Genomic DNA, 288358 nt, shown 5'->3' with positions numbered 1-288358 from the left:
CAGTATGGTATCTGTATGTGAGATGCAGGGTGTATGCACATGTGTGGTGTGTGGTTTGGTGTGTGTGTGTGTGGTGCATGTGTGTGCATGTGTGTGTGTGTGTGTGTATACGTGTATGTATGAGAGATGCAGGGTGCATGCACGTGTGTGTGTGGGGTGTGTGTGTGTGTGTGTGTGTGTGTGTGTGTGTGTGTGTGTGTGTGTGAGATGCAGGGTGCATGCACGTGTGTGGTGTGTGGTGTGTGTGTGTGTGCGTGTGTGTGTGAGAGAGAGAGAGAGAGAGAGAGATGCAGGGTGCCAGTTGCCCCTCCCTCCAGGCACTCACATACCCCAGGAGTTTCTTGTTGGAGAAAGAAAAGGAGAACTTGTTATCCTTGTTTCCGCCCAGGGGTGACTTCTCCAACTTCTGCTCCTCCTCCATCTTCAGTAAGGAGTCAGGTTTACTATTCTGAAAACAAGACCAGGACCATCCCTGAGCCCCACCTCGGAGTGGGGGGTTTGGGACCCCAACCCAGCGTCGGTGGGCAAGGGCAACAGCAAGGAACGGACCTCAGGAAAGTTGCCCCCCGCGCTGCAATGGAGCTTGCGGGCCATAGCCCACAGACAGCACCCAGCTGCGGCCCCCAGACTGCAGGACCTGTCCTCAAATGCTGCCTGACCTGCAGGGAGCAGGAGAGCAAACCAGAGCACAGATGGTGAAAGAAACCACCGTCAACATAGAGGGGTGACGTGCTTGGCCTCCTGAACCCATACTGATCCTGCGGAAGGTGGCCCATGGGAGGTCACATGCACTCCAGACCCACACAGACATGCCTCATGGCACTGCCTCCTGGGGACAGGCAGCACACATCTCTGTGTGAGCATGCACGCACATACAGGGTGTCACAGGTTCACATCTCTGCACACACATGCACCCGTGCACATTTCACCTTGTACTTCCACTTGGCCTCTGACTTGCTCTTAGCTTGCTCTCGGATTTCCAGCCTCTCCACGTCGTTCTGTGTGTGGACCACGTCCTTGTTGGGCACACTCAGGACACTCTTAGTGGCCTAGACAACAGAGCAGCCATGACCCAGGGGCTGATACTCAGAGTGGTGGGACTCCCTCAGGTTACAGCACAAAGGCATTGCTACAGAGGCCCTGCCTCCTTCTGGCCAACATGTAGCTCATCCATTCATCATTCATCCATCCATTTTTTCATCCATTCGTTCATTCATCCACCCATTAACCCATTTGTTTATTCCCCACTCATTCATTCACCCATTTGTTCACCCATTCGTTCATCCATCCATTTGTTCATTCATCCATCCATCCACACATCCAAACATCCATTTGTTCATCCATTCGTCCACCCATTCATTCATCCACCCACTAACCCATTTGCTTATTCTCCATTCATTCATTCACCCATCCAACCATTCATTTGTTCATCCACTCACACATCCATCCATCTACCCATTCACCCATTCATCCATCTACACATTCATTCATATATCCACTCATCCATCCATCTAGCTATTTATCCATTTACCCTTCCAGTTCATCCATTCGCTCATCCATTCATTCATTTCATCCATCCATTTCATCCATCCATTCATCCACCCATTTGTTCATCCATTTGTTCCTCCATCCATCTGTTCATTTATCCATCCATCCATTCATCCATTTGTTCATTCATCCTTGTTAGTCTATCCACTCATGCATACATTCATTCATTCATCCAGCCAGCCATCCATCCAATCATTAGTTCATTCATCATCTATTCATTCATTCATGATTGCCCTGAGGGAAAAATGTGAATGTGTCACACTGCAGCCCTGTGATACTGGCCCTGGCTCGTCACCAGCCCCCAAGAAGTGGGTAACAGCCTCCTGGCAGAAGCTTACGCTCAGTGGGGCTTGGTCTTGGGGGCTCATGGTCCCTAATGTTCAGACCTAAGACCCTGTAGTCAGAGTGGGTCCTCAGGGCCAGGTCTATCTCTCTCACTGTCCACAGGGGTTCAGGCCACCAGGACAACCCTGCTCCCACCTCAGCCTCATCCCTCCTCCTCTCCATTAGAATTCTCCCTGCTGTTTCTGCACAGATACCTTGTCCACCTTCATGCCTCAGCCCCAGCACCTCGACCCCAGGGACGGCTTTTTTGTCCCCTGGCAACTTCCTACCTGGCTGGGAAGACTAAGCTGGGTTACCCCCTCCTAGAAGACCACCCTGCCCTCCACCAGGCAACCCTCCTGTGCCCCACCACAGCTCAAACACACTGCTGCCTTCCTCTGTGAGTGCCTCTCCCTGAGGTCCAGCCCTCTGCAGGCTCACTGAGGCAGAGCCTGTCCGCCCGGAGTCTGGGCCTGGACACGACGGGCCTGGGTGGGAAGCAGGCAGGGAGGTGCATGCGTTGAGCAGACTGCCCATGACAAGAACCCAGACCCCACACCCTCCCAGGGGCCTCGCCGCACTGTTGGCTGGGACAGCAGAGAGCTGCACCCTTGGCTCCCCTCCCTGCCCAGCCTCAAGCCCTTAGAGAACAGGACAAGTGGTCCCAGCTATCCTCACAGGCCTGGCCCCAGGAAGTGCCGCAGTGCTGCTGGCCAAAGAGGCCACACACACCTTGCCCTTCTTGGGTGGCTCCATCTTGGTCAGTGCCTCCTTGGTGTGGGCTTCAAGCAGGTCCAGGTTGGGGATGGTAGGTGAGGCTGACTCCCGGGACTTCTTCCCTTTCTTCTTGCTGCCATCCTTGAGCTTCAGCATTTTGGGGGGCTTTGGGGGTTTGGGGGACTTTGGGGGCTTGGGCATTTTGGACGGCTTGGGCATCTTCACAGTTTTGGGAGTCTTTTTTTTGGAAACTTTCTCTAGGAGGGATCGAGGTGGGGTCGCTTCAATGGGAGACGGGGGTTCCTCCTTCTCCCGGTCCCCGTCACAAACTTCATCTGATGAGGTGACAGCATTCACTTCCGGTCGGACAGCTTTGGAGGCATTCTGCGATAGGGAAAGGAGAGGGTCACACTCTGCTCCTTCCAGACTGCGGCCCAGGAGCGTCCACACGCCAAGACTCTGGAGACCCTCACAGCCATGCTGGCAAAGAGCTGTCAGCTCAGACAGGCAAACCTACTCCACTCCATTGTGTGACACACTTACACTCATCCCATGCCATCAGTGACAGTCATGCTTACCCCACACCATTATGTGACACACACACCCCATGCCATCATGTGACACACATACCTGCCCCACACCATTATGTGACACACACCCATCCCACATCATCATATGACACACACATTCATCCCACACCATCACAGGACACACATACCTGTCCCACACTATCGGACACACATTACCACCTCACACCATCATGTGACACATACACCTGCCCCACGCCATTGTGCAACATGCTCATACCAATCCCACACCATCAGCAACTTGATCCCACGTCCTTAGGGCTCTCTGTCCCAGCCCAACCATGAGCCTGCAGGGCTTGTCCAGTTTCACAGGAGCTGGGACCTGAGAGGCTGGAGCCAGGTGGGAGCTGCAGAGGGGCTCCAGGCCATCCCCCATTCCCTACACACTCACACCAGGACACCACAGCCCAGCCTCAGAGACCTGGGACTCAGAGCCTCACACAGGTAAGCCTGCCTGGCTGACCACCCTGGGTGAGCTGACTCTAGGCCCCTAGGGCAGGCCTTACCTCACTGAGCCGGATCTCTCTGGCTAAGTCCTTGATGAGCTGGGAAGGTTTAAAGTGCTCCGGGAGCTCATCCTCATGCTCCGCCAGGGCCTACAGGACAGTGCACGGCATCAGTCACCATTCAGGCCTCCATGGTTCCCTACTTACCCTAGCTGCAGTATTCCAGGTTGTCCCCTGCCAGACCCTCCCAACGAACAGACTCTGTGTGAGCCCCACTCTACCAAGTCCCAGAGGACATGCAACTGGCCTGCAGCACCACCAGTAGCTGTGGGATAGATGGAGGCAATGTCCCTTCTTCCTGGGCATGAGGCTACTCCACATGGCCACACAGCCGAGGTGAGGTGGGAGAGATGCCCTGGACTGCCTAGGCCTCGAGGCCTGAGGGAGATGGTGGCTGAAGAATGGCCCTCAACAGGCAGAAGCTGCCCCTCACTGCCCAGCCCACCCATGAGAGGCAAGCTCCTGAAGACCCCCTGCAAACCCTCGCAGGCTCTGCCTGACCTGGGGTGGGCGAAGGCCTCTGCACAGTGAGAGTCCCCAGCAGGAGACACTGTCTGAGAGGGTGCCTGAGGCTGAGCCAGACCTTCCTCTCCCTTCTGAGGCCATGGCCCAGGCAAAATGCTCAGGGAAATTGGAAGCCAACTTCTCTGGGGCCTCCACTGCAGAAGCAGCTTCTGCATACCCAAGGGGCTAACGCAGTGGGGGTCTTACAGAAGCGGGGGCACAGGGAGGACTGCCCACGTCACAGAGCAAGACAGGTTGGGGGCTGCGCCCGCACTAGGCAGCTTGGCTTCTGAGCTGATGCCTGGCTGGCCAGGAGGAGCTGAAAGGCGTCCGCAGCGATCCTGTCCATAACTGGAAGCTGGTCATCAGGCCAACAGCTCTCCCAGAACCCTCCCTGCCCTCTCCGGGTTCCAGGCCTGTGTTCACATAGGGCCATCCCCACCCCAGGCTATCTGTCCCCTACTCTCAGACCCACCTTCCTCCAAGGGCAGGCTGGCACCTGCTCACCTTCCTCCCACCAACTCTTGCGGAGACGCTGCCCGGAGCCCCTGATACAGGGCGCTCTCAATCTGTATCCATCCACTCCAACCCCTCAGGTGGCCCACTCTGCAGCATGTGGGGGACAGCCCCTGTACAGGTGTCTGATTGGGGTCAGGACACACCATGGGCCGCCACAGGCAGTGGGGAGATGCCTGCCCATCCCATGCCAGGTCTCACTGAAGCAAGACAAGCCTGGCATTGCTGCCGGCCTCCAGGCAGGTCGTCCCATCTGCCGTCCGCTCCTTCACCCCAGGGCACCTGTGACAAGCCTCCTACCTGCTTCTTCGTCCATGATCTGAAAGCACCATTGAGAATTTTAGCTCCTTGGACTAAATGTGGGGGCAGCTGTTTCCCGGATTTGTGAGAACCTGGAGAGGAGATGGTGGTTAGCTTGGGTGAGTGCCCAGTCAGCGACCCACCGGCGACTTCATGCTCAGCCAAGCAGCCAGCCAGGGGACACGTGGGGTCCCGCCTGCCACAGGCCTTGGCCCAGGCCACCTGCCTAACTGCCAACGGTTCCTCTTGGAACCCAGGGAACCCATCTCCCAAACAATGCGCTCTGCATGGGGAAGGACTCGCCCTCCCACTATCTCACCTGTGGTTTGCCCACCAGGTCCCTACCGCAGGCAGCCTGTCCCTCTTTGCCCAATACTCCAGCACCACCTTTGTGAGAGGCCACAGTCCTACCAGGAGATGGGCCCTGGGCTGCCCCACGGCCCTGCACCAAGCATCCCCAGCCACCTTCTTATTCCCAGCGCACGTCACCCCCAGGCACAGCTGAGGGACCACCCACGGCTGGGCCCATGGTGGGTTCCCTCTGGGGCAGCCTCAAGCAGACCGAGCACCCACTCATACCCATGCCCTTGGATGGAGGGCACGTTGAGGGAGTCTCTAGGCTGGTTACAGAGCAAGGACAGATCCCCCATCTCCCTCACTGAAGCATGTGTGAAGAGTGGTGGGGACATTTTTAATAACCACCAAGGACATGGGCACCAAGCAGAAGGCACATTTGCCCTTTTGAACACACAGCCCAGCACTCCTTCTAAAACACGGGACAGCCCTCCAGGTAGGAGAGGCCATATCTGAGCTGGCCCAGCCTGGTCAATCCAGTCCTACATCGTACAGATGGGGAAACTGAGGCCTAGGGGGCTGAGTCCAGAGGGGACTTGCTCAGGCCACATGAAAGCAGAACTCAGGCCAAGGGTGTGAGCGCCAGCCAGGGGCCCAGGTCTGGCCACCTCTCTGGAGGGATCGTACCTTTGAATGCCTCAAGCAAATGCTTCCCCATGTACCAGCAGGCAGTTTCAAAGTTGGGAAACTGAGTCAGGCTGCCCAGTTTTAACCTTCTTTCCACTTCATATGCTCTGGAAACCACAGCAAAGAGCCATTTAGTGCATTGAGTACAATGTAAGTGATGCTACAGGGTGAATCCAGGCCACAGCCATGCCAGGGCCATGCCCTGGCCACACCACCTTGGGTCCCCCCACTGGGCCCTGCATGGGGAGTGGACCATGGGACCATGTTGGGATGACTGCCCTGGCTGGGCCCTGCAGGCTGAGACTACTAGAGAGCTCAGTCAGTGCCCAGAAAAAGAAGGCAGCAGACTTTCAAGTGACCCCAAACCCACCAAGGGCCGATGTTGGCTGCTCAGCACCCATGCCCCTCAGTGCACCTTATAGGACCATGGAACCCACCTCCTCCTTCTGCCCACAGCACAGGGAGGCCCAGCAAAGCCAATGGTCATCCCAGGGCCACCCACAGGTCAGACCAAGCCAGGACTTGGGCCAAGGTGCCCGTTACACTGACCCAGTGGGAGGGACCCTGCCCAGCCAAGCCCTGAGGGCAACAAGCCTTGCAGAAGCTACCTCATCTGCATCTCCACACTCAGGCTATGGAGGAAATGTCCTGCGAAGGCCAGGCAGTCCACGGGGGTGAGTGTGGCGTAGATCCAGCCTGGGGGAGAGACAGGGACATGCTGGCCTCCACCTTGCTCCCATGCACCGGCTCCCATTGGTCCACAGGAGGCTGTCTGTCCTGGCTCTGGTCTAGGGACCAGCACTGGCCTCTGCTTGACCAACACGGACTCTGGCTCCTGCCCACCTGCACCTCAGTGCCCCCACCTGTCCCTGCTGCTTCACTAGCTGCCAGGGCCTCCCTGGAAGATGCTCTCTGCCCTGGCGCCACCTCGGCCTCTGTGTAAGAGGGTGAGGGAGAGACCGTGTCTGAGCTGGCACAGACTATTCAATCCAACCCTGCACCGAAGGGGGAAACTGAGGCTCAGGAGCTGAGGGGACTTGCTCAGGCCACATAAGGGCAGTCCTCAGACCAAGAGCAAGCCTGTCCCGGGTCTGGCCATCTGGAGTCCTGCCCAACCTTCCTGGGAGGGGCAGGAGGAGATGAGGTGCAGGTAGCTGCACCTCCCCAAGAGCTGGGGTTGGTCCTTATATTATCCTTGGAGATGGAGCCTGGGCCAGACTCTTCCCGAAATAACTGTAGCTGTGAAGAAGCTGAGGGAGGGAAGGAGGGGATCCCGAGATCACAAAGATTCAGAGGCTTATATATCAATCAAAATGGGCGGGTCTCCCTTGGACCCTGATTTAAAATGGGAAAATAAATACATATATAACAACTAGAAAACGTGAATGTTGATTGGCTATTTGGTGATACTAGGGAATTGCTATTAATTATTCGTTTTTTAAGGTGTGGTGACAGTACTGAAATCATGTTACTTTAAAAGGAAAGGAGTCCTTCAGAAACAGTGGGATGTGTACATTTGCAGCAGCGGGGGGCCTAGAATTTTTTCTAACATACTTGGCCGGGGGAGGTGGGGGGACAGCTGCTCATGACAGGCCTTCTGTATAGACTCCAAAAATCCCTTAAGAAGGCCTAAGTCAGCAGATGTCCATCCTGTTCCCACAGGGTCAGCCTCACTGTCTGATGCCACGGCTGCTCTCGCCACGTAGGGCTCTTGAGCAGGGTCACCCTAGACTGGCCATGAGCCTGGAGGTGGCCCTGGTAGGGAGGAGCACCCACATGGATCGGAGAACACAGAACCCAGGCCTCCTGCTGCCACCAATCCCCTCCCCACCTGGTCCCTCCTTAGGGACTGGGCTGGGCAGGTAGAAGCCCAGGGCAAGGAGTGGGCAGTGGTCGGAAGGCGGAGGGGGACAGAGCAGTAGCCTTGATGAGGGTCTGCGAGCCCCAGGACCCCGGTCCCCGGAGCTTCCCGTGCTCACCTGAGGGGATAAAGAGGGTCTGGCCCTGCTTGACAGTGCACTTGTAGCATTTGTCCACCTGGTCAGCAAAGAACATCTCGCTGTGGTTGGAGGCCGACTGCCACCGCTCATACAGGGAGATGTTGGCTGAGGCTGGTCGGATGAGATAGAAGATCTTCTCCCCCTGCCAAGAGAGCCTATTGGCAGAGCCTGCATGCACCAAGGGTGCTGGGGTTGGGGTGGGGGGCAGAGCCAGGGACAGGCAGAGCCAAGGACACTGCGGGGGGGGGCAGAGGGCAGCATCGGGATGCTGGGGGATGGTGGGCAGAGATGGGACGCTGAGGAGGGCAGAGCCAGAGATGCTGGCGGTGGGGAGAGGGGCAGAGCTGGGGTCACTGGGGAGGGTGGAGCAAGGGCTGCTGGGGGGCCTGGTGATGGGTCCTGACTTGAAAATCATCCTGCCCAGGCCCCATTCCTATCTGGGGGCACACATACTTTGCAATTCAGAAGGCTGCATGTTAGAAAGGTTCCAGGTATATCAGCCCCCAGCACTGTTGGGGCAATAACCCATAATCCTATATACTATGATTCTGTGGCACTACAAATGGCATGCATGGCTGGAGGTAAACAGAGCGGTAATTAGCTGTCAAATGAGTCCTAGGTAACTCTGCTCTTGATTCCAGGCCAGAATCAAGGAAGGTCACTATTTCCCAGGGGGCCTTGTGCCAGGATACAGGTGGGGTTCTGCATCCAGGGCAGTAAGACCCTTGTCCTTACACACTGGGGCAAAGATGGGCTCAGAGCAGTTCTTAAGGGCCTCGCAGAGCCAGGATCAACACCTGAGCCTGCCACCCCCAGCTCAAACTCCAGCTGTTCTGGAGAAACCCACCCCACATTTGCAGCTGGTTGAGCCCAAAGCTCTGGGTTTTCTTTGCTTGTTTCTGTTGTTTTTGCACCCCATTTTTCTTCTGGCTTCCCTCTCCTTGCCTGGGCTCAGATGCCCTGCACCTGCCTGCTGGCTCCCATGTGGGACCCTGGCTCTTGCTGGCCCCTCTTCCAGGAAGTCTTTGTAACACCTCTCTCCCTTCCCTGAGTGCTTGGTCACCCAGTAGGCTTGCCCAATTGCTAATGAGCCTCACTCCTATTAGAAAAAGGAGACACTCATTCACTTCTCTGGTCCCAGAGGCACCCCTGCCCCTCCACCCAGAACATCTCCACAGCCCTGTGCCAGGCAGACATCCCAGTGCCCTTTCTGTGGGGTAACATGCTGGCTATAGTCAGGGCTCGTGGGGACTGCAGACAGTCCTGCGGACAGACAGTGGGCATGTCAAGGGTGAGGTGATCCAAGGGTCATGACTCACCTTGAGCACGTGGTACCAGGCAGAGGCGCCCCCAGAGTCGATGTGGAAGTCAGTGTAGCTGTCCTTCACACAGATCAGGCAGTACTTGGTCACTTTAGGCTTGGCCAGCAATGCATCATCAGGCCAGTAGTTTTCTACCCAGGACAGCTTCTTCACAATGTCAGGTGGCTCCACAAAGCTGGACATTCTTCGGACAGAAGAGGAAGAGCAGTGAGTGGTGACGGGGCCTAGTACCCGACTCTGTATGCCCCCTGGGCAGCAAAGGTGCTCTGTAAGGCACATCCCACACTGTTTCACCACCTGTGGGTCACGTGGCATTGCTCCCATTTTACAGACTCGCAAATTGAGGACTGCAGAGAAGAGAACAAGTCCAGCTGTTGGGTATGGCTGTGGCAGGGCTCTAACATTGGCCCCCACACCCAGAAGATGAGCAAGGAGAAGGCCCAAGAACTGGCCACCCCAGAGAGAGTATGCCTTCCCTGGGGAACTGGAAAGTCAGTCTTTCCAAGTTGGCCCACATTCATATGGCTGTGGCATGACAGGGCCCTGACAGTTAATATCATTTCTCATACATATGCCAGGCACCTCCTGGTGCCACCCAAATAACAGCCAATGCTATCCAGAGCAGACAGCAGGGTGCCTATGACTCCCTGCCACCTTGGGTCACTGTCAAATCCAGCTAACTCACATCCACGGAAGATGGGGAAAGGCAAAGGCAGTCTTTGATTCAACTAAATGTCACCTTCCTGGATTAAAATGCACAATACTGCATCAACAATTACAAGCTCAGCACCACCACATGCAGTGACAGTTTAGCCACCACCGAGAACCAGGTCTTGAAGTTCTTGCTGCCATGGGCAAGATGGGCTCCATCACAACTCTGTTGCCCTATATGAAACTTCTGTGTAGTCCATCACATATCTATCACCTCATCTGAAACTACTATGGAGTTCGTTATGTCTCTGTCATCCCATCTGAAACTGCTATGGAGTTCGTTATGTCTCTGTCACCCCATCTGAAACTGCTGTGGACTTTGTCATGTGTCCATCACCCTGTCTGAAACTGCTGCCATCTCTATTTGAAGGCCACACCCACCTAGATAGGTCCTGCCACCTTGAACTCAACAGCCTCAATCATAGACTCTCACCTTTAAATCTCTGGCATGCTCCAAACTGGTATTCTTCCCCATCCCCTAGGAGTCCTTATAACCCCAGTCTATGCCTATGGTCAACCCCTGGACCCTCCAACAGGCTGGGCACCACTGCCTGCAGTAAAGGGTCTCCTGCCCCAACAGCCTGGAGCCCTTGCAACCCATCTCCAGTTGGGTCCTTCACACAACACACACCACTGGGACTGGGCTGCTCCCGCCTTCTGACATAGCCCGAAATTTCCTTATACCCTTTGCTTGGCCTGCTCCTCAGGTGCAAAGCCAGCCCTCTGCACTGGGGAGATCCCAAAGCCCCCCGTGGGTGTCCAAGACCACCATGAATGAGAGTCTAGATGTGACATGTCTGAATGATAGGCAGGAGGCACATCATCCTCAATCTGCTGCACAGCAGATGCTTCTGTGGTCTCTGGGGGCACATTGGTCACTGTGGGCCCCTGAGGTCCACCCCAGATGGCCTGTGGGGTCAGGCCTGGTCTTTGCAGCCTGGCCAACATCTTTGAGGATGGGTTTACTGAAGGAGTGGAGACCACAGTCTCTTCCTGTGGGATGGTGCAGAACGGGCTCTCAGAAGTGGCTCGAGGGCCCGGGCCCAAGCCCAAACCAATATGAATGCCCAGGTATGTAAGTGCCTCGGACTGGGCCAGGGGATACAGGAGGTAAAGGAGTGTCCCTGAGAGGCCCAAGAGGAAATCCTAGGCCAAAGCACCATCTCCCCCTAGTTCTGTCACCCAGACATCTCTGTGAGGACTCCTCCAGGAAAGACAACAAATTAAGCTGATGAAGACATGACTCAGTATGTTCTTTGGTACCAAAGCAACACACACCTCAGAACTGAGCCTTGGAGAAAACCCTTCTTATGAACACAGAGGAGCCTGCTTTCTCTGATACCATAATCCACACCATTTCCCTTTTTGCCTTTGCTGTCAGGAAGTTCAAACAAAACCCAATGGCCAGTTACATTACCTTTGTAGCCCCTGGCATAGTTCTGTTTTCTCTTTCTTGGTGTGGTTATTGATAGGCCTTTTATTTTTTCCTACCTGCCCTTTTGCACATGTGCTTTTTGGAAGTAGGCAAGGTGGAAATGATGTGAAAATGAAATCATTCTTAGCCACTCACACCTTTTGGTGAATGAGCATTTCAGATCTTTCCCAAGGGGCCAGCTGGAGGGCAGTGGGGATTTGATAGAGAGGGGTAAGAGAGGTGAGCCAGGGCAGGTACTGACCACAGCCAAGCATGCAGGAGAGAGCAGTACTCTGAAAACAAAGGGCAGAGCTGACGGAACCATGATCAGAAGTGAAGCTGGCATCTGATCAGCCTCCAGCAGAGGACAGCAGCCTCCCACTGACAGTGATGGGGTTGCTGACTACAAAAATTGCTTGGAACTCAGTGGACTAGGTCAGCTGAGGCGCATCTGTGTGGGCCCTCACCACCTGAGGAGACCAACCAGCGAGCCGGGCCTGGGAAGGCAAGGAGAGCGGGTCACAGAGCAGCTGCTATGGCCTGATCCACGTGAACATGGGGTCTGCGTCAGTGTGTGAGGGTGTCGGTGAGTGTGGCCATGAGTGAGTGTGTGTCATGAGTGCATGCATTCTCAAAGAAACTACTCCCCACTGGCTCTCTCTGGGTAGTGGGACGGGACACAGGCCAGGGAGGATTTATTTGCCATTTTCCTCATCTTTCTGTTTGAATTGTTCACAATGCATAACTTTCATACTCTAACATACAAACAGGAAAATTAAGCATATGCCGTGCTCAGTATTTCACACTCCTGAGACCTCCGACCTGTGTTCTCGGTGGCTCTCAAGGATGGCCGCTGCCTGAGAGCAGGGACGGGTCCTGGGGCCAGCCCCCATAACCCCTGACCCTTGGCCCTGGTCCCTCCATCCCTGGGTGACTGAGCTCACCTGGTGTCGGAGAACTCGAGGTTGGTGACGTTGAGGACCCGCTTGCGGTTGGTGCTGTAGTAATAGTCCACAAACTCCTTCAGCTTCATCTTGCAGTCCTTCTGCTTGGTGACATCCGTCACATCCACATTCCGCTCTGGCCCTGGGAAGTGGCAGGAGGAGTGTGAGCACCCCAGGAAGGTGGCGTGGTCTCCCACAAGGCTGGGACATGTGGAATGGAAGCTCACGCGCCCTCAGCTGCCCTCACATGCGGCACAGTCTGCGGGTGGCTAGACGCGAAGACTCGAGCGCTAATGTCCAACTCCACTGCTGTTCTCCTAGCTTAACTAAGTGCCCTGACTTGCCTGGAGATGCTACGAGGCAGCCAAGTCAGGAACCTCAGCAAGGGTTGACAGATTAGTAAATAAAAATACAGGATGCCTGGTCAATTTGACTTTCAGATAAACGACAAATGTGTTTTAGTATAAGTATGTCCTGAATAATGTATGGGATAAACATACACTTTAAAAATTAAAAAAATCAAAACCTCTGCATTTCTAGGGCTCCAACTCATAACAGGTTGTACATCCCTAATCCGAAAATCTGAAATCCAAAATGCTCCAAAGTGTGAAACTTTTTGAGCACCGACATGATGCTCAAAGGAAATGCTGGGAGCATTTTGGATTTGGGATTTTCTAACTAGAAATACTCAACTAGTAAGTATAACAAATATTCAAAAATTCAAAAAAATCCAACATTTGAAACCCTTCTGATCCTAAGTATTTCAGATAAAGAATATTCAATCTGTAGTTTAAAAATTGATAAACTGATAAATACAGGGAAAAACATTTATCCTGCCTTTTCTGTAGTTGATGAGAAAACGTTCAGGATAACTAGATAACTGAGGAGGAAAAGCTCTTTACAGAAGACTCATGATTAACAGAGGGAGAAGCAAGGGCAGAATTAGGCAACTCGCCCTTTGCAACGGTTCTCAACAGCTGTTTGGACCATGGGTGAAAGGCTGCTGGGATTTCTGTGGACAGAGGAGGACGAATGCCTGGGCCTCGACCCACGTGGGCGTCATTGGAAGTGCGTGGACAGGCGCTGCAGGCCTCATGGACAAAAGCACATTCCCCCAGAGGGAGTCCTGATGAAAACCTAAGCACAAGTCTAAGCCTCCAACCACGAGTTCACAGGAAACTCCCGGGACAGAGAAACCTGTCAAACAATGCCACAGGGACAACCAAATACTGGATGTGGGAAACTACAGGACCAACAACCCCTTTCTCCAACAAACCAATGGAATGGAAGGGATGGAGGCTGTCACAGAAGAAAAGAGACATCAGGGACATAAAACCCAAATGCAACATGTGAGTCTTGTCTGGATTCTGATTCAAACACTGAAATGTAAAAAGGCATTTTTGAGGCAACTGGGGGAAATTGAACTAGGTCTTTGATACTATCAAGGAATCATCATTAATGTCATAGAGTGCAATGACAGAACTCTGATAATATTTTTTTTTAAATCATCTGTTAGTGCCACATACTAGAGTGTTTATGGGTGAAACAATATATGCATAGAGATTTGCTTTAACATACTCCAGAGGGGGAAAAAGTAGGGAAGGCAGAAAATCACAGAAAGCTGGTGTTTTTTGCAGCAGCTGCATGGGGCTCACTGTTTATTTCTCTCATTTTGTGTGTGTTTGGAAAACTCCATAATAAAAAATAAGAGAAAAAGAAAGACATAAGCAATAAAAGCCTCTAAGAGCCATCTCCTCCGCACTCCGTCAGGGACATCTGTGGAGGGGACAGGGCCCGGGCACTTGCCTTTTGGGGGCTTCTTCTCTTCCCCCACCAGCCACTCAGGCATCCCCAACAAACACGCTGAGCCCTGGCTGAGCGGCACCCTTGGTGCTGGCTGCACCCCAACACTGGCATCCCCTGCACCCACAAGTGCCCTGACTAAGCCCGTCACAGCACTGGGAGCTGCCAGGGGACACAAGATGGAATCCAGGAGAGGAAGTGGCCCTGGCACCCTGAGGGCAGGTGGCAGTGTAGACAGGAAGGCCAGGCCTAGGCACGGCAACCAGCAACCAGGCAGGGAAGGGCGCCCCACACCTCCAGGGCCTCCTGGCATGACTATGTCCTATAGCACCTAGCGGCAATGGGATTCACAGCTGTCAGGACCAAGGGGCCCCCAGGCCAGTCCCTTTGCAGCCAGAGTAACTGAGAGTAGAAGGGGCCTACCAGGATCACACATCATCTCAGCAGGACTTGGGGTCTGATCTAGGAGCACCAGGAACCAGTATGGTAAGCCTTGAGTCTCACCTGCTCCCAGTGCACTGGGATGCAGCTGTGATGCCAGAGACAGCAAGCACAGGGTGGTGGGAGCGCCCATGGAGACCTGACGGGGACAGCACTTACCCACATAGTTCTCGACATCACTGACATAGAACGTGGGGGCAGGAACGGCCAGACCCAGACCATCTTTCTTGGGCACCAGGATGGGCTCGGTGAAGCCATGCTCCTCCATGTAGCTGAGTGTGAGCTGGCTGCCTGGGACACGGGCCACCACGTCTTCAGCACTGGGGGGTAAGCACAGGTCGGAGGCCATGTCACGTCCGAGGGCCACCTGTCACAGCTCCTGCACCAGCATGGGCCTGGACAGGACCTGGGGGCAGGAAAGCTGAACCCACCTATGGCCATAAGCCTCCAGGGCCATGGAAAGAGGCCTGGCCCCAGTGCCACACTCAGAGGGCCACTGGTCAGCCACAGAGCAGATGTAGTACTGACTCCAGGACCCCCCCACCTGGGGACAGGGTCACCCAGTCCCACACACGAGTCACAGATGGAGATGTGGCAGTGGTGACGAGACATGGAGGGATGCAGCTCATCTTTCCAACCACGGCACAGAGGCAGGTGGCCCCATGGCCTGTGCAAGAACGCTCTCTCATCACCTGCCCCCAGCCTGGCCTAACAGATGAGGACAAGAGTGCTGCTCCCAGCATCCAGGCGTACATAGCAGGTGGGGACAACCCCCTCAGGCTGGGCCACACTGAGGGAGCAACGTCCAGCGAGAGCCACCTCTGGGCAGGACCAAGTGTGAACAGGACTCGAGTGCACTGAGGGTGGCCCTAGGATGAGCCAGCTCCCACCTCCCACCACAGCCACAGGACATAAGCCTGAAATGACATCCTCAGGAATTCATGTCTCTATTTTACAGGTGAAGAAATGCAGGCTCAGAGAGACATCGCCTTCTGGACCCTGGGCTGAGACCCCTCACCAGGAGCCCTGGGAGCTGTCCGGTGCATCCACATCAATGGTCCAACCTGGGCAGGCCCCTCACTGACTCATTCTGTGACTCGGTGACTTTACCTGGAAGGGCACAGCAGCCACCAGAGTCACAGCTAATGAGGACAGAAGCCACCAAGACCATGGAGTCCACCCCTCCAGAAGGGGACCCAGAAGATCCACAATTGGGAGGGCCTTGGACAAAGCCATGTGGAGAGGGCAGGGGTGAAAACCAGGTCCCGTTTTGTCTCCCGCTCTGCCTAGCCCTGACTGTCCACACATGCCCACCCAGAAGAAGTTGCAGAGGGGAAGGACTGGCAAGGATGACCCTCACGTGCTGCCGTGCCAGCCCCAAGGACCCAGAAGGAGAGTGTCTAGTCCTCACCTGCCCCCTACTGCCACCACCCAGGCCAGAAGCAGATGAGAGGGGCCCATAGGCAAAGGGGACAAATGACCATCAAGAAGCATCGACCTGTCCCAGCAATATTCCAGAAGAATGGGGTCCCAGAGAGTGTGGTCAGCTTAAGGCCACACAGCTGGACCACCTTCTCAGTCCAAGCCAGTGGTCCCAGGCTTCCTCCCACCCCTTACAAGGCTGCCTGGGCAGCTGCAGTCAGTGGTGTCCCTGCCCTGCCCCCACGCTGTGTGCTGGGTGGGCTCAGGAGCTGCTGGGCAGATGAAGCAGGTGTGATACACCTGCAGCTCTGTCTACCACTGTGTGCACCGTGGGCTGCAGCAGAACCAGGCTGGGCAAGGAGACCATCACAGGGAGGCTCTGCATGTACAGCTGGGACCAGGTGGGCCATGAGAGGGGCAAGGTGATAGATCTGACAGGAGTAAGGGTACAGAGGAGGCAAAGGTGAATGGCTGGGGACTGGTGTGAGCAATGAGGGGCCAGGGCCAATTAGGGAGGAACCCCTGGAAGAAGGGCAGCAGTGGGGGGCAAGGAGCAGATCAAGAGCTGAGCTGGGGACACATTCGGTCTGAGACACATGTCAGATTCTCCAGTGGATGTACCACTTAGATAGATAGGTCAGAGGCTGGGGAAAGAGGCTGTGGAACTGCTGGGTGGGGGATGAGAGCAGAGTCCCAAGACAGAGTCAGCAGGTGGGAGGTAAACCAGCCTCCAAGAAAGGAAGGGACTTCAAAGACAGAGAGCACTGCAGTGTCCAGTTGTGCCAAGTGGCCAGTTAAGATGAGAACTGAAGAGTGTCCATTGGCTTTGACCTTGTGGTAATAGTGTTGAGGATACACCAGGAGAGACAGGAAGGTGAGGAAGGCGAAAGGATGTGTGGAGGCAACCATGTGAGAAGCTCGGAGAGAATGGACACTGTGCAAAGAAAGCTCCAGAAGCCACAGGAGCCCTCAACTACCAGGGCCACAGCTAGAAAGTTGCCCTTGATAAATTCGAATCCCAAGCTCTTGTCTCACTGGTGAGAGTTCCAAAGTTACACTAAACCCGTGGTTGGAAACCACAAATTGGATCTGGAACTATGAAACCTACAAGGCCCCACCCAGCAAAAGGCAAACACAAAAACATCTTGTAGGGACACCCCAGCAACCCAGGACATCTACTGTGGAAAATGACCCACTGAAGAATCACGCCTCACATAAGGAAGAGAACCACCAAGAGGGAGAGTTGGCAGAAACACAGGCCAAAAAAGTAAAACACGAGATCTGAGGATCATAGAACAAGTGAAAAAGAGACTGTAAGATAAAAATATTAAACACTTTCAAAGGGTAACAAGAGGATTAGGCAAAGAATAAGGAAGTATGAAAAAAGACCAGGAAACATTGAAAAGAACTTTATAGAAATTCTAGAAATGAAAAAGATGACAATTAAAATTTTTAAATCTCAGTGCATGCATTAAATGATATCTGGCTGGAAAAGACAGCGATTTGAAGAGAGATTTGAAAAGTGATAGGATGTAAAAGAAATGCAATTAAAGGAGAAAATAGAATATTTTTCAGAATTGAGATATGACTTCAAAATAAAGGAGCTTTCTGAGTTCTGAGCTGGATAAACAAAAACAAATGCACATCTGGAGGCGATATAGTAGTGCACTCATAGTACTTGTAAGACAAAGAGACAATCCTAAATGTCTTCAGAGGGAAAAACAGATTATTTACCAGAAACAAAACAAAACAAAAAGACAGCAAATAGACTGTCAACAGACATCTCATCAACAAGACATGTAAAAACAAAATTTAAAAAACCTTCAAAGAGTGAAAGGAAAATAACTTTTTCACTCTAGGACTTTAGATCCATTTTAGAATATTAGAATCATGCAAGAATAAGGATGAAATGAAAACACTGTCAGACAACGGAAGTAAATTTCTCATAGGCCTTTGCTCAAAGAACTAGTAAAGGATAAAATTCAACAAGAAGGAAATCAAATCTAGAAAGAGTGAAATTCAGGAAACAATGGAAAACTGATATACAGATTCCACACAATCCCTATCAAAAGCCCACCTGACTTCTTTGCAGAAATTGGCAAACAGAACTTGGAATGCTGAATGAAAATGCAGGGCACTCAGATGACCCAAACAGTCTTTACAGAGAAGAACAAAGTTGGAGAACACTTCCAAAATTCAAAATTCACCATAAAGCCATGACCATCAAGACTGAGTGTGGTACTGGCATTAGGAGAGACATACAGAGCAATGGAATAGAATTGAGAAGGCATAAACAGATGTTTACATCTATGGTCAACTGCTTTTCAACAAGGATGCCAAAATAGTTCATTGTGGAAAGGACAATCTTTTCAATAAATGGTGCTGGAAAAACTGAATACCAACGTGCAGAAGAACGAAGTTGGACCGTTACCTTACACCATATATAAAAATTAACTCAAAACAAGTCAAAGATCTAAATGTAAAAGCTAAACTAGAAAACAAAGGCATAAATCTTCATGATCTTGGATTAAACAATGATTTCTTAAATGTGACATCAAAAGCACAAGCAACAACGAAGAATAAATAAATTGGACTTCATCAAAATTTTAAAATTTTGTGTTTCAAAGGACACTATCAAGAAAGTAAAAAGATAACCCACAGAATGGGAGAAAATAACTGATAAGTATAAGTATCCAAAATATGTAAAGAACTCTTACAACTCAACAACAAAAAGACAAATAACTCAATTAATGTGAGATGTTTAAAATAATGTGAAACTGGGTTCCGGTTTCAACTACAACACGTAAGGAACTTGGAATTCGTCATTCTCATCCTCACAACAAGAAAAATGCTGAACAAAATGACAATCAACAACTTTCTACAACAAGATTCATCAGAGAACTGGGGTCACAGGGCAAATAACCACCTCAAAATCTGGGGAGATGGGAATATACAGAAAATCATAGCCAAGATTACCTTACCTGAAACAGACTGCTGGAGACACTAACTGGTGGGAACAACTAAATGGTAACTTTTGACAAACTGCTGGAAGTTGAATGTAGACTAGCTTAAGTGTTAAAAATTCCTGGTGCCTATTCTCAGAGGAGATCCACACTGTCATGGGTTTTACCTCCAGGAACTCCACCAGGTTCTCATGGTCAAGATCCCCTCCCTATTCACACAGGGGGAGAGGAAAACACATTTTAAAATCTACCCAGAGTGTTCTCCATCACAAAAGTCTGCCCTCCAGAGGAATCTACATTACCAGACCCTTACCTGATGGGGGAAGGGCAATTAGACAACTCCAGATCTCTCTAGCCTTCCTATCTCAGATAAGGAGAGAAAACAAAACTGAAAAATGCTTTTGAAGATGAAAGCCCAGAGACTTGGACCAATTAAAAAACTGAGATTTAACCATAAAATTAAAGAACACATCCTCTCCCCAAAACCTTACCACCATACATCAGTAGAATAACAGTTGATTATGACTAAGAGAACTGCAAGACACAGACACTATTTAATAAGGAATTCTTAGGGAAACCCCCCCAAAATGGGAGAAAAACAAACAAGGAAACCAAAACAAAGTGAAGTCTCTGGCACCGAGTGCTACACCAAATTTAACAGAGCCCACCTCCAAGCCAGATTAACACAAAGCCTCACACTAAAAACCTAATTAATGCAGTTCCTGTTACCCAATACAGCATGTCTAGCTTTCAACAAAAAATTAAAAGGCATGCTAAAAGGCAAGAAAAACCATAGTATGAAGAGACAAAGCAAGCATCAGAACAAGACTCAGATACAGCACAGATTTTGGAATTATCAGATAGGAAATTTAAAATAACTGATTAATATGGAGCACCAATGGAAAAAGTTGACAGCATGCAAGAACAGATGGATAAGGTAAAGAGAGAGTCGGAAACTCTCGGAAAGAACCAAAAGGAAATACTACAAATTTTAAAAAACAAAAACAACAAAACATACACTGTAACAGAAATTAAGAATGCCTTTGATGGGCTTATCAGTAGAATGAACATGACCGAGGAAAGAATCAGTGAGTTTGGAGTTATGTCAATAAAAAACTTCCCAACCTGAAATGGAAAAAGCAAAGAAGAATGAGAGAGGGGAGGGGCAGAATATCCAAGAAATTTAGAGAAATTACAAAAGGTGTAACATGTACATAATGGGAATATCAGAAGAAGAGGAAAGAGAAAGGAGCAGAAGAAATGTTTGATGTAACAGCACCCAAGAATTTTCCAAAATTAGTGACAGATGTGAAGCCACAAATCATAAAGACTCAGACAACACGAGCAGGATAAATACCACAAAATTTACACCTAGACATACCGTATTCAAACTGCAGCAAACCAAAAACAAAGCAAATATCTTGAAAGAAGCCAGATTAGAGAAATCAATTTCCAGCATGACAGTGAAACTGGTGAAAATTACTTACAAAACAACTATTCAAAGCCTCTGGAAATGGTCCTAAGAGCAAATAGCAAATGAAAAAACATCTCTTCAAGAAAAGCTACAAAATCTCAGTAAGAAAAGCAAGAGTCTATGATATTTGAACCAAGACAGCTCCTTGCTCCAGGGTCCCAGCTCGGTGAGGTAGAAATCGCACTCTAGAGTGCTGCAACCAAGAGCATGGGCTCCCTCTGCAGCTCCCCGTGGGAGGGCTTTCTTCCTGGGGAAGCAAGGTTTCCCTGTTTCTCACTCTGCCCCAGCTGTCTGTTGCTGAGGCTAAGTCCCTGGTGAGTGTTGCCAAGAGGTAGGGGCTTCCTTTTCGCATCAGCCCCCACATGTAGAAGTGAAGCTCTCCCTTGGGCAGGGCATGCTGAGAGGGCTACTGGGTGAGGCCCTGATCCCCCTCGCTCTGCCACTTCTATTCAGTCTTACAGTGTTGCAGTGGAAGTTCTAGCTAGAACAATTAGGCAAGAAAAAGAAATACAAGTCACCCAGATCGAAAAGGAAGAAGTAAAACTATCTCCATTTGCAAATGACATGATCTTATATAAAGACAATCCTAAGGAATCCACTAAAAAACTATTAGAACTAATAAACTAGTTCAGCAAAGTTGTAGGATACAAGATCAATATACAAAAATCAATTGTATTTCTATACCCTTAACAAATAATCTGAAAATGAAATTAACAATTCCATTTACAAAAGTACCAAAAAGAATAAAATACTTATAAATAAATTTAACCAAGGGAGGGCAAAACTTATACTCTGAAAACTACAAACCACTGTTGAAAAAAAATTTTTAAGATATAAATAAATGGAAAAATATCCCATGTTCATGGGTCAGAAGACTTAACATTATTACGATGGCAATACTCCCAAAGAGATCTACAGACTGAAAGCAACCCTTTTCAGAATCCCAGCTTACTTCTTTGTAGAAATTCATAAACTGACCTTAAAATTCATATGGACATAGAAGGGACCCAGAATAACCAAAAGAATCTTGAAAAGAAAAACAAAGTTGGAGGACTCACATTTCCTGATTTCAAAACTTACTACAAAGCTACAGTAGTCAAGACTGTGTGGAACTGGCACAAGGAGAGACACAGATCAGTGGAATACCACTGAGTATCCAGAAATAAATACACACATCGATGGCCAATTGATTTCAACAAGAGTGCCAAGGCCATTCAATGGCAAAAGAATAGTCTTTTCAACAAATGGTATCAGGACAAATGAATAGCCGCGTGCAAAAAAAAATGAAGTTAGATCCTTAACTCACACTACGTACAAAAATTAACTCAAAATGTATTGAAGAACAAACTGTAAGCATTAAAACTACAGAAGACTTAGAAGAAAACACAGGGATAAATCTTCATAATCTTGGATTTGGTAAAGAATTCTTAGATACAACAACAAAAACACAAGCAATAACCAAAAATTAGATAAATTAGATTTCATCAAAGTTAAAAACTTATCTGCTTTAAAGGACACGCTCAAGAAAATAAAAAGACAACCCACAGAATAGGACAGCACTTGGAAATCATATATCTGATAACAGACTTGTATCTAAAATATATAAAGAACATTTCCAACTCAATAATAAAAACACAAAAACTAAAAAAGGGCAAAGGCTCTGAACAGACATTTCTCCAAGGAAGATATACAAAGACCCATAAGCACACGAGAAGATACTCAACATCACTAGTCATTAGGGAAACACAAATTAAAATACAATGAGACACCACTTCACACCCACTAGGATGGCCAGAATCAAAAAGTCAGATAACGAGTGCTAGGCAGGATGTAAAGAACCTGGAACCCTCACGTACTGCTGGAGGGAATGTGAAATGGTACAGCTGCCTTGGAAAACAGTCTGGCAAGCAAGTCAACAGAGTTACCATACAACCCAGCAATTCCACCCCTGAAAAAAAGGAAAACATATGTTCACACAAAAACTTGTACACAGCATTCCTCATAGTAGCCAACAAGTGGAAACCACACAAATGCCAATCGCCTGATGGGTGGGTACACAATATGGGTGGTGTATCTCATTTATGCAATCGAATATTATTGAGCCACAGAAAGGAATGAAGTACTGACACTTGGTACAACATGGATAAACCCTGAAAACATTCTGCTAAATGAAAGAAGCCAGTCACACATTGGACAATTCCATTTACATGAGATGTCCAGAATAAACAAATCTACAGAGACAAGAACGCAGATTGATTAGTGGTTTCTCAGAGCTGCAGGGAGGGGAGATGGGAAGATAGGGGTGATAGATAAAGGTTATGGTGTTTCTTTCTGGCTTCAGGAAAATGGTCTCAAATTGACTGGTAATGGTGCACATAGCTGTGAATATATTAAAAATCATTGAACCGTACACTTTAAGTAGGTGAATTCTATGGTATATGAATCATATCTCAAGAAAGGTGGAAAAAGAAAAAGAAAAAAGAAAGAAGTCAGAGGGGGAAAACACATTCCCCATAGAGAGGCAAGGATAAGAGTTACATTGGATTTCTCATCAGAAATCACACAAGCAAGAAGGGAGTGGGGTAAAATATTTAAAGCATCAAAAGAAAAAACCCAGGCCGGCCCGTGGCTCACTCGGTAGAGTGTGGTGCTGATAACACCAAGGCCACGGGTTCAGATCCTATATAGGGATGGCCGGTTTGCTCACTGGCTGAGCGTGGTGCTGATAACACCAAGCAAAGGGTTGAGATCCCCTTACCGGTCATCTTTAAAAAAAAAAAAAGAAAAAACCCACCAACTTAGAATTCTGTGTCTAATGAAATTATCTTTCATACGTGAAGGAGAAATAAAAACATTGTCAGACAAACAGAAACTGTCTTCCAGCCGCTGAACACGCACGTGGGGCTCGGAGCAGTCTCTCCGCAACTGCTCCTTTCTCAGCAGGAGCCGGTCCCTGCAGCTTCCTCCCAGCAGCCTGAATTCTGTCCTCTGCCCTCACAGGGAACGAGGGTGTGGACAGCAGGGGTCCCTAAGAAGGAGACTTGAGAACACCAGCTGGGCTGTGGGAGCAGAGGGGAGCCTAGAGAACAATCACCAGCACTGTCTTCCCATCACCCAGGGATGGCAGGAGAGGTCGGCCCATCTGCCTGGTGCTGGGGCTGCTGCTGGTGCTGTGCTGCCTCCAGGCGACAGCTTCCCTGCTCCCCATTCTCCTAGAAGAGGAGCCCCAGCCAGGGACGCAAGGCCATTCCCGCACCTGCCCGGGCCCCACCTGGGAAAGGTGCGGCTCCGTAGCTCCTTGATGAAGAGCTGGCTGCCGTTCTGCACGGGCTTGACGTCAGGTGTCTGTCCCGGGCCGTGTTTGTGCCAGGTCCGCTTCTTCTTCACTGTGGGGGAGACAGGAGGCAGAGGTCTGTCACCTAGCACAGCCCCAGGCTGACCTCACAGGCCCCTCTCCCCACTGCCCTACATCTAAAGGGTAGGGAAGGAAGCCAAGGAGCCTGTGAATGTGGCAAAACTGAAAACCTGAGGACCCCGGCCCACTCCACCTCCCAGCACCTCCTCAGCAGGGTTCAGCCCACCCTCACCTCCCACACTTTGATGACCCCCCAACACACACACACACACAGACACACAGACACACAGACACACACACACACACACACAGACACACACAGACACACACACACACACACACAGACACACACAGACACATACACACACACACACACACACACACACAGTAAGGAGCCCACCCTCCCTCCCCACCCCACACGTCCTGATGGCACCACCGCCCACTCCCTGAGAAGCTGGGTTCTCCCAGGACTCCTCTTCACTGAGCCACTGAGTCTGCAGAGAGGCACCTCCAGGAAAGGTCCCTGGCCAACGTTCAGCCTCACCATCCCGTAGCTGGACAACACCATCCTGGCCTCTACAGCCAGACCCTGTCACCTCCCTGTTGGGACCCTCATACCCTGACAGCCACGCCACAAGCAGGCAGGCTGAGACACCACTATCTTATTCCCACTCCTCCCCACCTTCTCGGTAGTGCACACCCCGCTCCTCTGTGCCAGTCCCACCCCTGCCACCCCTGCCCACCATCAACCCTGGGCATGCCTCTAACGGCCTCCCTACCCCACCCACTCCCTCAGGCTGCCCCGTCACACCTCTTCCCAGGGCACCAGCCACACACACCTTGGGTGTTTTATAGGTGTGACCTACTGGACTGCACACCCATGCAGCAACATATGCACAAGCACACATGCACACACACACACACACACGTGCGCACACACACATGTACACACACCCTACCACTCTGTGAGCCCTTGAGGGGAGGGAAACGATCTCCTCTCCACCCTCCTATGTCCCTGACGCCTGCCCTGCACTCGTCCAGGAGATGCACAGTAACCCAGCAGGTAAGGGTGTCCACCAGGGCACACACATGCACTCTTCGGGGGTTGCTCAGCCAAGTCTGGCACAGGCTGACCCGGGGGCAGGAAGGAGACTGAATTTGAGAGTAGAACCAGCCAGGGCACACATCGTGCCTGTCCTTCACAGTTGAGGACAGGGTGGGGGCTGTAGGCATAGGGACTGTGGCCTCCGAAGGCCATGTGGCCTCATCCTCCTGAGTCTGGTGGCTGTGGGGACAAAGAGAACTGAGGATCACCTGGTGACAATGAGTGTCCCTGAGTAGGACCTGCTACCAGCGCAGCCTAGGAAGGGGCCAGGGCTGGTGGTGGCAGGGAGTTGTTTGCAAAGAACCTTCACAGTGTGCTTGAGCGTTCTGTCATCATGACACGAGTGCACGTGACAGCAACTCTAGGGCTCCTGAGAGTCAGGCCAGAAGCTGGGCACAGATGGGCCATCAGAGGGGCTCAACTCTTTCTTGCCCAACCCTCTTCTAGCTGTGTGACCTTGGGAAGTTACTTGACATCTCCGTGTCTCATCTTTCACAAGATGCTCGGGTGGGTCGTGTGGGTGGCTATGGGATGTAGGCAGGCACATACACAGCTGCCCGACAGCTCCACTGGGCCCCACTCACAGCAAAGCCACCTGGAGCGGCAGGGGCTTGTTCAAGGGCTCAGTCCTTATCTCCAGCCCTTGGCCCATCCCTGGGTGTCCCCTGTACCCAGCACCCAGCCCAGCACACAGTGGGCACTGAGGGAGCGTCTGTGAACAATGGAGTCTCCCACTGTTGCCACATGGGACGCTCAGTTTCAGAGCGTCCTGGAAGGGGAGGTGTATGCGACCGTCACATGGGAAAGGGCTCAGTCCAACCCATGCTCCCACCCCCTCAGCACCTGCCTGAGCCAGGCGATGCAGGGGCCACAGTTAACTCTAACCTGCCCTCCTGTTGCCTGCTATCTCGTGGGGCATCCTTCCAGGCAGTGAGCAAGCACCCAGGAAGTAGCTCAGCTCTGTGCGAGGCTGGGGTCACTAGGATGGATGCCCCCCAAGTGGCAGATGCCTGAGAGTGTACAGGGGGCCAAGGCAGGCCCTGGGGGTATGTATGCTGAGGTGCTCAGCCACAGGGGTAAAGGGCACCCTGCCCCCAGGACAGCCAAGGTCCTCCTGACCCTCAAGCAAACCTAAACCATGGTGAATGGTGACTCGGTGAACACCATCATCCTTCTGTTGGACTTGCTGCTGCTTGAGAAAATGACCGTGTAGACATTGCATGTGCATGGGACTTAGGATGGAGGCAGTTAGGTGCATTCCTCAGGGAGCCAAGTTGGACCTGCAAGGGAGCTTACAGATCTGGCCCTTCTGCACCAAGTGGGCCTCCCTGCCCGCCCTCAGGGGTCACCTGCGAGAGTGCTGAGGTCACACAGGGATCTGACAAGGGGATGGGACAGAGGCCCAGGACACAAGCAGCTCAGAAAGGAGCTAGAGGCAGCACTGCCAGTCATTCAGGGAGCGGTGACACTGCAGCCAGGAGAGTCCTTGGGGCTTGCTGGGGAGACCGAGGAAGTGGAGGCGGCCCCAATGCAGTGCAGTGGCCACAGAGAGGGTGCAGGAGAAGACGGTGCTGCAGAGGGGAGCCTGCAAGGGCATCTCAAGGTTGGCATGGTGGGGGTATCCCCCATCCTCAAGGTGGGCGGGGGGGGCATTCTCTGTCCTTAAGGTGGGCAGGGAGGGAGCATCTTCCCGGTCGCCTGTCTTCATGGTCACTATTTTATCAATCACAGCTCATGTCTGAGGATGCCAGTTGTGGCCAGGCCCCTGCAAGGGCTGTGCCGGCATCCCCCCTCCTCTCCCATGGGAGATCCCTACTTTACAGATGAAGAGACTGAGCCCAGAGACATGGAGCTGTGCCAAGGACGCAAGCAGAAGGCACTCAGAGGGGCAGGGTAGCAGACCAACACCTCTCCACTGACTGGTGTGGAATGCCCTATCCCTGGACAGTTGGGGAAACTGAGTCTTGGAGAGATTCCCATGCATGGCAGAGTGATGGCAGACTTGAGGGGAGGACAGGTGGCACTTCTCAGGGCCTACCCTGGAGGCTCAGGGCTCAAGGCACGTGCAGACTGAGCACCCTCCTGAGAGGCTGAGTGTCCCTGGTGATGTGGCTGGACCACAGCACACAACAGCAGCAGCACCACCAGGACAATACCATGTACATGGGACAGCAGCCATCAGGCAGAGCCAGGCGGGCTGGGCTCCACTCTAAGGGGCTCTAGCTGGAGTCTGGGCAAGTCACTCCTTGCAACCTTGGCTGGTGTGCCTCCATGCCCTCCCCAGGGCCTGATGACACCCTCTGAACTCCCCCAGCCTGGAAGCTGAGTGTCCCCCTTCCTGGGGCTCCCAGAATCCTCCTGTGACAATGTGCCAATGGGGACAGCCTGGGGTGTGGGATGTCAGGTGTCCCAAGAACGGGTCCAGCACCAGAGCTCTCAGTCACCTCTCTGAGCAGCCTAGGACGTACTGGGGACACTTGGTGTCTCACCCAACCCTGCAGGGCACAATGGCGAAGGCCTGCCTCAGGGACGAGGAAAGAAGCTCAGTAAGAAAGTGACTTTGTGTTAGCCACAGAGCTGCCACTCAGAGCCACCCTAACAGCTATGTAGCTTCCTCGTGCACCTTTTCATCACGTGGAGATACCCTGTCAAGTTCCTGTCTGGGAATCCTGGGGCTCCTGTACCAAATCAGTGTCAGTCAGGTACACCTGGGATCCATGAGAGGTTAGCACAGGAAGGACCCCCCCCAATCCCCACTGCCACAGGCTTTCTATAAAGAAAGGGAGAAGCGTGAGGTCTGACTGCAGACACAACTTCCTCTGGGAACCCCAGCCATCCCAGTCTGCATCCGGTCCTGCTGGGAACCCCACCCCCACCCCTAGGCCAGGGCAGCAGGGGCAGGAAAGGTGGGGCAGGCTTGGGGCTCCAGAGGGCTCTAGCACAGGCCACTGCTTGGAGCTTCTCTGGGGGCAGAGGGCCCCCTCTTGTCACCGCCTCAGTGTAGAAGTTGATGATGGGAAAACCAGTCAGGGTGTCACAGACAGGCTCCGGTCACAACACAGACTCATTTCAAATCTGAGGATGCACACTGGCAGAAGGTGCTAGGACTGTGTATCTGTGCCTGATGGGGAACATGTCCATCAATAATGACTGTGAGGGTCTGACTCACAGAATTTATACAGCACATTCAGCACACACACATGTGCACACATGCACACACATATACACACATTCACACGTACACTGCTGTGGACTGGATGTTTGTGTCTCCCCAGAATTCATGTGCTGAAATCCTCACCCCAAAGTGATGGCATTAGGAGGTGGGTCCTTTGGGGGGTGATTAGGTCATGAGGGCTCTAAATAAGTGCCCTTATAAAAGAAGCTCTAGAGAGATCCCTTACCCCTTCCACCATGTGAGAACACAGAGAAGGCACCATCTATAAACCAGGAAGTGGGCCCTCAACACCCTGGCACCCTGATCTTGGAATCATCGGCCTTTAGAACTGTGAGAAATATATTTTCTGTTATTCAAGCCCCCAGTCTGTGATATTTTGTTATAGTAGCCTGAACGGACTAAGACACACAGACACACAGACGTACAGACACACACACATACACATGCATAAACATGCAAACACACGTATATGCACACATGCACACAGCTGGGGGTCCCACTAGCTGTAATCCCAGCACTGTCTGCTGGTCTAGAACATCGCTCCCTGGGGGGTTGGCTGCAAGAAACAGGAAGGGGAAGCTGCGCTTGGGCTCTTCACTGCAATAAAGGGCAGTTGGGAGCCACTAGGCCTCTGTCCAAACTCCCTCTACACACAGGAGCAGAGTCTAGGCGAGGTAGGCACACATGTCTCCTGTGACAGGCAAATTGTCAGCATAGGGTAAAGGGTGTTTCTGGAGATGCCCAGGGATGTTGGAGAAATCACCAATGTGCACAGCCTGCTCAGCCCCAGCACTCCAGCCAGGACTCACACGAGAGCCCCAAGCAAGACCCTTCAGTACATGTGCTGACTGCCAGGGCGAGAGGCCCCTGGCCAGGGGGTTTCCAACTTTTTCTTCCTTATGACGGAACCCTCTCCTCAACAGCAGCGCCACCCCCAGCATCCTTGTTGGGAAAAAATAGGAAAATGGTCAGGGCCCCTCAGATGTTCAGAATCTGGCTGAGCATTTGCTGTTAATATCATCAGGTGTTCCTTATTACTACTTAACGTCATTGCGTATGGACACCCGGGTGTCCAGGGTTATGGACTTAAGTATAAAAGACTAACAGCTCTGATCCACAGTGCTTTGCAGAACTCTCTGAGAAGCCACTAGGACAGATGCTCCTAGATCTGAATAAAACCCATTCATTTTTCTATACTCACAGCTCCCAGAACCTTTTTTTCTTCTATTACCTAGCTCACAGACCTGCGTGTGGAGGGTTTTATGGCCCAGTCTGTGCAACAGACTCGAGGGTTCTGTAAGCCCTAGCTTTACAATTGGCGTAGTCGGCAGGATGTTTGAGCAGGTACAGGAGCCAAAAGCCCCTTGGAGAGGGAGGAAATGTGGCTACTCCTGAATATGTTGTGCCCTATGACCACTTTCCTGTTGACCGGGATCTGGTTGCCACTTGCTATACTACAAGTCAGCATAGATCAGACACTCCGTGTAGCAGTGCGGCTTCGAAGAGCCCCTTGGGAGGTGGAGGAAATGTGGCTGTCCTTGGGTATGTGGTGCCCGGTGGCCACTTTTCTGCTGACAGGAGCCTGGCTACTGCTCACTATGCTACAAACTGATTGAGATTTAAAGAAGAAAGCAGAGTTGTTGGAAGCACAGATAATCTGTCTGGAGGATGACATGCTGCGACTGGGTGCCCCTGCCTCTGACACCTGGAAGAACGACAAACCCAGTGGTGAGTTGGAGGAGACTGTGCATCTCCAGGCACGACCTGTTGTGCACCAGAAACTGAAACACAAGCAGCCTATAGGACCAGGTGGACAACCAGCGGGTGATCCACAGGTGACTGAATTCACTACCTATGTCTTGTATACCCAGGTTGAATTAGTTGATTTAAGGAGACAGTTCCAGCAGAAACAGGGGGAGCCCCTGGCTGCTTGGCTGCTGTGGTTATGGAACCTAGGGGTGGATAGTGTGATGTGCTCTGGTGAGGAGATGGAAAAATTGGCCTCCATCACCATACACCTGTCCCTGAGGCAGCAGCTACAGAATAGCCGCAGGTATGCACATGGGCCAGGTAATCACTCTTTAATGGAATGGGTGAGTGCAGCTGCCCGTACCATGTGGGCAAATGCTGGAGACCTGCCCAAGACTATGAGTAAGTGGCAAACATATACTGACTTGGTTCAAATAATTCGGGAGCTGGGGATGAGGCAGTCCATGTTTAATGTGAATACCCGTGGCCCAGACGATGAAAATTTTACAGGCAGCATGAGAGACATAGTGCTGCAAAATGCCCTGTCAACGTCCTTTGGGTCACTGATGGCCATACTGGCCCATACATTGGTCATCCTGTACATGAGGTAACGACCATGACAGCTGGCTTGGGTGAAGTGAGAATAGGAGACAAGCAAAAGGGGTCTGGAAGGTGACTAAGACCAAATCCCCAAGAAATACTCAGGATTTTATCCCAAAGGGACCAAGCAAGACTAGCCATAAGAAGATATTGCTTGACTTGCTTGCAGCAGGGGTTGATAGCAAGAAAACTGACCGGCAGCCAAATGCAGTCCTGTTTGCCTTGTAGCAACAATTGTGCCCCAAACAGCGTTTCACTAAACATCCAGAAACAGGTAGCAAAGTGCGCTCAGTGGACTTACAGGATTTTTTGATCGCTTCCGAGGAGGTGGATGAAATGTTTCAGTTCAATTGGGGAGCAGGCCAAGGTGCTCGTCTTTTGAGGGCAGGCAAGGACCAGAGGCCTCACGTTGAATTGGCAATACACTGGTAGAGGACAAATGTGCAGCGCGTTTTGGCGTTGGTAGATACAGGAGCACAATGTAGCCTGATATATGACAATCTAGATAAGTTTCCGGGGGCCACAGTTCATATAGATGGCTATGGAGGACATACTATTGAAGTCAAAGCTGGGTCACTGCCATTAAGCATAGGATGATTGCCCCCTCATGGTATACTGTATATATATCCCCAGTAGCTGAGTACATCTTGGGTATGGATGTACTTTATGGCTTGCACCTGCAAGCAACAGTTGGAGAGTTTCAGCTATGAATATGGACAATAAAGCCTGTGTTATGGGGATATGCTAAACATGACCCAAAGTGTTACCCCAGCCAAGACATGTAGTTAATATAAAGCAGTATCGCCTACCGGGAGGACATGCAGAGATAGGTGCCACTATATTGGAGTTAGAAAAAGTTGGCATTATTTGTCCAGCTCATAGCCCATTTAATGCTCTGGTATGGCCAGTGAAAAAACCTGGTAGTACCTGGAGAATGACTGTAGACTATTGAGAACTAAACAAAGTAGTGCGTCCTTTGCATCCAGCCATGCCTTCGGTTCATGACTTGATGGATCAGCTGACAACACAGCTGGGAACTTATCATTATGTATTAGACCTTGGAAATGCTTTCTTCTCTATTCTAATCTCAGCTGATAGCCAAGATCAGTTTGCCTTCACCTGGGAAGGGAGGCAGTGGACCTTTCGAGTATTGCCCCAAGGTTATCTGTATAGCCCAACCATCTGTCATGGTTTGGTGGCTGGGGACCTAGCCAAGTGGACAAGGCCCAGCACGGTTACAATGTTTCACTACATTGATGATGTGTTGTTAACTTCTGATTCTACTACAGATTTAACTCAGGCAGCTCCAACACTGCTAAACCATTTGGAACAATGTGGGTAGGCCATGAACACAGCCAAAGTACAAGGACCTGGGCTGTAAGTCAAATTCTTAGGAGTGGCCTGGTCAGGCCTAGAAGCTATTGTGGACAAGATACAGGCATACCCTCGACCCACAACTGTAGTTCAGCTACGGACATATTTGGGACTTCTGGGGTATTGGAGAGCTTCTGTATCCCATATGGCTCAAATGGCATGTCCACTGTATGCATTAACAAAGAAAGGAGCTCCCTGGGATTGGACTGAGGAAGTAGAACAAGCTTATCAGGCTACAAAAAGGGAAATACAGCAAGGACAGGCTTTACAAGTGGCTGACCAAACTAAGCCATTTGAGTTAGAAGTACATATAACCCAGGAGGGGTTAGGATGGGATTTGTGGCAGAGACAAGACTGATTCCGAACACCTGTAGGATTCTGGTCTCAGGTCTAGAAGGGTGCTGAAGTACGTTATTCTCTAATAGAGAAACAGCTAGCTGCTGTGTATTCTGCCTTGATGGCCGCTGAAGCTATCACAGGAACTTCCAAAGTCCTAGTAAGGACAACATATCCCATACTAGGTTGGCTGCGCCTGTGGGCCACCAACCCTAAAACAGGTGTAGCTCAGACTCCCGCTCTGTCTAAATGGGGAGCATATATAGAACAAAGGAGCACTGTGTCAACGAGTCCTCTGTCCAAAGAGTTGTAAGCTGTGCTAGGCCCAGTAGAGGTTGTGGAGGAAACTTTGACACCACCCTTACCCATGAAAGTGGAAGCTACACCTTTCCATGAGGGACAGGGACCTATCACAAAACAAGCTTGGTATACAGATGGCTCTAGCATAGGACCCTCAGCATCATGGACAACTATTGCTGTCCAGCCCTTAACAGATACCATGTGGTATGAAAATGGCACAGGGCAAAGCAGTCAATGGGCAGAATTGAGAGCTGTTTTGATGGTAATAAAAAATGAGCCTAGGCCATTAACCATCTGTACCGACAGCTGGGCTGTGTACAAAGGTTTAACCCTTTGGATCTCTACTTAGAAATATCAACGGTGGATGGAAGGCCACTGACCCCTGTGGGGACAAGCCATGTGGCAAGAGTTATGGGAATTGGGACATGAGAAAGAAGTAAACCTTTTCCATGTCACAGGACACTTCCCCTTAGCCAGTCCAGGAAATGATGAAGCCAATGCCTTGGCTAAGGTAAGATGTCTGGAGAGAGTCCCAGCTGCTGATGTGGCCCAATGGTACATCAACGAATGCAGCATGCTGGCAGCAAAACCATGTGGATGGCAGCTCAAAGATGAACCTTGCCTATAAAATGGGAAGATGTAGTGAATGCCTGTCATGCTTGTCTAGTATGTGCTCAAGAGGGTCCACACCCTCGGCGGGTACCCCATAGAGACTGGCAAATAACTCAAGTAAGGGTGCCCCTGACTCAATGGCAAGTGGACTTTGTCAGACCATTGCCAAGGTCAGAGAATTTCATTTACATCTTCACAGCTGTTGATACAGCTACTGGTCTTCTGTTTGTATAGCCTTGTAAGGCCCCAGACCAGGTGAACACTGTGAAGGCATTGAATAGCCTTACAGCTATGTATAGTCGGCCTGTAGTCATAGACAGTGATAATGAACCCACTTTACTGAACATGAGGTTCAGAAGTGGGCTTCCCAGTTGCCTATTCAGTGGAAGTTACATATGCCATATCATCCCCAGGCAGCAGGAATGATTGAGCGATACAATGGTCTTTTAAAAAAGAGACTAAGGCTATCTGCCCAACCCCCATCCCTGAAGGGGTGGACACAGTGGTTATGGCCAACAGTCAGAATTCTAAATGAGAGACCCCACAAGGGAGGGCCCTTTCCAGTGGAAGCTCTGTTGCATAGGGCTGCAGCACCTATACAGCTGCAAATCACTACTAAAGATAAGCTTTTGAAGCCAGGATATGGCAAGAAAGGAAATATTCTCTTACCGGCCCCAACCTGTTTACAACAGGGACAGACAGTACAATGGGAATGGCCTTGGAGAATAGAAGCCCCCCATATATGCTGGGTAGGCCTAATAGGGCCTTGGGGAAAAGGATTCGAAGAAGACTTGCAAATTTCACCTTGGGTGACAAGTACCTGGACTCTTCGAGTAAAGGTAACGTGGCCTGAAACAGATAAGCACTCTATTCCAAAGGGCACATTTGTATTATCATTGTGGCCAATTATGAATTCCCCTATACTGTTACATGTAGAACCTACAGATCCAACAGTGTTAGCAGATAAAGTATGGTATCATAAACCTGGTAAGATACCTATTCCTGCAACCATCCTTTCCCAGGATGGCAAACTAGCATGTATCTTACCAGAGGGGCGAGAACTCCCCCTACTGGTACCAATAACCCTTCTGTCTTTTCACCCATAGTGTTCTGGCTGCGGGCACCAGAGTGAACTGGATACAGACATATGTTCGTGTGACCAATGTGTTGGCTTATTGAATATATACAGAACTTCACACCAGTGATGACTACTAAACGGACATGTGCGGCTAATAGTTGAAAGAACAAAACTACAGGACAATCCTTAAGGCATATTGGACAGACAAGATTATACGAATGTAAGGGACATTTATCCTCGCTAAGGGAACATCACGGAAGATTCTGAAAGCACAGTTTATATGGCGAGGGACCCTGAAGGGATGGCTTGTTGGGAAAAAATAGGAAAATGGTCAGGGCCCCTCAGATGTTCAGAATCTTGCTGAGCATTGGCTGTAAATATCGTTAGGTTTTCCTTGTAACTACTTAATGTAACCGTGTCTGGGCACCCAGGTGTCAGAGTTATGACTTAAGTATACAAGACTAACAGCTCTGATCCACAGTGCTTCTCAGAACTCTCAGAGAAGCCACTAGGACAGATGCTCCTAGATCTGAATAAAACCCATTTTTTCTATACTCATGGCTCCCAGGACTTTTTTTTTTTCCTATTACCTCACTCACAGACCTGCGTGTGGAGGGTTTTGTGACCCAGTCTGGGCAACAGACTCAAGGGCTCTGTAAGCCCCAGCTTTACAATCCTCTTGAGCACCCCCACCCTGGACCCTGAGCAGGTCCTGGGTGTCCTGCCTCCTGAGGTGTCCCTGCTCCAACCCTGCTCTGTCCCTGCGTGCCTCCCATGTCTCCAAGGCTAGTCTCCTTCCTGCTGTAAAGACAACTAGGCACTGAGCTTTCCAGGTGGGCTCAATAAGGTGCCAGAAACACCCAGAGAGTTAGGGATAATCCTTCCTACCCTTTACCTGTTTTGAAGCAGTAACTGGAATGCTGGGTTAATTAGCTTGCCCCAAGGCAGAAACTTTCTGAGCATAAACTGGCCAAAGACTGGGGGTGGGTGGGTATGAAGGTGACCTAGGAATTCTGGAACCTCCAGCAGGCAGACCATCTCCTGCAAAGTTTAGGAAGAGCAGCCAGCCTTGAATCTCCACCTACTCACGTATTTGGCAACATTTTACCAGGTGCTGGGGAGTGGGGGTTGCGGTGTGAAAGAAATGCAGCCCCCACTGTCGCCCAGTGATGGACAGAGCACAGGCCAGGAACAAGGCACTCAGGCTCTGGGAGAGGCCAGAAAGAGCATCAAGAATTCCCAGAGTGGTGAGACACCCACCGCAGCCCCCAGCTCCACAAGCTCCCAAGGCTCTGTCGACCCTCCGTCCACACAGCAGGAGAGAGAGAGAGAGAGAGAGACACACACACACGCACGTGCGTGCTCCCCCCCCCACCTGTCCTGGCCCCAGGCCGCACCCTTCCCAGACTGCAACCTGTGCTCAGCCTTGGAGCTCAAAGCTCACATTGCCTCCAGCCCACTCGGATGAACCTACACAGCATGAGCCCAGCCTGCACCTTGGAAGCCCCCCAGGACCTGCCACACCCAAGAGGGACCAGAGGAGAGGTGAGGGGAAATAAAGCTCTTGGGACACACAGACAACAGGCAGTATGGGAAGGGAAGGGCCCCTGAGACTCCCTGGAGGCGGGACAAGGGGCGGCTGAGCTGGGGCCATCCCTTGAATCGCCATTTACCCAGGTCCCCAAGTTCGCATCCCCCAACTCAAGCAGGCCTGGCCACTGTGGGTGCTGAGTGTGAGAACCCTGCCCAGGCCTTTGAAAACCACTGGGGTCTTTGCACAGTTGTCTTTGCAGGAAGGAGGGGCTGATAGTAAGCTAGGCCAGGGGATTGGGGGCGGGGGAAGCCCACAGGCTGACACTGCTGTCAGGCTACCCAGGGCGTTTCACCCTCAGCAACTCGGGGCCGAGGCCCAGGCTCAGCAGAGACCCTGCCTTCCATACAGCCCAGGTGGGAGACGCCACTCCAATAGGCGAGGGGTGGCTGCGCGGCTGCAGTACTTACAAGTGGACTTCCCGTGGGTTTTCTCACAATTCGGGCAATGGTATATGTCAATGTCTGGTGCCTCCTCCTCTTCCACCCCCACGCAGCTGAAATGGGACAAAACAGACCATTACGCATGTATTCAAATGCCCCTCAGTGCTGTCTAAGCTCTAAGGAGGGACCCTGTGCACCATCTGAGGACCTAGGTCAGGTGGAAAAGATATGTGCAGGGCAGCCATCCACAGGCAGAGAGGAGAGGTGGGAGAGGGCCACAGACTGCCCTCCTGGATGGGCATCTGCACAGGGGACCCAGATACAGCATCTGGACACACCCTGCCACAAGCATCTACTGAATGGCCCATCCAGCAAGCCCGCCTAGGTGACAGCCACACTGCCCGTCACCCCAGGGCACAGGGAGGGTGGGGGGAGGTCTCTGAGTCAGGCCACCCCCACTGCTTCACCAAGGGCAGCTCAGAGCCCCCCAACACTACGGCCACCCATCCAGCTCCTCTTCAGAGGAATCAGGGTGAGGCCAGGTCGCAAGCCAAGAAGGCTGGCCTGGGGACATGCTCAGGACTCCAGGGATCATGATCTTCCTTCTTCTCTCCCTGGAGTTCCTCCAGGCCCCCTGAAAACATGTTCAGAGATTTGGTACAGGAGAGACCCACCCACTATGCAGACGTTGGTCTGGTCTCAGGCCTATAAAGCCCTTTAAGGAACGATGACAGCACCAAATAATATGACTTAGAACATCAACAAACAGTCTACAGAACCAAACCCAGCAAAATGAAAGTGTTTTGTTCCATTCTGAGGCCTGACTTCTTTTGATTAAAAGTGACAGAAGCGTTGCCATCTGTAATGTGAAAAGGCATGTGCAATAAATAAGAATACAGTGAGTAACAGGCAGGCCAAAGGAGCAGGAGACACCCACAACAGAATAAGTGTAAATAAAACTGACCAGTAAATTTTAAAATGGACATTTTCCCCCAGGGCAGCCCCAGAACTTCAATGTAGGAGGGGCTCAGGACAGCGAGCTAACTGAAAACTACAGGTATATGTGAAGCAGACTGTTTTCACTTAGGGAAAACATTACACATCCATTAAGAAATCAAGTTTTCTTTTTTCTTTTTTTAAAAGATGACCGGTAAGGGGATCTTAACCCTTGACTTGGTGTTGTCAGTACCATGCTCTCCCAAGTTAGCCACGGACCAGTCCAAGAAATCAAGTTTTCAAACCTACTTTTAGTCACATTTACCAGGAGAGGTTCTCTTGTTTCGTTTTATTTTTTATTTGGGGGCTTGAGGGAGCTGACATTGATTTTATACCTATTAAAAATCGGTAGGAAATTTTTAAACACTAAAATGTGAAGGTGGGGAGACTTCAGGAGCCCTAGTCACCCATGCCTACCATATGGCACACTCACCCCTGACCAATGGACCCCAAGAAAACCGTTCAGAAGACTAAAGCATTTTATTTACGAAGGCATGTGTCCAAATGCCCACTTAGGGGGACAAGCTGCATTATATACAGTCCATCTCCCTCACAGAATCATCTACAGCCACCAAGAGTGATGAATGACAAGACTTCAGGGACAGGTAAGTTAGCAGCTAGTTATGACCAGTATTGACACAGGGTCACAGAGACTGGAGATTAGACCAGAACACTGACGCTGATTCAGCTACGTTAGGGTTGGAGAGGGTGACAGTTTCCCTTCTAAGCTGCCTAAACTTTAACTATTTTGAAAGCAGCATACTGCAGTGTAGATGTTGGCCTGGCCTCAATCTGGCAGCAGAGCTCACCACTCCTCTCCGGCACCTGCTTGAGGACATGGGCCACTCACAGGCGCCTCTGCGATTCCAGGAGGGGCTGCCAGGACCTCCTAGGACCAGAGCACCAGGGCACATGGGCTCCTGGGAAGGACAGGTCAGGGCAGCTGGAGCTCACCTCCCCTGACACCTGTGTTGCTTCTGTGTCTGAACCATGGGGGAGGGCACTTTTCCTGACTCCTAGCACCCTCAAGCTTCACTTGATGATGGAGGAACCCATCTCTGAGCTTGTTTTCTCATCTAAATGAGGGGCTCTCAAATGTTACTGTGCATGAGACAGGGTGGGGGGCGGAGAAAGTAACATAGGTATAAAAGAACCCAGCAACATCAGAGAATCAACAAAATCAAAAGTTAGTTCTTTGACAAGCCTTTAGCTTGAAAAAAAAAAAGAAAAGAAGAAAAAAAAAAGAAGACTCAAATTACTAAAATCAGAAATGAAAGTAAAGACATCACTACTGATCCTAAGGAAATAAAAAAGGATCCTAAGAGAAGACTATGAACAATTATAGACCAATAAATTAGATAACCTAAATGAAATAGACAAACTCCTAGAAACACAAAAAATACCAAAACTGACTAAAAAAAAAAAAAAAAACACAGGAAATTTGAACAGACTTATAACAAGAGATTAAATCAATAATCAGCAACCTCCCAAAAAAGAAAACCCCAGAACCACCACTAGTGATTTCTATAAAACATTTAAAGAAAAATAACATCAGTCTTTCTCAAACCAGAAAAAAGAAGGTACATTTCCTAACTCATTCTATGAGGTTAGCATTACCCTGATTCCAAAGCCAGACAAAGACACTACAAGAAAAGAAAACTAAAGATCAGTATCTCTTGTGAATACTGTTGTAAAAATCCTCAGCAGAAGACTATGAAATAAAATCCAGCAGCTTATTAAGGGGACTATACAGCATGATCAAGTGAGATTTATCACAGGAATGCAAGGATGGCTCAGCATATGAAAATAAATCAGTGCTTCAGCCCATGAAGCATAACGTCTGACTGCAAGAAAAGGATGTGGCCCTGGGACGGCAGAGGATGTGCTTTTCTTCCCCCATCCACAAGAGCACAGCCTATCAAGTGGGTAAAAGACAAGAAGAAGCGCAGCTCACCCGACCCTTTCTCCTGGGCTGACACAGCCCCTCACGTCACTCTTCTCCTCCCATTTCTCTCAGTCCTCCCCCAAATCCCCTTCCTTCCTAAGACAAATCAGACCACACCATAGTAGTACAGTAAAGAAAAACCCCACATGATTATCTCACTTGATACAGAAAATTTATTTGACAAAATCCAATATCCTTCCATGATAAAAGACATTCCTCCAAATAGGAATAGAAGGGAATTTCTTCAATATGATAAAGGCCACATATGAAAAACCCACAACTAAAATTATACATACAGTGGTGAAAGGCCTGAAGCTTTTCCCATAAGATCAGGAACAAGACAGAATGCCTGCTGTTGCCACTTCTATTCAATACAGTAATGGAAGTTTTAGCCAGAGGAATTAGGCCAGAAAATTAAATAAAAGGCATCCAAATTGAAAAGAAAGAAGTAAAATCATCTTTATTTGCATATGATATAATCCCCTATATAGAAACTCCTAAAGAATCTACACCAGAAAAAAATAATAATAATAATCCTGGTAAAGCTAATAAATTAATTCAGAAATTATAGGATGCAAAATCAACAGACAAAAACCAGTTGTATTTCTATACACTAGCAATGAATTATCTGAAAATGAAATCAAGAAAGCAATTACAATTATAAGAACATCAAAAAATATATATTTAGAAATAAACTTAACCTAAGAGATATAAGACTTGTACACTGCTGAAAGAAATTTTAAAAATCACAAATAAATGGAAATACATTCCATGTTCATGGACTGGAAGACTTAATAGTGTTTAGGTAGCAATACTACCTAAAACAATCGGCAGATTCAATGCAATCCCTAACAAAATCCCAAAATCTATGTTCACAGAAATGGAAAAGCTGATCCTTAAATTTATATGAAATTGCAAAGGAACCTGAATAGCCAAAACAGTGTTCAAAAAGAAAAATAAAATTAAAAGGACTTACACTTCCCAATTTCAAAACTTACTACAAAGCTATGGTAATCAAACCAGTGTGGCACTGGCATAAAGAAAGACAGTGGAATGGAATTAAGACCTCAGAAATAGACCAGACATCAATGGCCAACTGATTTTTGACAAAGGCTCCAAGACCATTCAATGGGGAAAGAATATTCTCCTCAACAAATGGTACTAAGACAAGTGGGTATCCACATGTAGAGGAACGAAGTTGCAGGCTTACCCCCCACCCTAAACAAAAATTAACTGAAAATGGATCAATAGCCTAAAAATAAAAGCTAGAATTGTAAAACAATTAGAAGAAAACATAACAGTAAATCTTCATGACTTTGGATTTGGCAATGGATTCCTACATATGGTACCAAAAGCATGAGCAACAAAAGAGTAGACAATTTGCACTTCATCGAAATTAAAAACTTTTGTTTATCAAAAAACACCATCAACAGAGTAAAAAGGTAACTAATAGAATGGGAGAAAATGTCTGCAAATCATATATCTGACAAGTGTCTAGCATCCAGAAAATATAAAGAACTCTTACAGATCAAAAATTTAAAAAAACAATCCAATTAAAAAATGGGCAAAGGATTTGAAGAAGCATTTCCCCGAAGAAGATATACAAATGGCCAACAAGTACATGAAAAGACAACATTCATAGTTCATTACAGAAATGCAAATCAAAACCACAGTGAGATACCACTTCACATCCACTAGGATGGTTATAATTTTTTTTTTTTAAAAAGAAAACAAGTGCTGATGAGGATGTGGAGAAATCGTAACAACTCTCTTACATCAATGGTGCGAATGTAAAATGGTGCAGGCACTGTAGAAAAAAGCTTGATGTTTCCTCAGAAAATTAAACGGAATTTCAATGTGATCCAGCAACTTCACTCATAGGTACATACCAAAAAGAATTAAGAACAGGTGCTCCAACAAATCCTTATACACTATGTTCACAGCAGTGTTATTCACCAAATAATAACCAAAAGGTAGAAACAATGGAAATGTCTATCAACAGATGAATGTATAAACAAAATGTGGTCTATACTAAAACTGAACATTCAGCCTTAAAAAGGAATAAAGTTCTGATACATTACACAACGTGGATGAATCTTGAAAACATTATGCTAAGTAAAAGAAGCCAGACATACAATAACTAATACTGTATGATTCCATTTATAAGAAAGGTCCACAGTAGGTAGATCCATAGAGACAGAAGACCAACTAGTGGCATCAGAGGGTGGAAGAAGAGGAACTGAAGAGTTACTGCTTAGTGGGTATGGAGTTTCCTTTGGGGATTAAAATGTTTGGAACTAGATAGAAGTGATGGTTGCATAGTACTCTGAATGTACTAAGTGCTACTGAACTGTGTACTTTAAAATGGTTAATTGTAAGTTACATGAATTTTGTCTCGATAAAAGAGAAAAAAAAAGAACCTGGCACCTGTGAGAATGACAATATCACCATCATCATTACCATCATCATCGTCACCATAATCATCACCATCATCACCACCATCACCATCATCACCACCATCACCACCATCATCACCATCATCATCACCACCATCACCATCATTACCACCATCACCATCATCAGCACCATCACCATCATCACCACCATCATCATCACCATCATCACCATCATCACCACCATCACCATCACCACCATCATCACCACCATCACCATCACCATCACCACCATCACCATCACCACCATCACCACCATCACCACCATTACCATCATCACCATCATCATCACCATCATCACCACCATCACCATCACCATCATCACCATCACCATCACCATCATCACCATCATCACCACCATCACCACCATCACCATCACCACCACCATTACCACCATCACCATCACCATCACCACCATCACCATCATCATCATCACCACCATCACCATCACCATCACCACCATCACCATCACCATCATCACCATCATCATCACCATCATCACCACCATCACCACCATCACCACCATCACCATCATCATCACCATCACCACCATCACCATCACCACCATCACCACCATCACCACCATCATCACCACCATTACCACCATCACCATCACCATCATCACCACCATCACCATCACCATCACCACCATCACCATCACCACCATCACCACCACCATCATCACCATCACCATCACCATCATCACCACCATCACCATCATCACCATCATCATCACCATCATCACCACCATCACCATCATCATCACCACCATTACCACCATCACCATCACCACCATCACCACCATCACCACCATCATCACCACCATTACCACCATCACCATCACCATCATCACCACCATCACCATCACCATCACCACCATCACCATCATCATCACCATCAGAAACCCTGTCATCATTTACCCTGGCTGAGCACTCACCCTGAGAGAGGCAGCATGCCAAGAACTCTAAATGCATTATTTTGCAACAACCCTGCAATAATTGGGATTACTATTCTTAGTCCTATTTACAGGAAGAGGAAAACTGAGGCACAAGAGATTAAATGTCTGCCCAGAAACAAAACTGGTCTCTTACTTGTTCACTGGGAATAGTGCTGCCCTTGCCCTCAGGGCACTCGTGGATGCAAATGAAGTCAGGTAAAGAGATGGTGAGGCTAGTCCAGGGTGAGCACTCAACAAACCAAGTGGTTACTACTAGTGCCCGTATCAGACAAAACTCCCAGGCCACCAGGCTCTCGGGGCCCTACACAGGTAGCTCTCAGCCACAGCTGCCACAGTCCCGAGTACTGGGAACAGAGCCTGGAGCCCTTGGCAAAAGACCTTGGTAAATTTTTTAGAAAATACAAAGTTCACTCTATCATAGAACAGAAACTGAAGTAAAGTCCAAATAGTCTAAGGAGTCAAGTGTAAAAGTCAAATTCATCAAAAGCAGAACCTGAGGGAATATTTGTCTGATGTCAGGATGTGAAGTGACTTTCTACACAAAAAGTAGAAAGGAAACTCAGAAAGAACACTGATGGGTAAAAATTATATACAAAATCATCAAACTGTAAAAGGAACACTATGAAAAATATGTACAACAAATATGGCAAAGCATTTATATTTTTATTCTATGAACTTTATGCTCAGGGTATCTCCCCAATAGAAGAAAAGAGCCAAAGCCAGGATCAGAACAAAGGCAAGGCTACTCCACATGAAGGGAAGCCAGAGGGGGTCAGTGGATACCATGGGGTTGTACTGATGGAGGCAGAAATGCAGCATGAACTGACCATAGCACTGCATAAACCCCAAATTCTCACCAGTGACACTGAGTCTTAGCCACATCCAAAGGCTTTTGTGGGACCAGATGAGGTCGGAGCTCAGGACAGTCCCTTTGGCATCATTACTACCATTATTCACCACAAGGAAGTATGCTTAGTTGCCCTGGCAGGGGAGCAGGTAGTGCTCCTGTAGCCACGAGGCTGGTGTCCTGGCAGGTGGGGCTCAGGGAACTGCCCCACAGGATGCCACCTCACAGCAGGCGCACAGACTCCTCAGACAGGCCAGGGAGCCTTGCCCACCCAGGGGCAGAGGTCAGACTCACAGGACAGTCCCCCTCCCCTCCTACGCTCTACCTGACCCCATACCTCCCAGGAACCACAGGCAGAGAGTCACAGATGCAGTGTCCTCAGCCTTGACACTGCTCAGGGATCTGCCAGGCCCAGAAACTAGATTCAGAATCCACATCCTGCATCAGACTGCACATCTCACACCCATTCCAAATCCACATTCATGCCCCATGATGTCCATGCCCCACACCCACGCCTGCATCCATGCCCCATCTGCACCCCAGGTCCACACCCTATATCCACAAGAACAAGGTGACAATCAGCTTGGTGAGACAGTGGCCCAGTATAAGAGCAAGGATGGCCCACGGGGCCGGGAGTCACTCCCAGACCCAGGACTCTGTCTGTGGAAAGTTCCCAGAATGTCCCAGATGCTAGGCATGTCCCCAGTGACAAATATCCTTCCAACAGAGCAGAGGCCAGGTGCACTGCTAAAGAGGCCGAAGGGGCTTTCTGACCACTGCTCTAAGGGTGTGGAGCGAACCACCCCATCTGAAGGTTATGATGGAGCTTAGTCTCCAAGCCACTTAACAAGAATGGAAATCAACATGTTCTTAAAACACACTTCCCCACCAAAGACTCAGGCTCTCAGCTCCAGTTACAGGACAGTGTCCTGGTAAGCACCTGCCATGCTCGGGCCATGCCTCAGCCAGCAGGTCCATGAAGCCTCATCATGACTCCAAAGGGCACACAATACAAGCTCACTTTACAGATGGGGAAGTTGAAGCTCGGTGTCATGACCATATGCACAGCAGGCACTGGTACTGAGAGTGTATTTGCAGGAGAGGCCAGTGCATGGCTGCATTCCCTGCCCATCAGGGTTGCAAAGGGCAGGTGGGGGCGCAGCTCCAGGACCTGGTTCCCCCATCCAGCACTGCCCTCCACACAGCACCTGCAGCTCCAGACTCTAGGCAAGTATCAGCTGTAGAAGGCATTGTTTCAGCAGCCAGGCCAGGTACACTTAACACGATGCTCCCCCTGTGGACTTCTTCCTTCCAGTGCTGCCCAGCACACGTATCACGCTGGAGGGATGAACTGGGCAATACAGAAGATAGGAAGCAGTCTCACCCTGAAGGAGGGGCTGCCGTGGTCAGTCGTCCGCTGTTTTGTGCAGGAGGCCCCAGGGCACTGAGGTGGAAGGAGTGGTAGTTGCGGCAGGTGAGTCCCTCTGCTTCTGTCCAGGACAAACTCGGAGAACTAAAGGCCTCGACATCCCTTCTCCTTGGGGAGAGCCACCCAGAACCTGGGCCAGAGGCAAGCTGGGCACTGGCAGGGCCTGCCCACCAGGGGCTGACCACAGGGGTCGCCCCTCCTCCCCAATGACGGCTGAAGAACACAGCCTCCAGGGAGACCCAAGCCAGGCCCCCTGCTGGCGCTGGCCTGAGTCGCTGCTCTGGCCCCTACTGCCTGTGCCACCAACTGAGACAGCAGCCACCAGGCGGGTGAAAATCAAGGCTCCTGAACTAGCTGCAGCTCTGCTACTGGCTGGGGCTTTGTGTAAGGTGACAGCACCTAACTCCCAGGGCTTCAGCACAGTGAGCTTGACCACACCGCCATCACTGCCATCTGCGCCATCCTCATGGGACAGGCTGTTTGCTGACACGGGTCATTTATTTTATTGTTCCAAAGTTAAGGTTTTCCAAGTACCACCTAAGAAATTATTTGAAAAATTACCAAAACAAAAAAAAAGAGAGAAGAGAATAGCTACAGAAAAATGGAAAACAATTTCCTTGCACTAAAACCAAAAGCAAAAGACACTGATGTACTGAAGGAGACTTTGTAGCTCCAGGAGCCCTGCACCCAGGCGTGAGATTGTTCATGCTATCCACTGTATGTGACAGGAAACGCCAAGGCAGTTGCAGCCTTCCGAAAAAAGCATACACTTCCCATTAACATAATATACCCCTTGCCTCACGCCTGCTTAAGTAAAGCGAACAAATGGATAAAGAATTTCAGTTTGAGAATCTCAAACACACAGCCTGCGCCTCGGTAACACTCGTCCCCTTTGCCCACTGCAGGAAAACTATCCCAGGAGACTTGAAATTCAAGCAGCCAGATTTTGCTGAGTTTAAGGTCACCATGGCCTGGCCCAGGGACAGCAGCTGCCCTAAGGCCTCAGAGCCTGACAGGCAAAAGCAAAAGCGTCACCCCGGGACATTAGTTCCAACCAGAAGCACACTGCTCTTGTGGAAACCTCAGCAAAGAGGCAAGGTCATCAGACAATGGCAACCTTTGTAACCCAAAATGAGAGCAGCTTCCGAGACTCCCCAGGGGCCACACTCCTTTCTGGGAAACAGTAGCTCCTCGCCTAAGAGTGAACTTTAGGGGCCACAAGTACCAGCCCTGATAGGAGCTCTGGCCCCTGTGGACTCCATCCAGTGGGCACCGGGAATGACCAGCCTTGGGCACTGGTACGTGAGGGCAGTGGAGTGAGCATCCAGCCCCAGGACACCAGCTCAAACCCTCTGAGGGAGCCTTTCCTCCCTGGTAGGCAAGAATCCGAGTCGCAGGGTCCCTAGGAGACAGTCCCAAACAAGAGTGATGTTTCTACCAACTCACAGGCCTAAGGGTCTGAGTCTCAGTTTGTGGGCCTCCCGGGGTGAAGAAATGGCTGGGCAAAGGTCTCCATGCCTGTGACAGCTGATAGGCAGGGTGGGGCAAGGACCAAGGACGGACCCCAGCCTCACATATGTAAAAAAGAAGCAGTGACCTGAGGGGAGGGGCAGTCCACTGTGGCCCAAGCAGGGAGTGAGACACCCAGCTGTGCATAATGGGCAAAGGCAAGGCGGCAAGGTCTGCAGACCCCAGCAACACACCGCACAGTGACAACAGGGAGAGGCAGCCCCTAGTGAGACCCACAGGGAAGTGAACAAGTACCAGAGAGTGAGACCCCAGGACATGGCTGAACACAGAAACACACACACAGAGACACAAACACACACACACCACACCCATAATAGCAGACACACACACCACACACACACACACATACAGGCCACACATGCAGACACACACACACACATGCATACAGACACGCACACACTACACAGAGACACAGCACACATATACAGACACAGCCCACATGCTTGCTGTGTGTGCACGATCCAGTCCCCTACACTCAGTGTGCCCCTGCATGTCCAGGTGGCACAGGCACATCATCTCACTTAATTGCACGACCATGTGAGGCTGAGCTAGAGTCTCGTTTCATCTGAGCCCACTGTGACCCAGCACCCCCAAACTAAAGCTAATTTAGAGCCCAAAGTCCAATAACTAGAAAGATAACAGAATTTTCAAATGCAAAAGTGGGTAGGGGTGGGGGGATGAGACACAGAAGAAAATGGCCCAAAAAAGGAAACAGGGTTAGGGGTGGGGAGGGCAGAATTTGGATTCTCAGAATCTGCAAAAGCACCTTCCTGGTCTCTAAGGAAGCCCGTCTTCTCTCTAGGAAGACACTTCCTCCCTAGAAAGCTACACTCTCTACTCTATAAAAACCCAGGTCTGCCACTCTGCTGTTCTAGTGTCTAAAACCCTCATGGCAGGATGGGCAAGGGAGGCCCCAGAGAGGAAGTGACTTTCTCGGGGCTGTGCCACAGGAATCCCTGCTCTGCAGACAAGGCGCAGCAGCTTTCTAGTGGTTGACAAGGAATCCCAGTCCCAAGCATAGCCAGGTACAATATCGTGTGGTGATGGTCCTGCCCTGCTGCAGGCCACAGGCACAGGCTCCTGTGGGGCCTCTTGTTGGGCCACCTTTAGCTCAAGGATCCAGCACAGAAGCCCAGTGAAGGATGACAAAAGCCTGATCCCTGGCCCCCAGCCTGGGCACCCCCTCACCATGTCACACTCCTTAGCATTTTCCAATCAAGTCTGGAATTATGTCATAAATAGCACAACTGGATTGCATTCGTGGTTTTTTCTATTGTTGTTAAGAACACTGACTTAATGTAAACCACAATTTCTGTAACCTTATTTTGACTTTCTCATTGTTTTTGGTGGCTGGCTGCTATGGGGATCTGAACCCTTGACCTTGGTTCTACAAGGCCACGTTCTAACCAATTGAGCTAAGTGGCCAGCCCATTTTGACTTTTATTTTTTTTAATTATAGGTGGAGCTTCAAATAAGAAAGCAAATGGCCTCTTTCAATCCTGGGGGGAGGTGGACGGGCTGCGCCCTCTCCTTACTTTAGGGCCCTCTGCAGCATCCGGCTGGGGTTCAAGGCACAGTGGGAGCTCAGTTGGTGGCAGCATGCATTCAAGGGCAGCAGTCGTTACCAGAAACATCTCTCTGGCAAAGTTTACCTTTTATAACACCAACCCACGATGCAGGTGGGGCTAGGGCTGCAGGGAGCGGGCATTCATATCCTTCTAGTCTGGGGACTAACTTAGGAAGGAGCCTCCTGAACCCCAGCAGTATGTGGCAAGAACTTTTAAAAGATTTGTATATTTCAGGCCAATAATTCCACATCTACGAACCTATTCCAAAGCAGAAAGTAGATATTCACAAAAAATCATATATGAAGTGGCTCCTCCCATAGTTATTTAAAATAGCAAATATTAGGAATAATGTATGCCTTCAGCCAGCAAGGGTCAGCTAACCAGGTCATGCTGTGCTCATATGATAGAGTATTATGTGGCCATTAAAACTATGGGTTTTAGGGGTTGGTTGATTAGCTCAGTTGGTTACAGCATGCTGCTGAAAACACCAGCAAATTGCCAAAAAAAACCAAAAACACATGTTTTACAAGTTTTTGAGTTTAGAGGTTTAAGATGTGATACTAAAAACTACAACTCTTTTACCTAGTGCCAGGTGATGGCCATGTTCTATCTTTCTTTATACTCTTCTACACTTTCTTAAATCACTGAAAATGAGCAAGTATTCCTTTTGCAACAAGCAACAAAGTCCCACTTTATTCTTAAGTCCAAAATGGCCATCAGACTGCACCCTTCCCAGTTCATCTCCTCCCAGCTTTCCCATGGCTTGGTGCCCCATGGAGAAACTCCTGAGCCATCTACCCTGAAGGGAGGCTAGGCACCCCCATCTCAGGACCACTGTGGCAGATGGGTTCTTACCATTTGAGGTCCCCCAGGCATCTCACAAGGACCCTGGTGATAAGCGGATAGAAGGCCGAGAGTCAAGGGGCTACCAGGATGGCAAGTTCCCAGTTCATCTCCTCCCAGCTTTCCCATGGCTTGGTGCCCCATGGAGAAACTCCTGAGCCATCTACCCTGAAGGGAGGCTAGGCACCCCCATCTCAGGACCACTGTGGCAGATGGGTTCTTACCATTTGAGGTCCCCCAGGCATCTCACAAGGACCCTGGTGATAAGCGGATAGAAGGCCGAGAGTCAAGGGGCTACCAGGATGGCAAGAGGTCTGGTGTACTGGCCAACAACATAGCACATGGGGCACCTCCTGGGGCCTCTGACACCCAGTGCATATAGAAACCCTGGGCTGTGATTGCCATCAACAACTGTGTGACCACAAGAGGTACTCAGCCTCACTGAGTCTGAGACTCCTTCTCCGCAAAGAGTGGATCATCATATCCTGTAGAAGGCTGATGACAGAATTACAGGAGGGGTTGTATGTACCTGCCTACCACAGTGCCTGGTACACAGCAGGTATCTGTGAAGACAATTTACTGCTGTCATAGTGATCATTACCATTGTCATCACTGTCACCATCATCATCGTCACCATCACAATCATCACCATCACCACCATCATCATCACCATCACCATCACCATCACCATCATCACCACCACCATCACCACCATCACCATCATCACCATCACCACCATACCATCACCATCATCACCATCACAATCATCATCACCATCATCACCATCATCACCATCATCCCATCACCACCATCATCACCATCACAATCACCATCATCACCATCATCATCACCATCACCACCATCATCATCACCATCACAATCATCACCATCATCACCATCACCATCATCACCATCACCATCACCATCACAATCATCACCATCATCACCATCACCATCACCACCATCATCATCACCATCACCATCATCACCATCATCACCATCATCACCATCACCATCACCACCATCACCATCACCACCATCACCATCATCACCATCATCACCATCATCACCATCACCCCATCACCACCATATCATCACAATCACCACCATCACCATCATGATCATCATTACCATCATAACCATCACCATCACCATCACCATCACCACCATCACCACCATCACCATCATCACCATCACCCCATCACCACCATACCATCACAATCACCATCATCACCATCATGATCATCACCCCATCACCACCATACCATCACAATCACCATCATCACCATCATGATCATCATTACCATCACCACCATCAACATCACCATCATCACCATCACCACCACCATCAGCAGCAGCACCATCAACATCATCAACATCAACATCACCAGCACCATCAGCTGCAGCAGCAACATCATCACCATCATCCTCATCCCCACCATTCCACCATTATCATCATTTCCCCCGCTGAGCTGATGGACTACGACACTCACTTTCATTTCTAGCAGCATGTGGTTAAGAAAAAGCAAAATTCCAGAGAATTTTCCAGAGGAAACACAGAATCTGTGCAGGAAGAATGTTGACACCTCTTCCCTCTTCCCAGGTGCACCATGTCCATTCCTCCAGGACTCTGAGCTGAATGTACCTGTGAGAGCTAACAGGGCCCAGAAAGGACTGGCCAGGAGCATTGGGTGGACCTGTCAGGAAGGTGGAAGCACCTCATTTTCCACAGGTCAGATGCCAGGCAAAATGCCACACACCACCATCCCCAAATCCTCCAACAGCCAGGAGCAGTTTCCCTTGGTGGGGACCACAAAGCCAGCAGCAGAGCCTGGACAGGACCCCAAACTCCTCCATGGCTCTCCCTGGAGAGTGCAGGTAGAGGCAGGACCCAGGCCCTGAGCCAGCATAGGTGAGGCAGGTGGGGGAGGGGGAGGTAGCCAAAGGCAGCCAGGTGCAGTTCTCGATGTCACCAGCACCTGGGAGGGCTCTCCTCACCCACCTCTTATTTTGTAATTTTAAAACCAACAGAAATGTTGGTTGCTACAGGGGCTGCGTATGCAGATCACAGATGTGGGCCAGACTGCCTCTGCAGACAATGCCCACTGGGGTCTCTTGGCTGAGGTGGGTCCCCCAGATCCCTCCACTGTCAGGACAAGAAGAAGGGGCTCTGCGAGGGTCCCTCTGCTGCCCCAGTGGCTTCAGTGTCCATGGGTGATCCTGCTGGATCTGCCATTGCTGGGGGGGAGGGGGTTTCCACTTAGCAATATGTCCTGGCAGTCATTCCATACTAGATCACAGACACTTCTGGGGAGGTTTTGAAAATCTGAACCCTAAGACCCACCAGGACCTACTGAGTCAGATCCTATTCCCGAAGACAAGTTAGGCCTAGGAGCTGCTGCAGCAGGGCCTGTTTTAGGGCCCTTAGAGTGGCAGGGGGACAGGCACTGTCTCTGTCACTCCCATGACCCACAGGGGATATAACTCCTATTACAGGGACCAGAGAATCTCCTCCCAAGGAGCGGCCCAAACATGTGGCCCAAACGTGTGTTACTGTCAGTGTCTTCACGCTCGGCAACAAAGTCTGGCTTTGACTCGCTTATGTAGAATTCACTTCTTAACTACATTTCTAGAATATATTTGCTTAAAGAAAACCCCAAGCATGACTGGTGGAAATCAAGTACACAGCAGAGCTACCTAAACTCTGGAGATAAATCTCTTTTCTTTTACGAACCCTGGTTACTCAGCACTCATGCAAAGTGCTTTGCTGGGCACATCTCACAAGGCCCTGAACCTAAAGCTCTGTGACCAGGAAACCATGACCACTCCCAGAGGAAGCAGGGAAGCCCTCGAGTTTCCATCAGGACCATCACTGCAAGTAGAGGACACAATAGAGATGCCCCCCATCCCCACCCATGAGCAAACAAGAGCAGGGAGGGGGGACCAGTGCCCCCAGGAAGCCAAGGGTCCACATCTCTCGTGTTTACTTAGCTGAAATAATGCACCCCTAAGAGTTGCCTTTTAAAAATCTGACTTCTAACGCATTTAAAAGTACAAAAACACATCTGCAGTTTTATTTAAAGTAGGTATTTGTTGGACAGAAGTAAGCAGGGTGCACAGGCTTGTTGCTCTAATTAAACAAAGCCACGTAAGGGCTGGCTGTGGTTTGGACTCTGAAAGAGAAATGGCCCTTCCTGCACCCCCACAGAGACACAGGGGATTGAGACACACCCTCCCCCTGGGGGCCCTGCAAGGGTCCACTGCAGCCTGCCTTGTGGATGCAAAAAATCAAAACGATTCAGGACAAAAGAACTGCTGCCCATTACTCTGAAAAATATCAAGGACCAAAATAAAAGATGGCTTGCAGGAGTCACATGTACCTAACCTCCATCTAGTTGTGAATCACACATTAAGGATGTGGTAAACAATAAGAAGACTCTTTTTAAAAAACACATCATGAAATATCTGCCTGACTAGCGATTTAAATTGTGACTTTAAGTAAACAGTTTACAGAAAATGGCACACACACAGCTTTTTCACATATAAGAAGATGTGTGACATCACGTGCAATAAGAAATGTAAGCTGAAACTGTAGTGAGACTTGTCACCTATTGGGCTGGCAAAGGTCACAAAGTTTGCAGTGTACTTTGTGTTGCTGATGCTGCAGACCAAGAAGCATCCTCATATTTTCTTGGCAGAAACACACTTATATGACCTCTTGGGTGGGAGCTGCTGATGTTTTAAACCTGTTCCACATCATCTCCTGTGATTCTGCCGACAGACACACAGTACATGCATGCTCAGTACATGTAACGGTGGAAGACTAGAACCAGTCTAAGCGTCCATCCACAGGAGCACGAGGCAATATTCTCAAGTGCCAATGAGAAGTACAAGCTCTACACTTGCTGATCTACAATAATCTCTAGGATGTACTGTTCAGCAAAGAGCAAAAGTTGTAGAACAGTGTACAGTGATACCTTTTTTTTTTTTTTTTTGGATGAGAGATTGAAGGAAATCCATAAACCTGCCATTCTGTGATCAGAATGTTCTGGAAAAACAGAGAAGCACCTGATCCCAGTGGTCATCCCTGGTGGCTGTGATCAGCAGGGAGGGGAGATAGACTTTCACTGGAGACAAATTTTTGACTGTTGAATTTTTTCCTACGTGTACATACGAGAGGTCTTCAAAAAGTTCGTGGAAAGATTTATCTTATCTTTTAATTCTATTTTTCCACGAATTTTTTGAAGAACCTTTGTATTGCTATCTGCTCATTAAAATTTTTTAATATTTTTAATCCCAACAAACTGCTTTGATTCAAATCTTGAATTTAAATGTATATACAAACTGACTTGAAAAAATACTCTCCTGACTCAAAAATAAATCTGTTTAGAATGCAAGTCAAAAGCAAGAGCTGATATGTTCAGTACTTTTAGAGAAAAGTGGCCTGAAACAGGCAAGAACTTGAGGCTCTCACAGCTGTGAACAAAATGACTTTGAGCATGAATCCATCCTGTCCATCCTCTGGTCTGTGAGACGAGGACACGAAAGCCAAGAATGAGACTGAGCTTGCCCACGGTACTTCCCTTCAACCAGTCATCACTTAGTGATGTTGGAGGAGCCCGATGTGCAGGGAGAAGCCTCCCCAGATACCACTTCAAGGAAATGCAGCCATCGAAATGTCAGAGACTACAGTGGGCACAGGTCTTCAAGCAGGAAACAGCAACACCAAGTCATCTCAACATCCACAGAAAAGACAGACAGGAGGGAGGCAAATGTGTACAGATATTACAGGTGCCCCCCTGGATGGGGCGTACAATTGTTTATTGCAACAAAAATTACAAAGCACACTAAAAGCAAAAACAATTACAAAAACACACAGTCTGAAGACACAAAGCAAGCATGAATACCAGACCCAGGCATGGCAGGGATGTTGGAATGATCAGAACAGGAATGCTAAATAACTATTACTAACAGACCAAGGCCTTGAATGGAAAAGTGGAAAACCTGCAACAACAGATGGGCAATGTAAGCACAGAGATGGAGATGCTAACACAGAACCAAAGAGAAATGCTAGAAATAAAGAAAAACACCGTAACAAGAATGAAGGATGCCTCCGATGGGCTCATCAATAGACTGGACGCATGGCCAAGGAAAGAATCAATGAGCTTAAAAAATTGGCAACAAAACCGGGGGTGGGGGAGATATAACAACCACAATTACTTGGGGTTGATACGACAAGCAAACAGAAAGGACATTGTTGGGGAGAGGGAGGAGACGGAGGAGGGGGGAGGTTTGGGGGAGGGGCAACAATAATCAACCACTATGTATATTGACAAAATAAAATTAAACAAAAAAAATTGTCAACAGAAACTTCCCAAACTGAAACAAAAATAGGAAAAAGAACAACAATGTGGAGACAGAATGTCCAAGAACTGTGGGGATGGTTTCAAAAGGTTTAACAATTTGTAATGGGAATACCAGAAGGAGAAGAAAATAAAGAAACAGAGGCTACACTGGAAGTAATAATGGCTGAGAATTTTCCAAAATTAATAACAGGCACAAAACCACAGATCCAGGAAGCTCAGAGAACAACAAGCAGGGTAAATGACCCCCAAATCTACATCTAGGCATACTACACTGAAACTGCAGAAAATTAAATGCAGAGAGAGTGTCTTGAGAAAAGCCAGAGGCGGGGGGGGGGGGGGGGGGGCGACACTTTACCCACAGAGGAGCAAGAATAGAATCACATCAGACTTCTCCTCAGAAACCACACAAACGAAAGGAATGTGAAGTAAAATATTTAAAGTGTTCAATGAAAAAACCACCAATCTAGACTTCTGTATGCTTTCGAAGTGAAGGAGAAATAAAGACTTTTTCAGACAAACATTGAGGGAATCTGTCACCAGTAGACCTGCCTTGAAAGAAATGTGAAAATAATTTCTTCAGAGAGAAGAAAAATGATACACGTCAGAAGCTGGAATCTACACAAAGAAAGGAAGAGTGTTAGAGAAGTAACAAGTGAAGGTGAAATAAAAACCAATTTTTTTATTCCTAATTAATCTAACAGACAGCAGTTTGTTCAAAATAATAACAGTAACAGTGTATTTTGTGACTATAGTTCATGGATAAGTCAACTGAGTAACAGCAATACTACACACTATGGAAGGGAGCAATTAGGAATACTCTTTCTTGTACTACCCATAAATTGCTATAATACTATTTGAAAGGGGACTTGGCTTAGTTATAAACATATGCTGCATACAAGGACAACCACTAAGTTTTTTTTTAACATTACTGATATGATGAGAGAAGAAAAAAATGAAATCATATAAAATGCTCAGTTTTAAAACCAAAGAAGGCATTAAAAATAGCAGAAGACAAAAAACAAAAAGGGCAATGAAAACAATAACATATATGGTAGATATTAATCCAACTATATCAATAACCACTTTAAATGTCAATAGTCTAAATATACCAATTAAAAGAGACTGTCAGAGTAGAGAGAAAAATAAGATCCAACTATGTGTTGTCTACCAGAAACCCACTTTAAATATGAAGACACAGAAAGATTAAAAGTAAAGGGATAGAACAACTCCATGCCCACATATTCAATAACCTACGTGAAATAGACCAATTCCTTGAAAGACGAAATGTGAAAAGACCTATTCCTATTAAAGAAATCAAATCAATAATTAATACCCTTCCAAAACAGAAAGCACCAGGTTCACTGGTGAATTCTATCAAACATTTAAGGAATAAGTTATACCAATTCTTTATAGTCCCCTTCAGAAGACAGAAGCAAAGGGAATACTTCCTAACTCATTTACGAGGTCAGCATTACCCTAATAGCCAAATCAGGCAAAAACAAATATTTTTCATGCAAAAGTTCTCAATAAAATATTAGCAAATAGAATCCAATAATATATAAAAAGAATTATATACCACAACCAAGTGGGATTAACCCCAGGTATGCAAGGCTGGTTCAATGTTTGAAAATCAATTAATGTAATCCATTACATCAAAAGAATCGCATGATCGTATCAATAGATGCGTAAAATGCATTTGATAAAATCCAGCACCCATTCATGATAAAAACTCTCAGCAAACTAGGAATAGAGCAGAACTTGATAAAGAACACGTACACACACACACACACACACACACACACACACACACACACACACACACACACACACACACACACACACACACACACACACAACTACAGCTAACATTATAGTTAATAGCGAGAAACTACAAGACAGGACCAAAGCAAGGATGTCCCCCTCACCACTCCTTTTGTGGTGAGGGGAAGTCCTGGCTAACATAATAAGACCAGAAAAGGAAGTAAAAGATATACAGATAGGGAAGGAAGAAATAAACCAGTCTTTGTTCACAGACGACATGACTGTCTAGGTAAGGTAGAAAACCCCCAGGAATCAACAAAAGAACTCATCGATGTAATCAGCAATTTTGTAGCAAGGACATATTTACAAAGTTGATATACAAAAGTTAGCTGCGGGCCGACCCGTGGCTCACTCGGGAGAGTGAGGCCCTGGGAGCGCAGCAGCACTCCCGCCGCGGGTTCGGATCCTATATAGGGATGGCCGGTTTGCACACTGGCTGAGCACGGTCACAAAAAAGGACAAAAAAAAAAAAAAAAGGTTAGCTGCTTTCTTATTTACCATCAATGAATACTTGTAATCTGAAATTAAAAACACGATACTATTTACATTAGCACCCCCCAAAAATGAAATAATTAGATATGAATATAACAAAATATGTAGATCTATATGAAGAAAACTATAAAACTTTGATGAAAGAAATCAAAGAACTAAATAAATGGAGAGGTATTCCATGTTCATGAATAGAAGTCTCAATATTATCGAGATGTCAGCTCTTCCCATCTTGATCTACAGAATCAACACAATCCCAATCAAAATCCTAGCAAGTTATTTTGTGGAGACTGACAAATTGATTCTAAAATTTATATGGAGAGGCAAAAGACCCAGAAAAGCCAACACAATGTTGAAGGAGAAGAGCAAAGTCAGAGGATTGCCACCAACCAACTTCCAGACGGTTACTATAAAGCTGCAGTAATCAAGACAGTGTGGTATTGGCAAACAGACAAACAGATCAATAGAACAAAAACAGACAGCTAGAAATAGACTCACAAAGAAGCAAAGTCAACACAATGAAGAAAAGATAGTCTTTTCAACAAATGGTGCTTCTCAACTGGACATCCACATGCACGAAAATGAATCTAGACACAAACATACATTTCATAAAAATTAACTTTAGATCATAGACCTAAATGTAAAATGCAAAACTATGAAACTCCTAGAAGAAAACATAGGAGAAAATCTAGATGACCTTGGGTTTGGTGATAAGTTTTTAGATGTAACACCAAACACATCACCCATAAAAGAAAAATACTGATAAGCTGAACTTCATTAAAATTTAAATCTTCTGCCCTGCAAAAGACACTTTAAAAAGAATAAGAAGACAAGCCACACACTGGTAGAAAATACTTGCAAAACAGCTATCTGATAAAGGACTGGTATCCAAAATAAGCAAAGAACTCTTAAAACTCAATAATAAGAAAACGAACAACCCAATCAAAAATTGGGCCAAAAACCTTAACAGACACATCACCAAAGATAAACAGATGGCAAGTAAGCATATGAAAAGAAGCTCCATATCACACATCATCAGAAAAATACAAATTAAAACAACAATGAGCCTCCATTACATACCTATTAGAATGGCCAAAATCCAGAATACTGACACCACCAAACGCTAGTAAGGATGTGGAGCTAGTGAGAATGTGATTTCCAACTGCTGGTGGAAATGCAAAATGGTACAGCCACTTTGGAAGACAGCTGGGTGGTTTCTTATAAAACTAAACATACTCTTACTTACCAAATGATCCAGCAATCACACTCCTAGGGATCCACCCAAAGGAGTTGAAAACTTATGTCTACACATAAAAACCTGCACGTGGATGTTTATAGCAGCTTTATTCATAAATGCCAAAACTTGGAAGCAACCAAGACATTCTTTGGTAGGTGAATGGGTAAAATAAACTGTGAAGCATGTTGCTATTTAATCCTATATAAATGTAAAGAATTATCATCTCACTGAATTTAAAACCAAGGCTTCCTGCCTGCCCCCAAAGCCCACTCCTCCTCTGAAATTCCTGGACATCCAGAAGGGCTGACTCACACGCTTGGGTCCCCAGGCCCTGTAGCGTGTGGCCCTTTCCCGGACTTCAGCCCTGTAGGCCTGTTCGCTACTGCACACTGACCTGTCTTTCCCATCTCAGAAGGGCCTCCTCATCTCAGGGTCCCCTGGGCCCACATAACCCTGTGGGGATTCCACAGGAGAGATAAATGCTGGCCACATCCGAGAAACCTCTCAGAGGAGGCCATGCTGGGGCTTGTCCTGATGGGTGAGCAAGGTTTCCCCAGCAGATATACAGGTGAATAATGCTGCTGGCAAAAGTGTACATGTGTCCTGATCCCGGCTCAAGACAGATGGGCAGGGATGTTGGACGTCACCCAGCATGTCCCAACACCAGGCTGGGGTCCCCCTTTGAATCTGCAGATAATGGGGGCAGCCCAGGTCCCATGAGGCCAGCATTGTCCCCCCAGCCTAGACAAGGGATAGCCCAGAGGGGGCAGTCCCCTCTGGTCTCTCTGCGACCTCAGCTGAGGGGTTCTAGGAGTCTAGCCCCAGAAGTACTTTGAGCGTGGGGCCCACAAGCACCTCAAAACAACTGTAAGGACATAAATCGTGTCCACCACCTGCTAACACCTTGCCCTCTGAGGCTGGAAATGCCAGCCCCAGCCTGGAGCCAACTATCCTTCCCTGCTGTGTAAATTCTGGCCAAGCACTGGTTAGGCGATGGGGAAGCAGGCTTTCTCAGACCAGGAGCACTGAGAGCCAGTGTCCAGGTTGGACTTTGTTCCACTTGTCCAGTGTGGTACACTGGGGCAGAGCCCAGTACAAGGCACCAACGCAGAATCACAAAATTCACAGCACCAACATGACCCTCAGCGTGGCTGCCTCCGCAACTCCAGACCCGAAAGGAGGGGGCAACTGGAATATCCATTCTGTTTCTCGGCCCCCACCTCTGCACCCCAGTCCAGGCAACTTAGCAGTCCCCTTAACTCTGCATCACACACCCCACCCTCTGGAGCCTAAGACTCCTGGACAGGGCCCCAGCCTCAAGCTCTGGGAGAACTAGAAGCTTCCATCCCCCATGTAGGACTCAACAGCCTGTCACAAAGAGTGATCCCAAAGGATATAAAAACATGTTTCTGGAACTTTTTGTGCTTCCAGGGCCCCACAGCACAGAGGCCTGAAGCAGGGATGTCCACCCAGCTGGGAATCAAGGGCAGCCACAACCGTGGGAAATCCAAGGCATGGTGAAACTATGGGGCAACGCACAGCACCCAGGGAGGTTCCCAGCTGCAAGAAAGTGGCCCATGCTCCTGGTGCAGACTGAAGTAGTAGGACTGCAGGCAGAAGTGCCACTGGAGTTCCTTTCCTGCAAAGGAGCTGCGGTGCCTTTACTGATCAACACCTCTCTTTACAATCCTGCCACTGCTCAGGCCCTATTGCCAAGTCCCTGAGAGGCTGCATCGAAGAGGAGAGTCTGTAGGGGCCAGGCAGAAGCTTCTAGAATCTACTGTGGAACAGGAAGGTGGGGCCCACTCTGGGAACATCTGTTTCAGATGCTCCAATGCCTCTGAGATCGTGGGGCAGGTGTGAACCGTGCCTCACACAGACCTGGGTGGAGACCGGGTCCAACACCTGGGTGGCCTTCCAGGGCCTGAGAGGTGAGAGCTGGTCATGCCAAGCCTGAAGCTTGCAGGAAAGGAATTCCTAATGCTGAGCCCTGCCTGCCGCTGCCCACCCTCCAGCCAGATGCAGGCAGACTCCTACCGCAGAGCAGTGCAACGCAGGTGGAATGTGGCAAACACCCATTCAACACCAGTAAGGATGGGAAGTCCTCAAGACAGAAACAAAGAGGGTGTCAAGAAGCAGGGCCACGGGCATGCAGTTCTTGGCTCTACTAGGGTGAGGAAGAGGGGCTACTGCTAGTCTCAAATAGCAGAGAAGTCACCCTGCTGAGCCTGGGCTCTGAGTGAGAACACAACAGTGTCCCTTGAGAAGCCATGAGCCCACACCCACCCTTCAAGGCCAGGATACAAATCAGGTCCAGGACCCTATAAATGAAGAAATTAATTTAAAAAGTCATCCTGAGCTGGCAGTAATGGTGAAGTGCCTGAGCAGGCACACGATGTCCCCAGGGAGCCATGCTGTCCACTCAGGTGGCACTGAGACCCAGCAGAGGAAGCCTCGCACAGGCTGAGCTGGCAGTCTCAAGTCTCCGACACAAGGAAATGATTAATGAGGGCAACTCGGCACACATTGCAACCATCAGATTAAACCCGAAGAACTTAATACAAGACAATATAAAAATCTGTTTTAAACAATTGTAGAGGGAAAAAAAAGAGAAAGGTTCAAAAATGTGAAAGGCACACTCACATATAATAGAATAAAAATTATGAGGCAAATTTGAAAAACAAGAACCTCTAGAAATAAAAAATGACTTTAATTTTGTTTGTTTGTTTGTTTGTTTTTTGGCAGCTGGCCAATATGGATATCCAAACCTGTGACATTTGTGTTATAAAGCTATGCTCTAACCAACTGAGCTAATCAGCCAGCCCAAAAATGACTTTAAAATGTAATACTCGATGGACAGTTTAAGCAACAAATCAGACACTTCTGTTTGATACTTCCACCACGTTCAGGGAATTGTTGGACTATAGAAGGTGTAATGCAAGAAAGAAAGAGGGAGGAAGGGTGAAAGCCCAGTTAGGAGCTGGAAACAGGAAAGAGAAGGACCAACACAAGTAAAAAAGAGCCCCAGAAGACGAGGAGAGACAACAGAGGACAGCAGATGGTGAGGCTGAAGAGCATGTCACTTTGAGGGAAGGCTGGATGCCACAGCTCCTGGGGCACACACATCTGTCTCGCCTCCACAGTACAAGCTGCCCATGAGGAAACATGCACACTCACACAGAGACCTGCAGGGAACAAATGATGCTTTCATTCCTCTAGGGACAGAGGTGGCCTCCATATCTGTGGGCTCTGAACATACCTTCCTGAGACTTTGCTCAGGGTTGGTGAGGGGCTGAGGCCTTCCCTGAACACTGAGTCACTCCCTGGTCTTCCCTAGGACCATGGAAACACCCCTGGCCACAGTGGCCAGGGTCTGGGATGCCAACCATACTGCCCAGCACACACTGACCCCTCCTGAAATGCCAAGAAATATGGTTAAAACAATCCAAAATGTTGGCTTTTTAAGTCCACAGTTGGCTAATTTCTCCTTTTTTTCTATATCAAATAAAGACATTAGGGGGAAAAATAACTGGAACCCCCACTCCTCCCCACCCAGGTGTGTGTTTCCACTGGTTGGAGCTTATCTGCAAATTCAGCGCTACTGTGGTGTGTCTGATTACTCTTTACCTTTCTCAGGTCCAAGCTAACCTTAACTATTTTGTTAAATGACACTACTTACTATGTCCCCTTCTGTGACAATCATTGCTTGGGGCCCTCAAGCAGCTCCCACCCCAGGCCTGGGCTCCTGAGCCCTATGTATGTGAACAGCCAGACCCAGGCAGGCTCTGACTCTGGGATCCAGGCACTGGCCAGTCTGCACAGTTGCAGCAGATGGTAATGCAAAGTTCTATAAACACTTGAATAAAAATAGTCAGGGGAAATAAGGATAATTTTCTTTTTCTTTATCCTAAAGCCTGTAAGTACTCATGGAACAAAGTTACTTTCACTAATTAATAAATATTGTAGGAGGAAAACCCTTCCACCAGCAACAGCACTGAAGCTATTCAGTTATCACAGAAGTAATTCAGTCATTTCTCTGAGGTTACTCTTCATATTCATAAATTCCAGAATACAAGATTGAGTTAACTGTTCCTCGAATGCAGTGGACAAAGGCCTGTAGCAGAAGGTTCAGCTCCCCATGAAGTTTGAAGTCCCCAGCTGGGTCAGAGCCTGGGTACTGCCCCATGGGTGGAGCCCCTCTGGGCTGCCAGGCAGAGCCCCCCCACTCCCACCCCACTGTCACCCAGGACATGAACAGAGTCACCACTTGCCTGGCCCCTCCAAGGTGCCAGGGCCTTAATCACATGACAACACCAAGGTGGCCCTGTCATTTTCATTTTATGGGTGAAGAGGTGGGGGCTGAGAGAGGTAAGGGGCTTGCTCAGGCCTCGCCTGAAGTGACTGAGCGAGCCTGAATTGCAAAGCCATCCAACACGCCAGCAGCCTCATACCAGCAGAGCAGGACAACTACAGCAGTGTGGGTTAGGACAGGTAAGGACACACTTCTAATTGAGAGAATCACAAAGGTGCAGCTCTGGAAAACTGTCCCACACCTCCAAGAGCTGCTTCTTCCCTTCAGGAGGAAGTGTATGGTGCCCACCACAACCTGGGTCTCAGGGGGCGAGACACAGGCTGGTGGCATGCTTCAACATCACCCCTCCGCTGCTGGACACAGACACACAGACAGGCACCAGACACACCACACCCATACAACACACACCCATACACACAACACAGCACACACAACATACATACATACACACAAACATGCACCACACACATACATACACAACCATGCACCACACATATATACATGTAACGTACACACAACCACACAAAACACACATACATGCACAATACATACAACACATATGCACACAACACACACAGCACACACACACATACACCACACACACACTCACATCACATATACACACAACACATGCACACACACCACACAAACACAATACAACACACAACACACACACCACACATATATGCACACACACCACACATACATACCCACACAAAACACACATAACACAACAAACATAAACACACCACACATACAATACAACATACACCACACACATACAGCACACAACACAAATATACACACAACACAGCACACACACGCCAGACACACATCACACACAGCACATATATATATACACACCGCCACACACCCCACACATAACACAACATAATACAACACATACACCACACACACAAAACAACACACATAACACACTACACACACCACACACACATACAATACACACATCACATCACTCACAACTCATACCCCACACCTAACACAACATGATACAAAACATACACCATGCACACATATACAACACACACACCACACATACATACACACACACACACCACACATTGCACACAAATCACACACACAGCACAACACACAAACAATAAACACACAAACCACACGTACAACACACAACACACGCAGAGCAGAGATCTCCTCTCACCTGGCCAAGCAGTCCACATGGAGCTTAGGGGCAAAGGCTGGTCCCTCCTTAGCAGCGTGGTGGCCCTGGGAGTCCTAACTCTCTCGGCCTCCGTGTTTTCCTTGATAAAGTTAAAGGGCTGGTCTGCACCCAGGTGACCATACTTAGCAGATACCAATACTGTACAGGACACCCAGTAAAATTTGAGTTTCAGATAAGAAGAAATGCAAGTGCCCCTGGGTGTCCTGTTTACATGTGGCTCTACCTCCATCCCTGAGTCCCTTCCCAGCTCTGGTTACAAACAGCTTCCATGTGAGGGAGGTGGCCACCACCTCAGCACTGACATCTGTGGTTTAGTAAAGCCAAATCAGGAAAGGTGAGACTCACAGGTGACTACCACATCTCCCCCACAAACACCCAGTGTCCCTCTCGACTGTCGTCCCCTAGTGGGCTGGGAGCCAAGGTTCCAGCAAGGAGGAAGACAGCAGGGCCCCTGCAAAGCGCACGGCTTCATTCACTGGCTGGGAGTGAGTGTTCTCATCATTAAACATTAAGTCTAATGATCACTTGTCAAAATAAACAGTCCAAAGTGTGCCACCTGCCTGGAGTGGGTCAGGCTTTTCTTCTGTATCCCTTTAGAGGCATCTGGACTTCTCAAGCCCACCAACCCCAGGGTGGGTGTAACCTGGTAGAGGACTGGCCTCCCACCCAAGGGGCCTGAACAGCTACAGGGACAGACTCACAAGCCACCACCCCAGCTAGGGCCACTCAGGAGAATGAAATGCAGCAGGCTGGCCAGTAAAGCCCACTAGGGGCCACCTGAACTAAGGGAGGTGCCCCAGCCTTCCCCAGCATCAGGCCAAGGTGCTCTCCAGGGGAAGGGAAGGGATTTGGAAACTTAAGCAGGAGTGGGGAGGAAGAGAGGAGAGTTCTTTAAAAATCCCCTAATCTACTATGGGATACTTCCCCACCCTGTTCTAGAAAGGGAGGCTGAAGGACCCACAAAGTATGGGGACAGATGACAAGGCCTTCGGCAGCACTATGACAGCAAAACCATGCCCCAAGGGACAGATACTAACCTCCCAGAGGACCAGCCACCCTTGCCTGGAATTGCACCAGGCTCCTCTCTGGCAGATCTTAAAACACTCAACCACACCTGCACCCTGAAGCACAAACCCAAACCTCTCCCAACCACTTCCTGCACTGCAGAAGAGGAGACCGGGCTGCCTGGCTCCAGAGCTCCGCATTCCCCACCCCAAGTCAGCCCTCTGTGCTCTCCTTTCCCAATGGGAGAGGGTGGGAGACCACAGGTCCCCTTCAAGCCCTGTGGGCCAAGGGTCCACACCATCTCTGCAGCTTGGCCTCCCCCGCCCCAGAGCCAGGGGGCAGGGGTCCCAGAAGCAAAGAGGAGCAAAGACCAAAGTCCCAGAACACCTGTCCCTCTGCTGCTCTGCCAGACCCCACAGCCAGGACAGGCATTCTTTGTTTTTTTTAAGACTTGGCAGAAATACTGAGGCTCCAAGGTGCAATGTGCCTTACTGTCCCAATGGACACGTTAAGTGAGGCAGAGGAGAGGAAGACAAAACTCCCCCACCCAACAGCCTCTCCTCCTGCCACAAAAAGAAGAGGTGAACAAGACTCGCCCTCTTCCCAGCCTGCCTGGCCCCCTGAAAGATCTGGGAGCTGGCTCTCCCACCAGTATAAACCTGGCCAATGCCAGAAGCCCATCATACTCAAGAAGTACAGATGTTTAGGGCTGAGACCTTGCATGGCACACACCGCGGCTGGTGAGCATGCACCTGTGCAGCACTCCATTCATTCAACAAGCATACAGGGAGCCTCAATCCCCACCAGGCACAATGCTGGGTTTGGACCAGATGAAAATGCAAGGCCCCCACGAGGCTGCAGTCTTGGTGTTAGTCAGCTCCAGCTCCTCCAGCTGCTGACCGGGTGACACACAGCTTCCCCTCGACTCAGGGGCACAGGAGATCCAGATAGAAACAGGGAAATCCCTGAGACCTCCTCCCAACCCACAGCTGTGCAAAGTGTCATTTTGGACTGGCTAGCTTCCCAGCACAGCCAACCACGAGCTGGCCTGCCTCAAGTGCCCCAGACCCAGCCCACAGGAGAGGGGGAGCCACCTTAAACAGAAAGGCCAATCTGACCAAGAGGACAGACAGTGGGAGAGCAAGCAACTGGGAGTGTCCAGTCCTGCTAGCTGCCATAGACATAGAATTCAATTGAAGGCTAGTTTTCAAATCTGAAATACTGCCTGTGAGACAGGAGTAAAACTAACATTAATATAACGCCTATAAATGAGCCTGCTGGGGAAATAGAGAGAGTGGATTAACACTAGGATGTTGACTTTCTGTTTCAGGAAATCCAGGTCTAGAGTCCTTAGGTGAGTTCCACCAAGAGCAAGATGTCTCTGGATATGCATATTTAGTTGCAAACCAGCTACATGCGCACCCATTTCTATAAACGACACATGCACCGCAGGTGCATTCACAGCCACATTCATCCCTGTTCACAAAGGATGCACATCTCGACCATGTAAAGTGTGCCTGGCAGCCACAGAATGATCCATGCAAAACAAAGAACACAGACATGTATTCACAGTCGTTCTGGAACTGGGCTTTGCATCAACAAACAGTCACACAACAGATATGGCCAGAAATTATTTTCTGTAACTCCAAATCCTAACTTTCTCAAGCCTTTCAGAAATTCTTCCCTGTCATTGTCAAAGTAGATCAAATTGAAGTGGTTCCTCATATTTTGGTGGAATGTCAGTAAGAAATCATTTAGCATCTGTAAGTATCTGAGTATATATAAGTACAGGCATATCTTGTTTTATTTTTCATAAATTGAAGGTTTATGGCAACCTTGTTTGACACAAGTCTATAGACAATTTTTCCAATGCATGTGCTCACTCTCCATGTCTCTGTGTCAAATTCTGGTAATTCTCACAATCCTTTAAATGTTTTCATTATTGCATCTTTCACGGTGATCAGTGATCAGTGATCTTTGGTGTTACTATTGTAATTATTGCGGAGACCATGAACTGTGCCCATATAAGATGGCAAACAATAAATGTTGTGTGTATCCTGACTGCTCCACCGACCCCCATCTCTCTCCTTCTCCTTGGGCCTCCCTATTTTCTGAGACATAACAATTTTGAAATTAGGCCAATTAATAATCTTACGATAGCCTCTAAGTGCTCAAGTGAAAGGAAGAGTCACACGTCTTTCACTTTAAATCAAAAGCTAGAAATGATTAAACTTAGTGAGGAAGGCATGTCAAAAGCTGAATTAGACTGAAGCTGGGCCTCATGTGCCAAACACTGAGCCAAGCTGTGAATGCAAAGGAAACGTTCCTGAAGAAAATTGGAAGTGCTGCTCCAGTGAACACACGAATGATAAGAAAGTGAAACAGACTTATTGCTGATACAGAGAAAGTTTTAGTGGTGTGGATAGATCAAACCAGCCACAACATTCCTTAAGCCAAAACCTAATCCAGAGCAAGGCCCTAACTCTCTTCTAAGGGCTGAAAGAGGTGAGGAAGCTGCAGAAGAAAAGTCTGAAGCCAGCAGAGGCTGGTTCATGAGGTTTAAGGGAAGAAACCATCTCCATAAGGTAAAAGTGCAGGGTGAAGCAGGAAGTGCTGATGTAGAAGCTGCAGCAAGTTCTCCAGAAGACCTAGCTGAGATCATTGATGAGGGTGGCTACAGCAAACAATAGATTTTCAATGCAAACAAAATAGGCTTCTATTAAAAGGGCTGGCCCGTTAACCCAGTTGGTTAGAGCACAGCCTTGTAACACCAATGTAGTAGACTGAATTATGTCTCCCCAAAACTCACTGAAGCTTGAATTGTGTTCCTCAAGTTCTATGTATTAGAAACTTGGCCCCCACTGTGACTGTTAAGAGGGTGAGAGACCTTATTATGGTAATCGAATGGTGGAGCCTTAAAGAGATGATTAGATTGTAGGACCATGCCATAGTGAATAGATTAAAAATAGTGATCATGGGCATGGTTCTGAGGGCTTTAAAAGGGGAGTGAATGAGGAGGTTAGTTTCTCTCTTGCTCTCTACTCTCTCAGCTCCACCATTTTCATAATGTGATACTCTGGGCTGAGCCCGTGGCACACTCAGGAGAGTGCGGCGCTGGGAGCGCAGCGACGCTCCCGCCGCAGGTTCAGATCCTATATAGGAATGGCCGGTGCACTCACTGGCTGAGTACCGGTCACGAAAAAAAAAGACAAAAAAAAAAATAATGTGATACTCTGCTGTCACTGTTGCCACCATGAAGGGTCTCATCAGATGTGTTCCCTGGACTTTGGACTTCCCAGTCTCAGAAAATGTAAGCAATAAATTTCGTCTTTACAAAATACCCAGTTCTATGTATTTTGTTATAAGCAACAGAAATGGACTAATACAACCAAGGTCCAGGGTTCAGATCCCCCTACCAGCCAACTACAAAAAAAAAAAAAAGTTGCCATCCTGGACTTTCATAGCTAGAGAGGAGAAGTCACTGCCTGGCTTCAAAGCTTCAAAGGACAGGCTGACTCTCTTGTTAGGCGCTAAGGCAGCTGGTAACTTTACGTTGAAGCCAGTGCTCATTTGCCATTCTGAAAGTCCTAGGGCCCTTAAGAATGAAGCAAAATCTACTCTATTTGTGCTCTAGAAATGGAACAACAAAGCCTAGATGACAACACATCTGTTTACAGCATGGTTGACTGAATATTTTAAGCCCACTGTTGAGACCTTCTCCTCAGAAATAATTTCTTTCAAAACATTACTGCTCAAAGACAATGCACCTGGTCACACAAGATCTCTGATGAGATGTACAAGGAGATTCCTGTTGTTTTCATGCCCAGTAACCCAACATCCATTCTGCAGCCCATAGATCAGGAGTAATTTTTACTTTTAAGTTTTATTATTTAAGAAATACATTTTTAAGGATATAGCTCTCATAGATAGTGATTTCTCTGATGGATCTGGGCAAAGTAAGTTGAAAACCTTCTAAAAGAATTCACTTTTGTTGGGCTCTTTTACCTGCCCATAATCCTGCTGACTACACCAATTGTAGAGCAAGGGCTGGGTCTGGAGCTCACAGATCCCTCAAGCCCATTGTCCAGACTGAGTCACAAACCCTTCACATGCAGGTCTATGAGCTAGGTAAAAGAGCCCAACAATTGAGGTAGTCATAGCAGAATTCTGAGCAGGTACAGGAGCCAAAAGCCCTTGGAAGAAGGAGGAAATGTGGCTACTTTTGAACATGTTGTGCCCTGTGGCCACTTTCCTGTTGACCAGGATCTGGTTGCTGCTCACTGTACTGCAAGGCAGCATAGACCAGGCACTACAGTGGAGAACCCCTTGGGAGGCGGAAGAAATGTGGCTGTCCTTGAGCATGTGGTGCCTGGTGGCCACTTTTCTGCTGACCGGAGCCTGGCTGCTGCTCACTATGCTGCCAACTGATCAAAATTTGCAGCAGAAAGCAAAGTTGTGTGGAACAGCAGCCCCGAACCTCTGGCCAACAGAAAGCTCCTGTCTAAAACTAGAGCATGTTTACTTTGCTGGCAGCTGCTCAGTTTTTCTTTGGACTTTGCTGGTAGCAGTTGAGTTTCTCTTTGAACTGCCTAGCTCCTAGACGTGGGTGTGCTGAATAAAGACTACTTTTCCTTCAACCAAGGCTCCAAGGACCTTTTTCCAATTACCTAGCTCATAGACCCACGTGTGAAGGGTTTGTGACCCAGTATGGACAATGGGCTTGAGGGGTCTGTGAGCTCCAGATCCAGTCCTAGCTCAACACCATTCTAGGGCCGGCCTGTGGCTCACTCAGGAGAGTGCGGTGCTGATAACACCAATGCCCCGGGTTCGGATCCCATATAGGGATGGCCGGTTCGCTCACTGGCTGAGCATGGTGCTGACAACACCAAGTCAAGGGTTAAGATCCCCTTACCGGACATCTTTAAAAAAACAAACAAACAAAAAAAAACACCATTCTAGATGCCACTAAGAATATTTATGATTCATGGGAGGAGGTCAAAATACCAACATTAACAAGAATTTGGAAGAAGCTGATTCCAGTCTTCAAGGATGACTTTGAGGGGTTAAAGTATGAAGTAACGGCAGATGTGGTAGAAATAGCAAGCGAACTAGAATTAGAAGTGGAGGCTGAGATGTGACTGAATTGCTGCAACCTCATGATAAAACTTTAACGGGTGAGGAGCTGCTTCTTATGAATGGCAAAGAAAGTGGTTTCTTGAGATGAAATCTGTTCCTGGTGAAGATGCTGTGAACACTGCTGAAATGACAACAAAGAATTTAGAATATTACATGAATTTAGTTGATACAGTAGTGGCAGGGTTTGAGGGGATTAACTCCAATTTTGAAAGAGGTTCTACTGTGGGTAAAATGTTATCGAACAGCATTGTATGCTAAGAAATCTTTCCTGAAAGGAAGAGTCAGTCAACCAATGTGGCAAACTTCATTGTTGTCTTATTGCCATAGCCACCCCAACATTCAGCAACGACCACCCTGATCAGTCAGCAGCCGTCAAAATCAAGGCAAGACCTTCCACCAACAAGATTACCACTCACTGAAGGCAAACATGATCACTGGCATTTTTTAGCAATAAAATATTTTAATTAAGGTATTTACTTTTTTTTTTTTTTTTTACATATAATGCTATTGCACACAGTAGACTATGGTATACTGTAAGCATAACTTTTATATGCACTGGGAAACAAAAAAATTTGTGTGACTCTCTTTATTGTGATACTAGCTTTATTAAAATGGTCTGAAACTGAACATGCAATACCTCCGAGGTATGCCTGTAATCTTTTAGTGTCTGTAAGTACCCAAGTATCTGTAAGTAATCGTTTAGCATCTACACATTTTCGAGTATCTGTAAGTAATCATTTATATCTGTAAGTTTTTGAGTACCTGTAATTAATCATTTAGTATCTGTAAGTAGCCAAGTATCTATAATTAATTTTTAGCTTCTATAAGTATCCAAGGACCTATAAGTAATCATTTAGCATCTGTAAGGATTTGAGTACCTGTAAGTAATCATTAGCAGGTGTAAGCATCCGAGTACCTATAAGTAATCATTTAGCATCTGATAGAGTTTGGACATGTTGTCCCTATAAAAGTCATGTGAAAATCTGATCCCCAATGTGGCAGTGTTGGGAGCTGTTTGAGTCATGGGGGTGAATCCCTTATGAATGGATTAATGTTCTCCCTGGGGGGTGGGGGTAGTGAGTGAATTCTCGCTCTATTAGTTCCCACGAGAGCTGGTTGTTTAAAAAGACCCTGGCACCTCCTCTCTCTCTCTTGCTTCCTCTCGCCATGTGATCTGCTTGTACCCACTGGCTGCCTGCCGTTTTCTGCCATGAGTAGAAGCAGCCTGAGGCCCGCACCAGATGCAGCTATCCTAGAATCATAAGCCAAATAAACCTCTGTTCTTTATGAATTACCCAGTCTCAGATATTCTGTTATAGCAACACAAAATGGACTAATACAGCATCTGCAAGTAGCTGAGCTATAAATAATTGTTTAGCGTCTGTAAGTACCCGAGTATGTGTAAGTAATCATTTAGTATCTGTAAGGACCTGAGCACCTACAAGCAATTGTCTGGTCTCTGTAAGTACCCAAGTATCTATAAGTACTTCTTTCACATCCACATGAAACAGGTACCTGAGTACCTGTTAGTAAGCATTTAGTAGCTGTAAGTACTCCTTCGAAGCCCCATGGTGAAATTTCTATTTGAGGGGCAGTATTTACCATGTCCAGACTGAACAACCTTACACTGGCCTGTGCCCTCAGCCTGTTTAGTGAGGCTGGTGTCCTCTGGGCACTGCGATCATACACCTGTGTACCTTGCAATCCCCACATTTTGTGGCACAAGGTCCCGTCTTGCCCTCCCCTCATGTGGCAACTGGGAGCTTAGCTGCCAACCAGCAGGAGGGGAATATTAGAACATGCCAGAGGGACTAGGCCTACACAGGGCCTGGGTGTCTTCCACAGCTGGCTACAAGCTTGGGTCCCCACTTAAAGTGGACACTCGAGCTGAGGGGGAGCAGCTGGTGACAGGTAGGGAACAGCCCTACTAATCTGGGATGTGGTCGCTGCTCCGAGCACCCAGGAGTCAGGAAGGAGTCCATTAGCCTGAGGAGTCTGGGAACAGAAGACCCCCATGCCAGGATGGTCTCAAAGGAGGGAAGGGGGCTGACTGGGCAGGGTCCTTTCAGACTGGAAACTCACCCTGCAGCCCCATGGTCACAGGTCTGCCCTCCCACAGGGACTCTTTGCCACTCTGGCCAAGATGGGCAGATAGGCTGTAGGACAGGTTAACATGCATTGATAGGAAGGTCCCATTAGAAGAAGAGAGGTGATGGAAGGGCAGAGACAGCCCAGCCTTCAGTATCAGGAGGCCTGAGGCCAACAGCCCCCTGCTCTGCTACCACATGGCTGTGTGGCAAGGAGAGTTACTTAAACCCCAGTGTCTACAAAACCCATAGTCCATAAAATCTGTTAACATGGGAAGTCAGGCAAAAACTCTGATAATCTTTTCTCTTTGCTTACTTTGTTTTTGATTAGAAATGTAACATTATGCTCCTGGAAAACAAGCTGGAAAGTACAGAAAAGTACAAAAGCAGTAGGAAAAAAATAACTGTAATCTTGAACATTTTGGCAAATTCCCTTTCAGCATGTTTTCTAGTTTCACTAATTAACACAGCTATAATATTGTGTATAGAGCATTTCATTTAATGTTACATCGTTGTTGAGGACTGCATAATTTTCCATTGTGTGAGTATACTGTCACTTAGTTAATCATCCCTCCACTCTATCATTCAACCGTGCAGGATTCTTCGTATACTAAATGAATATTCCAAATATCTCTTTACGCAGGTACTTCAAAAAGTTCGTGGAAAGATTCGTATTACCTTTTAATTATATTTTCCCACAAACTTTTTAAAGTACCCTCCTATATACTCTTAAACCTGTTATAGTAGATTTCAAACAGATATTCCAAATAAAGAGCATGATCACCTTAAAAAGCAGAAGCAGGTTTTGGAGGCCTACTCCAGTGGTTTCTAAGGAAACCACCTGTATGCAGATGTACAGCAAATATCTCCTTGGGGAAGCTCTGGGAATTATGGCTTTCTATCTAGATAAAACTCTCAAAGACACAAGACAAATTTGACCAAAGAGCAAATGCCATGTGAGGTCATATTAACAGAAACAGTGACACTGGATCAAGGGAGGTGAGGCCCCTACATGGGGCCCAGAGGTAGGGCCTATGTTGCATCCTTTAAGGGGCAGCCCTGAGATAAAAGGCGGAAGTCAAGAAGGCCCCTCCTGACAACTCTGGGGACATCAGGTCCCTGCTGCATTGGGTGAGCTCCAAGGTCCCATCCTGCTGGAACATTCTAGCATCTATTCTTTGCCCTTTCTTAAAAAGATATAAAAGACAAGAAAAGTAAAGATTAACTTATAGAAACCTGGATGGGTAAAAGCAGCTTGAGCCCCTGCCTCTGAGGGCCTCCAGATAAGCCCTGCCCCAGACCCCTGAGGGCATGACTGCAGGGTCAGAGCTGCATTCCCCAAGTGCCTCCTGATGGGCCTCCTGGTATCCAGAAGAGGGCCAGGGACTACGAGGCTGGGATTGTGGCAGCTGGGGCCTCTCTAGCAAAACTCCTAATAACAGCAAGAGCAGCCAGGTGGACAGTGAGCCCAAGCTCAAGGATGTAGGCTGCTGCTTGACCACCTTCGACCTCGGCAGCATCTGCCTGGGGCACCTGAGCTGCTCGGAGCATGGGTGTTCTCATCTGTAAAATGGGGACACCACCTTGCTTACAGGCAGAAGGCGGCAGACATAGCTCAGATACCCCAGCCACATCTTGGATAACTCACACAGATGGACGGACAGACAGATGGCAGCACACTTCTCCTCAGGAAAGAGGCTCTGAACACATGCCTGACTTGGCTGACAGAATCTCACCAAGCAGCACAAAAATTAAGTATTGTCCCTAAGTTCCACCTGGCAGACAGGATATTTCAGGAACTGCCTTGAAGCATTACCAAGCAAATGGTAAAAATTGCAGGTTACCAAGTGTTGCTAGGAGAACTTCACTAAGAACGTACTGCGTAAGTAAGTAAGCAGTTGATGCAGATTATTTTAAACCGGTTGGAGATGTAGGACAGTAACGCTTGCCTCCCCAAATGAGTGAACAATTGGCCTGACCAGAGCATTTGTGACTGCCTGGCATTGGTTCCTGCCACCATGGTGGGAGACCAGCGACCCCAGCAGAGGCAACTTTCTTCATAAGGACCACCAGGAGTTTGAGAAGGAAACCCTGGAGTCCCAGAATTTCAGCAGGTCAGGCATCTGCTCTTTATAGCTTTTTAAAAAGGGCAAATTTCAGCCTGTTGGGAAAGTGCACCTGGGAGGTGCCCACCTAGAGCCCCTGGACCAGCCACCCTGCAGAAAGCAGCAGGACTGGGGACCTCCAAGAGCAGGGGCCTCCAAGAGTGGGGACCACACTGTCCCAGATAAAGCAGAGGCAGGTGGGGAATAAGATGCCCTCTGGTAAAGTGTCAAATGTACAAATGCCAGGACAGGTAGGAAGGGAAGGGGCCCATAGCAGGCTGGGGAAGGTGCGGGATTTTCAAGCAATGCCCTTGTCAGGTGTGCATTCATCATGAAACCCAGAACCTCAAGGCTGCTGCAGATGAGGAGCGAGAAGAGGAGCAGGCCACACAGCGAGGTCCCTGAGCAATGCCCCACCATCCTGGGAGAGTGTAAGTTTCCACTGTGGGGGTTACAGGACTTGCAGGATGCTCGCTCAGGCTTCTCCAATCTGCATGCCCAGTCAGAAAAGCTGCATGACATTATGTCCTTGTCACTCATTGAGGTCAGAGGCAGAGGAGTTTCTCACATCCCGATGTGTGCTACTCAGGACTTAGGGGAGCCCCTTCCCCAAGGACAGGAGCCTAGAGGGTCTACCCAGCCCCTAGGCACACCCCACTCATGCAGACCCTGCCCAGGGTCTGGGATTGCTGCAGAATCAAAGCTGAATCTTGTTATAGTGATTTCCTTCAGAGAAAAAATGATGCAAAGAAAGGGACACTAGGCCAAAAGAAGAGGCAGGGTTGCCGGTCCCCTCCCCACCCCTAACTTGCTGTACAGCCTCAGTTTGCCCTTTGTGAAAAGAGGGGCTTAGACTAAATGCTCCCCAAGACTCCCAGCTTGCACCTCCAATTCAGATGTGTGCACAGAGGGGGGCAGAGGCCTCTGAATCAATACCATAGTAAGCCTCCTCCAGTCCCAACAGCGCTCAGCAAAAATGAGATTCAAAAGATCCTCTTCATCACGTCTTTCCTTTCCAAAGAGTAGCTTACAATTTAATAAAACATGTTTGGGAACCAGAAGAAACAGTGAACAGAAAAAAGGCTCTGTGACTATGAAAGGCCATTGTCACAACCAGACAGGTGCCTGAGTGGAGAGAAGCCCTCGGACCCCGAGTCTTGGCAGACCATGAGTGAGTGCATGTCCCAGGACCACTGCTCAGTCATCATCTCATTGACACAGAGCTCACCCACTGCACATCTGCTGAGTGCTGCCTGATCCTTCTCAGGGTCATAGCAACCTGCCACCTGGCCAGACCAAGTGCCGACTCTGAGCTGTCAGGGTGCCCACACTTGGGAGTGGGGAGCCACCCAGGGCTGTGTTAGGGTGTCTGCGGAGAAGTGGCTCCTCAGAGGAACACAAATCATAAAGAGGTATTCAGACCTGACCAGTGCTGCCCAGGTCTGCCAGGGCTACACGTCACAGGGAGTCAAAGAAGCTGCCAAGTTGACCACATCAGCTGAGGAGACTGAGGACTGGGCGCACACGGCCTCTGGGGTGAATGCCGGCAGATGACATGTGTGGTGGGAAGGCAGTGGCCCCAAGCAAGGCTGCAGCCTCACTGGGAGTGATGGAGAACAGCTCCCACCATGGCAATGTCAGATGTGCATATTCAAGGAAACTGGGCCGGGGCTGTGTGGCAATGCTCTGTACCATGCTTGCAACTTTTCTATAAATCTAAAGCAGTTCTAAAATTAAAATTGCATGGGAGTGGGTGAAGCAAATGAGGCCTGACCTCACAACAGGATTCAAGCAAGGAAAGGGGATATTTAGCAAACAGGTGAGCTTTCCACCTCTGCAGACTGAGCTGCAGGAGCAGCTGCTGGGGCAGATGCAGGAGGGAATGAAAGGGGCCTGACCCCTGCCCATCAGAGGAGGGTTCCCTTCTCATCTGACATCTCAGACTGAGCCTGCTCTTCCTGTCTTTATTAGAATGCAACAGGACCATTGATAAAATCCTATAACTCTAGGGAAGAAAAGATTTAAAAGTGAGCAAGCTCAATAATCAGATAACTGTGAACTAAAACTATAGCAAGATACTGCTTTTTGCCTTCCAGGTTGAATTGACAAAGATCAAAGAGTTCAGAAAATGTGTTGCCTGGTGTGTAGAGAAATCAGTACAACCTATCTGATAATTTAAAAATTTGAAATGCTATATCCTTCAAGCCAGCAACTTTACTTCTTGGAATCTATCCAGCAGATATGCTTGCATATATGTGCAAAAGTGTACAGACTGAGATATCTGCTGTGCAATACTGTGGTCACTCAAGATGAGAAACGAGCTACAAGCCAACCAGGAGGAAACGGGTAAAATGCATCCTGGAGCATCACTGCTGGAGCCCTGGGAGGGCATAGTGTCACTTGCTGAACAGTGTTCTCAGTGCGCTGCTGTTTGTGTGAGGGAAAGGAAAAGGGGGTGGGGGGTGGGGTGATTGTATAAACATGAGATATCTCTGGAGCCAGAATCAAGTCGGTTCCAGGAGACGGACAGGAGCCCAGGGCAGAGGCATGCTTTTCATTGCAGATTCCGTCACACTCTCTCTTTTTTATTAACCATGTGCTAGCGTTCCATTTACAAAATAATTTAATCAAAACTTTTAAAATGAATAAATGTAGTTTATTGTTTATCAAAATAAATAAATATAAGAAAAAAGAGGTGGGTCACAGAGCCCAATTTTCCACTTGATCAAAGTGCAGTATATTCAGCAACACATTAGCCCCTTCTTGCCCTCAACTGGGTACGACTATGTCCCCCAGGGGACATTTGGCAATGTCGGAGACACTTTTGGTTTTCACAACTGGGGTGGGGGGGAGGAATTCCTACCATCTGGTGGGTGAAGAACAAGACTAACATGCTATGCTGCAAAGCATAGGACGCCCCCCGCCCACCCCCAAGAATTTTGCCCCAAATGTCAACAGTGCCACTGCTGAGAAACCCTGGTCTAGCATAAACACTGTTTCCCTCGATGGTGTCCAGTTTGGGGCTAGTTTCAATTATTAGAAAGTCTTTTCACAAATTGAACCCAACCTGCCTGCTTATAAAGCTTCCTTCTCCAAGCTTTACTTTAGCACTTGCTTCCTTCCCAGCACTGCGGTGGGCATGGTGGCTGTGCAGAAGGAAGTCACCGAGATGGGGGAGGGTGCAGGGCAGGACCAAATTGTGTTCTCAGGCCCCACAGACACCACCTTCTATTGTAGAGAGTCGTAAAGTCTGTGAAGGAGGAGGAAGGAAAACCATATGCCTTTCTGGAGAAAGGAGACACAACAGGGCATGGCAAGGCACAGGGTCCCTGGACCCAGGATCTCAAGACCCCTGGGAAAGTGACTCTACCCTCTCACTGCCTCCAGGAACCCTCTCTCCTTCACTCCCTCCCCCATGAGTGCCCAGAGGGAATTCCCTAAACACAAATCCCATTGGATCACCCGCAGCATTGCCTTCAGGGCCACAGACAGAGATTTCATAAAGAGTTGGGGGTGGGGAAGTGAGGAGGGAGACAGGACAAGGCTAGGCTGTCAGAGGCCCCTTCGTCCTGAAGGCTCCAGCCTCTCAGATCAGGGTTTCCTTCAGGCGTCTGTCAGCTCTGTGCATCCAGAGGGAGGGACCCTCAATACCTGCACAACTTTGTGCTTAACTTTGAGAAGATTTGTGTAGGGCCTGGGGAATCATTTCTCACAGCCCCTAGGCTAGAACTGACCTCTCACCTGGCTGACTGCAGAGCTCACCTGGTGCTGTCCATCCTACCCCACAGCCCCCAGTCCCCACCACAACACACTGGCACAAAGGCAGAGCCATCCTTCCCCCATCATAGTGGACACCTATGAGAGCAAGTGACCCACCCAGGACCACACAGCGCAGGACCGCTGCCTGGCCGCCCAAGAACCCCTCCCAAGACCACTCCTCTGGTCAGGTGGAGAATATTTGTACCTGCCCTTGCAGGCAGGAACTCAGGTAAACAGGTCCTCAGAACATAAGCCCTGTCCCCAGCTGCGGATCAAAGAGGGGGAGAGATGTGGAGACTGCCACAAGCACCCAGCCCTGGGTGCTGCCAAGGAGACTGCCCAGCACTGCGGATTTACCTGTCCATCTCCACATCTAGGTCCCAGGATCAAAACTCGTATGCCTACACAGTGGGAAGGTAGCACAGACATCCAAGCTTAGGTCAGCCGCTACCTGGCAGGCAGGGGGCCCAGGCTGCTGGGAGGGGAGGGGAATGGGCTGGAGATGCCAATGGGCAGTTCCAGGGTCGGCTGGGCACTAGGTGGACCAGAGGGCTGGCTACACAAAGGCAGACTTAGATTAAGAGGGTCACATGATGACACTGCACCATAAGAACCCCAAGGCCACACAGTAGCTAGTTCTTCCACCCTCCAGCTGGCAATTGTGGAGCTCAAGGCACAAGCCATACCTGGCAGGCTTGGACCTTCCAAGGGGCAGGCAGGATGGTAGTGTTAAGACACCCTCCCATCCAGCCCTTCCACCCCCAGGAGCTCTATCACCCCTCACCCCAGGGCTCAGTCACCCCTCACCTTAGAACTTCATCATCTCTTACCAGGAGCTCCATCACCCCTCACCCACAGCTCCATCACCCCTCACCAAGGACTCCATCAGCCCCTAACTGGTCTCTGGTTTCTCTCCATCTTGCTCTACAATCCATGACCTTCAAAGCACTCTGGGAAAATTCTGTAAAATGTAAACTGCAAAATGCTGTGCCCCTGTCCCCACCCTACTGCATTGGGGATAAAATGTCATTGCCCCCCAACATGGCCTACAGGCTGAGGTGCCTCCCCCACCACCTCTCCCCTCACTTGGGAGAGGCCACATGTTTCCCCCTCCCACACAGCTTGCTCTAGGTTGCCTCCAAGTTGCCCCAGCATAGACCCAGAGATGGCTGAAGACACGGGCCATGATACCTATGGGGCCACTCCGTGGCCCAACCTGGGTCCCCCAGCAATGCCTGCAGGGCCTGGTGCTGGCACATGCCACCTGCAGGAGTGGGAACCCTCCTCATTGCTGGTCTCAGTGCCTAGAACAGTGCCTAGCCCCCCAAGGTGCTCAGGAAATGTTGCCAACTAGACAGACTCCCTCGCTGACAGACGAGGAGCCAGGCCCAGTCACAGGTAAACCTCCTGACTCCCAGCGCAACCCATACAGGACACCCGGCCCTTTTGAAACTCAGGGATTCCTCACGTGTGACAGAGTCACCAAGCACATCCAGAAGCAGCACAAAGCCTTCCAGACTGTTCCCAGATGCCCGTGCTTTGGCTGGAATGGCACAAGTGGGGGGAGCCAACCGGGGGCAAAGCCCCTCAGCACCATTATCAGTCGTGAGCCCCATGGCTGCTGCCTCTCCCCCAGCCACTTTCCCCTGAGCAGACCCAGGTCCGAGGCCCACAGGGAGCAGATGCAAGGACCAAGGTGGCATAGAGAAGTGCCCAGTGCTTGGTACAAGCAGGGGCAGGCAGCTTCTCCCCTTGAGGCTGTTCTACGGCACCTCTGCAACACACTCTATCTGCAAAACAGCCTGGAGTGAAGCCTCTGCAGTTCTGTCCACTTTCAGGGAAGAGATTCCACAAGCACCAGTGGCAACCAGTCCTTGTGTCTGGTCAACTCCAGTGTAAGGAGGTTTGGTGAGAGCCCCTCCTGCTTCCCCCTTGAGCCTGTGTGTGCTGCTCTGTGTGGGACCATTGGGTCCTCGCCTCTCTCCCAGCGTCTGGGGAGCTCTCAAGAAGCCCCACTTGACACGCCCCCCCCGGCCATATGGGAGGCAGACTGGCTCAGGCTGCAGCTTCTGGATTGTTCCAGGCCAAGTATCTCAGGACCTCCAGCCTCAGTCTCTCCTGCAGGGAAATGCGGCCTGAACCCCCAAATGCATCATGTCATCGCTCTAGCAATGACAAGTCAGCCCAGGAAGGTGGTGAGGTGGGGCCTGGCAGGGAAGGGGCCTCATGCCTTTAGACCAGCCCCTGTGTTCCAAGAAGCACTTCCTAACTGTTCTTCCAGCTCGCTCAAGCTTTCCTGGAGATTCACACATAGAATCTGCTTTGATGAGGTTTTCTAAGGAAAAAGGTCAAATAAGGGGCCAAGTCCCAAAGTCACAAGAATATCTAACAGTAGCAGAGTCCACTGAGCTGCTGCGAGTTCCACAGTGATCAGGAATTGTTGGCCGCAGTGGGGTGAGGGTGCTGGGGTGAGGGTGCTGTGCAGGACCTGGCTGCCCCCAGGGTAGGTGTGTCGTTCCCCGGCTCAGACCTTGTTTTCAGAACACTCTCCAAGGCCAATCAGACTCTTGCACTTGTCCAAGGCTGCAGGCCCAGTACCCAGCCCATGGTGCCAGGCACATGAAGGACGAGGGCTTTGCACGCACTCTCTGTCAGGGCCTCTGCTGGCCCACCCTTCACCTCCAAGTGAATCAGAAAACAGTGCCCCTGCTTGGGGGACCCAGCCCTGGCTCTGACAACAGGCAGCCTGAGTTCAAATCCCAGCTTCTCACTGCCCAGCTGCAGGGGCCTGGTTATCTTCCTCTCTGACCCTTGCTCTGGTCTCTAACCTTGGAGAAATCTGAACAGGGACAATCTGAACAGGGACGTGGCTTTGGCACACCCTACCCTCCTGGCCTCCCCACGGGAACCCCTAGTTCCTAGCCCTGAAGGAGGATCCCCCACCCACACCCATGCCCAACCCCTGTGGAGGCCTCCACTGCTCCTCTGGTCAGAACACTCACTGGATCTTCCCCTCCCAGACCACCCAGCTCTAGCAGTAGCTCCAGACTTCCCACCCCAAGGACCAGGACACTGGGAGTCTGGTGAGCTCCCCTGGCAAGCCTCAGAGCCCCGAGTCCTGGTGGCTATCCTACTCAGTTCAGGGAGCAGTGCTGGGCCATCTGCCCAGCCCGAACATCTGGGTGTGCACACAGCAGCACCATGTGCATGAACACCACGAGTGTGCCCGGGCAGGCGGTGCCCTGCACATGCGTGGTTCTGAAAATTCAACCACCACATGTTAAAAGGTGATTACAAAAAAGATAAAAGTGCCAGCAATAAACAATCCGAAAAGAAAATTAAGAAAATAATTTCACTTACAATAATATCCAAAAAAAATAAAACAGCTAGGAATAAGTTTAACCAAGGAGGTGAAAGACTTGTACACTGAAAGCTACAAAACACTGCTGAAAGAAATTAAAGAAGACACAAAGAAATGGAGTGACATTTCATGTTCATGGAGCAGAAGACTTAATTAATACTATTAAGATGGCAATGCCAACCAAAGGGATCTAAAGATTCAATGCAATTCCTAACACAATTTCAACAGCCCATTCACATGGAATTACAAGGGCCCCAGATAGTCAAAACAATCTTGAAAAAGAGGAACAAAGTCAGAGGACTCACACTTTCTGATTTCAAAACTTAGTACAAAAGTGCAATAATCAAAACAGTGTGGTTCTGGCATAAGGATAGACATGTTTACCAATGAAATACAAGTAAGAGTTCAGAAATAAATCCTTGGTGTATGATCAAATGACTTTCAAAAGGGGTACCAAGACCATTCAACGGAGAAAGAACAGTCTTCAACAAATGGTGCTGGGATAACTGGATATCCACATGCAAAAGGATGAAGTTGGACTCCCACCTCACACCGTTACAAACATAAACTTAAAATAGACCAAAAACACAAATATGAGAGCTGAAACTATAAAACTCCTAAAAGAAATCGTAAGGGTGAATCTTCATAACCTTGGATTTGGTAATGGATTCTTAGATTTGACACCAAAAGCACAAGCAACAAAGGAAAATATAGATAAATTACTTTATTAAAGTTTGAAACTTTTGTGCATCAGTGAACATTATCAAGAAAGTGAAGGGCTGGCAAGCTAGCAGAGTTGGTTAGAGCGCGGCCTTACAACTCAGAAGTCACGGGTTTGGATCCCCATACCAGCCAGCCACACAAAAAAAATAGAAAGTGAAAAGACAACCCACAGAAGAGCAAAACAAAATTGCAAATCATGTATTTGATAAAGGTATAGTATCCAGAATATATAAATAATTCTTACAGCTCAGCAATAAAAAGACAAATAATCCAACTTAAAAATGGGCAAATGACTTGAACAGACATTTCTCCAAAGAAGATATACACAAATCACCAATAAGAACGTGAAAAGATGCTCAACGTAATTATCACTAGGAAAATACAAGTCAAAACCACAATATAATACCACTTCACACCTACCAGGACGGCTATAATTTAAAAAATAGGAAAATATCAAGTGCTAGTGAGGATGTGGAAAAATTGGAATACTCGTAACATTGTTGGTAAAAATTTAAAATAGAGCAGTCTCTGTGGAAAATGGTTGGTTACCCAAAAAATTAAAACATAGAATTACCATATGATCCAGCAATTTCACTTCTAAGGACATACCCCAAAGAACTGAAAACATGTCCAAACAAATCTTTGTATATGAATGTTCATAGCAGCATTATTTACAACAACCACAGATGGAAACAACCCAAATGTACATCAACTGATCAATGGATAAACTGTGGTATATCCACACAATAGAATATTATTCAGCCATAAAAATCAGTGAAACACTGACACATGCTACAATGTGGATGAACCTCAAAAACAGTATGCTAAATGAAAGAAAGGTTACATATTGTATGATTATATTTATATGAAATATCCAGAATAGATAAATCCATAGAGACAGAAAGCCGACTGGTGCTTGTCAGCAGCTGGTGAATGGGGGAAAGGGGACTGACTGCTTAATGGCTATGGGGTCCACTTTGGAGTGATGAAAATGTTTGGAAACTAGATAGAGGTGGTGGCTGCACAACATTATGAGTGCACTAAATGCCACTAAACTGAACACTTTAAAATGGTAAATTTTATGTTATGTGAATTTTGCCTCAATTAAAAAAAAAAAAGAAAAAAGTCTGTTTTCTCCATCTGCCTAGACAGATTCCTCAAAGACCTTCGGTTATGACGCTCTGAGATCAAAGCCAGTCACTGACTATAATTCTAAGTATGTTTTTCCCTGGATGACCCAGCACTTTGGTGGTGGGAAGAGTCCAGGAGAAAACTAAACAGACCCTGCACCCTAAAGCTCAGGGCCCAAGACCCATTCTGGAGCCCACAGTTGGGGTAGCCCACCTACCACCAAGCCAAAACGCTGAGAATCAAGGTAGGCAGAGGTAAGAGCTGAAGACAGACAGAGACAGAGATGGACGCACTGCAGTAGGATGGACCCTGAGACACTTGGTGCTCTGAGACCAGGAGGGAGCTTAGAGAGGAAATGGCCTCCCATGACCTGGCACCATTTGCCGCCTTCCTCTGTGACAACGTTTCTATCCATGTTGCACTGTCGCAACTATGGACATGAGCGGTTACCAACACCTGGTATTTGCTCAGGCCCTTGAGCCAGAGTAACGTAAGCTGGGCGCCACCTCCTCACCCGCACCCTCTTGGAGGTGAGTGCGTCCACATGCTGCAGGTCAGAGTGCACCCAATGGCATCAGGAGAGCCCGGGACTTTTCCCCTGGCTGCTCTGTGTCTGTGCTGAAGATGGGGATGACGGTGTGACCCCTCTCCCCAAATAAGATGACGACCTGAAATAACCCCTAAGGCATTCAATACTGCCCGAATGTGAGCTCCTCAGCACTATTAGTCAACATCCATAACTTTAAAAAACCAGCGGATGGACTTGTTTTACGCACACCCTGAATTTTGGGGGGTTAGATTCTTCCAGTCCACTCTATCACTGAACACTATTTTCTGGCCCACACTTACTCCCAACAGTAAATCCTTCTATTCTTTTGGAATAAAAGCCTGGCACGTGGCAATGTACCACAAGGAGATGGCCAAAGAGAAGAGGGTGCCAGGGTGGCAGAGTCCTCACCAAGCATCCCAAACCTCTGCCCAGATCTCAGGCCATCTGTAGCCACACCCGATGCCCAAGTGGTCCCAAACAAATGTGGGCTGCAATTCAGTTCATACTAAGCACATTTCTAGCCAAATATTTCCAATAAAAGCAAACATTCTGGCAATGAAGAGGAGGGTCCACCAAGCGGCTTCCATCAACACACCTCATTTGGAAAGCATGGACAGACAGAGACGTCTGTTTGTTTCCTCTAGGAGTTGGCCAGACACTCCACCCACCTCCTCCAGAACTTTGAAAACTCATACGGGGGCAATTTCTTGTTTTAAAACGATTAATCATTATTCCTAAACACATCACAATGCTATCTCCATGAGAAGGGTCCTTTCCTCCAGTACTCAGGCACCTGATCACCCAGATTTCAATGTTGGTCCTTGACCCTGGCAGGGCCTCCTTTCCTTGCAGCACACACACTCTGATGACCAATGCTTAGAGCTGGTCTGCTACCCACTCTGTGTCCCTGGATACCCCTGAATGTGGCTCTGCCCCAAGGAGCCTAAGGCTGATTGGACTGGATGAGAACCCTCAAGGCCAACTCCATCCTGAGGGAGAGGACACAAGGCCCTGGGGAGGAAAGCCGGTGGAGCCCAGACAGGTGGACAAGCGGGAATCAGAGGGAACCATGCCAGGCAAGTCTTATCCACTCTATCTCCAAGCACTTCCAGAATCTGACCCTTCTACCCACCCTGTAATAAGCCCTGTCTCTCACCTACACGGTAGCAGTCACCTCCTTGCTGGCTCCCTGCCCCCCGGTCCCAACTGTCCCCACAGCAGCCAGAGGGACACTGTCAAAACCTCAGTCTGCTCCCACCCCTCCTCTGCTTAGAGCCCCCCCGCCCAACAATGTGGCTCCTATCTCCCTGGCCATACCTATAAGCCTCCCCATGTGGCTTCCTTGCCCCCCACCCCCCATTTCCTTGTCCCACAGGGCTTTACTCATCTTTCTGTGACACGACCCACCAGACTGATAAAGATCTCCCTACTTGCAAGTCTGATTCCCATAGAAGAAACCCCATAAGAGGCAAGAGATCTGTCTGGTTATGCTGGGATCCCCACGGCCAGCTTTGAGACCCATACGAATACATGCCCAACAAATATTTACTGAAGAACACTCTTAAATGAAACATTTGTCACTGAAGGGACCTTCACAGTTTTTAAGCTCTTTCAAGTCAGTTTTACTGATTATGCCTCCAAAAACCCTTTGTGTCCAATAGACAAAGCAACTAAAAGAGGGCCAGAAAGCAGTGGTTTAAGGATGTCTGATACTTTAATAGAATCATTCCTATTCCCCAGAGATAGAAATTCTTTAAATCAAGTAGGTGACAAGGTGAGACACCGGTCATCTACCACATTGCTACAGGCAGGGGTACAGGGCATGGGGCATGTTTTCTGACCTCCGCAGGAAGACACAGTCACAAGAAGGGACAACAGCGCTTGGCCCACAGGCTTGCACGAGAGTAGGGCCCCTAAGAGGAGAGAACAGGTCTCTAACACATGTGAGGGGCCACAGGTCACCATCAAACGGGGCAGACAAGACACCTCCAGTTACTTCCTACCAAACCCTGCCTCAAAATCCATCCCTTCCAAGTCAAAGCCCGCATTCTGAGGCAGCACTGCAGTTGGTGCCAGAGAAGACCAGCTGGGCTGAGGTGCCCCAGCCCCAGGAGCAACCAGCCAAGGTCAGGATGGGGTTGGAGAAGAATATTGCAGGACTTGGTGAAGAAGCAACTCAAGCATGGCACATACATACCAGGTACAGCCGTCCTGCACAGCGTGGCCCGAAAGGAGGGCATCTTTCCCTTCCCCCACTTGCACTCCCTCTCCAGGGAATACAGGATGCAGGACCCCCAGGATGGAATGCATCATCTTCCCTCCCCCAGGTGACCACTCTGCTCAGCCCAGCCTGTGCCACCCCCCTTCTTGGAGCTCAGAAGGTGCTCTGGTGCTGGGCATCCATGCAGAGGTAAACTCACTCCAGAAGCAAGCTCTGGCCCCAGAAAGGGTCTGCCTCAATCAAGTTCTCAGCCACCAAAGCTGCCAAAAACAAAGACGCAGCCACTGTGAGTGTGGGTGGATGAGACCCTCTCCAATTCTCCCCAAAACGGAGCTCGCTGGAGGAATGTGATGTGATCACAGACGGGAGGGACTGAGGGTTTTTTACTCTAACAGTTATGTGTTTATTTTTACAATTACTGAGTATGGCAAGTTATACTAATGTTCTATTTCAGGGAATGATACAAAGTTTCCTTTTAAAAGAAATACTCGAGTGAGGAGACATGAGAATTAAATGCGATGTGGGATCCTGGAAGAGAAAAAGAACATTAAAGGGGTAAACTGGCTAAATAAATCCGAATAAAGTCTGTAGTTAAGTTAACAGCATTGTACCAGTATTAACTTCTTAGTTTTGATGCCAGTACCATGGTTATGTAAGATGTTAGCTTCAGTGGAAGTGGAGAGAAGGGTATAGGGAAGCTGCACCATCTTTGGAACTCTTCTTTAAGTCTAAAATACCCTCAAAATAAAAAGTTAAAAAGTATTCATGCTTTTAAAAAGTGAGTTGAAATGTTAAATATGAAGGAGATAATAGTACAGGTGGGAAGCAGATCTGGAGAGAATCATCAGGGGCCATTTGAGAACATATAGAGGTTGAGAGACACACACATCTGGTCACACACCTTCATGTCACCAGTGAAGAACCTCCCCATCACAGCACCTGCCCTGAACCACCCCAGGACCAGACACACCAGGAGGCTTTCTCCCCTCAGGGCTAACTTGGCAAGTGACGCTTCATTAGATGCGTGAAAAAATGTCTCCCACACAGTGGAGGGCCAGAGCTACCCCAAATAGGAGGAAATAAATCTGTGCTTATCAACTGCCTGTGTAGGATCAAAGACCTCTGATAAGAAATAAGGAGTTAAGGCCTCCCCAAAATATCCTCTTTAAGGTGTCAGGACTGATGACATCTCCTCTGCCACAGCAAACGACACCAACTGCTCAAGCCAGCTCTCAGCCCCTCTCCCCTGTCTGCCCCTCATTTCTGGGTTCTTCCCTTCCCAGAGGGTCCCCCTGGGCAGCAAGACAAAGGTCCTCCTGAGCTCTCTCACCTCCTCCAGTCTAGGCACTGAGTTGGGCTGCAGCAGGGAGCGGGTACAGGAGCCTAGGGGGTTCTGCAGGGGGTGACTGCTTGTCAGGCTCAGGCCCTGGGTGGGGTGGGGGGAAGGGAGAGGCCCCTCCACTTTCAGGGCTGTTTGGGGCCAGTTTCTCAGCGTCTTAGTCTGAGTCCTGAAGGCTCTCGGCCTCTTGATCTGATCAAGAACTTTACTGTAATGGATGCCAGGTGGTAGGTGTGGGTAGAGGCCCTGTTCTGGGCATAGCCCACTGTTCACACCCAGTCTCCCCTGTTCTGAGGAGTCTCCACAGTCCTGGGCATCCCCAGGAAGGCAGCTCAGGAGGCCCAGGAAATTTCAGTGGGCGTCCCTACCCCACAGACTCCTGAGGGCGCGGAGGTGGGATTCGGGCCTAGGGCTGACAGACCTGCGCAGGCCCCTTCACATCCTGACCACCTGGCTCCCCACATGTGAACTCGCAGGACTGAATTTGAGGCCATAGCCCACTTTTAAAGGCCACTGGCTAACCCTGAAGACTCACTGTTAAAACCCACAGGAGGGTCTCCTCACTGGACGGAGGATCAGGGACCACCCACCAGCACACCCCCTGGCTTCCTCCAGGTGCTCCTGGGGCCCAGAGGGCACACAACCCTGGCCAGCCGCCGGCCAGCCCTCCAAGGCCCAAACACATCCCACAGGCAAAGTCAGAGGCAAGAGAACCTGTTGGAGCAGTTTGGGCACGAGTATCACCTCCTCTTCCTCCTCCTCCATTTACTTCTGGGTGGGAAGGGACCTTGGCTTTTAAAAACTAGACACAAGGCCAGGTCATGGCCACGGGCAAGGGCCAAGAGGACGGGGGCTTTCGGTGTCTCCAGGCGTTACCTCCTTCCCCCTCCCCATCTTGGAGAGTACAAAGTCATGTCAAAACCGGGGTGTCCCTGCCTGGAACAGAGAGGAGGGGAACCGGGAAAGGTGAAGGCCAGGGAGGAGACGGCAGAGTCACAGCCTCCAGCCCGCACAGACACCCTTCCGTCAGCACACGCCCGCGGGCCCGCAGGCCGGCCGGGTCCATAGCCTTGCGCGGGCCGGGGAGGGGTTCTGCCCGCCCGGACAGGGTCCGGGGAATCTGGCGGGCCGCGGCGGAGGGTGGGCGCGCCGGCCGCCGCCTCGCCGGAGCCCCGGCGGCCGCCCCAGCCCTGGCAGCGACGGAGCCCGCCACTCGCGCCTCTCCCGGGACCCGCGCCGGGCCGCGCGCCCGCTTCTCCCGGCCCGGCCGGCCCCGAGCCCGCGCGGGGAAAGTTCCTGCAACTTCGCCGGGGGGAGGCGGCGGGGGCGCCGGGCCTGGGCCTCCCTCCGGGCGCCCGGCCTCCGTAGCCGCCGCGGCCCCGCTGTCAGGCGGCCCGGCCCGGGCCCGGCGCCCCAACTTCCCCGCGCCCCGAGCCCACCTCCCGGCCCGCGGGCCTCGCTTTGTGCGCGGCGCCCGGGGGCGCCCAGCGCGGGCCCCGGGCACAAAAGGGCGCGCGGCCCGGCCCTGCCCGACCGACCCGGGCGCCCGGAATGCGGCGGCGGCGGCGGCGGCCCGTGCCTCACTCAGCCGGGCCTGCCTGCGGGCGCGCGGCCGGGGGCGCGGGGCTCGGCCGGGCGGGGGGCCGGGCTGGGCCGAGCGGGCGGCCGCGGCGCGCTCACCTGCCGTGGAACCAGTCCTTGCAGGCGTCGCACTCGATCATGAAGCGAGTAACGTCGTAGGGGAGCCGGCAGACGCAGTACACGGGCACCGTCGCCATGTTGCCGCGCCGCGCCGCCGCTCGGCCCCGCCGCTGCGCTGCCCGGGTCGGGCCGGGCCGGGCCGGGCCTGGGGCCGGGCCGCGCGGGGGCGGCGGGGGCGGCGGGGCGCAGGCGGCGCCGCGGCCGGGAGGGGACGGGGACGGGGGCGCGAGACAGCCCCCGCGCGCGCTCCCGGCGGGCGCGTCCACACAATGCCGGGCGCGCTGGCTGCAGGGGCCGCGCCGGGAGCCGCCCGCCGGCCCGCGGGGCGCAGGACGCGAGTGTGCGCGGGGGACGGGCCGCGCGCGGGACACAAAAGGGAAGGGCCGCGCGGGGGCGGCGGGCGGGGAGCCGCGGCCCCACCGAAGGGACCCCCGGCCGCCGAGCGGCCTCTACGTCAGCGCCCCGGGTGGCGCCGCCTCCGCCCGCCGGCCTGGGCCGCCGCTCCCGCCGCCGGGGAGGCGGGCCGGGGGACTCGCCGGGGGAGAAGGTGGGCCCGGGGACCGGGGGGAAGGCAGGCGGGGGACGCCGAGCTCGCAGGTGGGCGGGCGGGGGCCCCCGGGCGGGGACGAGAGCCCGCGGGATGTCGCTCCTGGGCCAGGAGGCGCAGAAGCAACTACTTGGCCCTAACTTTGTGCTGAGCCGGGAGGACGCGGGCTGGCGTCCCTCCTCCTCCCGTCCCGCGTTCCCCACCACACCTCCGGCTCGACTTCCCCTTTCCCTCGTTCTCGGCGGAGGACTGCCAGCCCGCCACAGACTGCCACCCTCGCAGGGGCCCGTGGACTCTCTGATGCGCAGCCACCAGAGGAGGAAGACAGCACTCAGAACCCGCGGCCGCTGGCATGGGGTCAGCCCTGTAAAGAGGGAGCTTACCTGGCAGTCGAGCCACCCACAGACCACGTTACAGCCCCTAGGCCCCGGAACCTGAGCGGCGGGGGGGACCGTCCACAGTCCAGAGGCCTGGCATCTGTGTCCCCGGGAGCTGAGCCCCACAGGACAGAGGAGAAGAACCTGGAGGATCTACGGGGTGGTTCTGGGCCCTGCACCCTTTCCCCTGGAACGGCTCTCCAGCCTCACCTTCAGTGCCAGGCTCTTTGGTGTCAGGGGAGGGGAGGAGGTGGCTCTCAGGGATCTTTCCACAAGGCTTCTGTATGAGGCCCTGCCTGCCCCCTCCCCAGTCCCAGTTTCTTTCTTGCCCTCCCTGACCTGCCCTCCCTCCATCACTATCCATCTTTCCCCATCTTCTCTCTGCAAGATCTGACAAGGGATCTTTGTCAAGGCTCTGGGGCCCCTCCTGAGCTGCTGAGGGACCATTTGCTCAGAGTCCACTACCCTCCCCCAGTAGAAGACCCCTCAACCACAGACTCAGGGCAGCGCCCAAGGCAGAGCCTTACCTGGGAGGATGGACAAGCCTGGGGAAGGGAAGGTGGGAGGAGGAGGCTGGGGACAGGGGGAGGGGAGAGGAGAGGGACAGGGACTCCCCTCACTCACCTCTGAGCTGTCCAGGATGGAGCACAACAAGGCCTTCCTGCCTGAGTTCCTGCTGTCCCCCTTGGTTTCCTTCCTCAGGGTGAAAGCCTGGGTGGCTCTTCACATACTAAGGTTATGCAAAAAAAATAACTATTAAGCCATTGTCTGTCATTAGCATCTTGCTGTGAATTAGTGCAGACTAAGAAGGGCCTGAAGGTTACAGTGTAAAAGGAAGCCCAGAGAGAACCCAGGTGGAGTGGGTGCTACCCTGTTACCTGATAGACACACGTTCCCTTGCTCTTGAAGTAGCACCGAAGCAGTCGTGTCATCAGTCCCTGAAGCCTGACACTTCTGGAGGCTGCAGTGGTGTGGGGAAAGCAGCCCTGACTGTGCATTGTCCTCCATCTCTTCACACTTCCATTTCCTTGTTTACAGATAATGATTGCGGTTATCCAACATTTACCAAATGCTTGCCAGGCACAGAGCACAAGGAGTTACCAGCATCAGCCAGACCTTTGTAAAGCACTTAGCATATCACCTGTGTCCTGATGGCTGCTGTCACACACTCAGACTCACGCCGGTGCTGTTAGGTAGGTATTACTGGTCCCATTTTACAGAAGGGAAAACTGAGGCTCAAAGCAATCAAATGCCTAGTCAGAGGACATCAGCCTCCTGGTGAGAGGAAGGAGGGAGCAAGAGAGCAAGAAGCCACACTTCTCCATGTCCTGAGCCAGTGCTTCTTGCCCCTCGGCCACCTCAGAATGTGCTGGATGCCTCTGTCCACTCCCCCCAACCACCTCCAACCCCTGCCCCCCGACGGTCTGCTGTCTTAGCCCACCTGCAGCTGCTCCCGTGCACACCCACCAGATACTACTTTCCTGTGTTTCAGACCCTTCCATGCATCTTTGTCCGCTTTGCCACCGGCTCCCTCCGTTTGGCTTCTCCCTGTGCCTTCCCTTTTCTTTTCTCCATCTCCTCCCAGACACACACTTCTCCCCTCCTCCCTCCGTCCCTCCCTCTCTCACTCATGCATTTAGATATTTATTGAGAACCTACTGTGTGCCAAGCACTGTTGTAGACGTTGAGGACTCAGCAGAGTCTCAGCTCTGTTGGAGTTCACGCTGCAGTAAAGGGAGACAGCTGATAAGTCTGGAAACACGAGTGCATTGGGTGGAGCAAATGGCACTGGGTAGAGGAGTGGGCAGAGACGCCCTCTGAGAAGGTGGCCTGGGGGTAGAAGCCAGGCAGGGCTTGGCTGCACAGAGAGGGCACAAGAGTAAAATGAGCTTACTCCTGCGGGGCAGTTACGGGAGGGAAAGGGCCCAGAGAAGAGGAGGGCAGTGGCCTGAGAAGTTCCAGCGGCATCTTGCCCCTACACCACATTGCCTCTGGCCCCAAACTTAGCGACCCCCTCTGCTTGTCTTCCATGCCCGCACAACTACAGCATTGCACACCAGCAGCGAGCGTGGGGGGCAGGCGTGTTTTACCCCCCTTACGACTACATGACACATGCAGCCTATTCCAGTGCCTCTTTGTTCACTCACTCACCAAAGTGCACTGAGTGCTAGTGCAGGGGTTTTTTAAATTGTGATTAAATATACATAATATAAATATTCCCATTTTTAACGTAGAGTTCGGCAGCATTAAGTACATTCACACTGCTGTGCAATCACCAACACCGTCCGTCTCCAGAACTTTTTTCAGCTTCCCCGACTGAAACTCTGTCCCTGTTAAACACTGACTCTCTGCTCCCCACTCCCTCCACCCCTGGCAGCCACCGTTCTACTTTCTCTATGAATGTAACTGCTGTAGGTCCCTTGTATAAGCCAAATTGTATAGTATCTGTCCTTTTGTGACTGGCTTATTTCACTCAGCATAATGTCCTCAAAGTTCATGCTTGTTATTCATGTGCCAGAATTTCCTTCCTTTTTAAGACTCAATAACATTCCGTCATATGGATGAACCATATCTTGTGTACCCATTCATCTGTCAATGGACAGTTGGCTATGGCGACTGATGCTGTGAACACGGGTGTGCAAACGTCTGTTCAAGACCTGCTTTCACTTCTCTTGATTTGACGAGGATACTTCAGAAAGTTTGTGGAAAAACAGAAATAAAAGATACCGTGAATCTTTCCACAGACTTTTTGAAAACCCTTCGTATATCCAGAAGAGGACTTGCTGGATCATATGGTAGTTCTATTTTCACTGTTTTGAGGCACCATTTTACATTCTCAGCAGCAGTGCACAAGGGTTCCAATTTCTCTGCATCCTCCGCAACATTTTCTGTTTTATTTTTGTCTCCATTTTTTGTTGTTGTGTTCTTGTTTTTGTTTGATAATAGCCCTCCAAATGGGTATGAAGTAATACCTCATTGTGGTTTTGGTTTGTATTTCGCTAATAATTAGTGATGTTGGGCATCTTTTCATGTGCTTATGGGTCATCTATACATCTTCTTTGGAGAAATATCTGTTGAAATCATCTGCCCATTTTTTAAGTTGGGTTGTTCATTTTCTGGTTGTTCAGTTATAGAATTCCTTTATATATTCTGGATATTAACCCCTGATTAGATACATGATTTGCAAATATTTCCTCCCATTCTGTCAGTTGCCTTTTTACTCTGTTGATAATGTCCTTTTTTGAAAAAAAAGATGACCGGTAAGGGGATCTTAACCCTTGACTTGGTGTTGTCAGCACCATGCTCTCTCCCAAGTGAGCAAACCGGCCATCCCTGTATGGGATCCGAACCTGTGGCCTTGGTGCTGTCAGCACCACACTCTCCCGAGTGAGCCACTGGCTGGCCTGATAATGTCTTTTGATGCACAAAACTTTTTAATTTTGATGAAGCCCAAATTATTTATTTTTGTTATTGTCGCCTGTGCTTTTGGTTTTATATCAAGGAAATCCTTGCCAAATCCAATGTTATGAATTTTTTCCCCTGTGTTTCCTTCTAAGAGTTTTATAATTTTAGCTCTTACATTTAGGTCCTTGATCCTTTTTTTTTTTTTTTTTTTTTTTCCGCAGCTGGCTGGTTTGGGGATCTGAACCCTTGACCGTGGTGTTACAAAGCCGCGCTCTAATCAACTGCCCTAACCAGGCAGCCCTTGATCCATTTTGAGTTAATTTTGGTATATGATGTAAGTGTCAAACCTCATTCTTTTGTATGTGGACATCTAGTTTTTCCAGCACCATTGCTGAAAAAATTGTCCCTTCCTCACTGAATGGTCTTGGCCCCCTTATTGAAAATCATTTGACTATACATGTGAGGCATCATTTCTGGGCTCTTGTATTATTTCATTTGTTTATGTGGCTGTTTTTGTGCCAATACAACAGTTTTGATTATTGTAGCTTTGTATTAAGTTTTGAAATCAGAAAGTGTGAGTCCTTCAACTTTGTTCTTTTTCAAGATTATTTTGGCTGTTTAGAGTCCCTTGAGATTACATATGAATTTTAGGATGGATTTTTCTAAAAAAATTTATTTCTTAAAAGACATCATTGGAATTTTGATAGGGATTACAGTGAACCTGGAGATTGCTTTTAAGAGATTAACCTCATAGCACTAGTAAGTCTTTTATTTCACGAACAGTCTTTTAATCCATGAACACTGTGGCTGTTTTCCATTTATTTTTGTCTTCTCTGTTTTGAGCAGTTTGGTAATTTTCAGTGTACAAATCTTTTGTCTCCTTAATTAAGTTTATTCCTGAGTATTTTATTCTTTTTGATGCTATTGTAAATGGACTCTTTTCTTAATTTCATTTTTAGGTTGTCTATTTTTAGTGTATGGAAACAAAACAGATTTTTAAATGCTGAGTTGTATCCTGCTCTTTGCTGAATTTGTTTATTTCTTCTAGCAGGTTTTGTGTGTGTGTGAGTGTAAGAGTGTGTGTGTGTGTCTGTGTGTGTGTGTGAAATCTTTAGGGTTCCTAAATCTTGATAATCTTGTATGACATCTGACATCTTATATCATGTCATCTGTGAACAGAAATAATTTTACTTCTTACTCTCCAATTTGGATGCCTTTTAGTTGTTTTTCTTGCCTAATTGCTCTGGCTAGACCTTCCAATACTGTGTTGAGTAGAAGTGGCAGGAGTGGTCATCCTTGCCTCGTTCCTGATCCTAGAGGAAAAGCTTTCAGCTCTCTACCATTGAGAATAATGTTAGCTGTGGGCCTTTCACATATGGTATTTACTATGGTGATGAAGTATTGTTTTATTCCTAATGTATTGAATTTTCTAATCAGGAAGGGGTGAACTTTGTTTAATGTCTTTTCTACATCAATTGATATGATCATGTAGGTTTTTATCCCTCATTCTAATAATGTGGTGTATTACATTGATTGTTTCCTGGATGTTGAACCATCCTTGCATTCCAGGAATAAATACTACATGGTGATGGTATATGCTGCTGAATTCAGTTTGCTAGTATTCCTTTGAGAATTTTGGCATTGATATTTATAAGGGATATTGGTCTGTAGTTTTCTTCTAGTATCTTTGACTTTGATGTCAAGGTAATGATGGACTCATAGAATGAGCTTTAAAAGTTTGAGAAGAATTGCAGTTAATTTTTCTTAAATGTTTGGTACAATTCACCAGTGAAGCCATATGCGCCTGGGCTTTTCTTTGTTGGGAGATTTTTGATTACTGACAATCAAATCTCCTCTTCAATTTGATTATCTCCTTACTAGCTATTGGTCTATTGACTTTTTTTATTTCTTCGTGATTCAGTCTTTTTAGGTTGTGTGTTTATACAAACTTGTCCATTTCATCCAGGTTATTTTGTTGGCACACAACTAGTGCAGGTTTCATAGCAGTGAATGAGGTGGACACATTCCTACATCCGTGGAGCTCATAGGTCAGAGCAAGAGACTGGTCTGGAGTGCATGATGTCAGAAAGGAGATACTAATTCTAGGTTGAGTGTGTGTTTTTGTGACAGAGGAATTTATTGGGTGGGTGCATAGAGAGTTCTAAGAGTGGGCCCTTTCTTGGGGTACCTGAACCAAGCCGGTCTGCTCCAGAACCAATCGAAATGAATAGTGCCCCATGGGAATTTAAGCCATCTGTGTTTTTCCTGCTACGTATGAAAGTGGCCCTTCTTGTTGGCCATCTCTAGGATGGCCCTGTGATATTTGAATGAACTGATTTTGCAGACAAGAGCCACTCAGCCAGGTGACCACATCATTTGCAATCCAAAAGGGTACTGTTAAGAAATCAACAGAACATAGCAAATCAGGGCTATCCTTGGCAAACTGCAATGGGGGTGACCTTCCCTACAGCCCATGCTGGGGTCAGTTGAGTCTGCAGGGATGGACATACACAAATACCAGGAGTAGGCATAGTTTGATGCAGTCAGGGTGAGTCTGCACAGGTGCCTCCGGCTGTTTGCTGCCTGAACTGATGGAGCATATAGGACCATTGTGGCCAAGGCTGTCCTGGGCCTCCACCCTGAGAAGCCTGGTGCTCTGCCTGGGTAATTCCCACCTGTCATGAAGGTTCTTCCTCACAGAGGTTTCCCCACACCTTTCTCCCACCCCCACCCACGTAAGTTCCTCCTTTCCTCTGAATTCTTCCTCCACAGAACTTACTGATGTTGCGTTTTTACTTGCATTTATTTTTTCCTGTGTGCATTTCATGTGACTGCCTTTCCCCACTCAGGTGAACTATCCAGCTCAGGGGGGGCCTGTCGCTGTACTGCGTGGGACACACACAGCAGGCACCTCTCCTACTGGAGGACATCCTTGGGGGCAGCTCTCTCTTCCATCAAGTTTATTCTACTCTCAGTTTTTCTCCGTTCTCATGGCTGTGTCCTCAGCAGCAAGCACAGCACTCCCTTTGTCCTCGCAGGCAATGGTATGAATGAAGGTAGAGACAGTGAACTATCTTGAAATTCTTGCCTTTGGCCTGATTGTTTTGGGAATCGTAAAAGAGCCAGGGGGAGACGTTAGAAGTTCTGTGTCAATTGAAAAATGAAGAAACTGAGGGCAAATTAAACCTAAGAGGGAAATGTTCACCCTCACTAGAAATCAAAGTCATGCAAATGAAAACCCATTTTTACGTGTCAAAGTGGCAAAGGCCATTGCCTTGACTGTGCCCAGCAGCTGGGCAGATTCAGACAAAGGGCTCCTGGGCCCTGGCAGGGAATGCCAGGCCATGTCTGGGGGCCAAGTCGGTGGGAGCACCAAAAGACTCCCACCCCAGAAACTCCTTCTGGTGAAATGTAAACCAGGAATAATAACATGAAAGATTGCGAGACTCCACTACAGGGCACCACGGACACCTGGAGTCTGGGGGCCATCCCGGCACACCCTATCCTGCCTCATAGCCTTCAAAGGGTCACAGCACTCAGGACACCCCAGAGCCTTGCCCTCAGGGTGGCATGGGCTTTTCTCCCTTCCCCATGGTTTCCCTCTGCCAGATGTTCTATCGGCTGCTTTCCAGACTGGCTTCTCTCATCGCTCCATCACATGCCCACCCCCCTACACCCCATCTTATTTTCCTAGTTTTCTTGCCTGAAATATTATTTGTACACATGTATATTGTCCCCTCAATTCAAATATAAATACCACAAAGGCAGGGGCCTTGCTGACTTCTGCCCCATGGGGCCTAGAGCAGAGCCTAACAAACTGCATAATTACTTGTTGAACCATGAGTAAAGCGGAGTCCAGCCCCACTGGTGGGTAAAGACAGGCAGGGACTCTATCCTGGTGAACCACACTATGGGTCCACGGAGCTATGGCAGGAAGTGGAACATCAGGGAAAAGCAATTGGGAAAAATGTTATAAAATATGTATAAAGAACATGATTATTTTTTGTTAAAAAAAATATAGAGATATATATATAGATATAGTGCATAGAAAAAGGAGAGCACACAAATGTTTAACAGGTCTCAGGATGATGGAATGACTGGTGAATTTTCCTTTATATTTTTTAAACTTACCACAATAAATATATTACTTTTGAGACCAAAAAAAAAAAAATCAGTAAAAGCTATTTTTCAAAAAGGAAGAAAATAAGCGGTCAGTCCAGGAGGTGGTGTGACCTGCCCCAGGATGCCATGCTGCCAGGGGCAACATGACATCAGAATTCCGTCCTGAGCCCGGTCAGCACCTACCTCAGCACAGCAGCATGCCCCCCGCCCCAAGGCGTGGTGTCCTCAGCCTCCGTGTTCCAGCCACACGGTCGCTGGACCCCCAGGCACCCTGTCCCCCACCCCCTCTCTCTCATTCTTGCCCAGGCCTGCACCTCTGGGGCTTCAGAAACGGGTGGACAGACCCGCCCTGAAGCGGGGAGGCAGGTTCGTCCCAGCCCTGCTAGGAATGGCCCGAGCACGCTGTGCTGCTCTCCGCCTGGGTGCTTTCGCCTGCAGCACTCGCAGCTGTCTGAGTGGCAGAGAGCTGGTGGAAGGAAGCAGCATCTGCTCGTCGTCCTTGAGATGACTGGGCTCCTGCTGACGGGCTTTCTGTGCACAAACCGCCCCTCTTCCCTTTTTAAGCCACAAGCTCCAGTGGGCTGGACCTGCCCCCTCGAGAGAAGGCAGAAGTCGCGGGGGCCTGCGGCTGTGACAGCGGGGAGGCCTCCCTCCGGAACGCCAGCCCTCCGCAAGGCGTCTGCGCCGTAGGCCCGGGCCGCCCGGGAGCGGGTGTTGTTAGGTGGAGCCGCCCTGGCTCCGCCTCCTCCCCACGAAGGCAGGCAGGGTCAACGCGGCACTGAGGGTGGGAGCAAGATGAGGCAGCGCGGGGAAAGGGGCGTCGGAGCGAGGCTCGCTTTACGTTTTCTCAGAGCCAAATCCTGTAGGAAGCGGAGGGCAGAGTTCGTTTTGGGCCTGCACCCAGCAGGGACCAGGAGAGCGCGCAGGCCCTGGGCTCCCGGGCTGCCCAAGCCAGGCCTCCCGCCCGTCCTGAGGCCTGAAGAGGGAGCTCGAGCGAGTCTCACCGCCACGCTCACGACGCGTTCGGCCGCCGCACGGACGCCGGGGGCGCGGGCCCCACCGAGATGGAACCGCCCCGCGGGCTGCGCACGCACCAGGGCCTGAGGCAGGCGCCGCGTAAGACCCGCCCCCCGCCTCATAGGCCCGCCCCCCCACCGCCCAGGCCCCGCCCCGCCTGCCCACAGGAAGGACTCTCGCAGGCGAGCGCCGCGCCCCGCTGCTGCCGGCCGCCACCCCGGGCCCTCCCAAGCCCGCCAGGCCGCCGGATGGCAACTGGGGGCGCGCCTCCCCAGGTACATGCAGCGACTCGGCCTCCTCTCGAGCGACCCTGGGCCGCCCCATACACCTGTGCTTCAAACCAGGCTGCCGAGAGGAGCGGCAGGTCAAAATGATGGTATGAAAAACAGGCTACACCCCTAGTTTAAAAAACCCTTTTAAAAACGTGGTTTAATCAAGATCAAGTTTATTTCTTCTTCAGGTCTTTTTTAAAAAGCTATTTTCCTAAGCCTGCTTTATCAGAATGTCTTTTTAAAAAATCTCCTTGGTTGCCTGAAACTTCACTATCAGAATGTCTTTTTTTTTTTATCTCTTTGGTTGGATGAAACTTCACTATGAGACTCAAACATAAGTGTCTGCATAATATTTATATTAACCATGTTTTAATGTTCGTTTAGAGCTGACAACCTGGAATTACTTTGAAAGGGAAAAATATTTTAAACTTTGGTTATCTGACTGAGCTCTTTCTTCAGTAGCTATTTCATTTGAATTAAAAAACCTCAGTAAAATTGTTCACAATTTTTTTTTGGGGGGGGGGCAGCTGGCAGGTACATGGATCCAAACTCTTGACCTTGGTGTTAGCAACACCACGCTCCAAGTGAATTTAAAAGCCACACCATACTTTATACTAAAAGAATAAAGATTTTTATTAAGCATTGTAAGTTGCATTCAATAGCCTTCGGATACGCCACACCACAGTCCATCGACAATCAATCAAACCCAACAGCAGTTCATTCTTGCACAATCCATGAGTTAGGGCACAACTCCCTTCAACTTACAGTAAGATCCTACTTAGCTCTTGCGGGCAGGGGTTGGGGAATTACACCTCATTTCTGATCACTAATGTGATGAAGAGCATCAGAAGTATATGAAAACGATAAGAAGTGATTCTGATTTCAAAGTACATTGTTTGGAAACATTAACAAAAACATCAAAATGATAGAAGTATACCTGCTTCTACTAAATTCTTGATGGGAAAGTTCTCAAAAACAAGCATTTTGTTTCCTGCTACAGAAGGGGGGGTGGTGGTTTTTTTTTTTTTTTTTTAAGATCAAAGGGTTTTTTTTTTTTCACAGAATTTCATATTTTGCTAATATGAAGGCATAAAACAGCAACAAAGAACAATAATGCATACAGCAGTGAATATACCAGGGTAATGTTGATATTTGAAATGGCTAGATAATTTTGGGGGGGTCTTAGAATAAATGCAACAGAGGTCAATAATCACAAAATTTTAAGGTTAGAGCAAGATCAGTCAATGACTAAACAGAGTTAACATCTTTTATAGGACTATTACTGATTATTAGCATTTTTGTTTTGCAAATGGGCACATACTGGTAAGAATGGAAGAAAGGACAATAACATGCATAATATTAACTACACACTTTAAAAATTATGAACCATGCAGAAGTTTAGCTCAAGTAGTAGTACTAATGGTCTACATCCGATTCAAAACCACATAGTTCATTGATCACAGATGCATGGTATTAGTCACGAAAAGTTTCAGAACACATTGTGTTGATTTTGAAAGGTCATTTGCATCTTCTATGATTTCAACTTTATCTCCATTTAACTTGCTTGTAAAGTATGTATGATGTACTGTATATTTAAAATCAGCAGAACGGCAATATTACTCTATAATTTTAGTTTCAATAGTTGCACTTATTTTTTTCTTTAACACAAAAGAACCACATCAACAGTGATGAAATTTAAGTAAGAAAGAAAAACTGTGGTTGTGCCTTATTTCTTTCATAATCATAAAAATCAAAGCCTTAAACAAAGCTTCATTGTGAAACAGTAATGCAAAATCAAATATAATGGCATACATATGGTGCCAAATGCTAAAAATTATATTTTAAGCTATATATACTTAAAGACTGCCAAAATTTGTTTTCTTTATAGTTCAAGAAACACAACTATAGGCTTTTGTCGTAACCAGTTTAAACATTATGTGTGTACTTCATTTTAAGTGCGGGAGTCAAATGCTCTTCATTTTCTTTCTCTCTTTTTTGTTTTATTGTAGCATCTTGACTACAACTGGTTAAAACTAAAAATGTGTTGTTTAAATCTCTGATATCAAAGAGGGATCTGAATTTCCAAAGTCCTCATTTTTCTCTTACGGAAAGGACAAAATGTACATAACTGCAGGCTCTCTCTCTCTCCAGATATTCCTAAATCCTTACCCTTCCAGCATCCTTCACCCTCTATAAAAAATAAGTTTACTCTTCTTTATTTAAGACAGCTGCCTCCAGAGCAGCCTCTCTGCGGCAAGTGCTGTCTGTACTTAGTGCATTTAAATGAGGATTTGTATTGCACGTTTTAGAGTCATTGTTCAAGGCACTTTCTGAGCGGCTGGGGGCCCTGGTGTCACCTGCGCTCCCATTCATCTGGGGAGCCGGCCTCTCCTCCGCCGTCACTCCATTTTCTGCCGGGGACCCATCTGAAGACAGGGCAGAGGACTTCAATTCCCCAGATTTCGACTTCAGTTCTTTGGCCACTTCTTCTGCTGAGGCAGCGTAAGGAGGTCTGCCCTGTTTAAAGTGAACAAATGACACGGCAGCTTTGGATAAACAGCGGGAGAGAGAAGATGTCAATTTTGGCCTAACGACACTCTTTGCAGAATCTAGAGCAGAAAACACACGGCTGCATTTCCTCTGACTCTGTCCCTGCTTTGATTGACCATCAGTTGGTAGAAGCTTATCCTGTCTCAGTCAGTCCCTCCTGTGGCTCCTTCCCTCAACTGTTCTGTAGTTAATGTCCTGAAAATGAGGGAGATTTCCACGTAAGGAGCTCTATCTAATCCTTTGTACAGCACCAAATCATTTAAAGTAACAAGCACCCCTCAAAAGGTCTCCTCTGAAATTGGGACTGTCCCTCACACCCCAAAATGAACAGAGTCTCCCACATCTGCCCGTAACATGTAGCAGCACATACACCCCATTTCTACCACAGAAACAAAGTAATCGCTGGACAACCTCAACAAGAAACAAATCTACACTGATAATTGCCTTGTGTGTTTGTGAACTATATTTTCTGAATGAGTCTATCCCCACCTCCTAATAGATTTTAAAATAATTTTCTAGAAAACTGAAACTTGAGAATGATTAAGCATATTTCCTGAAAGACAAAGCTCTCTGTGAGGACAGTAAAGACAGCTTGAGATCTTTTAGTTGCTTATATCATAGACCAGGGTTCCTCAACCTCGGCATATGACACTGTGGCCCTGTTAACTCCCTGCCATGGGGCCAGCCTGTGCACTGTGGGGTGTTCAGCAGCAACCCTGGCCTCCACAAATTAGAAACCAGGACAGGAGGACTAGAAAACCAAGGTATTTGTCTTGTTGAAGAAAAAGCCCATTTGCTTGACCCAGGTGGAGACAGACTGCACCCTGTGACCTTTGCCTTAGGGACAACCTCCATAAACCAGGGGTACTCATGAATTCTCCCATAACATCTTCTCATTTTAGTTTCCAACTCTAGAGTTCAGAAATACTAATACTTGGAACCCTGAGACAAATTAATATAAAAATATAGCAGGCCCAAGAAGGGGAGAAAAATAACACTAAACACTTTACATCTTTTCAAACTTCAGAACCCTCATTCTCAGAGAGAGTCTACCTTCAAATCCATCCATTTCCCTCACTCTCAGGGAGAGTCCACCTCTAAACTGACATCTATCATAGGAACGCCAATGGTTGGCGGCAGCCACCTCATGGGCACTTGCTGCAGGAACCACAATAGAGGCCTGTCTATTAGGGAGCAGTCAGAGGGTGACAGGGGAGGAATGGGACTGAGGGGACATGGGACTGAGATGGAAGCATGGTTTTCACCTGTTTGGAAACAGACATCCCCTGTCTCTACAAACTGCTTCGGGAGAGCCTTCACCATCATGAGGCAGTCTGCAGCATGTTTCCTCTGCTCTATTAGTTACATCCTATAAGAACTGGCCTAGTACCAGGACAGGGCTCCACACTGAAATGAAGTGGTCAGAGACAAGGAAAGAGAAGGTCAAGAAACTCTCAGGAAGCAAGCTGCCATACTTTGAACACAAGATGAAAACAACAGGAGGAAGAGCAAAGCTGCCCACATCACCCATCCTTTTCAAGGTACATGAAAACTAACCTCATCTAAAAATGTGCAAGATGGAGTCACACCCGACTCGTAAGAAATGAGAGAATACAGAATGAAGGAACACATCCACAGACAACGAAGCATGTTAGAAAGACAGGTTCACAAAAAAGACCAAGAGTGCCCCCTCTGACTTCAAAAACAGGCAATAAAATGACAGAAGACACGAAAGAACAACATAAGCTGAACTAAAAACAATGGGAAATGAGGTGAAAAAACTTAAGAGAACAAGTCAAAAGAAAAAAAAAAATCATTCCAGAAATGAAGAAACACAAGAACAAATTACCATTTTACCTGAAGAAGGTAAAAACTAAAAAAACAAAAACAAACAAAAAAAAAACCACTTTAACTAGAAAGAAACGAAGACAAGGAAATGCAAATCAAATCTGCAGTGAGGCACCACCTTTATACCCACTAGGGTGGCTAAAATCAAAAAGACAGAAAACAAGTGTTGGCAACAAGGTGGAGAAAATGGAACCCAGGATCCTCGCTGGTGGAAAGGTAAAATGGTGCAGCTGCTTTGGAAAACAGCCTGGCAGTTCCTCAGTTAAACACAGAATTACCAAACCCAACAATTCTACTCCTAGGCACATACCCAAGAGAACTGAAACTAAACGTCCGCATGAAAACTTATAGATGAATGTACATAGCACCATTATTTGTAACAGCCAAAAAGTGGAAACAACCCAAATGTCCATCAATGAATGAATGGATAAAATAAATGTGGTTTATCCATACATGGAACAATATTCAGCAATAAAAAGGAATAAAATTCTGCATGCTACAGTATGTACATTTATTATGGAATGTACAGAACAGGCAATTCTACAGAGACACAAAATAGATCAAGGGTGGCCAGGGGCTGGATGAGGGGGATGGGGGAATCGGGGAGTGACTGCTACTGGATAGGGGGTTTCTTGTTGGGGTGATGAATGTTCTGGAATTGGTGATAGGCGCTTGACCTTGAGAATAGACTAAAAACCACCAAATGGGGCTAGAGCCTGTTATCTCACTTGGTTAGAGCATGGTGCTGACAACATCAAGGTCAAGGGTTTGAATCCCCTTACCGGCCAGCCATCAAAACAACAAAACAAAACAATAAAAAACCCTGCTGGATTACAAACAACCCAATTAGAAAATTGTGTTAAGACCTTAAAAAACACCTCACTAAAGAAGATACAGACGGCAAATAAGTATATGAAAAAATGCTCCACATCATGTCATCAAGGACATGCAAATTAAAACAAGAGCTTCCACTCTATACCTTAGCATGGCCGAAATCCAGAACACTGACAACACTAAATACTGACGAGGATGTGGAGTAGCAGGAACTCTCATTCACTGCTGCTGTGAATGCAAAATGGTATATAGCCACTTGGGAAGACAGTTTGGTGGTTTCTTATAAAATTAAATATAGTCTTACCAAATGATCCAGCACATGCTCCTTGGTATCTACCCAAAGGAGTTGAACTTATGTCTACACAAAAAAAACCTGCAAATGGATGTTTACAGCAGCTTTACTTATAATTGCCAGAACTTGGAAGCAACCAAGATGTGCTTCAGCAGGTGAATGCACAAACAAACAGTGGTGCATCCATACAAGGGAACATTATTCAGTGCTAAAAAGAAATGACCCATCGAGCCACGAAAAGACTTGGAGGAAAATTAAATGCATATTACTAAGTGAAAGAAGCCAATCTGAAAAGGCTACATACTGCATGACTCAACTATATGATATTCTGGAAAAGGCAAGCAAAATTATGGAGATAGTAAAAAGATCAGTGACTGCCAAGGTTGAAGGGAGGAACGGATGACTAGGCGGAACACAGAGAATTTTTAGGGCAGTGAAACTACTCTGTGTGATACTATAATGGTGGATACAAGTCATCATACTTTTGTGCAAACCCATAGAATGTACAACACCAAGACTGAACCATAATGTAAACTATGGACTTTGGGCGATAATGATGTGTCGATGTAGGTTCATGAATTATAACAAATCAACCACTCTGTGGAGAATGTTGACAGTGGGGGAGACATGGGAACTGACTGTACCTTCCTCTTAACTTTGCAGTAAAACTAAAACTGCTCTAAAAACTAGTCTTTAAAAACCCCCCACTGAATTATATACTTTAAACAGGTGAATTGCATAGTATTTTTTTATTTATCAAAAAAGAAAGGAAGATATAAAAAGGAATGAAAAGAGTATGCCAAATACTGAAGACAGATATAGAAGAACCTGCATGAAAACAAGTAGAGCACCAGAAGATGAAAACGAAGAAAAAGAACAGAAATAAAAAGCCATTAATTCAAGAAAACTTTCTGAAATAAAATAAAATCTAAAATTCCATTTGGAAAGAGTGCCCTTCATACCGAGTACACCAATCCAAAATAACCAGCACCAGAGCATAGTTGAGCAAAGTCACTAAACTTTTAAGGAAAAGAACAATTTGGGCAGTTAGTCCAACACAGCAAGGACTTCAAAGGTTTAAAAAAAAAAAAAAATTAGATGATTATCAGTCCGACAGCAAACTTTATGCCAGAAGCAAATGAAATAACATAAGATCCCTGAGGAATGAAAATGTGAGCCAATGTTTTCAATTATAAGGAAAACAAACTGTTTTCAAATTGAATTATTGTTTCCTTAAGTCCTTCCTGAGGAGCCTTTCCTGCAGGATCTACTGAAGAAAGAGTTTCAGAGACCAAAACGGACATACAGAAACAAGACCCAGTGGGAGTCAGACATGAAGTATTTATAGAACCAAGACAAATGAGGTAAGGAGGGAAAGTATAGCAGGTCGTGGCTACCTGCCCAGGTCATGGAGATAATAAAAGCACAGCGATGTTTTTTAAATGCAAGAATGGTGGGGGAGAATGGCGAGAGCGTTTGCAGACATTTTTTTTAAATTCGGTTAATTATACTGGTGATAGTAATATTAATAGGCATTCTGAGCCTGTTGTGTGCACAATATGGGATAAAGTAAATGATTAGTTATAGGATATTCTAATTTAATCAACCCCTGGCTTCTTAAGATTCTCAGGATGGATGAAAAGACATTCAGATATAATAGTAGAGGTTAAGTGAGATTTCTGAAATCCTAAATTTGAATTAGGAGATTCAATATAAAGTCATGGAGTATTTCATTGGAGGAAGGGGGAAGCAAGAGCACCATGTATGTGTGTGTGTGTACATATGTACAAGTGTGCATACTGTATGTGTGTGCATATGTGCACAGTATATGTGTGTGTGCACACGCACCTTTCCCCCCTCTGCTGTCCACAGGAAAAGCCTACAGTGACTCACAACAGAAGAAAGGACGAACCGGTGTACTAGAGAAGAGATTAAGCCCTGTAGTCCTCAGTTTGAATTAGAAACATCAACAGGAATTCATGAGGATTTCATCTAAAAAAAAAAATAAATGAAAAAGCCAGTGTATGTCGTGTGTGTACATTTATCTGTGAAGAAACAGAACTCTGGGCATGTATATACTTTCCCTTGCACGCTGTCCACAGAAGAACACAAGGAACAGTCACCAATCCTGTGGAAAAAAGTACCCACTGGTGCCCAGATGTGGTCTGGAAATGCTGTTTTCCACTAAAGAATCCCAGACACTAAAAGTGGCTGCTCCAGGAGTGTCTGGGCAGGCGATGCTCCCAGTGAGCCTGGTCCACAGAGTTAGTTGCACTAGTCAGGGAGCTACCAAAGACCACAAGGTCATGGCAAAGGATAGAGGCAACTTGAAGAGGCTCCCAAATGACAGGGACAGGACTTAGGCTCGAGGGAATTTACGTTTAGTGAGCATGCATGCTTCGGTCACTGTGTTAGATGCCTCACCCCTCCTGTCTGAGCACAGACACTGGAGATGCCACCTCAGAGAGAAGGCATCGTCCAGGGGAGTGAATGGACAGAAACCCTGTGCTGTCACCTTACCTGAATCATGCCCTGGTTCTTATAGCCTCTGCCATAGTACCTTCCCCCTCTTCCAAACGTTCTAATCACTGGGGTGGAAATAACTCCTCTTGGACGCCTAAATGAAAAAAAAGAACAACAAACTGACTTATGTCTGCTACAGACAACATCTAGGATAATATCAAATAGATTTAAAGGCATCTAATCTTATGCTTTACGAACCAACGAGTTTATTAAGTGTGTTCACACCAAATATTTATCCCAAAAAAATCAATCTTATTTTTTTGGTCCATATCCAATACATTTAATTTGAAAGGGAAAAAAACAAACTTTAAAAATGCTAGTTTAAAAAAATAATTTAAAAAAGCAGCTGGTTAATTAAATAATGTATGGTTAATTATTTAATAATGGTTAACTAAATAATTACATAATGCTATATAATTGGATCTTATGCAACCATTAACAAAGAGGTTAAAGAAGAATGTATCTAATGATATTAAAAAACGTCCTTACTAAACTCATAAGTAAAAAAGCAATTGAGATGCTGTTCTTTCACGGCACAGAACTCACCCTCTTGCTGGTCCTCCAACAGAAACCACCTGCAAGGGGAAAGGCCCTCGGGCCCCACGGCCCCGCCTGCTCCCAGCCCAATGGCCAACCACAGTACCAGCTATTTCTAGCTTCCCTCCCTGAGAAGGTATAGGTTGGACTCCTGCACAAAAATACACAAAAAGACAAAATCTTTACAATCACATAATTAAGAACAGCAAAGAGAAACAAGCAAGAAACTTCTTTTCAGTTTTGGTTTATTTAGCATGTAGCCGCTTTATCCCACTTTGCAAAGACAGCTTTTTTATGATGTGGTACCTATGTGCACATAGTTTGGTTTTATTTTTTTTATTTTTATTTTTTTTTAATTATTTTTTTTTTTTTTGTCGTTTTTTCGTGACCGGCAGTCAGCCAGTGAGTGCACTGGTCAAGTCCTATATAGGATCCGAACCCGCGGCGGGAGCGTTGCCGCGCTCCCAGCGCAGCACTCTACCAAGTGCGCCACGGGCTCGGCCCCATAGTTTGGTTTTAAACTATTATTAAGAACCCATGACAACTGAGTTAGGTTACAACTGCAAATGTACAAGACTTTTTAGATAGAAATAGATCCAATAAAGTATTGTCACTGGATGCATATGGCATGCCTTGTCCATTACCAGGATGAAAATCTGCAAACTAAGAATGTTTTTCTCTTTAGGTAAATATTCCAAGTTTACTACCTTAGCCAAACATTATAGGAGATAATCAATAAATCTAGTCTGTATTTCTTACTGTATTGTTTTCTTTTTTTGTCTTTTTGTGACCGGTAAGGGGATCGCAACCCTTGGTGTGGTGTCGCACGCACCGCGCTCAGCCAGTGAGCGCACAGGCCATTCCTATATAGGATCCGAACCCAGGGCGGGAGCGCTGCTGCGCTCCCAAGTGCTGCACTCTCCCGAGTGCGCCACAGGGCCGGCCCTTACTGTATTGTTAAATTAGAATTTCCTTAAGCAGAGTCACAAATATTCATTGTATTCACTAATTTCTATTAATTACTGGTAGCCTGCATATACTAAGATTTTATGACCTAAGAAAATTCTCAAATTTTAACTGACAGCAAAACTTCTGGCACAGGGAATGGATCATAACAAATTCTCCATCATCTTGGTGTTAGCTGTAGCAACGGCCACTGCAGCAGCTACGTCAGCACCGTCCAACAGAAATCTAAGACAAGCCTCATGTTTTCTAGTAGCCACATGAAAAAAGTACAAAGAAACAGATGAAATAAGTGTTTTAGTAATAGACTTTATTTAACCCAATATATCCAAAATAATAATATTTCAACATCTAATCAAGATTAAAAAAAACTAATGAGCAATTTTATATTCTTTTTCTTACCCATAGTAAGTCTTTAAAATCTAGTATATATTTTGTACTTATTAGCCACAGCCAAAGGCGCTCAGTGGTGCATGTGGCCAGTGGCTACTATACTGGACAGTGCAGATCTGAGTTTAAGATATAATTTTAGGAAAGTTAGGAAGCAAGGTCCTCTTGTCATCTCAGTCTAAGAAATCACTTCGTGCACACTACCCACAGTGAAATCTCCCCTCTCTCTCAGTCTTTAATCCCAAATACAAACCAGCTTCAGTTCCAAGGTACAAGGTTCTGAAGCAGATCAAGCAGCAGAAAGGACACACGACTGCAAGCTGCTATGGGTGGAGGAGCCCTGCAGAGGGTGGGGTGGGGGGACACAGAGGGCGGGGAACACGCATGCAGCTGCACCAGGGAAGGAGGGGCGACCATGGCTGCAGCAGGGCCCAACCCGTGGCCACGCCTACAAGGCTCCTTACACCTGGTCCCTACAAGTCCCCCGGAAACTGAGTTAGACAAACACTGCTGATCGAGACAGGAAGGCTTGCCTATCCTAACAGTTACTCTGAAATCTATCTGAACAATCCTGTAATGTGAATTGATGGCCAGATTTAAATCGTTAAGTCCCAAAATGTGAGATTACGATAAAGGTTTAAGTCACAGGCTTCAAATTACAGTAACATCACATTATTTCCAAAGCTAAAAGTTAAGACTTTTTTCTCCTTTGCAAGCCTAATACAAATGAAAAGAGAAACAATGGGAATTTAAAATAGACTAACTTATTTATGTATCTGACATTAAAACTTTCTTTAAAAACATTTCTATGGAACAAAGTGTGACAAACATTTTATACCAGGAATTCTCTGGCCATTAGTCTTCTATAAAAGTATGATAATTTTTACCAAAAGATGATTGCTTGGGAAAGAAACACCACTGAGTACTAGTCAGCAGCTCATCCTATGAACACAAGATGATGGGCAGTGCACCCGGGTGCACAGGAGAGCTCTGTTCTAGGTGGACATTTATTGGTCTACTCTGAAAGGAGAGACTGACCACAGCACAGCCGCTGCAGAGACCTGAGAGCAGAGTCTCAGGGAGGAGCAGTCAGTGGAGGTCGGCTCAGGGGCCCAGAAGAAAGGGCATTCTGTTGGAGGAGGTGCTGGTAAGGACAGTAAAGGAAGGCAGGCGCTGGTAGATGGAGCGGAGTAAGTGCTGGCAGGCAGAAGCTCTGGGGAGGGTGTGGGTGTAATTACCGCCCTGGGACTTGCTAGTCCTGCTGCTGTCACTGCCTGAGAAGGCTCCACAGTGTCCCGATGCTGCCGCCACCCGGAAGGCACGGTAAGGGCCTGTTGCTACCGGTTCCCCATAGGGGCCTCCAAAGCCACAGACTCCTGTGGGATCCGGGGTAGAGAGAGAGAGGGAGAAGCATGAGGGACAGAGTTTGGGGGGACCTGCTGGGCGTTCGGGTCTCCCGACCCCCCTTGTCATCTTACTGTCCTGCACCCACCATCCACCTTCCCTGCAGCAGGTCCTTCAACAGGGTACTGACATTGGGGGCTCACGACGGGCCGTGGAGAACGGGCCCTGGGAAACAGGCTCTGACAGAAGATAGGCACTAGAGGTGGCACTGACCTGGATGGATTTATTTTCTCTCACACATGAGGAAAAAACATCATGAAGACTGGGAGCAGAATGTTTCCAGCTGTACTGACAGATTCTAAAGGGCGGCCTCTGCGCCAGTGCTCAGAGCTCCCTTTCTTCCTCTCCTAGTCTCCTCCAGGAGGGCTCAAGCTCACCCTTGCTAACTAGGAGTCACTGGTCCTAAGACCGACAAATACAAGGTCTCAACACAGCCAGACAGGGCTCAACTACAAGGACCACATGCTCATTTTAAGCCTCTCTTTTCCCACAGGAACAAGTCACAACAGCGACTCACCTGCAAAGCCTCTGCCCCTGCCCTGAGATGGTGGGACAGCCCCGAAGTGGCGTGGGTACACAGAGGGTGGGTAGAAGGGCAGGGTAGGGGGCGGCGGGAACGGAAGTGGGTGGCTCTGCCGCGAGAAGTTGAGCCCCTCCAGGACACTCTGCCGCATCTTCTCCACCTTGGCAGCCTGCTCAGCCTGCAAGTCAAGGACCTAGATGAGAGCACTCACTCACGGCGTTTTAACTGCATTTGAATGAGTAATAAAGAAATAAGATGTTATCGACTGCTGTAAAAATGTGCAGTTGGTCCTCCTTATTCATGAATTCTGTATCTGCAAATTCGCCTACCTGTTAACATTTATTTGTAACCCCAAAATCAACACTCACGGCACTTTCCCGGGTGTTTGCAGACGTGTGCAGAGCGGCCCGACACAGGCCCAGCTGCAGTCACACAACACAACACAACACAGGCCTTCTTGTTTCAGCTCAGGTTGGAACCAGTGTCCTTTTCACGTCCCATTTAGTGCCATATTTTTCTCATTTTTGTGCTGTGCCTTTTGTTGGCGATTTCACTGTTTAAAATGGTCCCCAAGTACAGTGCTAAACTGCTGTCCAGTACTGTGAAGTGTACAAGGAGGCTGTGATGTGCCTCATGAAGGAAATAAGTGTGTTAGAGAAGCTTCATTTAGCTGTGAGTTATGGTACTGTTGGCCCTGAATTCAACAATAATAAATCAACAATATATGTTAAACAAGGTGTCTCTGAACAGAAAAACATATAAAACAAGGTTATGCACAGATTGGCTGAAGAAAATGTGTGACTGGAGCCTCACAGGAACCTAACCCTGTACTTCCCTAGGAGTAATGGTCCAGTATTCTGTAAGTCAGCGTTCAAGCAATTTTTAGAATATAACTACCACAAATAATGAGAATCAACTGTATATCCGGAGCTTGGCTCATCATGGGCCCTGATGCAAATTTAGTTACACACTGGGCTGGCCCAGCCTAAAACTGAGTCCTGTTTCATGGCACAGGTTTCGTGACCTATATGGTATAAAAGACAATGGATTTAGTCAGCAAGCTTCATTTCATTACAGTTAGAGGAGGCCACCCTGCCCCCTAGCATACCTGACCATCACAGAGGTCGATGAGTGGGGTCTTCTCCCGGCTGGCTTTGAGGAGTTTGGATTGGAAGAGCTTCCCATCAAAATACATCCAGGGACAGCAGTGTTCCCAGGGGATTGGCTGTCCACACGCGTCATTTGCAAACAGTGCCATGTCTACTCCACTCATGAAGAGAGCTGACAGCTGAATTCCTCGGGGGTCTAGGTTCTCAATCTTTAAATTGAAAAGAGTAATTTCTATGGAATAGGAGCACTATAGTATTTATTTCTTCCAATGTCTCACTAAAACTCTCCAAAGTTAGCAGATAATATTCCTCAATAAAACACCACCACTAAGTGGTCCTACCATTACCTCATATTGACCTAGCACTGGCCTTATTTGAACAGAAATGCCTTTTATGTTATTTAACAAATTTAAATTTAAGAGAATGCTTTATAAACTTACTGAAATATTTCTGTTTGGGACTTGTAAAGCGTTACACTGTGCGGAATAATACCGTACTGTAGGGTGACACGTGACCTATGACAGTTCCCTTAGCAGTCCAGAGCCCACAACCCCGCCACAAAATAACACTTCACACTTCAGACCTGAACATGTGTAATGTATTAACAGAAAGAGTGTCAAAAATCTCTATTAAGATTTTGCATTTTTCAAGTAGTTATATTAATAAATTACTTGGTATAGTTTCATCTCAAATAAATCTGTACTTTATGTTTACACTATTTTGAAGGCTAATATTTTAGAAAGCAACTTATTAATGAGATTGTCAAAATGTTTTAGGAGAAATGGATAGCTTATTAATGAAAGAACACAATGAAAACACTGTATTTGAACCATGCATGCTATTGGATCTTGCACAGACTTTTCTTTCCCTCATGATGAGTACCAGGTACTGCCTTCTGCACAGAGCCCCCTCTTCTAGCATATGAGGAGCAAGGTGACAAATGCTAGCACAAGTACAGTCAACTCTTGACTGTTTGTATGTGAAAGACCTAGTTTGTGGATTATCCAAGACAAAGTTTTAATTCTGCTCTGGTTTTTGTCTTCAGATGTTGATTGCTTCTCAAGTACAGTCTTTGTGGAGTATATCAATCTAAGCAATGTCTAACTGTGACAAGTCAAACAACTTTTCACTAAAGAGAAAAGAGATCACCCAGGTGCCAAATGCTAATGAGTTTATGATTATCTGCTGTTTTGTACTGTTTGTATCAACATTCCCCATTATCAGCTAACAGTCCAACCTTTTTGTAAATTTTAAGTCAATGCAGTTAAACTTTCAAAACCTGGAGAAGTTTGTTCACATTTATAAAAGCTGTTTGTTTACACCTCTGGATCCCACTGTGTACCACTGGCTCCTACCTTTCCTGTGTAGCTGTCCAGAAGTGAACTAAAAAATGTTCAGTTGAGGGCAGGCGGGGCTGGGATCATGGAATTAGATGCATTTTTATATTATATGCAAAGAGAAGGTCAAAATGGAACAAAGTGGAGAAAAACACTTGATTTATTTAGACCCCAGCAGCCCGTCTCTGAGCTTCAGGAACAAAGACTTCTCAAGGCAGAAAGAGGGAGCTGACCCTGTTGGAAAGTGGCAAAGCAGAGGTGTAGGCCTGTGAATAAACATGGCTGCCACAGGACCCCCGGCCCTGGCCCCTCGCTCTGCGGATGACCACAAATCTCTTCCACCATTTCCAGCCCGGGGGCCTGCACCCTGCTTTCTGCCCTATGCCAGAGAATGAAGAACCCTGGTCAAAGATTAGGGAGAGGAAATGATGGAGCTGATGTTGCTCTAAAAATGTCTGCCTTGCTATCCAAATGTCATACACAAAAATGCCACCAATGCCCTTCTGTGTAAGTATGTGAAGCACAACCCTGCTATTTCCAGAGTCAAACCCTTATTAACTAATGTAACTCAAAACCACTCTCCCAGCAGGCAGCTAGGGGCATGTGGAAACAACAGATGTGTGCCACACAAAAGTACCCGAGTTAGAACTATTCATCTCCAAATCTGCTGACATTCATATACGAGGGGTCTTCAAAAAGTTCATGGAAAGATTCGTATTATCTTTTAACTCTACTTTTCCATGAAGTACCCTCATATATATAAAATAGCTTCAACATTAGTAGAGGAACTGTATTTTTATGGATTTTAAAACTGTTTACAGTTTTAAGATAATTAGCAGTTTTAGTAATGACAACCACCATTAATTTACAAGTTCTCAAAAATAAAAGCTGTACAAACATTGCGAATAAAATCCCTAAGTTGCATAGGTTTTGCTTCCTTCGAAAAATTTTTAAAACTTATTATACAAAGTGTTTTTCTTTCTTGCCCTAAATGTTAATTATATAAAAAAAATATGTAATATATGGGGGACATAAAAAAATGTGTATCAGGCACTGTCTTTTTTACACGTATTGGCCCATTCCCATCTCTCCACAACTGCAGGACACAGGCATTCTGATGTGTTCCACTGACAGGCGGGTCACAGAGCTGGTGACTGCTAGAACCCGCATGTGAGCCCCTGACTGCAGAAATGGCTGCAAGTCACATTCTAACCTCGTGCTCTCATACCAATTGAGATAAAATATCAACATTATCCAAAGTCTCTCAACTAGAGAAACACAGACAAAAAACTCTGACTTTTCAGGAAATATAAATATGAAATTTAATTTCTACCTAATTAGCTTAAGAATCAAATTTCAGTAAAGTTACTTTGTCCAACTTCTAATTACTAGGCGACAGACTCTTACTTTAATTTGTCATATTTACCTATATGCAAAATAATTCTTACTGGTATCACAGACATGTTGCACACCCCTAATACTGTCTTTAAAGCTCTTCATTTTCCATCTTTTATATTCTGCACTTGTCATGTGAAACTGTTAAAAGAATTTAAGGCAATTACAGGAATATCAAGAGTAAGAGAGAAGGAAGCTGGATAAATATCACATCTGTACAAAGTGCCTTCTCCTCACCCGTTACCCACCCTCCTCTAAACACAGGGTCACTGCTAACTTTACCTTATAATTACATTCATTCTGGTAACCTGGGAGAAGGGCTTAAAAAATATAACAGGAAAAAAATGAGAGCCATCAATCACCATCACAGGCATTCAAGGAACCATGCAGAACACTCTCAATTATTCATGGACATGGTGCACAGAGAAAGCATGGATGAGATGAAGTTCTTTAAAATTCATTTTAGCTCATGGTTCCAATGTCTTTTCCCACCAAACCTCCCATCAGAAAGCTAACATGAGTCCAAACCGTCAGAACTGAGTCTTCTTCTTTTCCTCTTCCGACGGCAAGATGCACAGTGGACAATAAATGGCAGAAGAAAAATAGAGTCTGGGCAATCCACAAACTGGGTAAAGGGCCTTACACAACAGCCGCAACAGTCAAGAGTTGACCATAGCATGAGCAGTGAAATGTCGTATTACAGAAAAGCACTGCTGTTGCTTTTGATATGTCAAAAAACTTTAATGGCTAAAGGAAAAAGCAATTTTAAAATTTAATTTTCTGTCACTGAATTTTGGAACCCTCAGCTCTGCACAGGAATTTTTGTAGCATTTAAATAATGATTATTACTATCAATTCTCAATCTGATAGCTGAGAGGATCTTCAACTAAAAAAATAAACACACACACACACGCACACACAAAAACAAAACTGCCTTCCCCCCCAAAAATGTTATTTTTCCAAAGTTCTTTCACAATTTATACTAATCATGAAAATGAAGCACTTACAGGTGTAGGCTGTCCTTATTAAAGGGAACCGTCGACCTCCAGACAAGCAAGACCCAGAGGAACGATGAGTGAGACTGAAGTTAACTACACATAAAATATGTCTTTCTGAATACATCTCTAGAATTGTCTTGCTTTAGATGAAGAATCAGGAGAAAACCATGAAAGCACTAAGACCTCAAAAGAACCAAAATGAAAGCTTAGAGTGGATTGTTTATCAAAAGTTATATCCTATGTGTTGATCCAAAAATGAAAAGGATATGGGGACATAAGATGAACTTTGAGTAAAAGTAACTTGATGGTGAATAAGGCTTAGTGGGCATACCTGATACCTGGCGGTGTGATTTTCAGAACTGGGATGTCAATACTGATGGAATAATCTATATAAGAGAAACAGGAGTAGAGGTAGAGGGCTGGCACCACACTCTAGTGAAAGTACTTCCAACCCCCTGAAGCACAGTCTGTAACGAAGACGGTGATGAGACAAACCAGGTGAGGGCACAGGGAAGGACCTGACTTAGCACCAGCCACACTGCCTGACGGGACACTTGACCGAACATTGAAAACAGAAATGTAAATTCAAAAACATTAAAAGTAATAATAACTTGTGTCTAACAAACAGAAAAGCTTGATCTATAAAGAACACAATTTGAGGTGAATTCTCCTAAGGTCTGGTTATTTTACCTAGCTTGTTTCAAAGTCATCAGAAGTCTCAGGTGAGCTCCACATGGTCGAGGAGGTTCAGTCAACACCAAATTATTCAATTTAATACAATAATTTAGGGAAAACCACAAATTTATTAAGCACCAACTGTCATATACTGAAAGTCTATAAAGCGAGCCTAAAATTCCTCATCAGGGAAAGAATGCCTTCATAAAGAATGGCAAAAAGATTTAAAAGTGAAGGCAATTTTGTCAAAAGACATTAACTGATTACAAATCAAACTCTGTAGGAAAAAAAAAAACTGATGGCAAAGAAAAAACAAAACCCTGTACATTAAAAAGAAAAGGCAGATCTGTCAATTTAGCTAACTTTGAAAACTCTTGAACTTCCTAAAATTTGGTATGAAAATTAGAAAGCAATTACAACCATTATGAAAACAGCAACTAATAAAAGTGTACTGAAAAAGATGTGCACGCTAAAAAATTAGGTGTCAACTTGGAGAAAATCAATATTGTCAAAATAATTACAGAACAAAAGAAATTACTAGAAGGGAAAATTAAAAGGAATGTAATGTAAATACTGACTAAAAAGGACACAGGGATGATGTTGTAACACGGTTCTTCAAGTGGTCTTTTAAAGGGGATTTTATAATACTAGAAGGGCAAAGAATATTTTTTAGAGAAAACTAAAGTTGTAATTAGGAACAATGGAATGAAATAAGAAAAAGAATTCTGGCTAGATGTTAGAAAATTCTTAAGATCAAGCCCTCCCAGGGTTTGGAATCCTCTCCTAAAATAAAAAAGGCAAGTTTATTTCCTGATGTGAAAAACAAGAATAAACATCCATTGGTAAACAAGGGAAAATCTTTCTCTGACATAAGTGAAATCGATCATTTCTAAACTGGGAATGGCAAATCCATAACTAGAAAGAAATATTCCCTTTGCCCTGAAGGCAATCAAGTTCACATCATATTAGTAATATCAGTTTAGTGCACTAAGCAGTTCTGCCCGGTGAAGCTGTGTTACACTGAAATCCAAAGCAAGGCTTCCCAAGACCATGAAATGCGGCTGATAGATTACCTTGAGCTCCTGTAGCTGGTCAGGTTCATAGAGTTTGGGAGACAGCGCCTGAGCCAGGAAGGCATCCAGCTCTTGACGACGCAGTATGCGTGCTCCTGGCCACTGCACCATATACCTAAGGAGAGACAGAAATGATGAGGCATGATTACTGAGTGATCACCCATTACATGGACAAACCTAGCAAGGGGTTCTAAGTAAATGCAGGATGCTGTGAGCCAGCAAGGCCCATAAGGATTTCTCATCCAGCTTTTCTATTTTCACTGATGATGCCAATTACAAATGAAAGCACAGTCATCATCCAGAGAGATCAGAATGTTTTACTTTAGAGTAATTAAAAATAGCACACTAAATCACGCATACTGCAAACTAGCTGGTCAGTGGTTTTTGACACAACTTCACTCTTGTGAAAAATGTAATCCCTGGAAGTACACTATAAGCACCAATTTACACGATTTATTCATTTTAATTCAAGCCAGGACACCCAGGAGGTAGACCCCAGGTCCAAAAAAGAAAGGTTAATCTCATGATAAAGAGCAGCACGTGTTATATGAACCTCTGCAGCTGAAGGCTCCACAGTGGCAGGTGAACAAATGGGGATGGTGCAGAACTGAACGGCGATGGGGGGCAGAGACCTACTCAAGAAAAGCAACACACAGGACAACCACAACCTTCAGAACAGGTGCACCCTGGTGTGGTAGCTGCAGGGAAATCTGTTTCCAGATCTTCAACTTCAACCACAGCAGTCTGCCCGACAGCCCCCAGCTCCATGCTGCATCTCTCCCTGCCCTGCACCAGCACCACCTGGTGACAAACTCCCAGGGTGCGCAAAGGCACAGCACCAAGTAGAAAGTGAACAGACTGCCATAACAACTAAGTCATAAACCTTTCTGCAAGTTCAACGGTTCTCAATTCTCTGCATTTGACAAACTTGAAGGATGACCGAATCAAGTTGCCAGCTGATCACTAAAAATAACTTAAAATGATATATTACTAGGTGATCTCTCACAAATAACTCAAAAGTAGTTCAGAGAACTGTGACATGCTTAATAAAGTTCTTTCCATTTTCATATGCTGAGTAAGTGTTCTTAGTGTTTAAAATCTAAGTTAAAAACAAGGGTCAGATATGGTGCTGCTCTGAACTCACTCCTATACTTATTAATATTCATCCACAAGAATATAAACCAAGGGGGAGGAGCTCATTAGGAGATATATTTTCAATTAAATTCCAAACTGGAAATTTTATGTGCTCATTAGCTGCCAGGTATCAGTCTAAGCATTTTACACACGTCAACTCACCAATTATCATGGCAATTGAGGCAGGAACAATTATCACATTTTAGAGACAGGGAAACCGAGGCACAGAAAGCATATACACTTCATGGTAAAATTATGTGGCAAAAGTAGGAATGAAATGCAATTTCAATGTGAATGAACAGTGAATATTACATTTCTGTGGTATCTGTATTTGATCAAATATATTTTAAAAAGTGATATAAGGTTTCATGTAATTAAACTGTCAATATCTGCAGTAACAAAAATTACATTCTTTGCAATTAATTGAGTGCCACAAGTCTTAAATACAATTGTCTTACTGAGTTTTAGTCAGTGTCCCCATTAAATGACTCCTCAGTCCCTCCTCCCCCACCCTCTGGCTATAGGTTCCTTCTTGGGGATAGGTTTGTTTTTCCCAAGACCTCTCTTATTTTTTCCTGACAGCCAAGACGCTCAGAACTCAATTTAGCTGCTATAACAAATAGCCTTGTTGGTCAGAATACCTACTTTTTCCTCTAGCCAGCTTTCTATAACAAAAATAACATTTAGTTCCTTCTCATCATAGGTCCTCTGAATGCCTGCCTGGATACTGAGTATGAAATGCATATGTGTGTAAATACACAGATTAAATACCAAACCACACGGACAGCAAGAATGGCGTCACAGTTAAGAGTGGCTGATGCCTTATTCTGAGTCATCTCATTTATTCAGGCCATTCCTATCTGTACATTTAGAATATTTTCAGATCTCTCTCACATGGCTAAATCTACCTATGAAATTTCTGGAAATCTTTTCTCTAGATGTGGTTTTCCACACAATTGAGTATAATATACAAATGTTATTTGATGTGCCAAGCAGCTATAGGGCCTCGGGAGAGTCGCTTAACCTTCCTGGCCTTCATTTTCTTACCACGGCAGGGTAACCTCCTCTCACTGCCCTTTACAAGCACAGGAGTGGGGAAAGCCAGAGCTCCAACAGGACAGAGGCAGACGCGGTCAGTGACCTCTCGACCACCGACCTCTCAGAACACACTGGGCAGGATCTACAAGGTCTCTGAGCAAACACACTTCGGGGTCTCATGCCTTCCACCCATTATTCTGTTAAATGATTTAAGCTCTTCCAGGATTTAACCCAGTCTGCATGTATTTGTCTGATGTCTTGTCTCTTCATGAGAATGTAAGCTGCTCTTGGATGAGGGCCTCGTCACCTTGTCCACCTTTTATCCCATTAAAGACCTCAGCCTTCACCCTCACATTGCACCACCCTCTGCTCAGACACCACCTCCCTTGTCTCTCTCTGCTTTGGAGGATTCTAGAGATCTGACTGATATTCTCCCCATCCCTCCCAACTGCTGCTATAATGTCACATTTAAAATATATGTATGCCCAACACTACCTTAATTGAGCAATAAATGTTAACATCACTACCAGAAGCAACAGCTGCCTTAGAGTGTGAGTAGAAGCCCACCGCACCCCTTCTGCAGCGTACTGCCTCTAATGCAAGAACTGCATCTAATCATCAAGAAATATCTGTCAAATCTAAATTGAGAGCAGTCTACAAAGGAACTGAAAAACTACACCATGAGCTGGCCACTGTGTTTGTCAATAAAATTTTCCTGGAGTACGGCCACACTCATTCACTTGTGTCTCGCCTGTGGCCATCTGAATAGTGCTGAAGAGGCTGTAAACTTGCTTCTGGGATCACTGCTGAGGCAGGGCTCACACTACAGCTGGCAGAGATCCATGCAAGCACCAAGACAAGCACATAGGAGAAAGGAGGTGTGAGGTGGAGCTACAAAGACAGTTGGTTTCCTCCCCATGTGTCCAGCACAGAGCAAGGCCTCCACGTGGCACCAGCCAAACAAGAGGCTGAATGAATGACAGACAGGACTAAACAGCGACACTACCCTGTACCACCACACCAAGGAGCACGAGCTAAAAAACAAAGATGGAAGACTGTGGACGTCACTCTCCACCAATGCAACAGCAGCTTGTCCTCTCCCGATACCACAGGGCCATGTGACATCCAGGGGCGCCCAGCACACTGTGTCCGCACTCTGGGCGCCTGGGGTCAGGGATGTGGAGGACAGTCAGGTGCTCTGCTAGACCATGTCTTACATATGTGGAGAGGGGACACTGACAGTACCAGATTGAGGGACTGGGGAGAATTCTGTTTTCCGTGAGAAATAGCAATACACAGGCAGCAGCCTTGGGGTGGATCCACAAAAGCACTGGAGGGCTGGGACAGTGAAGCCAGTGATGGGGAAAGCCTGGTTTCTAACTGCCATCCCCACGTGGATGAGCTGGGCTGCTTGGAGAAGTGGGGATCCCAGGCTGAGGCAGGGAGATGCGAGGGAAGGCAGAACATCGGCAGAGAAGTAAAGAGCACAGAGAACAACAGGGCCAGTGGAGAGACCACAAAGGCCAGCTGACAAGGCGAGCAGGGCAGCATCAAAATCAAAATGAGTGACGGTGCAATGGACCAAGATCCCTGGAGACATGGGAAGCTGTGGCTCCACGCTGATACAGCATGCCAACCATCTGAGAGCAGTCTGCAGAACGTCTCTCATGAAGAAGCCACAGCCACCTCCTACACTTAGTCCTCAGGGTGAGCAGCCTGTGTAATAGGAGGGACAGAACCATGAGCCCCCAGACAGGCACCACACTGAGAGCAGAGAGGACTGGGAGTGGGTTCCTGGTCATAAAGGACCCTGCTGGGACCATTGGAAAAATAAGCCCTGAGGATAGGATGGACTGAAGAATCAATGTGGGTCGATTTTGATGGCTCTCTGATGGTTATACGAACATAGGAAAATGTCGTTTGTTAGGAAATCACACTAAGGTATTTGAGTAAGAAAAGCATTTTGTATTATACTTGTAATTTTTCACTACATTTGAAATTGTTTCAAAACAAAACAAAACCAACCCCCAAAACCTAATGAACATCCAGTATGCATCCCAACTCCAATTAACGTCAAAATGTCAACAGTGTCTACACGTGCACCTGCTGCTGTCAGCTGCAAGGGCCCAAACACGGAGACTCCCGCAGCAGGAGCCACCGGCACCCAGACCAGGGCTTCCAGACATTCTTCCCCATGACAACGGACCAGGGCTGATGCTAGAGCAGGGGGACACAAGACACATCAGAGGCACCCTGTAGGGCCAAAAGCCAGGACGTGCTCCCAAAACAAAGGGATGGTGGTGTCACAGGGCCAACCCCAAAGAGCTCCCAAAGCCAGAGTCAGGACAACACGGGCAGCAAGATAAGTAACAGTACTGGATACAACCCAAAATGAACTGATTTTAACCCTATAAAATGAGTACACAGGTCCAAACTGATATCAATAAATGACTAAATAAATGAAAGGGGAAGAAGAAACTAATTTTCCCTATAGAAGAATTCCAAATAATACATAATATAATCCCTCCTTATAGCCTACAAACTCTTCAATATTTAAAGAATAAACCATGTTTAAAATTATACGACATTTACATGCTACATGTTTACCAAACGTATCTATTATATAAATATACCACATAGTAAAATTAAAACATATATTGCACTTACATGGCCCACATTTCTATAATATATGTAAATATGGGATCAGGACAAATTTCAAAAAACAGGATTCATCTGGAATAAACCTGACATCCTTTCTAGAACTTGTTCGATCCCATGGTCACAGCCCTCACCCCTGCCCACACCCCCAGCACCCACCGTAAGACGCAGCAGAGCACCATGAGGTGAGTGGGCACGTTGGCAGGGTTGAGCATGGCTGGGGTGTCCGACCTCATGCAGGCCAGGAAGGCCCTCATCCTGCGGTTCTTGTCCTCCACCGCCTTGCCCAGCCACAGCCGCTTCAGGTTAGGGCAGGTCCACTCCCTGAAGGCAAGAGCTTCCACCAGTTCTGGGGTTTGAGGAGACTTCCCTTTGTAAGCTGCCCACTCTTTAATGATCACTGGTGAGACTACAGAGAAGAAAAACCGGAGAAGACACATTCATGCACCGGATCATCTACTTTCAGCTTTAACAAACACAGACTGCTCTAGAATTAGAGTCTGAAGACGTGGCCCAGCAGGTAACAGTGCATTCTCTCATCAGCAAGCCACCAATCATGAAGTCTCATGTGTAAAGTACCTTGTATGCCCCTCTACTCTGTGCAGTTAATGGCTTATTCAGATTTTCAGTTAGGCCACAAATAAATTTCTTCTCAAATCATGACTTGATTTTCCCATATAACTAATATGTATAAATCAAGAACGTTAGACAAAATTTATTTTAATATTTTAAATCTATTAATAGCTTTAGGAATAACATTTTGCATAATTCACAGAAGTATGTGATTATCTGATTATTTTAACATGGAAAAATTCAATTTAGATAGTTAATCTCTATTCCACATAGATAAATACTTTCACAAATTACATTTGAGAAATAATTTGCATTTGGCAGCCACTTTGCTTAAGGACCTCTTACTTTAACACACATAACTGTTCAACTCTCTTTTAAAGACTGGCTAGTAAAACACAAGTAGAAGTAATATTCCAAGCTTTGAAATCCCAGATTATGTCTGTACACAGTAATTATATTCAGCAAGACAGTGTAAAATTCTCTAATATTTCACCTAAAAGCAAGAAATTCTAAGTTGATATAATACAAAAACAATGACCTTTTATCCACAGTTTTTTTTTTTTTACCACTATTAGAGTAGATTAATTCTTACAAACACACAAACATGCATATTTTTCCCATATAGTTTCCAAATAAATTAAGGAAAAACAATGACAGGGGAAATACAGTGAAGAGGATCCACACTGCACAGCAAAATGTAAAATTTCTCATCAAGTGCACTGAGGTAACAATCCTCCAGTAAAATGTGGGTGTCCACTTCCTAAGTAAACAGTAGCTTGCTTTGGTTACTTCATAAGTAACAAGTAGCTTGCTTCAGTTCAGTTACACCAGAACCAAAGCAGGCCCTGTGTGGCCCCTGCCTGGTGAGCTGCTGGACCTGAGCCAAAGGCCCTGTCCGGGCTAACATGGCACACTGCACAGCCCGTGGCTGGGACAGACATTGGGATGGTACCGGGAACTCTAATTGATCTTCAACATATTAATTCTACCCAAATAACATTAATCCAACTGGGTTCACTTTCTCTAAAATAATGCCTATGGCAGTTTAGAGATCCTAAAGAATGCAAAATTACAACAGAGTTAAATGAGTAACTGGCTGATCTCCAGTTCCACTCCAACTCTGAATATGGTCAGGCTATACAAGAAACTCGTAAAATGCAATCAAAAACGTCAAGAGTTAGATATTTGGATATACAGTTTATCAGCAACAGAAAAAAAAAATACTTAAACACATTTCAATACCGGACAAGTCAGGTAGCAGGGTCATATATTGGAACACATTGTGGGTCTTGGCATCGTGGCAAGGGCTCTGTGACTGCCCTTCCAAAGCCGACTCCAAGTGGTGTCCCCTTCACATGAAGCCGATTTGGCAGAACAAGGGTACAAGTTGACAGTCACTGAAAATTTTCCTTTTACAAGAAAGTTACTGTTGTCATTAGGCAAATTCCTTTCATTTACATTTTGAATATCTTAGTGTTTAAATGTTAAAGGAATATTTAAAACACTCAAAATGCTTATTTTAAAGTCCATCGAAGTCAAAACACAGATATACATGTATATAGAAATACACGCTTATTTGTTTTTATTCAATATTTTTAGGTGTCAGATATAAAATCAATAAAGTCTCCATTACCAAGCAGACCCTGTCCTTGGACGCACAATCTAAGAAACCATACCCACAGCGTTCCCACTGAGCTCCAACACAGCCAGCCCAGTTTCTGGAAGCTTCCCCAGAGGCAGCATCAGATTATACGGGATCATCATCACCATCACCATCACCAAAGCAGGTCTTCCTACAAGCTGCCCCTCTCCCTGCCTTCCCTCCTGTGATCCAACATGAAGGCTGCTGGGCCACAAGAAGAGAAAACAGACAAAGGGAGCTTACAGCACAAGCTGTTGACCAACAACAATCTAACATGTTTCTATTAGATCACTCCACACACCACACTCCCCGCCAACATACACACACACCACACTACACCACACACGCACCACACACAAACATTCCTCCCCCACACACCCCACACACATACAGCATGAGTTTATTGAGTCTTAAAAAACAGACTGCACATGTCAGAAGTCCCCTTGGGGTCTTGCCAAGAGGCATTCTTATTAAATCCACCTTTATCTTCATCATTCCTTTCCTTCTCTTTCATCAGCTCTGTTTTCGCCTCTTTAATCATTTTTTAGCAATCATTTTATTTATGGTTTTGTTTTCATTCTACAAAAAAATTGTTAGAAGATTTTCATTCTCAAATTCAGAACCGTTAGCCCTCTGCACATTTCATTTACAAGGCCAAAGGCCAGGTTAAGTGGAAGAGGAACGGGTCTTAACGCTGAGTAGTGCCCTAGCTTCCAGGTTCTGACAGTTTTCCACATCAGGGCTCTGAGCACCTCCCGAGTGCCTGGATTTGCCTGGCCTGATGCCGTGTCTCAGACTCTACACAGCTCAGAGACTGAAAGATGGACATACTCCTTAAGAGCTGCAACTAGAACTCATGACATGGACAGAGGCAAAACCCCAGCCAAAGGCTGTCTGAGTGCTGGCAGGGCACACGCTGTGCCAGGTGAGACTGCAGGCACAGTAGGGACAGATGCCAATTGGTGTCCTCTCTACCAGTGCTAAACACTTTTGTTGCCCATCTGCAATACTCATGACCTCAAATCTAATTTAGGAAACACCTGCCTTTACCAGAAAATAGATGTGATTAACACAAAGACTTCCTCCAAATGCAGAGGTGCTCTTGACTTGCTTATTTTTAGAAGGTGTGTTCATCTGTCTTTAGACAATCTAATATTTGGAGATCTTTTGAGTATTCCATCACTTAACAGCTGTGAAACCTCTGACCAATCATTTCACAAGTATTTTGAGCACCTGCGATGTGCCAGGGCTGGGACAAGAGGGTGCAGGTGAGGTGGTGATCAGAACGTGTATGTGCCTGAGGGTGAGGGTCTCTCCTTTGGTTCTCAGACCTGGGCCTGGCTCCAGGAACTAGGAAAAGGGGCTAATACCTTCACAACACAATCCTAATGATTAAATATAAAAAGCACCCGACACCTCTTGTTATGTAGGAAAAACTGTGAGAGATCAACTAATATTTGATACATGACTTACATTAAGTCAAAATTAAAAATTAGTGCTTAAAGAATTCCAAGGGACATCCAGTTTTCAGGCTGACACACAGTAGCCTTAAGGGTGGCAGGAGCTAAACAAAGAAGGCGTGGCCCTGCTTTACAAGTCCCTGAATGCGGCAGCTGGAGGGCAGCTTTCAGAGACAGAGCACTGCCCTACCCTCTTCTCTCCAGGATCCTGGGTCATTCCTAAGAGTCACTGCTGCCCAGGAGGGGACTTCTCAGCTCTCACTGCGATATTCAGCTTACAGGAAATAAGCAAACACAAAGTAGCCAGCTAACAGGAAGTAATCTGGGATTACTCAGTAATCCGAGTAAGTAATCTTTTTTCATTTTGCAAAGCCCCCTGAGCATGTAGGCTTGCCCACAATGGTGGCAGGGCCGCTGGGCACCAGAACACCTGAGCGGGCACTGTCTAGGACGTGGAGAGGGCATGGTGGCATGAAATGACCTCTATCTGGAAGGATGCAGCAAGGTATGCTCATGCTGCCTTTCTTTAGAAGAGTAAGAGCATCCAGAGGTCAGTTCATACAGTTCATCTATGAATAAATGTTGTGTACCACCACCATCAACAATATTTCTTTCTTTTTTTTTTGAAGATGACCAGTAAGGGGATCTTAACCCTTGACCTGGTGTTGTCAGCACCACCCTCTCTCAAGTGAGCTAACCGGCCATCCCTATATAGGGTTCCGAACCTGTGGCCTTGTTGTAATCAGCACCACACTCTCCCAAGTGAGCCACGGGCCGGCCCAACAATATTTCTCTTGTCTTCTCTACTGACAGGAAAGTTCACTATTTCAGGAAATAGCCTACTTCTATAAGACTGAATATTAGACTGTCTTCCTCACCTTACACTAAACCAAATTTCTACATTGGCCAAAACAACTCTGGGGCATCGGTTTTCTAAATTACCAGAATCTAAATTTATAATGCATTTTCTTTACAGAAAGGACCCGTTGAAAATACAGTTTGGGGCCATAAAACACTATCATACTTAAGCTGTCAGTAAAAACCCAATGTTTTCCATCAGAGGCTCATCGTCTCCTCCTAGCACCACATTTAACACGTGACAACCAGCCAGCTCGGGAATGTGTTACAATGCTGACTTTGGGATCTACCCCAGACCGGGAATAATAAACATGGTTCATCGCCACATTATAAAGTATGTCTCTGAGCTCAGTGCCAGCATGCCACCATTAATAAACAATGCCTGAACAGGTCTCAGGAAGGGAGAGCTGCAGCACGCACAAATCGTATTCACAGGTGTGGAAATGATGCAGCAAGGTCATGACTTCCAAGACTGTGGCAAGCAAGACTTTTGATCTGTACATGTGCATTTGGGAATGAACTACGTTTTACTTGCTGAGCGTTCCTGGGGTTGTTACGAAAACAAACATAAATAACAACAAAAAACTCCAGCTCCTTCATATCAGAGGAGAAACAGAAAAATAGACACAATAAAGGCCATTTTTTCCTTCTGACAGAATAGTGTCTGCTGACCTCTAAACAGCACCAGCATGGGCAGAAGGTGGGGCCAGCGGGGCTGACACACCCATGAGTACCCCCCACAATTCTCAGAGATAAAACCTTGATATCTGAGACTGGGAGCAGCCCACTGTCCACAAAAACATAAATGCTTAGTAGGCCACAGGACGCATAGCAGAACATGGTATTACAGACATGTAGGTAAACACTGCTCACGTTCCTCATTCTCCCCTTGCATGCTATTCCCAGTGTATTAGAAACTCAAAAGTTGAAGGACTTGTAAAATAAGTATTAAACGAAAAGACTAACATCACGGCCTGGCCTGTCACATAATTCACCTTCCTAAGCAACCATCTCTTGTGCTAGGTCCACTCAAAGTTCTGTGGCTTTGTAGAATAAAAAAATTCAGATTGATTTGTAAATAGCCTTCATAGAAATCATGGGGAAAATGTTCACAATAACCAATGTGAGGAGACATATTAAACTAGCACATTAATGTTAATTAACTAGTGTATTGTTTTATAATACAATCCACAGTGAACAGACTTATTTTTAATTAGCAGTCCCAATTATTGGCACAAACAAAAACATTTCTATTTTAGTTGTTTTTTGTGGCTGGCCGGTACAGGGATCAAACCAAAAATATTTCTAAAGCAAATCAGACCAGGAAAATCGATGTTCCTTTCAGCTTTCTATATAGTTTAAAAGTATAAGAATAAATATAGGAAAATCCGTTATAAAAATAATACTCACAGTCTATAAACTTGCTCCCTAGTTCCAAAATTTACCTCAATGTCTATAATTTATGTCCATCTACGTTTTATAAGCCTGTTTGTTTTACTTAATTCTGAGGCACTGGGAAAGACTAGTTATAGGAAATGCAAGGCAAGAAAACTTATTAAGTGGATGATGTTGAATAAAAATGCACAGATTACTGAGCTTTACTTTCCTGAACTTTTCGCTCTTCAGTTACAGCTGAGACTACTCATTACACTAAGCTTTTAACACTTAGGCCCTGTACCCTCTCTTGCTTATCCCCACACCACTGCAGTCCTTCCCACTGGCCCTTGGAGAGAACCCTAGTGACTGGGGGTGGCTGAGAAAGGACAAGCCTTTGGGGCACCAAAGACTCCAAGGACGGCAGTAGGAAGATAAGGTGCACAGAGCCACTTCCACTGCAGGAGCAAGTCTAAGGAACTTGCACGTGGCAAAGGCCTCAAAGCCCAGAGTTGTGACTTAAGACTCTGGGCTCCTATCTCCAGGCCCAGCCTTTATAACAGAAACAGGTCCCTGGGCTTCACCCCTCACCCCCAACAGCAGCTGCTACTGTCACCACCTGTCACATCTATGGGAACCAGTCAGCACCTGGTGTCAACGGCTCTCTTGAGCACGCCCCACTGGGAAGACTGAGAATTCCACAGAGCACACTGCCACAATAAGCGATTTCTGATGAATTTCTTAATAGGCCCTAGGGACGAACAGAAAGGAGTAAAAAATAAACTGCCAGCATGTAATTCAACATGACTTTCCAAAGGCTGGGATTTTCTAAGAGTCTGATATCCTACTTTAACCATACAATGACTTTAAAAATGAAACTTTGGTAAGTCACATGATGACTAACTGTAAATTATGAATACTTTAAGACTAGATTTTGAAATAAGTACATGTCTTAAATCTAGTGAGAGTAAAATATTTTTAAATAACCCTCATGACTTCATTATGCCCTTCGAATAGTTCTCTCTGATAATAAGGCAGCTGTCTTAGGCAATTCTTTATTGTTCCAGTGACCATTAACAGGATCATACACTTGTATACATCAGATCTTGAAGCTACTTTAGAACACAACCGTCTCATTTAAAAACGGCTGCACCGCTGCTTGAGTGGCAGGCTCACTGTGGAGCCCACCTGCAGAGGCCTCTATGGCCAGACCACAAAGGAAAGCCAAGGGTGTTAAGAGCAATCCCTCACAGGGACCTGCTTGCCCAGGACTCTTTCTGTGGCTTCTGGCTCTCCTTCTACTGGGCCAAGGATTTCATTTAACCTACATGTGGCCCAAGAGTGACCACAGGTTAAACAGCACATATCAACAAGATTCAAATACAATCATCAATCGTAGTTCCATCTTGTCACCCAAGAACTCCTGAGAAACCTTTCAAGTCAGCTTCATTGCAGCATGATCAGACATTTTCCCATCACATTCAGAGTGTCAAGAAGCTACAGCATTCTCCTTAATAATACTAAAATGTATAATGGATTAATAAGTATTTCAAGTAATGAGGCCTAAACCCATGGCCTGAGCAGACCCTGCATTTAGTCAGCTGAAGTGTAAGAACAAGTTGGAAGGGAGGCATGTCAGTGCACGCGCTGTCCGTGTGCGTGAGAAGATCACGCGGTGCACGTGAGCAAGTTGAGAGAATTCAGGCCCAGCAATCACAAGAGATTCTCAGGACAAAAGTTTCCCTTGTGGAGAGGCAGTGTTCCAATTAGAGTGATAATCAGCTGGGATGTATGTATTACTAACATAAAAACCTTTGTTACAGACTTGTTTTCCCCTCAGGAATGTAACTAATGCCTGAAACAGGCTCAATTTTATCAGCTCCCCATAAAGACCTAGATTCCAGAGTTGCTCATAAAAATATCACCCACTGAAATTACAGTACTAATATCTCTCAACTTTTAAACTCAGAGGCCAAATTTACACACCTTTTCCATTCAGAAATATACTTGTCATAACACATTAATAATATTTTTCTCTAAACATTTAAATTCCAGGGGTGTAATTGACCCTGCTTAGGTGAGGCTAATCTGAACGTGCCCTTTCTTTCCCATTTAAAGGCTTCATCTCTGTTTCAGTTCAGTCCACACATCACTATCCAATGCATCTATCTAAACAGAAACATCAATTATGCCAAAGCTTCAATGGCTCTTCCATCTCTACGGAATAGTCAAAACTGAAGTTCATAAATCACCTGAGCAGAAAAGGCTGCAATTTGTTTAGCACTGACCTTTCAAAGAGCCCCAGCAACTATGCACACACTCACACAGTGAGTTTAATTTTCTAACACACCAAACTTCAGACCTGCATCTCCAGTAAGCCATGTACCTGTATCAATTATTCATTCGCTTTTCATTGCCTGCTAGACATTCCTCTGAGAGTAACACATACAACAGTAATAGACATAAATGTTTATAAAATCACTTTTAAAACCTCATTTACCATTTAAAAGTACTAAGCTAGTTGGCTCACACTCCCAAACCAAACCTGAGATGTCCTTACTCTCAATTCTTCCTGCCTTCACCAAGAAAGGTGGCTCCAGACATGGACTCCTTCCTCTTTTCCTCCCTCCCACCGAACCTGACTACCACCACACCTCCTTATCCAGAACCTCCTCATTTTTTCCTATTCTCTCCGATACACTCATCTTATCTCTCCCCAACTAAATCCATCTCATTGGTCAAAAAAATAACACAACAATCACCAAATTATTCAGTCTTCCATCCTTAGAAGGGTGGGGTGGGCGGGGGGAAGGAAGGGAAAACCACAACCCCTGACAAATTCTCACTCTGAAGCTACCGCCTTCTCCTGGCCATCTCAGCCACGTCTGAAGAGACTTGGAGCAGCCTGCTGCCTCCAGCCCCTTTTGTGGTCCCTTTCAACCTCCACTTAAGTGAATGGCACCCACATCTGAGGCCTGAGTCATCCCAAACTTCCCCAACCCTTCTTGACTTTTCTTCCCTTGATGGAGCCACTCTTGTGACCTCTGACCCCAGCTGGAGTTGCCTGCTTACAGCAGGGTCAAGGAGAGACTAACCCCCCTAAAGCCGTGGTCCTGCCTGGCTTCCAGCAACTCCTTCTGTCCCACGAGCTCTGTGTACTTCGACCCTCAGAAGGCCTTCCCTCCTCTCCCTCCCCCACTTTTCCTCCCCCGCCTTCCCTACCCCCTTCCCTCCCCTGCCTTCTCTACTGCCTTCCCTACTGGATGGCCTCCCCCAGGCACAAAACAGGCTTGCTCCCTCATGGGAAGCACCATAAGTCATGAGAGCCACTGACCTGAAGCAGGGCATGAGGGGTCAAGACTCTGCTTTCTGAGCACATGGGGCACCATGGCACACCTACGATGCAGAAGTCCTGAAACTGGAGGAAACAGGGAAAGTCATGTCCAACCCCACAGGATGGCACAGAGGCCACGGAGTCCATTCATATTTAACCTGGGGTGGTGAACAACGGAAACTCCTTGAGGAGTTTGCTGTGTAAAGGTGACTCTGTTCTTGGAACACGTAAGCAAATGAATAAAAAAGAATACCTTCTACCACAAAGCCAGCACAGTGCTTCGAAGTAAAGACAAAGGGGCTGGGCTGCAGCAGCCTAGACATTACAAAAGATGGGACCGGACAGGGCCTGCAACACAGGCATGCCAGGCCCAGGAGAAGAAGGACCAACAGAGCAAAGTGGCCTTCAGAGCCCAGTCAAGCCATAGGAGAACTGAAGGGCAGTGACAGGGTGGGCCAAGTGACTGGCTATGTGCAAAGTAGGAAATGTTCCTTGTGAGCAAATGAACCACACAATGTGAGAAAATAATGAGAATATGTACATTTAAGCATGTCCTTGACATTTGAGAAGAATGTCATATACAATACTCAGTGTTCCAGATGGAATCTTCAGTCATCAAGGACACAGAGGGGGAACATGGGGCCCTCTGTCAGCACCAGCAACACAAGCACTCTCAGTACAACCACCTCCAGGGAAGGGTGGCAAGAGGCACCTCATCTGAAAGCCCCGCAGACTTCAATTTTGTCATAGTAATTGCAAACAGAAAATTTAAGAACCTCCTGAATGTAGTTTAAGGTTCCACAGCTCAGAGTGCGTAGTCAGTGGGTGCTGACAATGGGCCTCACCATCTCACAAGGCCTGCACTGACCCACCATATAGGCAGGGAATCTGGAACTTAACATCCCTGGTATAAAGCACGATCTAGTACTTAACAATTTCCACAATTCACAGTATTCTTATTTTAGACTATGTTTGGGGGACATTTTCCATATTTCCTAGTAAATATACAGTGACTTTTATATTCCTTACATCAAGAGATAAAATTACCTAGAATAGAAAAGCATGGCTTTCCCAAAATATTACACAGGCCTGCTAGAATATGAAGGAAGATGCTTTTGACCTTAACTTTGACCAACATTTCACACAATACTTTCTGCCTTCACCCTGCATCCCAAAGTTGCCGCTGCATGGACAAACCATCTCACAGGACTCTGAGGTCAATTGTTGCAATCCTGCGATGATCCGCGTGGGTCCCAGGGCCACCTCTATCGTTGCAGAGCTGTGCACTGCGGCACTCCAGGAGCACATAGGTAGCTCACAGAGACCTGTTACAACTTTTCTCCAGAACACAGGACGTCTGGAGAGAACAGATCTGCACCTCATAAAGAGGAGAGCACAGACACACACTTGTCCTGATTACTAGGATATGGTAATTAGAGAGCACGGCAATTCAAGACTGTTTTCAGATCAACATTCAGTTTAAAGTGTGAACCTGCTGTTTTATTATTTTACCGAATAAACATCATAACTGGCACGTTACTGAGGAAGAAAGTCTGTGCTTCCCCTCCTTTTCTAAGAGCCTCTACCCTGGCCTACTACCCCGATGACAGCCCACCTCCTTTACATGGAGGCACTCGGGTCAACTCAGTCATGATTCTTCTAAGGTTTTAGAAAATGCACAAGAGATTACGAAGTACCGAGGAAAACAAACAATGGATTTTTACAGTACATACATTCTGGTGGAAGTCTGTTCTTTCTAAAAGCAAGTCTCTCAGTTTTCTTTCTGCTTTCTGCCAAACTAAACAGGACTCCGTAAACATACTGACGAACTGGCCTATAGAGCAGGGCGGCTGGAGGCAGGTCTTTGTTGGCTTCATCTTCAATAGAAACAGCAATTTTGATTTCACCCTTTGCATGGAAGAAAGCAGAATAATATTGCACATTTTTCATGTTGAATTTACAATAAACTCACAGAAATATACTGTATTATCTCCAGTTATGACATTGCAATTCTATTCCAAATCAATTGCTTAATGACTTGCCTACATCAAGATGTTTAGGAAGAATTCATTTGGCAGGCTGTGGTCAAAACATATGTTCAAAGAATCAAAATAAAATCTACATTATTTTATTTTTAATCTGAAGCCAAGAACAAAAGAAAACCACATAGATAATCCAAAGTCTTTGAAACAGTCTAGAAAGATAACATCAGACAACAAAAACCATAGAAAATGTTGAGAAACTGAAACTTTTATTTAGAGAGTCAGAATGGTCATGTAACAAAATTTATAATTTTCACTGACCTATATGCAATCCAAGAAACTGATTATACTGAAAATAAAATGGTCAAATTTTCTTTACCAAGGTCTTCCATAAAAAATTACCACATATTGAAGATGATCTACCTAAGAGATTTCTCCATTTTAAATATGTATTAGGCTTCTGCCATAGTGTGGTAGGTGTTCAATAAATGTCTACTGCAGATAAGGACACCAAGAGCTGCTACGGCAAAAAATGAAAGCACCCCACCTTGTTCATGTTCCAGGGCCAACATGGCAAGAACTTCCCGTGGCTCAAGAACATGTCACCAAGAGATAAATGACTGATGGTGGCCTTCAGCAGCTGAGATCACTGCCAAAATTCTGTGGTTACCTGTCTTGGGTATTTTATGGCATCAAGATATATCTCAAGATAGTTTGCAAGGAATTTTATTTCCAGACATTCATAACAACATAAAAATACATTTATGATCTTCGACATCTATTAAATCTATTGGTATATATTCTTTTAATAATAATTTTGTAACATTTACCTTTCTTTCACATAAATTTAATTTCAAAAACAGTCTTCCTCTTGTACTCAGTACTTTCAACTTCTAATCCGCTAGCTACTTGTGTTCTTCTAGGGAATACCTCTCTTAGTGTTATGATGCTTTGGTAATTCTCTACATCACCATAAAGCTTCATCTCTCTGCAAATGTCTTGGCCTGGACAATTTAATACCAGAGCTATTCAGCTCATAGGATAATATGTGTTATAGTCTAAACTTTTCCCTATATACCAAAAAATTTTAAGTAGCATTTTAAAATCTGAAAAGACAGTTAAGTTTACTTTCCTCAACCGCAGTCATTTTATCAATATCTGCCCTCGAATTCCTTGACTGTTGAAGAAGACTGTCAGTGCAGTTTGCAGCCCTCGTACAGATCTGACCACCCATCCAGGCCTCACACCTGCAGTGTGGACACTGCAGGTGGCTCCAGGGACCTTACATCACAAACAGCCCCATAGGGAACAGGTGCTATGTCTTTACACATTATTTTGAAAGATGTCTTCCCAAAACTTTGGTCCCTTACACTCAGCAAAATCCTCTTCCATAACTTTTCACTTACCCTTTATAATTTATGTTGAACCTGAAAAATAAAATGCTTACCTTGCAACCATAATCTGAAAAGTGATACAATACAGGCATACCCATATCAAATAACGGATGAGATCTGGAGACAATTACAACTAAAAAATAAATTAAAGGAGCTGAGTAAATAGTACTAGCTAAATATTCTTCATGTCCTTTAATTTATAAAATTAAGCAATGTTTGGATGAGCCAATTAACAGCTGAAGTCCACCTGGGGTGTTCTGTGGAATAGGAGTGCCTTTTGTATTTACTGACTCTGTTTTATAAACCACAGATAGATTGCAGAAAATAGAAAAAAGTCCGGTTATATATGGTGGTATAAGTATTGATAAAAACATGTTAATAACACATGATAATAAGCCAATTCTGCATGATAAATCTGATAACTGAGATAACTTGTTAAATTGAGGGTCTATGATTGTAAGTGCCAACATAAAGACTACACAGCACTGAGGAAATTTAAAAACACACAGATATATTTGAGACAGCAAGATTAAAAAACAATGTCACATTAAATGTATATTATATCTATACGTATATATTTAAGCATACATTTGGCAAGACATTAATAAAGCAAATTATCACACTATATAAAAAGATAATTGCATTTTCTGACCATGCACATTGTTAAGAAAAGCCTATATTCCATTTGTTTTCTTTTAGCACTATTAAAATTGCACTCAATGAGACAGAATAACTGAAGCACTATTAGCCACTCAGAAGGGGAGACATTATTTTCTAAGGACAATAATAAAGAAATCAGATACTATATCCTGACATTAGAATTAAACCTGACATTACAGCATATGGTGTAAGAAATTCTGAAATTGAAATTTAAAAAATTAATTACAAATCATTAAATAATGTTACGTGTGATTATTTTCATTAAAAATTTCAAAAATATTTTATACTAAATTGAAGGGGAAAGTGAGACTTTTCACAAGGTATTTTAAAGTTGTATTTACAGGTATAAATTTTCATCTTTTGTTCAATATTTAGAAATGAGAAAGTAAAATTTGTTTCAAATAGTTTAAAGATAGAAAAAGGATTCAAAGGAGGACAAAAGGACAAAACACCCACAGGAACGACCACCTGTCAAATAACAGAAGCCACTCCAGGGATCCTCTGATAATACCTTTGTCAGGACGTGGAAGATGTAGGGGTACATCAGCCCCTTCTTATGCCTGTGCTCGGCCACTCTCAGCACCTCGGGCGCGACGGGGGGCAGGGGAGGTGTGGTGATGTCCATGTGGTTCCTGGTGGGCATCGACAGGAGGCATGGGATGGGCTGGACAGTGCCAATCTGGCTCCCCTTGCCTTCGGCTAACTGGCTTCCCGAAGAGGCAGTGGATGAACCTTCTGCCTACAGAGCAAAGGGTAGGAGGGAGGAAAAACGAGTGTGTGTTACATCTTCATTAAGTTAAAGTGTGCTAGGTGCCTGTCCACTTGCCAAACACAGAGGGTACAAGGACAAGTCCTGTCTGAAGAGAACAGATTTAGTGCCATCTTAAAGAGAGGTAGAGAGTGCTCTGATCCAATCCCCCTCCTCGGATAGCCTCACTCCCAGAACACCATAGGCATCCACTGTGCCACAAGAGACTGGGCCTGTTGCTCCCAGCTGCTCTGTGTATCCCCATGTGCCCTCTGGCTGGGGGCATGGGGGCAGGAGCCTGAAGGACCCATCTCAGGAAGAGGCCCCACACACGGGCCTCAGCTCTTGGCAACTGCACTGTCACGCATGCTCTGTTCCTCTGTGTTTCTGCTTTCCTCAAGATCTTGCCTAGTCTCTCTACAGATGAAAAAACCAACACTTGGAGAGGCTACATAATTTGACCTCAGTTACAAGACCACTAATTCACAGAACTGGGGTTGCAACCCACACCTGGCTCGATCTTGTTCTTCCCTGGCACAGATGGCATTCAAATAAAAAACAGAAACCCAAACCCAAGCATTCTCTGTAGTCATTACAAAGCCCCAATTTTTTTTTTTAAATAGTATTGTGTTTATTTGGCAAACGTAGCAAGGATTTTCCTGTTATTTAGATTTTACTGATACATTTACTTTACATTTTATTTATATATTTATTTCACATGTAACTTGTGTTTTTTGGGTTTTTTATTAATTTTTTTTTTACATTCTATGATGTTGTTGCAGAGCAGTTGGGAGGGAGGGGGAGAGGGGAAAGGGGAAGGAAATGTGATGGAAGAAGGAGGAAGGAGGAGGGGTGGGATTGAGGACTGTGACATCCCCCACATTCCCAGAGGGGAGACCGGGGGTCTTCCAGCAGTGGCTTGGTCATTGCCACGCTGGGTGCAGATGTCAGGGGGTGTGTGGCAAAAGCCCTCGCCTCCTACCTCCCCAGCTCGGGAACCGGAGCCCTTCTTGTTGCTGCTCAGTGGTCATCGCTGGGCTGGCTGCAGATGTGGGGTGCTACATGGCCGAAGCCCGAGGCCACACACTGCCCCAGCTCAGAAGAATACAGGGTGCTTCCTGGGACAGCTCAGTGGTTGGCACCAAAAGCCCCAAATTAATAATAGGCAAGCAAAACTCAAAGGTTAAAAAAAAAAAAGCTAATCCCGTTAAAAACAATGGCTCAGATCTACAGATAGTGACACAGATAGATATGCATGATATACTGTTAGGTGGAAATACTATTCTGTTACAACCAACCATCAAAACATGGACTGTATGGACACGAAAAGTCTAGACCCCAAATTATTAATTTAGTGATGGATTATCATGAGGCAGTGGGGTTGAGGAAAGGAAAGGAAGATGGGAGGTGCTTTAGCACAGTCTGAATTGTTCCCAAGAGCACTTATTATTTGCACAATAAACTTTTTTGTTCTTTATCAGAATAAACGCTGGAAATAAGAACTGCTTATTGCTTGATTTAGTGCCACTCTAGAGACATATAAATTTTTCTGTTTTTAAACAAAATGTATTCTTTATAACGGTATGTAATTAAGTGTTTAATTTTATCCTCTAAAATAAAAGTGCTAAACTTAAGTCTTAAGAAGAATAACTCACATAATTCACTAGTATTTTCTATACTCCATTCCACAAGAATATAGACATAAAAGAACTCAAAGTGCTTTGGAAGGTGCTTTAAAAATAAAAGGTATCCACGAAACATGTTCACTGCTTTTTTCTGCAGGACAATCATTCAACAGTAAGACCATTTAAGAGTTTTAAATGAATTTCTGATATTCAGGCAATCCTGTAAATAAAGGAGGAGACCTGACCCTTCTTGGTGATCACGTGTGGAAGACATGCTTTGCAAATTAAAAAGATATCTCTAGAGATCACTTCTAACAGGTAGAAGTATTTAAAAAGGGGGGAAATGAAATTTCATTGATTTCCATTTTTAATGTACATATCCAGGTGCTTTCCCAGTTCATTCTCACAAAAACCCTACCGAAGCAGGAGCTCAGGAAGGCTCTAAGCCCCGTGTCCAAGATGACACCGAGAGAATACACGGGGAGGGGTGTGCACAGTGGCCCCCATGCTGGACGACAGGCAGGCCGGGCACAGCTCTGAACTCTTCCTTCTCTTCCCATCCCTGTGTAAAGGTTTATATGACTGGACGTCATGCTCAAAAGAGAGAGGACTCTTCTTTAAATCGATCACTAATACAACATAGGTAAAGAGCCAGAACTTAAAAGAATAAAAGGATAGACTTTCTACCTTTGTTTGGTCTCCTGGGTCTCCCCGTGCCTGAGGCTCCGAGTGGCTTCCTGTCTTCTCCCAGCCAATCTTGTTCCCGCTGATATGGCTGAACATAAAATGAACAAAATTACTGATTACTATCGACCACTTAACCAAACAAGCTCACCATGATAAGAAGGGACTCAACTAAGTCTACAGACTCATAATAATAGTAAAAATTCTTTTCAGGCTTTACTAATCTCACATCCCCCCTCCCAAAAGTTATCTCTAGAAATAATTCTGCTTCAAATGGGTAGGTGATAACCACTTACTATGGAAAAGAAACTATCAAACACCTAACATAGGAGTCACCAAGCAGTTTAAAAATGGTCTGTGAAGTGCTTAACACCATGGAGGGCAGAGGAAACAAAGGTATGCCTTGCTCTGAAGGAACTTTCAATTGTCATGGGGAGACAAGGTAAAGAACCACATCATTTAATTGACAAGTACCAGGCAGTATAAGTGTTATCTGGATCGAATGTTACACATAATTTATAAACAAATGTATTTACAGTGACAATACACTAAGGGCACTCCAGCCTACTAGAAGGGGGGCATTAGAGCTAAGGCTGGGTACAACTCAACTGAGATTCAAAAGGGCAAGGAAGGTGCACTGAAGGCAGAAGGAGATGGAATAAACTTGGTGAGTTTACACAACAGGGAGTCAATAGAAACTTACTTGGGGAATGACTTTATTTGGCAAAATAGTAAAAAAATAGGGTGCAATGGGGAAGATCATAGAGTGTCTCAAATGCCAAAATGAGGGACTTCAAACAGCATTATTTTAAAACTGCGTTGTGACCCATTAGCCTGGGAAAACAATTTAGTGGGTTTAATTAGCACTCTAAAAACTGGAATGGAACAGACCAGAATGAGTTGTCTGAATAAGCATTATTTCATACATTCTTCCTTCACTTGTGTATATGGGCCACAATGTAAATGGGACAGTTACCACAGTCCTCAGGCAAATGTGAAATTGTCCTGTAGGTAGCTATAGGTAGCAGGGATGTGCCAGGGGTTTGAGCAGGGCTGGCAGGGCACACCACCACACCAGAGCCACAGTGGATGGGGTGATTCTGAGGTGGAAATGGCTGGGGAACCTCTGGGCACTTGGTCTCTGCACTTGCCCCTCCACTGCAGGGCTCTGTGCCCAGATTACCTTCTAAAAACCAGTGCTGGCCACAGGGCACACCAGCATGGGGTACTACGGTCAACTGGCTTGCCTTCGTAACTGAGCCATGTGACAGATGGAGAGATTTCAAGACCCACTAATTCTATTTCTCAACAGTCTTTATTTTAGCTCTGCCTTTCTAAAAGGCTATAGAAAGAAGAGTAAAGATGAGAAGATGGTCCCATCCATCTTAAACCAAGAGTCCTACCCCAGGTGGTGGCACCTCAGAGCCTAGTTCCAGCTCCTCAATCCTGGTCACACGATGGGCCCTTCCAGCCCAGGACAACACACACCTGACATGAAAAGGTATTCCATCACGTCCATGTTCCCAGGCATTTGGAGAGCTCAGAGCAAAGAGAAAGCAGCTCCTAGAGGGCTAAGAGGGATTGGCAATAGGACAAAGTCTCAGGAGGTTGAACCCAGTCAATGACTGGTTGAGTATGTGCTGATCAGGATGTGAATCTATACACCGGCTGCTCTGTAACTGCCCTGACAAATATGATGGGGAAATGCAGGGGACACTAAATGACTTAATCACGGCCTAACAGTATATGACAATAATGGCACAAACCTTGCTTGATTTTTATATGACACGAACAGCAGCAAAGATTCTCACCTGTTGCTAAGAGTGAGACACACCTGGAATGCTTAGTAGACATGCAGCCCCCCTGCCCCAGTCCCCTGTCCTTAGTGAGTGTGGGGCCGGCCCCAAGGAGTGTGCACCAGAACAGCTGAGCAGGGAGGCTGTGCGTTAGGAAGGGACATGCCTCTCTACTGACACAGGAGAGCTAAACCACCACTGCCTATGCCACCTGAGACTACACAGAACCTACACTTGCAAATCTTAGTGTTGTTCTACACAGACTATCAAACTAAAAATAAAATAATGTTATAATCTGGGTGCTCATGACTTTCTAATGATCATACCATAAAATCTAAAGTTCTGCCTGAAAAGCATCTTGACAACACCCAGTTTTTAAGAAGTTCAATATATTTCAATAGGATAACTATATTACGTTACAACTTAAGAAAATATTTGAATACAACAAATGCCTTGCTTTGAAGAACAGATGGATTAGACTTTAGAATACTTCTATATACTTTTTTATTTCATTTTACACAACTGATAGTATCTTAAAATCATACTTAGAGCCATTGAAATAAACCAGATGCTGCACTAACTCGAGCTGTGCTGAGACATGCTGGGATTGGCCTGGCACAGGCATGGGAGAATAGGAATCATGGTGGACAGGGCACTGCGCAGAAACCCCACACCCTCACAGAATCTCATCCACACCCCTACGGAATACATCTTCAATGATGAAATTCAGAGAGAAGGAAATTTACTCACAGTCACACAAAAAGGGAACTGTATTCAAACCCAGGCCCATTTTTCCAAACTACTGCCACATGCTGTCCCCAAAAGAGCCCGACCTGCGGAGGGTTCACACACGCACGTGCAGCAAGCACACATGCAGCAAGCAACAGCAAGGACCGTTCTGACAGGCCAACCATGCTGGCGGAGCCCAGTACCACGATGGAATCCTGCAGGCCATAGGGGTGCTGTAAGGTGTTACTTCACTAGGAACAAGAAAGCCTGTCAAAGATAGCAAACCATTCTACTCCCTGAATGATTTCTTCTCCGCATTTTCCTAGACAGCAGGTAGGTGATGCTAGGATGGAAAGGTACTGGTGTTCCTTTATACCGAGTATACCAACCTGTAACTCGTCACTCATGTTCCTGACTGCTGGGGTACACGGTAGGAAGGGAACATTGACTAAAAGCTGACTTCTTTGTCAATAGTAAAGAGCAGAGGCAAATAAAACCAAAATGGAAGAAATAAGTCTTTACATTAAGAAAGGTGAAAGATCTAATCAATCCACAGTAGAAGTATCTGTGGGGGAGGGAGGTGTAAAGTCACAGATATGGTCAAACTAAGCAAAGGTGATTTTCAACATGTATAAATTTTTCAGTTCTCTCTGCTCCCCGACTTAACAGGGCAAAGAACAGAAGCGAGTGGGAGGCTCTCTGTCACTGTAAGAAAGGAGGGTGGGGCCAGAGGGGCAGGAGTGGCAGGAGGACCTGGCCTTACTTGCTAGGTGCTCAGAACTGTCATGCAGGGCTCAGCCCTGGCCAGGCACTGTCCTTCTACAGAAGCAGGATTATCTGACTTCCCTGCCCAGGGAAACCACAAGAGTTACACAGACACCAATAGGTACAGTCTCCTCCTGCCCCTAATTAAGCTAATGTCCCACATTCAGGTTCTTAGGAACAGTGTCGTAAATGGAGAAAGTGCTTTACCATGCAGCAGTCAGATGACGGCTCGAACTTCTTTCATGGGCTTGTCAGGACTTCTAGCTATCATCCAAGGAATATGTGCCCCAGCAGCCCTGACTGGTCATAAAGCGGTCCCTTTATGGCCCAGGGGTTCAGAGACATCTAACTATTTTGTATTGACCTTCTCACAACATGTGTCGTGACAAGATGATGTCGTGACAAGATCAATACAAAATCTCTACACAGGTCAGTGGATGGCTCGAACATATATAGACCATATCATTGTAATGGCATAGATCATAATTTTTGCCAAAACATACAATTCAGAATTGGTTTTATGGTAAGATATTAGAAATGTTATCATGTGTTAAAAAGTCAAAATAGAGATGTAAAGTAGTTATTTGTCTGGCACAACAGCATAACGGTCTAAATTAAAAACCTACGTGCACTTAAGCCATTGCCTCACCCCTAATCGTCATTTATAACAAGGGTATTGAGGAATTCTCTTCGTGAACAACAGGTTTCTTTGGAAATGAAGTTGGACAGGACTCAACATAGAAGAAAAACACCCATACCACCTTGAAGGAAAAAAGACACATTAGGAGCATATTTCCTGGGATACCAGGTCCAGGGGAGCTGAATCTTTAGCTATTTTACATTAAATACCAAATCAATATCTTGGTTTTATATTGTACCAATAGTTAATTTTTATTTTATTTTATTTTATTTTTAAAAGATGACCGGTAAGGGGATCTTAACCCTTGACTTGGTGTGGTCAGCACCATGCTCAGCCAGTGAGCGAACCGGCCATCCGTATATGGGATCCGAACCCGGGGCCTTGGTGTTATCAGCACCGCACTCTCCCAAGTGAGCCACGGGCCGGCCCTAGTTAATTTTTAAATAACAGTGACACCTACCATTTATTATGTTTACTCATCAGCTTATTTAATTCACAAACAACTTAGCAAGCTTCTCACCTACATCTGAGTGTCTGGGGTCTAGCGAGCTCAAGGTCACACAACTACACCTGGAAATATAGCCCAGAGACTGGGAGAACCAGCTCCTGACCACAGCTGGGTCTTGGCACTTTCACCAGGTCCCTTGGATACTAACACTGAGCAGCCTGCCTTCCTGCAGTTCATTTTCACAGTCCAGATTTGGTCCTACAGGGAGTCACATGTCATTAGCATAAATTAACAGAGAAACTGCAAAGCTCATGCAAGATGCCGCCATAATACTACATCAAAATAAGTAATACATATTCAGATTTCCATTACACTGGGCTTTCTCTCTGCTTAATATACATACACAAATGTATAAGAAAATTAAAGCAATCTATACAAATAAAGTCACAAAGTAAAAAAATTGTTAGCCTTCTCTCCAAATAGAACTTTTATATATCCATTAAAAAGTGTCAGTAACAACATACAAAAACACTGAAGCAATATTGTGTATAAATACATATTCATACTTCTTAAACATTAAGTACTAAGTATATACACATACTTTTACTTACATGCATAAATAAGAGTACATATATACTTAATAGTATATAAACTATAAAAGAAAAAAAAAGGTAAGTTGCTGTCCCTACAATCTCATTATTGTAAAAACCATATTTTAGTATATGCAGAGAAAAATAAGGTGTTTGAATATTCACCAATCTTGTGACATAGTTACCTCTCTAGAGGTGGGATCACAGGGGATTCCCTATATTGTATTTTCCAATGTTTGAATTCTATACAACTTTGTATAGAGATGACAATCAAGAAAAACATAAAAACAATTAAAACTTTCAATTTAGCAACCTCAGATTTGACTCAAATTCTACAAGCTCAAGTGAATCTGTGAAAATAATACAAAAAACACCTCCAAAAAGATTCCACTTTACTTCTAATTCAACCAGAAGAGGAATACAAAGGTCTGACAGAGGCCAGGAAGGGAGAAAAAAAACAAGAATACCACCTGAGTCGTTTTTTCTTTTCTTTTCTTTTTTTTTTTTTTTTAACTTCAACCAAGAACAGAACAAGAAGTGTACGCTGGTGCTGCTCTAACAAAAGCAACAGAAGAGAATATTACTTGATTAGAAAGCAATACATTTCTTTCTTATTTTACTGTCAAACTAACTGTCATGAGCCTAGAGTAACTGTCCAGTCCCTATCACTGCCCAAGGCACCAGTCTATTTTTCCTCTAAGGGACACAGAGACACCGACAGAAAGAAAGAGAGTGTGTGTCTCTGTGAAGCAGCTGATTAATCTCAGGACTGAGCTTCCAACAGGCTTGCCTCTCATCTCTGCTGGAAAAAGACCTCAGGCAGCCACAGACACGTGGTGAGAAGGCGTCTCCCGTTCTAACTCTTCACCTAACTCAGGTTTTTCAAAAATTCTAAAGAGAAACTCAGACTTTGAAAGAGTAACAGCCATGACTTGAATTCCAACAGCAAGGTGGAAGACAGACATTGAACAATTCTCCCAGCTGAAGTAATTACAATGCTGGACAAGGTATTAAAGAAATGAAACAAAAGGAAACGGATAAAGCACAGGGCCTGTCAAGAGGACCTTGAGGCACGTCCACACCTGCTGCGCCTGCGCAGCTCCTGATGGCCCTGCTACCCCCATCAGAGCTATCTGCAGTGTGGGCGATACTCCACGCGGAAGGGACCACAGCACAGGGGTGGGCATGCCTTTTGGTCTCACTAATGTTGCTACTATGCACACCCCACACCTACCTTATTACAAGTACACCCACGGCATTCAGACACCTGCAGTCACAGAGACACCCAGCAATGCTGAGGGGCAAGAGCTGGGACCTTACATTCCACCAAATACATCCATTTGCCACTCCCACTCCCATATCTTTAAAAACAAATGTTTGATAATTTTATAGGTTTTTAAAAAAAGGTACCTTGCTATGTTTTAAGTTGCATTCCTTTGATTTTTTTAGTGAGGTGAACATCCTTTTTTGTGTTTACTGATGTCTGTGCTTCCTCTGTGAGCTGTATGTTTATATCTTCTGCCATTTAAAAAACTTACCTTTTTGAGTTTTAGCTGTTTCATTCTTTGGTTATCTCTTTTATTCTGTAACAGTCCCCAACACCCATTACCACTACCCTTTTAAAAAATGCTATTGATTTACTATTGGGAAAACTAGGCCATTTATTTCATAGATTATCCCTCATTCTGAATTTGGCTTATTGCTTCCCCATGGTATCACTGAACATGTACAGTAGGAAGTATTTTTATATTGTAGAAATGAGCCCTGCAATCTCTGCTGCAGCTATTTTGTCCCACCCAGTGAGCACTTACTGCACATCCCTGGGCCCACGCTGGCCCAGGCCAGCCCTGGGGGCACAGGGCAGTGCACGGGAGGCAGGGCGATGACGTGCGGGAACAGGTTGGGGTGTACCATGCTGGGCATCTGGAAGGCTTCAATCCTCTGCTATCTTACAGAGTTCTGGAGTTCAACCATCCATGAATTTCCACCACCTGAATGGTCCAACTGTCCAGAGACCTGTCTGTCCCCAGGGCCAACTGCATCAAGATAGGAGTAAACTCACTTCCAGAAGAACGCTGGGGTCTACTCAGCCTGGGCCATTCTCAGCACACTCTGGCTGTCTCCTGGCTCTGCTGGCTCCTCACACCCGGGCCCACCCATGGGCCTCTGCTCACCGCCTTCTCCCCAGTCCTCCTGCCACTCCCATCACAAGCACTCTGCCACTCCAGGCACACTCCTGTGTGTCTTCTTCACACTCGTCTGCATGTGCTTGTCCACCAGGCAGACTGTCGCCCATCAGAACACAAGCTCTGAGCACAGGCTTTGTCTGTCCATCCACCATCCTGATCACTGGTAAACAGCAAGTGCTCAAGCGTTTCTTGGCTAAGTGAATGGATAATCCCCTTTACCTCAAGACCAGCCTGAAAGCACAGTGTAGGTCCAGGGGTCCTAATTTAAATCCAAACCAAAAGTAAACTAAGTCCTGACTTACTCATATTACACTCCTACTGAATTTTCTTTTTTTTTTTTTTTTTTAACTATTAAAGCAGTTCTCTGTTCTCTAATGTACATAGCCTCAAGTTGCACATAAAACACTTAACACACTACATACACCACACTCAGCAAACTAGAATACTCACTGAAAGTCATGAACACTGACCCTTCTTGGCACCCTGCCACACATGTAAACCCAAGTTGTACCACAGCAGCTGTCACAAGCAAAGGAAGGCCATAACCAAGGGCTGACCACAAGTCGAATGCTACCTGGGGTCTACGACCTCACAGCCTTCAGGTGCAGCACCCTTATCTCCTCTGCCTCTGTTCATCTCACTTCTAACACATCTGTCTTTTATTTATTATAATAAAAGTGGAAGCAGATTCAAGGGAATTCAGCCACTGCCAAATCGCACAGCTTAAACCTCATCTTTGGATTCCAGGCCGTGTGCCCTGCCTTCTTCACGGCACTTCATACTGCAAGGACAAAACACTAGACACTAAGCAGCTCATATTCCAGCTGCAGAAAAAAGATGCACCACCAGAAAACAGTAAAAATGCTGGTTGGGAATAAAGACGACTGGTGCTGCAAGAGTCCAGAGGGGCACCAGAGCTCCAGGAGCTAGGAAAAGCTGACCAGACATTTACAAACAGGTAAGAGCGGAATACACAGAAAAGAAGGAGAATGCTCAGGCAATCCTCCTTACTCCAAGGTCACCTCTCACACTAATGAGGGCAACTTGCCAAATCAGATAAACACCTCACCTTCACTGAATCCCTAAGCAATGGTCAGCCTCAGCTGAGACATGTGTGGTCGCCACCCACGCTTCCCCAAGCCAGCACCTCCACCTGGTCTCCATGTGTCTGTCATTAGCACATAACTATGAGTCATAAAGCTCACTTCTTTTGTTTTTTGTCTTACTTCTACCTATGCTTCAGAGTTTAGAAAGAATATTTCCTATTAATATGAATCTGTACTGCACACACTGTGTACAGATTTCTTTGATCTTGGTGACATGAGTCAATTTTTATTTTTATTTTATTTTTATTTTTGAAAACTCTATGAGATTGTATTTTATTTAACAGATGACAAGTTTTAGGTTCAGAGAGTTTGAATAATTTGTCCAAAGTCACACAGCTTATACATGGGTAAGCAGGATTCAAACTCAGATAGGTCTGAGTGCTGGGATTTTTTTTCTTTTTTTTTTTTTTTTGACCTTTTACATTTATTTATTTATTTATTTTTAAATTTTATTTTGTCGATATACATTGTGGCTGATTATTGTTGCCCATCACCAAAACCTCCCTCCCTCCTCCCTCCCCCCTCCCCGCCACCAATGTCCCCTCTGTTTGCTTGTCGTATCAACTTCAAGTAATTGTGGTTGTTATATCTTCTTCCCCCCAGCCCGTTTTTTATTTTTTGTGTGTTTGTGTGTGTGTGAATTTATATATTAATTTTTAGCTCCCACCAATAAGTGAGAACATGTGGTATTTCTCTTTCTGTGCCTGACTCGTTTCACTTAATATAATTCTCTCAAGGTCCATCCATGTTGTTGCAAATGGTAGTATGTCATTCGTTTTCATAGCTGAGTAGTATTCCATTGTGTAGATGTACCACATTTTCCGTATCCACTCATCTGATGATGGACATTTGAGCTGGTTCCAACTCTTGGCTATTGTAAAGAGTGCTGCGATGAACATTGGGGAACAGGTATACCTTCGACTTGATGATTTCCATTCCTCTGGGTATATTCTCAGCAGTGGGATAGCTGGGTCGTATGGTAGATCTATCTGCAATTGTTTGAGGAACCTCCATACCATTTTCCATAGAGGCTGCACCATTTTGCAGTCCCACCAACAATGGATGAGAGTTCCTTTTTCTCCGCAACCTCGCCAGCATTTATCATTCAGAGTCTTTTGGATTTTAGCCATCCTAACTGGGGTTAGATGGTATCTCAGTGTGGTTTTGATTTGCATTTCCCGGATGCTGAGTGATGTGGAGCATTTTTTCATATGTCTGTTGGCCATTTGTATATCTTCCTTAGAGAAATGCCTACTTAGCTCTTTTGCCCATTTTTTAATATGGTTGCTTGTTTTTTCTTGTAAAGTTGTTTGAGTTCCTTATATATTCTGGATATTAATCCTTTGTCAGATGTATATTTTGCAAATATTTTCTCCCACTCTGTTGGTTGTCTTTTAACTCTGTTAATTGTTTCTTTTGCTGTGCAGAAGCTCTTTAGTTTGATATAATCCCATTTGTTTATTTTTCCTTGGGTTGCCCATGCTTTTGGGGTCGTATTCATGAAGTCTGTGTCCAGTCCTATTTCCTGAAGTGTTTCTCCTATGTTTTCTTTAAGAAGTTTTATTGTTTCAGGGTGTATATTTAAATCATTAATCCATTTTGAGTTGATTTTAGTATATGGTGAGAGGTATGGGTCTAGTTTCATTCTCCTGCATATGGATATCCAGTTATCCCAGCACCATTTGCTGAAGAGGCAGTCCCTTCCCCAGTGAATAGGCTTGGTGCCTTTGTCAAAGATCAGATGGCAGTAAGTGTGTGGGTTGATTTCTGGATTCTCTATTCTATTCCATTGGTCAGTGTGTCTGTTTTTATGCCAGTACCATACTGTTTTGGTTATTATAGCTTTGTAGTATAGCTTAAAGTCACGTAGTGTTATGCCTCCAGCTTTATTTTTTTTGCTCAGCATTGCTTTGGCTATGCGTGGTCTTTTATTGTTCCATATAAATGTCTGGAGAGTTTTTTCCATTTCTGAGAGAAATGTCTTTGGAATTTTGATGGGGATTGCATTGAATTTGTATATCACTTTGGGTAGTATGGACATTTTCACTTATGTTGATTCTTCCAATCCAAGAGCATGGGATATCTTTCCATCTTCTTGTATCCTCTCTAATTTCTCTCAGCAGTGGTTTGTAGTTCTCATTATAGAGATTTTTCACCTCCTTGGTTAACTCAATTCCTAAGTATTTTATTTTTTTGGTGGCTATTGTAAATGGGCAGGCTTTCTTGATTTCTCATTCTGCATGTTCACTATTGTAGAAAAGAAATGCTACTGATTTTTGTGTGTTGATTTTGTATCCTGCTACTGTGCTGAAATCATTTATTAATTCCAAGAGTTTTTTTGTAGAGGTTTTAGGCTGTTCCATATATAAGATCATGTCATCTGCAAACAGGGACAGTTTGACTTCATCTTTTCCAATCTGGATGCCCTTTATTTCCTTCTCTTCTCTGATTGCTCTGGCTAGTACTTCCAACACTATGTTGAATAGGAGTGGTGAGAGTGGGCATCCTTGTCTAGTTCCTGTTCTTAAAGGAAAAGATTTCAGCTTTTCCTCATTCAGGATGATATTGGCAGTGGGTTTGTCATATATGGCTTTAATTATGTTGAGATACTTTCCCTCTATACCTAACTTATAGAGGATCTTTGTCATGAATGAGTGCTGAACTTTATCAAATGCTTTTTCAGCATCTATAGAGATGATCATATGGTCCTTGTGTTTGACTTTATTAATATGATGTATCACATTTATTGATATGCGTATGTTGAACCAACCTTGCATCCCTGGGATGAATCCCACTTGATCGTGATGAATAATTTTACGTATGTGTTGCTGTATTCTGTTTGCGAGTATTTTAGTGAGGATTTTTGCATCTATATTCATCAGGGATATCGGCCTGTAGTTTTCTTTTTTGGTTATATCTTTACCTGGTTTTGGTATCAGGATGATGTTTGCTTCATAGAATGAGTTTGGGAGATTTGCGTCCGTTTCAATCTTTTGGAATAGTTTGTAAAGAATCAGTGTCAATTCCTCTTTGAATGTTTGGTAAAATTCTGCTGTGAATCCATCTGGTCCTGGGCTTTTCTTTGTTGGGAGCCTTCTGATAACAGCTTCAATCTCCTTTATTGTTATTGGTCTGTTCAAATTTTCCATGTCTTCATGGTTCAGTTTTGGGAGCTTGTGTGTGTCCAGAAATTTATCCATTTCCTCCAGATTTTCAAATTTGTTGGCGTATAGTTGTTTATAGTAGTCTCGAATGATTCCTTGTATTTCAGATGAATCAGTTGTAATATCGCCTTTTTCATTTCTAATTTTTGTTATTTGAGTCTTCTCTCTTCTTTTTTTTGTTAGCCATGCTAATGGTTTGTCAATTTTATTTATCTTTTCAAAAAACCAACTTTTTGATTCATTGATCTTTTGTATTGTTTTTTGGGTTTCAATTTCATTCAGTTCTGCTCTGATCTTAATGATTTCTTTCCGTCTGCTAACTTTAGGTTTGGATTGTTCTTGTTTTTCTAGTTCTTTAAGGTGAAGTGTTAGGTTGTTCACTTGCCATCTTTCCATTCTTCTGAGGTGAGCATTTAATGCAATAAATTTCCCCCTTAATACTGCTTTTGCAGTATCCCACAGGTTTTGGTATGATGTATCATTATTTTCATTAGTTTCAATAAATTTTTTTATTTCCTGCTTGATTTCTTCTTGGACCCTTATGTCATTAAGTAGAATGCTGTTTAATTTCCATGTGTTTGTATAGTTTCCAGAGTTTCGTTTGTTGTTAATTTCTAGTTTTAATCCATTGTGGTCTCAGAAAATACATGGGATAATTCCAATTTTTTTGAATTTATTGAGACTTGATTTGTGACCTAATATATGATCTATCCTGGAGAATGATCCATGTGCTGATGAGAAGAATGAATATTCTGAGGTTGTTGGATGGAATGTTCTGTAGATATCTGCCAATTCCAATTGGTCTAGAGTATTGTTTAGATCTTGTGTTTCTCTACTGATCCTTTGCCTAGATGATCTAATATTGACAGTGGGGTGTTCAGGTCCCCTGGTATTATGGTATTAGTGTCTATTTCCTTCTTTAGGTCTAATAGAGTTTGTTTTATAAATCTGGCTGCTCCAACATTGGGTGTGTACATATTTATGATTGTTATGTCTTCTTGATGGATCAGTCCTTTTATCATTAAGTAGTGTCCCTCATTGTCTCTTTTTATGGTTTTTAGTTTAAAGTCTATTTTGTCAGATATAAGAATAGCTACTCCAGTTCGTTTTTCTTTTCTTTTTGAATGGTAAATCTTTTTGCATCCTTTCACTCTTAGTCTATGTGAATCTTTATGGGTGAGGTGGGTCTCTTGTAGGCAGCATATAGTTGGGTCCTCCTTTTTGATCCAGTCATTTCGCTGAATACTTCTTCAGTTCAGCAAGTTCTGCTACATTTTTTTTCAGGACATTGATTTCCTTGTACAAATTTCCTCTTTTAGGTCCTGTTTACTTTTCCTCATTTCATCATGATGTCTAGCTGAGTTTTCTTGTATCTCATTCAGTTTCCTTAGAATTATCACTCGAAATTCCTTGTCAGTCATTTCAAGGGCTTCTTGTTCTATAGGATCTAGAGTTTGAGATTTATTAACTTTTGGTGGTGTACTTTCTTCATTTTTTGTATTTCTGGTATCTTTTTTTTGATGTTTATTCATTGTGGCAGGGGGTTTCACAGTCCACCGGTTTGAGACTATTGACTGACTAAGATGTTGCTGTGGTTGCCAATTTCGTATGGCTACCTCCGTGACTGCTCAGTTGGCCTCTAGTGCCTTGTGTGTATGGTTGCCTCGGGTCTTGGGCCTCTCCGGGGAGCCACCTCTCTGGTCAGCTTGGACTCTGCTGGGCTGCTGGATCAACGGGGCGGTACCGCAGGGTGTGTGGTCTCTGCTGAGCTCTCACTTCCCGTGCAGGACTTCTCCGGGTTCTGTGTGCTCTGGCCCGGGCTGTTGGATCGTGCAGTGTCGACCTCACAGGATGTGTGGTTTCTGTCGAGTCTCTGCCTCCCTAGCCAAACATCTCCCCGCTCTGTGCACACTAGGCTGGGCTGGGACGTGTCTTCTGCAACCCTCGTCTATCAGCTGGGCCTTCAAGACCCTGCTCGGCATCGCCCTGCCCAGGAAGTCTACCAGGTTTCTGCTAGGTGCAGACGACCGGTCGCTCTGGGTGCCTTTGTAGCACTGTGTAGATCTTTCTCAGGACTTATCACCTTCCTCCTGGGATCGCGGTTATTTGTGTACTTGTCTTATCTCCCACACCAGAGCGTGAGTTCCTCGGGGGAGGGGCCCGCAGCACACGGTTCACCTTTGTATCCCCCCGGCGCGGACCGAGTCCGGTGCCCGCCTGCAGTCAGCTCTCCAGCAGGTTCAAGCGGAGTTGGGAACTCTCCAACCACACTATTCCTAACCATAAATCGGTTAAGCGTTTTTCCGAACTGGTGGCCGCAGAGATGGTATCTGCCTCCCGGTAACAGGAAGTTTACCGGGGGCCGGAGCCCAGGGTGCGGTGGAGTGACAGTCGGCCCAGCCCATACTTCCTTGCCCTCCCGACACTGGCCGGGGATGCCCCACGCCGCCAGCCCCACCAGATAACCGCGGAGGGAGTGGGAGGGGAGGCCAGCCCGCAGGCCCCGGGAAGCCCTGCACTGGGGCAAGCAAGTGGGAAGGCTCAGTGAGGAGCCGAGCTAGGCGAGGAGGACAGGCTTGGCTGAGCCGGGGCGGAGCTGCCACCACCTGAGAAAATGGAGGCAGCCCCAGGGGCAGTGAGTGGCCCGGTGATGCAGGCGGAAGCTGGGCAGGCGTCTGCCCCCCAAGCAGGGCCGGGTCGGGGGTCACTCACAGGGCTGTGCCAGGTCGGGCGGCTCCCTGCTGTGCCAGGTCGGGCAGCTCCCTCCCTGTTCTCGGCCGCTGTCGCCTCGGGCTGCTCAGTCGGTCCCGCGGCGCGGCTCGGGCGCTCCCAGGAATCTTCTTTTTGCCGGCCTGAAACCTCGAATCCTGAATAGGACAGCTGGCCGCCTTCAGCGCGGCCCGGCATCCGGGATCCTGGCTGCTTCAACAGCAGCCCTGGCGCCGTGTACCCTGTTTAGAGACTCGCTTTTGCAGCTGAGAAACAGTTCTTTTCCTGCTCCATACTTCAAAGCTGTTGCCTGTAAACGAAGCAGCCTCTCCTGCCAAGGGTAAAGTGGCGGTCAGCCCCCACCACCGGCCACCAGCAGCGGTCCTCCCTTAAGAGACGGCAAGAGGAAGGTCCACAAGTTTCCCAGCTGTCTAAGGCCCAGTGGCCACCTTTTCCACCTCAGCTACTCCGCGCCAACCGCCACAACCACCGCCATCTTGAAACGCCCCATGAGTCAACTTTTAAAAGAAAACATACAACACCTTAAGAATGGAATGGCTTCTCAGACCACCTACCAGTTCTTCTCAAATTTCAGTGTCCTTATGACTGATCACTGGGGTGCATCTTTAAAATGCAGTTTTTAGGCCCAAACCCAGAGATTCTGATTCAATAGGTCTTAAATATATTATCTTGCTAGAAGGTTAATTTTAAAGTTTAAATGCTAAACTACATCTCTTTACCTCATCTGAGTCTTAGGATTGCACATACAGCAAATAAACGTTTATGAATTTTATACTTCTCTGGTATAAACAGGGTGTGCAATCCCTGTGGGGCAATGAATTCTTCTAACTGCTGCCCTAGTTCAGCAGACATTTGCTCCCATCATACAGGAGGACAAACAGAGGACAAAGAAGAAAAATCACCTGCCTCACATGACACACCATTATGAAGACTGGAAACTAATCTCTTAGATTTCTTACATCAGAAATCGATGTGAAAGTCAACCAATCATAGCAGAAATCAACATAACATTAACCAGCCCTGGTAGATATTGACTTAACATTAACTAGCCCTGGTTATGTATCCAACAGAGTTCAAACTAAATAAAGGTAACACAGACTTAAAGGAAGGACACTTCCTTTTCTCATGTTTTTTGAAACATAAGCTAGTTTAAGAGTGGGAGAAGTGTACAATTAAGATTTTCTCGATCAGATTCTAACCAAATCTGTATTTTTGAATTCATTTATTCACGGATACAAACTGTTTAAAATATTCCTCCACGGGAAGAATTTCAGCCAGGTTTTGGTTGGGCTTTGGGCAAACAGTGTTATTTTGAGAATGGTCCTACGAGCTGTTGAATTTAGGAGGAGAGGAAATTCAGAGTTCCCTTAATCCAGGAGCCAAGAGGTTAATGCTTTTGGGAGGCAGCAGGGCTTGCAGAGGTGGGGGGCTGGGGGGGTGGGGGTGTTGCGGGTTTGTGTGTGTGAAGAAGAGCTGGCACCACACCAAATAAACCCCCAATGTTTTGGTTATCACACAAACCAGTTCCTGTCAAACTCCTCCCCAGAAGTTTCCTATGGCCCAGGGCTAGGAGGGGCAGATTTTAAACTGTGAAGCTCCATAGAACATGTCCAATCTCCTCTCTCCTCCAAGTCCAAAGAACTCCAGTCTGAGTGCAGAGTGACTATCACCTACCTGCAGTCAACTGCATCTTTCAGTAAAACACCCATGTGGCAGCTTCCCCAAGTCAGCACGCACCTGGGGAGGGCTTAGCCACCCACGCCCACTCACTTTGTTGCCCCTCCACTGCCCTCGTCGTTGTCTGAAGAGGATGATGTAGAAGAGCCAGGGAAGTAGGCAGAATCCACGTGATTGGGGCTACCGCCCTGGGCTGGGTTGATGGGTGAGGACCGCTCATACAGTGGCGTGTGCTTCCCTTCGTGAGGAATGTTGCTGTAGCTGTTCTGCTCTGTCAAATTCTTCCTGCTGCTGTCCAATGTGAGAGCCGGCTCAGCGAGGCTGTAGGGGTATGGACCCTGGCCTGGGGCACCCCCTGGGCTGGGCACCTGTGGGGCCTGAAGCAAAGGGCACAGGTCACGTGCACAGCCCCAGGATATAGAGCAGGTATTTGCTGCCTCTTCTGGCTAATCTTTAGTTCAACAAACTAGTTCTGGCATCTAGTCCAGATGTCAATTCAAGAGTTAAGGAAATTATTTTAGCATTCATTAAGAAATAAGGCACATGAAGCGCCCATGCCACCACACCACCTGGCGCAGGGAAGGCCTTACCACGGGCTTTGCTTGCAGAGAGGTCTGTGGAATGTTGAGCATCTGGGGGGGAACGCAGGGTGGCATCATCCCGGGCATTCCAAATGGGCTGGGTCTGGCTGTTTCAACAAGACGGAAAGAGATAACAAGACAACTGTGAACAGAACGCCTTTTCCCCAGGACAGCCTCGGGCCAGCCCATGGGTCTTACCCTCCTCAGATGCCGACATCACCATCAGCCCCATTTCTCAGAGATCTTTAGAATCTGATCTTCGATGTTAAGAAATAATTTTGTAATGACCACTTTTACACATTGAGGCTAGGATTTTAATCTTTGATAGTAATTCTGCTTTTGTACACTTCCCCAATGCCTCACCTATCCCTGTGCTTGCAACTCAGTCTCTCTCTGCTCACTGCTGCTCCTGATCTGAGATCTCAGCAAAACCAGGAGCCCTGGCAGGTATTAAAGGGACAAAACAAGGACAGAAAACTTTCCCTTACATTTCTATTACAAAGCAAGAGATTTTTTCTATTTAAACCACTTCACAACTAAAATTAGATTCTTAGCTAGCTAGCAAGTTTTTAAATATAAAAAGTTTGGTAGTTGTTTCCTATACTTTTGGGTTGTTTTTAAATATTAAGCAAAACCATTATTAGGTTACATATTTTAATATGCATTACAGGATCAGAAATTTGGGATTTTGTGCCCTGTTTAAACATGATTTCATACACCTGTTATGTTCACTGGCGTTTGCTATTCATTATTCTCATGCTAACTAGTAAAAGTGAAGAATTCCATTTGGGAACAGAAAGCCACACGGAGGAATGGCTAAGTGCCAGCAGCAAGATGAGGAGCTGGGCCAGATTGAAACAGGGACAGGAGGCTGGGCCTGGCACTCCCACTCCTCAATACTTTAGCTGGCCTCAACACTTCAGGTTCTACAGGGCCCTGTCGACCAACAGAAGTGACCCTAGTGCACAGATGGTGCTTCACACAAACGGCAGTTCAGGCCTGTCCCTGTGAAAAGTAGGAATGAAGGTGGCCCGATGTCAACAACACCTCAAAATAGCACAGAAGGAAACATGATGACCACAGTATGCAGACCCTCAGAGCTGCAATCCCCCGCCCCACACTCAGGTACCGGGAGCTTACGATGGGGATAGGTTGCAGGACGAGGCCTGGGGATGCTTTGATATCTAAGAGGGTGGTGTAAAGATTCAGGCTGCCAGAGAGGAAGAGAAAACAGAAAACCTGTGAGGGACACAACAGACCCAATAACCCTTGCAGCTGCACCATCTCTCCCTCATACTTTTGTTAAAAATGGAATGAAACCAAGCCTAGATCTCCCTGAACTCCAACCTCCTCAAGCAGGAGGCATGCTTCTCCAGTCCCTGAATCTGAACACTAGGCAAGAAGAACACAACCCATCACAACCACAAACTACCATCTCTCACAGCCTCTTTGGTAAAATAAATACAAAAAATGCCCCAAACCTTCCAACGGCAAACTCCCATTGCTGAGCTGAGAAGAGGCATCTTGAGCCAACACAAGTCACAGCAAAGCCTGGAGTGCACACAAGTGCAGCAAAGCCTTGGCCCCAGCCTCCTGAGAGCCAAGACGCAGTCCACGGAGGCTGGGAATGAAGCACAGGTTGCTGCTCGATTCTGCCCACCCAGATGAGGATCCAGGAACCTCACAAGCTACAATCTGTCTGAAGTTCCTATCTCTTAGAGCCTTCAGCTCTCAATTTCTGAAATGCCATAGGCTTTTGATCCCAGCTCTCATTGTGAAAAAATCTTGGCACAGCTTCCATCATTGTGGTGAATAGAGAAAACTGCAGTACAATGAACAGTGAGACTGGCATGTGTGTGCTCACAGGCAGAGTCACACACACACACAACATGCACACACACACGCACACTCACACACCCCACATGTATACACAAGCCACACATGTGGAGAGGTTCCCAATCAAACAATAAGTCCACTAGATCTGTACTTCTGATTGTGAGATAATAGTCACTAGAATTGACAAAGGCCCATTCTTGTATGATTCTGAGTCATATTCAGATTTGGACCAAAGAATATTATAAAATCCATTCAAGCTCTAATACTGTAATTTAAATCACTGTTTAAAAAAGTCTAATTTACAATCTCTTGCATCTGAACTTCCATACCTAACTTCTGAATAATAAAAATGAAAGGCTGGATTCATCAATTGTCTAGCAGCAGCACTGAAGTGAAGATAATCATCGTTTTGTTCTATTTTTGGCTATCACATGCTAAAAACTTCCTGAAAAGTACAAACTTTCCTTTAAGAAAACAAAAACTATATTTTAGCATAAAACCAAAGATTTCCAAGGAAAGAATATTTTCTAAAATCACAATGCAATCACTGACCTCAAATAAACCTTTGTGAATCCACAGAGCAAGTCACTATTCTATCCCAACTTAGTCCAATAAGTGAATTAATTTGTCTGCATTTTTCTGAAGGCTGCATGCCTTCTAAATTAGCTCTTGTTCTGCATATCCAGTGCAGCTGAGCAGAACCATGTCTGCTCTATGACAAGAGCATCTTTCTCAGAAGAGACACTGGGCTCAGAGTGGAGAGCAACACCACCAGTTTCTCATCCTCCTCCTTTCCCACACACTTACTGAAGCGGTAGGCTTTTGTTACAAAAGTATGCAAACTGAAGACAGGCAAAGACAGGAGAAAAAATGCAGAAAAAATGTTTAATTACTATACGAAAAATATTTTCACAATTTTAAAAATATCTTTTAAATACTAAGGACTTCTTTAAGAATTAAAAGAAACACACACTGCAGTCCCCTAGCTGTGCTATGCTGACTTTTTACCCTAGTACACAAGAAGTGCTTTTCAGTTACCTACTTCCTTGAATGACCCACAACACCAGTATGAAGCTGTCCAGCTTTTGTTGAAAATTAAAATAAGATAAATTTTTAAAAGGAAGGGTGTTAAACTAGAGCCTCTACTGAGAACTACAGTCAGCTATACCCCAGCCACCATTCTTAGCCCAATCTCACAAATGCTCATTTATTACTTGGCATATATTAAACAAAAGAATTAATAAAGTAGGTTTAAAAAAAATTATATAATGCAGATGAGTGCTCATGTATGACTTTCTAGTGTTACCCCAAAATTATAGCTTTGAAAATTTTGATTCGAACATTAAATAAATCAATATAACCTCTACCAACAATATTAGTTTAATGCTTGCCCAAAAAAAAAAAAAAAGGCAAAAATTTCCACCTATTTTAAACATGTTTAAATGGACATATTTACTAAACATTAATATTCTATAGAACTTAAAGCACACAGTTATAGAAAGGAAACTTTCATATAATCTGTCCCCATTATACTACAGATGAATAGTTCCCAGAAAGGCAGGGATGGGGCCTGGGGTAAAGTGAAAAGGGCAAGGGACAGCCTGGCTGTGCTGCAGGGAGAGGGGGCCCTCTGAGCGTGTCAGGCAGGCTGAGCCCCAACTAAGATCAGGCACCAGGCGCAAGGCACAAGGCCAGTGCCTAGGGAGTCAGAGGACTGAGCACCAACTCCCAGGAGCTAAGAGCTGGGGGAGACGGCGACGCTAGCCAGACCACTTGGGAAGAGCCAGAGGCCAGTATCCAGGAGAAGAGGCTTGGTGATGGAAGGCTGCAAAACCTGAGGGACGATCAGCTTGATGAAGGCTAAGTACAAGGACTGTGAAGAGTAAGATTATAAACAAAGGGAGCAAGTGCATTCCGTGAGGCATCTGAAAGAACTGGGAACAACGGAAAAAATTTAACTAGGGAAGAATATTTCAAGTCAATATAAAAAGAACTCTCTAAGAACTAGAGCAATTCAACGACGAAAAACGTGCTTTACTGATTGCTTGACTGCTTATACAAGAACATTCTACAGCAGCGAGTTGGTCTGGTACTCACACAAGCATCCCTCACTACCCAAATCTTTTCCATCCCTAAATGTGGAGAGTGAGAGAGTAAACATCAAAGGATACAGCATCATTCAAATCCACTTGGTGCCTGAGTTATCTAAATGTATATAATTCCTGGATGTAATTAATCAGAGTTTGAATTATAGGAGTTCAAACAGCAAAATTCAAGAAACCAGAAAAAGAATGTCGAATTTCATTTAGCCACCATTTCATTTCATTCATTTTATAAGTCTATGATAAAATAAGATAAATTAGCTTCTGTCCATCTGTGGACTTTAGAAAAGCACAACCTAAAAGAAAAGCCTAACAGGCCTTTCCTTCTGAAGTCACCGGTTAACTGAACTGACACTCCTCTTTTGTTACCTAATACTGAAAAGCCATCAACAGGCCTAACAGTGTGAATAAGCCTAAATGTGTCCATCTTGGAAAGATACATCCTGCAGTCTTTTAAACCAGACAATACCTGAAAAGAGGGTATTATTTTCAGTTCTTCCAAAACAGCCAAAAAAAGGCATTACTAAAAGCCACAAGATCAGACAGCCTATTTCACTTCATACCACCTTAACTTATTAAAAGCAAAGTCTGCAACAAGATCAGGAGAATCCAGTTTTCTACTTGGGAATTCTGACCTGAACGGGAAAGATAAACAGACTTTCTGTTCAACATGAATAATGCCTTGGCCCCTCTCTGGCAGCATCTACTCTGTCAAACTCCTGGGGCTTGACATCAACATAATTTGCATTAGCTTAAAAAAGATAAAAACTGAAAAAGATGGTCAAAGACACAAATCAAAAAAAGCAAGTGTGGAACAACGTGTGCAATATAACATCTAAATAAAATTCAAAACAGTACTATTTATTATTCCATATGTATAAGGTTACAAAATATAAGAACATGTTTGAGGGGGCTACACCTGACTTTCAGAAAAAGCTACCGTATTTCTTTAAAAAAAAAAAAAAGAAAGACCTGACGCAAACGTTACCATTTGCTAAGCCTGTTCAGTGGGTACACTACTGTTCATTATACTACCCCCAGTATTTTTTGTTACATTTACAGCTTTTCATAATAAGAAAAACATAGGCCATAAGTGGGTCATGGGCACCCCTGCCCGCGCCCCTAACAGCAGGCCCCAGGGCTGACTCCTGACCACGCGAAGCCATCCACCTCTATGCCAGGCCCAGCCAGGGGGTGGGGCAGAGAGGCAGTCCCAACCGCTTTTACTCTTTTCTTCCTAGAGTACCTGTGTCTACACTTTCGCCCTTTTGTTACAACAATGCAGCTGTCTCAGCAGGTTACACTAGGGACTCCTCATGGCAGCCATGCCCTGCCTTGCACTCCTGAGTCTGCATGGTCTCAGTTCAGACATTAGGGTTGGGATGGGGTTCCCCCAGGTCCCGTGGAGACCAAACACCTCTTCTCATCAGCCAGGGAGCCATACGCAGGTGGCTAACACTACTCTCAGAATGGGAGATTTCCCAATCTTTTCTTCAGATTCTGGGGTGTACGTTGTTGGGGAGATATAGCTGTATTTTCAAAACTGTTAACACAATCTATGAAGCAAAGCGACATAGTGAGGAGGGCTCTGGGACACACAATGCAGACCTGACTTTACACAACACACAAGCTTTCTCAGTCAGTAGGAGTCATGTCTTACACCATGCAAGGACATACGACCCGTGACCACAGCCCAGAACAGCTGCCCCAGGCTGAGCCCTGTGTCTCCCTCAGGGTGGCCACAAGCACCTTTCTCCGAAGAAACTCTGTTCCCCAGCAAAGGTGGGGTCAGGAGCACCTGCTCCAACCAGTCATGCCTGTTCCCTCCTTGACCTGCCTCCAAGTCTGTCACTGGGCGTGTATGAAGGAGGAACTCTGATACAGTCTGGTAGAGCGCATCCAACCCTGGGGGACTGTCAGGACACAGCCTCCCAGCACCAGCACAACGTCCCTCCCAAGCACGCCCAGAGGTTCTTTCTTCACTTGTCATTGTGTACAGTCTGTTCTTTGCTTAGGTGGAGATGAGCACCTATTTCACTATTGTCTTCCTGCTGCCTGGAGTGCCCACCTGTGGCCTAACCAGCCCTGTGACTTCCCCATGCTGCTGATGGTAGGCCCCACTTCCCAGAGGCCAGGTACGAAGAGGCTTCTGTTAGGAAAGCGTGGGCATCCCCCAGCCCCTACACTCCAGAGCTATCCCCTGCTGTGTCTCAGTGTTCATCATCCCAGTAACTATTTAAACCTCTCAATTCTCCCGCCCATCTCAGAGTCCCACCCCTTTAAGAAGTGGTGCTTACCTCCACAAGGATCATAAAATGTATATAAAAGTGAAAAGGGTCAAGAATAGCCTAGATCTCTTGCTCAAGTGGGCAGACGTGCCCAACCAGATATCAAGTATTATTACAAGGCTATAGTAATTAGGACAGTATAATACTGGCACAAGAATAATCAATAATTCAACAGAACGGAGCCCAGAAACATACCCATATGGCCAGAGTAGTTCAACTTGTGACAGAAGGGGACAGCTACTCAGTAAGCAATGCTAAGGCAACAGGTTATCAACAGGGTAAACAAGAAACTGAATTTCCTGAATGAACATAACATGAACTTAACCATGAACATAATTCAATGCTAGGTAGACTTAACAGGCAAAACCATAAATAAACCTTTTAGTAGAAAAGACAAAATATGTTTATCACTTCAGAGTGGGGAAGAATTCTTCCCTTGTGTTTTTTTTTTTTTTTCTTTAAACACTTGAAGAAATGCACATGAGTAAAGGAAACTGAATGATGAGCCACAAGTACCCACTGTCCACCTTCAAAATTAGTACTCAGTATCTGTATAAAGTATTCCTATGAATCAACACTAAAAGAAAAACAGCCTTGTAGAAACACAGGCAAATGGCATAAACAAGCATTTCACAATGGGGAAACACTACTCGCCCATAAACATAGTTAAACAATCTCAATCTTACTAGTAATCAGGGAAATGCAAACTGAAACCATTAAAAGGGATATAATTTCACAATCACTAGATGAAAAAAGAACGTGGAGCAACTAGATGGCTCCTCCACTTCTGCTGGGAAAATAAACTGGCACATCTACATCAGGCAGCAGTGTGGGCGCTGAGCAGCAGCCTACCCTGGAGTCTGCCAGAATGCTACTCCTGGGCACACCAGGTCATGTCAAGATGTTCACAAAGGCACTGTCTAATGGCAAGCAGTGGGAAACACCCAATTTTCCATCAACAGTAGAATGGAGAAATATATCAATACAATGGAATACTATGTAACAGTAAAAAATGAACTACACCAACATGAATGAAACCCAATAATGTGAATACTGAGCTAAAATATAATATATAAGGATACTTCAAAGTTTATGGAAAATGGAATTAAAAGATAATACGAATCAAACACCAAGGTCAAGGGTTTGGATTCCCATACAGGCCAGCTGCAAAAATAAATAAATAAATAAGGTAATACTAACCTTTCCGTGAACATTTTGAAGTATCTGCATATACAATTTCATTTAATGACAGATAAATGAAACCATTTAATACCCAGGGATACAAGCACAGTAAAATCATATAGAAAGGCAAGGTAATGAATAATACAAAATTTAGGGTGATGGAGGACGGGGAAATGTGACCAGGGAGACACATAGGAGGACTAAGATATTAGTAATGTTCTCCTGACAAACACATTGTAGTATGACAGTTACAAAATCATTCCAGTTTTTACAACTAAAAATCCTTCACAAGTTTTCATCATCCTAAGAATAAAGTCTAAAATCCAAGATGGTGCACGGCCACTGCACTGCAGCCTCCCAGCATCACCCGACCACTTCTCCCTGCCTCCTGTGCTCCAACCATGCTTCTCCCTTTTCTTCCATACCATGTCCTCTTACCTCAGGACCTTTGCACACACTGTCTCCTCTGTATAGAATCCACTTCCTCCCATATCAGCACCTTACTAAATTCCTACCAAACCTTCAGACCTCGCCTTCGGCATTAATCTAATTAATCAGAATCAAGCATTAATTTAATTATGTATTAATTCAACCAGGTTGGTCTTCCTTCAGCTTCCGGTCCTCATTCCTGCTGGACTCCTTGGTGTGTGTCTTCCAACTAGATTACACTAGATTACACTAGATTCCTTCCTGTACACTAGATTACAAGGGCAACTATGACAGCTGTCTTATTCACCATACCATCCAGCGCCTAGCACAGTACCTGACATGTAATGAACTAATCAATGAGCTCTTTTTTTAAAAAAATTTTTAAAATTTTTGGAGCAGTTTTAGGTTTACAGAAAACATAAGCAAAAAGTGTACACCTTACGGTTGGTATAATACATTTGTTGTAACTGATGAGCCAATAATGATACATTTTTATTAACTAAAGTCCATAGTTTACATTAAGTTCACTCCTGCTGTTGTGCATTCTATGCGTTTGGACAAACGTACAATGCCACATATCCCCCATTATAGTACCACACAGAGTAGTTTCACAACCCTAAAATTTCTCTGTGCTCTGCCTATTCACTTTCCTCCCTCCAACTTCTGATCTTTTTAATATCTCTATGGTTTTGCCTTTTCCAGAATGTCATAAAGTTGGAATCATACAGTATGTAGTCTTTTCAGGCTGGCTTCTTTCACTTAGTAGTATTTATCTAAAAGGTTCCTCCATGTCTTCACATGGCTTGATAGCTCGTTCTTTTTAGCAATAGTCTGAATGTAGCACAGTTTATTTATACATCCACTTACTGAAGGACACCTTGGCTACTTGCAAGTTTTGGAAATTATGAATAAAACTGCTACAAACATCTGTGTACAGGTTTTTGTGTGAACATAAGTCTTTAGTCCCAGGCAAATACCAATGAGCATGACTGCTGGATCATACAGTAAGAGTATGGTTAGTTTTGTTAAAAAAAAAAAAAAAGAAACGCCAAACTGCCTGCACCATTTTACATTCCTACCAGCAATGAATGAGTGTTCCTGTTGCTCCATATCTTTGACAGAACATTTAGTGTTGTTGGTGTTTTGTATTTTACCCATTTTAACAAGTATGTAGTGGGAACTTATTTACTTTTCACTGAAGAAAACCAGTAAGACATAGCAGATGCTTCCTCAGCCTCAGTGGGCCTGTTTCACTGTGCAGTTTCTTAAATATATGAGGGTACTTCAAAACGTGCATGGAAAGATTCATATTATCCTTTAATTCTATATTTCCAATAATGTTTTGAAGTACTCTTATATACTAGGACTGGCTTGTCCCCTCAGATTCTATATCCATAGATCTGAGGTGGGACTTTTGCACCTGTGTCTCCTTCTTATTTTTAAAAATTTGCCAGTGGTTTTGAAGTTACTGGTTTAACCAAGGAACTAACAACTCAACTGAGACATATCTTATTTGTGCTTGCATTTAGAATGGTGATTCTCTGGAGAGCTACAGCAGACTTTACATGCTGTGAGAGAAAGGACAAATCACAACCACCTCCAGATCTGTAGGTCCCTGCTCCATATTTAAGACACAGTGAATGTTTAAAATGTAAGTATTCGTCTCACCTGTACTTACCTTTAAAAATCTAAGAGCAGATCATTTCTGGGAGCCCATAATACAAAAACAATATGAACTGAAACACATTCTTTTTTCTTCCTTTAAAAATACCCCACATAGGGCCGAGCCCGTGGCGCATTCGGGAGAGTGCGGCACTGGGAGCGCGGCGACGCTCCCGTCGCGGGTTCGGATCCTATATAGGACTGGCTGGTGCACTCACTGGCTGAGTGCCGGTCATGAAAAAGACAAAAAATAAAATAAAATAAAATAAATATAAAAAAAAAAAAAAAATACCCCACATATATCCAGACCATGCCTCACAGCACTCTGGGGCAATGGAACAGGGGGTATGTATTTCCTTCTATAAACTGTTCACCACCCAGTAACTGTTGGGAGATCTGAGTTCTTTACTCAACATTGCAAAAGACCCACAGGCTTAGAAGGAAAGGCACGTAGAATGACAGCTATAGTTCCCAAATGCCAGGACAACTGGTGCCAGGCCAGGGAGATTTTTTTTAAACACAGACTTCTGAGGCCCAATTAAGATCCTGATGTAGCAGTTCTGAGGTAGAACCTAAAATTCCAGCTGGTTTAGAAACCTCTGCTTAGAATCAACTGAACAATTTTTCCACCAATAGTCATAATCTAAGCTTCTAGTATGATTCTCTTAAAATTTCTTCAAAACTCTAGACATATTAAAACTTCTAAAAGTATTAATAAAGACAAGTTATAACGAACAAGAAAGTTACGTCTTCACATTCGTGGTTCAAATGTCTGAAGTATTTTCCTGTAGAATAACATAATGGACGGTGGTTGGATTAAAGGACATCACCAAAGATCACTCATGACCTAGCCAGCATCTATAAAAACATTTCTACAGAAAACACATCTTGAGTTCTAACTTGGGATGCCAACAAAGCATCTCCTCAAGTCCACGTGGCTTCTTCTCGGGCTTCAACTTGGGTTCCAGTCCTCACCGCCTTCTTTTCACTGGTAGAAGAATCCCAGCAGTACGCAAGGCAAAATCAACAAGAGCTATCTCCACATTACTTGTGTTTCTTTAGAGTTACTAGAAAAAACAACAAGTGATTTTTACAAGAATCTATTTCTGCTGGTTCCAAATTGTGTGCATGTAGCTTGAAATAAAACTTGCCCCATTTTGCCTCAGCCTCTCTCCAGTCTCATCTCTAGCCATTCCAGGCCACACACCAGCCATCAATAAATTCTACACTGCCCCAAACTTCCTGCCCTGGTGTAATTCTGTGCCTGTGCTTTTGTTAGTCCCTTGGCTTACAATTTCGATTTCTGCAATAGTCAGAAGCTTCAGGAAATGCCTTATAGTACGATTTATAGGGAGTCATCACCTACGTTAACCTGCCTGAAAATATCACTCTAAATTACATCTCAAATTCTTTAACAATTATACTTCTGTACTTCATAAGCCACTGAGCAGTGAAAGTGAAAATGAAACTAAATTCTAACAGTCAACTTCATCTATAAAACATTTGACTTCAATGTTGTTCAACAAATTTAATAAAAACATGAAAGCACTTGGTAGAACAGAACATCACATATTTTTAAGACATTCAACCTTAAAACTCACTTTGCCTATTCAAAACATCTTCAAAATTGTTATTATTAGCCCAGATGTTAAGTGTTCTGTCTTTCTCCATATTTGTTTTACCATTTTTCTTCTCTTGAATAAACATGCTAGTCCTAAGTTCACTCTAATTACTGTTTAAACCACAGCTGCCTCAAAGGCTATATCATGAGGTGCAGAATATCAACAGAGACCCACAAGGATGCCAGTCCCACCTCTGAGAGCTCCTTTCAGGCTTCCTGAGTGTTCATTTCAACATTCAGTCACTCAGTGCCCTTTCAGGCCTTTCTGCCTAAGAACGACAACAGTGTCGGCCACTGAACAAGCACCTCATCAAAGCACTTTACATCTACTTTCTGTTTTAATAGTCACCTGATGACCCCATTCTATTAAACTGCAAGCCTGAGGCAGGAAGTAGTGCGGCGGATGCACAGGCTGGCATCATTGTTCATGCCCTCCAGCATCTCAACACACAATCATTAAACCCCTCCTGTGTGTGAGGTTATCAACAGACACACCTTAACTGACCTAACAGCCTACAACCAGTGTCCCTCCTTCCGAAACCTCATGCCTTCTTTTCCAAGAGCAATCGTAAAACACGTCTCACCACTTTACTCCCCTGATTTAAAAACCATGAGTGCATTCATTAATGCAGTTGACTATCCACTGGGGATACAAGAATGAAGGTAACAAACAGGCCTCAGTTCCCCTAGACCTTACATCTCTGGGGTACGAGGGGGTGAAGAAAAGCAGCCGACAAGTGAGCAGAGAATCAATGCAAGGTGACATGACAGAGAACTGCCGATGGCAAATTGAGACTGGCTGGTTAAGAAAGGCCTCAGAGAAGAATATTGGAGCCTGGACCTCACAAATCAAAGCAGCCCAAACACAAGGTGGTTAGAAACAGAGTCCTCCAGGCACAACAGCTGGTGCTGAGGCCCAGGCAGATGCCAGCCTGACTTATTCAAGGCAAGAAAGAAGGCTGGGCTCATGAAGAGTGAGCAGTCAGCAGGAGTCGGATCATGGGAGTAAGTGGGATTAGAAGGCGGAATTTATTCCAAGTGTGATGGGAACCCAGCAGAGGGTTTTAAGCCTGGGAGTAGCATGGTACGATTTACATTTTTAAACATTACTCTGGCTGCTGGGAAGAAAACTAATTGTAGGAGAGCAAGAGAGAAGCCAAGTGCCCCTCTGCTGCCATCACGACGGGGAGGCTGGGCCAGCAGAGGTGGCCATACAGCCAGCCTCACCCATGCCCACCTCCAGCTCCCCAGCCCTGCCTCCTTCATCACACAGTGTCAGGGAGGCCACATTTCCCCGTTCATCCCCCACCCTCACACAGTCCTCCAAAGCCAGCGCCACATCTCTGATCTCTGCACCCCAGGGCCTAGCACACAGGAGGCTCTATGCTCGAATAAATGAAGGAATGCTATCATAGTAAAGGAGACTCTTAGGGGCATTTCCAAGCTTGGAACTGATCTTCTGAAACCAATAAAAAGTCTAATTCCCTAAGAGTCTCTTGCACATCCTTTCTTTTGTTAACAGCTGATATGAAGTAAACAACACGATTTAAACCAGACCTGGGGTCTGATGCTCTGGACACTTCCAAAGGCAAGCAACCTCCCATGAGACACTCACTATGCAAGCAGGCTTCAGGCTAATAGCTTATAATTATTTTTATTCCCCAATTTCAAATCTCTGAATTAAATCTGGTCTTTTGCAAAAATAAAAATAAAAAAAGCAACAAAACAGGAAGGAGCTACAAGGGTACAAGTCCACTGCATTTATGAAGTCATTTGCAGGTCTGGAGGCCCATCTATGTCCTCAAGGAATTCTGTATTTAGAAGAGAACAACACCTCAGAGACACCAAGACTTTAATGTCATTATGACCTGCCAACCTTTGTCTTCACGACCCTCTACTTCTCTTCTCCACTCTAGTAAGTCTGTAAGTTTCTCTGCTCCTCAATATTTCCAGGGCAGTTACTATTGAGTCTGCCCAGGAAGTTCAGCTACACTTATTTGTATAACTGCAGAAAATCACATTTCGAAAAAATAAACCTACAAGATTATATGGTGAATATTTTAAACCTCTTTGGACTATTGTATGGTCAATATCTATCACAGAGAGGCCTTTATTTACTTACCTAAGTAATGTGGTGGATGAAATGACATAGGCTTACTAGTCGCTGAATAATATCCAATTGCTCTCTTAAATCGAATAACTTTGTCATCTGTTCTAGACTGAAATAAATGTAGGAAAACCTTTGTAAATTAGTATGCCACTGATCATGTGTATTAACACATTTTTATAATTCAGCACATGTAAAATAATCTGTAGCTTTCCATATTAGGTAAGAATTTAGAATGACATTAAAACCTTTAGGGAAAAATCAAGAGATTATTACTGAAAAATCAAACCAAACATTAAACCTTTTAAAGCAATGTCATTAAAACAGCAGAGTTCTGAGCTTGTTGTAAGGGACCTGGGTTCTAGCTCATGACTTCTCTGCTTCTCCTCTGCTCGGTCTCTGATCCTGCCCATGGGGGTTTCGCATGCCATCTGCAGCAAGTGGAACAGATGGCAGCAGACAGGTCGGGGATGTGTCCACCCAGGGTTTCAGTTCTCTATAGAGACAGAACAGGAGTCCTACAAAACCTCACCTATTCTACTAATGCTGACTTGTTTGCATGCCTTACTTCCCAAAAAGAGCAGAAAATCCCTGGTCATATCCTGAAGGGAACAAAAAAATCAGAGACTCACAATGCCCTCTGATCGATATGATACAGTGTATCTTCTGATAACTATGAAACACAGATCCTATTAAGACAAAGACCTTAGAAGCAGCAGACCTTAGCAACTGTCCACTTTCCTCCTCCTCCTCCTTTTCAGGCTGGAAGTGAGGGTGGAAAAGCTAGGTGAAGCAGCTGAGATCACCCGGCTGGCCAGCCGGCCTGCCCACAAGCACAATTTGTGGCCCTGTGGCCTGGGGTTTCTTCACAGTGGCTTGACAGGCCAAGCACAAGCACCCAGACACGTCCAGTCAGCTTACACCTCTCAGGCCCCTTCCCAACCTGGCCACACCACTATGCAAAGTCCTAACATGTGAATCTGTATTTTTTTACCTGTGAATGCTGAAAAACATCTTTAGCTATGGCATCCAAGTCAGAGGTGTCCTGAATGTTGCGGACATAGTCAGCAACGGCTTTGATCACTACATCGCAAGGTGGTAAGACCAGCTGGTGGGCACGGACCTGAGAAAACAAAGGCATGTGTCAACAGGGGTGGTGAGCACCCAGAGCCAGGCTAATCCAAACTTAGGACCCAGAAATTCTGACACAGCACTACCTCCTACGATCCCATCAGTGCCTTACTGTTATCCAACTGTGAGATCCTCGCCCCACAACCTCCCTACATCTTTCATGCTCTGAAGCTCAAGAACTAGATTTTTCTTTCAGGTGATGAAATACAACTCGGCTATCTAACCCCTGTTAGGTTAAAAGAGCACCTGACAGCCCTTCATCCCTTCTGCACAGTCTGACACCTGCTGTGATTAACTCCCAGGCCCAAACCCACACTCACAAGCTAAGCAAAAGCTGCCCCAGACAAGCCCTGGAGCCACCACTGGCTTCCTGTCTTTCAACACCAACACACGGGAAGGACTGTACTGGCCTGATCTTTGGATGTGAGCTTAGGACTCCCTGAAACTATAAGGATAACTGCAGTTACCAAGACTCAAGTCCACCTTAAAAGCCAAGTTCAGCTCTGAATTGTAGAAAAATGGTATCGTTCCCTGTTGTGGGCATGTTTGACAAAAGAGTGACAGAGAACATGGAATAGAGTGTAGTAATAGCTCATTACACAAGAACAGTTGATACCAAAAAAAGGTAAGTTAAACAGATTAAAAGGTGTCAAAAACATCTAGTAAGGGCTTTGTGGTAGGCAGAACCATGTCCTTACAAAGCTGTCCACATCCTATTCTTCAGAACCTGTGGCTGCTAGTCAGCTGACCTTAAAATGAGAATACTGTGCTGGATTACTTGTATGGGCCCGATGTAATCACAGGGTCCCTGAAACGTGGAAATGGGAGGCACAGGAGTGAGTGCCAGAGCAACACGGCATGAGGGCTCGCCTGGCCACCGCTGGCTTTGATGGAGGATGCAGGCAGCTGTGAGTGACTGGAAAAGGCCTCCAGGAGAAGCCGGACCTGCCAACACCTTCATTTTAGCCCAGTGAGACCCATTCTGGACTTCTGACCTCCGACACTATAAGCAAATGGAAGAAACTTCTGGAAAATATATATATTTATACTTTGAAGTTATTATCGTGCAAATATCCAGGTGCACATGACTACATTAAATTTCCTTTTTAAAAAAGCAATTGTTTTTTCTTAAAGATTTTTTCCCTGTGTTTGAATAGCTGCTCTTCATTTCCTGAGGAAGTACTCACCCTTTATTTTAGTCATCAGCTTTGGTGAAGGTAAAATTGCATTCTAATGGCCTCCAAGGTACTACTAAATGCTTGTTGATGTAGGCATAAGCACATTCCTAGAAACCCAGCCCCCTCGTGTAGAAAGTGAAAACCATCGCCACTCACACTCCGCCGCGAGTAAGCACAGGAAGAGTGCACCGAAACCAGTCTAGGTAAACAAGGAAACCCCGTCCAGTCCTCACCTTCTGAGAGATGTTTTTAAAATCCCACAGCACACCATGTAATAGGGCCATGGGGCAGCTGAGGGGTGGGGACGGGACAGAACCCTGAGCTGCCCTGCCTTTAAGTCGTTCTCAGCTCCTGCTGGGAAACAAACACCTGGCACCCTCCTCCCAGTGAACGCGGGCCACAGGACGGATAGCCAGCTCAGGACATCCTGTCTCTACATCAACTTGGGGCTAGCCGACTACTCAAACCCTTGATGCTCTAGGAGCCCATGACTGCCTCATTATGTTGCATACAACGTTTGAAATGCTGGTCATTTTAGATGGCTTTATATGCAAAACAGATAAATGACAGTTAACATAGCAAGAACAGAACTTACTGGATGTAAAAATGGCCAAAATATGAAAAAGCCTTTCCCCCAGGGAGCTCATGGGGGACCGTACAGAAACTCCTCTCTCCCAAGGGCACATGTAACACAAGTGACTGGGCAGCCGTGTATGACTTTATCCTGCTTCAACATAAAAACAGCAGAATTTGCTTTGTTCCTGAGGATATCCTTGTCATCACTACCCTCAGCCTCCACAACACTGCTGATAAAAGACCCTTGAAGGAAATAGATCCTATAATTAAAGTGTCCCCAATCCTTCTGAGTGACTAAATAATGCCAAAGATGTTGCCTCTGCTTCAACACTGAAAACACCCACCCACCACCTCCTCACCAGCCATCTTTCCACTTCCAGCTTCACAGGCAGCTCTGAGCCTTTGCAGTGGAGGCTCCTTCCCTCCCGGATGGTTCTTAATCTAGCCTCTAAATCCAATTCAGGATGAGCCCTCTGGTATCTTCCCTAATCCTCAGGGCCAGGACCTGGGTTAGTGGCCATGTGGAAGGACCTGAAGCGCTGTCCTAAGGGCCTGTTCACATCAGCAAAGCCCACCCTGATGGGAGAAGGTGGCTAGGGGACAGGAGATGTTTTGAACTTAAGAAAAAAACAGACCATAGAGTAACTTCTAATATGGACGTGGTACTTTTATCATGTCAAAACATTTAACAAGTTTCAAAAGGACTTACCATAGAATTCCTTTTAATAGCAAAATTCACTGGTATGTTTAAATAAAGATATATTTACAAACATCCAATCTATATATATGTATGAAGGAGTCTTCAAAAAGTTTATGGAAAGATTAGTATTATTTTTAATTCTATTTTTCCATGAACTTTTTGAAGTACCTTCATATATACAAACCTGTATATATGCCATACAGATGAAGGTATTTATCAACACTTTCAACTAGAAACAAATCCAGACTTGTTTAACCACAAAGAGTGTCATGAACTGTGTTGCTAAATCTCCCAAAGATTCTAAAATAGCATGTGGTTCACCTCATTATAGCAGTAATTTCACAGAAGGGTTAAAGTTATCACTCTTTGTCTACTCATAAAAACAAAATTAAGGATCAAACCAAATAAGTGAAGTGTTTGCTGCTTAGAGACAGGCTACAAAATATCATAATGAAAAGTCCCATTTCCTTCTTTTTTCTTTTATCGGTTTTTTAATGTTAGCCCAAAAATTTAATATTAGGAAAAAAACAAGCCAAATAAATTACAATGTATCTGAAGTTGGAAACATATGTACTTTCTATCTCCAAAGACAAACAGTAAATCTTGTTTAATTAAAAAGCAAATGCTTATGATCAATTGTCTTTTTCATGGCACTTTGTAGCAATTTCATTAATTGTTACTTGCTTTGCAAGTAAAGAAAAAATTAGGGCTGGAAAGACCTCTAAAAGATTTAGCCTACCCCTTTGCTTCCAGGCAGGATTAATTAAATAATAGATACTCTTTGGGTGGAAATAGATAATTGCCTCCATGCAAAAATATCCTCTCACATGAAAGATTTTTCACTTTTAGCATCATCTTTCCACCAAACTCCTAACCATTTCCTATTGAAAAACTCACACTGCAATCTTCTAAATGTCACTGGCAAAGGGGTATAACATGGAAGGTGCTTGCTGAATGCAGGTGCCACTAAAATTGATCCAGGTGACTGTGCACACGGGCTCCGTCTCTGACATGTCACAATCCATGAATCAGAGGGCGTTCCTTTTGTCACTGATGACCATCTCCTGTCCTTTGGCCACTCCTGACAACCTTTGTGTTTTTTTAAAAAACCCTCCAGGAAGTTGCAGCCCTGGAGCTGGCAGGTGGTGTGGGCACCCAGCTGGCCACACTCCTGGGCCTGCTCCCTGAGCAGGCAGTGCCAAGAACACCGGCTGTACTTCTGCTGCAGCGACCCCACCTCCAAGCAGCTGGACACCCCCAGGGCTAACTTTCACAAAAGCAGTAGGTATTCATCAATATATCTACCGGGCTGGTGTTGGAGGGGAAGATGTACTTAAGACGGTGGAAAGCAGAGGACAGCACTATGCTAGGAGCATACGAGGAGGGCCATGGAACCCCTGTCATGCATGTCCTCAAAGGGAACTTCGACAGGAAGCCCTCATTGCAGCCACCTGCTGGCTAATCCCCCCCCCCCCCCCCCCCGACAGAAACGATCTTTGATTCTTTACAGTCACTGATTTCAGTCAATTATTTCAGCCATTCAAGGGGCACATTAAGGAAGCTCAGAACCAATTACATTGTAACAACATTTGAACCCCCAAAAAACAATCTCTCCAAGTTCCTGAAAGCAAAGAAAAGCAGCATTTATTTATTCATTTATTCACTGTTTTCTAGTATTCCACTGCAGTCTCATTCTTGGTTATATTTCAAAAATCCAAAATTTTTCTACAGCTGTGAATTCATATAAGTGAAGTAACCATATTATATTCCAACTCTTAAATTAAACCTATCATACCATGGTACTCAAAGGATTCCACTGAAATCTAAAATTCTAATCCATGTAATATATTGATTAAAAACTCTTTCAAATCTTTCTAAAATGCACCACCAAAAAGGATAATTTGACAGGGTTTTAACCTTCACATGGGGGAAACAAAACGTTCTGCGCACTGCGAGACAGCAAGTCCCTGGTCTTCCAGTGAGAAGCTGCAGCCTGCCTCTGGTGTCTGCTACTACGACACACTTGGCTAACCCAGGGAGCTGCATCCCACAAGGACTTGGGGGGAAATCCAGATTCTGTATTTTTGATATATCACACATTACCATTTTATTGTAGACACGAAAACTGTGAAGCTTCATTTTAGTCAGTCATTTCCTTCATGACGTCAAATCATTGGACCCTGTTCCATTTTCGTACAGCCCCTGCCCCAATTCTAGGCAGTATCAACGCCCCATTCAGACCATTTTTTGTTTTTTAGGACAAAGTAAATGAACATTTTTCCAAATTAAGAGGTATTACATTTTTGTGTTGGATAACACTTTCCTATTATTAATGAATATTCTTGTTCAAAATATTTTCTTCATTTTGGTTCCTTTTTCCTTCAAACAATTGTTGTCACTTTTTTCCATGTAGATTACCTCACAACTGTGCACTCACAAGAAAGAGTCTGTCAACCACTCAATGCCCTTCACCAAGTGAATAGAGACCATTATGCATATCTGTATTGCATTTTTATGAAAAAACTTTAGCATCAGGTTGAGCACAAAATTTAGATGAACATATTTACATACACCAATTCCTTAACACAAAAAGTTGCCCCCCCCCCCAGCCCAGGAGACTACATAAATGTCAATTAAACTTCGTTGGACATGTGTGTGCACAATGTAATTTAATATCAGTGCTTATAAGCTCAGAAAAAAGCATACATAATAAAGTTTTATTTATTCTTTAAATAATCTTCATCCTATGCATTTCTCCTCATACAGAATATATGATCTTTAGCCATTTGAATCCTTTTTCTTTTTATATTAGCAGAAATTTGAAAGTCTTGGATGTTCTGGAAATAAAGCTACCTGTTTGAGCTACTGAAATAGTAAACTACATCACTGCTCACCAGATTCTATGTGTGTGTGTGTTGTAGGGTGAGGTAGGAGGTATGTGGAAGATAACTTTAAAGGTGATAAACAATTAATTATAAATCTGTTTTTCCCCAGTCTGCATAAATGAGTTAGAAATGTGACTTTAGTAAAAATATTTAAAAGTATATTTTTAAATGCTGTCTAAAACTGACACTGGAGTAGGGAAAGATGAATCCATTTAGTTGGACTATGTTTTACTTTACGGCATATTAATTTATGGTAAACAATACAGTTTGTGGCTTAAAATGTTTTCTTTATAAATATGTAACAATGTTAAAAGTCCAAATATTTAAGAATAAAGCAAAGTTAAAAATAAACATGCAAAGCGTAAAATAGATTTGTGTTTGGGGCCGGCCCCGTGGCTCACTTGGGTGAGTGCAGTGCTGTTGGCGCCAAGGCCACGGGTTCGGATCCTATATAGGGATGGCCGGTGCGCTCACTGGTTGAGCGTGGTGTGGACCACACCAAGCGGAGGGTTGCAATCCCCTTCCACCAAGCTGAGGGTTGCAATCCCCTTCCGGTCGGAGAAAAAAAAAAATAGATTTGTGTTTGTTTTGTTTAAGTAGTACTGTAGTTATGTATCAATCCTCTTGCTGCTAATTAGGTCCTCATAAGTATGTCAAAGTTCTTTGGCATCTTGCTTTGATTTTGGAAATCTTTAAATGTGCTGTTAGGGATTAGGTAATAGTATCAACATTTTCAAAAGTTTTAGATGGAGAACTTGTATATTATAAGAAATTGTAGCACTATCGTTTTGATTAGTCTGAATGCTTTTAGGCATTGAAATAAATCAATCTCGACTAAGTGAAAAAAAAAAAAACAAGAAAGAACCCCTTCCTGATGCTCCCCAAGTGTGTCCAAACTACACATAAATGTTCTACATCACACATATTTGTGCAAGAGCCATGGCTGTTTCAATTTTTTAATCTTATCATCTAAAGAATAATTACTTCATACAAAGTTACAAACAAACAGGAATACACACCACTTTTAAATCCATCACTGTGAGAACAGTAAAAATAGTACGGAATCCCAAAGCACAAACGCCATAGCCTGTTTCGGTCCTCTACATGCTGACCACCTGCAGACATCTGGCTTGATCTCCAAAATCCACTCAGTCAGTGTATCCCTGTGGGATTTATAAGCTAATTAAATAAACCGTACAAAACTACAATGAAATGATTCTGAGACTGCTGGCGCCACTAACTCCCAAAGTGTCTCTTGGCTACTCATTTAAAACGCAAGTGAATATAATTCAAGCCTCACATAAATATCATTGCTGAAGCAAAAGAACCCATCCACCTCACTGCCATTTGGTAAACAGCAAAGCACAAGGATTACAAATATTTTGTATTTTGTCAATTTGAGGGAATGGGCTGGACATAGGACTCGGTCAATATTCACTCATAGTGAGGCAAGTGATCTGCAAGGATGGTGTGAGAACGCAGTGAGGTACAGACAGAACCACAGGAGGCAAAAGAGGGGAACAGGAGGAAAAGAGGAAACACAGAACAACACTGACAAGGAGGTTCTGGGGTGAGGAGAGGAGCATGAAGACGAGGTCGAAAACCATTCATGACATCAGGTAGAGGAGATATCACTGGTCCTGACAAAAGCAATCTCACCTCAGGTGAAGGAGGTCAAGCTGTTGGGCACATGGTGGGAGGCTACCCTGGGAAGATAATGTAGTAAGAAGGGATGTTAGGAGAAGATGGGAGACCAGGCTGTGTTTACAAACTGAGTGCCGAGAACCAAGACAGAGGGAGAGATGATACAGGAGCAAGTGGGCCCCAACAGGACAATGTCCCCACAGAGGTCCTGCCAGACATGTTCAATGACACAAGCTCAAGAATGCCAGGAAGGCTGGCCAGTTGGCTTAGTTGGTTAGAGCACAACCTTACAACACCAAAATCACGGGTTCGGATCCCTATACTGGCCAGCCACCAAAAAAAAAAAAAAAAAAATGAATTCCAGGAACACTCCACTCTCAGGCTGAAAAAAGGAAGTAAAAAGGGGAAAATAAACGTGTACAAGGGGAAAGAGAAGTTGAGGAAGACCACGCCTGAAGACCAATATTCTGGCATAAAGGATCTGCAGAGAGAAAGCAGTATGAAACTGACTAGAGGCCTGGAAAGGAGTGATGAATGTTCAAGGCAACCAGGAAAGAAAACAGAGGGACTGACTGCCAGCAGCAGAGCCTGGCTGCAGTCAGAGACCATCACTTTAAAAATCGATTTTACTGAGATATTTTACACGCAATGAAATCCATCCATTTTAAGCACACAATTCAATGAGTTCTAATGCATGTATTATTGGAACCCTCATCCCCCAGCCCCAGGCAACCACTAGTCTGCTTTCTATCACTACAGTTCTGCCTCTTCTATTATATATGAATGTACTCATATATATTTGCTTTGGGTTTGACTGTTCACTTAAGATAATGCTTTTGAGATTCATACCTATTCCAAGATCAGTAGTGTGTTCCCCTCATTGCTATTTCTCCATTCACCCAGCTGACAGACACATGGGCTGTTTCCAGGTTGAGGTTACAATGAATAAAGCTGCTATGAACATTCAGATACAAGTTCTTGTGCAACATGGTCTTTCATTTCTCACATGTAAATAAATACCTAGGAGTGAGACTGCTGCACTACATTTTACAAGAAACTGCCAAATGGCTTCAGAGTAACCCATTCTTTGCATTCTGCATTCCACAGCAACACAGAGTTGCGATTGCTAAACACCCTCTGCAACACTTGGTATTATCAGTCTCTGTCATTCAGACCACTCCAGAGGGTAAGTCATGGTATTTCACTGTGGTTTCAGTTTGCATTCCCCTAACGACATGAAGTATCTCTATCTCTTTGTGCGCTTACTGAACATTTTATAAAACGTCTGTTCAAAATTTGTGCTCATTATTTTTTATTGGGTTGTCTTACAATTGTGCTGTTCTTTACATATTCTGGACACAAGTCCTTTGTCAGAGACATACTCTACAAATAGCTTCTCTTAGTCTGTTGCTTGCTTTTCATTCTCTTAAAAAAAAAAGCTTTGCCTAACTCAAGGTCATAAAGATTTTCTCTTAAATTTTCTTCTACAGTTAATTTTTGTATTATTTTTGGTTTTGCATATGGATTTCCATTTGTTGTCTATACTTTCCATCATTTAATTACCTTGAGACTTTTGACAAAAATAACTGACCATATCTATGTGGGTCTCTTTCTGGACTCTCTATTCTGTTCCACTGGTCTACACAACCATCCTTACATCAAAACTACACTGGGTTGATTATTTTAACTTTAAAGTGAGTCTTGAAATTTGGTTAGTGTTAAGTCATCCAACTTTATTCTTCCTTTTGAAATTTGTTTTTGTTTTTCTAGGTCCTTTGCAGTTCCACATGAATTTTAAAATCAACTTTTCAATTTCTATCAAAAGAATCTTGCTGGCATTTTGATTGGGAATATAATAAGTCTACAAATCATCTCGGGAAGAAAGGACATCTTAACAAGAGTCTCGCATCCCACGAACACAGTATTTCTCTTCATTTACTTTTTAGTTCCTTCTTTAATTTAGACCACATCTTTACAGTGGCATCTACCTATTCAGCTGTGTGTCTCTCTAAGTCAAGTGTTGCAGACTGTGGAGCCTACCTAGGGCTGAGGGTTTTGCTGGGCAGGCAAGAAGGACGAGGGTACAAGGAAAAGAACAAGCTGAGTATGGCCAGCTCAAGATGCTTTGCCAGGAGGCTGCAAAGGGCCCACCAGACCATAAGTGAAGGAGCAGAGCACACCTCAGGGGCTAGCACCAAGTGTCACATGTGCCAACACTGGAGGTAGAAGGTAGCAGTGACGGGAGAAAAGAGGGATATTCAAGCTTAAAACATAAGAAGGAGCCCTCCTAGAAGACGAGATCCCATCACGTGGTTCTGGAGACGGAAGGCTGTGGTGTAGAAAAGCACATCACTCGAGTGAAGGAAGACAAAGAACTTGACGCAGCTGTCTGGTGGGGGACCCTCAAGCACACTGAAGTCTGAGGACTGCAGAAGGTGGAAATGGGGACAAGATGACAAAAAGTGACTGTCAGCAGAGTGGCCAGGAACAACAGAAAGTGGTATATTGAGATGGTTTGAGTCTCAGAGAACTATCAAAGTACAACATCTGGAAAGTGAAGACAACCCACAGAATGAGGGAATATACTCATAAACCATATGTCTGATAAGAGTCATACATCTGCAATATATTAAAAACTCTTACAACTCAATGATGAAAAGATAAATAACCCAATTATTTAAACAGGTGGCTAAAGATGATTACTCTAGAAGTGGCAGTGGGAGCCAACACAATGCATCTAGCCCATGACAAAAGGTTACAGCAACACTGCCTGCAGGGGATGGCTCTCAGTGAGGATGAAGACAGCCTGTTCCAGAAGATGGAGGCAAGAGCATCCAGGAAGAGAAGCTGACCCTGGATGAGGTCTACAAGCAAGAGATGCAAGAAAGCATGAGACGCAAGGAAGCATGAGACGCAAGGAAGCATGAGGGCAGACACATTGGGACTGGTGCTGGCAAACTCTCTGTTTCTGACCAAGAACTACAGTCTTGGAAGGCACTTGCCTGCAAGTACCAAATCTGGGACCAGATATGGCTGGGGGGCGGGGGGGCCTCAGGCAACCCGTGGCCTGATCTTAAGAAGGGTGACATTCTCTAGGTTGAAGCTGCCCTGGAGCCTTCGGTATGCATTTAGAGTGTGATGACAGCATCTGTGTCATCTGCCTGGAGCGGAGGGGGTCAGCAGGGGACTAGGATTAGAAAGCAGAGTTAAGAGTCTTATTTCACAGAAGCGTTGTCATGAGTGTTCAGGCCTGGTTAGTAACAGGGCCGAGGTTATGGACTCACAGGATAGGAAATAAGCTAGAAAATGTCCACACACTTATTTTTAAGAATGATGTTACACTGCTTACTGAAAATAAAACTAGCACATTCCAGGTCTAAGCAGAGACAGCAAAAGCACTCCACTGAGCCCCCTTTTGCTTGCTTTACTCCTGGTCTCTCTCCCAGAGGTGTCAGAGGTGCCAGCACCACCAACACTGCATCTTCCTGAGCCCACTCGGCCTGTACGAATCTTCCCGAGCCCACTCGGCCTGTACGAATCTTCCCCTGGCTGGCCCCTGCTCCTACTGGCAGGACTATCAGTGCCAGGTCACTCAGGAAGAATGCTGCTTGGCAGGGCCACCTGCTCCATAGGAGGAGCAAAACAGAAAACAATCCTGTAACAAGCAAGGAGCACAAGCCTCCTGCCACAACCTGTGCCCACTCCTGTGCTCCAGGGTCCCCCTCCTAACCTGGAAAATAAAGACAGAGAAGCTAGACTTGAGTCCCAACAGATTCCAACAGGTTCCTCAAAATTGCATGCTTTCCACCTTTATTTTAAAACAAGCAAGAGAAGGAAGCTCTGACTGGAAGATATAAACAAGCAGAAAATCTTCTGAGTTCAGTTTTGTGTTTAAAATGAATTCCATTTAACAATTCCACATATAAATTTTAAATTACCAAAGACTAAATTTCTTACTAAACATGTTTTCAAAACTTAAAGGCTGAAAGTCCAGTACAGTGAATCTGTATACTAAAAGTTTACATTAACCGCTAAGAACATGTAGCTAATACCCATGATGACGACAATTATACTGACAAATATTAGCAGGATGTAAATTTTTTTTAAATTCTGGAGGACTGAATATAAATCTGTTAGAAGAGGTTATCTCCCAGAAGCGAGATTATGGGAAACTTTCATTTCACATTACACAGTCCTGTACTGCTTGAATTTTTTCATATTATTTTTTGTAATCAGGTAAAAAAAAAAAAAAAAGATGTTTTTTAAAGACACAACATAGGCTTCTAGTTAAAATAAAAATGGAAAAGATATGAAAAATATAAAGATTAACTAATAAGATCAAAAGGTTCAGTCAAACCATCTCATCTTGTCAGTCCCTATTTTTTCCCATATTCAGGCCATGTACTGCTGTAGATTGGATACCTACCCCCAACCTCACTAAAGCTTAAGTCCTATTACAACTGTTGAGGGTGGGAAATCCTATTATGGTAATTGCAAGGTGGGGCCTTGAAGAGATGATTAGATTGTAGGACCAAACATACGTAGTGAATGGATTAAGAATAGCAGTCAGGGGAGTAGTTCTGAGGGCTTTAAAAGGAGTATGCGTAAGGAACTCTCTCTCCCTCTGCTCCACCATTTCACAATGTGATACCCTCCACCACCAAGACCCTCACCAGATGGGTTCCCTGCACTGTGGACTTCTTAGCCTCCAAAACAGTAACCAAATAAATTTTATTTTCTTTATAAATCACCCAATTTTGTGTATTTTGTTATAAGCAACAGAAATGGACTAATACATGTACAAAAAAAAAAAAAAAAGAATTTTAATCTCTTGTCTTTCAGGCCCTAAAATTATTTTCTCTTGAGCCTAAAAAGAACTTAGATTTTAGGAAGTTTTTCTTAGCTCTTACTAACTATAGGATGACTTATTGGGAATGAAATATATTAAGTTAATTTCAGTTAACATTAGTATGTACTAGGAATCCCTCCTTTGGAAAGTTAATAGAGCCAAAACCACCCCCCTCCTGCTATGAGGGAAAAAGTAAAACTCAGAAACAAATGAAGCTCATCTGTCTATCTGTTTACAATTGGTACCTAACAAGGCCGGCCTGTGGCTCACTCGGGAGAGTGCAGTGCTGATAACACCAAGGTCCCGGGTTCAGATCCTATATAGGGATGGCCGGTTGGCTCACTGGCTGAGCATGGTGCTGACAACACCAAGCCAAGGGTTAAGATCCCCTTACTGGTCACCTTTATAAAAAAAAAAAAAAAATTGGTACCTAACAATTTCAAAAAGGATTTCAGAAAGAGAAAGCCATCTGATTATCAACCTAGCTCCAGTAAGGTTACCTAGTATATCTGATACACAATAAAACCTCAAAGTGACTGAAGTGATGCTGCTATTCTCTGAGGCCCGTCAGGCCCCTCTAGCCACAGCAAAGCAGACAGGGACCAGTCATGGCGTCACTAGGCCTGCAAGCTGGCTGGACCCCGAGCAGCAGGGGCAACAGCCATCCAGGACGTCCATCTGGGAAGCCTGAGAAAGAAGAGCTGGTCCAGTCTGTCTCTGTCCCAAAGGGCCCTGAGCTACCTACTACAAGACTGGCTCACTGTGGGGTGTGCTGCTGTCCCACCACGAAGGTGATGCAGCCCCATGACTGGAAGGGAAGGCTGACAGCCACCACCTACTTATTCCAGGCTCCCGCAAACCCTGACAAAGCACACCCTCCTTGCTACCCTGGACCAAATGCCATATTCTGTCCCTAAAGGGCACTTTTTTTTTTAAAAGTATTACTCAGTAACTTTTGGTTGAAGACAATAACACATAAAAAACAGTTATAGATATCCTTGGGTAAAATTTGGTTGTTGTTTTTTTTTTAATTTATTTTATTTATTGAATCAAAATCGATTATACATATTTTGGAGGTTGAACACCAAGATATGTTGATTAAATCAATATTATTAGCATATATATTATTACAAATCGTAATTATTCTTTATGCCCCTGGTCCAACTTCTCCCCATCCCCCAGTGCCTCCCCCCTCCCCCTTCTAATTGCCCTAGATTTCTTCTCTCCTTCTGAAAGAACAATGGTTACTCTGTTAACTTGTTGCCTAGATGATCTGTCCAATGCTGAGAGGTGTGATCAGGTCCCCCAATATTATCATAGAGCAGATGCTTCTTCTGTCACTCTTAAATGGGTTTTGTGGAAAGAGACATCCTCTTCTTTTCTTTGTCTCTGCTGGTGACTCTTCTTGTGTGAATGCACTCCAGTGGTTGGCGGACCATCTGCATGGTGGCTGTGGCGTCTAGCAGCTTTTGCAGAAGGCATGGTTATTGTGGTGGCTGTAGTGGGCCACCCACATGGAGGTGCTGTTTTTGGCATGCTCCTTGGCACTGGCGGTATGTCTGGTTGTGGGATGTGTTTGGTCCCCTTCTCCATGCCTCTGGTCCCTGGGCAGGCCCCAAGGCTCTGGCGCAATGTGCCTGGCTGTGGGAGAGGGGTCCAGTCCCCTTCTCCATGTTCCGGGTCCCAAGGTGGGCCCCAAGGTGCTGGCATTTTGTGCCTGGTGTGGGAGGAGGGTCCAGTCCCCTTCTGCATGCCTTGGGTCCCTGGGTAGGATCCGAGTTGCTGGCACGGTGTGCCTGGTTGTGGGAGAAAGGTCCAGTCCCCAACTCCATACCCTTGGGTAAAATTTGAGGCAATTTAAAACAAACTCTTCCTGATATGGCCTGATAGACTGCCCTCAGTGTAGCTGCCCCAGGGAAAGATAATGCAGGTAAAGGAAGATTACAAAAAAAAGAAAAGTGAATCAGAGTGGTAAGGTTATAAACACTAAAAGATATTTAAATCAAAAAGGAAGAAATGCCAGGGTTAGGAGTTGGAGGGAGCCCCTGGGAATATGCGGAAGAAAGTGAGTGCTCCGGGGGCGCAGGAGAGGTCACACAGATGGAGGGGAGGGCCACGGGGGAGGCAGAGGGAGAGGGCCACAGATGAGGGCCCAGCCTGGGCAGAGGAAAAGGCAGCAAGAACCTGCAAGCTGGGGTTTCCAAGACAAGGACGGCGGAAGGGACTCAAGGACTCGGTGGCCAGGAATATTTGGAGGTCACAAAACAAATGACAGACAGAAGCTCAAAATACGTGAAACTGAATATGAAGTTAAGGAACACAAAACCATTAAAATAAATAGAAGAAAGCCAGAGTAAAAAAGAATTTATATTTTTTAAAAATTAAAGCCAGCAAACACCTATAAAATATTTAAAAAAAAAAAAAAAAAATGCCTACCCAAAATAAAAACTTCCCTTAAGTGATTAGTACACAAAGTCATAGAACAATAAAAAACCCAAAATGCACACTAAGGAGAAGCTCTCATTCAGCATGTACAGCAGAGCTGTCCACCACAGTCTCACCCCCTCCACTGAGCACCCACCAGTTTGCTTGTCCTCATACCCAGGCACAGTGGCCAGACCAGCCCCAGGGACAGGAGGAACCAAACCGGCTGTAAGCAGAAGTCAGGCCCGTGGACTCCAAGGCCTGTGCTCTCCAGGCTCAGCTTTTTGAGTCCCAGGCTGCCTGTGGCCATCCCCTTCTCTTCTAGAACACTCTGCCACACTGAAGTGAACCAAATGAGCACAGCAGCCCATGGCAAAACAGGGAGTGGGGGCGTATTCAAGAGGCCAATATTATTCATTATTGTAAATGCAATATGGATCTTCATAATTATTAGAGCCAAAAATCACATTAAAAGGATATTCAATTTATCTTGCTTATTAAATATACAACTCTTTTAAGAAATATTTCCATCCAAAAAGTTAAAATAAGTGAGGATCCCTCACCATATTATAGATAAGTGAAATATTCACCTAAATTTTTACAGCCAAAGAAACAGAATAACATACCTGAAGCAACGTAAGGGACATGCAGCTTCAGGTCTGGGCTCTCGCCACCCTGGCCCAGCCGCTCAGCCTCCCACCACTGCCAGGCTCCCTGTCCTGCAGGCCCCACGCTCCAGCCCAGCCTCTAGGACCTCCAGGACTGCGGCGTGGAACCTCAACAGCCAGGCCCTTGGGGGACAGGGGTAACACATAACTCTATTCTCTTTCCTTCATTACAGAGTCGCTTGCACCTTAAAGCTACCTCCCCCACCATGTCCTAAAATTGTAACCATTACATGAAATGGCCTCTCATTGTTCTGAACACAAAAGAAATATTCTTTACTTCTAAATCTAAGAAATTTGATGCCCACCTTACAACAGCTCTTAATGGTGACACTGAAATATGAAAAAGCTTAAAACCTGACTAACCACCTTACTTCCCATTCGCTACTGCCTTCACGCACTTTTAGGTTCTAAGTATGTCCAGCACCGCATTCAAAATTTAGTAATAAGCATGAGCTGCTGATGAATAAAGCAGCACAAAACAGAACGCTGTTCCTTTCTAGCTTTCCTCTTTGCAGATAATATCCAATGATTTAATCACCTTATCTGTTCTCCCTGACCATTCCAGGTTCTTCTCATACTTCTTAGCCCACAGAGCCCCAAAGCATACATGCTGTTCTTTTAGCATAACCACAGCTGTGCACAGTAAGGGACAACCTCGTAGTTTCTAACTGATACCCTTGGCTGGATGACACTGGAGAGTCAAAAACTCACAATGAATGCATGTAAGGCATGTAGTGAGGTAGGTAAAGATACATGCATAAAAGATAAGTCTAGGAATGCTACTTATTCAAGAAATAAGTAAATAAAAATAAAAATTCAGTGTTGCCAACATACAGAGGATTTTGAATCATATATTAAAAATCTTCTAAGAAACACACCTTCATTTGTGTCTCAATTTCTTTCTTTTTTTTTTTTTAAAGATGACCAGTAAGGGGATCTTAACCCTTGACTTGGTGTTGTCAGCACCACGCTCTCCCAAGTGAGCTAACCGGCCATCCCTATATAGGGATCCGAACCCGTGGCCTTGGTGTTATCAGCACCACACTCTCCCAAGTGAGCCACGAGCCAGCCCCCATCAATTTCTAAAAGTGTAATGCTTAACAAATCTAAGGAGCACAGGTGCAATATTTTGAAGTCCAGCTGTTACAGACGGCACTTTCCCAGTCTGCACTGCAATCAGGTATCATAAGGAGCTTAGGATCAACATTACAGATCACTTCATCCGTGAAATCATTCAGGAGGGAAATAGCAAATAGGAGGCTTTTCTCCTTAAAGGACCAAAAAAAAAAAAAAAAACCAAGTCATTTCTAACAAAAGGAGAAAAAATTAACTTTTGAACAGAAGTTGAAAACAGCCCATACCAAGAACTATACGAGTGAAAAGGAAAACATTTTACAACACAGCAGTATGAGATGAAAAAGAAAAGTTTTTAACAGCAAGCAACAAAATGACAAGTGGGAAAACAATTCGATATGAACCTCAGGAATCACCAAAGTGTAAATTAAAATGTAGGAAGAAAAACTCCAAGTTGAAACTAATAACTGACACCGTTTATGGAGGGAGGGCATCTGACAGAATTCAGAATTGTACAGGACAGTGTGCCTGCAGAAACCACTCCCTTGAACTTCCTCCCTTCACTGTGAGGAAGCCAGTCCCAGAGCTGGAAGCAGATACAAAGTCTAAGTCCCCGTATTCCCAATTCCCCAAATCAGGAGAGGCACTTGAACCTAGCAAATGATAATTACAGTCACAGGAGTCACTAACAAATCCAAGTGTCCTAGCGGCGCACACCAATCCCACTCATTACTGCTATGCTCACAAAAACACGCAAACCTTCCCACGTAGAAAATGAGAGTTAAGTGCCTCTTCTCTGACGTTCGCTACTACCGCACACAGGAAGGGACTCAAAGGGAGAAAGACAAGAAAACAGATTAAGTGTTAATACATTACAAATAGACCATTTCTCTAATGAGTTTGGGTCTCCCCCATCATCCAAAAAGCATTAAATTGTAGAAAATCAGTAACGAAGTTACAAAACTTACCAACATATGCTAAAATATGTTGATCTAAGTGACAAATAATTATATTACCTATTGAAAAAAAGTAATTTTTTAAGTAAGAAAATATATAAAAACTTAACCCAAAAGTTTCCTCCTACCTAAGAATTCCTCAAAGGGAATTTTCAAGGACATATAAATTTACCTAACATATATGTGTTGGGAACAAAGGAAGGTGGGATGAGATGGGTTGTTTGTTTTTTAAGGCAGTACAGATCTTGAAATCAGGGGAAAACATGATACGGCTAATTTTGTAGCATGTTTCTTTCTTATATGGGCATAATTTATATTATTAAAATAATGGCAAAATCAATAGTTGATTATTAGGAATGCTGGAAATGAAGTGAAATCTGTACCTTAAGTGAAGCTAGTGGATGTTCTGGACCAAGTAAACTCCAATGAAAGGAAGCCAGATCTTCATCAGGGAGAATGTGATTTCCTAGAACATAAACATGGATAACATAAAAGCAATCTCATAAGTGACACAGAGAAACTTAAAATCACTGCATGTTGTCATCTATAGTAGATTCTCTTTTTTTGTTTGTCAATATACCACACAAAGCTTCCAAAGAGAAATTGAGAATATTTCATCTTTTAACAGAAAGCAACATACAGCAGGCAGAGACTCCTTGCAGCTGCCTCAAGTACATGAATTTCCAGTACAGTTCCAACAGCATTCAAACTAAGGACTACATAAAACCTAAGCAACTTCCCAGCACAGTATTAAAAATAAATACCAGTTTGCAAAAGGTCAGTCTGATAATGCCAGGATGCCAAATACCAACTAGATTCAAATTTTCATTTGTTCATGAAACAGCTCTAGTTCAATAACGTCAGTCAACACCCTCCTCCCATAATCTCCATGACCACTCACAAACATGAGACAAATCACACCCTATGACAATGCACATAAGCTGTCCATCCTATTGCCAGTGCCATGTCACAAGAGCCATATTCACAGTAGTACTTGAATGCCTGATATACTAACATCTTTAGTATGCTAGTTATCTCAACATAACTTAAAAGCAATAATTTCCTTAATAACTGTGATTGTATAACAAAGTTATACAACCTCTTAATGTAGAGGTGATTTAATCAGATGTGTTATTCGCATATAATTTTACTGTGAAGTATAAAGTGTCTGAGTTTTTTTTTGATGCTTTAATTTGAAAAAATATTAAGTCAATTCCAACATCAGTAGTGGTCTCTGTGAAAACTTGGGTCAAATACTTAAATGAATATTCCACTCAACTCTCCTAAAACAAAATAACTTATATAGCTATACTTTCTATTACATTAGGGAAAAGAAAAATAAGCTTTCTCATTTGAGGACATTGAAACTTCTACAAAATCTAAAATAAAAAAGCCCACCCAATTAAGAGCTTACCTATAACCTATCTAAACTTTCTGAAGAGATTCCAAGCCCTAAATTAATTTGATGAAACATTACAATTGATGTTGCTTTCCATTTATTTCAAAATTTCACAAAATAATTAGCTAGGAAAGTATGAATTGGCATTATCTCCCATGAAATGTATTCAATGTTTCTTAAATAAGATAAACAAATACTCTTACACATTGCAAATAAGCTAAGGCATCCACATTCTGAGAGCATATAATTTTCACATTCACTGAAAGTCAATTAATATGCTGAAGTTAGTGTGCATAGCGTTTAAGCAAATATGGAACTTTCCATATGGTGTGCCACTCACATACTCACTTTAAACTTCAGAGGAAATAACATTTTATAGTTTAATACTTGAAGATATATTTGGAAGATCCGTTTTAATGCTTCAAATCCCAAAAAAACAGAAGAGTTCCCTGAGAATCTGTATTTGAGGTTATACCCAAATAAACAAAGACAACTAGTGAAATCAGAATTTTGTTGATTGTTATATAATAAAATGTGAAACGCTACCACAAAATAATATATAAAAAATTGTGACTCCCTCACAATAATTTTTAATTGTGTAAAACTATTTTGGAATACTCATAAAAATTTTTCTGATAACTTGGAATTTATAAAAATAACCCACAATATAATTCATCTCAGACAGGCCTAGATCAAGCTGCTCACCTCTACAGAATACAAACAGAACAATCACAATAACTTTGCTGCAGACCACACAGCTTTCAGAAGTGGGCCTGTGTGTCCAGCACAGTCCCAAATCCCATTATAATCATGGATTCTAGTCGCAGGAGTGCCTCACTATGAAATATATTTACCTATATTTGAACACAATTCTTACAAACTTTCAGCAAATTAGAGCTGGATATTAAAGTAGCTTGAGGCAGGCCCGCTGAAAGCACAAGAAAGGGAAGTGGGCAGAAAAGAAGAGTAAAAAAATAACCACACAATGCAGACAGAAAGTGACAGACAGATGATTACCACTTGGAAAAGTATCTTTATGTAAGAGAAATTAATATACAAAATCTTAATTAAAACATGATTTCAAACTTTCTGGGTATCCACATAAGGAATTTCTCTAAGGGAATTTTTAAAGACACTTACATACTTACTTAAAATGTAGGTGTTGGAAACAAGGTAAGATAGTTCATGTTTGTTGTTTGCCTTTTAAAGTAGTGAGTGTCCCAAAAATGAGGGGAAAACATAACAGTGCTAACACCACAGCACATTTTCTTCTATTACAAACACAATTTATGCCAAAGGTTTAAATGTCTGATTTTCATAGTGAGCATGTGCTAACATTTGTGGTTTAGAAATGTTATTTTTCCAAAAGTTTAAGTGATTTTAGTCACAAAATTAGTTTTTCAGCCCAGATAGGATACATGAACCTACACTTAAGAACAAAAGCAGCACATTATCAGCTACACCAAAAAATGAAGTAGAGAGCACTAATGCAGAGCCTATTCCTTGGTTCCCTTAAATTTGAGATGTGCACCCAAAACATGCAAGCACTGATGAAATATTTAAAAGACCAAAATGCTCATGGCATAGCAACTCCCTTATAAAATAAAATAAAATTTTCACACTGCTCCACCTACCTAACAGAGCAGCAAAAATAGGAAAACGATTTGGATTCAGGTCCAGTTGCTTGGCAACTTCATGCATCAGATATTGGCTTGTCGTGAGACTTTTCCCATTCCGGCTCAGTTTTAGGGCATGAGCACTGAAATAGTAGGGGATGTTGCACAGTGCATAATCAGAGTCATATGCAACCAAGCCATGGAAACCGTTCTCTCTGCAGAAACCAATCACTTCTTGATGGTGATCCTCAATGCTCTGTGCAACCTATGCAAATGAGAAGAAAACTCCATCAGGTGTGGGGTCAAGCTGCAGCAGCGTGCTCAACAGGCAGACACGATTGTACAGAAGCTAAAAAGCTACAGATGTGAGAACCATCCAACAAAGTCAGTCAAAAAGCACAATAGTAGTGTGCAGCACATGCTCCTGTAAAAAATTTCTGTAGGAAGTAGGATTTCAATCCTCTTCTGATCCCATCTAGAACTACAAATTAATTTTCGATTCTTGTCAAGCTCAAAGATCACCCTGCTAAAAATACACAAAGCTGGCTGATCCCTGAGACTGTATTTTGAAGGAAGAGAGGGAAAGAGGGAAAAAGAGAAGAGGAAAACAAAAAGGTGGGAAGGAGGGAGACAGGGAGAAGCCACCCATCCTCAGGGCAACCAAAACAATTTCCCCAAAATAGACCAAATGTACCAAATGAGAAACATAAACAGAAGGATCTGTAAAAAGATAAAAGCCAAGTACTGTCCCTCACCCACCTGTCCACTCGCTCCCACCCTGCTGAGGCACTAAGCATCTGGGGCTGTGTCAGGACACACCCTCACCCTGGGATAACTGCCACGTGTCCCGCACACAATGTGTCCTGCACAGTGTCAGGATGACCATTTGCCCTAGGTCTAAACAGACTGCCTGTTTCGTGATGGAAACTATTAGCCAAAGTTTCTTTACTTCTGCTGAGTCCCCATGATGAACCTCGCACGCCACCTCAGACCTCTACAGCACACGGAGGAGGAAACAGAGAAGCACCAGCTCTGCACTCTTTCTGCTCCTAAAATACACCACAAAGCACTGAAAACAATGGGCTCCTGAAATATTTAAACTCCAAGACCTTCGATTTCTCTCCTGCTGTTTCCCATACTCATCCATCCAACTCAAATTCTGGTAGTTTTTTTCTTTCTATAATAGATAAGGTATTTTAGAGAATACTATTTAAAACTAAATCAGGTGATTCTGTTAACAATGGAAAATTAACCCTCCACAGAGCCTTACAGGAGAAAAACATGTGCCCTTAACCTTAACTTTCTAGAACTACTTTCCTGTTTATGGCTATATTGAATGAAAATTTAAACTAAATTCAAAATTAAGTTCTAGCATTCAATGGTCACATGTGACTAGTGGCTGATATACTAATTGGACAGCACAGACACAGAACATTTCCATCACCTAAGAATATTCTTTGCACATCACTGTAGAGTTAACCTCATTGCTCACTGACTTTAACAATAAAAGTGGTTACCAAATTTTGTTGGAAAGTTAGCTATCATAAAATCTCACTGAAAAGCAAAGCAAACCTTTTAAAAATGCATATGAAAGGAAAAATAACGTTCTGAATTCTCATAGTAAATATTTCAATAAAAATATTTTACTTTATAAGAAAAAAATAAAACATCCAATTACTCAATGTTCTATTTCTTAGAATAAGAGAATACTGTTTTATCCCTAAATCTAAAAACATTGTACACCAGCTAGAAAAGTAAAACAGAAAAACTTTTTTAAAATTTTAAGGTTCAGCCAACTTCAGCATCTCACTTCTAGAATGGCAATCTCTAATTCCAAGTTCTTTAACTCAAATCATTTTATTGCACAGAACTTTATATTTACAGTGACGTTTTAAAGTATTTCTACATCACCAGCAATTACTGGCTGTTTTCCAGACATCTTTAACGGTAAGTCAGTGTCTGTCTCTCAATGCAAGGACAGTGAGCCCCCACTCCCTGCTCTCCCCTGCCCTCCCTCACCCCTCTAAGGTGCTGTGGATGAGGCGGCATAACCACTGCTCCATGAGACCCAGGCAGCTTGTAGAGGAGGTGGGGCAGAACAAAACCCTGATGAGCTGAAGACTATATACTCCCCATTTATACCTGTAAGACAGGTTATTAAACCTCCTTTTACCAGGAAACTGAGTCTGAGAGCAGGTCAGAGCCCAGCCTCCACGATCGGGGACCAGAGATGCCCAGGCACATCTCCCTTAGCGCCTGCTCACTGCCAGTGCCTGGGCTGCCAGCTTCCCAGGGCAGTGAAGAATGCTGTCCTGGAGTGGGGGCAAAAGTGTCTCACCCGGAGTGCTGTCCAACCAACACCTGAAAAAAGAGGCCACCCTGCTCAAGTCTGCCAGGAGAGTGTCCATGCAGCAGGGCAAGCCAAGGCCAGGAAGTGAGTATGGCATGTTCCCAGTACAGAGAGCTCCAGCATACCCCAACCCAGAGACCAGGGACAAAAGGGGGAGATAGTGAAATGTGAGAGGAGGCAGGATCAGGTCTAACGCGAGGCATGAGAGGAGCCAGGATCAGATCTAATATGGCAGCTTTTGAAGAACGCTGTGAGCATTGTAAAGCAGGCAATATACTTCAAGAGCCATAAAATGTTCATGCTCTTTGACCCAATAACCTCACTCCAGGAAACAGAGCCCAAGAAACCAATGCACTAAATAAAAACCATTAGAAGCATAAAAGGGATCATGGTAGTTTTTTGGAAAAAAAACCAAATTACCATTATGGAGATAGGTAAATACAGAAACTACACTGCATTGTGGAGAAACCTGAGAAAAGCTTACAATAAATATTAAACAAAATCATTTAGAATACAACATCGTGTACATACAACTATGTAAAACGGTGTTTGTGGAAAAATGCTGGAAAAGAAAAAGCAAAAACCAACGAAGTTGTATCAGGATGGAGGAAATATGCTTTAAAAAAAAAAAACTCATTTAAAAGAAAAAAAATCTACCAAACATCTAGGGGAGCACAATTGCACTCACACCCGACTCTGGTCTTTCCTGTCCGCACTGTCTCTCACAGAGGACGAAGGCACAGTGACCCATCTTTGCAGTAAGGGTCAGCTGGGTGCCCAGCACCCAGTAAGCACTGAAAGAATTGAAACTGTCCCACCGTGGGGCCCCATTTTGTAGGTCCCCAAAGATTCCTTAAATTATCTATAAGAATTAATGAGATACAGTCTATGCAGTAGAACCTCATAAAGCAAAGGTGGTGCATGGAGCTCTTCAGTCACCTCCTCCTTTCAACCCTACCAGAATTCCTTGTGCATTCAGAGCATCTGATTTCACATTGGCATTAAAAGCAAACCGAATAAACTATTAATAATTCACTACAACTCTCACTTGCAAATGATTAATTATACCTTACTCCTCCCCAAAAGCACACACAGCATTAAATAGTTGATGGCTACAATTAACCACACCCACAAACACAAGCTTCACACCTGCACAATGGTGGGAGCTCTCCCGCATGGCCTCACCCTTCCCATCTCAAGTCTCCCTAGTAACAAGAATATCGAAATATCTGGGCTCCAGCTCGGCCTTTATACCCAACCTAACTGGACAACCTGCCCAGCTACCAATGTAAATAAAATCTGATGAATCTTCCAGGTTCCTTGAACTTCTAAAATTCTAGTATTCTTCCCCCATGTTAAAAACTCATTATGAGGAAATACAACCTGGCATTAACAACAAGGATCACAGAAAGTCTGTCCTTCTCAAGGGGCGAATAATGGAAGTGTGGTTCAGCAGTTATTCAGTGGGGGGAAATAGAAGATCCACCAAAGAAAACCACAAAAAACCCTGAATGATAGAGTTAAAAGTTGATAGCCAAGGGTGGTGGGTACAAGATGAATCTATGCATTTGTCAAAAACTCGTACAACCGTACATCACAAGGAATAAACTTTAATGTATGCAAAGTAAAAAACAATTCATCTAGGATGCCCGCGTGCCAGGAGAGCATGAAGACTGGCAAATGTATCTAATTTTATCATAACATACCCACCTCACTGAGCTGCTACTTAACCTGGAGGGGGAGAAGAAATGGCCAGAGCAACTCTGGAAAACAAACACTGTGCTCCACTTGGGAGGTGAATGATTCTGAAACTATTCTGCAGGAGCACAAGGGCTGAAGCACATGCTATGTGAGCAGGTTCCACTGTCAGAGAAGGAAACTACAAGTAGGCAAAGGGAGGAGGCTGGAAAGAAGCCCGCGGGCTGGACCAGGGAGAACTGACGATCAGGCGAACAGACACACAGGCAGGTAGGTGCAGAAATGACAGCAGAGCTGGTGTATACACCAGTTAGTCCACGTGGACTTCCTTATCAGGAGGACCCCGCAGCAGGAGCTGCCAGTGCCCAGACCTGGGCTTCCACACATTTCCCCACCACAAGGAACCTGGGCAGATGCTGGAGCACAAAATGTGACTCGCAGAGGCACCTTGTAGGGCCAGAAGCCAGGACGTGCTCCCAAAACAAAGAGATGGTGGTTTCACAGGACCAACCCAAAAGAGCTCCCAAGGCCAGAGCCGGGACAACGCGGGCAGTGAGGTAAGTAATACAGTACTGGATACAACCCAAAATGAATTGATTATAACCCTACATAATGAGTACATGGGTCCAAACTGATATAAATAAATGATAGGGAAAGGAGACTAATTTTCCCTATAGAAGAATTCAAAGGATAATGTACACTCCTTCCCAGACACATGGTGTTCGTCCCCTTCCCCTGGAATGTGGGCTGGGCTCAGTGACTGCTGCCAGAGGAACAGGATGTTAAAACAACATAGGGAAGAGTGGCCGCTGCACAGCAAGTGCCTGCAGACAGCACCTCACCCTTGGACCTGCTGAAACTCGCCGATGCCGCATGTTGTATGGGGGCTGAGCAGACCATCGCCCCAAACACACACGCAGCATAACAACCCTGAGAAAACTTCAGACAAACCCAAATCAGAGGCATTCCACAAAATACCTGAACTCAGAAGTGTCAAGACCACAAGAGATAAGCAGAGGAGCTACCCCAGACCAGAGGGGGACTGAAAAGACCGAGGCCTAATGCAATGTTGGGTCCTGGATGTGGTCCCAAACAGAAAAAGATGCTGGTGAGAAAACAGAGGAAATCTGAATGAAGTCCACAATGCAGTTAACAGAATTCAACCAATGCTAATTTCTTGCTGTTGCTCACTGTACTAGCTAGCAGGAAGTTAGCATTCCTGGAAGCAGAATGAAGGATATTCCAGAACTCTCTGTATTATCTTTGCAACTTCTCCATAAAATTTAAATTACTCCAAAATAAGGTTTATTTTTTTAAAAGACACAAGACATCAGCTGAAAGACTATTTAAAACCACTTTATTAGATTAACTAAATAGTAACAGGCACCTGAAAAATGTACCTCACGGCCTAACAGCAAAGTTTCAAAAAGCCTGTTACATAAAAACAGAAATCCTCCCACAGATAGTCCACAGTTGAGAGAAACAGGAAAGCCTAGAAAGTATGGAATTTGGTTAACTATAAATTTATGAATGAAGGAACAGAGTCAAGCAACTAAGAACATTTATGAGAGACCTTAAGATTGAAGTCAAGGAAAACCTGGTGAAAAATCTGGTAGAGGATTTGATCAGGGATGAAAAGATGACACGATGCGAGGTTTGGATGGACACATGAAAAAGGTTCTGGGTTGTGTCAAAATAGCACTTAAGAAGCAGTTACTTAATTCAAAATAAAAATTAAATACTAGGGTTTAAGCTCTGGGGACTCGGGGTCTGAAAGATTTGAGCTGCCTTGTCCTGTATTCGAGTTTTTTGGAGATTTTCACTCCACTCTTCCCTCTCCTGTGCTAAGCGACTTTCTCCTCCTTGTTTATCTGTTTCTCCTCTTCCCTGGCCTTCCAACTACTGGCTCAGTCTGGACATAACACAATGAAATTTGTAGTTCTTGTTCTTAATTTTAATTTTAGAAGCGAGTAAAAACTATTAAATACAACTTTGAGATTATTATTTCGTTTTGAACACCCCAAAAGTACAAAACAACTTAAAAAATTGAGCCACGAAAACTACTTACTTTATAGGTGGCCCTTAAAAGAGAGTAAAATCCCCACCAACAGAGGTAAATCAAACTCTGGCATATGGGCTGCCTCCTTACTGAAAACCCCAGGCTAGTACCCACCAAGACTCTCTGCCATTTTAAAGGCCCCAGGAACACAAGCTAAGGATCAAGGAAGCGAAACTCTCAAACACCTGTCCACAACCCGGAGGGACATCCTAGTTAAGCTGTAATCAAGTGACGAGGGAGCTGGTATCTAACACCACACTCCAGCCGGGGACAGCCGGTGACAGCCAGCACAAGAATCACGTCACCCCTTAGCCTCTTCCTCCCCAAGACATAGGGTAGGTGCAGCTAGTGCTGAAAAGTTTACATAGCAGCTAAATGTCTCACTTTTGGTCCCAACAAAGTACTCTGAACTTAGATTAAGATGATAATTTTATGCTATTATAAATTTACCACAGATTCCTGGGTAAATTTTTCAATCTCAATAGTTTTAAGTTTCATCACCAGCAGATACATCAAAACTCAGTACTTTTATAAAGAATAATGACTAAAAAATTCCCAAGCTTACATGACAAGTATAATTATTTATTCATTCTGAAAAGCGGCTATGGGGACAACCCTGTAAGAATGAGAACTTAACGCTGTCACTTACTCCTGCTGTCTCCACGGAAGAAGCACCTCTGCAGAGAGGTCCTGTGTCTCTGGAACCAGGTGCATGAACTCCACTGACTCCTTTACTACTACTTTCTGTGCTTCCTTCTCTTCATCTGTAAAAATAACAGGAGTCCTCTACCTCACAGGTAGCTGTGATGATTCAACACAATCCATGGGAACATCTCGGAACCACTCACAATTGATAAGCACTCCATAAATGTCAGTTATTGCTTATTTTTAAGCAAGCTTTGTGAAAAGGTTTTCTTTATACTTTGCATACAGGACCTGAGACACTATGGCTTGTCATAAATAGCTTTTCTGACACAAAGGAAACAGACTATAAGTGGTTTTTCTTCAGAATAATTTTATACCGGCTCAGGAAATAATGTGATACATCCTCCAGCCAGCTACCTGATTTAGAAGACATAAGTCAACCTAAATTCTTAAACAAAAAACAACAACAAAAAAAAACAGGCTTTGAACTTTACCCAACGGAACTCCAGTCAGTAGGTATCAGGTAAGTAAACCTTACCCTTGCTCTCGGGCTTCTGTTCCCTACTCTAATCCACCTGAAGAATGAGAAAATAAAACTCAACTCCAATCTGGTGGGAGATTGTTGTTACTTTAAAAGGACAATTTAAATGTTATGGCATGCACTAGCAACCTCTCTAAAAAGAAATCTCTTCGCTCAGGAAACCTGAAATCTTAAATATCTCATTTATTCTATGAGAGTTGGTTGCAGTAGTCTGAAAAGCAAGGAAAAACATTTCTCTCAAAATTAGGGAGTGGCACGGAGAAAGATGCTCAACTTCACTAGTCATTAGAGAAATAGAAGTCAAAATCACAATGAGATTAGTATGGCTCACACCCATTAAGACGGCTATTTAAAAACAAAAAACAAAACCAGAAAATAACAAGTGTTGGCCAGGACGCGTGGAGAAAACGGAACCCTTGTGCCCTGCTTGTGGGAATGTCAAATGGTGCAGCCGCTGTGGAAAACACTACGGTGGTCCCTCAGAACAGTAAACACAGAAGTACCCTAAGATCAGCAAATTCCACTTCTGAGTTGAACGCACTGTCTCAAAGAGGTATTTGTAGACCCACGTTCATAGCAGCAGCATCTGCAATAACCCAAAAGTGGAAGCACCCAAAGCATCCATCCACAGACATGTGGATGAACAGAACATGGTCTGTCCATACAACAGAATATTATTCACCCTCAGAAAGGAAGGAAATTCTGGGCCAGCCCCATGGCTCACTCGGGAGAGTGTGGTGCTGGTAGCGCCAAGGCCGCGGGTTCGGATCCTATGTAGGGAAGGCCAGCGCTCACTGGCTGAGCATGGTGCAGACAACACCGATCTGAGGGTTGCGGTCCCCTTACCAGTCAAAAAAAAAAAAGGAAGGAAGGAAGGAAATTCTGACACATGCTACAACATGGACGAACCTTGAGGACATCATGCCAAGTGAAAGGAGCCTGTCACAAAAGGATAAATACTATACAATCCCATCAGATGAGGTACCCAGAGCTGTCAAACTCATAGAGACAGAAAGTAGAATAGAGGTTACCAGGGGTTGGATAACCAGAGGTGCCAGAGGCGGGGCTGAGGAGTTGTTTAATGGGGACAGAGTTTCCATTTGGAAAGATGAAAAAGTTCTGTAGATGGATGGTGGTGACGACTGCACAACAATATAAATGTCCTTAATGTCACTGAACTTTAAAATGGTTAAGATGGTCAATTGTATGTTATGTGTATTTTACCAAAATTAAAAATAATAAAAAGAAGGGTTTTGCTCTGTCTCCCCATCTTCTCAGAAGGCCTTGATGCTTGGCTCCAAGATGTAACTTCCTACTTGTCAAAAGAGAAGTTTTATTTTCCCTTTGGTTAACAACAATTAGCACGTATGTAACACATTGTATTTGCCAGTCTATAGCAAAGGGTGAGATTTCTTTGCAATCTCTTCAGCAGACTGCCTGTGATGTCATCACAGTCTGCCTATCTGATAACAAAGCTGCTTTCTTTCCCTTCTAAAATGACAATAATAATAAATAATAATAAGGAAGTGGATGTCCTAAAAGAAATGCAAATTAAACTTTATAAACTTTAAAAATAAAAAGTAAAAAGATGAGAGGAAAGAAGGAAACACCCACATTATTTGTATTGACAATCTATTTAGACTACTATATGAATCTCCTAATTACTCAGCTAAACGCTGGTCCCTAAAAATAGGATATTTTGTCAGTTTTCAGGGTGTACTGATCGGTGCTTTTCTTCTGTACAGAAACTTTGCTGCTCCTTCTCTAATTGGAAAAAATAGTAGATACATTTTGCTATCAGAATTGACCTGCGGTGAACTGTTGGTAGGCACACCCTCAAAGTACTCTTACACAATGAAACTGAACTTTGACTTCAGCACTGCACTTCCCTCTTGAAGAGGTTACTAATGACTTGTCCCCAGATGTCACTCAATCAGCAGATCCTGTTTCTTCATATGTAAAGTGGGGTAACAAAGCACCCTGAAGACAAAATGAGACAGTGTATGTAAGAAAGGACCTAATAAGGTCCTGGTCTGATACCAGTGAGTTCCCTCCCCCACCAACTGCAGAAGAGATCATCACTCCTAAATACAAACGTGTTATTATGCTAACTATGAAAATCTTAAACTATAGCCTTATCTCATTCCTCCACTGACTTAAAATATGAACGCCATTTTATGTTAAGATCTAAGTAAATACACCAGAGCATAAGGGTAAGATATGAAGAACTTCGTTATAAACCCTCACATCTACACAAGTCTTGTAGCAGAAACATTTACGAAAGCTCCAGTGATTTAATGACACCAACATTTTAAAATAAACATAAGTCACTCACTGAAGTTTCAAAGTAACTTCAGTGCTTTGATGACTCAAAGCACACAAGAGGAAACTCTCCAAGTAACTACAGACAAGTTCATTTAGTGACCTAAACAAAATGAGTTAACATGTAGGCCAACTTGTAATGATTAAAGAAATAAAATTATTACTGTACAAAAAATACAATTATTACTCTATCAAAGAAATATTCTCTAAATCAAAAAAGATTTAAGCAAGATGACAGGAAATCATGTTTTTCTGCCAATTTATAAAAAACTAGAGAAGGCCAATACATGAATGATAAGTTTTTATAAGAGAGATGTCTCATTTACTCAACATTACAGTAACGTGTTCATGTCAATTCTTTTGCCAATGTATTTAACCTTAAAAAAAAATCATACAATAAAAGTAACACATATTTACTTTTGATGGATAGCTGTCATTTTAAAACATGTTACTACCACCACCATCAGGATAAAGAACAGTTCCATCACCTCAAAAAGCTCCCTCCTCCCGTCCATTTATATTCACACCCTTCTCCTTTACTCTCAGGACCAGTGATCTGGGCCTCATCACTACAGTTTTACCTTTATGAAGGTAAATGAAAGTCAGATAAATGAAATCACACCTTTTGAACCTGGCTTCTTTCACTCAGCTTAAAACCTTAATTAAAGATCCATGCAAGCTGTTAGGAATGTCAACAGTTCCTTTCTTTTTTTTGCTAAGCAGTACTCATGGTATGGGTGTACCACACTTTATTTAACCATTCACTTATTAAAGGACATTTTGATTGTTTCCAGTTTGGAGCTATTATGAATAAAGCTGCTATGAACATTCAAGTACTGGTTTTTGTGTGAACAGAAGTTTTCATTAGGTACATACCCAGGCGTGGATTGCCGGATCATACGATAAATGCATGTTTAACTTCATAAGAAACTGCCAAACTTTTCCAGAGTGGTGGGGCCATTCTGCACTCCCACCCGCAATGTGTAAAGATTCCAGTTGCTCAGCATTTTTGCTAGCGGTTTGTATTGCCAGTATTTTTTTATTTCAGCCATTCTAGTAGGTATGTAGTGATAACTCGTCAAGGTTTTTAATTTTTTAACCATTTTAATGAGCATCTTTTTAAAAACAGTAACACTGCTTCACTCCCTTAAACAGAGAACGCTGAACATAAATTTCTCTAACTCAAAATTATCCTTACAGAATAAACTTTGTACTACCCTCAGGGACTACTAAAGTACATAGGGTTGCTTTCCTTTTTCCAAAATAGCCCCAGAATTATGCCTGCTTTTTATAGCTTTTAAAACCCTCTCCCTTGTTGTTGTCACTTCTTGCTATTAATGGTGTTCCTGCCTCTGGCAGACTTTCCTATTCACTGTCTTCCCAAGCTGAATTTAGAAAACAGATAACCAAGCTTATTAGAATTACATTTAAAAGGAGAGGGCAGTCTGTGAGTGAGAGCTTAAAGGATTCTTCAGTTAGAAAAGAGAAAACCCATCATTGTACCTAAACTTCCTCACATCTCTCTTGCTTGCTGAGAAATTTCTAGTAGCTAGATTTCTCAGGCATTTTTCAAAAAGGCGAGGCTGCCAGATAAGTGACCACCAGGTAACTGAGTCATTACAATATTCATCATGGAATTAACACTATGCTATGACTCTAGATCAGGAATTAAAAGCTTATCTAAAGCAAAATGTAGACAAAATTACCCTGTGTCCAGAAACATAGGCAGTTTAAATCTAGTTCATTGATCAAAACTGTAAGCACTTACTAAGTGATGGCACTCAAAGGGGTGTAAAGATATATTTAAAGAAATGTTACAATTAAAAAAGAATTCAACACTTCCTTCAAAAGGTACAGTGACCATATGTATACAAACTGAGTCTAATACAATATTTACAGGGTTCCCTCGAAAGTCACTTTAATAGTTAAGAACATAGCCGGGCTGTTACCAAAAGCAAGTAAGTAAAGCTCATCCTGTCTTGTTTTCCATCTCTGAACACGATAAAACTGGGAACACTTTTTACGATCTCTTCCGAAAGTAGATCACATTGGAGAAATGGCATCGCCTTAGTTCTCTGAAAGCCCCAGCCTCCAATACAGAAAATGTGAGTGGCAGAGACACTTCCTCTCATCCCAACTTCCCTGTATAATGGCAGGCTGAGTATCTGCCATGCTCACCCGCCAATCGCGAATTTGCCGGACACCTCCGCCCACAGACTTCAAAACCATTTCACCAATTGCAACAGGATCCTGGGTGGGACTTCCGCTATCATTTTAGGCTTAACTATCACCATCTCATCCTAGGCAGTGCGGGCAATCATGAAGAGAGAGAATTTCACAAACTTTGAGCTCAAGCACAGTTTCAAGCATAAATACAAGAACAAGTTAAAAGGCAGTGGCAAGGGCTAAAAAACCAAAACAGACATCAAAAATATTTTTTTAAGAAAAACAATGAAAAGCAAGCAACCAAAACTTGAAGTCCAGGATCATTTATTTGTTCCTCTTTACAGTCACTGCCGGGTCCTGAAGTTCTCCTCTGGCCCAGTTTCAGCCACAGAGCCCTCTGCCAAAGGGACAGCACAGGGCCGATAATGTGGAGCTCTGATTACCCACCCATCAGGGCACCGCTGAAGGTCACTGAATACTTACTGTGCCCCAGAAAAATAAACCCTTCCAAGTTCACGCTTGTATTGCACAGCCCAAAAACGGTCTTAGCCCCTGATTTTGAACTACTACTTTCGCGTCAGGTATACAAAACTGAACTTCTCTAAAAAGACTTTTTTCACATAGACTCTAAATCACAGAACTGACAAAATCCCATTCTGTCACCTTTTACGATTCCTTGAAATCTAACACACAAAAAGCAGTCAATTTCTCTACGCATCTTATCCACGGACAGGGTACTGTGTTCTGAAGACAAGGAAATGGGCTGGTCCTTACGCAGGTTTCACTGTCACCTGGCACTAGTATTTCCAGCCGCTTCTCCCCACTGGCCCTAGCGATCTCCCTACTATTACTATTTACTCTACTTGCTTCCAAGATAAACCTGTTGCTGGGAAAGAACGGGCTAAATTCGAAAAATGAGTATTTTGTTGAAGTGGAAGAGGGCTGAGTAACCTTCCCGCCTCAAAAAGGAGGGGAAACGGTAGGGCTATGAGGAGGGTGACACTGCCACCTCCGAGTTCCGGCCCGGGGCTCTCTAGCCACCCTCAGGAATCCTCACACGCCTGTAAACTCCGAGCAGGCCCGCCGAAGAGGTACGGCTGGAGCCAGGCTCGAGCAGTGCGCGGCCTGGACGGACGGACGGCCATCCATCTTGCCGCCCGGCTCCCAGCCTGCCCTCCCGAGCCCCCCACGCCGCCACGGCCTGGACACATTCTGCACCCCGGGAGAGGGGCTCTGGATGCGCGGCGGCCCTGGTCCCCGGGCCCGAGCGACCCCAGGCCCAAGCGGGCCCCGGGGCCCGGCCTCACCTTGACGTGGAAGCGGATGAGCGCCAGGCGGATGCAGTGGGCCATGCAGACGGGCGGCAGGAACCAGACCTTGGGCGGCGGGGTGCCCTTGTTCTGGACATGGCTGACGATCTGCTGCGCCGTCTGGCGCTCGTTGCCCTGCCGCTTGACCCACTCGTGCAGCCGGGCCTTCTCGAGCGCGCCGTTGAAGAAGACGAAGAGCTCGATGTTGCCTCCGAAGCAGGCCTTGGCCAGCGCCGCCAGGTAGCCGAGCATGTGGTTCCATTGGCCGCCGCTGACCCAGTCGGTGTAGAAGCCTCCGTAGAGGCGGTGCAGGCAGTTGTCGGCGTCCACCAGCAGGCGCAGCGGGGTCTGCGGGGGCCGCTGCCGCCCGCCGCCCACCAGGCTGCCCCGGGCCAGCTTCTGCAGCTCCACCGGCACCACGGCGCTTGGGCAGTGCTTCTCGATATAGTCCTGGAAGCCCTGCACGCCCATGGCGGCGGCGGCGGGGGCGCGGGCGCGGGCGGGGGGCGGCGGGGCCGGGGGCGGCGGGGCCGTGGCGCGCGCGGGCGAGCGGGCGGGGGCGGCGGCCTCTAGGGGGGACTGGGGCGGGTCGGGGGCGCGCTCATGGCCGCCGCGGCCGCCATGTGCTGCCGCCTCCCAGGGCCATGTCTGGGGAGGGACCTGCCGCCGCCGCCGCTGCCGCCGCGCGAGGCCGAGGCCGAGGCTGAGCGCCGGGGCGGGGCGGCGGGCGGTGCTGACGTAGCGGACCCGCCCGGCGCGGACACCGCCCAGGCCGCGGAGGCCGCCTGCGAGGGCCGGAAGAGGCGGTGCCGGCGGAGGCGGAGATTCGCTGGGCGGGCCGCGCTCCGAGGCCTCGCGCCTCTGCTCCGGCCGTCGGCCGCCGTCCGGCGCCTGGCGGGAACCCGGCTGAGGGAAGCCGAGGAGCGGGCCGGGGGAGAGTCGTGGTGCTCGGGAGGGGCGGCGACAAGATGACGGCCCGCGCAGAGGCGAGTCCCGGTGCTGATCGCCGAGGGCCGGACGCCGCCTTCTCACCGTGGGCGCCCGCGCTCTCGGCCTCGTTCCCGGCGGACCCCGGCGGCCGAGGAACTGCAAGGCGAGCCGCTTCCCGGAGCGCGCAGGCCGGGGCGGGGAGCGGAGTCCGCGAAGGTGCTTCTCAGCCGCTGCAGGCGCTAGTTTATGGTCGTTCTTACACCCGTGACAGGTGACATGTCCGGATACATTGTAATGCCGGAATGCGGTCGCCCTAAGTGTCTGGTCATCACAGGAGGGACTTGTGAAAGCCTGCTCTGTGTCCGGTTCTGCTGTGGTTGCCTCAGCAGCGTCCTCTGGGAGGAGATCTTGACGTGCCTTCTATTCCAAAGCTCTGCAGCAATTGCTTCTCACATGAGGCTACTACCGTATGTACATTATGCTTCAATAAAACGTTTTTAAAGAGATTCATGTCTTACGGAATGCAGCATTTTACCCAACTTCCACCTTCCAGCTCTTCCTTTTCTGGAGAAACCTCTAGAGGACCGGGATGCAGCCGACGGCCGAGGCCCTGTCACAGCAGCTACTGTGCGCATGGAGCCTGCACTTACCCAGTTTGTCCGTGTAAGAAGAAACCCCAGACAGTCCGTGAAAAGGCAAGTTGATTTTGTTTTATTTTCTTAGAACTACCTCAAGTGCAGGCCGACATGATATATACATAAATATATACATAAATAAAATGCTCTTGGTATTTTGATAAGTTATGTTTAATTTTCAAAAATAGATTAGTAGGTTATGCCACTTATCCATGCACAAAATTAGTGAGGAATCCAGGAGTACACGTTATTTTAGAAATTAGCTGTTTACAGCCATGTTAAATAACAAGGAGTCTCAGGAAATGTCCAAATTTCGGCAGGTTCACAAGATGAGGAGTAGTAGTTTTAATCACTTGTATTTTGATTTTTAGCGTTGCATTCCATGTATATACCTGCACTGTGTATTTGTTTTTATTTATTTTAAACGTTCTTGCTTTTATTTTTTAAAAAATGCTTTAGCGCCAGGATCCTGGAAATTTATTTTCACCTTAAGACAATGTAGAGTGCTAAGGTTCTGGAGTCAGACCACCAAATCTGTCTCATCTTAACTCTGTGCCTTTTAAAATTACTTAACCTTTTTGAGCCTTGGTTTTTATCATCTGTAAAATGAGGATATTAATAATACTTCACTCCCAGACTGTTATAAAGATTAAATCAGATAATCTGTGTGCCTACCACAAGAAATGCTCTACATGTTGGCTTTTGTAGTTATTATTACCACATACTAAAATTGTATAGACTTTACACTTGAGAACATGGAGCAATTACTTCACTTTTTGAAAGTTTAAAATTTATTTTCATAAGCATGTAACATAAAACTCAATTGTGCTTACTTTCCCTATGTAACTGTATGTTCACCTTTTTTAAAAACATTCTTTTATTTTTTGAGTAACATTATTAATGACTAGCAAAATATTTGGCTATCAAACATTTTATATGCTCTGCATCCTGAGCCCAAATTCAGGGGTTTGGTTGAAGTTAAATTTTTTAAATACTAAGGTAAAATTTAAAGTTATATCTTCTTGGATTCATAGTATGACAGGTAATGGTTGGGAATTTCATTTCCAACAATCTAATCTTTTGGACAGTTCACATAGAGTATAAGAAAAACTTTTAATTTCACAAAGAGATTGCCACACAAGTGAGGGAAAAAAACTCTGAAAAATAAAGAAAAATGCTGAAAAGGACATGACCCCATGCTTCATAAAAATTACAAAAAAAAAAATCTCAGAAATAAGTTATGATTAATAGACAAAGAGCCAGCGTGGTGTGTAAAAACGATCAATATGTGGCAAACCAGTGAGAGAAATACTTATTTTCAGCCCTTTCAATATTTCAACCAGTTTGTTTTTTTTTTTTAATCAATTTATCTATGGCCCAAAGCAGAAAAATACTTTCTTATTTATGCGATTCTTTCCAAACTATGTTTTATAGCAGAATAATATCTTTAAGTAATATTCTACTTAATTGAGGTTTCTGTCCACCAGCAATAATAGGTGAGTTTTCAATTTTTCAAGTAACGTGATAGAGACCTCACTCCCATCCATATATAATCATTACCATATTTTGGGAAACCAGCAGGATGGGGCTAAGCATGGAATCTGTGACCCTGGAAAGAGAACAAATTAATCCGTACTTGGGATTTGAATCTGTAATGTTTACGTAGTCCTGGGTCTAATCTGTTAATTACTTGTCAACTTAAATTACCTGGAGGAGCACACACTTATCTCTGCAGTCTTCATCGTAAATAGTAGATTAGTAACTGATCACACTGCACCGTCATGTCAGCAGTTGAGAAGTGCTGTTGGTTTTCAGGCTCTATGATTCCGTCAGAACTGTGATTTACCTACATTAGGGAAGGTGAGCTACATGGAGAGACTGATCAACATTCAGACTTTTAGCAACTGATATATAAATAACTCGGTTTTTTTCTTTTCAGATTCTTAGAAGCTGTTGTATCAATAACAAAGTATCTCAAAAACAATCAAAAAACCACCAGCATTCATAATCATTCTTGAGACTAATTGAAAACTAGGGTAAAATTCTGCAGTCATTGAATTGGCAAGATACCACCCTAGTAGCCAGGTCCGTAGGTCCTATTTATTATGCGAGAAAAAACTCTCTATTCACTACTCCGTAGCTTCTGGTTCTGGTTTCAGAGTTCTCTCTACATCGGAGGTGTTTCTTGAGTCTTAAGATGGCGTCAAAAGGCAGGAAGAAGGATGGTGAGATCAAATACCCCTCTCTGAGGGGACAGGAAGTGTAATGGCTTAGGAATTTCTCAGTACGCCACCACAAGCAGTTACATGTTTAATTTAACTCTAAATTTGGAAGGCCTTACCTACCTACTCTCATTTCACAGATCTGAATATGGAGGTCAGGAGGGGAAAGTAACATGTCCAAAGTCAGAATAGACTCAGCAACAAAACACCACCACTCACTCACTGAGCACCACGTATGTGCTGGGCATTGGCTAGCCATTAGGGATATGGACATAAAACATAGTCCCTTCTTCAAGGAGCTCAATCTAGCGGGGGAGGCAGACATATAAACAATAAACAAATAGGTTACAATGTAGTCTGGGTAAGTGCTTCAACATACTTGTATAGAAATAAGGAAGAGAAAGGGATAAATGTCAGCCATATAACTAAGCAGACAATCCAGGCCTCCCACCACAGGTCATTCTGTCCCCCAAGGTGGAGATGGCAATCCTGTCATTGAATTCTGTGTGCATTTTGGAGCCACACCAAACCCATGTGTGGGTCCTGACTACTGCGTATAAACAGCCTCACTTTAGGCAGCTCTCATCAGCCGTTTGAACTAGTGTCATCATCAGTAAAGCAGGGATGCTGCCTCACAAGATTGAAGACAACTCCAAATGAGAGTTTTCACATGGGTGAAAGCAACCAACAATGCCCTTGGTGCTTCACAGCTCCTCAGAATTTTCATTCTTTATTTTCAATCTAAAACAGCACTGCCTGGTTTCTGTGGTTCCTGCTTATTTTTGTTTGTTACCCACCATGTTCACCAAACTTCTGTCCAAGTGGCTTTGGGCTGATTAAAAAATATCTGTGCCTAAGAGAGAAGAGTCGTGATGGAAAACTTTTGAGTGCTGAAGGTTCCCTAGGCAACTCTCTCAAGCAGCGTGGGCAGTGGGAGCTGCTATGGAATAAATAGACAAACGGCCACAGGAACTGCTTTGAAAGACAGTACTCAGTTGGGCATATGTTCTATCTCATTTGGATAAAAGAACTTCATAGTCATCCTTTAAATACGGCCTGGGGCTGGCTGATTAGCTCAGTTAGAACGTGGTGCTAACACCAATAAGTAGATAAATACAGGCGCGCACACACACGCACACGCACACACACACACAGCCTGATGGAATCTTCAGGATCAACTGTTTTTTTTTAAGTAAACCAAGTTTTATTTTAAAATGTGATACAAATCAAGTGAAATTTTTTTAAATCAGGAATTCCCATTCATAAGTACAAGCCATTTTAAGACAATCACTTAAAGAGTAGTTATTATTAAGTGATCTATTGCATTTGTGCAAACCATAAAAATGTTTCCAGAAGGAGCAATTTTATCATACCAGAATACGGAAAGTACCCATGCCTACCTAGGCTGGAACACATGAACTTGACTTCCTCTGTGGAGTCTGGGACCTCAGATACAGGTGAGAACACAGTCATCAGGGAACAGCTGAGACTCCCTGCTCAGGCCTGTCACCTTGCTGTCAAAGGAAGAGATCAGAGTTGCCTATTGGGTTACAAGAGGAATGCAAGTGCCTCTAGAAGGCAGGAAGAAAGTTCTGCCTTAAAGGCGTATATCTTCAGGTGGAGCCTAGGAAAGAGTCGAAGGCCAAGAAACAGCCCCTGTACACCACTTCGTCCTCCTTCCCATCCCCTTCCAGCTGCAGGTCCCAGGTATGTGGTGCAGGGAGAACTGGCCCAGACTGGGAGCTGGGGAGCTGGGACATCCATCTACCACATCAGTACAATCAGGAGTAAAGATTTCAGCAGTTTTTCATGAGACATTTGTTGTTAGTCCATCATATAAAAGACACCTCCAGTTTTGTTAAACTAGGAAGCACTATATAATATTTAAAAATCAAGATTTTCAATGTCACTGAAAAAAAAAGATTATAGACTTAATAATCATACCTTAATGTTTATTTTTCTTGAGCTGCACTGTCCGATAGAAATTTCTGTTATGATGGAAATTATTTGTGCTAATATGGTAGCCATGTGTGGCTATTGAGCATTCAGTGTGTGGTTACTACAACTGATGGACTAAGTTTTAAATTTAATTTAATTTAAATAGCCACATGTTGCTAATGGGTACCACACTGGAATGTCTTAATTCCCAAAGAAAAAGTAATTGCAACAGGCTAAGCCCATATTAGATTACATTAGTGATGTAGATTACTATATTAATTCATTTTCTGTTGCTTATAACTGAATACCTGAAACTAGGTAATTTATAAAGAAAATGAAATTTATTTCTTACTCTTTTGGAGGCAGGGAGGTCCAAGGTCCAGGAAACATATCTGGTGAGGGCCTTCTGGTTGGGAGCTCTCTACAGGGTCCCGTGGTGCTGCACGGTATCACATGACAAGAAAATGGGGAAAGCTTTCTCATGTGCTCCTTGTGAAGCCACCAGTCCACACCTGTAATAACTCATTACTCCACGAATGGATTAATCCACTCACAAGGGCACAGTTCTCATGATCCAATCACCTCCAAGTCCCCACTTTTCAAATATGATCAGATTTCCCATCCTCTTAGCACTGTTAAAGTGGGGATCAAGTTTCCAACACATGAACTTTGGGGGACACATTCGACCCATAGCAATTACATTAATGTACATTAATTTGTTCAACAAATAAATTAGTAACACCTCAATATAATCACATTAGTGCAGTGCCTTATAATTTATGAATTGCTTGTCATTCAAAAATCCCTTCTGTCTGATGAATGGCTACCTACTTCTAGAAATGTAGAAATTATAAAATAAGACTACTCCCCTACGTTTTCAATTCTCCAGCCTAAACAACTATTTCTGTTATACTGTTCATAGAGTTCTCACCACCTGAGATACATACTGCTGGGACGCCTTTACAGTTTGTCAGTAATCTTAAGAATACTTGCTCACACCAGACACCATACTCAAGTTGTTGCTGATCAGCACAGTGTACAGCTAGGCTTACTTCCTGAGATCTGGGTGGGTCTGTGAGTGCAGCCTAACCTTGTGTTAAGCACTATGGCAGACATCTCCCACAGGTTGCTCACATTGGACATATAGTCAACTAAACAGGTCAACTGTAAAGACCATGTAAACCCCTCCCTCACACTCCTGGAATGGCAAGATTGCATGGTACATCACTTTGGGCACTTAGCTCACAAGCAACAAAAACAAATCTCTCTAATATAAGCAAAAAAAATCATTTATTACAAAGATTAGGAACTCAAAAATCAATGTATGGAAGCTGGAGAACCAAGATTAGAAATAGGTGGAACTAGGAATACCAGGCACCAGTGGCTGTACAATGCAATACAGCTGGGGTGCTGATAATGACATGAATGAACTCCAGTCTTCTGTAGTCATCTGCTGAAGACTCAAAGTCATGGGGAAAAAGAGTAGACTGGGCCAAACGTACATAAAGTGTCTCCGGTCTGGTGGTGAAGACAATATGGCTCCTTTGGCTTTGACAATGGGTAAACAGGTAATTGGACTGACAATCTCACCAAAACTGTACACAATTTCTGAGAAAGAAACCTGGGTACCTTTAGGAAGGGAAAATGAATGCTGAATATCCCAAAAAGACACACATTTGTAACATATGGTTACACCCTTGCTGTATATACCTTGTCCTTAGAAGATATAGATAATAAAGTCATGCTTTCTAAATTTTAAACCACTGGGTTACTGCCAAGTGTCAAAAGAACTGTCCTGTTTTAATTTGATCCATTTGCCTTTTACTTATTTATATTTATTTATTTATTTATTTATTTTTGGCGTTTAACACCACATATTCACTAACTACACTAAGAAACCAATATCTACATCTTATCACAAAGATCTTCATAAGAAACATCATGGAAGTCCTTACTGTTATCAAAATATTCTATGACATTTCCATGACCTGTGAGTCTAGAAATCCTATGCCAAATCAGGTTAATTTTTAATAGTTTAATCCATTAAATAGATGCTTATTAAGCATTCATATTTTTCGTATTTGTAAAGTACTGTGTTGTGACTCACATTTTTCTCTTACCTTCCAGAAGCTCGCAGTCTACTAGAAAAAGATTAAAATATGTGCATATGTAACTTGTATTACCAAGAAAGGTATTAATCTGTGCCAATAGAGAGATGAGAGAATATACCCTAAGAGATCATATGAAGAATTTTTTTTTTTTTTTTTTTTGCAAAGACTACAGCTTTCCAGTCAGAGGTCATTTACTTTCAAAAGACATTACTCTGAGCCCTTTGTGAAGAGGACAGCCTCGTTGATGCTCTGGACAGTGTAATATATATTGTTGGCATTGATGTGAGAGAAGTTAATCTGACCATTTGGGGGGATGAAGATATGCCTTCCTCTCAACAAGGTATTCCACCTGTTGGAAGTTGAGTCCACAGTAGCCATGGATGTGATCCCAGGAGCCAGGGGTTCCCAGGAGTCCAAGCTTTTCTTTTACCTTTTCTTAGATCAGCATGATGTTCTCTACAACCCCTTTTAGATTCCGCTTCCATTCAGCCTGCAGAGTAGGGTTGCAGAGGATGGAGGTGATGATGTGAGCACCCGTGGTAGGAGGGTTTAGCCACAGGGCGTGGGCAAGGTGCATCAGCTGGGAGAGGATGCACACTTGGTGTTGGTTGTGGAGCACCACCACAACTAGGATTCCCACTCCTTCATCATAAATGCCAAAGTTCCTAGACAAAGACTGAGTACAGAAGAACTCAAAGCCTTGAGACACAAAGTATTGTAAGATTTAGTATCTTCTTTCAGGTCACGTGTGGATAAACCTTGACAGGAAATGTCAAAAAATGGTATTATCCACTTGCTCTTCATGATGGACATCAACTTCGCCCACTGACTTTGTGTCAACTTGTAATGTTCAGTGTTCCAGTCACAAGCACATAGCCATGTGGGATCTGCTCCACCACATCGAGAAACATCTTGGAGTCCATGCACAGCTTCTTGGGGTCCCAGATGGAGTACTCAAGTTGTAAAGCCCGTGTCCTGGAAGACAAGTCCATGCATTTCTTTTTGAGAGGAGACAGTGTAAACTATTTGAGTATCCTTATGCCAAGGTCTGAGGAACTGGACCCAAAGCTGGAAGGCACCACTGTTACCAACACTGTGCACACCCCCTACAATTCTGGAGGATGGGAAGGCCAAGATCAAGGCACCAGAAGATTCAGAGTCTGATGAAGTCTTGCTGTCTACTCCCAAGATGGTGCCTTCTTGCTATGTCCTCACATGGCAGAAAGGCTGAAGAATTTTAAATTGGAGCTTCAACCTTTCACTTCCAGCCACGATGTAGTAACAGGCATTGGATTATCCTCCCGCCTGAAACAACTAAAAACCAAAATATATGAAACTATGATTCTTAAGATGCAGAACAACAGGCGATGAAGGACGTTGAGAGATTGGGACCAAGAGTGAGCCCTACAGTTGACCCAGCTCACTGCCTGAAGAATGTCTCTAGGCTATGATGTGAGGAAGGAGAACCCAGGAAGAGCCTGGCAGTCTCCCTGTGTTGAGGAGTTGGAACTGGGAATCTGGGTTGGGCAAGGTTTCTAGAATTCACAGAGTGGAGTTCTGGAAAAAGGAAAGCTCTACAGAGAGAGGTCTCCAGTGATCTGCAGAGGTTTTTCCTCAAGTATTCAGCTGAAAACTAGTGCATCCATGTGAGGAAGAAGCTTCCTGAGGCAGAGAAAATAAAAACGTGGGAAAGAATGAGAAGGTACAGTGCCTGAAGCTCACACAAAGCTAGAAGTAGTGTCTGTTCCCAACAAACAGATGGGAAAATCACATCATTCAAAAGTCATCGGTTAGAATATGAAGGGTCTACCCTCAGTAATGAGACAAAATCAACCCTAGACAAGACACAGCTCCCAGTCTTCCTAACAAAGATTAACAACAAGCTTTTATTTGTAGGAATACAAAAATATACAGCCCCCCAACAAGATAAAACATCTGGCATCCAATAAAAAATTACTAGGCATGCAAAGATGCTGGAAAACACATCTCTTAATGAGAAGTATATTCATATTCGATTGCTTTTGTAACAAATTACCACAAACTTAATGGCTTAAAACAACAAAAATTTATTATTTTGCAGCTCTGGGGGTCAGAAGTCTATACTGAGTCCTCAGGGTTGCATTCTTTTTGGAAGCTCTTGGGGAGAATCTGCTTCTTTGCCTTTTCCAGCCTCTAGAGGCTACCCACATTCCTGGGCTCATGGCCCACATCACTCTGTCCTCTGTTTCCAGCATAACATCTCCTGTCTTTGTTTCTAACTCTCTGCCTCTGTCTTTAAGGACCCGGGTGATTACATAAAGTCCATTTTGATAACCCAGGTTAATGTCCCCATGTCAAGATTCCTCAGTCACATGTGTAAGGTCACTTTTGTCGAGTAAGATAACATATTCATAGGTTCAGAGTGTAGAGGATTTATAAAGCAAATGTACTTCACAGGCCCTGGTTTTCCAAAGCCTTGCAGTTTCAAATATTGACCTTACAAAGGACAGGAAATTTCCCCCAGGCTATTGAGTCTCTGTGGCAAGATAAGAATCATAACACAGCAAAGCTGCTGGTTCAAAGACAGACAGGTTACTAATTGTTATGTAAAGTTACTAAAAAGCTGCTGGAGGGAGAAGGAATGTTTGCTAGATCAAGCTTTTGTTAGTGGATTGACTTAATTGCATGTTACTAGCTTCTATTGTTAAAACTTGTTAAACTGGGCTTAGCAAAACCCCACCTATGTCTCTTCCTGTAACTTGCTGGTCTGGAGAATAAATTCAGGAAGAGAACCCCAATTCGTGGTTAATTTCCCAAATGGAAGCAATGCCTCGCTTTTTAGGGCTATGGGAGATTAACCCCTTTTTGAGGCTTCTCACTGCTCAAAAGAGATGGGCTTTGAGTAATCTTTGGCGGCTCCATCACCCAGGGGAAAAGGGGTGACAAATCCGTGGGAGGCAAAGCAACACAGAGGATTAAGACATGGGCATCTTGGTGGAATGGCATTATTCTACCTATCACAAGGGAAAGATCAAGCAATGGATGCTGACCCAGAAGTGGAACAGATGATAGGATTAGTAGACAAGGCCAGAAGTAGACAAGGACATTAACAATAGTTATTATGACTATATTCCGTGTGTTCAAGAAATTAGAGAAAATATTGAAATATTAAGTGGGAAGTTGGAAGATATTTTAAAAAGATCCAAATTGAACTTCTAGAGATGAAATTTGCAATATCAGAATGAAAAATACACTGGATAAGATTAATGAATTAATCATTGTAAAATTTAGAGACACTGCAACAAAGACTACCTAAAATAAAACAGACAACATAAATGACTGGAAAAATTTTAAATAACAGTATAAGTGTGAAACAATATCAAGTTGCTAAATATACATGCAGTTGAGTTGAATTCACTGGATGGGGTGAACTAAAAAAGTATTTAAGGGAATAATCTTTTAAATTTGAAGAAAATTATAAACCCACAAATCCAAGAACCTAAACAAACCTCAAGCACAAGAACTATGAAGAAAACTACACCAAGGCACAACATAATTAAGTTGCTTAAAACAAGTGAAAAAAGAAAATCTTAAAAGTGGCCCCCTCCTCCCAAAGACACATTACATACAGAGAAGCAAAGGTAGGAATGATGGCACATTTCCCATCAGAAACAATGCAGTCTAGAGGAAAGTGTGGAGCAACCGACTGTCAACCAAGAATTATTTATCCAGCAAAAATATCTTTAAAGAGTGAAGGCAAAATAAGGACCTTTTCTTTATCTGACACAGAAAAGGTACAAGAATCTGCACTATTAAGAAATGTTGAATGTCCTTTGGGCAGAAAGAAATTGATATGGGATGGAAACCTGGACCTATACAAATGAATGAAGAGAACCAGAAATAACTACATTGCTAGATAAATTTTTCAGAGGTCATTGTTTATCAACTGTTTTTTTAAAAGTTTAAAGCAAAATAGTAACCATGTGTATTAGCTCAGTCTGCCATAACAAAATACCATACACTGGGTGGTTTAGACAATAGAAATGTATTTTTCACAGTTCTGGAGGCTGGAAGTCTTAGATCAGGCTGCCAGCATGGTCAGGTTCTGCTAAGGGTTTTCTTCCTGGTTTACATATCACTGCCTTCTCACTATGTTCTCACAGAGAGAGGGGGGGAGGGTCTGGTATATCTTCTTATAAGGACACTAATCCTATCATATCAGGGCCTTACCCTTATGACCTCATTTAACTTTAATTACCTCCTTATAGGCTCTATCTGTAAAAATATGGTCACTTTTGTGATTAGGGCTTCAACATGAATTTTGAGGGGGAAACAATTCAGCCCATAGCATTATGTATTGTGGGGTTTCTGATATGTGTAGAAGTAAACTTTCTACATATGCATGACAATAGCACAACAGCTTGGAGAAAAGAAATGAAAGTACGCTGTCAAAGGTTCTTCTGTTATATGTGAAGTAATACAGTATCATTTGAAAGTAGACTAGATGAGTTAAAGATGTACACTATATCTGCTAAAATAAACAATAGCCACTAAAACAAAGGAGTGAAGAGAATCATACAGAATACTCAATTAATTCAAATGAAGATTTAAAAAAAAAGAAGGGAAAATGAACAAAGGATATATGCAACAAATGGAAAACAAAAGCAAGATGCTAGATTTAAATCAAACCCATGTCAAAACTCACATTCACTGTGAATGGTCTAGGACTTCCGCTTCCAGAAAGATGGAGTAGAAGTACTTTTCCTTATTCCTCCAGCTAAGTAGAACTAAAAATCTCAAACATTATATGTAGAACAAACATGAAAAGCTTTTGAAAGGTGGGGAGAAAGACTGGCTGGGGACCCTCCAGACCCAAGGAACTACACAGTGGTAAGTTCCACGGTTTTTGTTTTAGTTTTTATTTTTTTTCCTCATAAATCCAAAACCTTTTGGAGAACCTGACAACATGGAAACACCAAGGGACACGAACAAACAAAAAAAACCTCACTGAAAGCCAGCTTTCTCTGTAAACAAAGGACCAGGAAAGAGCAACCTAGCAAAACACAAAGCTTTTAGAAAATAACCGCTTGATTCCAGCCAAGCACCACAGAATAAACTGCAGCCAGACCCCAGGCCCCACAAGAAAAAGCTGAGAAGGGAGCCTACTAATCCACCTTTGCCAGTCATTAAAGAGGCTCCCCAACCCCTCTACCAGTGTAGTTTCACAGAAGCCCAAGTAGGGAGCCAGAACTTTTACCCCTGCTGAGAGATAGTGAGGCATGCCCCAGGGTGTTACAGGAGACTGCATGGGGAACCTGAATTTCCACCTCAGCCCGGTGGTAATGAGGAAACCCTTCCCTTCCATGCTGGGCTGGTATCAGAGGAGGCCGAATGGAGAGTCACCACTCAGTGATAATGAGCCCACCCCTGTATTGTGACAGTAGGGACCATATGGGGAGCAGTAATGATGTATTCCTGCCCCCAGTAGTCAGGGTGGTTACAATAGAAGCCTAGTGGGGTGCTGAAATTCCCATGCCTGCCTATTATTAACAAGGAAGCTGAATGCAGACCTGGAGTTCCACCCCACATAGCAGTAGCCAGGCAGAGCCCCACGTATAACATTGATGGAGCAGTGTCTTAAGAGGTCAGATAAGATAGATATTTAAATAAGACCTTGTGTCTTGTAATGTAATGACCAAAATATCCAGGTTTTAATCAACTATCAGTCATCATACCAAGACCCAGAAAAATCTCAACTTGAATGAAAAAAGTCAATCTCAGCAAAGCATAGAAGATATGAAGAACTATATGGTAATTTTAGAACTGAAAAATGTAGTAACCAAAACAAAAAACTCAGTGCGTGGGCTCAACAGCAAAATGAAGGAGACAGAGAAAAGAATCAGTGAACTTGAAGATAGCACAATAGAAATAACAAACTGACCAAAGGAGCGCAAATAAATTGAGGAGAAAAAACAGAGCTTTAGGGGCCTTTCAGGAGCTAAAACAGCAGATATGAACTTTGTGTCACTACAGCCAAACAAGGAGAAGAAAAAGAAAATAGAGCTTAAAGTATGTGAAACCAAAAGATAAGAAGGAAATACCACAAAAGTTCCACAGACATAAATTTGACAACTTAGATAAAATGTACAAACTTCTTGAGAAGCACAAACCCACATCTCACAATGTGAAATAGATCCTTTTAATAGCCCAATAACTATTGAGGATAACTTTAAAAGTCCTGAAAAAAGAATTCTGCAGATGCAGATGATTTAGCCAGAGAATTCCACCAAAAATTTTTTAAAAAGTAATTAACACCAATTCTACCCAATTTTTCCAGAGCATAGAAGAGGTAATACTTCCTATTATGAAATGAGTGTTTGTGTCTCCCCAAAATTCATATGTTAAAATATAATCCCCAATGTGATGGTATTTGGAAGCAGACTTTTGGGAGGTAATTAGGTCATGAAGGTGGAGACCTTAGGAATGGGATTAGTGCCTTATAAGAAGAGGCCAGAGAACTAGCATGCTCCCTTTCTGCCATGTGAGGACATAATGAGATGTTGGCAGTGTGGAACCTAGAAAAGGGCCTTCAGCAGACCCCAACCTTGCTGGCACCCTGATCTCAGTCATCCAGCCTCCAGAACTGTAAGAAATAAATATCTGTTGTTTATATGCCACCCAGTCCATGATACTTTGTTATAGCAGCCCAGAGTGACTAATTAATTTTATGACCCAGAATTACCTTGATACCAAAATCAAACACAGTATAAAATAAGAAACTACAGATCAATATCCCTCATGAATATAGACATGAAAATACTTAACAAAATATTAGCAAATAGAAACCAGCAATATAAGAAAAGAATTATACACCATGACCAAGTGGGGTTTATTCCAGGAATACAAGCCTGGTTCCATATTGGGAAATCAAAATCAGGCTAAAAAAGAAAAATCATATGATTACAGAAAAACAGAAAAATCATATGATTGCAGAAAAAACATTCAACAAAATTCAGTCCCCATTCATGGAAAAACTCAGAAAAATAGGAAGAGAGGGAGAATTTCCTTGACTTCATCAAGATTATCTACCAAAAAAGCAAAAACAAAAAGAGACAAACCTGCAGTTAACATTGTACTTAATGGTGAAAGACTGAATGATTTTCCCCTAAGATGAAGAATAGAGCAAGGACATTCATTCTCACTACTGCTATTCAGCAAAATACTGGAAATTCTAGCCAGCACAATAAAGAAAGGAAATGAAAGAAAGGCACATAGATGGGAAAGGAAGAAATAAAATTGAATGTATATGTAGATAACATAATTGTCTACAACAGAAAATACCAAGGAATCTACAAAAAAGAAAGAAGGAAGGAAGGAAGGAAGAAAGAAAGAAAACAAATGAAAAATGACTCCCAAAAGTAATGTGAGTTCAGCAAGGTCACAGAATACAAAATCAACATACATGAATCAATTGTATTTCCATATACTTAGCAATGAACACGTGGATATAAAAAAAAACTACAATGCTATTTACAATTGCCCACAAAAATAAAATACTTAGGTGTAAATTCAACATAACATGTACAAAACCTATATGCTGATAACTAAAAAATCATGATGAAAAATATCATAAAAATCATATTTAAATAGAGATATTTGACATTCATGGATCGACAAACAACACAGTAAGGACGTTAATTTATCCTAAATTGATATACAAGTTTAGTGTAATTCCTATCAAAATCCAAGTAAGATTTTTGTATTACCATAAAATTTATATGGAAGTACAAAGGAACTAAAATAACTCTTAACAGTTTTGTAAGAGAGGCATAAAATGAGAAGAATCAGTCTATCACATTTCAAAACTTATTATAAAGCCACAGTAATCAAAACTGTGTGGTGCTGGTAAAGGAACAGGAAGACATAGATGGGTTGAACAAAATAGGGAACCCCAAAATAGCCTCACACAAGTATGACCAACTGGTTTTTGACAAAGGCGCAAAAGCAATTCAATGTAGAAATGATAGTTTTTTCAACAATTGTTGCTAGAACACGTGTATAATCCATAGGTAAACTAACTAATTAAATAAATACATAAATAAACCTTGACCTAAGCATCAAATGCTACACAACAATTAATTCAAAATGTGTCATGGACTTAAATGTAAGACAAAAACTATAAAACTTTAATAAACAAACACAGGAGAAACTCATTGGGACCTAGGACTAGGCAAAGATTTTTTTTAGACTTTACACCAAAAGCATGGTCCATAAAAGAAAAATATGAGTAAATTGGATTTTATCAAAATCTAAAACTCCTGCTCTATGAAAAATCCTGTTGTTAGGATGAAAAGCAAGTATGCAGTGGGAGAAAATATTTGTAAACCATGTATATGACAAGTGCCTAGTATATATAATATATAAAGACCCCTCACAAGCTAACAGTAAAAAAGCAAACAATATAATTAGAACATGGGCAAAAGATATGAAGAGGCATTTTACTGAAGAAGAGATATCTGTATCTATATACAGCAAGTAAACACATGAAAAGATGTTCAACAACACAAGCCATTAGAAAGATACAAATTATGACCATGTTGAGATATCACTATGCACTTTTTAGAACAGCCAAAATAAAAAATAGTGAAAATACCATAGTTGGCAAGGATGCAGAGAAAGTGAGTCTCTCATACATTGCTGTTAGGAATGTAAAATGGTACAGCACTTTGCATAATAGTATGGCTGTTTATTTAAAAACTAAATATGCAACTACCATACAAACTGTCAATTGTACCTTTGGATGTTTATTATAGAGAAATGAGACTCATGTTCACATAAACACCTGTACGTTAATGTTCATGGCAACTTCATTTTAAATAGCCAAAGTTGAAAACAACCCAGATGTCCTCCAGCAGGTGAATGGTTAAATAAAGCGTATATTCATACCATGGAATGCATTTAACAATAAAAAGGAATGAACTATTGACACATGCAGCAACTTAAGTGGACCTCAGGAGAATTATGCTTAGTGAAAAAAGAGGCCAATCTCAAAAGGCAACATATCGTATTAGTCCATTATATAACATTCTTGAAATGAGAAGATTATATATATGGAAAGTAGATTCGTGGTTGCAAAGAGCTAGGGATGGTGGGGAGGGGATGTGTGTGTGGCTGCAAAGGGGCAGACAATGGAGATCTTTGTGGTGATGAAATGGTTCTGTATGGTAGTGGTTACATGAATCTGATAAATTATCAGGACTATATACACACTTTATTTCTGGTTTTGATATTGTACTATAGGAAAGTAAAATGTAACAATGGAGGAAACTGGATGAAGGGTACATGGGTGATAGAGTTTGGATGTGTTGTCCCTGCCAAAACTCATGTGGAAATCTGATCCCCAGTATGACAGTTTGAGTCATGAGGGCAGATCCCCCATGAATGGATTAGTGCTCTCCCTAGGTGGGGGGAGTAATGAGTGAGTTCTCACTCTATTAGTTCCTGTGAGAGTTGGTTGTTTAAAAGACCCTGGCATCTCTTCTCTCTCACCTCTTCTCTCTCTCTCTTGCTTCCTCTCACCACGTGATCTGCTTATACCTGCTGGCTACCTGTTGCTTTCCACCATGAGTAGAAGCAGCCTGAGGCCCATGCCAGATGCAACTGTCCCAGAATTGTAAGCCAAATAAACATCTGTTCTTTATAAATTACCCAGTCTCAGGTATTTCTGTTATAGCAACACAAACGGGCTAAAACAATGGGACCTCTCTATACTGTTTTTGCAACCTCCCGTGAACCTATTATTTCAAAATTATTTTTTTCAAAATTAAATTTTAAAAAATAAAAATGTAAGTGTTCCAAACACCCTTATTAAAAAGCAGAAATATACTGGATAAATAAAAGCATGACCCAATCATATGCTGCTATTTTTTGTATGAAGAAGCCAACTTTAAATAAAAAGACTCAAATAGATTAAAAGCAAAACTTTTGATCACTGAGGAACCAGCTCAGAAGTTAGCCAAAGGGTGAAATGGCTTTCTGGCCAGGAGAGGATTTAAAGAGAAAGTACATGTTTTTCCTTCTTTTGGGAGCCAGAAATTTAAGAAAATCTTTGTTAGGCCAATGGTTGGCCTGGAAACCACAATGGAACAGAAACTTCAGTGACTATACACAACAAGGAACACATGCTTTCCCCAAATAGTTTGGAAACATCATAAATGGATGGTTTCAGCCATCAATAAGCAAAAATCAGTTATCCCTGAGGAGGAAGAGAATTAAAATTTCAGAGTCACCACAACTCAGAATCTCCAGTTATAACAAAAAATTAAGAAGCATGCTAAGAACAGACAATTGAAGTTACTGAGTCTGAGGAGTAGAAAGAAAAAGAATACAGAAAATGATCAAATCCCGAGGGACCTGTGAAACACTATCAAGTGTACCAACATATGAATTACAGAAATACCAGAAGGAGAATAAAGAGGCAAAAGGACAGAAAAAATATTTGAAGGAATAATAGCCAAAAAGTTTACATATCCAATGAAAGGCATGAATATTTCCAAGAAGCTCAACCAACTTTAAGCCAGTTAAACTCAAAGAGACCTATACCAAGACATGTTATTATCAAGTTGTCAAAACCTAAAGACAAAGAAAAGATCTTGAAGCAGAAGAAGCAACTCATCACACACAAGGAATCCTCAATAAGATTACCACTGATTTTCCCCCGAAACTATGAAGGCCAGAAGTCAGTGGGATGACATACTTAAAGTCCTGGGGGTGGGGGAGGGACCCTCAACCAAGAATTCCATATCCAGCAAAAGTATGAGGGGTCTTCAGAAAGTTCATAGAAAGATTTGTATTATCTTTTAATTCTATAATTTTCACAATTTTTTTGAAGTACCCTTGTATACTTCAAGAATGAAAGAAAAGTTAAGACATCCCCAGGTGTAGTGGATTGACTTATGTCCCCCCAAAACTCCCTGAAGCTTGAATTGTGTCCCCCAAGTTTTATGTATTAGGAACTTAGCCCCCACTGTGACTGTAAAGAGATTGGGAAATCCTATTACGGTAATTGTAAGGTGGGGTCTTGAAGAGGTGATTGGGTTGCAGGACCTTGCAGTAGTGAATGGATTAAAAATGGTGGTCAGGGGCATGGTTCTGAGAGCTTTAAAAGAAGAGGAGAGTCTGTCTTTCTCTCTGCTCTCTCTGCTTCCACCATGTTGCAATGTGAGACCCCTGGGTCACTGTCACCACCACCAGATGGAATTCAGACTTCTCAGCCTCAAAAACTGTAAGCAATAAATTTCATTTTCTTTATAAATCACCCAGTTCCATGTATTCTGTTATAAGCAACACAAAATGAACTAATACACCAGGTAAACAAAAACTGAGGGAAGTCATAACCAGTACATGTGCCCTATAGGAAATACCAAAGGAAGTCCTTCAGGCTGAAATGAAAGGACAGTAGACAGCAACTTTAAGTCATAAATGAAAGTAAAGAACACTAGTAAAGGTAACTTCATAGGTAAATATATAAACAATATTATTGTACTTTAGGTTTGGTTTGTAACTTCTTTCTTTTTCCTATATTAATTAAATGAAAAATGCATAAAACAATAATTATAAATACACGTTAATAGGTCTGTAATGTATAAGAACATAATCTGTGACAATAACAACACAACAGGGGAGAAATAAAGATGTATAGGAGCAAAGTGTAAACTATTGGAACTATGAAGGTATCATTTACACTAGGTTGTTATAAGTTTGAGATGTTAATTGTAATCTCCAAGGTAACCTGTAAAAAAATAACTAGAAATATACAGGAAGGGAAATAGAATAGAACCAAAACAGAACACTACAAAAAATTAACAAAATACAAAAAGAGGCAATGATAGAAGAATTGAGGAACAAAACCCATCTAAGACACTCAGAAAATAAATAGCTAGGGAATGACCATTTAGCTCAGTTGGTTAGAGCACAGCCTTGTAACACAAGGTCAAAGGTTTCATTCTGCATACCACAAAAAAAAAAGAAGAAAAAAGAAAATAAAAAGCTAAATGGCAGAAGTAAATTCTTCTTTAGCAGTAATCACATTAAATGTAAATGTATCAATGTCTCCTATTAAAACACAGATTTGAGGGGGAAAGAGGGAGGAAAACAAAACAAAACCAAAAACCCCACAGATTTGAAAGCTTGAATAAAAAAAAAAAAATCCATCCAGATACTTTCTACATGATATTCATTTTAGATACCAGTACACAAAGACATTAAATGTAAAAGGATGAAAAATTATATTTCATGCACATAGTAACCAAAAGTAAGCTGAAGTCCCTATATTATTCTGGTTAGACAAAATAGACTTTAAATTTTTAAAAGAAGTTGCCAGAGGGCCGAGCCCGTGGCGCACTCGGTAGAGCGCTGCGCTGGGAGCGCAGCGACGCTCCCGCTGAGGGTTCGGATCCTATATAAGAATGACCAGTGCACTCACTGGCTGAGTGCCAGTCACGAAAAAACGACAAAAAAAAAAAAAAAAGAAGTTGCCAGAAACAAATAAAGACATTATATATTGATAAAAGACTCAATGCAACCAGAAGATATAACCATTATAAATATTATAAATCTGTCATCTTGGTTTGTTTTCTATTTGTCTCATATGTTCATTGTTCCTTTTTTTTTCTTCTTCTGCTTTGTTTGGATCAATTGAGTATTTTGCATGATTCTATTTAGTCCCCTTTGTCATTTTAGTAACTATTACTTTTTATTGTTTATTTTAGTGGTTGCTTTAGGGTTATAGTGTACATCTTTATCTTATTTCAGTCTACTTTTGAGTGATATTGTAGTATTTCACATACAAAGAAATCCCCAAAATATATGAAGAAAAAATGGACAGAATTAAAGGGAGAAGTAGTTCTACAATAATAGTTAGATACTTCAACACACCATTTTTAAAATTTATTTATTTATTTATTTATTTATTGAAACAAAATTGATTGTACATATCTGTGGGAGGCTGCATTGAATATCAATACCTGTGTGCAATATATGATGTTCAAATCAGGATAATGAGTATATCCAACATTACACAATGTAATCATATTTTGTGACCCTTTACCAATTTCTCAGTAACCCCTCTCCCCCTTTTCCACCTATGGTGACCTCAGTTCCATTCTTTCCTTTTGAAAGGTCAATGAATTATTGTGATCATTGTATCTTTCTTTCTTTCTTTTTTTATTTATTTGTTTAGTTTTTTAACTCCCACTCATGAGTGAGGACATGATATTTCTCTTTCTGTGCCTGGCTTATTTCACTTAACATAATTTTCTTTGAGTTTATCCATGTTTCTGCAAATGACAGAATTTCATTCTTTTTCATGGCAGAGTAGTATCCCATTGTTTATATATACCACATTTTCCTTATCCACTCATCCATCGATGGACATTTAGATTGGTTCCAACTCTTGTCTATTGTAAATAGATCTGTGATAAACATGGGAGTGTAGGTATCACTTCAACATGATGATTTCCATTCCTTGGGTATATACCCAGCAGTGGGATTGCTGGATTACAATACACTGCTTTTAATAATGATTGAAACAACTAGACAGATGATCAATAAGAAACTAGGACTTGTACAACACTATAAGCCAATTAGTCATAACAGTCATATATAGAACACTCTACCCAACAACAGCAGTATACACAGTCTTCTCAAGTGCCCATGGAACATTGTCCAGAATAGACTGCATATTAGGCTACAAAACAAGTCTCAATACATTTTAAAAGATTAAAATTATGCAAAGTTCCTTTTCTGATCACAATGGAATGAAACTAGAAATGAATAACAAGGAAAACTGGAAAATTCACAAATATGTGGAAATTAACACACTCTTAAACAACCAGGTCAAAAAAAATCACAAGGAAAATTAGAAAATACCTCAAGACAAATAGAAACAAAGACACAACATACCAAAACTTACGAGATACTGAGAAGCAGTGCTAATATTCAAATTTATAGAAGTAAATGCATACATTAAAAAAAGAGAAAGACCTCAAATCAATAACCTAACTGTACACCTTAAGTTAGAAAAGCAAACTGAACATAAGCTTGTAGAAGAAAGAAAATAACAAAGGTTAGAGCAGATATAAGTAAAATAGAGAGTGGAAAAAACAGAAAATCAACAAAATCAAAAGTTGGTTCTTCAAAAAGATCAACAAAATTGACAAAGATTAAACAAGAAGCAAAAAAGATTGAAGTTACTAAAATCAGAAATAAAAGTGGGAACATAACTATTAACTTTACAAATATAAAAAGGATTGTATGATAAAACAATGAGCATTTTTATGCCAACAAATTGGCATAAAACTAAATGAAATGGAGAAATTCACAGAACACAATCTACCCAAATTGACTCAAGAAGAAATAGAAAATCTGAATAAACATGTAACTTGTAAGAAGACTGTTTTAGTAATCAAAAACTTCCCAACAAAGAGAAACCCAAGACTAGATAGCTTCAATGGTAAATTCTTCCAAACACTTAAAGAAGAATTAACACCAACCCTTTCTTAACTTTTAAAAAGTTGAAGAGGAAGGAATACTTCCAAACACGTTCTCTGTGGTCAACATTATCCTGATTCCAAAGCCAGATAAAGACACTCCAAGGAAAGAAAACTACAGAACAATTTCCCTTATGAATATACATGCAAAAATCCTCAATAAAATATTAGCAAATGTAATTCAACCGCATATTAAAAAGATTATATATCATGACCAGATGGGATTTATTCCTGCTGTGGTTCAAGGGTGGTTCAGCATGAAAAATCAGTAAACATAATGGACTACATTAATAAAATGAAGGGGGGACAAACCACATGATTATCTCAATTGATTCAGGAACAGCACTAAAAAAAATTTAACAACCTCTCATGATTAAAAATACAACACCCAATAAACTAGGAATAAAAGGGATATATCTATGATAAAGGCCATATATGAAAAACCCACAGCTAATATCATACTCAATGGGAAAAAAACTGAAAGCTTTTCTTCTAAGATCAGAAACAACACAAGGATGTTCACCTGTCATTTTTATTCAATATAGTCCTGGAAATCCTAGCTAGAGCAATCAGGCAAGAAAAAGAAATTAAAAGCATCCAAATTGGAAAGGAAGAAGTAAAATTATCTTTATTCACAGATGACTTGATCTTATATGTAGAAAACCCTAATCAGTTCACAAAAACATTGTTAGTTCCAGGATACAAAATCAACATAAAAAAAATCAGTTTTATATCTGTACATTTGCAATGAACAACCTGAAAAAAATATTTTAAAATATCTACAATATTTACAATAACATCCATTTATAACAACATCAAAAAGAATAAAATACTTAGGAATAAATTGAATCTGGGAAATGAAAGACTTGTAACTACAAAACATTGCTGGAAGAAATTAAAGATACAAATAAATGGAAACACATTTTATGTTCATGAATTGGAAGGCTTAATAATATTAAGATGACAATACTACCCAAAGTGATCTATGCATCAAAATCCCAAAAGCAATTTTTACAGGAGTAAAAAATGCTATCTTGAATTCAAATGGAATCTCAAGTTACCCCAGATAACCATATCAATCTTGAAAAAGAACAAAGTTGGAGGACTCATACTTCTCTACTTCACAACTTAACTGCAAAGCTACAGTAATCAAAATAGTGTGGTAATGGCATCAGACTAGACATATGGGTCAATGGAATAGAATAGAGAACCCAGAAATAAAACCTTACATATATGGTCAATTGATTTTTGACAAGGAGAACAAGATTATCAATGCGGGAAAGGACAGTCTTTTCAACAAATTGTGCTGGATAAACTGGATATCCACATGCAAAAGAATGAAGTTGGGCTCTTACTTTCCACCATATACAAAAATTAATTCAAAATGGAACAAAGACCTAAACTTAAGAACTGAAAGTATAAAACTCTTAGAAGAAAACATAGGTGACCTTGGATTAGGCAATGATTTCTTAAGTATGACACCAAAAGCACAGGTAATAAAAGAAAAGATAGATAAATTAGACTTTATCAAGATTTTAAAATTCTGTGCATCACAGGATTCTGTCAGGAGAGTATAAGTCAACCTAAAGAATGGGAACTATATTTGCAAATCATATATCTATAAGGCATTAATATACAGAATATATAAAAAGCTCTTACAACTCAACAACAACCAAAAACCCAACCCAATTCAAAAGTGTGTAAAGAATTTGAATAGACATTTCTCCAGAGAGGATATGCAAATAGCCAATAAGCAGGAAAAGATAATCAACAGAGAAATGTAATTAGAGAAATGCAATTTAGTCATTAGAGAAATGCAATTTAAAACCCTAATAAGATACACACACTAGAGTGGCTACAATTAAAACAATGGAAAATAACAAGCATTGGTAAGAATACGGAGAAATTTGAACACTTATATATTGCCAGTGAGATTATAAAATATCGTAGACACTCTGGAAAAGTTCTTCAAAAAATTCTTCACTTCTTCAAAAACCCCAAAATATAATCACTATATGACCGAGCACTCCACTTCTAGGAAATTGAATTCCCAAAGGAATTCAAAGCAGGGACTCAAACAGATACTTATACAACCATCTTCATAGCAGCATTATTCTAAATAGTCAAAAGGTGGAAACAACCCAGGTGTCCATCAACAGATGAATGGATAAACAAAATGTGGCATATCATACAATGGAATATTATTTAGACATTAAAAAGCAATGAAGTTCTGATACATACTATAACATAGATGAAACTAGAAAACAATGTGCTAAGTGAAATAAGCCAAACACAAAAGGACAAATATTATATGATGCCCTTTGGATGAAATATCCAGAATAGGCAAATTCATAGAGGCAGAAAGTATATCAGAGATTACCAGGTGCTGGGCAGGGTGGGGAAGTGGGAACAGGGAATTGGGAGTTATTTCCTAATTGTACAGAGTTTCTGTTTGAGATGATAAAAATTAGGAAACTATATAGTGGTGATGGTTGCACAACACTGTGAATGTAATTAAAGCTACTGAATTGTACACCTAAAGATGACTAAAGGGGAAATTTTATGTTAAACATATTTTACCACAGTTTTAAAAAATTAATATTGCAATATACCAAAAACTATTGAATTGTACACTTTAAATAGTGAATTGTCTAAATAAAGCTGTTTTTAAAAAACCACAGTGAGATACCACTACACCCCTATTAGAATAGGCTAAGATTTAAAGAACATCCATTATCAAGTGCTGAGGAGAATGTGGAGGAACTGGAACTCTCACATGATGCTGGTGGGAAAATAGTCTGTAATGTTCTTTAAAATTTCTGGTAAATTGGGCCTCTGTGAGCTGGAGAGTTTGGCAGTGATCCATGCTTTGTTTCGTTTCCTTTTTTAATTTTTTTTTTTTTTTTCAGTCCTGACCTAAAGACGACCTAGTCATGGAGAAGTACTGCTGTGCTCACAGTGGTGGCACATTGAACTCTACCCCCGGGAAGAGAAAACCTGTCTTTCCAGCCAGAGGAAGTAGGAAAAAGTCACCCTGTAGTCTGAGGAATGTGTAGGGAATCCATGTTTATTTTTTCTATTTTCTTCCTGAGGGCAGTTCCTTTGGGCAAAATCAGGGGGCAGCGTGGACAGGTAATAATCAGAGGAAAAGGGGCCCTCTGGGAACCTGGGAGTCTGGGGGGTGGAAATCCCAGAGAGGAGAAACACAGGTGGTACTCACCCGGTGCTGCATGTAGGGGAGGCAGAGCCCGACAGCAGGCAAGGCTAACTGGGTTGATTGATAAAACAAAAAAAGAAATGTTCTCCAGAGAATTTTAGCAGAACACAGAGTCTCCCAACATAAAACAGACAGTCCTTGCTTTGCACAGTAGTTCAGAACCATAAAAATAACTTTCCAAGTTGAAAACTGCCATGTGATCTTAATAACCAATGGGTAAAATTATTATTTTTTGTGGCTTTTTAAAATTTTTGTCCTAATGCTGAAACTGGAAGAATCTGCTCTAACCAGGTCAGCTAAATTATAGTACCCTTGGAGATCTGAGATAAGTCAGTAATTACATCCACCTGTCTCAGAAAACATTATCATAAGACCATTTTACTTAGAGTTAGCCACAATGGCACCAGAGAGCCATAACACAACCTAGAATACTTATTACTACCCATACCCTAGATCCCTGCATATAGGATGTAACCTAGTAGCAATCCCAAATCTATATGTCTTATACAACCAATAGAAAGACTGATTAAGTAATTAGATGGGGCTGTCTTTCTCTCTCTTCCTCTCTCCTTTGACCCTCCCCTCTTCTTGTGCTTATAAAATATTAAGCTCTGCTGGTCCTCTTTGGAACACATTTTCAGGGCGCCTGATCTATGTGTCTCCTTGGTTGCAATCGTCATATTGGCTCAATAAATCCTTGCTGTATGTATTTGGCCTCAGTTTCTTATTAGGTCAACAATGTTAAAAACTCTGTTACTGTCAGTTATAAATGTCTAAGGAAATGAACAACACAGTAAAATTAATATTTTTGTACACTGTAATTTAAAACATTAGCAACACTGGGAATTAAAGAGTTTGACGTCTTCATGAAAAACTCATCAAGAGGCATTTGGACAGTGCTTGCCTTCTTCTTAAGTCTATACCTTATGACATGGAGCAAGCACCTTTTCTATGTTTTAACAACTTGTCATGCTCCCTTCTAAGTTTGGATCAGCTTCCAACATTTTATCCTTTGTGCTTTCGATTTCGTATAGGTCCAAGTTCCTGTAATGTGAAGGCTTTTGCTGTCATTCCTTCCCCTGCGACAACTTTATCCTTTTCGTGACAACCTCTTTCCTCGTTTATTTGACAAACTCACCTTCACTGAGTTCCTCTGGCTGAACACAGAGAGTCTCTGGAATAGCAGCCAGGGCAACATTCCCAGTCAATTAATTCTTCCATACCCCATTTATGTTTGACTAGCTTTCACTTTCAGTGCTTTCAGTTTTCATTTCTTTCCTGCACTTTTATCTTTGTTGGTCAATTTTCTATCTGAATATCTATTTTTGTAAAATGTCATGTGGGTTTACAACTGAGAGACAAGGAAGCCACACAACTCACCCTTTGCTGTCTGTGGTGAACTGACACAGATGCGCAGTGATTGATCACTAGCAGGCTTTGGAAGTGAGGTGATTGCTCACTGATCACAATGCACATGTTATTTATATGGTGATTTTGGGCTGGAGGGCTAGCAGAAAGTTTGTACCTTTTGCAAACACAGTTAACATACTCTGGTAACTCAAATTCAAGCCATGTTATCAATGGACTGGTGTCACCTAAACCATAGTAACTAAAATTTCAGAATCACACAAGGTCACTTCTGCCATAGTTTATTCATTAGACTTTAATTAGTAATTCTCGCTCACACTCAAGGGGAGGGAAATTAGAATCTAAATTCTGATGGGAAGATCACCAATGAATTTGTAGACATATTTTAGAACCAACACATTCTTGAAGACTTTTCACTGGATTAAGAATTGTGGGTTGATGCTTCTTTTCTGCGAGTACTTTAAAGATACGGTTTGATAGAGTTTGGATGTGTTATCTCCACCAAAACTCATGTGGAAATCTGATCCCCAATGTGGCAGTGATGGGAGCTGTTTGAGTCATGGGAGTGGATCCCTCATGAATGGATTAATGCTTTCTCTTTTAGTTGCCACGAGAGCTCATTGTTTAAAAGACCCTGGCACCTCCTCTCTCCCTCCGTCTCTCTCTTTCTCCCTCTCTCTCTCTCTCTCCCCCTCTCTCTCTCTCTTGCTTCCTCTCACCATGTGATCTCCTTGTAGCCCCTGGCTGCCTGCCATTTTCTGCTATGAGTAGAAGCAGCCTGAGGCCCGCACTAGATGCAGCTGTTCCAGAATCATAAGCCAAATAAACCTCTGTTCTTAATAAATTACCCAGTCTCAGGTATTCTGTTACAGCAACACAAAACGGACTAAGACACAATTCCGCTGCATTCTGGCCTACATGATTTTTGATTAGATATCCGCAATTACTCATAATTCAAATTGTTGTTTCCTGTATCAAATTGTTGTTTTTCTCTGACTGCTTTCAAGATTTTTAAATCTTTGGCCTTTAGCAGTTTGGTTATGATATGCTGGGCATCGTGTTTGGATGTTGCTGAATGTTTGGAGTTTCTTGAATGTGTAAGTTTATGTTATTTGCCAAATTCAGGAGGTTTTCAGCAATTATTTCTTTAAACATTTTTTGTGTGTGCACCAATTTCTTTCTTCTCTCTGGGACTCCAATGACAAAATTATGAAATTATCTGATATTGTATCAGAGGTTCCTACAGTTCTGTTCATTTTTTTTAAAACTTTTTAAATTTTATTTTATTTTTTATTTTTTTAATTTTATTTTGTCGATATACATTGTGGCTGATTATTGTTGCCCCTCACCAAAACCTCCCTACCTCCTCCCTCCCCCCTCCCCGCCACCAATGTCCCCTCTGTTTGCTTGTCGTATCAACTTCAAGTAATTGTGGTTGTTATATCTTCTCCCCACCCCGGTTTTTTTTTTTTTTTTTTTTGTGTGTGTGTGTGTGTGTGTGTGTGTGTGTGTGTGTGTGTGTGTGTGTGTGTGTGAATTTATATATTAATTTTTATCTCCCACCAATAAGTGAGAACATGTGTTATTTCTCTTTCTGTGCCTGACTTGTTTCACTTAATATAATTCTCTCAAGGTCCATCCATGAAATACTGCAAATGGCAGTATTTCATTCGTTTTTATAGCTGAGTAGTATTCCATTGTGTAGATGTACCACATTTTCCGTATCCCCTCATCTGATGATGGACATTTGGGCTAGTTCCAACTCTTGGCTATTGTAAAGAGTGCTGCGATGAACATTGGGGAACAGGTATACCTTTGACTTGATGATTTCCATTCCTCTGGGTATATTCCCAGCAGTGGGATAGCTGGGTCATATGGTAGATCTATCTGCAATTGTTTGAGGAACCTCCATACCATTTTCCATAGAGGCTGCACCATTTTGCAGTCCCACCAACAATGTATGAGAGTTCCTTTTTCTCCGTAACCTCGCCAGCATTTATCGTTCAGGGTCTTTTGGATTTTAGCCATCCTAACTGGGGTTAGATGGTATCTCAGTGTGGTTTTGATTTGCATTTCCCGGATGCTGAGTGATGTGGAGCATTTTTTCATATGTCTGTTGGCCATTTGTATATCTTCCTTAGAGAAATGCCTACTTAGCTCTTTTGCCCATTTTTTAATTGGGTTGCTTGTTTTTTTCTTGTAAAGTTGTTTGAGTTCCTTATATAGTCTGGATATTAATCCTTTGTCAGATGTATATTTTGCAAATATTTTCTCCCACTCTGTTGGTTGTCTTTTAACTCTGTTAATTGTTTCTTTTGCTGTGCAGAAGCTTTTTAGTTTGATATAATCCCATTTGTTTATTTTTCCTTTGGTTTCCCGTGCTTTTGGGGTCATATTCATGAAGTCTGCGTCCAGTCCTATTTCCTGAAGTGTTTCTCCTATGTTTTCTTTAAGTTTTATTGTTTCAGGGTGTATATTTAAATCATTAATCCATTTTGAGTTGATTTTAGTATATGGTGAGAGGTATGGGTCTAGTTTCATTCTCCTGCATATGGATATCAGTTATTCCAGCACCATAAAAAACTTTTTTATTGTAACATGACTATACATATCTGTAGGGTACAAAGTTTAATACCAATACTCATGAGCAATATGTGATGCTCAAATCAGAATAATTATTATACTCAATAATATACACCATCTCACTATTCCTCCAATTGGTTAATTTCTCTTGATCTGTCTTTAATTCATTGACTCCTTCTTTTGTTATTTCCATTCTGCTATTAAGCCCATCCATTACATTTTTAAATTTCAAATATTATATTTTTCAGTTCTAAAATTCCCATTTGGAATCTTTATGGCTTCTATGTCTCTGTCAAGAACTTCTATTTTTCTGTTCATTTTAAGTGCCTGGTTATAATAGTTGCCTTAAGTTTTTGTCTGATGATCCAATATCTGAGTCATTTTTGGATTGGCATGTGTTGATTATCTTTCCCCTTGTGAATAGGTCACATTTCCCTGGGTCCTTGAGTGTCCAGTGGTTTTGAATTATATCTTGGACATTTTGAATATCATGTTATGAGACTCTGCATCTGTTAAAATCTCCTGGAGAATATTGATTTAAGCAGACAATGAACCCAGTTAGGTTCAGACTGCACATTCTGTCTCTCCTGTGGTGGTGGATCTAGTGGCAGCTCAAACTCCAAAACCTTTGTTTACTTCTTCGGATCTGTCTATGCATGTGTGGTTTAGGCCTAGCCGAGGACTTAACGTCAGTTCATACACAGAATTAGGAATTCTCTTGCTCTAGCTCTTCTGCTCTAGGATTCAGCAACACACACTGCTTGGCCCACAGGAATTTCTTGGAGTTTTTGTTTGCCCATCCTGCCTTTTCATAATACCTTGACTGGGGTCTTCCTTACAGCAGGGCTGGGAAAGAAGAAGGAGAGAGAGAAAAAACAAACAAACAGGGATTTCCCCTGCATTCTTAAGCTCACAGAGGCTCCTTTCCTGGTCCTCTGGCTAGAAAGACAGGGTTTTTCTTGGAGTTTTTGCTGCACAGGTCGACTGGAAGTTCCTTGCCTGGGACTGTCTTTATGTCAAAGCTGGGAGGATTAAGAGAACAGAAAACTGGGAAACACGTTCCTGTATTGCTTCTTCAAGTTTTGACACTCTCCCCTTTCCCATTTGCCTGTCATTATTTACTTTTCAACGTCCTCAGGAAGTTGATGTTTAATTTTGCCTAAATTTTTTAGTTTTGATGAGTGGGAGGGATAAGCTGTCGTGTGCTTACTCTGTCTTAGCCAACACAAGAAGTCCCAAAACTTTAAAAATCTTATAAAATTTAAGTTTGAGGTTTGTTTGTTTGTTTGTTTCCTGTTTTTGTTTTTAGGTAATCAAGTGTTTTTTTCCCAAGTGACCTAAACATACTTTATCTCCTTCCCTAGGTAAAGGGATTTTTAGAACAATTTGTTTGGCAGGTAAAGAATTTGCAATATTATGGTTCTTTATTATTTAGTGAGAAACTACCAACTTCACCTTAGCTGTATTTGCTCACCAGTTCAATAGAATTTGCCTTTAGAACTTCTTAAAGATTTTTTTTTAAGGTTTTGATTTCTTAAAGTGTCATAGTACTGCATTTGTGCATCTCAAATTGGCTTCCACTATATATTTAAATTTATATAACATACATGATTATTTTGTTAACACTCTCTATTCCAAACACTATTTATGTGAATCTGCTCAAAATTACCTTTTTAAAAAAATTGTATCTATTTGCTTTTATTTAAATTTAGGAGGAAAAAATATATCTTATTTCATTAAAAGGAATCTTTTTAAGCAAAAGGATTGTTTTAAAAATCAAATCAAACAAGAATGCAAACTTTAATAAGAAATATTTGATTTTAGGGCCGAGCCCGTGGCGCACTCGGTAGAGTGCTGCGCTGGGAGCGCGGCAACGCTCCTGCCGCGGGTTCGGATCCGTGCACTCACTGGCTGAGTGCCGGTCACGAAAAAAAAAAAAAAAAAAAGAAATATTTGATTTTAAAACATACATTTAAAAATCAATAAGCAATATTTTTCTCTTGTTCTTTCTGAAACCATTTTATCTTATTATTCCTGTTTTAGCTGAAGAATTGTATTACATTTGAAGAGTAAAAAACTTAAACATGGAGAAAAAAAAAACCATACATTTTCTATCCTGCAGTTTAAAGACAGACAAAACTGTACAGTCCCTCAGTAATAAAGCATAACTTTATATTCGTTTGATAAATAAGAGTTTGTGGAGGTGCTTGTCAGCTCTTTTGTAGTGCACCATACAGAGGAAGAGCTGGTTAACTAACCTGTTGCTAAGCAACAATGCTACATAGACCAGAACTTCTGGAAACCAAATAGGGGGCAGCAGTATGAATTGTCCAAATTTTCAAAGGGAAAGAGAGGGAGCAGTGCACAAACGAACGGAGATCCGGGAAACCAGCCTTTGAAAATCAAACAGAGGCAATTCAAGTGAGTAGTAGAGAAATAAACCAAAGGCTCAGTCCTCAAGTTCTTCCATGCACATAACACCCATTGAACTCAGAGGGGTTCTGCATGTGTAAGAGCCAAAAGATTAACCCCAAAAGAGCTCAATGAAATCAAAGTAAAAATTAATAATAAAGTGAATTTTTATTAACTATGCTTAAGACTTTGTTTAAATGCCATCTTTCATAGGTAGTAAAAGAAAATTAATACTAAGATTTTACTAAGAGCTCATTAAATTTCAAATTTCAAAGCATACATTTTAAAGCACAAAGAAGTCAGCAAAATTGGAGGGGAAAGTTAGCATTGTTATAGATTTGAGAATTGGATTTTCCCTTAAATTTTAAATTACACTGTTAACACTATACAGAGAAAGTGTTTAAAGAAAGTGTAAACATTTGTTTTACCTCATTTGTGTAGATATGATAATTTCCATATCTCTTTAGAAAATCTTAAATGTGTAAATATAGGTTCTTTTCAAGGTATGGCATGTCTAAACGTAAAGAGAATACTGAATCAAAAACCTGGAATGAGAGATACCATTATCCTAAGTCCTGTGGTTACCAAATAATTTCGAATTCTCTTCAAGTGAAGCCCACGTCAGCGATTTTGCATTGTGCCAGCTAATTCTGCTCCTCTGTCTCCCTGCCCTGCTCCCTCTCTGTCCTTCTCTAGCTGCGGGCCTCAGGGCCTGACCTCTGCATCGCCCAGATGTCCTCCTCCTCCTGCTTCTGGTTGGGTGTGGTCAACAGGTGAAGGCCAGAGAGCAAGAAGAGAGAAGTGCCAAGAGGGAGAAGTTATTTCTGCCTCCCCTCCCTCCCAGCATTCGCGGCGCCTTGTCTTCAGCCGCTCTCGCTGGTTCTTGGTCCCTGGCTCTGCTCTGTCAGTTCCCTTAGCCCTGCCCACACCTCTGCCAATAGGCCCTTCATGAGATTCTCTTAGATCCCAGAAGAGTACACCCTCTATTTTCTGAAGAATCCTCATAAGTACATAAAAACTATTAATAAGTAAATAAAATTAAAATATTTGATTTTGCATAAGACAAAGCTAAGAATTTTAAGTGTATATCTTTTAAATGTAGAAAGTAAATTTCCCAGAAAAAAATTGCTGACTAACAACCAAATTTTTATTTATATATTTAAATACAGGAAAAATTTTTCCAGAAAAGATTGCGATCAACCAATCAAATTGCATTAGCTATCGTGAGGGGAAAATAATCAGTCATATTAGTTTTCTTAATATTGTTCATATCTGTCTTGTGAAAATATTGTAATGATCAAGTACTTCTTCAGTAAATAATTATGCTGAAGTAAAACATTTCATATTGTACTGAATATAACCACAGACTATTTTGAAAATTATATTGGAATCATGTAGACATAGTTTTAATAATGGATACGATAACTATTTCCTTTTCTAACCAGAAATTAGGAGCAGACTACATACGAAGTCTGCAGTGGAGGACTTTCAATTCCACATGATGGAGTAATTCTTTTCATCTCCTCTTCCTCCTGAGACCTCACTAAAATCAGAGGAACAGAATGATGAAATACACTAATAATGAAATCTACAACAATGAAGAAAACAGGAAAGGGAACATTGACAGACAAAGGAACTGGACAGTTACTTTTGGAGAGGAGGAGCACATGGAGTGGCAGGCGATTGACAGTAGAAGAAGCAAAGTCCGATAGGTTTATGTAGACATCAAAGGGTAGCAGCTCCAGGCATGGACACCAGACACAGATGACAGGTGACATGCTGAGCTAAGAAAAGGGAACAAAGGAAAAAATTGAGAGAAAGAAGGAAAAAGAGAGAGAGAGAGGAAAGAAGGGGGGATGGGAGGGTTAAAGTTATATCTGCATACTGAACAATGAAATCCTTCAACTGTTCCTAGACTCTTTCTGGCCATAAGGTTCATGTCCTACCCCTAACTCTCCTGGCTGCCCAAAAGCAGGTTATTCACTAAGAAAATACCAAAAGACTGTAGAGAAAATTTCTCCAAATTCTGATATCAGGTGTCTTCCAAAAAAAGACTGCCACTTGATCATCCTGTGGCAAAGCCCCCAAATTGGCCAGCCCTGGCTGTCCTCCCAGACACTCCGCTGCACTGTCAGTCTCTCCCTTTTGCTTGGGAATAGACCACCAGGCATCCCCTGTTATTGGAGAAAGGCCGCTACACTACAGACAGATCCAAACAAGCAAATACCAGGAGAACAGGATTTAGGGGAAACAGAAGTGATGAAGAGAACACAATAAAACTTTTAAAATCTTTCATTAATAACTTTGGTCAAATAAAAGATGACACTGAATTCATGAAACAGAACAGACATTATGATATAAGAGAAAACAAGAAAAAAACTCAAGAAACTTAAAATTATGGCAGCTGAACTAAAAACATCAAATAAGGGTTGGAGTGTAACATTAAAAGAATTTCCCGGGAGGTAGAACAAACATAAAGCAAAATAGAAAAGGATAGTAGAGGAAAGAATTAATTTAGAGGATCATTTAATACGCCACAATACTAACTAATATTAAGCACATTCAGAGCAATGGTTAGACAATCTGAACTAATCTAACTCACAGCACAGAACCCTCCTCTCTGCATACTTCCTCCCCTCCCTCCCCACCCCCAACCCAGTAAATAGTCACCGTACTCTCCAAGACATCAAGTTTAACAATCCCATTACCAAACTGCAACCACTGCTATGAAGTGATAAAAAATACTGAAAGGATGTTACTTTAGCCCTCTACTTTTAACATATGCTGAGCACTTTTTTAAAACATCTAGAAATAAGGACTTAAGTTTGTCCACTATACACATTACTGTACACATATAACAATGGTTATATCTGGAAGTGTCTTCTAAGTAAAAACATTCTGGCCTAGAATTCTTCATTTCTTTTAGCTCCTTCTCTCCACCACCAACCAGGTGAATGAGTATAGAAAGATGTGTCACTTAGATGTGATATTACAATTTCACTTCCAAAAGTCCTTTTCAAGACAACCTACGGAATGGGAGAATATATTTGCAAACTATGCATCCAACAAGGGATTAATATCCAGAATATAAAAAGAGCTGAAACAACTTTACAGCAAAAAACCAAATAATCCAATTTAAAAATGGGCAAAGGAGTTGAATAGACATTTCTCAAAGGAGGACATACAAATGGCCAACAGGTACATAAAAAAATGCTCAACACCACTAATCATTAGCAAAATGCAAATAAAACCGCTTTGAGGTATCACCTCACCCGAGTCAGTCTGACTATTATAAAAAAGACAGAGAATAACAAATGCTGGTGAGGATGTGGAGAAAGGGGAACATCTTCTGCACTCTTGGTGGGACTGTAAATTAACACAGCCATTATGGAGAACAGTGTACGGGTTCCTCAAACAACTACAGATGGAACTACCATACGATCCAGCAATCCCACTACTAACGATATATCCAGAGGATTGGAAATCAACATGTTGAAGGAATACCTACACTCCCATGTTTACTGCAGCTCTATTTGCAATAACCAGGTTATGGAACCAACCTAAATGTACATCAGTGGGTGGCTGGATAAGGAAAAGGTGGTATATACTCACAATGGAATACCACTCAGCCATAAAAAAGAATGACATTTTGCCATTTGCAGCAACATGGATGAGCCTGAAGAAAATTATCCTAAGTGAAACAACCCAGGTACAGAAAGACATATACCACATGTTCTTACTCTAAGTGGGAGCTTAATCCATAAATAAACAAATAAACAATAGAGAGAGAGAAAGTAACAACATTCACAATACATTGAATTTTTAGGAGAGAAAGGAACTGTGGTTACTAGAGGTGGAAAAGTGGAGGGGAGGCGAGAGGGAGGGGGATTAATGAGAAATTGGTTAATGGACACAAAGAACGACTGCATACTGTAATGATGACTACGCTAATAATCCTGATCTGACCATCACACATTGTACACAACTACTGAAAATCAACTTTGTACCCCACATGTATATATAATAAACTACCTTTAAAAGCAAAAAAATCCTTTTCAGAAGACAGCCTTTCTATGAACTGTAATACAAAGTGTACAAAGTGTGCTAGTTTACTAACTCTACTTTTGTCATACATTGGCAACCTCTTTAATATCCAGTGACTAGATATTATAAAATTAGGACTCATTAGTCCATCATTATTTTACACAGTACAGCAAAGTTAAATGAAATGCACACAACATATAGGGCAATGGATAAGCTGAAATTTTCCATTATGTACTAGCAAAACACCTTTTGCAATTTCTTCCTTCCTATCTCTGTCAATCCAGTGCACAAGTATACAGAGAGTATACTGTTCATAGAGATGGCTTAACAATTCTATTTCCAAACACAATTTTCCCATTAGTTTTTAAAAGCTATTTACACAAAGTGTTATTCTACTATTTCTACTTTTAAATACATCAAACACTTCTAAATATCTAAAAAGACTAGATACTCATATAAGAACGTGTCCACTGTGTACACAGCAATATCAAATAAAATTGCACACACATAACAATGGTTATAACCTGATGCATCTTCTAAATATGACCATTTTTACCTTGAACCATTCCCTCTTCACTTCCTTCTCTCTGCTTTCAACTCAGTGGACAAATAGAGGCATGTGCAATGCTTCGAGATGGTTTAACAAATTCACATCCAAAAGTCATTTACAGAGGACAAGATGTCCTATTATTCTAAATGCAAAGTGTACAAAATGTGCTAATTTTACTAACTACTCTGTTATACACTGGCAACTTTTTAACATCTAGAGAGTAGATGTTGCAAAATTAGAACTCATTTGTCTATTATACATATAGCAAAACAAAACGTACAGGAAAATGATGTCTGAAGATGTCCAAGTATGAACACACTAGCATATTACATTTTGCTATTCCTCCCCACCCAACTCCTCCAAACCACTGAATGGCACTGTACTGCTCACAGAGGTCGTTTTTAACAATTCCATTCCCCAAAGACAGTGTTTTCTATGAATTTTAGCAAAAAGATATTTACAAAGTGATATTTTACCACCTCTACATTTAACATACACCAGGCACTTCTAAATATCTAGATAGACTAGATGTTTCAAGTAAGGACTTAATTTGTCCACCATATGCACGGCAGTCTTGAATAAACTGCACACATGTAACAGGAGTTATAATTTGAAAGTGTCTTCGAAATATGAACATCCTAGCTTACAACCCTTCTCCACCAGCCCAGTGGGCTGTGATATCCAAATTTTCAGAAGACAATTTTTCCTAGAAATTGTAACAAAAAATGTACAAAATATATTAGTTTACTGTTTTAGTCCGTTTTGTGTTTCTATAACAGAAATACCTGAGACTGGGTAATTTATAAAGGAAAGAGGTTTATTTAATGGCTTACGATTCTGGGACAGCAGCATATGGCACGGGCTTCAGGCTACTTCTACTCATGGCGGAAAGTGGCAGGCAGCTGGAGGGTACAAGCAAATCACAGGGCGAGAGGAAGCAAGAGAGGGAGAGAAGGTGCCAGGGTCTTTTTAAACAACGAGCTCTCATGGGAACTAATAGAGCGAGAACTCACCCATTAATCCCCCCTCCCCCAGGGAGAGCATTAATCCATTCATGAGGGATCTGCCCCCATGACTCAATCAGTTTCCAACACTGCCACATTGGAGATCAAATTTCCACATGAGTTTTGGAGGGGACAACACATCCAAACTCCATCATTCCACCCCTGGCCCCCCAAAACTCATGTTCCTCTCACATACAAAATACAATCATTCTATCCCAACAGTCCCAAAAATCTTAGCTTGCTTCAGCACCAACTTAAAAGTCCAAAGTCCGAAGTCTCAACTGAGACCAAAAACAAAAGTCCTTCCAGCTGTGAACCTGAAAAACAAAACAAAACCAGATTTATCTACTGCCAAGATTCAATGGTGGAACAGACATTGGGTACATGTTCCCATTCCAAAAGGGAGGAATAGGCCAGAAGAAAGGAGAAACAGGCCCCAAACAAGTCCGAAACCCAGTAGGGTAGACTCCAAGTCCTGAATCCTGGGCACAAATAGGTGTCTGGGCCCCCAAAGTATCGGGTAGCCTTGTTCCCACAGCTCTGCCAGGTGCAGCCCAGTGGGCTGTGCAGGTGCCTGCAACTTTTTCCAGGCCTGTGTTGCACATTACCAGTGGCCCTGCAGTTCTGTGGTCCTGGCGGCAGCCTTGCTGTCTTGGCACTACTAGATGTTTCTCTGGTGGGGGCTTTCTGTGGGGGCTCCAGTCCCACCTTTCTGCTCGGCATTGCTCTAGTAGATGTCCTCTGCAGTGGCTCCACCCCTGCGGCAGGTCTCTGCCTGGGCCACCAGGCTTTTCCATACATCCTCTGGAATCTGGGTTGAGACTGCCACGCCTCCACTGCTCTCACTGTCCTGCCGGCCTGCAGACTTAACACAACGTGGACACCACCGAGGTTTTGGGCCTCTATTCTCCAGGGCTGTTGCACGAACTACACTTGGGGCCACTCCAGCTGGAGCAGCTGGGATGCAGGGAGCAGGATCCTGAGGGCAGCTGTGCCCCAGGTCTGTCCTCCAGGATAACTCAGTCCTTCTCAGCCTCACGGCTTGTGATGGGTGGGGCACCCTTCCAGACTTCTTAAATGCCTTAAGGGCATTTTTCCCATTGTCCTGGTTCTTAGCATCTGGCTGCCTCACTGCCAAGATAATGTCTTTAGCAAACAGTTTATCAGCTTCACCCTTGCATTGTTTGCCAGCTCTCTGCTTCTTTACCGCATGTCCAGGCTGCAAATTTTCCAAGTCTTTACGCTCTGGTTCCCTTTTAAATTCTGGCTTTACATTGAGATTTTGCCGCCATAACTCAGAGTAGGCTCTTAAAAGCAACCACGCAGCTTCCTCAATGCTTTGCTGCTTAGAAATTTCTTTGGCCAAATGCTCTGGTTCACAACTCTTAAGTTCCAACTTCCACAAAGTCTAAGGGCATGGACACAAGGTAGCCAGGTTCCTTGCTATGGTGCAGCAAGGGTTACCTTTTGTCCAATTCCCAATAAGTTCTTCATTTCTATCTGAGACCTCATCATCCGCCTGGCCTTTACTGTCCACATTTCTATCAGCATTCTGCTCACCACCACGTAAGTCTCTAAGATATTCCAAACTTTCCATCATCTTTTTCTCTTCTTCTAAGTCCTCCAAACTCCTCCAACCTTTGCCCATTACCCAGTTCCAAAGCTGCATCCACATTTTCAGGTATCTGCTTAGCAACACCCCACTTCTGGTATCAATTTTCTGTTTTAGTCCGTTTTGTGTTGCTATAACAGAAATACCTGAGATTGGGTAATTAATAAAGGAAAGAGGTTTATTGGGCTTATGATTCTGGGACAGCTGCATCTGGCACTGGCCTCAGGCTGCTTCTACTCATGGTGGAAAGTGGCAGGCAGCTGGTGGGCACAAGCAGATCACATGGCGAGAGGAAGCAAGAGAGAGAGAGGAGGTGCCAGGGTCTTTTTAAGCAATGAGCTCTCACAGGAACTAATAGAGTGAGATCTCACTCATTAATCTCCCCTCCCCCAGGGAGAGCATTGATCCATTCATGAGGGATCTGCCCCCATGACTCAATCAGTTTCCAACACTGCCACACTGGGGATCAAATTTCCACAAGAGTTTTGGAGGGGACAACACATCCAAACTCCATCATTTACTAACTCTACTTTTGTCATACCCTGGCAATCTTTAACATCTAGAAAGACTAGATGTAAATTAGGACTTCTTTGTCCTTCATATACTCTGTATACACAGCAAAGTGAAACAAAAGTATGCACGGAAGGGATGACATCAGCCTTGCCTCTCTATGAAGCACTGGCAAGTGCTGTCTGCACCTCCTCCTCCTCCCTCCTCCTGACCCAGGCACAAACGTGTACTGCTTGAGAGGTGGTTTGACCATTCTCCAGCAAAACAACATTTCATGTGAATTTTGACAAAAAGACATTTATAAAATGTACTATTTCACTACCTCTGCTTTTAACAAATACCAGGCTCTTCAGAACATCTAGTAGATATTTCCGAAAAGTACTTAGCAGTGTCAACTGTTTATACGGACGTGAGGAACAAAGTGCACATAGACAACAATGGCTCATGTGAAAATGACCTTTAAGTTTTAGCAGTCTGGCCTAGAACCTTCTCTTCCTCCTCACTATCTTCCATGCCAGGTCCTGTAACCCATGGGACAAGCCTGGACATGATTGCTCCTGGTGTTGCTTCTAGAGGGGGGCTAATACCTTCATTTCAAAAAGTCATTTCCTGAAGACATTGCATTTTTTTTTAAACAAATGGACACTCACAAGACATCTGATTTTCTGACTCTATCATACCTTGGCAACCTATTTACAGAGCCTCAATGTAGCAAATGTTTTCTTTTAAAAGGCTGGGGAGAAGGCTGAAAGTAGCTTTTTCATATTACATCCACAGGCCTTCTGTAAATGGCCAGTAAGTCTCCCCAAAGGGTGGTGGGCACTTCAAATTGGCCAACTGTGGTGTGTCGTTCTACCATCTCTCTCTTCTATATCAAGGTCTTGTAGAAGGACCACTGTGAGGAAAATAGAATAGTTTAGTCAGGCCCCCTTGCCTCAGGTCCAGCTGGGGGGGGGGTACAGCACGTTCCTTGTAAACAAGTTGTGTGGGTGGAGTTAGTGTGCATGCACACCAATGTATCTTTTAGTTTGTTGCTATTATGTGTTCTTGAATTTGTGAAGCAGGCTGAACAGCAGAACTTGAGTCTAAAAAATAGAGCATGTTTACTTTGCTGGCAGCTGCTCAGTTTTTCTTTGGACTTTGCCGGTAGCAACTGAGTTTCTGAGTTTCTCTTTGGACTGCCTAACTCTTAGACGTGTGTGTGCTAAATAGTCTACTCTTTCTTCAACCAGGGCTCTGAGGACCTTTTTGCCAGTTACCTAGCTCATAGACCTGCGTGTGAAGGGTTTGTGACCCAGTCTGGACAACGGGCTTGAGGGGTCTGTGAGCTCCAGACCTAGCCCTAGCTCTACGACAATGCCCCACCTCTGCCAACTGTTCCATTGCTCCTCTTCTGGCAGCTCACCTTCCACCTGGCAAGGCATTTGTCCATTGTGTTGTAGTTGGGATGAGGTGAGGTCTCCACCAAGATGCCACTGCCATCAGGTCACCAAGGTTGGGTGGACCAAGGGACAGCTGGGGAAGAGGTTTGCCACAGCTTCCAGGCCTGGGCCCAGCTGGTGGGTGGGCTCCAGTGAGGGCTGCCAGTGTCTGCAGGGCCCCCAGTACACTTGCCACCCGGCCTGGGGGGCAGGCCATGCCCCACTTCTCACTGTGCTCTCTGCCCTAACTTTTAAAATTCTCTTTAAAAGAGAACTGAGTGTTTAAAATAAAAATAATAACAATGTACTGTTGCTTTGCCTCCCACAGATTTGTCACCCCTTGTCCCCTTGGTGATGGAGCTGCCAAAGATTACTCAAAGCCCATCTCTACTGAGCAGTGAGAAGCCTCAAAAAGGGGTTAATCTCCCAGAATCTTCAAGAGCGAGGCATTCCTTCCATTTGGAAAATTAACCATGAATTGGGGTTCTCCTCCTGCATTTATTCTTCAGACCGGGAAGTTACAGGAAGAGAACACAGGTGGGGTTTTTCCTAAGTACTATTTAACAAGTTTAGCAATAGAAGCTGGTAACATGCAATTAAGTCGATCCACTAACAAAAGCTTGATTTTAGCAAATATTCTCTTCTTACAGCAATTTCTCAGTATCTTTACATATCAATCTTTAACCTGTCTGTCTTTGAGCCAGCAGCCTTGCTGTGTTACAGCTCTTTATCTTACAACAGAGACTCAATGGCCTGGGGAAAATTTCATGTTTTTTGTAAGGTCAATATTTGAAACTGCAAGGCTTTGGAAAACGAGGCCCTGTAAAGTACATTTGCTTTATGCATACTCTACAATGTAGTATGTTGTTTACAACAGGTAGAAGTAAAATGCATGACAGCATTAGCAAAAAATCCAGACAATAGGAAATGGAAGTTCACTCTTGCAAGCCTCTTTTATTATGTGCAAAGTGGCCTAACATTATTTCAAGATAGACGATTATAGGTTAAAGATGCATGTTATAAACCTTGAAGCAACCACTAAAAAAACCAAAAAAGTTGTATCTAATAAGGCAAAAAGTAGGAAAAAAATAGGATCATAAAAAGTATTCAATCCAAAAGAAGGCATAAAAGTAAAAAGAGGAAACAAGGAACAGATACACCATAAAGAAAACAGAACCAGGATGGGTTTAAACCCAAGTGTATCAATAATCACACTGAATCTAAATGTTCTAAACATTCCAATTTTAAAAGATTATCAGACTGGAAAGATTGTAAGACTCACCTACATACTGCCTATAAGAAACCCATTTTAAATTAAAAAGACACAAACAGGTTAAAAGGAAAGGATGGGGAGAAGATATATTATATAAAAATGATTAAAAAGAAAGCTGTAATGATTATTTTAATAAATTCAGGGCAAAGAATGTTACCAGGCTTAAAAATGGTCATTTTGTAATTATAAAGGGGCCAGTTCATTAAGAGATCATAGCAATCGTAAATGTTTATGCATCTAATAATGGAGCTACAAAATACAGCAGGCAAAAACTGATAAAACTGCAAGGAGAAATAGACAAATCTAAATTACTTATCTAAATTATCAGAAATTTCAACACAGTCTCTAAATAATTGATAAAGTATACAGAATATTGGTGAGATTATAGAAGATTTGAACAACAGTATCAGCCAACCTGACCCAATCTATGTAGAACTCAAAAATTTATGTCCACTCAAAAACAGCAAATACAAATTATTTTCACATGCACATGGAAAATTTTCCAAGATATATTCTGGGCCATAGAACAAATTCCAATACATGTAAATTGATTTAAATTGCACAAAGTATGCTCTCAGATCATAATGAAATTAAATTAGAAACTAATAACAAAAGATATCTAGAAAATCTTCTTATTTGTAAAAACTAAATCACACACTTCTTTTTTTTTTTTTTTTGTCCTTTTGTGACTGGTAAGGGGATCGCAACCCTTGGCTTGGTGTCGCCCACACCGCACTCAGCCAGTGAGCGCACCGGCCATTCCTGTATAGGATCCGAACCCGTGGCAGGAGCGCCGCTGCGCTCCCAAGCGCCGCACTCTCCCCAGTGCGCCATGGGGCCGGCCCTAAATCACACACTTCTAAGTAACTCACAGTTCAAGAAAAAATTGAAAGGGAAACTAAAAAGCATTTTGAACTGGATAAAAATAAAAACACAATATCTAGAAATCTGTGGGATACAGCCAAAGCAGTACTCAGAGAGGAATTCATAGCACTAAAAAAATGCCTTTATTGGGAAAAAGAAAAGATGAAATCAATGACCATAGTTTCCACCTTATAAAACTAGAAAAGCAAGGACAAATTAAATGAAAAATGAGAAGACAAAAACAATAAAGAGAAGAAATCACTGAAATAGAAACAGAAATATAATAGAAAAATCAATGAAACCAAAGCTAATTATTTAAGACACTGAATAAAATTGATAAATCTTAAATTAGTCTGATTAGGGAAAAAAAGAGAAACAGAAGAAACAAATTATCAATGTCAGGAATGAGAGTGGTGACATCATGATTGACTTCACAGATATAAAAAGATAATATTTAAAAATTCCTGCTGGAAGCACCCTGGGCTCTCCTAAGCCAGGGTGGTGGGGGGCCTTGGGCCTTGGCCATGCCCCCAACACCCACAGCCAGCCCTGTGGTGACCACCGAGCTGCTGCAGGAAGGGCCCTGGGTTCCCAAGCTGGGATGGTGGGGGGCAAAGGCTTTTGCTAACCCCCCATGACATCTGCACCCATCCTGGTAATGACCAAGCCACCGCTGGAAGCCCCATGATCTCCCCTGTGGGAATGAGGGGGGTGCCACAGGCCTCAATCCCACCCCTCCTCCTTCCTCCTTCTATCCCATTTCCTTCCCCTTTTCCCTCTTCCCCTCCCTCCCAACTGCTCCGCAACAACATCTTAGAATGAAAAAAATAATAAAATTACATAAAAATAAAATAAAATAAAAAATAAATAAAAATTCCTTCTAATAAATGGAGGTTTAGATATACAAATTAAAGACACAATCTATCTGTGCTCAGTCAAGAAGAAAAAGATAACCTAAATAGCTCTACATTTATTAAAGAAGTTTATTTTATAATTAAAAATCTTCCAACAAAGAAAACTCAAGGTGTACGTAGCTTAGCTAGTGAATTCTCCCAAACATTTAAGGAAGAAATAACATTAAATCTGACAAACACTTCCAGAAAATTGAAAAAGAAGGAATATTTTCCAACTCATCCTATAAGACCAGCATTGCCCTAAGACCAAAACCAGCCATTAAAAAAATAAAACGATAGGCCAATATCTCCATGTATATAGATGAAAAAATTCTTAACAAATTTTTTGCAAATCAAAACCAAAAATATATGACCAAGTGGGGCTTATCCTAGGAATGAAGGGTTGGTTTAATCATCAGTCAATATAATCTACTATATTAACAAACTAAAAAAGAAAAAGACCAAGCAATCATCTTAATTGATACAGAAAAAGCATTTGACAAAATCCTACTTCCATTTCTGGCAAAAACTCTCAGCAACTAGAAATAAAAGGGAACTTCCTCAACCTGATAAAGAACATGTACAGAGAACCTACTGTTAACATTAAACTTAATTGTGAATGACTGAATGCTTTCTTTCTAAGACCATAAATAAAGCAAGGATATTTGCATTCCCCACTTATTTCCAATATTATAGTAAATATTCAATCTAGTATAAAGGGAATAAAAAGAAATAAAGGACACCCATATTGGCAAGGAAGAAGTAAAACTGTTATTCGCAGAGAACATGATCATCTATATAGAATTTGAGATGAAATCTACAAAAAAGCTCCTAAAAAAATAAATGAATTTAACAAGTTGCACAATACATGATCTTTATATAAAAACTAGTTGTATTTCTAATAATCACAACAAATAATAGGAAACCAAAATTTAAAGAACAACATCATTTACAGTAGCAACTAAATACATGAAACACCTAGGGATACATCTTTCAAAAGATTTATGCTATACATGCTCATACATTTTACTTATACACATATTACAAATACAACAAAGTATTACTACTATTTTTGTTTAAAGTGTCAATTATCTTTCAAAAAGATTTAAATAACAAGAAATGTATTTACCATTTTTGATGCTCTCTATTCTTTTGTGTCAATCCATATTTCTGTCTGGTGTCATTTCCTGTTTGTCCGAAGAACATCCTTTAACATATCTTGCAGTACCGGCCTGCTGCAGCTGAATTATTTCAGCTTTTGTTTGTCTAAAAGTATACTTATTTTACTTTTTTGGTAGATGTTATTTTTGGAGCAGTTTTAGGTTCACAGCAAAATTGAGCAGAAAGTGTAGACAGTTCCCACATATCCCTTTCCTCACACATGCACAGCCTCCCCCACTATCAACATTCCCCACCACAGTGGTGCATTTTTACAATTGATGAGCCTGCAATGACACATCATTATCATCCAAATCCTTACTTCATATTAGGGCTCACTCTTGGTGTTGTACATTTTATGGGTTTGGAAAATGTATAATGATATGCATTCACCATTATAGTATCATACAAAATAGGTACACGACCCTAAAAATCTCTGCTCTGCTTATTCATTCCTCCCTCCTTCCTAACCTCTCGTGAGCACTGATATTTTTACTGTCACCATAGTTTTGCCTTTCCAAAATGTCACATATTTGTTATCACAAAGCATGTAGCCTTTTCAGATTGGCTTCCTTCACTCAGTAACATGTTAAGTTTGCTGCATGTCTTTTCATGGCTTGATAGCACATTTCTTTTTAGCACTGAGCAATATACTGTTGTCTGAACGTACCACAGTTTATTTATCCATTCACCTACACAAGGACATCTTCGTTGCTCCAAGTTTTGGCCATTATCAATACAGCTGCTATCAACATCCATACACAGGTTTTTGCACAGATGTACGTTTTCAACTCCTTTGAGTAAATACCAAGGAGCATGATTGCTGGATCATATGGGAAGAGTATTCAGGAAATTGCTGAACTGTATTCCAAAGTGGCCATACCATTCTGCATTTCCAGCACAAGTGAATGAGAGTTCCCATTGTTCGACATCCTCACCAGCATTGTCAGTGTTTTGAATTTTCGCTATTCTAATAGGAGTGTAGTAGTATCTCATTGTTTTAATTTACAATTTTGTAAAGACATATCATGTTGAGCATCTCCTCATATAATTATTTGCTATCTGTATACCTTTTTTTGGTCAAATGTCTTTTCAAATCTCACTCATTTATTAATTAATTGTGCTAAAAATCCTATAACCTGAGATTTACTCTCAGCAAATTTTTAAGTGTACCATAAAGTATGGTTAACTGCAACCACAACATTTTCATCTTGAGCAACTGAAACTATAGTCATTGAATGGCAACTCCCCATTTCTTGCTCCCTGAGCCCCTGGCAATCACATTCTACTTTCTGCTTCTGTGAGTTTGACTACTGTAGATACCTCAAGTAAATGGAATTACGTAAGACATTCTTCCTTCTGAGCCTGGCTTCTTTTACATAGCATAATGTCCTTAAGGTTCATCTATGATATCACATATAATAGGATTTTCTTTTTTTAAGGCTGAATAATATTCCATCGTTTGTTTATACCACATTTTCTTTATCCATTCATCTGTCAATGGACATTTAGGTTGCTGCCACATCTTGGCTATTGTGAATAATGCTGCAATGAACACAGGAGTCCATATTCCCCTTCGAGATACTGATTTCAATATCTTTGGATAAACAGCCAAAAGTGGGATGGCCAGATCATATGGTAATTATATTTTGAATTTTTTGAGGAATCTCCATACTGTTTTTCATAGGGGTGGCATCATTTTACATTTCATTCTTTCTTTCTTTCTTTTTTTTTAAAGATGACCGGTAAGGGGATCTTAACTGTTGCTTGGTGTTGTCAGCACCACACTCGACCGGTGAGCTAACCGGCCATTCCTATATAGGATCCAAATCTGGGGCCTTGGTGTTCTCAGCACCACACTCTCCCAAGTGAGCCACAGGCCAGCCCTATCATTTTATATTTCTATCAACAGTGCACAAGGGTTCCAATTTCTCCATATCCTCATTCCTTGTTGTTTTTATAATGGCCATCCTAACAGGTGTGAGATGATATCTCACTGCAGGTTTAATTTGCATTTTCTTGATGATCATTGATGTTGAGAATCTTTTCACATACCTATTGGCCATTCATATGTCTTCTTTAGAGAAATGTGTATTCAAGTCCATTGCCCACATTTTAATCTATTAATTTGTTTTTGTTTTGTTTGATTTTGCTTTTGAGTTTTATGAGTTCCTTATATATTTTGGACATTAACCTCTTATCAGATATATGGTTTGCAATCTTTTTTTCATTCCGTAGGTTTCCTTTCCACTTTGTTGTTTCCTTTGCTGTGCAGAAGCTTTTTAGTTTGATATAGTACTAGTTGTCTATTTTTGCTTTTGTTGTTTGTGCTTTTAGTATCATATCCAAGAAATCATTGCCAAGACCAATGTCATGAAATTTTCCTGTGTTTTCTCCTAGAAGTATTACAGTTTCTTATGTTTAAGTCTTTAATCCATTCTGAGGTCTTTTTTTGTATAAGGTATGAGAGAAGGGTCTAATTTCATTCTTCTTCTTTGGATAAACAGCCAAAAGTGGGATGTTTATTTCCCAACACCATTTATTGAGGAGACTGTCCTTTCCTCTTTGTGTATTCTTGGCACCCTTGTCAAAGATCAGTTGAGTGAATATGCATGGGTTTATTTCTGGGCTCTCTATTCTGTTCCACTGATCTATATGTCTGCCTATATGCCAGTACCATACTTTAAACATCATTGTATCTTTACCATGTGTTTTAAAATCAGAAAGTATGATGCCTTAAGCTTTGATCTTCTTTGTTTTGGCTATTTGGGGTCTTTTGTGGTTTTCTATCAATTTTAGAATGTTTTTTCTATTTTTATAAAAAATGTCATTGGGAATTTGATTGGGATTGCATCTAGATTGCAATCCTTTGGATAGTATGGGCATATTAACAATATTAAATCTTCTGATCCATGAGCACACATCTTTCCATTTGTTTACGTTTTAGTCTGTTTTGTGTTGCTATAACAGAAATACCTGAGATTGGGTAATTTATAAAGGAAAGAGGTTTATTGGGCTTATGATTCTGGGACAGCTGTATCTGGCACCGGCCTCAGGCTGCTTCTACTCGTGGTGGAAAGTGGCAGGCAGCCGGCAGGCACAAGCAGATCACATGGCGAGAGGAAGCAAGAGAGAGAGAGGAGGTGCCAGGGTCTTTTTAAGCAACAAGCTCTCGCGGGAACTAATAGAGCGAGAACTCACTCATTAATCCCCCCTCCCCCAGGGACAGCATTAATCCATTCATGAGGGATCTGCCCCCATGCTCAATCAGTTTCCAACACTGCCACATTGGAGGTCAAATTTCCCCATGAGTTTTGGAGGGGACAACACATCCAAACTCCATCAGTTTATGTCTTCATTAATCTCTTTCATCAGTGTTTTGTAGTTTTTAGTATACACATCATTTGCGTCTTTGAATAAGTTTATTCCTTACTATTTTATTCTTTTTGATGCTTTTGGAAATGTGTTTGTTTTCTTAATTTTTTTGTTTATTCATTGTTAATGTATAAAAATTCAACTGATTTTTGTATGTTGATTTTGTACTCTGCAACTTTACTAAATTCATTTATTAGTTTTAGCCTTTTTCTGTGGAAACTTAAGTGTTTCCTACATATAATATAGGAAACCTGCAAACAGATACTTTTACTTATTCCTTTCTAATTTAGATGTCTTTTATATTTTCACTTTTTTTTTTTTTTTTTTTTATGCCTAATTGCTCTGTCTGGGATTTCCAGTACTATGTTGGATAGAAGTGGCAAGAGTGGGCATCCTTACCCTGTTCCTGATCTTAGAGGAAAAGCTTTCAGTTTTCACCATTGACTATGATCTTACCTGTGGGCTTTTTACAGTCTTTATTATGCTGAGGTAATTTCTTCTATTTCTAGTTTGTTGGGTGTTTTTATCATGACAAGGATGTTGAATTTTGTTAAATATGTTTTCTGCATCCTTTTATTTTTACCCTTTATTCTGTTAATATGGTGTATTACATTAATTTTCATATGTTGTATTATGCTTGCATCTTAGGGATAAATCCCACTTGATGACAGTGTATGATTCTTTCAATGTACCATTGAATTTGGTTTGCAAGTATTTTGTTGAGGGTTTTTGATCTGTGTTCATTGGGCATATTGGCTGAGTTTTTTTTCTTGTAGTGTTTTGGTTTGGGTATCAAGATAATGCTAGACTCATACAATGAATGTGGAAGTGTTCCCTCCTCCTCAATTTTTGGAAGAGTTTGAGAAAGATTAACATTCATTCTTTTATTAAATGTTTATTAGATTTTACCAGTGAAGCCATTTGGATCTGGGCTTTTTTTTTTTTTTTTTTTTTTTTAGGAGCTTTCTGATGATTAATTGAATCTCCTTACTGGTTATATTTCTGGTCAGATTTTCTATTTGTTCATGATTCAGTCTTGGTAGGTTTTATGTTTCTAGGAATTTATACACTTCTTGTAGGTTATGCAATTTGTTGGCATATTGTCACTCATAGTAATCTCTTTGATAGGTTTTACTTTTTTTATTTTGTTTTATTTTTAATTTTAACAATTTGACATAAACTTAATTTTATAAATGGTAATATGTCCTTTTTCATTTCTGATTTTATTTGGGTCTTCTTTTTTTCTTAGTCTAGCTAAGGTTTGTCAATTTTGCTCATCTTTTCAAAAAACCAGTTCTTAGAGTCATTGATTTTTTTTTTTTCTGTTGTTTTCCTATTCTCTATTTCATTTATTTCTACTCTAAACTTTATTATTTCCTTCTGCTAGTTTTGGGCTTACTTTGTTCTTTTTAAAAATTTTTATACAAAGTCAAAGTATTATTTTTATATGCATATTACAAAATGTATAAATACTATAAGAAGACTAAGTAAAATTTAAAATTCTAGTTTTAGTTCATTGAATATTCATTTAGAAACAAGCATCTATTGGACCAGCCCTGTGGCTCACTCGGGAGAGTGCCGTGCTGGTAGCGCCGAGGCTGCAGGTTCGGATCCTATATAGGGATGGCTGGTGCGCTCACTGGCTGAGCGTCGTGCAGACCATACCGTGCCTAGGGTTATAACCCCCTTACCGGTCATGAAAAAAAGAAAAAAAAGAAAAGAAACAAGCATCTATTAAGTAGTCCTTTTCACACATGAAAACCAATCTCGATATTTTAAAAAACTCAAATTACAAAGAGACAAATATCTCGTGTCTCGGTAATTTGAAGATCAGTACTAATGGGTAAACCAGCTCATATACTAATATGATACACTGAAAAGCCTGAATTGTACAAATGGCAAACCCTTAGTTTTCCATAAAAAGTACCCAGTCCTATTAAAACAAGCCATTGCATTATACCAATACTTACATCAAAAGTCAAGATGGGCTAAACGTTTTTAATGAGTACTCTATCCATTGAAACTTGGTAAGTTTCTCCGTTTGTGTAGAATTTTAATTTTTTTTTAAACCATGAGCCGGTTGCACACCCTCCCGAGGGTGTCCTTCTGAGTCCTTCTGTGGAGTTTTACCAAACCTCATCCCAAGTTATGCACCTGGTAAAAGATGTACCAGTGTTTACTTTCGAATAAAAAAGTATTCCTTGCTCGAGCGAGGGTTAAACAGAGCTTGAGAAAAACAAGAGGTGAAGTCAGCGCAGCTCCTGGCCTCTTACTCAGGGAGCCGGGGCTCCCTCGGAAAGACAGACGCTCTGGCTCCTCGGAGCAACGCTAACACCCTACGGAGAGTTTGTCATTCTCCTGTCCGATCTTTCTTGCCAGTTTTTGCTCTTCTGACTGCTGCTTTCTTTTGCTCACATTTCCATCCTTCTGCAAGACCGGGTCACTGGCTTTTCTTTTCTTTTTGTTTGGTTTTGTTTTCAATACTAAAATTTTAGTCCTTCATAAAAATGTAACAGACTCTGCCAGAAAGCGTTTCACCACAGCCAAATGGCTTTAGGCAATGTTCGCTTTTTCCACTGGAAAAGTGTTCTCTAACTCCCGTGATGGTTTCTAGCAAGCGGGTACCTGGGTCTTTGTGGCTCGTGACAATACGGTCATTGTGCGATCAGCGAGGACTGCTAAATCAAAAGGACATCCATGCTCCTGACTTTTTATTCTGGTTTAGCAGGAGCCAACCGGCCGTCCTGAGGAGACCGTCGCCTCTTTTTCTCTTCCACACAACGGGTGGCCTCGACCAATTTACCTGCTTTGTGGAAGAAACTGCTTCTCTTTGGGTGTGCGCGTTCATACGGCACGTACCTACAGGAGCTTATCAGTCACCAGATGAGGCCCGCTTCCAAACTCCGAGGAGAGAAGCTGCCGGGGAAAGAAGAACGGCACAGGAGGGCGACGAGCTCGCTCAACTGTATGCAAACCCCGCAACCCGACTCCGGGCGGTTATCGCAGAACGGGCGATACACACGAGCCCTTTGAAAGGGCTCCCAGAGCGTCACCCCCACCTGATGAACGCGTGAGTCAGGACGGCCCTGCTCCACTTCGCGGATGGGGAAACTGAGGTACGAAGCGGCGACACGATTGGCCCGAAGCCTCGCTGAAAGATCTGAGGCGGGGCGGAGCGACAGGCCCCGATTCTCTCAGGTCGATACGCTCATCTCGGGTGCCGCCGCCTCCGAGAGCGGCCAGTCTCCTCGGGTTCCAAGCACCGGCCGGAAAGACAGGGGCCCGACGCGCTCCCGCGGTGATTCGCAGCCCGGAGAGCGCCGGGAGCGCGCCCGCCTCCAGCCCAACATGGCGGCGGCCGCCCTCGGGCCCGGGCTTGCCCTCGCGCGCGCCGGCGGGCGGGAAGACAGCCCGACCGCGCCAGGCCCCCTTTCGCCGCTGCCGCTGCTCGCTGAAGGAGTCGCCTTCCCGACGTGACTGACGGCCTCGCCGCGGAGCCCCAGAGCCCGCCGAGGACCGGGCGGGCGAGGGCCGGGCGGGCGAGTGCCGGAGGTGCGCTGAGGGTGCCCTGTTGATAGTTCCTTGAGCTGTAAGGTTAGAACGTTTATTAGAGATCTTTTTTAAAATTTTTATTTTAAATTGACAGTAATTGTATATGTTTATGGGGTACAAAGTGATGTTTTGATGAGTGGATACATGGGATGATTAATCTTTTTTAATGCAGGCATTTATCACTATAACCTTCCCTCTTCGTACTGCTTTTGCTGCATACCCTAAGCTTTGGTATGTTGTGTTTTTCATTTGTCTCAAGGTATCTTTTTTTTTTTTTTTTTTTTACCTCGGGGCTACAGCTCCGTGCTCTCACCGACTGAGCTAAGCCGCCAGCCCTGTCTCAGGATACCTTCTAAATGTTCTTTGGATTTCTTCCTGGTTCCATTGGATTTCTTCCTAGTTCCATTGGTTGTTCAGGAGTGTGTTGCCCAATTTCCACAATTGCGGTGGCTCAATTTCGTCAGTTTATAGTTTTCCTCCTGCCGTTAATTTCTAGTTTAATTCCACCTTAGTCAGAAAATATACTCAGTGTGATTTCAGTCTTTTTAAAATTTAAGACTTACTTATGATCTAACATGTGATCTGTCCTAACGAATGTTCCAGGTGTGCTTGAGGAGTATGTATATTCTGTTGCTGTGGAGATGAATGTCTTGCGTATGTTTGTTAGGTAGATTTGGTCTATTGTGCTGTTCAAGTCCTCTGTTTTTTTTCTTTTTTCTTTTTTTAGTTGATCTTCTGAATAAAAGATATATCCATTATTGAAAGCAGGGCATTGAAATACCTTACCATTATTGTGTTGGGTCTGCCTCTCTCTTCGGTTCTGTCAGTGTTTGCTTCATAGACTGAAATGCTTTGATATCAGGTACATATTTCTTTATAATTGTCACAACCTCTTGGTTAATACCCTTTTATCATGATATGATGTCATCTTTTGGTCTCTGACAATTTTTTCTGTAAGTCAGTTTTGCCTGATATAAATATGGCTAACCACGTTCTTGGTTTCCAGTTGCCTGAAATATCTTTTTCCATCCACTCACTTTCAGCCTATGTGTGTCTTAAATCCACGTACACTTTGTAGTACATATCCAGAGGTTAAATTGCTGGATCTTATGGTTATTCTATTTTTAATTTTTGGAGTAACCATCATACTGTTTTCTACAGTAGCTGTACTATTTTACATTCCCACCAATGGTATACAAGGCTTCTAATTTCTCCACATCCTCCCCAGCGCTTCTTATTTTTTATATTAGCCATCCTAATGAGTGTGGGGTGATAGCTCATTGTAGTTTTAATATGCATTTCCCTAATGATTAGTAATATTGAGCATATTTTCATGTGCTTTTTGACCATTTGAATATCTTCTTTGAAGAAATGTCTATTTGAATTCTTTGCCGAGTTTTGAATTGGGTTGTTTGGTTTTTGTTGATGAGTTCAGGAGTTCACTATATATTCTTGATATTAATCTCTTATCAGATATATGATTTGCAAATATTTTCTCCCATTCCAGAGGTTGCTGTTTTACTCTGTTTATATTATCTTTTGATGCACAAATTAAAAATTTTTTCGTAGTCTAATTTGTCTATTTTTTCTTTTGCTGCCTTTGTAACCATCACCACAATCCATCTTATATCCAAGAAATCATTGCCAAATTCAATGTTGTGAAACTTTTTCTTATTTTTTAAAAGAGTTTTGTAGTTTTAGTTCTTATATTTAAGTCTGTGATCCATTTTGAGTTAATTTTTGTATATTATGTTGTATAAGTGAACAACTTTATTCTTTTGCATGTGAATATCCTGTTATACCAGCATAATTTGTTGAAAAGACTCTTCTTTCCTTATTGAATCATCTTGGCACCCATGTCAAAAATCCTTTGACCATGTATGAGAGTTTGTATTTCTAGGTTTTCTATTATGTTCCATTGGTCTATATGTCTATCATTATGCCAGTACCACACTGTTTTGGTTACTGTAGATTTGTAGTAAGTTTTGAAATTAGCAAGTGTGAGTTTTTCAATTTTGTCCTTTTTCAAGATCATTTTGGCTATTTGGGGTCCCTTGAGATTTCATATGGATTTTAGAATGCATTTTTCTATTTCTGGCATTGCATTGAATCTGTATGTTGCTTCAGGTAGTATTGACATCTTAACAATATTAAGTCTTCTAGTCCATGAACATGGGATGTGTTTCCATTTATTAATGTCTTCTAAAATTTTTTTCAGCAGTTTTGTAATTTTTATTATACATCTCTTTCACTTCTTGGGTTAATTTCTTTTTTTTTCTTTTTTTTGTCTTTTTCGTGACCGGCACTCAGCCAGTGAGTGCACCGGCCATTCCTATATAGGATCCGAACCCACAGCAGAAGCGTCGCTGCGCTCCCAGCGCCGCCCTCTCCCTAGTGCGCCACAAGCTCGGCCCTTCTTGGGTTAATTTCTAAGAATTTGTTTTTGATGCTATTGTAAATGCAATTGATTTTGTAATTTCCTTTTTAGATAGTATATGGAAATGCAACTGATTTTTGTATGTTGATTTTGTATCCTGCTACTTTGCTGTATTTATTTATTAGCTTAATTAACATATAAAAGTTTTTTTTTGTATGAGTGTGTGTGTAATATTTAGGGTTTTCCACATATAATATCATTTCATCTGTGAACAGAGATAATTTTACTTTTTTCTTACAATTTGGAAGAGTTCATTTCTTTTTCTTGCCTAATTGTTCTGGCTAAAACTTCCAGCACCATGTTGAATAGAAGTGGCAAAATTGAGCATCCTTGTTTTGTTGTTGGTGTAGAAGAAAAGCTTTCAGTCTTTAACCATTGAGTATGATGTTTGCTGTGGGTTTTTCACATAGTGGCTATGTCGAGCTAAATTACAGAGAGAAGTTCTCTCAAAAAATAGTGAGTTTAATTGGGAATATGACATTGCAATGGGAATACACGTGACATAGTAAATAAACTGCATTTTCAGGGAGGTAAAGGAAGACAAGGGTTTTAAAGAAAAAATGATGGAGGATTACATAATTTTGGGGGTACAGTTATCCTTGGCTACAAAAATCAGTAACAAAGCTGATGCCAGTCCAAGGTTGGACAGGCAGTTGCTGGGTAAATATCCTTGCCAGAAGCATTTTTTATTAAGGTTGTGATGGCCTCTGTGGAAAGTTGTGGTTTTGCAGAGGCTTTTGTGATAGTTCTTGTTATCAGGTGTAAGTGTGGGAGAACTCCCCTACACCACTTCATGACCTTTCCCCAGCTCTATTTATCAAGGGTTTTTAAACTCAAGCAACTCCATTTTGATTCCAAAAATTTTCACAGCTTTTATCATGTTGAGGTAGTTTCCTTCTATCCTCCTGTTTTGAGAATTTTTATCATGAAAGGGTGTTGAATTATATCAAATGCTTTTTCTGCATTAATTGAGATAATCATGTATTTTTCCCCTTCATTCTGTTAATGTAGTGTTTTATATTGATTGATTTTTTTGTATGTGGAACCATCTCTCCATTCCAGGAATAAGTTTGACTTGGTCATGATGTATAATACTTTTAATAGGCTACTGAATTTGGTTTGCTGGTATTTCATTGAAAATTTTGCATCAGTGTTCATAAGGAGTTTTCTTGTCTGACTGGCTTTGGTATAAGGGTAATGTTCACTTCACAGAATGGGTTAGGATGGGTTGCCTCCTCTTCAATTTTTTGAAAAGTTTGAGAAAGATTGGTATTAGTTGATCTTTCAGTGTTTTGTAGAATTTACCATGAAGCCATCAGGCCCAAGGATTTTTTTTGTTGGGAGATTTTTAGTTACTGATTTAATCTAATTAATTTGGGGACTATTTCGATTTTCTATTTCTTATGGTAGGTTTTGTGTTCTAGAAATTTATCCATGTCATTTAGTTATCCAGTTTGTTGGCATAAATCGTTCGTAGTCTTCTAATCCTTTTTATTTCTCTAGATTCAGTAGTAATGTCTCATTTTAATCTCTGATTTTAGGAATGTGAGTCTTCTCTTTTTTTTCTTAGTCCACATAGCTAAAGGTTTCTCATTTTGTTGATATTATCAAAGAACGAACTTTTGGTTTTATTGATTTTCTTTATTTTTTCTTATACTTTATTTCATTGATCTCTGCTCTAATCTTTACTATATCTTTTCTTCTGCTAGCTTTTGGCTTAGTTTGTTCTTCTTTTTCTATTTTTTTATGTTGTAAAGTTAGGATGTTGATTTGAGATCTTTTTCTGTTTTTTAACATAAGCATTTGTAGCTATAAATTTCCTCCTTAACTGCTTTCACTGCATCCTATAAGTTTTGGCATTTTGTAATTTCATTTTCATTCATCTTGATAAGTATTTTCTAATTTTCCTTCTGATTTCTTCTTTGATCCATTGGTTGTTTAAGATGGTGTTCTTTAATTTCCACAAATCTGTGAATTTTCCTGTTTTATTTCTGTTATTGATTTCTAACTTTAGTCCGTTATGGTCAGAGATGATACTTTATACAATCTCTATCTTTTTAAGTCTATTGAGACTTAATTTGTGGCCTAACCTATGGTCTATTCTGTAAAATATGCCATGTGCACTTGAGAAAAGTTTGTATGCTGTTGTTGTTGTGTGGTAGAATGTCCTATAAATATCTATTTGATCTAGTTGGTTTATCGTATTGTTTAAGTCCTCTGTTTCCTTACCTATCTTCTGTCTGGTTGTTCTGTCCATTTTGAAAGAGATATTGAAGTATCCAACAACTATTGTAGAATTACTTCTCCCTTCAATTCTCTCAGTTTTTGCTTCATATGTTTTGATGTTCTGTCATTAGGTGCATAAACGTTTGACATTATTATATCTTTTTGTTGTATTGATCCTTTTATTAATATATAATGTCCTTTTTCACTTTTTGTAATTTTTTTAGGTCTAAAATCTATGTTGTCTGATATTAGTGTAGCCACCCCTGCTCTATTTGGTTATTATTTTATTGGAGTAAATTTCTTCATCTTTTAACTTTCTACCTATTTGCGTCTTTTAATCTAAAGTGACTCTCTTGTAGACAACATGTAGATGCATCATGTTTTTACTCATTCTGCTGATTTTGTCTTTTTTTTTTTTTTTTTTTTTTGTCTTTTTCGTGACCGGTACTCAGCCAGTGAGTGCACCGGCCATTCCTATATAGGATCCGAACCCATGGCGGGAGCGTCGTCGCCGCGCTCCCAGCGCCACACTCTCCCGAGTGCGCCACGGGCTCAGCCCTGATTTTGTCTTTTGAATGGAGAGTTTATTCTATTTACATATCAAGTAATCACTGATAAGAAAGGATTCACTTCTGCCATTTTGTTATATGCTTTCTATATATCTAGTACCTTTCTTTGTCCCTCATTTCCTGTATTACTATTTTCTTTTGTGTTTCATAGATTTTTTTTAAGTTCCTTTCTCATTTGCTTTTGCATATATTCTATAGCTGTTTTCTTTGTGATTATTATGGGGATTACATATAATGTCCTAAAGTTATAACACTAATTCAAATTTACACTAACTTAACTTTAATAATATACAAAAACTCTGCTCCTTTACAGCTTTTCATCCACACTTTTCAGTTGTTGATGTCACAAAATTACATTTTTGTACACTGTGTGCCTCAAAACATAAACTAATAATTTAAAAAATGCATTAGTATCTTAAATTATATAGAAAACAAAATGTGGAGTTACAAACTGAAGTTACAATAATATTATCTTTTATACTGATAATGTTTAATGTGTTTATCTCTTAAATCATGTAAAAAACATAAATTGAAGTTACAGTTTTACACTTTTGAAGAACAATTTTGCCAGATGTAGGATTCTTGGTTGAAAGGTTTTTTCTTTCAGCACTTCGAATACATTAGCCTGCTGCCTTTTGGCCTCCAAAATTTCTGATGAGAAATCTACTGATCATCTTATTGAGGATCTCTTGTATGTGACGAGCCTCTTCTCTCTTGCTGCTTTCAATTTTCTCCTTTTTCTTTGGCTTTCGAAAGTTTAATTATAATGTGTCTCATTGTGGATCTCTTTGAGTTCATCTTACTTGGAATTCTTTGAGCTTCTTTGATGTTTATATTCATGTCTTTCATCAAATTTGAGAAGTTTTTAGCCATTATTTTTTTCAAATATCCTCTTGCTGCTTTTCTCTTTCTTCTCCTTCAACAACTCCCATAATATGTAAGCTGGTCCACTTAATGGCGTCCCTTAGGGCCCTTAGGCTCTGTTCACTTTTTTTCAATGTGTTTTCTTTCTGTTCCTCTGACTCAATAATTTCCATTGTACTATCTTCAAGTTTACTGATTCTTTCTTCTGCCTGCTCAAACCTGCCTTTGAATCTTTCTAGTCAGTTTTTCTTTTCAGTTATTCTTTTCAGCTCCAGAAGTTCTTTTTGGTTTCTTTTTAGGACCTCTGTTGCTTTATTGATATTTTCATTGTGTTCACTTTTTTTTTTTTTTTTTTTTACTTTGTCCACATATTCCTTTGGTTCTGTAAGCATCTTTAAGACAGATTTAAAGCTCTGTCTAGTTGATCTGCCATCAGGTCTTCTTCAGGAATGTTTCTGTTGATTTATTTTTTTTCCTTTGAAAAAGATATACTTTCCTATTTCTTTTTGCCTTGTGATTTTTTTGTTAAAAAGAGGATGTTTGAATCTACTAATGTGGTAACTCTGAAAAACAGATTCATCCCATTCCCCAGGATCTGCTGATTTCTGCTTTTGTTTTCTTAATTGTTGTAGGCTATCGCTGTGCCAAGGATCAGTCCATGGTGCAAACTTAAGTTCTTCTGAGGTCCTTTCTGAGCCCATACTTTTTACTGAGCATGTGCAGCCAATTTCTAATTTTCCCTGTATATACAGTTATTTGTGAATGTGCTAGTCTTTGTCTGGCTCTCAAAAAGAGAAAAGTGAAAGGGGGAAAAAAAAAGGATGCTGACCCTTTAAGTATCCTGGAAGTCACTTCAGCTGGAGGGGGAGAAGCTTGCAACGACAGGGAGTAGTACAACCTCTTTGTATCTCTGTGATCAGAAGCATCAGTCTTTCATAAGCTGCATGCAGGTTGCTCCAAGAACATATACACAGCTGCCTGCCAGTGGCTGGAGGTTAGGAATGGGCAGCTGCTACTGTGTTAAGAGCTGAATTTGACGTAATTAACTGCAATTTATCATTCAAGCCTTCCCCTGGAAGTTGCAAGGTTTCAGTAGACTCCAGAGATCCAAAATAGTCAGATCAGACAAATTCTGCCAGTGCAATTATTGTCTAGGTGCGGTGGCAGATTCCTAGTGCTTCCTACTCTGTCATCTCCCCAGAATTGTCTGTCTCCTTCACTTTTGAAGGATAATTTCGCAGACTACAAGATTCTAGGTTAGTAGATTTTTTTCTCTCATCAGCACTTCAAATATTTCACTCCACTCTCTTCTTGCTTGCATGGTTTCTTAAGAGTGATATGTAATTATTGTTTCTGTTCCTCTATAGATAAAATTACCCTATAGTTTTTTTCATGATTTTTCTTTTATCTTATATTTTCTGCAGGTGACTATGATGTGTATATGTGAAAGATGCATGGATCTTCACCATAAATCTACAGTTGACACCCAAATGCAGTGGCTCCCTGGCTTTGCTGTGTGCCAGAATTGTGAGAGAAACTTGGGAAAATACAGATGTCCAGGCCCCACCCAAAAGCAACTGAATCAGAGACTCCCAGGAAGGGCACCGGATGTGAGTGTTTACTATTGCACTTTCTTCTTTATCCACTATCTTTCTAGTAATTACTTTCTTGGTGTAAAGCAACTTCATAATTTACAGTATATCTGGAGACTTACTTCCCCAGAAAAATGCCCTTGAATCTTAGACTAACATGTGAATCTTCTGTTTACAATTCACATTGGCATTGTATCACATGAACTTTTCAGTAGAATGGGCCTTGTGAAGAGATTTGCAAGCATAGTCTCTTCTGTTTTCACAGTAAATCAGAAGGACCTTAACTTTAACCCAGGCAGTCTCGGCATGATGTTTATTTTGCATAACAATCAGATTTTATTAGGAGCTTCTCAAAACTAAAATGGTTTACATTTGTGCTTCAAGAAAGTAGAACAATCTTAACTATAAATGTGACGTACTGACTGGTTAAATTGGCAAGACAGAGATACTTCTTTGACTGGCTGTGCTGCGTTTAGATTGATCTAACTCATGTTGTACATCTTGCTCATCAGATTTTGTTTTTTTTAAATGTTGCAGTTCTGGAAAAGTTTGAGCTATTTAGTGTCCTTAAAATTTATCATGCTAACCAAGAATGCAGCATGGCGCACGGGGGTGGGGGCTGTTCATGACCCAGAGCCAGAGAGAGGGGGCCAGGGGCGGGGCTGTGGCACATTCATCGCACTCACATCAGGTCTGGCCTCACACTGTACATGCTCAGGCCTTTGGTGTAAAGGTCCTAACTGGCTGCTACGTGGAGATGGATGGGAGGGGCAGGAGTGAGGTTGGGCTGGTAAAGGGGACTGTTCCAACAGATGCAGGGCTTCAGGGAAGATCATGGTGGTTTGCACCAGGATGTGGACGTGGAGAGGAAAGACGAGAAGGAGTCTGAAGGTAGGATCTACGGGACCCGAGATGGAATGGATGTAGAGAGAGAGGATCCATCACAGTCAGGAAGGGCTCCCAGGGGTCTGGCTGAGCAAATGACTGAATCTGGAACATTTCAGAGAATAATTGGAAATAGCGTAGCTGCAGAGTTATACATCAGCTGTGCCTGGTGGCTTTACTTCCCCCATTGATCCTGTGCTCTAGCATGCTACTTGTACAAACTCGCAGGCCGCACTTCTCCTCCAGGATGGTTCTGATCATGTCTCTGTGTGTGTGCTGGGTCTTCTGCCAGAAATACCTAGTCCCTTTATTTCATTCCTACCTCATAAGCTTCTGAACATCCTGGCTGTTTTATTCCTGCTCCCAGCAAGGACATCACCTTCTACTATGCCGGGTCTCAGGCCCTACTCAAGTCCTGATGGTTCAGGATCTGCATTATAAAAAGGAGGCAAGTGATTCCCAGGTACCGAGAGGTTTGCAGAGCACTGTAGATATCTTCTACCCATCCTTGAATCTTCAGTTCAGGGCCACCTCTCCCATGGAGTACTCCCGGACTGTCCAACCCACCCCACCCCGCCGCCACAGGCATAGTGAGAGAGCTGAGCATACTGCCAGCACTGAGTGTCTCCACCACATTCATGAGCATTTTAGCTCCAGAGTCCTTCTCTTCTACTGGCTGGGAACTCTGGGGGCTAAACTTCCTGTTCTTCCTATATCCACCTAGAAGCACTGAATCAGCTCCACACAGCTTGTAAATGCTTCCTTGGGAGTCTTCCCCATGCCCTCCAGCCCTTCCTGGACCTACCCTTGGAGTCCCTCTTTAGGAGCCTCTGAGAGGTAAGGCCCTCGGTTATGGGGCCGTCAGGTGTTGCAGACACCAAACGGAAGTCCAAGACAGACATGCCTTGTCCACACTGTTGCACAGAAGCCCAGCTTCACTGGGCTGCCTTCTGACCTGTTCCAGGGCTCTCCTGCAGAGGTTCTACTGGGGGTTACTTAAGGCAGTCCCAACGACACACAGTGTTTGTAGAAACATCTCAGTGTCATCCTTCATTCCTTTTCCCTGCCCCTGCATCTGCCCAAATGCAGCCCAATGTGTCCTCACATCTCTATCCAGGACAACACCCCAGACCAGCCCCCAGTGATCTCCTGCAGACCCCCACAAGGATCCTCACTGAATCCTGCCACACACCCCATCCCCATCTCTCCACACAAGGAGATCCACATAGCCACATGTCATACATCTCCCCTCCCCTCACCCGCCATAGACTGAAACCCTCCCTGGGTTATCACAGGGAAACAAGGACACACCTGTGCCCTCAGCCCTGCTCACTACCCACCTCCCTCCTCCTAGCATCTTTCTGCAATGCACCTGGGCCCAGAAGTCCAGATCTCTGGGCCTTTGTACTACCTGTTCCTTCTGCCTGGAGTATCCTCCCAACCTTCCTGGGCTGCCTTCTTTTTCTCTTTAGATCTCAGCTTAAGCGTCACCTCCCGGTGTTCTCCAATTACTTGTTTTCCCTTCACCCTATTGTAGGTGTCTGCAGAACACATGTTGCCATCATTTGTTCCGGGCCCTAACTGTCTGACTTGCCCTCACTAGAATGTAAGCTCTAGGGTCCTCAGGCCTCCTCGGGCTGTTTTTCAATTGCTGCCTCCCAAACACCCACAGCAGTGCTGAAGACACCACAGAAGCTCCAGGGTATCCATTAAGTATACAGATGTGATGTAGATAACAACACACACACTTTGGTTCTAACTGCTCCACGCAGGCTGCCATTCTCCAGTTCCTGGTGTGCCCTTTTCTGTCTTGCTCTGCCCAGGAGGCTGACTCTTCTGGTCAGCACTGCCCATGCCCTCGGGGTGCTGGCTGCATGTTGCTCCAGCAGCAAATGGGGTGATAGGAGGAGAGAGGGTGGGGCAGTTTTCCCAGATCCCTGGACAGCCCCCATCTGGGCTCAGATGACACCACCTCCCTTTCCTCCCTTTAGGCCTAGGGGTGGGAGCAGCTGTCCCTATTGCTGGATCTGAGCCCCTCCCCATCACTGGTCCTTGTCCCTAACCCTTCCTACCGCTGGGGAAACTGAGCCTCACCACAGTCTCTGCATCTGCTGCAGGTGGGAGGAAGTGTTTCTTGTAGGAATCCTGTCCCATCCATCAGGCCACTGTCCTTTTGTATGCAACAATATAGGAATCTGTGAGGTATATACAAATTAAATACACATAATTCTTTTCTTTATTTCAAAGAATGTTTCTGTTTCTGTTTTTGTTTTTACATTTGCCTAAGGTACTGAAATAACAAATAGTAGTGCCTTATATCTGTATTGTGAGTGTGTATCCGTGTGTCCCTGTGTGCGTGTGGGTGTGTATGTGATTTCTATCAAGGAAACACTTTTATATCGACTAGATAAAATTTTAAAATATTTTAAAAACAAAAACTATCTTAAATGAAACAGCAAACCTTTGTTAAAATTTTCAAGCAAGAAACAATGCTTGCTTAATGTCAACCCTTAAATCAATCTATAAATATAAGTGATAAACTAATACAAATATTATAAACTTAGAGTGGCTTGGTATTATTGTTAGATTTTTTTTTTTTTTTTTGTCTCTTTGCATTGTTTGTTAAAACCAAAGTTTATCCAGGTAAACTTACTTGTAGTGTATTCTAATAACAGCTCCTAGCACACAGAAATGTTCTTGTTTTAAACATCTCTATCCATAGCAAATCTCAAAAGTGCTTTTAATAATAGAAGCCCCTCAAAATATAATGAAAATATAATACTTATACTGTGTAATTCTAGAGGGTCCAAAGATTTAAAAATAATGTATTCATAAGGATTATATGAAACGATCTATATTAGAGAAATACTATCTTACAATTATAATGCTACATATCAAACTTCAATAATAGTGATTGGAGCATCAATAAATAAACAATAGCTAAAGTAAAAAGAGATAAAATTACATTGAAGGGAGAAGCACAGGCTGATGTTCTGCCATGGCTGTGGGAATTCAGTACCTGACTGCGGACACAGCAGAATCAAACCCGCAGGTGACCCTGGACCCCAGAGCCCTCGCAACCTGACCCTCCTCCCTACGGGGGAACATGACAGCCCAGGGGCCCCCTGGTACTTCTGAGCCTCTGTGGTGTGTGGGCTGCAGGTGGAGCCCCAGGAGCAAAAGGGCCACTTGGGAAAGGCTGAAACTTGGACTTGACGTCAGCCGGCTTTTGCCTGTTGAGGTCGTTTTCCTCTCTGAGCTCCTGGATCTTTCTCTCGGTGGACACGGCTGCATCCAGCTTTCTTGGGTTCTTCTCTCATGGAGGAGGATCTCCTTCTCATACGAGAAGGAGCTTCTCTCCAATTCCATGGTCGTGTCTTCGGCCGTCTTCTTGTAGACGTTGTGTGTCTCACCCGCATGGTCCGTGTTTCCACACACGTGGGGAAGTTTCTTCTCCATTTCTGAGCAGTTACTTCCTCACAGTGCATTTCCTCTGAGGCCCCAAGACGTGTTCTTGGTGCGATTCAGGCAGCACTTGAGGCCTCAGCAGAAGCTTCCGAATCTCACTTTCCAGGTGTGAATTTTCATCCTGCAAGGACGCTTGCTCGGTTTGGAGCTGCTGTATTTGTGCTGTGAGCTCCTCATTCCTTGGGTTTCTTCCCACCCTTGTGTGGCTGCTTCTCGATTGTCCCCTTCAGGACTTTCACAGGATGCAGCTGAGTCGCCATCATCATCAACACTCTTCAGATGGACTTCGAGGGGGACACGGGGTGATGGTCACTCCCTGCTTCCCTCTTTCCCTCCACCTGCAAGTCCCGTCTTCCACGTGGTCTCTGACGAGGCCGATCTGGGATTTCCGCGCATCCCTTGATCATTCAGGGCCTGATTCGTTCCTGCCTCCCAGTGCTCCAGCCGTTCTCTCTGCTCCTCCTTCTCCCGCAGTCCTTGCTTCCGTCTGGCAACTTCTTGGTCAGGCAGCTCAGCACGTTGCTGAGGATCACTGCTGTCAATCACACCGTCCTCTGTTTTCTTCTGAAGATCTTCTTCATTGTTCTGAGCAGCTTGGAAGACGTGTTCTACATCAGTCTCTTGGAGAAGTTTAGAAGGTTTGCTTCTTCCTGCTTTTTTAAGGACATCGCCGATGTCCTGGAGTGAAGTCCTGCTCTGTCTATTCAGAGCCACCATAGAGTGGGCTTGTAGTGATGCAGGACTGGCCTGCACCGCAGGTGACAGGAGGCTGGCATTGGCCTGTGTAGTTGGCCCAGTCCTGGTGCTGGCTTTCCCGTCGACATCACCCTGGCTGCACAACTTTTGGCCAGCTCCTTCCCTCTTGTTGGTGTGTGTCCTAACTTTACTATGAAGGCCACCACAGCAGTGCACACCAGGACCTCCCAGGGAACTCCAGGGCTCCTGGCACTTGTCTCAGGCTTTGGCACATCACTAGCATAGTATAGTAGCCCACAGCTGGTCCAGGAGCAGCTGAGGAGACATTTCGGGGGCGTGCAGCAGGCCCTTCATGGCTGTGAATAGCTCAGCAGCTCTGTCTGTGCTCGCCAGTGTCCTGTGGCCACAGCTAACCACTTGGAACCTTATGGAATGTTCCGTCTCCAAAGCAAATAAATGCTTGGCAACCAGGGCAGAAAGTCAGTTGGGCTGGGGGGAAGGGAAGCCAGCCTTGTCTTGAAAACAAATAGGAAGTGAAATTACTTATGTAGTACATTGGGGCCAGGGGGAGCTCCTGCAGCTTGGTGCTGGGGCCACTCCAGCCCCACCTGGTCCTACAGCACACCTAGGAAGTTAAAGCTGGGCCATGCCACAGCCCCTCCTCTGCATGTGGTCCTGTCATGGCAGTGTGGTGGCCCTGTCACTGGTGAGGCCCAGTCTCCTGATTTCACATTCCTTGTGCTATAAGGAAGCCTGTTCCTGTCTTCAAAGGTCACAGCGGTCACCCTACTCTGAGTTTCCCTCTCGTTGTGTTTGGTCAGTGCTGGCAGACAGGGGCACAGGACTGAACAGTCTCCCCAAAGGTATTAACTAAGAAACCTGGATTTCAGTCTTAAGAATTCAGGAGACATGGATTGGGAACTGGCAGCGTCTTACACTGCCATGGATATTCTGTAGATCCAGTGTGTCCGCATTTAATCTAGATGTCCTAGATGGGGCAACTCAGCTATAGGAGACACAGGGACCCACGCCCCTTCCCCCATGTGGCCCTGACATCCTCAACTCATGCCTCTCTGGGTGACCCTGAGGTTGGGTCTCCAGTGCACTGAGTTTTCAGAAGTAGTGGGTCCTTCAGTGGGTCAGTTTACCACCTCGTACTTTGTTAAGCCGCATCTCACTCTCCTGCATCTCTATGGCTGACTCAGGCTCACAGCCCCCTTGTCCATCCCCTGAGACCCTGCAAGGAATGACTTGTCCCCAGAATTTTTACTCCAGAGGGAAACTGTTGAACCTTCAGCCAGGCCAGACTGGGGGTTCTGAGGGGCACCTAAGGAGCTCAGGCAGCAGGTCCCCCCATGGATGGAGAGAACAGAGGCTCTGAGCAGGTGGGGTGGTCAGGGAGGAGGTGGCCAGAGGCCCAGAACAAAGATGTTTCTGTTTGTATTTTCAAGTGGACTTTATTATTTTTTTCATTCATTTTTATTTTTTCTTTATTTTTATAGTAGTTTTAGTTTTTCAGAGAAATTGAGCAGAAAGTACAGATGGTTCCCGTACCCTCCCCCTCAACACACACACACACAGTTTCTTCTAGTATTGACATGTTACGTTAGTGTGGTACACTAGTTACAATTATGAATCAATATTGATGTATTATTATTAACTTAGTTTTGCGTTAGGGTCCCTCTTTGTATGGTACAGTTCTGTGGGTTTTGCCAAATGTATGATGTCACGTATTCACCATTACAGTATCATACAGAACAGTTTTGCTGAGATAAAAATCCTCTGTGCCCCACCTATTCATCCCTCCCTCCCCCCAACCCCTAAAACACTGACAAACCCTGATTATTTTTTTCATTACCTCAAACATTTATCATTTCTTTGTGTTGGAAACAGTTAAAATTCTCTCCTAGCTAATTGAAAGTGTACAGTAGCTTGATAATTATAGCCATCCTACAATGCTATGGAACACTAGATCTTACTCCTCCTATCTAGCTGTAATTTTGCATCCATTAACCAAGTTCTCACTATCCCCTCCCCCTAACCACCATTCTGCTCTCTACTTCAATGCGATCACCTTTCTTAGCTTCCACATATGAGTGAGGACATGTGGCATTTCTCTTTCTGTTCCTCCCTTTAAGTAGACTTTATTTTTAGGAGTAATGTTAGGTTTTATAAAAATCAGCTGGAAGGTACTGAGACCATACATGTATCACTTTGCCTCCCTCAGAGTGTCCCTATAACTGACATCCTGAATTAGTATGATACGTTTGTTAAAATTGACAAACCAATAGTGACACCTTATTATCAACTAAAGTCCACACTTTACATTAGGATTCACTCCTCGTGCTGTACAGTTCAATGACTTTTGACAAATGCGTAACATCACATATCCAACTCTACAATATCATGGAGTAGTTTCACCACTTTAAAAGTCCCCTATGCCCCACTTCTTTGTCCCTCCACCTCCCCCTGAACCCCTCATAACCTCTTTGCTCTGTATCAGCTCTGGCTGGTACTCCAGCCTGCTTTGGATTAGTGCTAACATTAGTGCTAACATCTCTCCCTCTCTTTACTTTAATCTAACTGTGTTTGCATATTTAATGTGGGTTTTGAGTCAACACATATTATTTTTTGACCCACCCAGACAGCGTCTGTCTTTTAATTAATGTATTTAGAACATGGATGTGTAACTTGATTATTGATATATTTGGATTAGTAGCTACCATGTTTGTTTCTGTTTTCTGTTAGTCATCCATGTCTTCACTCTTTTTCTGGTTTTAGCTGAACATTTTATATGATTCCGTTTTCTCTTCTCTTAGCATATCAGTTATACTTCTTTTAAACTTCTTTTACTTGCCTACATTTACAATTAATTCAAGTCTACTTTGAAGTGACACTATACTGCTTCATGGACAGTGCAAATATTGTATAACAGATTATTCCAAATTCCTCCTTTCCTTTTCTTATGACATCGTGTCATTCATTAAACTTATCCATAAGCGGTAATCATCAAACACGTTGTTGCTGTTATTAATTTGAGCAAACTGTTATGTTAGATCAATTAAGAATGAGAAAAATAAAATATTTAATTTGACTTTCATTTAGTCCTTATTCATGTAGATCTGAGTTTTTAACCTATGTCATTTTTCTTCACTCTGAGGAATTGTTTTTAATAATTCTTACAAAGCAGGTCTACAGGGAAAAAATCCCCTCCATTTTTGCCTGAGAAACCCTTTATTTCTGCTTCATTTTTAGAGGGTAATTTCCCTGGACACAGAATGGTAGGTCTGAGTTTCTTTCTTTGAACACTTTCAGTGTTTCACCCCATGCTCTGCTTGCTCGCGTGGTTTCTGAAGAGAAGCCTAGTGTATTTTTTATTCTTGTTCCTCTACGGACAAGATGGTTTTCCCTCTAGGTTCTCTCAAGAGTTTATCCATGTCTTTGATGGTCTTCAGTTTGAAAGTTATATACCTAGGTGTAGGTTTTTTGGGTATTAACCCTGTTCGGGGATCTCTGACCTTCCTCGATGTTCTGTTTGGTGTCTGCCTTAGTTTTTGAAAACTCCCAGCCATTATTTCTCTTAATATTTCTTGTCTTCTTCCTCTCTTTCTTCTCGTGGTATCCCCACTATGCGTATGTTATAGCTTGTGTAATTATCCCACAGTTTTCAGACATTCTGATCGGTGTCTGTCCGTCGTCTTTATTCTTTTCTGTTCAAGAATTTCATTCGCACTTCTTCAAGCTCACTGATTCCTCCCTCAGCCATGTCCAGTCTTCGCAGGAGCCCATCATTTTTCATTTCTATTGTGTATTTTTTTCATTTCTAACCTTCCTTTTTGATTTTCTTAGAACTTCTGTCTCACTTCTTACATTGTCCATCTATTCTTGCCTGCTATCTGCTTTATCCATTAGAACCCTTAGTGTATTAATCAGAGTTGTTTTAAATTCCCTATTTGATCATTCCAACATCCCTGCTGTATCTGCTTCTCACTCTTGGTCTGTCTCTCTACCTTATGTTTTTTCCCTTTCAGTATCCCTTGCAATTTTTTGTTGAAATCCAGATATGTTATACCGGATAAAAGAAACTCCAGCAAGTAGGCCTTTACTAATGTGGCGGCAAGGTGTGGGAGATGATGAGGTCTCAGTCTTCTAGTGCGTCTGTGCCCTGGGCCGTGAACTTCACCAGTGCTTCTGAGCACCCTCCCCTTAGGTGGGACAGGGTGGCTTGCAGGGGGATGAGGGGTGGCTAGAGTTGGGTATTTCCCTTCCCCTGGGTCAGTTAGGCTCTGATAAAACCCCAGCGGTTTAGGATCTGCTTATATAGTTTCTCCTGAGGGCAGGACTTGTTCAGAACAAAGTGCTCTGTCTTGTTTTTAAGTGGTTCCCTTTCCCTTCCCCTTGCCAGAGGTATGAGAGGATTTTTCTCAGATACTCACTGTGAGAACCTGGTAGAGATCCAGGAGGTAAAACTCACAAAACTGTGTGGATCTCCCTGTGACTGGCTCCCCCAGAGTTTTTAACTATCAGTCTTGTCCACACTGAGCATCCAGCAATGTGTCAATTACAGTTCCAGTTTTCCTTCCCTGGCATTGGTTCCTGCTCATGGGTTTCAGCTCTGGTGAGTCGTGATTCTTTGTATCTGCCTGTCTCTCCAATTTTAGGGGGCAGCAGTTTGCCCCCTGACTTCATTTCTCTGATGGATCAAAAAAGATTTGTTGACTTTTTTTTTTTTTTTTTTTTTTTTTTAGTTTTTTTAGGAGTGATGACTTCCAGGCTTCTTACATGCCAAACCAGAAACTATAAGTCTCACCTTTGTTTTTGAAAAGTACATTCGCTTGGTATTGAATTCTCTATCAACGGTATCGCTTTTCACTGCTTTAAGAGGTTGAATCATTTGCTTTTCACTTGCATTGTTTCCATGGGAAGTCTGCTGTTGTTCTTACATTTGCTCCTGCACACATGAGATGTCTTTTTTCTCTATGTTTAATATTTTCTCTTTATAGGTGGTTTTGAGAAACTTGATTATGATATGCATTGGCGTAGTTTTCTTCATGTTTCTTGTGTTTGGCTTTCGTTGAACTTATTGAATTTGCGGGTTTATAATTTTTATCAAAATTAGAAAAATTTCAGCCATTATTAGTGCAAATATTTCCTGTCCTCCCCAACCCATATAAATTAGATTGCTTGAAGTTTTCCCATGGCTTATTGATGCTCTGTGTTTTTAAAAATCTTTTGTATCTTTGATTAATTTTTAATAATTTTTGTAGCTCTGTCTTAATGTTTACAAAACGTTTTTCCTTCAATTTCTAATCTGATATTAATCTAATCCAATGTATTTTCATCTTGCATATTTTAGTTTTTATCCCTAATAGTTCAATTGTGTCTTTTTTATATCTTCCATGTCTCTACTTAACTTTTTAAACTTATAGACAGCAATTAGAATAGCTATTTTAATGTCCTTCCTGATAATTCCAACAGATGTGATAATTCTGGGTCATTTCTGATTGACTGGTTGATCTTCTCATTGTAGGACCCAGTTTTCCTACATACTTGTATGCTGAGTAATTTTTGATTGGATGCCAGAGATTGTGAATTTTACCTTGCTTGGTGCTAGATATTTTTGTTTTTCTATAAATATTCCTGAGCTTTTTCTGAGATGCAGTTACTTGTATGTAGTTTGATCCTTATAGCTCTTGCTTTTATGATTTCTCAGGTGGATCCAGGGCAGTGCTCAGTTCCTAAACAAATCTCAGTTCCTAAGGCAAAATCTTTGCATGCATTCTGTCTAGTGCTCATGAATTATAAGTTGTTTCTGTCAGACTAGGGGGAACAGGCAATATTCCTGGACTTGTGTGAGGACCAAGCACTGTTCTCTAATGCTTTTGGGTTGTTTTTCCCCTAGTCTGAGGTAGCTTTTTCACATGCTGAATGCTCAGGAGACACTCTGCAGACCTCGTGGTTCTCTCTGTGCATTCTCTCTTCTGCCACACATTCTGTCTTGTTGAACTCTATCTGCCTTGATTTCCCTGGACTCTCAGCTTTAGTTCCTTGGCTCAGGGAGGCTGCTGGCCTCTATCTAGGTCCCTCCACCCTACTGCTGCCTGGAAGCTCTCTTAGGGTAGGAAGCCAGTACAATTGCAGGGCTTACCTTCTTTGATTCCTTTTTGTCAGGGATTACGTTCCTTCATGGCTAGTGTCCATTGTCTTGAAACTATTGTTTCTTATATTTTTCTGTTGGAAGCAGACCTGGACAGTCTCCTCAGGTCAGCTGGAACCTTGCTAGGCCCAAGAATGGAGACCAAGAAAGCTAAGTATCGAGAGTGACCATCTTGAGAGTCAGACACACGGCAGAGTTGGGCCCTGATTATGGGGTCGACCAGCTGTCTTGGGCTTTGCTGTCCTCTCTCACATGGATGGAGAAGTCAAACACACTCATCTCCTCTTCAGGGTTCCTGGTCAGTTCAGGCATGGAGGAGCCTTCAAGTGGGGGACAGTGGATTTCTTGCCAATAAGGCAAGGTGAGCTTGAGCAGTTAATGGGAAGCGTGAGGTGTGACCATATTTGTATTGCTAGTCTTGGAGCCTTTGGTGGGAAATGAGCAGCAGCCTGCCCAGCTTACCAGGAACAGAAGCTTGTGCCTCAGAGGATGGCCCTTCTTACCCTAGAGTTGGAATCAGACCTTTATGCATCAAGTCCTGATGTCTAATTGAAGGGTGGGAGGAAGGAATTTAGTTCCACTAAAGAATGACATTTACTGGGGCTGCACACACTGTAAAAATTGATGCTCTGCTTTGAAGAGGAAGTGCAGAAAGCAATTTGCCTTCTTAATGGAGGGGAAACTGTGGGTCTCTCTGCTAAGTGCATATTCTTAATGGCTGCATAGCTCAGCAACCATGATGTATGGGGAGGCAGAGGGTGTTAGTAGAAAGATAAACATGGAGATGTGGTAGTCTGTGAGTTATATATTAATTTTCTCTCAGCACATAGGAGGAAGTTATCTCCACAAGGACAAATAAGTGAAGAAAAGGCTCCCAGTGCTCAGCTGCCTTGTGAATGACGCCCCTTTAGTCCTGTGGTGCTGCATTACTTATGTTTCCCATCTGCTGCCCTTGTTTCCAGACTATCTCTGCTCTCCACACCCTGGGGACCCACTCAGCTCCGTGGAGCGCACCAGCCGCTGCTCTAGTGATGCCTGCGCTCGTGCCCCAGTGAATGGCTGCCGCAAGCCCACCAGCCTCCCGGTTCAGGCCATCAGGAGGGTGCTGACCTGCTGCAGGCCCTGCACTCTCGCTTCTGAGTCAGGCATGGTTTGCAGCTTTCCTCCGCTGTGCCTGGGACCAGGCAGCAGGCTGGGCTTATTGTTTCAAGTGGCACCAACTGTAAAATTACATGCCAGCTGCACAGCCTGCATGAGAGACAACAATTGTGGGGTGAAGACCAGAGGGCACAAGTGCCAAGGGCACTCCATGGGGACTGTGGGCAGCTACCCATGACTGCCAGCCTCGGCCAGGCCTCAGTGTCAATACAGAGAAGGCCCAAGGAAATAACAAAACACCTGGTCACTCCTGAATGCTCCGTGTTGTCCCCTCCTCCCCTCCCAAGCACTGAAGAGACAAGCCTCCTGCTCAGGCACCCCGCAGACACTTTCCTTGCCAACACCTTCCTTTGCCACAGCTGCAGGGCCAGGCTGTGCCACCACCCGGTTGCTGTCTCTTCCCAAGGACAAGAGTCTAGGGGCTTAGGTGTGAGGTGGGGTGTTGGGACCAAGAACAAGCTCAGGACTGGTGGGCAGTACGCATTATACAATCGATCACCATTTCTGAAGCTTTGCAAGCGAGAGCTCTGCTATAAGACTAAATGTTCTAACAGAAAATTTTGTAGTCATGTTGAAATTAGGATGGCTAATGTTCAGCGCCACTAAGCCGAAGTGGAAAAGGAGGAAGAGGCCTGTAAAGGAGGTCCTCCTGCTGACGATTCACACCTGCCACCGGGTGCCAAAGTGGCTAAATTGCAGGGCTTGGGGGTTTTAGTGTTTGTTTTTTATTTTGGACAGAAAAAAAAATTTCTTGTTATAAAAGCATCCTTCAAGAAAAGAAAAGAAATACACTACCTACTGAACTCTTTCTTTATATAGGCACCGGGCTAACGCTGTATCTACTTTATCTGACTCAAACCTCCTAATACCCTGTGGGAAGTAGTTATGATTCCTATTTTGTGGATGAGCAGCCTGAGGCTCAGAGAAAAAGGGGCTTTTCAAAGACCCTTCATCTATTCTCCTAAGGTTAGACACCTGGGAACAAAAGACCATTCTCACCTAGCAACAGGGATGCCTTTCAAGGCCTCTTGACTAGGCTCTCAAACAGCAGCCATTCTTGCAAAGGGACATTCATCTGGCTCCTCCAGGCCCCAGAGGGAGTCAACTCACTGGTCAAGGGGCCCACTGTGAAGATGGACCCAGGAGGTTTCATAGCCACAGGGATGTTGGCTCTTTCTGCATACCACAGAAGGCCCTGTCCCGCAAGAGATTTGCACTCCTGGCCAAAATGGAGAAGCGGAGACCAAACTAACTCTCCCTTCTGAAACAGCAGATAGATAGATAGATAGATAGATAGATAGATAGATAGATAGATAGATAGATAGATAGATAGATAGATAGATAGATAGATAGATAGATAGATGGATGGATGATAGATAGATAGATGATATATAGATGACAGATAGGAAATAGATGGTAAATGAAAGACATGAAGCAATGGTTTTCAAGACACTGGACATAAGGTGATGGAGGATTCCTAAGAGAAAACAAATGAGATGAACTCTACAGTTGCCCCCAATGTACTATTTTGAGAGTTTCCAGTCTACAGCACAGGGAGGGGGAACTGAGGCAGAGCCCAGCAGATTCCTTGACAGTTGAGGAGATGGAGCTAATAGTTCTAAGAGACCAAGGAAGCTAGAATTTATAGGGCAGAGTGGCAGAAAGGATAGAGCTGCACAAGAGAGAACTCCACTCTTAAGTGTATACCCAAAAGGATTTAAAACAGGTGCTGAGACAAATCCTCATATATGAATATTCATAGCCAAAAGGTGAAAACAACCCGGATGTCTCTCAAGAGAAGAATGATAAACAAAATGTGGCATATGCATTCAATGGAATATTATTCAGCCATAAAAAAGAATGAAGTAGTGATACATACAAGGACATGGGCATACCCCCAAAACACTATGCTAATTGGAAGAAGCCAGACACAAGGTCCACATACTCTGTGATTCCATTTATATGAAACATCCAGAATAGGTAAATCAATAGAGACAGAAAGAGGTTGGTTATTGTCAGAGGAGGGAACGGGAGTGACTACTCAGGGGGTACTGGGTCTAATTTTGGAGCAGTAAAAATGTTTTGGAACTAGATAGAGGTGATAGTTGCACTGCATTGTGAATGTACCAAATGCCATTGAATTATTTACTTTAAAATGGTTAACTTTATGTTATGTAAATTTTTACCTCCATGAGAAAAAAATTTGAGATGAAATAAAACCACAAAGAACCACGAGATAGCACCACATGCCTGTTAGAATGGCTCAAAATAAAAAGATTGACCATACCAAGTATTGATGAGAGTGTGGAGGAACTGGAACCTCATACACAGCTGGTGGGAATAGACCAACACCCTGGGACAGTTTTGCTATTTCTTAAAATATCAGCTACACCTACCATGTGACCCAGGGTCAAGTTCACTGACTTGACTGTGGTGATGTTTTCACAGGTGTATAGCATGTGAAAAATTTATTAAGTTGTACATTTTAAATGTATATAGTTTATTATGTGTCAATTATACCTCAATAAACCCTAAAACTTTTTTAAATAAAAATATATAAAGACGTAAGAAGGATGCTCTTTGTTCCTGTCAAGTTTTCCCTTCAATCGCGAGAACGTGTTGGTGCGCTCGCTCTCGGTTCAGTGAAGCTTGTGCGCAGCCAGGCCGAACGTGCACTGTCATCTGTCCCCAGATGCTGCACTCTGATCAGCTGCTCAGTTGGACATCTCATTGCAGTTAGCATTTTGGTTTGCAGAGAGGCAGCTGCTACTGTGCCCAAGACTCCTGAGGGTCCCAAGCCAAGCGTGCTCTGCAGTGAGGAGCCAGTGCAGGGCCGAGCGGACCTTATTCCTGACCTGGCGATTGTGCTGCCCGGCATGCTTTCCACGGAGCTGTTGGCAGGGCAGCCTCTGGGTGGCTACTTCCTTCTCCCTCACTCATGCTGCCTCAGGTCTCCTGGGAGAGTATCTCTGCCAGGTGAAGTAAAATGTCTCCCTCCCTCCCTTCCCCTGGCTTGGAGCTTGGGGTAAAGTCCAAGTTACGCTATCTGGGTCCAGGAAACCCATGGATTTGTCACTCCAGGTCAGGGCAAGCTGCTGGTAACGCGGGCCAGGTCTTCCTCTCTTGCTCCTACCTCCACCTGGGCCCTGAGGGCAAGGACTCCATTTCACAAGACCTAGACCCTGTCTTGTGCACAAGAGAACCTGAAATTCAGAGAGGCAACGTCGGGGGCTAGTCACACAGCAGTATAGCAGGAATGTGCCAGGAACACAGGACTCTTGACTTCCTGGCCACTCTCTCACTGGTCACTGTCTCTCACTTGCCAGTCACTCTCATCAGTCACTCTCTCTCACTGGCCAGTCACTCTCATCAGTCACTCTCTATCACTTGCCAGTCACTCTCATCAGTCACTCTCTCTCACTGGCCAGTCTCTCGTTGGCCACTCTCTGCCACTGGCTAGTCTCTCGTTGGTCACTCTCATTGTTTCAGTCTCCTCTCTCACTGGTCGGTCTCTCATCAGTCACTCTCTCTCACTGGCCAGTCTCTCATCGGCCACTCTCTGTCACTGGCCAGTCTCTCATCGGCCACTCTCTGCCACTGGCCAGTCTCTCGTTGGTCACTCTCATTGTTTCAGTCTCCTCTCTCACTGGTCATCCTTCCCATCCAGCAAGCTTCTGTGCAGCACGTTTCGGCATGAGTCTCAAGCCCAGGAGATCTATTGACGGTAAGATCCTGCCCTCGCCACGAGGATCTGTAGGTGGAGCTCCTTGAGACATCCTTCACGAGCATGCCCAGGACTGACCCCTGAGTGTCTAGACTTGTCTTCATCCACTGACAACGATCTTTGCCTCACAAACAAACCCATCAGAATATCATGACTTACATTTTTCTTTTCAAATCTGACATTTTGAATGTGTCTTGGGGGCATGGATGGGAAAACAGGTCAGAAGTCAGTTTTGGACAAAATAAATCCAACGTTCAGCTCCTATAATGAAGTAAGAAACTATGTCACTTGACACACTTGTTCCATCCGAAGTTGGGACATTTCCAAATGGAGCGCATGATTAATATAGTGACAGGTAGGACAAGGGTGAGACCGCAGCTGGACTCTTTGCCCCACCAACAGCTGGCTCAAGAGAGTGCTGAACATTCAGGGAAGGAGGTTCGTGTCCACACGAGACAAAAGTCCCACGTGCCACTTCATGCCCTGCAGCAGGTTCCTCCACCTCTCTGAGCTTCAGTATCTTCATATGGACACACTGGACTAAGAATCAAGTTGTGTTAAGGATTAAAAGAGCTATTCCACAGGCAGAGATCCGCAACCTGGTCACAAGCCCTCACCGGACACTGTGGTCACTGTCGATGTCAGCCTGATGAAGCAGGACCCGCACGTTCAGCCTCAGAGTGCTCAAAGCACAGTTCAACACAAAAGTGGTTGTTAAAAAGCTCGGATTGTATACTTATGTTTCTCTGAAAACATGATCCAGTGCACACCGTGTGTTACAGCTGTCCCTGATGGGATGTGAGGTGAGTGTAGGTGGACATTGTCATTTTAATAGTTGTGTATTTATTTTAATATGAATTAGACAAAACGTAATTAGCACAAATAATTATTTCCGAAACTATCCTACTGATATTGTTTAGGGCAGGGGTATATTGAGAAAAATAAGTTGATTTAAAATAAAGAAAATAAGAATTCAGATAACTTAGATGTGACAAAAAATTGTGAGAGAAGTACTGAATGACTAAAGTTGGAGAAATGCTGACTTAATCCATGCGTGATTTAAAACACATCCCTTTATTCTCCTGTTCCCTCCCCATCTGGTGCTTATATCTTCAAACTCCTGTACAGACAACCCGCCCACTCCCTTGGGAGCTGGCCTGTCCTCACACTGGCAGGGAGGGGCTGGAGGAACTGAGGGGCCAGGGGCCGAGTTCTGTCCCTGGAGAGGGGAAGGGGACACGCTTCAGGCAATAGCTGCGATGTTTGTATTCTCACATAATAACCATTTGATTCAAGCAAATTTATTTTAATAATCCTGTAGACCAGCATGTCCCAGTAGAACTTTCAGTGATGTTTTGTGCTGCCCAGAGTGGTCACCACAAGCCACATGTGGCTTTTGAGCACTTGAGATGCAGCTTGTGGCTGAGGAACAGAATTTTTAATTTTATTGAATTTTAATTAATGTAAATGTCAATAGCCACAGGCAGCTCTTGGCTTCTATATTGGACAGGCAGGGCAGCTCTCCGCGGGGCGTTGAGAGCAAGATCTCCTGGCCTGTGGAGGGCTTGTAGCTAAGTCACGTCTATTTGTGGAGCTTATAACATCAAAAAGACTCATCATGGGTGGGGTAAAAACACTAGAATCGGAGTCAGGAGATCCCGAGTACCGCTTTCTCTATCATCCATCAACTTTACATCTGTTCCAAGCAGTAGTTTCTGTCTCTCCCTTTATCTCTCTCTCTCTGTCTGTCTCTCTTTGTCTCTGTCTCTCTTTGTCTCTGTCTCTGTCTCTCTGTCTCTCTCTCTCTCTCTGCTTTTCTCACAATAAAAAAAAGCCTCCTCCTCAGCATCCTCCATCTCAGCTCAGCGCGTTTCCTGGCTGGGCTCTGGCAGTTCTCAGCTTCTTAGGATTATTTTTCTTATCATTTAGCTGCTCTAAAAAGAGAAACTCCGTGTAGTCGTGTTGCTTTATTCTTTACTAAAATAATTAGTGATTAAATAGTCAGAATTAATTTTTCCAGATCTAGAGAAGGACCACACATGGCGTTCTCTTTCTTGATCACACACAAACCGGCACACCATGATCACTTCCTCCACCAGCTTCATCACTTCTGATTCACCAGCAGTTTCTTCCCTGTAGGCCACACTTAAGTCTAAGGTCTTAAAAAGATGTGTACTGTCAACTATAAAAAGCTTACAAAATAATAATATGTAAATATATTATGTAAACTATGTGTAATATATAAATATAATTATATAAAATATGTTTATATGATATATGTATATGTAAGATAAAAATGTATGTATATGTATCATAAATATAAATACGATAAAATATGTATATGTATGGTCCTGTTTTTTGGTTAGAAAGTGTATGTGTATGGATCTGGAAAAAAATTTACTAAAAATTGTAACAGTGTTTGTCCCGTTGTAATAGAAGAATGAAAGATTTTTTTTTTTTTACTTTCTTTTGCTTATTTGAATTTTTTATGTTATTTTTAAATTTCTAGAGTTACATATTTTTAATTTTTATTTCTAAAGTCTCTCTCGATTTCTTGTTTTAGCTACTGTTTAGCTGTCTGTTCTTGTTTCTGCTCCCTTCTTTATTTCCCTGAGAATATTAAATATATCTATTTTGAATCCTGGTCTTGTGGCTCTATGAACTCAGTTTCCTCTGATGTAAGTTCTGGTGTTAGTCTCTCTCTCAAGGAGCTGGTGCCCTTAAACGTGGTGACTCCACTTGTGCTGCTCCTGTGCTTGGGGGATGGTGAGAGCTGCTACTGTCGGCCACATGGTTCTCAGAGCGAGTGGGAGTGGCAGGGGTTGCCCTGTTAGCTCGGGTCTATGCAGCCTGTTTTCTGGGATGACGGCCACTGGAACGTCTGTGAGCCAGACTGCCACTCTGCACTCCTGTCTGAAGGCAGGCATCCCTGTGCCTGTTGCTTGGTCGATGGAAGATGGAAGATGGGAGGGTCACCCTGCAGGGCTGCTCCCTCCTGCTGTGCTTCTTCCCCCAACCAAAAGCCCTTTGGTTGCCCCAAGCCCCTCTGTTTCTTGGCATGGGGCAACTTTCTCAGTGATCTCACCTTCTGCAGCTTTACTCAGGGACTTAGAGTCTACCTCCTGTCTTTCAGGGCCCCTCACATCACCAAGAATCCCCCCTCCTGTTCTGCCAGAGTGTGGCTTTGTATTTAAATATTAGACTTTATACTTTCTGTGGTTTGGTGGTGGGTGGGCTACTGCCGTACATTCTTGCTCTGCTATCTTGAAACAATCCTATAATGAACACATTAATATCCTTCACAGGAAACATTTAGCGAACCATCCCCTTGGTAGCTTCATTAGCCGCCTGAGGGATGAGTACAAGGTAAGTTGTGATCACTCTGGTGCTGGTGTTTGGTCAAGTGACACTTCCCATGGGAACCCTGCTCACCACATGCTGCCTGCCTGGCCAGGTGCTCTTTGGATTCAGAAGGCCATACCCACCTCCGGCCACCCTTACAGCGCTGTCCCTTCTGTCTTTCTCCCGCTGGCCTGGCCACATCCTCCACCGGGGGCACCCCTAGGCCTTTTTGGGAGTGGCTGCCCCCTGCTGTGCTCAAGAAGCCCTCGCTTCCGAGCCCTCCCTTCACCCTCACAGGGTGCCTCGGCTCTGCTCTGCGGCTGAGGCTGTGCTGAGCCGACTCCCAGAATCCCATCGAGGCCTCCCTGGCTCCTCATTCCCTGGCATTTTCCACAGTGATAACTTTCCCTTTGAAAGTAACATTCTAAAGGAGAGTTACATAGGGGGTCAAGAAGCAGCATCCCCCGAGACCATGGGTGCGGAACCATCTTGCAGGTGTGTTCGGATTGGCAGCCACCACGACTACCTGCTGGGCCCATCTGCTGGTGGTTCCTGCCACCATCTGCTGAGCCCAATACCAGAAGGTGCTGACTGGCCATGGCTCTCTAAGACCTTCTCTCTGGGATTCTGTTCATCCTCCCAGACCACACAGGAGTTGGCAATGGCTTAATGTTTGTGGATCACTCTGACAATCTTTAATGAAAAGCTCTATAGAAGTAAAAAGGACAAAAAGCATTCTCAGTTTAGCATAATACAACAGACTATGCAGATGGCCTCGACTTAGCAATAGTTCCACTTAACGATTTTTTGACTTTACAATAGTGCGAAAGCGACATGCATTGTAGAGATGGGACTCGGAGTAGCCACGCGACCATTCTGTGCTGTGCTGGCCCTGGAGGCGGCGTGCGGGCACTTCCTAGCTCAAGGTGTCCTCCCAAGATACAGCTTTGGCTGCATACCTGCGGGCCAGAGCACAGCCAGGTGCTGTGGAAGCCCAACAGGGGCCCCAGGAGGCTTCCCGTCCACAGGTACACCCGAGAACCTTCTGGGCCTGAGGTCAGGATGTACATTGAAACCCTCCTGGGGGCTAGTGCTGCGGGGGGAGACAAGTGGCTGGAGTGGGGACCAGGGTGGGAAGGGGCACCCCTGTACCCCGGAGGGCACCTACATACCTCCCCTGACCTGCCACTCTGCCTGCCCATCATGGTCACTCCACTCAGCCCAGACAGCTCCTATTCCTTTAAAAATAAAATATTAAAAAAATCTCTTCCTAGGAGTCTTCTAATGCACATAACAATGGGAACCAGGAGGCTCTCCAAATCTCAGCTAGCGGCAAATTCAGCCCCTCAGGTGTTGAGGGACTCCAGCACTGACACTCTGGGTGTTCGAAAGCCCAGCTGTCCCCTTGGACAATAAGTGGACTATGATTATTGTTCTGGTTGATTTTATCAACGCTGCACGCTGCTTTTGATAATGTCTTGACTGCACTGAGCACAAACACATAATTTTCTTCTGATGACTAGTGACCACATAATTGCACAGAAAGAGCAACAGCTTGTGGGAACAACATAATTACAGACCCATTTCTGCTTTTTTGAGCTCAGCCACTCAAAGTATCCTCTGCAGTTATCTTTGGAGTTCTCCAAACACCTCTGGGAAGAAATGACAGCAGAACCAGAAGATATTTTAGTTACAGGCCTCACTCTCCTGGCCCTCTAGGAGATTGGGGAAGGATGGCTTTCTTTCTGCCCCACTCCTGATCCCGCCAGTCTGGGGGACAGGGGGACAGATGGTTGCCTGCTGGTCATGTCTTGGGTTATGCATTACATAAAAGGAGCTACGACATTTAGAATCTTCTGTATGGGAATAAGTCTCTCACAGGCCAACGGAGGCAAGTGAGGGGACCCTGTAAAGTCCTCCTCTGCCAGTTCAGCCAGAGCGTGGGCTGTGCAGGCTTCTGCAGTGAGCCCAGCACCCTCTCTGCTGATACCACACATGGGTGGACTTGTGGCCCGGAGCCAGCCTGCAAACAGGTGTGGCGTGGCCTGAATAATGTCTTGTTTAGTTTGGGAAATGTTCACACATATACAGACTGGAGTGTATAATATAACGACGAGCCCCGTAGACCCGTGACCCAGCACCCGCAACAACCAGCTAATGGCCCACCTACCATTATGGGCTGCACTATGGCTCCCCTCAAATTCATATGTTGAAACCCTAATCCCCAGTACCTTGGAATGTGACTATATTTGGCGATGGGGTTTTTTAAAGAGGTGATTAAGTTAAAATGAGGTCATTTGGGTGGGCCCTGATCCAATCTGACTGATGTCTTTATAAGAAATTAGGATATGCACAGAGGGATGACTTTCTCCCACAGAGAGAAGAAGGATCTGGACTCAATTCTGAGGGTGTGGGTGGGCCACTAGAGGGGGGGATAGCTTTATCGAGGTAAAAATGATATATTACAAACTGCATATTCAAAGTGAATAATTTGATACAATTATAAGCAATGTATTGGGCTCCTGTGTTCTGTCTAATAAATTTTTGCCTAACTCAAAGTTATAATTTTTTTTCCTTTTTTTCCCTAAAAGTTTTGTACTTTATGTTTTATATGTGGGGCTATGATCCATTTTGACTTGACTTTTGTATATGGTGTAAAGTATGGATTGGGTCAGGTTTTCTTTTTTTTTTTTTTTTTTTTAATTTTGGGTATCCAATTGTTCCAGCACAATTTGTGGAAAAGATTTCTTCTTTAAACTGCCTTTGTGCTTTTGTTGAAAATCAGGTGTCTATCATGTGTAGAACTGTTTTATTGCTGTTGCCATTACTATATAATCTTTTTTTTTTTTTCCCAGTAGCTGGCTGATAAGGGGATCCTCGAACCCTTGATCTCGGTGTTACAACACCAAACTCTAACCAACCGAGCTAACCGGACAGCCCTCAATATAATCTTAATTACTTTAACTTCACAGTAAGTTTAAAAATCAGGTAGTGTGAATCCTCCAATCTGTTTCTTTTTCAAAGTTGCTTGAGCCATTCTAGGTCCTTTGCATTACTATAGGAATTTTAGAATCATCCTGTCAACTTCTACCAAAAAAAAAAAAAAGAAAGAAAGAAAAGAAAAAAAGCCTGCTGCGAGTTTGATTTGGATTGCACTGAATCTATAGATCAATTGGAGGAGAACCGACATTTTAGCATTATTGTGTCTTTCAACCTATGAACTCAGCATGTCTCTCCATTTATTTGTCGTTTTTAATTTCTGTCAGCAATGTTATATAGGTCTTTCATAGCTTTTATTTATCCATAGGTACTTCATACCTTTTAAAGTTATTATAATTGGTAATGTTGTATTGATCAAACTTTGAAAGTTGAAGCCTCCAGAAATTCCTGGGACAAATCCCACTTAGTCATGAGGTATTAAACTATTCATACGTTGTAGCATTCAATTTGCTAATATTTTGTTTAGAATTTTTACATCGATGTTTATGAGGAATATTAGGTTTTTTTCTTTTTTTCTTGTAATGTCTTTGTCTATGATGTGTTTGTCATAGTATGAAGGCAGCAGAATTATCTAGAAGAGTTCATGTAGAATTGGCATTATGCTCCATTAAATATCTAGGGAATTCACAGTGAAGCCTTTTACACTTGAAGTTTTCTTTGTGGGAAGGTTTTAACTACAAAATAAATTTATTTTATGGATATAGGGCTATTCAGGTTATCTATTTCTTCTTGAGTAAGCTTTGATAATTTCTCTTTCAAGTAACTTATTTCATCTTAGTTGTTAAATTTATTGGAATAAAGGTTTTTATAATATTCCCTTATAATCCTTTTAATATCTTTGGAACCAGTCTTGATGTCACTTCTCTTATTTGTAATATTGGTAATTTGTTTCTTGTCTTTTTTCCTGATTAGTCTAGCTAGTGATTTTTCAGTTTTATTAAGTTTCTCAAGTACCAGCTTATGGTTTCTTTAATATTCTCTGTTGTTTTTCTGTTTTATTGGTTTTTATTATTCGATTTCTTCTGTACACTCAATTTAATTTCTCATCTTTTGCTAGTTTCTTAAGGTGGAAGACGAAGTCATTGATTTAACATTTTTTTCTTCGGTAATAGAGACTCTTAGTGCTATACATTTCTTCCTAGTTCTGCAGTACCCCACAAATTTTGATATGTTGTATTTTCATTTTCAAACTTTTTTCTAATTTATCTTTTAATTTTTTCTTCAACCCATGAATTATTTAGAAGTATGTTTTTCATTTGGGTATTTTCCAGAGATCTGTTATTGATTTCAAATTTAATTCCACTGTGGTCAGAGAATATCGTTTGTATGACTTGAATCTTTCCAAATGTATTGTTACTGATTTTTATGGCCCAGAATATGATCTATCTTGGTAAATGGTCCATGAGCACATAAAAAGAATGTTTTTGCTCTGAGTAGAGTATTCTAGAAATATCAGTCAGGCCAAGGTGGTTGATAGTGATGCTCAAGTCTTCCATATTCTTAGTGATTATTGTGGTCACTCCACAGAAACAGAAAGCAAATGAAATTTGGTTTGGATGTTGAGACTGATGCCTTCACACACACGTACAACCCCCCTACCCCCCAAAAGGGAAAGAAATGATTAGTTACTTGCATAATGAGGTTTTCTGGGGAGAGTAGGATGGCTCCCAAGCAGGTCCAAAATGAATTGAGGGAGCGGGGAAAGGAGATTGGCTTGGGGTTTCTACAGTAGTTGGGGGGGGGGTTGACGGTACCTGTGTGTGGGCCGCGGCCTGCGTGGTTTGAATCTCCCACTGGTGCCAATGGAGGAGCACCCAGGCTCTCTTCTCAGCTTGCCCAAAGGTGGGACAGAAGGGGGAGACGGAGGACACGGGTTAAAAGATGTCAGCAAACATCAAATATTGGAGACAGACTCTATATCACAATGGTTTTCTGTCTACTTGTTCTATCAATTATTGATAGAGAAATATTGAAATATGACTATAATTATGAATGTCTATTTCTCTTTGCAGTTCTATCCGTTTTCATCATGTATTTTGAAGCTCTGTTATTAGAGTCATGTTTTCTTGATGAGTTAACCTCTTTAACATTATGAAATTATCATCTTTGTCCTGGTAATAAGCTTCACTATGGAATCTCCATTGTTTGAAGTTAACAGAGCCACTCCAGCTTCCCTTCAGTTAATGTTAGGCTGGGATATCTTTGTCCATCCTTTAACCTTAAACTATGGGCCTTTATATTTAAAGTATGTTTATTACAGGCAACATATAACTGAGTCTTGCTGTTTTGTTAAATCCAATCTGACAATTTCTTTTAACTGAACTGATTATGCCATTTACGTACAATTATAAAATGTGGTTATTGATATAGTCAGGTTTGAGTCTATCACCTTGCTATTTCATTTTTATCTCATCTGTTGTTTGCCTTTTTCTCTTTTTCTGTGGTCCTGTGCTCTTGAGCTCTAAACCGAGAGCTCTGTGGCCCTTGGCATCTGTCTGGCTGACTGGCCCTTGTGCAGCTGGTCCAGGGTGTTCACCAGTGGCTTCTGTCTGTCCATAGCCTGTGATGCTGATGCTTTAGGGCTGGAGCCCCGTGTGGGCTCTGTCTCCTTGTGAGCTTGTGTGGAGCCCAGGAAAGGGAGCAGTAGGTTATTCCTTTCTCAGAGTTTTCCACCACAAATACATCTTGGTCCCTTCCCTCTTCCTTGTTTCTCTCTCCATATGTATTTGGTATTCACTTTGTTTTAGTTTTAAAGTATGTGCGTGCAAGTAGAAACAAGTATAGATAGTTTCCATCTTACAAAGATCATGTGCCAAAATTATTTAATAATCCGTATGTTGTAGACTGAATGTTTGTGTCCCCCCAAATTCATATGTTGAAGCCATAATCCCCAATGTGAATGCATCTGGAGACAGGGTCTTTACAGAGGTAATTAAGGTTAAATCCAGTCACAAAAATGGGGCCCTGATCCGATAAGATTAGTGTCCTATAAGAAGAGGAAAAGAGGTCAGAGCAATCTCTCTCTGCATGTACAAAGAGGTCAAGTGAGCACACAGCAAGAATGTGGCTGCCTATAAACCAAGAGAAGAGGCCACAGAGTGAGACCAACCTTGCAGGCACCATGATCTTGGACTTTCCAGCCTCCAGAATTGTGAAAAAAAGATGTCTGTTGTTTAAGCCCCTCAGTCTGTGGTATGGCAGCCTGAGCAGACTAAGACAACCATATGTTTTTGTTTCCCAAAGAAACAGCGTAATAAACCAAGGCTGGGCTCCCAGGCTAGGACACAAAAATACTTATGACCTGGAAACACAGGGTAGTACAGTATAAACTCGGTGACTCGGAATCCTTGGGGAATACTTAATTTTGTATTGCTGGGATTCCCCAGGTCATTCGTAGAGAATCAAGCAGCCCTTCAATATGCATTTTTCAGAGAATTGAAGCTGTTCAGCCTGGGGATGGATGCATATATCACGACAGATACCTGGAAGGTCAGTTGGACTATTAGGGGCAACTCTCCAGGAACAAAATGAGAACAGAGAGTAGAGTCTGTGGCTCAGTCACTGTAGCCCCACAGGAAGAGCTTGGATGGCCCTGGGCTATCCTAGGAGGTGCCTGGCTGGGGTAGGGTCCTTTCCATCCCAGAAATCCTATAAGCAGAGTCAATAAACCCCCACTGCAGGCTTCATTTGCCCAAAAGGAGAGTCTAAGAAGTCCCTGCCCTTGGGAAGCTTAAAGTTAAGTGTAACAAATAAGACAAGAGCTCTCCACGAGGGTCTGAGGTCTCTAGGGATCTGGTGAGCAGTCCAGCCTGGCTGTGCAATGAAACGCAGAGGAAGGGAGACCCCATGGGCTGGGAGAGTCCAGGAGGAGTCCTGGAGAGGCTGCATATCATGTTCTGGCAGTGAAGTCTGAGCAGGAACACATCTGGTAGGTGGGGTCAACCACCAAGAGCCTTGGGTTCTGAGACCAGGATGGGGGCTGATCCTCGGGGCTCTGAAGGGCCACTGGGCATGCAGGCCCCAGAGGACCAGGTGACAATGTGCAGAATCTCCCCCAGAGGGTGGCAGAGTGGCGGTCTGGCTGTCACTGGCCCGTCCCCCACCTGTATGGATCAATACAACAATCGAGAGCTGCTTCCAAGGGGCTGTCCTCATGCGCAAGGAGGACCCAGCAATCCATAGAGTGGGGTGGGCTGGACTCTGCTACTCGAGTCCCAGGAGGAGGGGTGCCCACCAGCTCCTGCTCTGCAGATGTGCTGTGGGAAATGGGTAAGCTCTCGGCTGCACTGTGGTGTGAACAGGTGTTCAACCTATCCAGCTATTCCATTCCAACCAGTGCCCCTCACCCCCGCCAGAACCCCACAGCAAAGGGATCTGGGTGCTGAGTACTGGCAGATTCTGAAGTAACCACCTGCCCTCTTGGGTCCTTGCTTCCCAGGGCTGTGACAACACCTACAAGCCTCTACTCAGTTTCTGAACTTCAGCCACCTGCCCTCGCGATTTTTACTCTTAGCTCGTGTACTATTTTTACCATTTTAGCACTAACTTTTACCACTAGCAGCTGTGCTATTAACTTGCTTAAAGAGAATGATTTAAATAAA

General features: G+C 43.9%; 2 protein-coding genes, 2 long non-coding RNA genes and 1 pseudogene across 9 annotated transcripts in view; 2 read left to right on the top strand and 3 right to left on the bottom strand.

Moving 5' to 3' along the window:
- The window catches only part of PHF2 (PHD finger protein 2), a 103795-nt gene extending 15420 nt beyond the window's left edge, over nt 1-88375 (bottom strand). Inside the window, exons 1-14 of the mRNA XM_063099522.1 lie at nt 88231-88375; nt 36163-36248; nt 23749-23863; nt 14778-14938; nt 12375-12516; nt 9303-9489; nt 7963-8125; nt 6592-6679; nt 5984-6090; nt 5003-5094; nt 3683-3772; nt 2605-2973; nt 930-1049; nt 330-448 (exon numbers count right to left, since the gene is read on the bottom strand). Of these exons, the coding sequence (XP_062955592.1) occupies nt 330-448; nt 930-1049; nt 2605-2973; nt 3683-3772; nt 5003-5094; nt 5984-6090; nt 6592-6679; nt 7963-8125; nt 9303-9489; nt 12375-12516; nt 14778-14938; nt 23749-23863; nt 36163-36248; nt 88231-88328 (1937 nt within the window). The 5' untranslated portion in view covers nt 88329-88375. The remainder of the gene's footprint in view (nt 1-329; nt 449-929; nt 1050-2604; nt 2974-3682; nt 3773-5002; nt 5095-5983; nt 6091-6591; nt 6680-7962; nt 8126-9302; nt 9490-12374; nt 12517-14777; nt 14939-23748; nt 23864-36162; nt 36249-88230) is intronic.
- A 180-nt stretch (nt 88376-88555) lies between these two features.
- Nucleotides 88556-96729, top strand: LOC134380676 (uncharacterized). The gene is made up of 3 exons (XR_010023904.1): nt 88556-88798; nt 90214-90368; nt 95430-96729. It is a non-coding gene; the product is annotated as an uncharacterized LOC134380676 (long non-coding RNA).
- Nucleotides 96730-100191: 3462 nt separating this feature from the next.
- Nucleotides 100192-201960, bottom strand: FAM120A (family with sequence similarity 120 member A). 5 transcript variants are annotated; one of them, XM_063098972.1, is made up of 19 exons: nt 201437-201959; nt 188367-188613; nt 185717-185799; nt 168243-168371; nt 167264-167360; nt 154031-154128; nt 153534-153817; nt 137610-137697; nt 135061-135288; nt 132247-132421; nt 130514-130597; nt 121432-121681; nt 116443-116557; nt 110964-111173; nt 109850-110033; nt 109167-109304; nt 106585-106726; nt 106036-106132; nt 100192-100508 (listed from the first exon to the last, which is right to left on the bottom strand). In XM_063098972.1, exons 1-19 carry the CDS (start codon nt 201908-201910, stop codon nt 100197-100199), a joined length of 3435 nt encoding a protein of 1144 aa, XP_062955042.1. In that variant the 5' UTR covers nt 201911-201959; the 3' UTR covers nt 100192-100196. The 5 variants fall into 5 exon arrangements, 4 of the variants coding, with proteins under 4 accessions (XP_062955042.1, XP_062955044.1, XP_062955045.1 ...); XM_063098974.1 differs by lacking the exon at nt 130514-130597 and having other exon boundaries at nt 201437-201958; XM_063098975.1 differs by lacking the exons at nt 154031-154128; nt 167264-167360.
- Nucleotides 201961-209482: 7522 nt separating this feature from the next.
- Nucleotides 209483-238860, bottom strand: LOC134381112 (putative aspartate aminotransferase, cytoplasmic 2; annotated as a pseudogene).
- A 14562-nt stretch (nt 238861-253422) lies between these two features.
- On the top strand, nt 253423-276266 carry LOC134380521 (uncharacterized). Of its 2 annotated transcripts, XR_010023887.1 has the most exons (4): nt 253423-253681; nt 254367-254501; nt 261160-261345; nt 273357-276266. It is a non-coding gene; the product is annotated as an uncharacterized LOC134380521 (long non-coding RNA). The 2 variants fall into 2 exon arrangements; XR_010023886.1 differs by lacking the exon at nt 254367-254501.
- The last annotated feature ends 12092 nt before the right edge of the window (nt 276267-288358 follow it).

This window comes from Cynocephalus volans, chromosome 6, assembly GCF_027409185.1.
Source record: "Cynocephalus volans isolate mCynVol1 chromosome 6, mCynVol1.pri, whole genome shotgun sequence".
NCBI lineage: Eukaryota > Metazoa > Chordata > Mammalia > Dermoptera > Cynocephalidae > Cynocephalus > Cynocephalus volans.
Note: the sequence above shows the minus strand (reverse complement) of the source record. Positions and strands in the feature narration are given on the sequence as shown.

What these genes read in the sequence shown, in the direction of transcription:
- FAM120A (XM_063098972.1), bottom strand. Translation starts at nt 201,910, where the DNA reads ATGGGCGTGCAGGGCTTCCAGGACTATATCGAGAAGCACTGCCCAAGC. An exon ending in TCATCCACCACATTACTTAG is followed by an intron (nt 154,129 to 167,263) that starts GTAAGTAAATAA and finishes TTGTTGAAACAG; the next exon opens with CCAGACCCAGCCCATTTGGA. An exon ending in GGCAGTGGAGGGGCAACAAA is followed by an intron (nt 137,698 to 153,533) that starts GTGAGTGGGCGT and finishes TTTTATGTTCAG; the next exon opens with CCATATCAGCGGGAACAAGA.